We start from the raw sequence: 288,358 nt of genomic DNA on the forward strand, positions 1-288,358 counted from the left end.
TAAATGTCATATAGCTGATGCAAACTTTCTAATTGTGGTCTATAAGTATATATTTCGGTGAGGGTACATTCAGGTTTTAATTTCCATCAATACATTGCTCATGAAATAGTAATCGTTGTGTCTTTGTTCTTTGAATGGTAGATGAGACAACTGGGCTGCAGTATTGTAAAAGCATTTTTGTTTCTTTATTTGCATATTTATACTACTAGACCATACCTAAACTACACAGCTATAAATAAGATAATTTTATATACAGTGGGAAAAATGTTTAAAAGTAACTGCTGTTCTGTTTTAATTTTGTAATCATTGTTAAATGATACAGTACAAATACTGTATATTCATGTTCTACAAGCAACAAGTATAGTTTCTGGTGCTTCATTCCTCTGTTAGCAGTCACTTCTGAGAAGTTCTTGAGGAGATAAAATTGGGTGGGGGGGAGAGCTCACAACTGAGCTTGTCTATTCAGAACACCGTTCTTCTGCTGTGAGGAGGGGGGGGCGTGCCCTTCCTCCAATCAGCTCTCACACACTGTTACTGTAGCCTCTCCGCCCCTCTGCTGTGCTCCTGACAGAAGAAAGAATTTTATCACTTTTCAGCCCTTTTAATGGGTTGTAGCCAAGAGAAGACTGCAGATAAACGAGTAACATTTATCTAGGAGGATTTGTTTAATCTCTGTGTATCATCTATGGCTGTTGACTTCACTGGGAATATGCAAGGGTTTATATCCACTTTATTAAGGTACACCACCGCTCTCCCTGAAATATTTTAGGTGCATTTATCAATTAGAGGTCGGGATAGACGAATTTAGATTACCAGAATCCTGTGGAAACAAGGAAAGTTTCCCTAATGTCCTGTGGAAAACAGCACTTTTACAGGTGTTTGATTTATAATTTTTTTTCTTGCCTCTAAATGCCACTCTAGGTTAGCCATGCACACTTTGGAGTTTAGAGGCAGTAGAAGACCTGCACCACCAATGCTTTCGGGAGAGGAGAATTTCAGCAAAGAAATTCTAAATACGAACTAATGCGCATTATTACTAGTGAGTTTAGGCACATTTGTGTGTTTGCATATTAACCACTTAACCCCTGGACCATATTGCTGGTCAAAGACCAGAGCACTTTTTGCGATTCGGCACTGTGTCTCTTTAACTGACAATTGCGCGGTCATGCGACGTGGCTCCCAAACAAAATTGGCGTCTTTTTTCCCCCCCCACAAATAGTTTTATTTTGGTGGTATTTGATCACCTCTGTGGTTTTTAGTTTTTGCACTATAAACAAGAATGGAGTGACAATTTTGAAAAAAAAATGAATATTTTTTACTTTTTGCTATAATAAATATCCCCCAAAAATATATAAAAAAAAAATTTCCTCAGTTTAGGCCGATACGTATTTTTCTACATATTTTTCGTAAAAAAAAAATCGCACTAAGCGTTTATTGATTGGTTTGCGCAAAAGTTATAGCGTTTACAAAATAGGGGGTATTTTTATTAATAATTTTTTTTTTTTACTAGTAATGGCAGTGATTTTTTTTTTTTTTCTTCGGTACTACGACATTATGGCGGACACATTTTTGGGACCATTGGCATTTTTATAGCGATCAGTGCTATAAAAATGCATTGGATTACTATAAAAATGCCACTGGCAGTGAAGGGGTTAAGTATGTTCCATGGGTGTTTTTCTAACTGTAGGGGGTGGACTGACATGCGGAAATGACTGATCGTTGTTCATACATTGTATGAACAGAAGATCGGCATTTCTCTCCCTGACAGGACCGGGAGCTGTGTGTTTACACACACAGCTCACGGTCCTCGCTCTGTAACGAGCGATCGCGTGTGCCCGGCGGCAATCGCGGCCGCTGGACACACGCACAGGAGTTGGGGGCTTGCGTGAGAGCTGACATATAGCTACAGGCTTTTGCGCAGGGGAGCCGACCTACCGCCGTAAAACGACGGGGGCTGGTCAGCAACCAGTTAATGCATTCTAATAGACAGAATAGAAGAAAGCAGTATTAACCCAGAATAACATTTATTATATTGCAGCTTACCAATATTTAGATGTGATGGCTGCTGCATTTGTTTTCTTTTACAGGCTTCCTTTCTTCTATTTTTATCTGGTGATCTAGTCAGTAAGTCTGTTGTTTTTCAAAAGAACAATCTCTCTTGCAGAACATCAGTTACAGGGATGAGAGGAACCAATCAATGGTGACAGGGGTTCTTACAATGATCAGTTTTATTCATGTAAATGCTTTATCCCAAAAGCAAAAAAAATATGTTTGCTGTAACTGCTTATAAAGTGCTAGCAAGTGTTCAGCTTCGGTGTGTTGGTGTATTTAAAGAGGAACTGCAGTCTGCTCACATAATCTGTAATAAAAACATCTTTACCATTCTGAAGCTTCCCTCCAACCACTTTGCATATTATTTTATATATACTGTGATTCTGTACTTTCCAAATCTGCCGCAGAAATCTTCCTTCACTAAGTCTGGCTGCATCCATTTTAACTGTGGGCAGCTGAAGCTGCTACCAGTTCACTTCCTGGACAACGTCTAAATTCCCAGGTCTTTAAAAAAATATCCAACCATGTGTAAGCTCCATCGGACAACCTTTTTCAGTTTTCATCGGACAAAAGTTCGCTCTGCAAACGGACAAACTTTCCGGCAACAAAAATTCTATGGTGCAAAGTCCTGCCGTGTGTACAGAAATCCATCGGACTTAAGTCCAAAGTACAAACACACTTAAAGAGATTAGATTACTGGACATCCGACCACCCTCTCATCCTGGTAAATTCACAGCGACCACACACAGGAACAAGTTAAGAAGTATTCTTTATTGACTCGTACGAGGAGACAAGTTACAACAAAAGGACAGATATTTGCCTACTGGTTCTGACCGCCTGCCACCCGTGCGATAGGGCTGCATGGACAAGCAGTCAGCCTGATAGACGCCTATCTGAACAGATAATTTCCCACCGGTTCTGACTTCTATGGCCCGTGCAATAGGGCAGCATACACAGAGTTCAGCCTTATGAACTCATATCTGACTTGTCTGACTAACAATTGTAAAACTGGCATTTATATACCCTCACAAGCCTTATCTCAGCCATCTTTCCTAGATGTGATTGGTTGCTAAGATCTACGTCAATTTAACACCTGCCCTACAACCAGACAATCTCAATTATTCCTAGAATTCCTATATGTTCATTAAAAATGATTTATAACTGGTTTTGTCCAATTAAATACATTTGTGTAGAGACAGTCTGGCACCCAGCTGTGTTAGCCACAACTTCAAGGATGACAGATTTATTACGTTCGGAGAATGAACTTTCAACAACCCCACCTTATCTGTTATGTCTCACTAATTCTATATGTATGTATGTATTTATATAAATTGGTTCCATAAAAGGTACTGTATTATTTATATTATATATATATATATATACACAAACACACACATACATACAAGCTAATAACTTTTTTCAGTATTGTCTAATTATTAATATATATTATTCAATGTATCTTACATAACTTTCCCAAAACACCCAATTAGTTCAAACCACCTATTATGAGAGGTTAAAGCGGGAGTTCGCCCATTTATAAAAAAAAAAAATTTCTCCCCTTAGATTCCTGCTCGTTCGGTCTAGGGGAATCGGCTATTTGTATTAAAATATGAGCAGTACTTACCCGTTTTCGAGATGCATCTTCTTCCGTCGCTTCCGGGTATGGGTCTTCGGGAGCGGGCATTCCTTCTTGATTGACAGTCTTCCGAGAGGCTTCCGACGGTCGCATCCATCGCGTCACTCGTAGCCGAAAGAAGCCGAACGTCGGTGCGGCTCTATACTGCGCCTGCGCACCGACGTTCGGCTTCTTTCGGAAAATCGTGACGCGATGGATGCGACCGTCGGAAGCCTCTCGGAAGACTGTCAATCAAGAAGGAACGCCCATTCCCGCAGCCCATACCCGGAAGCGACGGAGAGGATGCATATCGTAAACGGGTAAGTACTGCACATATTTTAAAACAAATAGCCGATTCCCCTAGAGAAAACGAGCAGGAATCTAAGGGGGAAAAGTGCCCTCTAAGGGTGAACCCCCGCTTTAACTCTTATCTTCTGTGATTTATATTTCAACCACTGTCAGAATGTTCCCCATCTAATTAGTGAACTTGCAATGAACTAGCTTAGTACATTTTCGAGAACACCTGTGTTCAGGTCATCTAAAGTTCAACACTTAAAATGAACACGTTCCAAACAAGAACTTTGAATTAGAAGACAAAATGGAGTTACAGTTGATCATATAACACACGCATACTCATGCAAAAGTTCAGACAACAATATAGAAGTTGACCAAAGGGTGGCAGTAAAGAGCTGAAAAAACACGTGATTTTGGGAAAGTTTGCTGAAAAAGTCCTGACGTGTGTATGCATACCAAGTTCGCGGCCAACACCTTTCGAACAAAAATCCACGGAAAAGTTTGTTTGAAGTCCAGCAGGGCTTTGTACAGGGATTTGCTAAGCCGACCAGCAGGGCTTTTTATGGGGATTCGCTAAGCCGACCAGCAGGGCTTTGTACGGGGATTCGTACTGGGATTCGCTAAGCCAACCGGCAGGGCTTTGTACGGGGATTCGCTAAGCCGACCAGCAGGGCTTTGTACGGGGATTCGCTAAGCCGATTAGCAGGTCCCAGCCATAAATCACTGGCCGGGACCGGTTGACCATTTTGGGCTGCTGCCCTGCCACAGTATGTTTACATGGGGCGGTCTGCAAGTGGTTTATAATCTACTCCACATAAAGTCATTGGTTCATTCCAGGGCCAGGTACACCGCTCCCTATATTGCCCCCCCCCCCCCCTTTTAATTGTACAGTGATCATTAGGGGTGGGCTGGGGAGGCTGCAGCCCCAAATGAGTCGCTGAAAAGCCCTGAGTCTCGGCCATGAAGTATTTAATGACTAGCCCCGAGTGCAGAGACCATTTTGTTGCCGAGCGCCGCCGAGTGACACAGCAGGTCCTGCCTTCTGGAGCCTGCAGCGCCTATGATGGATGTCCCACTGGTCCAGTCCGGGACGTGTGACGTCCATCATAGGTGCCGCAATCTTAGAAGGCGGGAATTACAATGCCGCCCGACACGCCATGCGATATCCCCGCTCGGTTCGACAGCTTCTGAGCCTCCTCTGGCTGCATATGTGTGACAGGCACACCACGGCTGCCCGCCAAGCCACATCCCCGCTTGGCGGCTCTCCTCTCCTCCTTGGCTCCTAAGCCTCCCTGGCTGCATCGCTATGATGGGCACATTGGGCGTGCCGGCGCCGCACACCACAGCTGAGGTAGGTGACGTCAGTGATTGTGTATGTATGTAGGTCAAGTCAGTGTAGTCAGGTCCAGGTCAGTGTATGCAGGTCAGGTCAGTGATTGTGTATGTAGATCAGGTCAGTGTATTCAGGTCAGTGATTGTGTAGGTCAGGTCAGTGTAGGAAGGTCAGGTCAGTGTAGTCAGGACAGATCAGTGTTAGTATATGCAGGTTATGTCAGTGTGTGTGTACTGACACACACACTCACGTAGGTCTGGGTATGTGTGTCAGGTAGGTCACCCTGCGCCACTCCACCGACCCTGACCATGCCCCCCCCCCCCCCCTGGTGCCAGCTTGGCTTGCGGGCTGAAGCCCCTGGTCTTTTTGGCACCTAGCAACGCCCCTGGTGATCACATTGATCCTGTATGTCGGTTTTTATTAATTAAAACCTACCTATTTGACCCGCACCATCGGAGCCCCTATTTTTTTCTTTCTTTTCATGTTTTGTGGATGAAAGCTTTTTGAGTCTCTCCAGTTGGTCCCTATCACCCTTGAAAGGGGTCTTACTTAACAGAACCGAGATGTCTTGTGGATTCCTATCAATGTCCTAGCCACTCATATGGCTGGGATATTAGCACTGGATCAACCTTCAGCTGAGGAATATTGGGCCCATTGTCCCCCCCCCCCCCCCCCTTGGTTGACACCATCCAGATACCATTGAGGCGTACTCTACACTCTTCAGGATTTCCGCTTACAGTTTGATCCACTAGCCGGTTGGGATACCGCATGCTCAATTGATCCGTTATCGGGTCCAACAGTTCTGGTAAGCGTATTCTAGCCATACCTTTGGCTTGAAGAACCGTCGCTGGAATGGTCCATTTAATCTTATGACATCTCTACTGTGTTATGTACATAAACTTATGATGGACACTTTCATTACATTGGATTTTTTTGTGTGACTTGATCATCATTTCACATGTGGACATCTGGAACATGTGGACTGCATATTTACCTGCATTCCAGATAGGGCATTTTTTGACTGGCCATTGGAGGGTGCCGGGGGGGTTAATTACTAAAGGCAAATCCACTTTGCACTACAAGAGCACTTGGAAGTGCAGTCGCTGTAGATCGGCGGGGAAGCTCTGCCGATTTTTATCATCCAATCATGTGCAAGCTAAAATGCTGTTTTTTATTTTCCTTGCATGTCCCCCTGAAATCTGTATAGCGAGTGCACTTGTATGGGATTTGCCTTTCGTAAATAAACCTACTAGTTTCTAATTTATTGGAGACAGTGTTTGTGAAGTGAAGGATTTTCACTTACCTCTGTAAGCAATTATGGTCTACTTTAAAAAATGCACGGTCTTGGAATGGGTGAGTGCTCATCCAATCAACAGGGTGAATGTGGGGTTTATTGATCACATTTTTAGTGTTTGTATATTTATCTTGATGTACGGACAGTTATCGGTCTGTTAGAAAAAATGTGGTAACAGGGCATGGAGCTATTATTGCTGGTTTTAGGCGTTAATGTTTTTTAAATGCCACATTTTAAGTGTTTGCACAGTAAGGGAATTGATTTAACAACGTATCCCCACTCATACAGTACTATAAGTGGAAGCGATGTGGTGAGATGCATTTAAATCGCAGACTACCTCTTAAAAGAAAATAACAGCCTAGAATTGGTAGAGGGAGTGGGTTACTTACTCTTTAAATGTGTCTCGTCTTTGCTTTATGCAGGTCATAACATGAGAACAACATGCCCAATAATCAGTGTAGTTATTGACAACTGGATTTATGATGCTGCAACGTAAAGCAATATCTCTACACAAATGACCTCTGCTGAGCTGTATCTTAACCATTTGCCGACCATCCTACGTCATTATACTGCGACAGGTTGACTCGTTCCTGCTAACCGCCGTAGCTGTACATCGGTCCCTTTAACAGCTATAGCGCGCACGTACTGTGGGAGCTGATGCACGTGGCCAGCGGCCATGATGTACGCTTGCCACCCGCGATCGCTCCACAGAGAGGCAGAACGGGGATCTGTCAATGTAAACAAACAGATACCCATTCAGGAGACACAGGTTATGGGGCAGTGAGGGAGGAACAAGCACCGATAGCCCAGGAGGGAGCAGACCTCCGAAGATTGTGGGCAAAGGATCCCCCAGTGCCTGCCAGAGCTTGGAACCCCTGGACACCTCTCCATTCCCAGGCCTGAAGGACAGGGTGACCGAGGGACCAGACAATAAGGAAAGGCGGGAGAACCATCAGAATCTGTTTAGCACAAAGGATGCAGCTGAGCAGGATGAAGGCTACTAAATGTTTAAATGAATCCAGTTTTCTGGATTATATAGATCACTGTGTAAATTTATTACCACAAGCAAATATACACCAAAAGGGCAAGGAACCAGGGGCGGACTGACCATTGGGCAACCAGGGACAATAAGTAAAAATCCCAAGATTTTAGCTGCCCCGCCTCTCCAGTACCCTTTCAGTGTGTGTACTGTGTGGCCCCATAATCTCCCATTGCCTGGGGGCCCCATGAGTTGTCAGTCCGCCCCTGCAAGGAACCTTAAAAAAAACTTTCACAACTAGATAAACTAAACTCAGCAGGAAAACATACAATCATTCCTCCCATCCTCTTCAGGCTCTGGCTGGCGAGTGCTTACCATTCCCCTACATATAGACACTGCCATGATGAGTTTACTGCACAACCACAGGCCAAGAGAAAATAGCTAGCTGGTATTCTTAAGAGTGCATGGTGTCCAGCAGCAATATCATCACCTTCTGCTTCACTTCCCCAGTGGCCGAGGTAACAAAGATTTAGCATTTCCCTTGTTTCACACATTTTGCAAATAGATTTGAAAATATTTTAATCTTGGATTAAAGTGCAAATCTTGGGTGAACATATTGATGACTCCTAAAATATTGGCAATAACATGTGCCAACCAAACTGATATAAGCACTAGCAGGCAGCACACAGATATGTGAAAATCATCAACGCTGGACTTATTAGGCCTATGCCTACAGCTGGAAATAGCAAAGAGGCCCCTTTTGTTGTAATGTATTTATCACGTTTTCCCTATCCCCAGTAGAAATATAGGGGCAGATCCACAAAGATCTGCCCCGGCGCACCGTATCTGAGATACGCTATGCCGCCGTACCTTACTGCAGTTTGGTTCGAATCCATAAAGATTTTGCGCCGTAAGTTACGGTGGCGTAGTCTATCTCTCGCAGCGTAATGGCGCGTAATTCAAATCGGCGAGTAGGGGGCGTGTTTCATTTAAATGAAGTGCGTCCCCGCACCGAACGAACTGCGCATGCTCCGTCCCTAAATTTCCCACCGTGCATTGCGCTAAATGACGTCGCAAGGACGTCATTGTTTTGATGTGGACGTAAATTACGTCCATCCCGATTCACGGACGACTTACGCAAACAAAATTTTTTTTTTTAAATTATACGCGGGAACGACGGCCATACTTAACATTGCGTACGCCACCAAATAGCAGGTTTAACTATACGCCGAAAAAAGCCGACTAGAGACGACGTAAAAGAATGCGACGGCCGCTCGTACGTTCGTGGATCGTCGGAAATAGCCAATTTGCATACTCGACGCGAAAAACGACGTGAACGCCACCAAGCGGACGCCGAAGAATTGCATCTTAGATCCGAAGGCGTACGAAGACGTACGCCTGTCGGATCTAACCCAGATGCCGCTGTATCTTGTTTTGAGGATTCAAAACAAAGATACGACGCGGGAGATTTGAAAGTACGCCGGCGTACTCGCTTTGTGGATCTGCCCCATAGTCATCTCATAGAAACATATTTACACGATTATTGTCACAATAATCTAAATATGACCAGTAAAACAAGAAACTTGTTAGTCGGTGTGCCTTGTGGGCCTACAAGCCCCAGTGATGCAAAATCCAACTCTGTTAAAGTATATGTACAACCAATCGCAATAATCGAAAACCATGTTAATGTATTTTCAAGAATGATAATAAATATTTTTAAATCTATATTTATTTATATGGATTCAAGACATTAGGTGATTTACTCACCACTGTTACCAGCAATCAAAATGTCAACTATGTAAACATGGAGTTTTTGAACAGTGTTTGTAAGCACTGTTTGGAAGCCCAATAGAGAAATACAATGTAACATTATTACTTAGTATTTACTTTGTTTTATTCATATGCAAAACAAAGGCATAATCTTTGATCTACATTTTGCATCAGTTAAAGCAATCCTTTAGGTAAATGTATGTTCCTGTTTATTTACTTTTATGTCCTGAAAAAAACAAACAAACATGTATTACTTTATCTTAAAGCAGTGTTCTGCCCCCCAAAAAAATATAAAAAAAAATGCAGCTACAAATACTGCAGCTGCTGGCTTTTAATAAATGGACACTTACCTGTCCTGGAGTCCAACGGTGTCGGCACCCGCAGCTGATGTTTCCATCAGCTGCCGCTGCCAGCTGCCATTGCGGGTAAGGGTACTCGGCAGTGTAGCCTTTCGGCTTCGCGCAAGGATCCTTACTGCGCATGCGCGAGGCCCGCTACGCTCTCCTACTGGCCCGTTGGCCAGGGGAGGGAGGAGGAAGCCCTGCGCTGCCTCACGGGCCACGGCCCGGACTCCCAGAATTGGGAAAGGTGCCAATTGTGGCACCAGAGTGGGGGGAACTGATAATTGGCAAGTGCGTATGTATTCACCCCTTTGTTATGAAGCCCATAAAAAGCTCTGGTAGAAAACCAATTACCTTCAGAAGTCACATAATTAGTGAAATGATGTCCACCTGTGTGCAATCTAAGTGTCACATGATCAGTCATTACATATACACACCACCTTCTTGAACTACTAGCCAAACACTGCCATGAAGACCAAGGAACTCTCCAAACAAGTAAGGGACAATGTTGTTGAGAAGTACAAGTCAGGATTAGGTTATAAAAAAAAAAATCCAAATCTTTGATGATCCCTAGGAGCACTATCAAATCTATCATAACCAAATGTACATGGCACAAACAGAAAACCTGCCAAGAGATGGCCGCACACCAAAACTCACGGACCGGGCAAGGAGGGCATTAATCAGAGAGGCAGCACAGAGACCTAAAGTAATCCTGGAGGAGCTGCAGAGTTCCACGGCACTGGAGTATCTGTACATAGGACGACAATAAGCCGTACACTCCATAGAGTTGGGCTTTCTGGCAGAGTAGCCAGAAGAAAGCCATTACTTTCAGCAAAAAACTAAATGTCACGTTTTGAGCTTGCGGAAAGGCATGTGGGCGACGCCCAAAATGTATGGAGGAAGGTGCTCTGGTCTGAAATAAACAAAAATTTTACTTTTTGACCATTAAAGAAAACACTATGTCTGGCGCAAACCCAACACATCCCATCACCCAAAGAAACTGGTCAGAGTTGAGGGAAAGATGGATGGTGCCAAATACAGGGATATTATTGAGCAAAACCTGTACCACGCTGTGTGTGATTTGAGGCTAGGACGGAGCTTCACCTTCCAGCAGGACAACAACCCCAAACACACTGCTAAATCAATACTTCAGTGGTTTAAGGAGAAACATGTAAATGTGTTGGAATGGCCTAGTGAAAGCCCAGACCTCAATCCAATAGAAAATCTGTGGTCAGACTTAAAGATTGCTGTTCACAAGTGCAAACCATCCAACTTGAAGGAGCTGGAGCAGTTTTGCAAGAAGAATGGGCAAAAATTCCATTGGTAAGATGTGGCAAGCTCATAGCGACTTGGAGCTGTGATAGCCGCAAAAGGTGGCTCTACAAAGTATTGACTTTAGGGGGGTGAATAGTTATGCACATTGACTTTTTTATGTTATTTTGTCCTATTTGTTGTTTGCTTCACAACAAAAAAAATCATCTTCAAAGTTATGGGCAGGTTCTGTAAATTAAATGATGCAAATTCCAGGTTGTCAGGCAACAAAACACAAAAAATGCCAAGGGGGGTGAATACTTTTGCAAGGCCCTGTAGCAATCAAAATGTATCCACATGAAAATAGTGCTCAGTGATAATACAAAAAGAAAATGCACACCTGTTGATGAAGAAAATTTAAAGTGTGTCTTCCAGTCTGCTGCACCCTTGGACCACACACTGCACTTGCTCAAAAAGTGCCGTTTATTAAATGTACCGTGTACGGAATCCCCATCACTATAGGCAGTACTCCAATGAGCCACTAGACTCTCTCAGCAACTAGAGTTGTACAAGGACTTTCACTATGGACAATGTTATACTGTCCCTTTAAGAACCTCTTGTGACAGCAGATGTGTAGTAGAACCATAAAAAGAAAATAAATCCCCAAAAAGTTATGCACTTACATGTAAAAACAAGTATCGAGATCTCTGTATATGAAAAGCACAAACCGCCGCTGTGCCCTCCAGCGTGCATTCCAATGTAGCAAAAGTGACGTCACCTTTTTGGAGGGGTATAATCTGGTATATTATGGACTAATCTGTAGTTGGGAGTCTATGAACTGTGGTCTACTTGGAAGGATGATGGTGGAACTGAATGCACACATATACAGAGATTGTGATACTTGTTTTATATGCAAGTGCATTACTTTTATTTGTGATTTATTCCCAATTAAACATTTTACACTACGAGAGGCTCTTCCCTTTATTTTTATTGGTTCAACTGCACATCTTTTTAAAAAGGGACAGTATAGCATTGTGCATAGTGGTCATTGTACCACTCCTGTCCTTAAAGACTCATTGCCGATAGCAGTGGGGGATCCAGTATGTGGTACATCTAATAAATGGGCACTTTTTGACTATCTTGTTAAAGTCAACACCATCCGGTGAGTGCAGTGTTTGGTCTAAGGGCAAAGCAGACTGGAAGCATGTGAATTGTATTTTTGTAAGATCACTGAGCACTCTTTTCATATGAACTTATTTTGATTGATATATAGGATTCATTGTGCATGGATGTATTATATTGAGGATTAGTATTTACTATATTGAAAGTAAGCGCCATCTTTCCTTAGAATTTAAGGCCTTATTCACATTCTTATTTGAAATATTACTTGGTGATCGTCCCATGAAGTCTTATTGAGGCACTCCCTGTAATAGGGAAATAACAATCTGTCCCTGTCTCCTAGTTGCTCTTCTGTGTTGTCACAATGTCAATTGTCAAACAGCCTTCCGTTGTAGAATAGAAGAGGCTATATGGATGTTCAATGTGCAGACATGTTTCACCAAATGGTTGATATCCATCGAGCAGGGGCGGCCACGCGCTGATCTAAATTTGGCCAATCGCTGCTAAACCAAATTTAAAATTAGTGTATGGCCAGCTTTAGCAAAATAGGGTATTATCAGGTACAGGAACCAAAGTAGCAGAACATGCATCTCTTTTCATGTGAAAGTTTACAAAATTGAGGAAAGGAGTCAACAGTACAATATTCAGAAAAATCTATTTTATTATATCTTTTTATACAAATAAAACAAAATTTAACAAACAAATTTTGAAAAAAGCAGGTAATAACTAGAAAATAAAAAGAAAACAAAGTCTGTGCACGCACAAATATATAAACATTTGCTTTTTGGTATGTTCACTATATAAACATTTTCTGTAATGAATGTTCTGTGTAATATTATATACACTGTGTAATTATTTCCAAAAAGTCACGTGCTAATGGTTTGTTCTTGTAAAGCTTACATCGTAAACAATGGCAGATTTGAAATTTCAAGTATTACATCCGAGCATGTATTTATTGGATTTTTGTTGAATTCTTTTTTTTCCGTTAAAGTTTAATGTAGAAACAAATTTTATTGTTATTCCATAGAGATGAATCTTACAAAATAAATAAATATGAAATAAAAATGATATACATATTTTTGTCATTATCTATAAAAACATTCAACGAAAATAAATGCCATCAATTATAAAGTACCATTTTTGTCATACCAATTTATCATTACTTGATATGTTAACCAGGCCAATGGAAATCTAAATTGGATTGCTTTGTCTATTTTGCCTCCAAGCCCAACGTAAAAAAAAATTATTTAAAAAATTCCGCGTTGTCATGGCGAAAAAGCCAGGCTGTGTCTTTCAAAAGTTTTGAACATTCTTTTTGTATTTTCAAACTTTTCATATAGTAACCCACAAAATCTATGAATTTTCTTAAAATGTTTTACAAAAATAAAAACACACGTACAATTAAAGAATACATTCTTTGCCGTAATAAACATTCACAATGCTTCTATTTTATAACTTTGCGATTTCAGTGGGTGCTAGAAAATCGGATATATATGTTTGTTACGTGACAGGTCCAGTTTAAAAGCACTTTATGTCTTGGTGAAATATATTTTCCAAATATTCTTCAACTGCTTCAATTGGTCTACAGGCTAAAGTAGTAAATACATTTCAATCATGCAGGTAACTGTTGCTTTGCAAAAAATAGGATGATATAGTATGTTATCCTTATAGGCAGTAACCTCCATGAAGGGTACAATCTACAAATCGCCCTACATCTTCTGATTTGGAAAGGGTTTACTGCTTTAAAGGACCTGCATTTTATCAGATGGCTAGCTTGATGCCTGGATTCCATGCAAGCAGGATGTTTTCTGACATGCATCACCTCCAGCAACATACCCAAAATGTATGGAACATAATGGTTTACTGCAAAGCAGTGCATACAAACACAAAATTATTAAATAAATAGCTTTTCATTCTGGCTAGTTCTGAGTTTTATCTTTTGTCTAGAAATTACACTAATATTTAAAGGATAAGTTCACCTTTGGGAACATGTTACATGTTCCACCTGTTTTTAGGGTGGAACATGTAACAAGTTTTCAATAAGGGGAAGTTCAACAAAACGATGTCCGATTTCTTAAAGTGGTATTTAAAGTGGTTCTATGCATTAGGATAAAAAAAACCTTCTGTGTACAGCAGCCCAACTCAGCCACCCTAATCCTTACCTGAGCCCAATCAGCGATATTGCATGAGAGCCTCGGCTGTCCGCGACTCTCCCTTCTCATTGGCTGAGACAGCAGCGGACGCCATTGGCACCAACTGCTGTCAAAGTAAGTGAGCATACGAGGAGTCAGAGGGGGCAGGTGCGAGAGACGGGACTCCATGTCTGAATGGACACAAAGAGCAGTGGCTCGGCTGCCCCCATAGCAAGCTGCTTGCTGTGGGGGCTTTTGGCAGGAGGGAGGGGCCAGAAGTGCTGGCGAGGGACCCAAGAAGAGGAGGATCTGGGCTGCTCTGTGCAAAACCACTGCACAGAGCAGGTAAGTAGGACATGTTTGTTATTTAAAAAAAAAAACAAGGACTTTAGTATCACTTTAACTTTCATTTTTTAATGCACCTAAATGCATACTAGCACATTATGAGATGTACCTTTTGAATGGCGCCCTCTGGCACTGAGCTGTCACCAACCTATGGTAGTAGTTCCTTTTTCGCCCAGTCTTCCTTCCGGGTTCACACTCTCCGGCCACTCAGTGTGGCCTTAATGCAGAGCGTACTGTGTTTGTGAAAGTCACATCAGCAGTAGCTGATATAAAAAGACTTACAAGTTTACCTATAGGTACAAGTTGAAAACAGTTTACAATCTCACTTTCTTGCCCAATCTCCCCTATGTTTCTGCTCAGTTCTCGTCCTCTCCTGGACTTGTATAGGCTGTATATTGCACCAGTGTGTGGATATTGGTGGTACCGAGGGACCCCATTGTTGTGTGGAACCTCTCCGTAGCCCTCTGGCCTTTATAGCTTATTGGCTATGCCGATTTACTGCCAATACATCAGTTCTTGGTTTTCTTATACTGCCTCTTTTTCCATTATGCAAGCCAACCTTTGTTACCAATGTCAAAGCTAGCCCCTACGCGAGCAGAACTGCTGCATGTTAACTCCTTGTTTAAACTGAATAAACATTACTGAAACAGAAAAAGAGTTTACTACTGCTTCAAAGTCTGAAAAAAAATGTGAAGATAACCTGTTGGTTTCCAATCTAAGCATGTGAACACTGATTGGTATTCACTACACTTTATCAGTTCTAGTTTCACTCCAGGAGCCATTCACAATAATGTTTTAGGAAAAGCATAGTAACCGCTCATTTTGATTGACAGTGCAATGCATTGTTACAGGGGAAAGCAATGCACCTGCACTGAAACACAACTCACTTGCTGTGCACTGCGCAGAGGGTCAGGTACAATTTTTGTTGCATTGTGGTGTGTTGGCAGCGCATTCATATCCAATTAGCTGCCTTACTGCAATGCACATTAACATACTTTAGAATCCATGTTAGCACACATTTAGTAACACCCAGCAACAAAATGCCAAGATGTGAAGGTGGCCTCGCACTCTAGCCAACTGTATACCATGCAATTTTTGGATAAATAAAATCATATATTGGACACAAATATATATCAGTGGAAAAAAAAAAGAAGAAATGTTCTGTTTGGTATGATACAGCAAGCCTTTTACCAAAAGGTCCAATCTCCCTGTTCTTACTGCAATCATAAGAATAGATTTCCAATTAACATTTTTGAAGCACAGAATGCAAATTAAGGGTTTTTATCAATAAATACCTAGCAGTTTTTAGACTTAGCAAGCTATCACTATACGATTACTTTGTTTTCTCTACTGGATTGTCAAAGGCAGGCTTGGCATTCACCTGGCCACTGACATTTTATTTCCCACCTATTTTTTTTTTTATGGGCCAAGCAGTCCACTAGGATTGACAATGATTGTAATTAACAATATTAATTATAATAAAAATACTGGTAACAAATAATGATAAATATTCTGTGCACCATGTAGCATTGCTAAGTTTGCTAGTGATTTTTCTTTCCTTTGCACATACAAGTAAAAAGTAATGGTTTTCTGGAGGCATTTTTGAAAGTTACATTCTATTGCCTGTGAGTGGAGTAGAGTTAGTAGGGGGCTGCGCTGTTGCGGACGTTTTTGATTTCCAATTCGAGCTGTCGAATCTGAATATCTCTTTGGCTCAGTTGTTCACGTAATCTACGGATTTCGTCCTGCTGTTTGTAGAACATTTGCAATAACTGCACAGTAAAAGAAAATGACACTGTTAAGAAGATAGGGCACAATATCGGTACTGAATAAAACATGAGCTACAACTAGGCTGCCATCTTAAACTTTTTATACACAGAGAGCACAAGGCTAGACTATTATTGGAAAATCTGTATCAAGGAACAATGGGCATGGGTCAGGGGCTCTGCAGCATGCAGGCTTTAGGATAAAGGAGAAAATTAAAAGAAAGTCTGGCCTGAGTGCAGCAAGGCCAGCCATAGATGGTGCAAAAATTGCTGGATTACCCCATAAACACAGACAATGTTGACAGGGCAATCCCTCCCATGGAGCCATTGGGTTCTCCTAGCAGGGGAAGCTGTCCGCGCCAGAAGGGAGAACATCCCTAGCAATAATCACATGTATAATCCAGCAGGTTGTACCCAAGTTGATCAATTAACTTGGGTACATTCGATCTGCCCCATACATGGTTTGGATCTCAGCCAGTTCCAGCTGATATTTGAACCGTCTATGGCCAGCTTAACTGGAGATTCCAGAGTATGAACTACTGATAAAATGTAACTGCAACAAATTAAAGCAATATTGTGGAAAGCAGATTTCCTCCTCAGAGTTACTATGAAAATGCCAGCGTTGGAAGGACAGGAGAGTCATATTTTCCAGCCAGTGATTGAACCCAAAATTGACCATGATGCTGAAAGAAAAATGCCCAGTGTGAGGCTTGGCAGTCATGCTGGTGGGGGTCTAATGGGGTAGGTGCAGTAAACACACCATTTATTATACTCATTTCAGGTAAAAAACATATTACCTTAAAACAATGCAGTCTGGATATTTGCTACAATCTTATATTTGTGTTAAGAGGTATCTCAGCATTTAAATAGAAAACAAACAAACCATACATCACATTCTCCAAGCACTTCCCATACAACCTACAGCCATACAAGTGAAAGAAGCCATACCTCACTTTCTGTCCTAGGTGGAGGACATTCAAACATGTCCAATCCATTGGAGATAAAGGAGTTCCTAGATTCTAGTTTTCGTTCTGCGCCCCTCTTTTTTGCTCTGTCTTCCCTGATAATCTCTGTCTTGTACTCGATTTCCCAGAGTGTCTTTGTGGGAACCTTTTCTTCGTATGTTTTCTTTGGCTCTTTAGCAGGCAATCTGGGCTCCTCGCTGGGTACAGCTGTCTGAGACATTTTCACGCCAGGCTTTAAGGACATCAGAATAGGACCTAAACGAAAAATGACAGCATTGAACTGAATTAAATTTACGAAAAAGGCTTCTCTGTTTTAGATGTAACTAGCAGTCAGCACAATAAGTCAAGTAAAAGATCTCTGCGCCTAATAAGTTATTGAGTGGCTTATAAAACATTGTGCTTGAAGTTGAACTTTACCCATAATAGTTTGATAACAATTAATGTTCTTTAACAAAAAACATAACATTTCACATTAAAGTGGAGGTTCACCCAAAAACTCAATTTTTAACATTAGATTGAGGCTCATTTTGTGAAGGGGAATCGGGTGTTTTTTTTTTTTTTAAATCGAAGTAGTACTTACCGTTTTAGAGATAGATCTTCTTCGCCGCTTCCGGGTATGGGCTGCGGGACTGGGCGTTCCTATTTGATTGACAGGCTTTCCGACGGTTGCATACAGCGCATCACGATTTTCCGAAAGTAGCCGAACGTCGGTGCGCAGGCTCCATATAGAGCCGCACCGACGTTCGGCTTATTTCGGCTACTCGTGACGCGATGTATGCGACCGTCGGAAGCCTGTTGGAAGCCTGTCAATCAAATAGGAACGCCCAGTCCGAAGACCATACCCGGAAGCGGCGGAGAAGATCTCTCTCTAAAACGGTAAGTACTGCTTCGATTTAAAAAAAAAACAACGATTCCCCTTCACAAAATGAGCCTCAATCTAATGTTAAAAATTGTTTTTCGGGTGAACTCCCGCTTTAATAATTATGCTACCACAATTAAGCCTTGTACACACGATCAGTCCATCCGATGAGAACGGTCTGATGGACCGTTGTCATCGGTTAACCGATGAAGCTGACTGATGGTCCGTTGCGCCTACACACCATCGGTTAAAAAAACCATAGTGTCAGAACGCGGTGACGTAAAACACAACGACGTGCTGAAAAAAACAAAGTTCAATGCTTCCAAGCATGCGTCGACTTGTTTCTGAGCATGCCTGGATTTTTAACCGATGGTTGTGCCTACTAACGATGGTTTTTTTCCCCATAGGTTAGGAATTCATCGGTTAAATTTAAAGCAAGTTGGTTTTTTTTTTTTAACCGATGGTTAAATAACCTATGGGGCCCACACACGATCGGTTTTGACCGATGAAAATGGTCCATCAGATTGTTGTCCTCTGGTTAACCTTCGTGTGTATGAGGCCTTAGAATGTGCGTAAATTGCCTCCAGAATTGCTCCTGTTTCTTCTTGCTGGAGGCCGCCATTATGTTAAAGCCCATAGCAATCACTTCCTTATTGGAAATTCTCCCCCTTGGTCTCAAACTATACATCACTTTCTGTAATTAAAATATACATACAAAAAAGTACAATTCCAGCCTTGATTGTATGTCATGGCTTAGCTAGAGAGGAAGGCTGACAAGAGCTTCACAGTGCTGAAAGCGGCATTAAACCCAACAATATAATACATTACAGCTTACAAATCATTAGATGTGGTGGTTGCATCAGTTTTGACCAGCTGATCTGGCCAATAACACACCTTCTGTATGAAGAGTGCCCCCACTCTAGATGAAGGAGAACACAGGCACCTTTGGAAAACAGAACTGTCAGTTTCGGGGGAGGGGAGTGTTTAAGTTGACTATACATTAGTCTTTTTTCCCTTCAACCAGCTGGTTGAAGATAAAAGAGAAAAAGAAAAGAAGATTTCCCCATCCACACACTTGAGATGGATGGGGAAATTTCCGCAGTGCTCTGACGACAGAGTCTTCCCCACCATCAGAATACACTTATCAGTGCAACCCGCTATAGCCAGGTGCATTGATCGTCCAGGGAAAATCCCAAAAGGCTGGTAGTACAGAAGTTGATCGGCAAGTCAACTTCTGAACTTCTGTACAACCACCTTGTTCATAAATGGAGTGAAATTTAGATGGTGCCTGTAGAACGGGCCAAATATCAATCCATGTATGGCCGCCCTTAGATGGCTTAGCAGATTTAGATACACTAACAAATGGAAGCCAAACTCCAGCTCACACTACACAAGCAGTTATACCCAACAGTTTTTTTTTTTTGATAAAGGTTTTACATGAATAAAAACTGATCATTGTAAGCACCACTGTCAGCTTGTCTCAACACTCCAAACTGCTAGATTTGCAGGAGAGCTTATTCTCTTAAAAACAACAGACTTACTGGCCAAATCACCAGGTGAAACTGTACGAATGAACACCTAAAAGAAGAAAGCTAATGTAACCATCACATCTAAGAATTGTTAAGCTGCAACATAATAAAGGTTTGTTTTGTTTTTGGGCTTAAGACACTATCTCTGTAAGGTTAATGCCTAGCCAAAAATATTAGCACCCTGTATTTGTCAGATAATGCACCACTTTTCCCCAAAAATTGTTCAATTACAAATGTTTAGGCGTTGTTGTCATGTTTATTTCCCTTGTATTGGCATGACAAAAAAAGTGGAGAATCAAAAAGCCAAATCTGACACAAAACGCCAAAAATGGACTGAACAAAATTATTGTCACCCTCAATTTAAAATTGGAAAAATACTCAAATCAAATCGCTTCCTGTAATCAATACGTTTCTTATACTACTGGAATTTTGTGTTCCCTCTGCAAAGTCTGGTCTTTCCTGTTGCTTTCATCCCCCTTCAGCAACAGTAAGAGCCGGTTCACACTAGGGGCGACACGACTTCCAGCGCGACTTTCAAGGCGACTCCGACACGACTTGAACATGAACCACAGGGCGATCTGGGGCGATTTACAACACAACTTGAAGTCGTCTCCAAGACAGGAGACTTTCCATGGCCAATAAAACAACAATCAGGCCTGGGGGAGGGAGGGGGGAGGGAGGGGGGCAGGAGAGATTTGCCTGAGAAATGTATGTTATCTTCCTGGAAAGTAGCTTTAGATAAGACTTCTGAGCGACTTCCATTGAAATCAATGGGTACAATCGCCTATAAGTCGTATTGAAGTAGTACAGGAACCTTTTCTGAGTCGGATCGCCTTGAGTCGTGTGTATTAACACAGCTCCCATTCACTTCCATTGTTTTTCTCTACAGCGCGACTTGGGACGACTTGAGGCGACATGAAGTCAGATCGGCAAGTCGCCCCAGTGTGAACCGGCTCTAAATCCTAAGAGCCGGTTCACACTGGGGCGACTTGCGATCCGACTTCATGTCGCCTCAAGTCGTCCCAAGTCGCTCTGTCGAGAAAAACAATGGAAGTGAATGGGAGCGGTGTTAATACACACGACTCAAGGCGATCCGACTTCAGAAAAGGTTCCTGTACTACTTCAATCCGACTTGTAGGCGATTTGTACCCATTGATTTCAATGGAAGTCGCCTCAGAAGTCGGATCACTGTCTTAACTGAAGCTACTTTCCAGGAAGATAACATACATTTCTCAGGCAAACCTCTCCCTCCCCCTCCCTCTCCCAGAGCTGATGGTTGTTTTATTGGCCACTGGAATGTCTCCTGTCCTGGAGACGACTTCAAGTCGTGTTGTAAATCTCCCCAGATCGCCCTGTGGTTCATGTTCAAGTTGTGTCGGAGTCGCCTCTGAAAGTCGCGCTGGAAGTCGTGTCGCCCTAGTGTGAACCGGCTCTAAAGCTTTCAGCAGATCAGCCTCTAATGGCCCTGATGTTAGGCACAGTGCCAGAATACAGAACAATTGAGCATGTGCAGAGCAGGGTGAGGCAGTGCACTACTGTATTTTAAACAGTATAGGCACCTTTTTTTAATGTTTTGCATAGCTATACTTGCAAAAGGGGCCAGCCTGAAGTGATCTATCAGAACTTAATTTTCTGACCTAAAATTCCACATTACAAGAACAAAAAAAAAAAAAAAACGTAACTCGTGGCAATTAATACCGTGTTTGGTAAGATTTCAGTGAACTGGTTGCTAATCCTAGCAAACTTATATTGCTCTTTTTTTTAATAAGCATGGATAACATGAAAAGAAAGTTCATTTTAGAAAATAAATAAAAAAACTGACAATGGTTCCAAAATAGTTGCTTAGAGGCCAGTGTTGAGAGAAAATAAAATGTCCTATGTCTAAAATAAAAATAGAAGTTTAATAGCTGGAGAAGAAAAACGTTACTGATGCTTTCCATCTTTTAAACTGTAAAACTACAAAGTGTTGTTACTAACTGTTGGGACATTACTCAGACATCCAAGCTTACAGGCTCTTTACGTTGTATTTTTTTTTTTTTGTCTCTTATACGGGTGCTGCCCAGACCAACCAGATTCATAGTTTGCTTTTTTTAAATTGAAAGAAGAAATAAAGCCCTGGCTGATTGCTATAGGCAAAACTACGATTATTCCTCTATTCCAGTTTTCCCTATCAGCCTGTTATTTAACCTTTAGAAACACTCACAATGGGGTCTTTATTCTCGCTCTAAAGCAATTTTGCTCCTTGTACTTTTGCTTGATATATGAGCAAAGCAAACAGATTATGTATATACAACTCAAGGAGAATTACAAAGGTGATGGATGTATAATGAGTCTGTGATTGAACTCTGTTATTGACCTTTGTGCTACAGTAGTTTCTCTACTCACAATACAAAGGGCTTGAACAGTTTTAGAATAGACTGTGCTTGTTAAACATACATCTATCTTGTAATAATATACGAAGCATAAAATCAGGAGGATCAGAAAATAGCAGGGCATTTTGTACTAATAATTTTAATGTAACATTGTATAGAAGCAATATATTTCCTTCCTGCTGACAGGGGAACAAATGCTGCAATATAAAATATATGCAAGTATTTGCATCCATTTAGCCAAGCTTAAAAAGGAAAACTCCACTTTTGTTAAAAAAAAAAAAAAAAAAATAACATAGCATATACCCCCTGCCAAACATCTGTAATTACTATTTTATCCTGCGGCTGACCATTTTAAAAATTTGGCAAAAATGAAATGCAATGCAATATGGCAACCTAGAGGAGTTCTGTACACCCCTACAGACACTGCTTTCCTCAAGAGATTTGCACAGATGTTTATGAAAAGCAGACTCTCCAATTCAGGGATCAATCTGGAATAGACATGGTACAACAAACAGCATTTTTTTTTTTTTTTAGAAGGTAAGAATCTGCAACAAATTATATTAAAATTCTTGCAATGTACACAGATTACTCAGAGGGCAGTGTCTTTTTTTCCCAACAAAAGTGGAGTTAAACTTTAAGGCCCCATGCACACGAGACGCAGATGCAAACTCATCTAAACACAAGTTTTCAAACGCAAAAACCGGCGTTTAAAACGCCGTTTTTTGCCGTGAATTTCGCAGCGTTTTACTGCATTTTACCACGTTTGCGTTTATAAGCGTTTGGTTAAGAAACATCATAAGACCCTCCCTAAGCTCAAAAAACTGTATTATTTAACAATTTCAGCCATTTTGTGAGACCAGAGCAGCTGAGAGAGCAGCAGTGTACGTGTATTTAGCGTGTCACTTGCCACGTCACCTGCCTCAAGTTGTGAATTGTCCACTTTCCACGTCACCTGGCCACGCCACCTGCCACAAGTTGTGGATTGTCCACGTCACCTGGCCACGTCACCTGCCACGTCACCTGGCCACATCACCTGGCACAAGTTGTTGATTGTCCACTGGCCACGTCACCTGTCACATCACCTGGCCACGTCACCTACCACAAGTTGTGGATTGTCCACTTGCCACGTCACCTGCCATGTCACCTGGCCACGCCACCTGCCACAAGTTGTGGATTGTCCACTGGCCACGTCACCTGGCCACTTCACCTGCCACAAGTTGTGGATTGTCCACTTGCCATGTCACCTGGCCACGTCACCTGCCACAAGTTGTGGATTGTCCACTTGCCATGTCACCTGGCCACATCACCTGCCACAAGTTGTGGATTGTCCACTGGCCACGTCACCTGCCACATCACCTGGCCACGTCACCAACCACAAGTTGTGGATTGTCCACTTGCCACGTCACCTGCCATGTCACCTGGCCACGTCACCTGCCACAAGTTGTGGATTGTCCACTTGCCATGTCACCTGGCCACATCACCTGCCACGTCACCTGGCCACGTCACCTGCCACAAGTTGTGGATTGTCCACTGGCCACGTCACCTGCCACATCACCTGGCCACGTCACCTACCAAAAGTTGTGGATTGTCCACTTGCCACGTCACCTGCCATGTCACCTGGCCACGCCACCTGCCACAAGTTGTGGATTGTCCACTGGCCACGTCACCTGCCACAAGTTGTGGATTGTCCACTTGCCACATCACCGGCCACAAGTTGTGGATTGTCCACTGGCCACGTCACCTGCCACAAGTTGTGAATTGTCCACTTGCCACGTCACCTGACCACGACACCTGCCACAAGTTGTGGATTGTCCACTTGCCACATCACCTGGCCACGTCACCTGCCACAAGTTGTGGATTGTTCACTTGCCACATCACCTGGCACGTCACTTGCCACAAGTTGTGGATTGTCCACTTGCCACATCACCAGGCCATGTCACCTGGCCACATCACCTGCCACAAGTTGTGTATTGTCCACTTGCCACGTCACCAGGCCATGTCACCTGGCCACATCACCTGCCACGTCACCTGCCACAAGTTGTGGATTGTCCACTTGCCACATGACCTGGCCACGTCACCTACCACAAGTTGTGGATTGTACACTTGCCACGTCACCTGGCCATGTTACCTGCCACAAGTTGTGGATTGTCCACTGGCCACGTGACCTGGCCACGTCACCTGCCACATCACCTGGCCACGTCACCTACCACAAGTTTTGGATTGTACACTTGCCACGTCACCTGGCCATGTTACCTGCCACAAGTTGTGGATTGTCCACTGGTCACGTGACCTGGCCACGTGACCTACCACAAGTTGTGGATTGTCCGCTTGCCACGTCACCTGGCCATGTCACCTGCCACAAGTTGTGGATTGTCCACTGGCCATGTCACCTGGCCACGTCACCTGCCACAAGTTGTGGATTGTCCACAATGCAATGCAAGCAATTACATTTTTTATGGTTTTTCATCATTTGCCATAATTTTTGAGATTTCTAATGTAAAAAAATAGGTCACCTTTAAAAAAGCCTATAAACGAAATTGTGGCAAAACGCCGGCACTGTGTTTTGCCACGATTAGCGGCGTTTTGCCGCGATTTGCGTCTGAAACGCGAAAACTTTTGCGTCTGAACCCAAAATTTTGCTTTTGAAAAAACGAGCCTAAACCCAACTGCTTTAAAACGCAAAAAAAACGTGAATGTTTGCATGGACACATAGGATAACATTAAATGTGTTCAGGGGCAGTTGAAAAAAATGCCCAAATGCCTCTGAACTCGAGTTTACCAGCGTCTCATGTGCATGGGGCCTAACAGTGTGAATTTCCTAAACATTAAAATAAAGCTGATCTCCAGGCACAAACCTTTTTCATGTAAAAATAGCCACAAAGAATGTAAATCAATTTTGTGTACACTAAAACCCAGATAGCAATGGCATTATTGTGCTGCACACAGCCTGTGCAGGCAGCAGAGGGGGACCAAGCAGACTCCATCCACTACAGGCTGCCTGCAGACAACTAGAGGAGGGGGCAGATACAAGACCAGTCACCCTATACAAACAGAGAGAGCAGAATGGATTGGTAGCTTAGTAGTTATACAAAAATCCAAGTAGGAGTCACGTGGCTCATGTATTTACATAATATTTGTTGCATGGAATTCAGCTTTAACATGCAACCCTTTATTTGCTGGTCCTATATCCAGCCAGTGCAGGAGAAAGGAGCCTACACATGTAATATTCCTCAAAATTAAAGCTGAAAATTTGATAAGCTTTTTTTTTTTTTATAGCATAGGTACATTGATTGAGGCCTTTGTAAGCTGCAAGTCACTGTGCTACACTAATAGCCGCAGTGTTCTTTGTCTAGTGCCAAGCATTTGCCCTTCTGAATTATCAGTCAGTCAGTCACTCAGCCCTGCCACCATTCAGAGGAAGCCTTGATTTTTTTCAATGAGGCATTCTCCGATTGGACAAGGAGAGTCTACACCTTGTCTTCACTGAAAAAATACAAGTTTTTCTCTATATGGTGGCAGTGCTTGAGTGAGCAACCCCCTGTGGTTAAAAAGCAGAAGGGCAGCCACTTGGCACTGTACCCAGGATATGCAGTAATGTTTGTCTGTCAGCTTACCTCCCCTATGTGTTCACCTTAGAGGCCAGCCACTCTCACCTGGTTGCTTAAGTAATCTCTCCTCTAGCAAGGCTCCACCCCAGGCCCTATCAGGGAACTCTATATTAACCTGTGCACTGCAAGCCAGCCGTGCTGATCAACAGTGTTCGTTAAGCTATTGTGTGTTTGGGTTCCTGCTTGCCGTGTGCTACGTCTGTCCCTGTTTACCGATCTTGGCTTGTTCTCGACTATCCTTGTCTGCTTGTGACCTTGACCTTTGGCGTGTCCTTTGTTTATCCTTGTCTGCTAGTCGCCCCGACCTTTAGCTTATCCCCTCACTATCTCTTGTATCCTGAGCTGCTGCTTCCCCTCTATCCTCCATAGCCTACTGTGAGCGTGAGCCTGGGGGACTCTGGGGGCCGCGACCTGGATCCAGTTGCAGCTCAGTTCATCCTCACCACGAGAGGCTCTGGTGAACACCTGCTGGATCTTAGACTCCGCACCCTGGGGAATCTTAGGCTCTAGCTCCCTGTGGGATCCCTGTTAGTGATCCAGTGGACCTGCCTTCCTTAGCCACCCAGTGTTCCGTTCTCAGCAGTCAGCCGTTGGGTCCACTGCCTTAGCGGCGCACTCCTGACCCCAACGATGTGCATCTGTCACCTGACCGCAGGTGACCTAAAACTACTACAGTGAATTTAACCACTTGCCGCCCACCAATGACAAATTGACGTCGGCAAAGTGGTTGTAGAATCCTGACTGGACGTCATATGACGTCCTCAGGATTCTTAGCCGCTGCGCGCCCCCGGGGGCGCGCATCGCGGCGATCGCTGTTGCGGGGTGTCAGTCTGACACCCCGCAACACCGATCTCGGTAAAGAGTCTCTCACGGAGACTCTTTACCACGTGATCAGCCGTGTCCAACCACGGCTGATCACGATGTAAACAGGAAGAGCCGTCGATGGCTCTTCCTCACTCGCGTCTGACAGACGCGAGTAGAGGAGAGCCGATCGGCGGCTCTCCTGACAGGGGGGGTTCGCGCTGTTTATCAGCGCAGCCCTTCCTCGGATCGCCACATGGACCACCAGGGATGCCCACTAGGGAAGGGCAAAACTAAAAAAAAAGTGGAAAAAAAGTCCAAAAAAAAAAAAAGTCTGAAAAGAAGAAAAAAAAAAGATGAAAAAAAAAAAAGATGCCAATCAGTGCCCACAAATGGGCACTGACTGGCAACAAGTAAATCAGTGCCGCCCCACAGTGTCCATCAGTGCCGCCCCACAGTGTCCATCAGTGCCGCCCCACAGTGTCCATCAGTGCCGCCCCACAGTGTCCATCAGTGCCGCCCCACAGTGTCCATCAGTGCCACCCCACAGTGTCCATCAGTGCCACCCCACAGTGCCCATCTGTGCCGCCCATGAGTGCCCATCTGTGCCGCCCATGAGTGCCCATCTGTGCCGCCTATGAGTGCCCAGTGCCGCCCATGAGTGCCCAGTGCCGCCCATGAGTGCCCAGTGCCGCCCATGAGTGCCCATCAGTGCCGCCCATGAGTGCCAATCAGTGCCGCCCATGAGTGCCCATCAGTGCCGCCCATGAGTGCCCATCAGTGCCGCCCATGAGTGCCCATGAGTGCCGCCTATGTGTGCCCATCAGTGCCGCATACCAGCGCCGCCAATCAGTGCCACCTCATCTGTGCCCGTCAGTACTACCTCGTCGATGTCCATCAGTGCCATCTCATCTGTGCCCATCAGTGCCACCATATCAGTGCCCGTAATTGAAAGAGAAAACGTACTTATTTACAAAAAAATTACAGAAAAAAATAAAAACGTAATTTTTTTCAAAATGTTCGGTCTTTTTTTAGTTGTTGCGCAAAAAAAAAAAAATCGCAGAGGTGATCAAATACCACCAAAAGAAAGCTCTATTTGTGGGTAAAAAAGCACGCCAATTTTGTTTGGGTACAGTGTAGCATGACGGAAGAAAAAAAATAGGGTTTTCTTCCGTCTGCAAAATCAGATCTTTGCGGAGGCGGACACGATCGGGTATCAGCGGATGTTCATCTGCTGACACCCGCAATCTCATAGGGACCAATGTATGTCCCTTTTTCATCCGCAAACGGATGGATGAAAAAGCGGACATACGGTCCGCACGTGTGAAATGGCCCTAAGTCTTACCTGTGCAAAAAATTATTGAAGTCAAATAAATACTGGAGCCCTCTAAATAATCATTTGTGCAGCAGAACACCATTTTAAACAGACAATAAAAACTTGAGCAATGAGGGTAACAGTTACAGTAAGACTGATGCCAACTTTCTATGACAGTGCAGACTGTCCAAAAATAAACGTTTTTGAAGGGATATTGCTCTTTATAATCATAAAATCCAGAACAGTAGACACTGAAGGGCAAAATAAATAAATAAGGAAGCGCTGCAGAGATAGCTCCAATATGCACTCCATTTGGCCTTAAACTGGAAATCTTTCAGACATGATTTATTTAAAGTAGATCCTGCCACCACGTTCCCTTCCATCTCCTGATACTTTGTATAATTGGACTAACATCTGGGTTTTAAAGCTCAGACCAGTTTCACACATTTACTTAGCATTTTATTCTCTCTGATAAATGCTCAGATGAGTAACCTTTCTCACAGACACTTATAAAGGCTACAGCAAGAACAACAAAAAAATGAAATCAAGTAAGTGCTGAGATAACAGCATGGGCAAGTCTTTTAAAGATATCCCAGTCTGACCTCTATTAATTCCACTCAGCCATTCATGTGCAGTGAGGGCTGGCTGTGTTCCAGCTGTCATTGGGTAAATGTCCTCCTGGTACGATTCTGACTACAAGACACAAAAGAAAAGAGCTCTAAAATGAAAGCAACATTGGTAGGTTTTTTATAAAGCAATTTATATGGTTATAGTAGACAATTGTGAACATATATGCACATAAAGTACATTACAGCAGGGAAAATAATTTGTATTGTACAAATAAATTCAATCTTATATTATTTTAAGAATAATCATAATAAATATTAAATTGTATATAAAAAAAAAAAATAGTCATACACATGTTCAGTATGATACAAGATTACAATCTTACTTACATCAGTAGCATTGTATGAACTGCAGAGAAGTTCCCACCACGCCTTTCATTACCCAGCCATCATAAGTCACGTCATCAACAGTTCCCAAACGGGTCCCTCTGTAGAACAGTTTGGTAACTGTGCAGGTTTTGTTTACCACTTCAATTTCTATAGATTTGTTTCCCCACTTAAGTGCCACAGTGTTTTCCCACCCCCCCATTTTAGAGATGAGCAATTTCCATATAACTTTTTTAACCTATTTTAATCTATTATACTTTTGTTTCCAGACAGATAAGGCTTTAATCTGGAAGCAGGTTTGGATGCATACATTTTTATTTCCTAAATTTTAACAAGGAAAAAGTGGGGGGAAAACAGAAAAAAAAACAATTTTCATTACATTTTCCCAGCACAAAATTTACTTAATTAGTGCAGTATTTACCCCAAAATAAAATCACGAAGTCTAACTAAAAGGATATTGCGCAAGTGTGTGTTTTTTTTTTAATGTAATGAGGTGAAATGGTGAGATGAAAGTGAAATGTTTGCCTTTTGATTTAGAAGAGTTTATTCCCCCCTCATAAATTTTTGATTCATAATTGGTTGGGAATCCAGCCTGTCACGTCACCCCCCCCTCCCCCGCTGTCTTCTGGGAAACACTGTTCCCAGGAGAGAGCGGGGACCAGTGACGGCGTGACGCGATCCTCGCGCATGCGCAGTAGGGAATTGGGAAGTTATTCCCTCACCGAGGATGACGGCCTCAGCCTCGGCTGCTGACATTGCGGGCGCGCTGGACAGGTAAGTGTCCATTTTTTAAAAGTCAGCAGCTGCCGTATTTGTAGCTGCTGGCTTTAAAAAAAAAAAAAAACGGCGGAACCTCCGCTTTAATGCAAAAAAATAAAATCACACCGGTGGTGCAAACGCCTAGTGCATTACCCAAGGTTTATTGAAGGTTGAGCTTTGAGGAAGGGGATGTGTCCCAGAAAAGCGTTAGCCTGCCGACATCGCCTATTGCTTAGTCATCCGTCGCCAAAATATTGTTTGAACGTCAGGGAACGTCATTCGCATTGCATCTATTTGTGAGTAATTATTTGGCTTTGTATTTATTTTGGTTTTTGTTTCCTTCAATAAACCTTGGGTAATGCGCTAGGCGTTTGTGCATTTTTGCAGTTGTAAGGTGGATTCCCCAATCTGAGAAGGGCGGCACCGCTTAAGCATTATCATTGAGATTGCATTGACCGTGCGTCTATCCCTGACTGGTGACTTTTCTTTGGAGCGAGGGAGACATTGTTTGTTCTATTGCATGCACTTACATTAGTGTTTGAAGCCCACACAGTTAAAGTATGTCATCCAGAGCATCTTATGTATTTGTTTAGGGGATTTTTACAATTTACCAATCCATTTAGGTTTTATTGGTTTATTAATATGCAAGGAGAGGCAGGGCTCTACTCTGTTTAAAGATGGCTGCTAGAGCTCGCCAGAAATACGGATTACATCACAGCATTCCCTTTTAAACTTAATGCAAAAGCATTGTCTTGCACTATTCTTCAGAGTTTACTGATTGAGGGTAGAAGATCACAAACCTAGTAGCTGATTTTAAATCGGGGGTCTCTAAACTATTGAAACAAAGGGTCGATTTACTGTCCTTCTGACTTTAGGGGGGCCAGTTGGGGTAGAAATTGTCCTTGCATCAGTGGGAATAAACAGGATCTTTAAATATTGGGGGAGGAATAGTGCCCCATTTTTGGTGTCAGTGGTAGGAATAGTGGAAGACCCTGATAAAGGCAAGCAAAGGGCTGCATCTGACCACCGAGCCGCAGTTTGGAGACCCCCGATTTAAATCAGGAGAGTAGGGCCTGGAGTGCAGCCGCAATTAAATAGATATGTAAAATGCAAGAAACATTTTAATACACACCTGGAACTTAAGCAGTTACATTTTTACACTGTTCCAATGCACTGTTTGTATTGTTCACATTATTTGTCATGGTTTGTCAGATGTGTGGAAAGCTGCGATTTTTCATACATGTGGCAACATGTTTCAAAAGATCGGGGGGGGGGGGGGCGTTGTTTAGAATGAAAACAGCATTTAAAGTGATGTTAAAGTCTTGTTTTAAAAAATAAGACATGTTCTAATTACCTGCTCTGTGCAGTGGCTTTGCACAGAGCCACCCCTCCCTCCTGGCCCCTCCCTCCTGTTGAGTGCCCCTACAGCAAGTAGCTTGCTATGGGGGGCAACCGAGCCGAGCTGAGCCGCTGCTCTGTGCGTCCATTCCTGTGTGTCGGACAGCCGAGACTCTCATGCAACGTTGTTGGATTGAGATCGCTGGACCCAGGTAAGTATTAGGGGGGCTGCTGCACACTGGTTTTTTTTTTATCTGAATGCAAAGAATACATCAAGATAAAAAAATCTTCTGACTTTACAACCTCTTCAGCCCCGGAAGGATTTACCCTCTTAATAAATAGGCCATTTTTTGCGATACAGCACTGCATTACTTTAACTGACAATTACGACGTTGTACACAAACAAAATTTATGTCTTTTTCCCCCCCCCACAAATAGAGCTTTCTTTTGGTGGTTTTTAAGCACCTCTGTGGTTTTAATTTTTTGCGCTATAAACAAAAAAAAGAGCGACAATTTTGAATACATAAATATATTTTTTACTTTCTGCTATAAAACATATCCATTAAAAATATGTAAAAAGTTAAATTTCTTCATCAATTTAGGCCAATTTGTATTCTGCTACATATTTTTCCCTGACCATATTTATCCCTGACCCGTCTGGTGTGTTTCTTGTCCTTCATGATGCGGTTTGTTCACGGAGGTTCTCCAACAAACCTCTGAGGTCTTCACAGAACAGCTGAATTTATACAGAGATTAAATTACACACAGGTGGACAATTTACTAATTGGGTGACTTCAGAAGGCAATTGTTTCCACTAAAGGGGGCTGAATACAAATGCATGCCACACTTTTCAAATATTTTATTTGGAAAATATTTTGATTTCCATTTATCATTTTCCTTCCACTTCACAATTATGTGCCCCTTTGTGTTGGTCTACCACATAAAATCCCAATAAAATACATTTAAGTTTTTGGTTGCAACATGACTAAATCTGGAAAAATGCAAGGGGTATGAATACCTTTTCAAGGCACTGTACAGGTCGCATCCGCAAAGGATGTCTGTACTTGCAATTCATTTACAGAACGTTTTTTTTTTTTTTTTTTTAAAGTGACAGCCGATAGGGGGGGGGAGTCCCTGTCACAGGGAGAGAGGGCAGCGGGGAGCTCCTGCAGAAGGGGGAACATGCAAGCTAATCCTTTAATTGAACAAGCTACCCGACTGTGTGGGCCAGTTTTAGTAAATCTCCCCTTCTGAGTGCAAATAACAAGGAAATGTAGATTTTAGAAATGTATCAAACTACAGGACTTTGCTATTTGAAACTGCTACACACACTCAGAAGCTCAGACACAGTGTGAGATAGCCAGTTGGGCCTCATGCACACAGATATACAAATCCATACACCCACACGAAGAGGCCGTCTTTACCTGCATGGGATGCACATGTTCCTGTGCATACCACACAAGTGAAGACCAGTCCTTAGCACAGGTGTACGAGTTGGTACATCTGTGTGAATGAGGCCTTAATTGGATGGCAACTGTTACACTTCAGCTTACCGCTGACTCCACACAGTTGCAAGGTTCTTGCATAAGCAATTGCTCCATTTAATAGAAAGTAGCTTTCAGGCTACTCCATCTGGCAGATTCTACTAGAAATTACTGACTGATACCAGTGAGTATGTAACTAGATGTAAATGAACATTTTTAGTATTTTCACAGTACATTACACCCTGCTGTTTTCGCCAACATTGTAAATCTTGCAAGCATTACCACTAATCAATGTCATTATACACCAATCAACCATAACATTATTGACCACCCATCATAATCTATTGGGGCATGGACTCCACTAGACCTCCAAAGGTAAGCTGTGGTATTTGGCACAAACCCATCAGTGACAGATTCTTTAAGTCCTGTAAGATGCAAGGTGGGGCCTCCATGGATCAGACTTGTTTTTCCAGCACATCCCACAGATGCTTGACTGGATTGAGATGTGGAGACTTTAGAAGCCAAGAAAATACCTCAAACTTGTTGTGTTCCTCAAACCTTTCTTGGATTCATCAGACCAGGCCACATTCTTTCATTGCTCCCTGGTCTATTTCTGATTCTCATGTGCTCATTGTAGGCACTTTTGGCTGTGGTCACGGGTCACATGGGTAGTTCTGTAGTTGCTCCAACCCAGGTCGTTACAATATGGCAAAATTGCTCAAATCGTTAGTCTTGCCAATTTTTTTCATGGTTTCATCACATCAACTTTAGGGATAACCTGTTCACTTGCTGTCCAATATGTCCCACCCACTTTCATATGCCATTGTAATAAGATAATCAATGTTATTTTAAAGTGTTTGTTAACCCACAGGAGTACAATTTACTTTATCCTCTTGGTTGATGAATCTAACGCCCCCTTGTGACTGTGCTTTATAAAAAAACATGGCTATATACCTTGTTTACAGAGCGCAGATCTGCGATCACGTGACCCGCTGTCTTTCTCCTCGCTCACTTGACAGCTGCAGCAAGCGGGGCCGAGGATCCCCGCTTACGTCATTCAGGAGAAGAGGACAAGAGAGGCGGCCCTGACCCCTGCAGACGCCATGCGAGAGAGGAGAAAGAGAGCGGGTCATGTGATCGCCAATCTGCACTCTGTAAACAAGGTATATAGCAGTGTTTTTTTATAAAGCACAGTCACATCCCCTATATATTTCGTTCTGCTGCAGCAAGATTTGGTGAATACAAATGATATCTTACCCGTCTAGGCACAATCATTGAAACCGGTTCGATTAGTCCTTTTACAGTGATCAGTCTGTAGAATCTAAACACTTCACAGGTGGATACGTCAAGACCCCTCTTTGGCAAAGTACCTGGAAAAAAAAAATGCAACATGTTCAAATTATTTTAATGTATTTAGCTTTTTTTTTTCATATCCATTCCATATCCTGTACATCCATACTTGCCATCCTGCTGTATAATCAATTATACTTTCTTCTTGTTTGGCAAGTCTTATTTCTTGAATTGTCTCAATAATTATCTTTAAAATTACCTTTACAGTTACTCTGAAATTAATTATGCAATTAAATCATCACAGATTATTAAACAAAGAAAGTCTATCTAAACCCCAAAATTTAAACTATATATATTGCAGCTTACCAATCCTTCTATGTGGTGGCTATGTTAGTTTTCGTTTTTTAAACTTTTTTTCCCCCACTTTAATAACACCTCCTGTCCCTGGATGGCTATACTTAACTCCTCCACTGTATCTATGGAGGGAGCTATATTTGCTACCCTAATAGATTTGATCAGGTTTCCTTACAGTATATTACATGAGGGAGGGTGATTGATAGTTTACAGAATAAAGACAGGGTTGTTTTTTGCTTTCAGTTCAGTTTAAGTGACAAGGACACTGCATTCCTGGCAAGATCAACATGCATTTTATGTACTGACTGAAAATGTTTTTTTGGCGTGAAAAGTTAAAGCACATGCAGTCACCACATTTATGGAGTGGTAAATTGCAATATATTGCATTTTAGTTCTTGAGTTTAGATTTACCATCTAATGAAATGTTCCTCTGATCAGTTAAAGCGGAGTTCCACCCTAAAGTGGAACTCCCGCCCATCTGATTCCTCTCCCCTCTGGTGCCACAATTTGCACCTTTCGGGGGGAGGGAAGACAGGATACCTGTCCGACAGGTATTCTTTCCCACTTCCAGGATCCTCAGCTGCGGGTGGTGATGTCACGGCTGGGGTACCCTCCTCCCTCCCCCAGCCGCCAGGCCATTAGAAGAGAGGAGTGGGCCTCACGCATGCGCAGTAGGGTTCCCGGCGTGAAGCTGAAAGGCTACACTGCTGGGTACCCTTACCCACAATGGCGGCAGCAGCCCCCGACAGCTGATGGAAACATCAGCTGTGGGTGCCGACATCGCTGTACTCCAGGATAGGCAAGTGTCCTATTATTAAAAGCCAGAACCTGCAGCATGTGTAGCTCCTGGCTTATAATTTTTCATTTTTTTGGGCGAAACACCGCTTTAAGTTTCAATGTTTACACTCAAAACTCACCAATTCCTTTTTGAGGTAAGTTGGAACGGTATTCATTCAAGTATTGAAAGTAAGGCTTCTGAGGAAGGATTTCATAATATCGAATATTCCCTTCTCCCTAGGGCATAAATAAGGTAGTTAGACACTGCCAGTACATTGCTGTCATATTGTAAACCGTTTCAAAACTTTGTATGAAATAGTAAAGAATACGCACCTTTCCTACCAAATACACCATATTCGTGTCATTGTCAAAAAAGGGGAAGAGCAGTCCCGAGGAACCATCCATATCTTCTTGATGTAAAGGCACTGAAAGGTCATCCTGAAATGTCAAAATGGAGAGTGGTAAATGTTTCTCTGGAAAAAATGACACATTATATATATATATATATATATATATATATATATATATTACACACACACACATAAAATAATCGCAACATTTTTTATATATATATATATATATATATATATATATATATATATATATATATATATATATAGTAAATGTTTCTCTGGAAAAAATATTATACATACTGCAACATAATTTTTTTTATATATTATGTTTATATATACACAGTTGTATTCAAAATTATTCAACCCCCACTGAAATTGATTGTTTTGCCCAGTGTGACATTGATTTTGATCATCCTGTCATCCTGCTTACAATTAAATCAAAGAGGCACGTGTAGGTCAGACAAATATAACATAACATTTATAATGAAATAACCACAAATGTCTTTTCTGTGCTCACATCATTATCAGTTTTATTCAACCCCCAGTTGACATTCAATCTTAGTACTTAGTACAACATCCTTTTACAGTTATAACAGCTTTTAAACTTGAAGCATAGCTTGACACAAGTGTCTTGCAGCGATCTACGGGTATCTTGGCCCATTCGTCATGGGCAAAAGCCTCCAGTTCAGTCACATTCTTAGGCTTGCGCACTGCAACTGCTTTCTTTAATTCCCACCAGAGGTTCTCAATCGGATTTAAGTCTGGTGACTGCGATGGCCACTCCAAAATGTTCCAGCCTTTAATCTGCAACCATGCTCTAGTGGAGTTGGAGGTATGCTTGGGATCATTGTCCTGTTGAAAGGTCCAACGTCTTCCAAGCCTCAGGTTTGTGACGGACTGCATCACATTGTCATCCAATATCTCCTGGTACTGAAGAGAATTCATGGTACCTTGCAGACGCTGAAGCTTCCCTGTACCTGCAGAAGCAAAACAGCCCCAAAGCATGATTGACCCCCCGCCATGCTTCACAGTAGGCAAGGTGTTCTTTTCATCATAGGCCTTGTTCTTCCTCCTCCAAACATAGCGTTGATCCATGGGCCCAAACACTTCTAATTTTGTTTCATCAGTCCACAGAACACAATCCCAAAACTTCTGTGGTTTGTCCACATGACTTTTGGCATACTGCAGTCGACTCTTCTTATTCTTTGGAGACAGCAAGGGGGTGCGCCTGGGAGTTCTGGCATGGAGGCCTTCATTACACAGTGTGCGCCGTATTGTCTGAGCAGAAACTTCAGTACCCACATCTGACAAATCTTTTCTCAGTTCCTCAGCAGTCACACAGGGACTTTTCTCCACTCTACGCTTCAGGTAGCGCTCAGCAGTCGAAGTCAGCATCTTCTTTCTGCCACGACCAGGTAGCGTTTCAACATTGCCCTTTGGCTTGAATTTGCGAATGATGCTTCCTATGGTGTCTCTTGGTATGTTTAACATCTTTGCAATCTTCTTATAGCCATTGCCCTTCCTGTGAAGAGTAATCACCTCTTCTCTTGTCTTCCCGGACCATTCTCTTGACTTCACCATGTTTGTAACCACACCAGTAAATGTCTAGAAGGAGCTGAGTATCACAGTCATTTTAAAGCTGCCTGATTGGTGCTTATTAGGCTTTATTGCTGCTCCCTGACATCCACAGGTGTTTTCAATACATGATTGAAAACACTTCAATGAACCTCTGTTCTTCAGAGTGGTAGTCTTTAAGGGGTTGAATAATTGTGTAAATGAAGAATTCACAAAATAAACATTTACTACTGTATTACAAAACCAATTGATGTAATTTTAGTTGCATATGGTTCTTTAAGAAGTCCTTGTAGGATTTCATTCTGAATACAATTACAAATGTACACTAAATTCCCTAAAACCCTTTACAGCATTGGGGGGTTGAATAATTTTGAACACAACTGTGTGTGTATATATATATATATATATATATATATATATATATATATATATATACACATATACACACACACACACACACACACACATATATATATATATATACATAGATAGATATATTATTTTTAAAAACTACCCTCTATGAAAAAGCACTATTTTTAAAGGTCCTAAAAGTATCTAAAAGTTATACAAATGTGGAAGCAAACGAATTTTGACTAACATGTGGCCAATCGCATCCTCAGCTCAGTATGGCTGTCAATAGTGGCAAAGACGCACAATGATTCCCACCAATCTTTAAAAAGAACTGGTTAGGGTAGAAATACAAGATTTGCCCACTAACAGCCCAACCTCAAACAAGGTCACGTTCTGTATGTACTGTGTGCAGTTAGGAAAATAAGGTTAAACTGATTGTAAAAGTTTTTTTTTTTTTTTTTTAAATAACAAACATGTCATGCTTACTAGAGCGGCGTGATAAATCATAATTTAAATCGCAATCTCGATTCGCTGCGCCCAACCCCACGCGCGATCTCTGGCCTGGAATGCCTAGATTTTTTTCGGGTCTCCCCCCTGATGTAGACTGGACCGAGGAAAAGCCGTCGGAACCAGCGTGGAATGCAAATGGCGGTGATATCGGAACCGACGTCAGTTAGCAGAGACTGATGTGCCGATGGATGCCTGGGCGGTACCATGTCCTCTTGGCCGGGAAACACCACAGTGAGTCCAGCATTGATCCGATGGCCGATGCCAGGCATTTCCCAACAGAAATGTGAGCACATATTTAATCATATATACTACGTAAATATATTACTGTACTTACTGCTTGCTTGCCATAGGAGGGGGTAATCTCAGTCCTCCCTATGTCACCATGCTGCACACCATCCACAGTCATCTACATTTAAAAATGGTTAATTCAAAAAAGAAAAATCTACCGTATATCAAAGTTAAACTAAAAAAAAAAAAATATATGGATGTATACAATATATACATCCATACATTTATTTTCTTGAGTTTAACTTTGATATAGATTTTTCTTTTTTTTTAATTAACCATTTTAAAATGTAGATTTGTGGGTGGTGCATGGTGATATAGGGAGGACAGAGATATTTGGAGAATCGTGAGAGAATCGTGATCTGTATTCTAAGCAAAAGTCGCAATTCTAATTTTTCCCAGAATCGTGCAGCTCTAATGCTTACTTGCTTCATTCAATGGTTTTGCACAGAGCAGCCCAGATCCTCTCCTTCTGGAGTCCCCCACCGATGCCTCAGACTCCTCTGCTCTGCTGAGTGCCCACCTACCAACTCGCTTCTATCGGGGCATAGGTTTAGGTGCTCTTCCGAGCTGTGCTTTAATAGACACAAAGCATTGTGACTTTGGGTTTGTGCAACTCGGCTTACCTTGGAGAGCTTTGGAGGCTCCTTGTCTAGCTTCCCCAGGCCCCTTATGTTTACGTCACCCAGTGTCTCTAATAGGGGCACAGGGTGAATGAGAACTCCAATCTGATCTGTGCTAGTCAGACTCAATGCTGTACATATGTATATATTGTGTGCTGTCTCATGCTGTTGTGTACTATTTGCTGTGATGGTTTGGGGTGTGACTGTATTCTATTGTGGCTGTCTGCCTCAACTATTATGGGATGTGTAAGCGTGTTTGCTGTGAGCAAAGAGGGAGGGGGACTCCTCCAGCAGCCCCCCTGCTGATAAGACTGTTTACTGATAAGAAGTTTGAACACACCTGACCTGTGTGTCTATTGCCATTGGACAGTTTAACCCGCCCTGTTTTCTAAAGGTGGGGGGGGGAAGTGTTTTGAAGTAATATATCTGACATGTGCTTGAATAAAGTAGTCTGCTGGTTTTTACCCCACTGGTGTTGTGTGGTGACTGGGGGGGGGGGCTAAAGAGTCTTGGATAGTGCTGGTTCTGGACAGAGGAAGCATTGACGGTGGACATAGTGCTCCCTCCTCACAAGTTTTGACTGTCAGCCTATGGCTCCCGCTGCTTTCTGGGTGTCCTGTGAGCCTAGGAAGAGGGAGCAGCAGCACTGCAGATGAGAAAGTGCTGGATCAATGAAGGAATCAGGTAAGTGTTTAAAGAAGGGAGGGGGGGGGGGGCACAAGTAAAGGGATGATTTTTACCTTAATGCAGAGAATAAGTAAAGGTAAAAAATGTTTAGCTTTTAATTAATGCTTCACAAAGTTTGATCCCCCAACATTGGAGATAAGAATCTCCGATTAGATAAAAAAAATGAACATAATGGCAAAAAGAGAGGTGGGTTCATCTTGGTAGAGACCAATGTGACAAATTTTATAACATCTGGGCTTTCTGTATACACCTCGACTCCTTCAATGCCCTGATGTTTACACATGGGACTTCTTTCGGTTGAACTAGATGGACTTGTGTCTTTTTAACCACACTATGTAAGATAATAGACGCTGTATGCTGCTGGTTTAATAATTTCATAAGCTTTGCAATACCATATTTAGAATAAACCACGTTTAGTTAATATTTCTTCTACTCTTCCTTACTTTATCTCTCCCACCTCTACCCTAGTTACTGGGTTTTAGAAATGATGCACAAACATATTTGCAGTGTACAAACTCTTCCATGATGCAGACTATGTATCAAGCTGCAATCATAACTGTGTCCTGTGAGCATAAAAAATTAAACACATGAATAAAAAAAAAAACACCACATCAAACCAAGACTGTCCTATCCACTGGGTGACAACTTCAAGGAAAATTTGTTAATTTATAAATGCTCCTTTTTAGAGTATAGTACATGACACAGGCTCATTTAAATCTCGACTATGGGTTTTATCCTGCCAATTTCAGGCGAGGATACTGGCAAACCAAGTTGTTAGGACAGGTCACATAACAGCTCCCACTCCCAGAAAGTCTCACTTTTTTTCAGCAAGCAATCAGAGGAAAATGGCATGACAAAGGGTGTATAAACTAAGGGAAGAGAAAAGGGGACTTTTGCGGTGCTCTACATATAATAATGAGAAGCAAATTTACACAAATGTATAAAATTTAGAAATGTTTTAATTAATTTCAGGGTTAAAAAAGTCAACCTTGTAGTAACAGTCACAGTATAGCTAAACAGCTGGATGGTCAAGAATATATAGGTACACAGCTGGATAGATTCAAGATACAGTTACGCGTATGAGTCCCGACATGTTTTGCATTTTTGCTTCATCAGGGGACATACGGGCAGAACAGAAGAATTTTGCGATACTGAACAAAAAAATAAGAAAATTACGCAAGTAAACATGCATTGACAAGTTATTAACATATACACTTGTTGTGTTCATAGCACAAACCGTGTGTAGATAATCACCGTGTCTGCCTCCACAAGGGTAGCAACACTTGCCCAGCCAGAGAAGACCTCCCAGTAGTGACCACTACCCAGCAAAGGGGCGAATAGGTGCCCAAAAGACGAGGGCTCAAAACGCAGCCACAGAGGGCCTAATAAGAACCCGGCTGAAAAGGATAACCCAAAAGAAAAGGGGTTATAAAACATGAAAGAGAAGAGAGTAGACTATAAATAGAAAAATAAAAAATAATGAAAAGCAAAATAAGCAAACATATGCTCACTTAAAAACAAATTAAAATCGGCATGGGGTGGAGGGCGCCCGAGTTAAGGCAAAACATTGTATCATTGAAGACAACAGTGAAAAAATAAATAAAAAGTATCTAATATATGATAAAGAATTAATCAAAAAATAGAAATGAAAAAAATAAAAAAAAAAGGTAAAAGATAAATATCTCTTTTACCATTATTTTTTCTTTTATTTTTATTTATTTTTTTCATTTTTTTTCTATACTGTGACTACAAGGTTGACTTTAACCCTGAAATTCATTCAGGTCAAACAGAGAATCCAAGGTTTAGATGGAAGCAGTACCTGAGAGCTAAACTCGCACTTCACGTACTACAAAAATGTAGAGGGATCTCTTTGGGGTGCTTTTGAGCAAGGACAAATAGAATGACATCTTGATTAAGGCAGAAGGAGAAAAACCACCTTGGTGAGAAAGGAGTCCTGAGGCTTCAAAACCCCCTTGTCTTCATAAATGCCAACAAAGGTTTCTTAACAGGACAAGGCTTCCAGTTCTGAGACTCACCGTGCTATCAAGTGATCCGTCTAGTCATGTGCAAAACTACCTTACGAGTAAGGTTGGGCAAGGGAAAGGCCCAAATTGAGATCCTAAGGTTAAAACAGGTGTACCGAATGGGGGAGCGATGCGAGTCACCCCCTGAACAAAGGCCTTTGGTCATGAGAGGCCATGGGTCTTTGAAAGAGAATGGCAAATGCTTAAACTTAACCAGAGTGTTTAAAACCTAATGTTGCTGCAGCCCACATTGGAGAAAAGACAGAATACATTTAATGGAATTTCTTCTAAGGTGTCTTGTAAAGAAAGTCTTCCAAGTGCAATGATAGACCCGGCAAGAGATCGATTTCCTGGCTTTAGACAGCATAGTAATAACTGAGTCAGAGATTCTGATCCCTCAGGAGTATCAACAGCCAACAGCCAACCCTTAAAAGACAGCAAACGTGAGGCAGGATAGTAGACCAGTCCTTGAGACAGCAGGTCTAGTCAGTGTGTAAGTGACTGCAAAGTATTTCCCAGGAGTCGCAGAATGTCCAAGCACTAGATCCTTCTGGGCCAATTTTGCGTACCAAGATAACCAAAATGCTGTCTATATCGATACTGCAATGTCCCCGGACCAAGTCTGTCCCCGGATTGGATTTGAACAGGGGCTGGGGCAATTTCAAAGACAGTCAGTGCAGAAAAAAAAAAAAATAATAATTCTGAATTATACACCCCCGCTCCTCTGCTCCTACTAGCTTAGGGGGGTGTATTTTTTTTCCATTATCTGTGCCCCTTTCTGATGATTATGTGTTGATCGGAGCAGAGGGAATATTTCTTCAGTTTTGGGCGCATGCCCATTCAGCTCCGCTCGCATGTTTTTCTGCCTTGGCTCAAGTCCCGGCCAGTCGCTTGCCTGTTTATCTCCTTGCCTTCCATGGCGGAGTGATCTTCCTCCGCTCCCCACCCAGTAGTAGCCAGGGCCCAGAGAGTAGGACTTGACAGGCTGTCAGGCGGACGGCGACGGGCAGAGAGTTGCTGATTGCCGCAATTACTAGTAAAACAAAAAAAAAATATGTTCCTGGATTTCATTTAAAAAATCTGGTCACCTTATTCTAAGAACCCACCAGATGGAAGCTCCCTGCTTCAGGAGGGCCATGCCTCTCTTCATGTAGAGGGACTTCAAGCTAATTTTAGAGCTCTTATTAATGATCACAACAGGTAAAAGCAGTATTCTCAAAAGTGAAATGATTTACTGCCACACTTTGCTTCTTTTTTTTTTTTGCCTTTACATAGGAAAATGTTGCATGTTGTGAGGCACTAGAGCAGCCTTTTTCAACCAGGGTGCCTTCAGGGGTGCCTTGACAAAATGCCTAAAAATTGTATACAAGCCAATGGTTAAATCAAGCCTGCTTTTTAGTTCCACAAAGCTACAGGTTTTCATTGTGCACCATTACAACCATCTAGTCACGGCCATCCTAACAACCAATGATGTCATCGGTGGATAAAGATGATGTCCGGTTCCTGCACAGCATCCTTGTTTGCCTCTCCTCTGCCCCTTTCTGTCAGCACTGGAACTACTATAGCTGAGTGAGGAAGAGAGATGTACTGGGATACTAGTCAGTAGCAGTTTGCAAAGGTATACTGCTTTGAAAGAATAAATCACCTCCAATGTTGGTTGTCCTACATGTGTGGATGTTCCTATGTTATGTAAAACTATTAAGTTTCTTACATTGTAGAATGGGATGCCTCGAGAATGCAGAATTTTAAAGGTTGTCTTGGCTAAAAAAAAAAAGGTTCAGAATCATTACACTAGACACTTCTGCTTAGCTCTGTCTCTGAAGTCACTTTGCTTATATCAGAACATAAAATGTTCAGTTTGCCATATATACATTTGCCCACTAGAGGGCCCCTTTGAGTAATAAAAGGCCATAAAAGCCTCCAAACGACTTGAACAGCAGAATGTCACAATATTACAAGTCAGTTACAGTTATTGCACCGATTACTATTTATGGTGGTAGTATGTATTTATAGCAAGGAAAAGCAGCAAAAAAAAAAAAAAAAAAAATATTAATCTCTCTGAATTCATAGTAACACACAGGTGCTGAAATAGTTTTATTTGCGCTTGTACGAAAGGGAATATTGTTGAACCTCTCACTTATTTCTTCCATCCAGGTGGAAAATTTACTAATAAGCAATTCCTTCAAGTCGAAAGCACTCATCTCCAAGGACAGCACTACATGGCTCCCATTTTAACAAGTAGTGCTTGAATTAGATGCACTGCTTGTAAGCACTGAGCCAAATATGGCCACTTTATGAAACATATAACATTTGTTTTAAACATCCACATCCATCACTGTGTAGAACTAGTTAATTAGGGCCACCCCAAACTGTATCTCTTCTTTTTGTGCTGTCCTAAAGACCACTGATCTTTTACACTTTATGTTCATACTTGTTTACCATTACGATTTACTGGCATTTGAGGGTTTTTGAACATTTTTAGAAGTGTATTACAAGCGTCAACGCTGTATCTTGGCCCAGGCCTAGGGCAGCACTTTGCAGGGGGGCAGCATGAAAAAAAGTCCCTGCCGGCTTGCGCTTTTAGTGTAGCTCCAGTCTTATGAGGTGGACTGGGCCGCAAGACAAATCGGTCTGGCGCCTCTATAAAGCGGCCGCACTAGTCCCGGTATGATAGGGATGGTACAGACACAAGGGACACTGACATGGTCACCTATACCTGGCAGGAAGGTAGTAGGACTCTTCTGAAATCCTTTGCTTGTGTCAGTTGTACATATTAAGGAATCTTAATTTTATTTCTGTTGATTGCTGATGAGAAAAATAAACCGATGGATTTATTTGTTCCTGCCATCAATCCTTCCTTTGCTCACTGCCTGGACCACATACCTCCATCACTGTGCTACATGTTTTCTGCTGCACCACTGGCATGGTTATAGCCTCTTCGTGCTCCATAAATTTAGCAAAATTTGTGCTTAAAGTAGAACTATAGGCAACACTTTATTTCCATTTTGGATTAAGTGATGGTTATAGCCCCTGTTAAAAAAATGTTTTGCCATCCGTTAATTTCCCTTCATTTCCTGCCCCATAGCCAAACAGGAAGTGAGAGAAATCTCTTCATTAAGGGAATCCCCCGCCCCCCAGAACTAGTGTCCCCACTGGAAAATTTCAGGGCAGGTCTTAAACAGGAAGGGGTGTGACCTTGACAGGAAGGGGTGGATCATATTTAAATTAGGGGTTGCACAAGTTTAGTCAGGCCTAGGGCAGCACAAAACCTTAATACACCACTGACAAGCGTTTTGGAAGTGTATTATATGCATTTTACAGCTTCAGGTATTTTTAGTTAGCCAATAGAAAGCACTAGGGGGAGGAGAGGTGGAGTAGATTAGGGACGGAGAGCTGCTGTTTGAGCAGACAACGAATGACAAAACGCTTGTAAAACGCCCATGTCGCACATTTTCAGGCATTCCCATTGAAGTCTATGGGCCCAATCTGCCAACAAGTACCTCATGTACTTTGAGTAACAGGCGTTTTTGCTTCAGGTGACAGAACGCTCAGGTGTGAACGGCCTTAATTATTTTACTGAAGGTCTACAAACGAAATATGAGCAGCCTGCCTAAACCTCATTGCCCTAGGGCGGCCAAAGGCAAAATTCACGTATCCAGTCCTGTATGCATTAGTCATTATGCAGTCAAATATTCTGTGTGTACTACACACTTTATGTCATTGGTCCCATAAAAGGTGCAGGTGCATCCCGAGGAAATGATCTTGGTCTAAGCATTAGTAAAGCACATTTTCATTACACAAGGTTGATTTATTTCTGTTTCTTGTGCATGACCAGTATGCAAATAATACAAAGAACCAAATAAGCCTGAATAATAAAGAAATATTTGCATGTCAGCATGAGAATTCATTTTTCTCTTTGTTCTCTTTTCATCACTGTCATAAGAAAGGACATTTTAAACAAGGGGGACCGTGGAAACTTTGTCTACGTTTAAAATTTGAAGGGTTATCGTCTGGCAGCGGCTTCATGTACACTGCAGCTGTTAAACTCGCATTTAGTGCCGGCTCACACTGTTGCGATGTGGGAACCCAGCGAATCCACTGCAGGTTCCCGCATCGCATGTCTCCCAGTGGCAGTTTATACTTCCCTATGCAACCTGCTGGGAGAGGCAATTAAAATTTACTGACACCCCCAAATCAGTTCGCATATCGCAGTACAATCTGCAAATTTGCACAGTATTAGGATCGCATGGGTGTGAACTGATTCTGCTGCAGACCAAAAAAAGGTCCCGTGCAAGTTTGGTCCGAACGCAATGCAAATTTAGCCATACTAGCTGTATGGCTGAAATCGCATCACACAGAGATCGCATGTTTTTTTCAGCAGCCCCTGAACTCTCAACGTGATGTTACATGTACACTTAGTCGTTTATAGTAGTTTAGAGGCAATTGAGTTTACTGACTTTTTTAAAAGCAAATAATCGCATTCAGGGCTGTAGTTTCCCGGCATTTTAACCACTTGTCCACTGAGGACGTCATACGACGTCCTCGACTTTGTGCGGTGATATCTGAATGATGCCTGCAGCTACAGGCATCATTCAGATATCACCGTCTTCTGCCGGCGATTCTGTGCACAATAAGAATGATCATAGCGGCAGTTCCGCCGCTTGATCGTTCTTATAGGCGGCGGGAGGGGACACCCCCCCTCCTGCCGCCATCCGGTGCTTATCCGGGCTCTCCCGTGCCATCAAGGGCCCAGAGAACGAAACGGCCGGCGCCGGCTCTTGACGATAGAGATTTCCAGTGACCAGATGGTCACCAGTCATCTCTATGACCGTCGGAGGCCCGGGCACGACGTAGTGACATCACGCCCGGGTACCCGGAAGTAAACAAAGCCGCAATCGCGGCTGTCGGCATGAGATCTGTGAATTTTTTTTCACAATCTCATGCTTTCAAGCCTGGAGAACAGATGTGGGGTCTTATTGACCCCACATCTCTCCATAAAGAGGACCTGTCACAGTGATTCTTATTACAAGGAATGTTTACATTCCTTGTAATAGGAATAAAAGTGATCAGAAATGTTTTTTTTTTTAAAAAGTGTAAAAAAAAACAAAGTAAGTAAAATAAAATACATTTTTTTTTAAACGCCCCTGTCCCCAGTAGCTTGCGCTCAGAAGCGAACACGCATTTAAGTCCTGCCCACATATGTAAACGCTGTTCAAACCCCACATGTGAGGTATCGCCGCGTGCATTAGAGCTCCTCCATAACTCGAAAATAGTAACCTGTAAAAAAAAAAATTAAAGCGTCGCCTATGGAGATTTTTAACTACCGAAGTTTGGCGCCATTCCATGAGTGTGCACAATTTTAAAGCGTGACATGTTAGGTATCTATTTACTCGGCATAACATTATCTTTCACATTATACAAAAAAATTGGGCTAACTTTTACGGTTTTGTTATTTTTTAATTCATGAAACCGTTTTTTGCCCCAAAAAAGGCGTTTGAAAAATTATTGTGCACATATCGTGCGAGAAAAAAATGACCGCCATTTTATTCCCTAGGGTGTCTGCTAAAAAATATATATTTATATATAATATAATGTTAGGGTTTCGGTTTAATTTTCTAGCAAAAAAATTATGATTTTTACATGAAGAAGGAGAGAAGTGCCAGAACAGGCCCGATGGAGAAGTGGTTAAACAGCAAATGCTTGCAACTGCGTGTAAACGTTAAGACAGTGTTAAGAGTTTTTTTTTGACATGTCAAAATCAATGGTTCCCTATGAGAGCCATCTTAACCGATCCAACTTTCAGCCCATTGTTTTGAATGGAAGACGCATCAAAGTCAGATCATCAGGATCTGACTTATGCTCTGAGGATCTTGAAGGGGCACACCATGCCAAAATATAAAACAAAAACAAAAAACAAAAACAAAAAACAAAAACAAAAAAAAACAACATGGGTCCCCCCTCCCAAGATCCATACCAGGCCCTTTAAATCTGGTATGCATCTTGAAAGAGAACCCCATGCCAAAATGGGAAAAGTGGCATGGGGCGCCCCCCCTTTGAGGGGAACCCCACACCAGATTCTTATCCAAGCACTTCCCCTCTCTCTCCTGGACCATACCAGGTCACACGCTCTCAACATGGGGGATGTGGGTGCTCTGTGACCCCTCATCCCAAAGCACCATGTCCCCATATTGATGGGGACAAGGGCCCCTTCTTGACAACCCTGGATAGGAATCTGGAGCCCCCATTTAACAAGGAGGCCCCCAGATGCTGGCCCCTCCCTTATGTTAAGGAGTATGAGGTACAGACAGTAAAACCTTGGATTGCAAGCATAATTTGTTCCAGAAACATGCTTGTAATCCAAAGCACTTGTATATCAAAGCATTTTTTTACAGGGTATAAAAGAGAAGAGAGGCACCTCGAAGTGTAGCAATAAGTTGCTAAATGTTGTACCTTCAATAAATGTAACCATATTGCTACACTTAGAGGCTCCTCTCCTCTTTTTTTATACTCAGTTGTGACATGACGCTACTCTTATATCAAGACATCGCTTGTATATCAAGGGATAATTTATTAAAACATTTTGCTTGTCTGGCAAAACGCTCTCAAACCAAGTTACTCTCAAACCAAGGTTTTACTGTAGTTCTTTATTAAAAAAAAAAAAAAAAAAAAAAACTTACTCTAGTCTTCTCCGCCGCTGCCATCTTCCCTGCTGCCGACCCGGTCCTCCTCCAACACTGTCTCACATCATTCTGATAGCTCTGCTCTTGTTTCTTATATAGCCATGGGGCGTGGCCACCTGGCCACATCATCATGAGACCCCACCCCTTGTGACATCACATGGCTTTGCAGCTCCGTTTTTCGAACACACTGTGTACATAAGGCCTAAATTATAATTTCTACCCTATAAAGGCAGTCCCGAGTTACAAACAAGGTTCTGTAGATTTGTTCTTAAAGTGTTACTAAACCCACAACAGTAAAGTCAGTCTGTATATGCAATAAAGCATGCTGGTTATACTCACTGTGGAACCTAAGGGGTTAATCCTCTGCATTGTGTAAAAAGGCTTTTTGATCCAGTCTTCTCTGATCCTCCCCTTCTTCCACTGTCCCCTAACCATTAGATAAGACAGAGTCTTTTGGAGTCACATGTTCAGTTTATTGTGTATTACTAGAATTTGTTATTTTTTTTATCTGGGAAGGTGCATGTGATCAGCACAGGGCCAATCAGCACTGTCCAGGCAGATGGTCAGAGGTCAGATTTATTTTTTGTGAATGAATGTAAGGGGGGGGGGGGTCTCTCCATATGGAGAGACAGTTCGGACACTATATGTTATCAGGTGATATTTTTTTTTTTATTGTGTGTTGCAGTAGCAAAAATTGTTCATTTTTAATTGGTCATAAGATATTAGAATTGTTTTTAAAGCTTTAATGTGAATGAGTGTGAACATTTGTGTGAAATTCAATAAAAAAAAAAAAAAAAAAAAAAAAAAAACACATCTAAACAACTAATACCTGAATGAAGAGAATACATTCAGGTAAAAAACCTACCTTTACAAGCACTTTAAAGCAGCTCAATGTGACTCAAAAACTGCTGACAAGCAGCTCAGTGCAAATCTTTCAGCATTTGCAAATCTTTCAGCATTTGCAAATCAAATCAAAAGCAACTAATCCAGGTAACTCATTAGTACTTGAAAGCATATAGCATTGGACTCTCTTCGAAGTCTAAAGATTGTCTGCACAAGCCCTATGTGTGACTAATGCGGTTTGTCTGCACCTGCCTTTACTACACAAGGCACAGCTGAAGATCAGTGCTTGTGTTACAAGAAAGACAGGAAAGGAGAAAAAGTTGCTCTCTTATTTCACAAATGGTCTGAGGCAGGACCTGTCAGAGTATAGGGAATGATATGGTATAGTACAGAAAGCACCTGGGGCTGGGGATCTTTAAAAAGTATGTAAAGGCAAAATGACAAAAACACATATGCAGTATATCTCTGCATTACCTGCACACTTCCTTATGTTTTATCCATTTAATAGGTCCTGCAAGAACCAAGGTACTTTCTGATCTGCCAAAAATGCATCTAGCTCTTAATTTTCTATTGTGGGCTGACAACGCACAGCTTTTTGTGATTGGTCTAAGTCAGCCATGTCCATGGTCTTTTCCTAAACTATCAAACCACTCCAACTGTGTGCTTATCCACAGCATAGAGACCAACTGACTTCTAGTACAAAATAAGAACAGGAGGGCTAAAAATTGCCTGGAGATAAAACAGCCAGAGAACACAGGACAGCACTAAATTTCTGAAAAGATCAACAGGTATTTCTTAAACTTATGAAACGGATACCAAAATGCTTTCAATAGTATATTTAACAGACGAAAAGAGGGCAAACAAGTGAAGGGTTTACATTCTTAGGGCGAACATATACCTTAAATCCCTGTGTTTTTTCACCTTAATGCACCAGTGCAGTCAGTTTCCACACTGGAAACTGACTGAAACAGACTGCATGGTGTGAACTAGAGCCATTGGAATACATGGAAAACACTGTGCATGCACTTTTAGTGCAGAAAAAAAGCGCACGGAACTGCATCTGGTGTGAACTGGTAAAAAGTATTTTTTTTATTTTTTGCACATACACAATGTTGTATATACCCATTTTTGCAGACAGTGAAAAATTAGGTTCCCATTTTGCTTGATTTCTAAGGAACAAATTAAAATGGTTTAAAGTAAAGCTGGCCACACAAAGAACAGTTTGTACAATCAAACCTTTAGGATTTACCAATAACTATGACGTTCAATGCACCGCATCCAATTTGCATGTCTGGAGAGTTTGCCTGGTTCTCAATGGAGCCGAGTCACACATCAGCAGTGTGAATTGCACATCAGCAGTGTGAATTGCACAGGAGTCTGGTGTGAATTGCACAGGAGTCTGGTGTGAATTGCACAGGAGTCTGGTGTGAATTGCACAGGAGTCTTTTGTGCGTTTTCTGGCCTGTTTCAGGTCCGAATCCAACCAAACATTTGGACCGAAATCGGACCTGAAACAGTGAACAGGGACGCATCAGACCCCTACTGTGAGCCACTCCACGGTGTAGTGTGAACTCAGCCTGATGCGGCGTAGACACGGTAGTTTTTCGGCATGAAAAAAAAAACGTTGTCTTGGCCAACACACGATAATTTTTTACAACCCGAAAAACAACATTTTTCAGAAGCCGAAAAACGATATGAAGCCCACACACGATGATTTTAAATGACGTTTTTAAAAACGTTGTTTTTTTTCATGCCGAAAAACGACCGTGTTTACGCGGCATAAAGATCAGTGAACAGGCTTACATTTGCTTCAGAACTGCTTCTCTTCCCATACAAGTCTATAGAAAGCAAAAGCAGCTGAAGCAGACCAAAATGCAGGATAACTGCACCTACAAATGAATTGCCCACCAAAGCCCATTTACAAAGGTCTTTAATCTTCCATCAGGGGGCACATTGCAGCTGAGGCTTTAAAGTGTGTGTTAACCCCCCCAAAAAATGGATCATGTTCACTTAAAGGAGAGGTCCAGCCTGAGCTTGTTTGGCTGGGCTTCTCCTATGGGTCACAGGAGTGCAATTATGCCACGTACACACGGTCGGAATTTACGACAACAAGCGTTTGAGAGCCGGTTCTCAATTTTTCCAACAACAAAAGTTCTTGTCGGAATTCCAATTGTCTGTATGCAATTCCGACGCATAAAAATCCTACGCATGCTTGGAATCAATTTGACGCATGCTCGGAAACATTGAACTTCATTTTTCTCGGTTCGTTATAGTGTTGTACGTGACCACGTGACGATCGGAATTTCCGACATTTGTGTGACCGTGTGTATGCAAGACAAGTTTCAGCCAACATTCCGTTGGAAAAAAATCCACGGTTTTGTTGTCCGAATGTTCAATCGTGTGTACGCGGCATTAGTTTTGCACTCCTGTAACCCATTTTCAGCAGTGAGCGGACTGAAGTCACCAATATCAGTCCAGGCACCGCGCCATCCTGACTCTGGGAGTCTGGATTCGCCAGGTGCCTGGACTGATAGCTCTCTCAGCAAATCGCTGAGACGGCCGCTCCACAGCTCAGCGTTCCAATGAGCAAGAAGTTACAGAGCAGGAGATCTGCTAATTGACAGGCAGCAGCCTTGGGAAGCCGAGAGAACCAAGCCATCGGCGGTGTTCGATCACTCGGTTCTCAGTGCAGAGATGCCGTGGGACAGATGCAGAATTGGACTGATGATGCAGCCACCTAGGTAAGTAAAAAACTGCAATAACCCCCAAACCCATACTTCTCTTTTAAAGCATGTTATACAGCACAGTGCTTGTAATTTGGCCACCTGTATCACCTGAAATACCTGGCAGATCCTGACAGTTTCTACCCTCCCCTCTGTACACTGACCACAATATATCACCTCTGTCATCCGCAGCTCTCCCTGTGTCTCCTCTGTCCTCTCCCCACCCCACCCCCCATCTGCCTGTCAGCTCTCACTAGAGCATTGCTAACAAAACAAACTGATAATTATATCATCCCTTCTGTCACAGAAAAAGCTGTCTGGAGCTGTGCTTGTGCTTTATAAAAAAAAAAAAAAGCAGATCTCTACCCGTTTTAAAAGCGTCTTCCAGCGATCACATGACTCCAGGCCCTTTGCTCCTCTCCTCCCTTCCTCCCTGGCTGACATTAGCAGGAGAAACTCAGCCCCACCCACTAGAGATATCACATGGGAGAGCTGAGAGCCTGGGGCCATGTGCTTGCTGGAAGACACCTTGTTAAAACAGGTAGAAATCTGCTTTTTTTTTTTAATAAAGCACAGGCACTAGGATGCAGCTTTTTATGTGACAGAAGGGATCATTTAAAAAAGGGACAGTTAGTGGCTTAAAGTAAAGTATTTTTTTTTCTTTTTTTTTATTATATAACAAAACATGTTATACTTACCTGTGCAGCTCGTTTTGCACAGAGTGGCCCCGAACCTGGCTTTCTGGGGTACCTTGGCGGCTGTCTCGGCTCCCCCCCACAAGGATTCAACACCTTCATGCGAGCGAGCGCGCATGGTGTCAAGTCTTTGCGGGCACGCTCCCGCCGACTGTTTCACTCGGCCCCCGCCCCCCGCGTCATTGGATGTGATTAACAGCAGCGCAAGCCAATGGCTGCGCTGCTTTCAATCAACCAATGACAGAGCCTGGGAAGACGGCCGAGAAGCCTGCGCGTGCAGGACCTTCGAGGGGTCAGGTAAGTAAGGTGGGGTTCGGGGGGGGGGGGGGGGCCTGTAATGGGCAGATGTTTTTTCACCTTAATGCATAGAATACATTACGGTGGATTTTTTTTTACCTTTACAACCCCTTTAACAAACACTTTAAGCTTGTGTCTATGGCATCAGTTTGGGTTGCTTCTGTGATCTTTTAAAAATCATTACCAGTTACATCTGACCTGCAGCTGGCCACCTTTATATCTGTATTTGACCTGCTTCAAGTGGCTTTTGCATTCCTATAGACTTTTAGGGGTATGAAAAACTTAAGCCCCGTACACACAAGTCTGAATGTCGGTTTTGACATCAGGCCGGTTAAAAAAAAAAAAAAAACGGCCGAAATTTGGCCCGTGTGTATGCCAGCCAAGTCGGCTTCTGTTGGACGTGCATGCTGGAAAAACCAGCAGCCCATTGACTCCTGCTGATGGTGGTGGGTGGTGTCCCCCTGTCAGAACACAACAGCTCAGCGGGGGCAAGAGCGCTGTGCTAAACTCAATGTGTACCAGGCTTAAGAGTGGACCAAGGTTGGCTTCTATAGCTTCTTTCACTATACATTTTATTGCGCTCAAGTGAAAACATAAATGAATAGTACTATAAACCTAATTAAGACCTTTTTACATTTAATACAGGCCTCAAAAGCCAAACTATGGGCACAACAAGTAATATGTATTCCTCAAGAGTCACTAATGATATAAACCTTCTTTATATGCTTCAAATGCCTTTACAAAATCAGTTATAACTTGTTAAATGCAGTGGGGACTCACTGCGTTGCATTTAGCTTGTGCAGAAAGCAGAGCTGTGGGAAGGACGCATCAAGCTCCACCTACTACAGAAAAACTACAGAGGGGAGGAGGTAAAAATACAAGACCAGTCACAATGTTTCAAACAGAGAGGAAGCTCCTGCACAAAAACAAAAAGTTTTTATATGCTGGACTACTGCACAGACCTGGAAGATTCTAAATTTCTTAAGATTGTATTTACATGAAGCCGCCCTGAGATTCAAGGTAAAAATACACAGGTCCCTCTCAAACAGACAACTATATTTGCTTTATTCTGGAGTTCATATTTAAAGAAAGAAGTATGAAAATAAGCTAAAATTCAACAAAGCATTATTTCCAACAGTAATGATCCAGAATAAGCCAAACAAAAAACACATGCTAAATTACTGTCAGAGGGGTTGATATAGAATTTCCAAGTAACAGAAAACAGTGGGGGGCCCCTTGATTTCACTAGAGCCATTGGCCCTGAGACAGTCTTTTAGGTCAACACTGCTTCTTATAAACAGATCAAAAGGATCATTTGAGGAAGCAATGTACGCTTGTACATGAATTTACCAGGCACACATATTATATACACCAATAAGAATATATGCTATGCATTGGTTAACCAAACTACTTCCTGTTGGCAGTATTATCTCTACGCAGTAGGTATATTTTACATACTTGATCCCAAAGGGCAACTTGTCTATTGTTCCATCGAGATGCTCCAGTAGATTTAACCTTTTTTCATGTTTTCCTAGAAACAAAACTTTACTGGCTCTATGAGTTTTGCCATCAGATTCCTGTAACAAAAAAAATTAAAAAAATGGACATTTTAAGAAAGATGAAAAAATACTAACGCAGTTTACGCACCTGAACACGGATACAAATACCATAATCATCTATTGGGTTTTAAAAATTATGGCATCACGATGGCTAAGTTTACCTTTTTTTTTTCTAAAATCCAGCTCCCCTATGTACCATTAATGTATCACGGTTTCAGAAAAATAAAAGCTTTCTTTAATTTTCATAACAAGGCCTTACCTTAGTACTTGCCAATTGTTCCATAGAAACCTTCAAGGCTTCCTAGTATGCAAATTTAGGACATACAAACCAGTTAAAACAAAAAAGGAAGCAGTTTACCAGCAGAACCTCATCAGCAATTGTTAAAGCGGTATGTAAACCCACCTAAAATGTCATTTATTTTTTTCTGCTGCAAGGCAAAAGTCATAATGAGCTAATATGCACCGCATATTATCTCATTATGAAATACTTACCTCGGAACGAGGTTTGTAGCACTTACCTGGTCCACGCCGAGCGAGATGTCCTCTTGCTTGGCGTGTCTTCCGGGTAATCGCCGCTCCAGCGCTGTTATTGGCTGGAAGCGGCGATTGGGCGATGACGTCACTCCCGCGCGTGCGCGCGGGAGATTTAAATTCGGCAAGGTCCGGCGGCTGCCGGTCCTTTTGCCGTAGATCTCCCTGCGCATGCGCCGCGGCGCATTGCGAGGGGAATATTCGCCTAAAACCGTGCAGGTTTAGGAGATATTCTCCTTACCTACAGGTAAGCCTTATTATAGGCTTACCTGTAGGTAAAAGTAAAAAAAAAAAAGGGTTTACAACCACTTAATGGCACCCCCCCAAACTCGAAAGCATAAACACGTTTTTGCCACGTGAAAAAAAAAAGAAAGAAAAAAAAATTAAATAAAAAATGCAGCATAAACAGAGTAAAAAACGTGCAATCCACACATGACAAAAAGGTCGCCATGAGGAGCTACTTTGCCACAAGTAGCGCAGTCCATTAATATCAACAGGCTGCCACGGTAAAAACACGCAAAAAAACATGCACTCCCACTACACTAGTGTGAATGGGGCCTGAAAGTGAAATTAGTGTCCATTCACAAAAACAATGAGGCCACATTCACATCTTTACACATTACACTGAATGAGATTAAACTCTATGGCAGGCATATGAGATAGCCCAGTACCACAGAGGCCATGATCCCCTGTAAGATGAAATAGCTGCACACACCACAGTCCCGCATTAAATGTAATGATGCCAAGGTGTCAGCCACAGGCCAGAGCTTTGTGGAGAAGAGGACAGCTCTGGAGCTGCTGGAACAGGGAATCATGGTAGGTAATAAAGCCTCTTCCTCTACTCTCTAGAATTAAACATTTAACCATTGCAGTTTGGGTGAACCACCCTGCGTAGTCATTTTTTTGTTCCAGCCCAGGGTTCAGCTTTAATGTTAACCTACAGTCAAGTCCATAAATATGGTCATCCGCTGACACCCGCAATCACATAGGGACCAATGTATGTCCCGTTTTCATCCGCAATGGATGGATGAAAATGCGGACATACGGTTCGTACGTGTGAAAGGCCCCTTAGTTGTAATGTGACGTAAAAAATTTGCACGATCACAGACCAAGTTACTTGCAATCCAAGGTTTTACTGTATTACTAATCACAACAAGATGTTTACAAGTTTTAGATTGTAACTGCTAGCTTATACAGTGGATATAAAAAGTACACACCCCTGTTAAAATGGCAGGTTTCTGCGATGTAAAAAAGTGAGACAAAAGATAAATAATTTCAAAAAATGTTCCACCTTTAATGTGACCTATAAACTGTACAACTCAGTTGAACAACAAACTGAAATCTTTTAGGTGGAGGGAAGTAAAAAGAATATGGTTGCATAAATGTGCACACCCTTACACTAATACTTTGATGAAGAGTGAAGAGTCTATTAGCATGGCACATCTTGACACTTCTTTGCAAAAACTCCAAATCTGTTAGATTGCAAGGCCATCTCCTATGCACAACTCTCTTCAGATCACCCCACAGATTTTTAAAAATCGGATACAGGTCTGGGCTCTGGCTGGGCCATTCCAAAACTTTAAAAAGGGGTTGCATGGGTTCGTGTTTTTTCACCTTAATGCCTCCTATGCATTAAATGGAAAAAACACCTTGCACTCTCCAGCCCCCCAACCCCGTTTTACTTTACTTGAGCCCCGAATCTCCATGGGCACGATCCCACGATGCTTTCCCTCAGCTTGAGGCGGCTCTTCATTGGATGATTGATAGCAGTGCAGCCATTGGCTCCTGCTGCGGTCAATCAAATCAATGACGCGGCACACCGGGGGGCGGGGCCGAGTGATACTTTGCGGCTATGGCTGCCGACTGTATCACACGGAAGCCCGCCCGCAAGCTAACCCCCTTGGGAGAGCGCTTCCCAGAGGGAAGTTGGCCCTTACGGGGAGGAACCGAAACAGCCGCCGTGGGACCCCAGAACAGGAGGATCGGGGCCACTCTGTGCAAAACGAACTGCACAGTGGAAGTATAACATGTTTGTTATTTTTAAAAATATTCCTATTCCTTTGTTGATTTGGATGTATGCTTTGGGTCGTTGCCATGCTGAAAGATGAAGTTCCTCTTCATGTTCAGCTTTCTAGCCGAAACCTGAAGGTTTTGTGCCAATATTGAGTGGTATTTGGATCTGTTCATAATACCCTCTACCTTGACTATGGCCCCTGTTCCAACTGAAGAAAAACAGCCCCAAAGCATGATGCTGCCACCACCATGCTTTACTGTTAATATGGCGTTTTTGGTGATATGCAGTGTTTTTGCGCCAAACATATTTTTTTTAAGTATGGCCAAAAAGTTCAACCCTTGGTTTAATCTTTAGACCAGAACACATTTTCCCACGTGATTTTGGGAGACTTCAGATGCGTTTTTGTAAAATTCAGCCAGGCTTGGATGTTTTTCTTTGTATGAAAAGGCTCCCATCTTGCCACTCTACCCCATAGCCTAGACATATGAAGAATATGGGAGATTGTTGTCACATGTACCACACAGCCAGTCTTGTCAGATATTCCTGCAGCTTCTTTAATGTTGCTGTAGGCCTCTTGGAAAGTTTTCTTCTCCTTTTTTTCCATCAATTTTGGAGGGACGGTCCGTTCTTTGATAATGTCACTGTTGTGCCATATTTTCCTCCACTTGATGGTGACTGTCTTCATTTTGTGCCATGGTATATCTAATGCCTTGGAAATGTTTTTGTACCCTTCTCCTGACTGATACCTTTTAACAATGATGCTTTCGAAGCTCTCTGCGGACCATGGCTTTTTGCAGTAGGATGCGCTTAAAAAAATGTCAGGAAGACCTACTAGAACCAGCTGAACTTTATTTGAGGTTAATCAGAGGCACTTTAAAATATGTCAGGTGTGTACAAACTCTTTATTTAACATAGTGTTTGAATGCTTAATTGCTTAATTTCTGAACACAGCTACATCCCCAGTTATAAGAGGATGTGCACACTTATGCAGCCACATTATTTAATTTTTTTATTTTTACTTCCCACCCTAAAAGATTTCAGTTTGTTTTTTCAATTGATTTGTACAGTTTATAGGTCACATTAAAAGGTGAAAAACATTATGAAATGATTCATCTCTGTCATTTTTTTTACAAGACAGAGCCCTGACATTTTAACTGGGGTGTGTAGACTTTTTATATCCACTGTATTTACCGCTATAATCTCTGGTAGCTCCACATCTTTGCGAGTTATTTTAGTGTTAATGATAGTTTAAATTGACTGCCAAGCAAATAATATTTGCATGACATGCTAATGGAGTATATTATAGCGCTGCTGGTGGAGGACATTAAAAGGTTAGTGGTCAAGATTTTATGCCCCTTAAAACACTTGCATCAGAGAACTTGCCATTTTTAAAAGGCAACACTGGTGTGTAATTATTTGATTACACATTACTTCTGATAGTTAAAGTCACATATAGCTGGGTTCCTTGCAGTACACAGAAAGGTTTCACTAGGGAGTTGTTTTATAAATGTTTTTACACGATTCGCACAGTTTTCCACCTAGGAGTTGCACGCTTTTCTGATGTGTCATTCAGTGGAGAAAGCTGTGTGAATCTTAAGTCAGTGGTTCTCAACCGGGGGGTCAAATGATGATTTGCCAGGGGGTCACCAAATCCTGGCCTGTTCCTGAAGCCCACACCGCTCTCCCAGCCTTTTGCAGCCCCCCAGTAGGGCTGTCCTTAGAGCCTGTGGCCGCCCAGCTGGGCTGTTCCTGTGGCTCCCACCAAAAAGTAAGTGAAGGAATAAAAATAGAAAATACATGGAAGGGAGAGGAAAAGGGGGAGGAACCAAGAAAAAGAGAGAGAAAGAATAAGAGATAACAAGAAAGACAGCTAGAGAGAGGGATGGGGTAAAGAAAAAAATTAGGATAGAGAGATACAAGGGAAAGAAAGGAGAACAAAGAGACAGAGTGGTACATCCTAAAATGTACCATAAGGGGTTTTAACACTGTACGAGTGGAAGGGACTCAGGGAGCGCTAAAGGTCTATGGGTTAGGGGCACAAATTACTTGTCTTACCACGCAAATAATTTTACTGTTAGGGGTCCCCACAACTTGGAAAATGTTATCAAGGGGTCACGGAGCTAGAGGGTTGAGAACCACTGTCTTAAGTGAAAACATTTAGACCCCTTTCACACCATCGGTCCACCTGTCTGTTTTTCAGACGGACCAGAGAAGACACTACATTTTTCCCCTCCATCTGGGCCGATCGGGTGTAAATGGACAGCCAGTTCGCTTACATCTGACCACTCATAGAGGAGAGCGGGCTGTGTCTGTGTCCGCTCTGCATAGGTGAAGCAGAAACAGACCAGTAATCCGCCTGCTCAGTGGGGATCAGTGGACAGATCCCATGCTGACCAAGTAGGCTTCGGCAGAGTCCGCCCCGTAGGAAAGGGGTTTTATAAAAATGCCCCTCATTCTTTGTGATGCATTGTAAAAAAGGTAACCAGTGCAATGAACCAAACACAGTTGCTGTCACCATTAAATCTAAAGCACATGACAGTGAATATACTAACCTGTAATACACGCCCATTATGGGGATCAATTATTCTAATTTTTCTGTCTTTGCAAGAAGTTGCCATAAGACCTCCATTTGTGTTAAATGACATGGAAAGAATTACATCTTTATGACACTCTATTGTCCTGACCGGACTATGAATTACTGGATCATCATTGTCAAGGTTCCATATCATGATCTGCAAGAAGAAATATATTTTATATGAACAAGGCAGACTGTACAATACAAATAACTTGCTTTATTTTTCAACACTTCATGGAAGTCTCAAATATTTTCTGTTCAGAATGGGCAAGAGGTCTCAAAATAGCAATAAGCTGCTGCAGGTATGTTCAGGGACTTAAAGGTACCTACACTGTACCTCCTGTCAGATTTAAAGCGGTTATTAAGCCCCAAAACAAAAATTGAATATACAGTATTGCAGCTTACCCAATCCTCAAATATTGTGGCTGCATTCATTATCCTTTTTAGGCTTTTTCACCTTTATTTTCACATGGTGATTGGTCAGTAACACACATCTTGTCTTAGGATGTCTCACTCTGAATGGAAGAGCAATGGAGCAACCCCTTGTACAACGCATTTTCCAATTTGGGGAGAGGGTAGTGTTAGGTATGCCATGCATTATGCAAGTTTCTTTCCTTAGACACAGGTTGAAGCAAAGAAAATTGCTAGATTCCCCCATTAACACTGAATCCCTCCCCACAGCACTATTGTGGCCTTGCTAACCGGCAGCAGAATACAATAATCACTGTTCATGGCTTATAGCCGCTGGCAGTGATCAGGCGAGAGAAAAACGAACAGGCTAGTACTACTGAAGGTCGAACAATGGGTCAACTTCAGTACAAACAGCCTGCCCACTGATGGATTGAAATTCTGACGGTTTCCTGCTGAACCCGCCGAATTTTGAACCGTCTATGGCCCGGCCATTACAGGTGGACTAGCAGATTTAGATGGACTTGACAACAAATTAAAGCTGGAACAGTTAACACTTTTTAAGCAGTTACAGCAACAGTTTGTTTTTCTTTTTGGATAAAGGTTTTACAATAAATGAATAAAAAGCCGATCATGGTCTTGTCTAAAAGAGGTTGAAAAAATACTAGATTTACTGGCTGGCTCACCAGGTGGAAAATCAACGGCAAAAAAAAACTAAAAAAATAAACAAAATCTAGCCACACATTTAAGAATTTGTAAGTAGCAATATAATTAAATGTATGTTTTTTAGGATTTAATACCGCGTTAAAGCAGCGGTAAGGGATTTTTTGATTTATTTTAAAATAAAAAAATATATTTTGTACCTACTGCTTTATGCAATTGTATTGCGCCCAGATAGAGCAGCCCCGAACCTCACCAATGCTCCTAGCTACCCCTCTTCTGGTGTGCCACCACAGGAAGCCTGCTTTCTTTCGTGGCACACTTGTGGGCCAACTCCCAAGCCAGGCTGTGTGCATCTATAAACACACACACAGAATGGCTCGACCACACCCTCCGAGGAGCGCAGACAAGCACCCGCTACAGATTGGTACAGTGCTGAATCAAGATAGGGACCTGGGTAAGTATAAATGGTGGCGAGGGGAAGATATGGCTAGCAAGACTTTTTTTTTCTTAATGCAGGCAAAGCCAATAAAAAGGTGAAAATGACTAGCTTTAGAACCAATTTATTTTTCATATTTTGTATATGCCAACATTGTTGTTATTTAGGTTAGAGCGTTTTGTAGCTTAAAAAATACAGTTAGAAAAGCAACATTTCTGCACATGCATAACAAGAAAAAAAATAATAAATGTGAATTTGGACAATTTATGGTGACATTTAGATCAACTGTCAGCAACATGACAGTGTGCAAAATACCAAAATAAGTACTACAGTGGAACCCCGGATTCGAGCATATCCGTTCCAGGAGAATGCTTGTAATCCAAAGTACTAGCTATTAAAGAGTTTCCCCATTGAAGTCAATGGAAACAAAAATAATTTGTTCCGCATTCATGACTTCAATGGCATGCAATTACCTCATGCGCAGAAGCTGGGGTGAGTGGGTGCCGGAGAGAGCCTTGGAAACGTCGAAAAGGCCCGAGGACAGTTCAGCTGACCCCGGCAAACCTCGGAAAGACTCCCTTTCTCCGAGGTCTGCCGAGGTCAGCCCGAGCTGTCCTCGGGTCTTTCGTGCATTTCTAATCGTCCCCCACCTCAGACCAAACGCGGTACTGCACACGCTTAGGCCTGAATCTGCTCATTTTGCGAGACAACACTCGCAAACCGAGTTAGGATAATTTTAAAATACAGTGCTCGTATTGCTAAACCCTCGTAAACCGAGAGTTACTCGCAATCTAGAGTTCCACTGTAGTTATGGTAGCTACTTGGAAAAAAACTACACAAAACTGATGCACGGGAAAGCCGTGACCAATCAGAACTGCTCTAATCCATCCCAACATCCCTAGAGAAAGAAGAGAAATAACAAACCTGCGGCAACATAAAGATCCTTACCTTATAATCATATGCAGTGCTGAAAATAATATTGCTTGCTGTGGGATGCCATTCAATAAGACCAACTCTCCTGGAATGACCCAGAAGCTCTTTCCTGGCATTAGTTATATTCTTGGTTGAGTAAGGCTTTGGAATGTCCCAAATTTTTACCTATTGAAAGAACAGGATAGAAAAATAAGGTTTTACACCATTTTTTTTTAAATAGTAAAATTAAACAGTTCCTCTGAGTAACAAAGTTAGGGGAAATATTCTCCAACCAGCATTTAAATGTTACTTTTGTCCAATAATTAGAAGAGTTAGGTCTCCATCTTGCAAATTTACAGCTTCTCCAGTCAATATACACAGTCAGAAAATATAATTTACTGAAATGATAAAACAACCTGCACCTTTATCCAACCACCCTGACTGGTAATCTGTAGTGCTCTACCAATGATGCTGCTCAGCTTCAAGAGCTCCTTCTCTAGGTTTACTTTGAAGATTAGATAGCTGGTATTCTGCCAAATCCTTTCTGGGAGTGTATAATAGAGTGGGCTGAGTTTCCCTATTCAAGGACTTTAGTGCTTCTGCTATGAACTTTGAGATGAACGACTCCACAGTGCCTGCAGCTATAGAGATTAGTGCAAGCTTGTTTGAAAACAAATTTTGTGCTCATCGATAATATGTAAATCATTGAATGCCTACAGCTTGGCTGCAAGTTCCCTTTACAGTCCACTTATTGCTGTTTTTGGTTGGACTGGCATGTTAAGGAGATGTTGCCATATCGATGCATTAATAACAATATTTTCACTGGATGGTGGAATAAATAGCTTAGTACATGGAAAGTTGAGAAAGTGATTTTAGCATAACAGCACCCATAAATTCTGCCTCCTCTTCCTAGTTTAGACTTACATTCTGTGATCATTTGAACTACTGAACAGTTACTGAAGATAAAAATCTTAATCTGTTTATGACCATATAATACATATATGCGGCACCCGGGAAGTGGGCTTTAATCCCGGGCACCACATATGCGTGTTCATCTGCATGCTCCATCACACACCAACAGCAGTGAGACTGGGGCAATTTAGGCTGATGCTTCAGATTCTTGCTACAGTTCTGAGCAGCTAGATGTGGTCACAAGCCTTGTTCACTCTAATGACAGATCGCAGGTGGCCGCAGCTATTCGTTGCTCTCTTCACAGCCAACCTGTGGTGAACGCTGCTAAATGCACTTTGTACAAATAACAAATAGCGCACACATATGTGGTAATGTCATGATTGCCATGAGTAGGGGAAATTAATTTAGCATTTTTTTGGGTGGTATATGGTAATGGGATAAAAATATAAAACTAAAGTTTAAAAAATTATTTTCTCGACCATTTTGGGACAGTTAACCTTTCACAAAAAAAAAAAAAAAAAAAAAAAAGCAGAAAATATCAATTACATTTACTACCCAAAGAAAGCCCAATCTTGATTGACAAAAACAAGGTTTAATCCCCCTGGATACACCAAGTAGTTGTGATGATACAGTATGTATGGTTTAATTAACACATTTAATTAGCAAAACTGGACTTCGGCGTTAAGGTTTGTTTTGATTGGTTGAGCAAAGGCTGCCTAAATTTCAAACAGTGTGAGGCCTCTCCTGATTAACTTACTCAACTTTTGTTGACAAGCTGCAGCCACTGATCTGTGTATTCTGGTCAGAATACAATTCCCTAGTGGAAAGGTGTTTTTGTGGACTGATGAACCTGTTGACTGGCTAGACAAAAAAAATAAAAAAACTGTGTATGGCTTTAGGAACTCTGGTCACAAAAACCTGTAATTGGTGATCATGAGGCCTTGGTCTGTTATTAGACTTTTCCGATTCAGCAGAACAGAGATAGTGAAGAGAAGGTCTGTGTGGCCATTTTGCTAAGCTTTTTTTGCAAATTTTCCCATAACAGAATACATCAACATTTAAACAGAACCATGACCATTATTTGAGAATGGTGAGAGACAGGTAACATGTGAATGTATTGCACTGCCTCAAAATGAAGGAAAAGTGTTAGTGTTGAATACAGCAAGTGATATGTACAACAAATTATTATAATTTTTAAACACCCAAGATAAGATAATTAAAATTACTCAAATCTAATATAAGTGTTTACATTTATTATTTGTTGCAGCTGACTTAATTGTTTTTTAGGCGGACCTCCGCTTTAATGTAATTTTTTAAGTTCCAATTAATATTTACAGTATATACCTGAAACTTTCGTTATAATACCTTGTGATCTGAAAGGTCCTTGTTCAGGTACTTTCCGTTCTAGTGCGACAACTGTAACTGTCTACCAATTGTGCTCCTGAGTTGTTACCCTGTCACAGAGGCTTTCAATGGAGACGAGTCGCCATTTTAACACACAAACAGAAATGCTCCAATGGTGTCAAATGGAGACCCGCCTTTAGAAAAGGCATGAAGCCATTGCTGAAATGTATTCATGTAGTCAAGAATTGGTTAAAAAGGTGATATAGTGCAATGTATAATTTTACTGGTTTCTATGGGTGTGCAGATATCTGTTGTCAGGTTTACAAATATGAATACATATTACTGTCCCAGAGATAATGTATCACCAGGACAGAAAAGGAAAAGAATTCTCCAAAAAGGGACACAGACAACTGTAAAACATTTCCATTAGAATTTGGGCAATTTGAACCTTCCATAGATTCCGTTTGTGTCATGGTCTTACCTCTCTCCTGTCTCCTTCGTTTGACATGTGCTGGCGGCCATCTTGGTTTCTGGGACTCTTGTAGCCTCCCACCCTGCGGCTCCTCCTTCCCACTGGGAGGAGCTGGATGCCTGGCTCATATATAGAGGAGGTCTGTGGCTTCAGTTCCTTGCTTGGTCCTCCTGTGTTCACATGCTTCTAAGACTGCTGCTGCTTCTGGTTCCGATCCTGGCTTCGTCTGACTTCCCTGCTGGTTCCTGATCCTGGCTTCGTCTGACTTCCCTGCTGGTTCCTGATCCTGGCTTCGTCTGACTTCCCTGCTGGTTCCTGATCCTGGCTTCGTCCGACTACCCTTCTGGTTCCTGACCTCTGGCTTCGCAAGACTCTGTTTGACCATCCGTTTGGACTTTTGCTTTACAGCTTGATTTTCAATAAAGCCTTCCTATTTTCACTTATCTCTTGTTGTACGTCTGGTTCATGGTTCCGTAACATTAGGACCAAGCCATGAATTTTGACGGTACAGAGCCATCCTCGCTACCCACGCTGGTTGCCAGACTTGATCAGCTGGAGTCCCTGTTGGGTCAGTTCGCCGTGGCGTTGCAAACCCTGCTTGAACGCACGGCTCATTTCGCTCCCGTTGCCGATGGGTCGGTTGTCGCTCCTGGGCCCGCTCCTACTGCCGCTCCGGTTGTTGCGCCAGAGCCTACCCCGACACCTGTTGTTGCGCCTGCGGTGTTTCGGGGTATGACCGGTTCTGCCCCCCTTCCACAGCGATTTGGGGGAGAGCCAACTCAGTGCCGAGGTTTCCTTAACCAGGTGGGCATTTATTTAGAGTTGCTGCCACATGCCTTTCCCACTGAGAGATCAAAGGTGGGGTTCTTGATCTCGCTGCTCTCGGACAAGGCCTTGGCCTGGGCCAGCCCTTTATGGGAGAACAACAATCCGGTGGTTGCCGAGTTTTCCGGTTTTGTTGCTTCTCTTCGGAAGGTATTCGATGTGCCGGCTCGCGCCGCCTCTGCTGCGAAGCTCCTTATGTCCGTCAGACAGGGTTCACGATCCGTAGCCGAATACGCCATTGAGTTTCGTACCCTGGCAGCAGAGGTAGGCTGGAATAATGAGGCTCTGGTCGCTGCTTTCTCTCATGGTCTCTCGGATGCCTTGAAGGATGAGGTTGCAGCTAAGGACCTACCAGTGGAGCTCGAGGCTCTTATTTCTTTCCTGATTTTGATTGACACCAGACTCCGGGAGAGACCTTCCTTTAAGGAGAGCCTGCGGAGGCCTCCTAACAGTTTGGCGCCTACGTTTGCTGTCCCACCCGTGCCTCCCTCTCCTCCCACGCCTCCTGGTGTTGACTTGTCTGGGGGTGAACCCATGCAGCTGGGGTTTGCTCGCCTGTCCGAGGGGGAGAGGGTACTCCGGAGACGCGAGGGCCGATGCATGTACTGTGGTCTCGGTGGGCATTTTCGGTTGGCATGTCCGAACCGTCCGGGAAACACTCGCACCTGAGATCCTGTCGGGGGCAGATCTTGGGTGGAGTCTCCTCGTCCCCGGTTTCCCGTGTTGATAAACCACTGATCACTGTTGTCCTCTCCTGGGTCGGGGGCTCAGTGACGACCCAGGCGTTGGTGGACTCTGGTGCTGGTGGTTTTTTCATTGATAGTGAGTTCGCTGCCGCCAATTCCATTCCTCTACAGGCTCGAGGTTCCCCGCTGGCTCTAGAGGCGATAGACGGCAGACCCCTCCAGCCGTCACACGTTGACTCATGAGACCCCTTCCAGTGGGGATAGCCATTGGTGCCGTTCACAGAGAGTCGGTCTGCTTCCAAGTTATTTCGTCTCCACACTACTCGGTGGTCTTGGGGTACCCCTGGCTCCAGAAGCATAATCCGACTTTCGACTGGAGATCGGCCGAGATCCTCTCATGGTCACCACAGTGTGGGGCAAGTGCATCCATGGGCCTGTCAAGTTGCTGTGTACTTCCTCGGACTCTCTGTTGCCTCCTGAATACGAGGAGTACCGGGATGTATTCGATAAGGTACGCGCAGTTGCCCTACCTCCGCACCGCCCATATGATTGTGCCATAGAGTTACAACCTGGTGCCGTTCCTCCTCGCGGCAGGGTCTATCCACTGTCGGTTGCGGAGAATGAGGCCATGGAGGAGTATGTGATGGAGGCGCTGTCCCGTGGTCACATTCGCAAATCCTCGTCCCCGGCAGGGGCTGGATTTTTCTTTGTGAAAAAGAAGGGCGGTGAGTTGAGGCCTTGCATCGATTACAGGGGCCTTAATCGCATCACGATCAAAAACGCTTACCCGATACCCTTGATTTCCGAGCTGTTCGATCGCCTTAAGGGGGCCACGGTCTTTACCAAACTCGACCTAAGGGCGGCATATAACCTGGTAAGGATCAAGGCGGGCGATGAGTGGAAGACCGCGTTTAACACCAGGACCGGTCATTATGAATCCTTGGTTATGCCCTTTGGATTGTGCAATGCGCCCGCAGTCTTTCAGGAATTCATCAACGATGTTTTCCGTGACCTGTTGCAGCAGTGTGTGGTGGTCTATTTGGATGACATCTTGGTATACTCCGAATCCATGGAGGCCCACATTCTTGATGTCAAGCGAGTGTTGCAACGGTTACGAGAGAACAAGCTGTTCGGTAAGCTCGAGAAATGCGAATTTCACCCATCCCAGGTAACCTTCTTAGGTTACATCATTTCCGCTGAGGGGTTCTCCATGGACCCTGAGAAGGTTTCGGCTGTCTTACAGTGGCCTCAGCCCAGTGGTCTTCGTTCCTTGCAGCGCTTTTTGGGCTTCGCCAATTATTATCGGAAGTTCATCAGGGACTTCTCCGTGCTAGCCAAGCCTCTCACGGATCTGACCAGGAAGGGCAGTAATTCCCAGGTCTGGCCGCTCGAGGCCATCCGGGCTTTTGAGGCCCTAAAGTCCGCCTTTGTGTCGGCTCCGATTCTGTCTCATCCCAACCCTGGGTTGCCCTTTGTCCTCGAGGTGGACGCGTCTGAGACGGGAGTAGGCGCCCTTCTGTCTCAGCGTAGAACACCAGAGGGTCCGCTGCTTCCTTGTGGGTTTTACTCCCGGAAACTGTCACCCGCGGAGTGCAACTATCAGATTGGTGACAGGGAGTTATTGGCCATAGTGCAGGCTCTCAAGGAGTGGAGGCACTTGCTCGAGGGCTCGGTGGTTCCGGTTCTCATCCTGACGGACCACAAGAATCTGACCTACCTTTCTGAGGCCAAGAGATTGACACCACGTCAGGCCAGATGGGCTCTGTTCTTGTCACGTTTTAATTATGTGGTCTCCTACCTACCCGGTTCCAAGAACATCAGGGCGGATGCCTTATCACGGCAGTACTCCGAGCTGTCCAGGGAGGAATCTATACCGACTTCGGTCATACCGCCGAATCAGATCCTGGCCGCCATTCGCACCAGCCTGACCTCTCCCCTTGGTGAGCAGATTTTGGCGGCTCAATCTGGTGCTCCCTCTGGGAGACCCTACGGCAGATGTTTTGTGCCTGAGGAGTTGCGCACTCGGTTGTTGCGAACCTACCATAACTCCAAGACCGCGGGGCATCCTGGTAAGAATCAGCTGTCCTGGGCTATTTCACGTCTGTTCTGGTGGCCTTCCCTACGTTCCGACATCGCCGCATATGTAGCGGCATGCTCCGTTTGTGCCCAAAGTAAGTCCCCTTGGCACCTTCCGTTGGGCCTGCTGCAACCCATAGCCACCGGGGAGCGCCCATGGTCACACCTGGGGATGGATTTCATTGTGGACCTCCCTGCATCCCGAGGCCTATACGGTCATTCTGATGATTGTGGATCGGTTTTCCAAAATGTGCCACTGTGTTCCTCTCAAGAAGTTACCCTCTGCACAAGAGTTGGCCACGATTTTTGCCTGGGAGGTCTTCCGATTGCACGGTTTGCCCAAGGAGATAGTGTCGGATCGGGGGAGTCAGTTTGTGTCCAGGTTCTGGTGCGCCTTTTGCTCCCAGTTGGGGATTCATCTCTCCTTCTCCTCGGCCTACCACCCTCAGTCCAATGGGGCCGCAGAACGATCCAATCAGGCATTGGAGCAATTCCTTCGTTGCTAGGTCTCCGATCACCAGGACAATTGGGTTGATCTCCTGCCTTGGGCTGAGTTTGCCAGGAACACGGCGGTGAACTCTTCCTCTGGGACGTCTCCCTTCTTGGCCAATTATGGGTTCCAACCTGCTGTGTTACCGGAGGCATTCTCTCCCAGGATATTCCGGCTGTGGAGGATCACCTTTCCGTCCTACGCGCCTCTTGGATACAGATCCAGAAGTCCCTTGAGGTCTCTGCGCAGCGCCAGAAACTCCAGGCTGATCGCAGACGAGCGCCTGCTCCTTCCTACCAGGTCGGAGACCGTGTATGGTTGTCCACTCGCAACCTCAACCTTCGAGTGCCCACTCCCAAGCTGGCTCCTCGCTGTTGTTGGTCCCTTCCGAGTGCTTCGCAGGGTAAACCCGGTAAGCCTATGCCCTTGCGCTTCCTCCTGGCATGCGGATCTCCAACGTGTTTCATGTCTCCCTGTTGAAGCCACTGGTATGCAATCGCTTCACTTCCTCGGCCTCGTCCGGTCCAAGTGGGCAATCATGAGGAGTATGAGGTGAGCAATATCCTGGACTCACGCCTGGTCCGCGGTCGGGTGCAGTTTTTGGTCCACTGGCGTGGTTACGGTCCAGAGGAGCGTTCCTGGGTTCCCTCCGCAGATGTCCATGCTCCTGCCTTGCTCCGAGCCTTCCACGCACGTTTCCCTCAGAAACCGTTTTTTGCACCGCGGAGGAGGGGCCCTTGAGGGGGAGGTACTGTCATGGTCTTACCTCTCTCCTGTCTCCTTCGTTTGACATGTGCTGGCGGCCATCTTGGTTTCTGGGACTCTTGTAGCCTCCCACCCTGTGGCTCCTCCTTCCCACTGGGAGGAGCTGGATGCCTGGCTCATATATAGAGGAGGTCTGTGGCTTCAGTTCCTTGCTTGGTCCTCCTGTGTTCACATGCTTCTAAGACTGCTGCTGCTTCTGGTTCCGATCCTGGCTTCGTCTGACTTCCCTGCTGGTTCCTGATCCTGGCTTCGTCCGACTACCCTTCTGGTTCCTGACCTCTGGCTTCGCAAGACTCTGTTTGACCATCCGTTTGGACTTTTGCTTTACAGCTTGATTTTCAATAAAGCCTTCTTATTTTCACTTATCTCTTGTTGTACGTCTGGTTCATGGTTCCGTAACATTTTGTGCCCCTGTTGTCTTCCACACTTCCTGCCAAGTTTGAAAGAATAAAGGCCTAATTTAATGTGCAGCAGTCGTATGGTGATACTACAGATGCACTGGTAATTAGTGTGCCACCGCCCCGATAATGTAGAATTTAAACTAAGGACTAGTAGGTTGGGCTTTAAAAGGCACACGGTACAAAATGGTATGAAAAACTAGAAAAGGTTTTTATTCTTGATATAGAAATATCATAAAAGCAGTTATAGATATAAAATCACAAATGAAATTAGATTAATAACTGGTTCCACACACAATGTTCACATTCATTGTATAGTTCTAACATAAAAAGCTTCAAACAATAAAACAAAATCACGAGTAAGGTTATATCACAAGTGACCAGGTGGTTTATCCAGAGGAACAGGAGGGCTTGCTCGACATGTTGCGCGCTTTTGGGGTTAGCGCTTCCTCAGGAGCATAGATATCTCATTTAAAAAATAACCCGTGTTGGTGATAATCAACGAACGGTCAAGTATTGGCCTAAAGTTGGTTATGATCCACAAAGGGAAAGTACTTCAACCAATTAGGAAAGTGAAATCATAGATTAAAAAATAAAGTTGCATAACATGGTATGGCAGTAGATTGCTGGTAAGCAATAGACAGAGTACCTAATCCAGGGATGTATTCACACAGAGAGATATATACACAAGGTAATCAGCCAGGCACGGCTAAGCAGATGGGTAGATCTGCCTTGATGATTGCCAAACTAGGTAACTGCAGTCCATAACATGGAGAGGTTAACAAATGTTGGCAATGAAAGTCCTTAATGATTCACTCCAGTGTATAGCTCTGTGTATCCCTGGTATTAGGTGGTACCAGTTTGGCAATCATCAAGGCAGATCTACCCATCTGCTTAGCCGTGCCTGGCTGCCTTAGCCTGTCGAGCAAGCCCTCCTGTTCCTCTGGATAAACCACCTGGTCACTTGTGATATAACCTAACTCATGATTTTGTCTTATTGTTTGAAGCTTTTTATGTTAGAACTATACAATGAATGTGAACCTTGTGTGTGGAACCAGTTATTAATCGAATTTCATTTGTGATTTTATATCTATAACTGCTTTTATGATATTTCTATATCAAGAATAAAAACCTTTTCTAGTTTTTCATACCATTTTGTACCGTGTGCCTTTAAAGCCCAACCTACTAGTCCTTAGTTTAAATTCTTCCTGCCAAGTTGACAACATTATTATTAGGACAGGGTGATTTACCCAATTTCTTCCTACTCACTTTTGTCATTGGGACAGAAAGGGATGGGAACTGGAGGTGGGGGGAAATCTTTTAATGTTGGCACCTGTTATAGTGACAACAATTTAGGGACCTTTGTCAACTGTCTTCGGCTGTCAAATGCAGGGTGCTTTTGATATCACTTTGAGATGTGTAGCATCCTCCTTTAGTTAGTCTATTAGGTTAAATTTCATTTTTGCCTTTACTGTAGTCAGTGGAGCAGTAATCTATTGTTTTATCCTGGTCAGATTTTCCCAGCTAGGTGTTCGATTTATCTAACCTGCTTCTGAGAGAAGCTTCCAGAATATGACAGGAAGTGTCAAATTCCCAGAAGAAATATTTATCTAGTCTCAGCCAATCCCTGGAAGGAGGTGGCTGGGGGAGGGTGTTAAATGTTTGGGAGGTCTTTCCAGAGAGTTTTATTTCCTCTCCAGGGTGGGTTCCAGTTCTCTTGGGGCTGCTGCCCCTGGGAGATAGTTAGTGAGACAAGAACACAGTCTGGACCTTAGCAGGTGCTGAGCGGCAGGTCTGGAGAAGATTAGTAATAGATTTTTTTTCTGGAGGGCACTGTCCTGAAGTCCTGGTCTGCAGAAGTATCTTTCGTCTCCCTCACCGAGGATCTACCTGAGGAAAATGGGTGGCAGACATCTTCTATGACATTGTGAATAAGATCTGTGTTTGGGACTATAGTGTATGCCTGCAGCTATAAGGATTTGTGCTGGAAAATTGCCCTTTTATTGATTATTTTGGAGAATCCTGTGAACACTTGCATTTCCTCTACATTTTCAAATTACTCAGCAATCATTTCTAAAACGACACCCCCACTGGGGGTGAGTACTACAGATGCTTTGGAGATCATTCAGAGTCAACTGACAGGTGCAGTTGACCTCCTTCTGACCTGCTACCATCCAATTCTTGCATTCTTCGAGTCTTGCATGAAAAGAAAAGCCATTCTGAAGCAAAACACAAGCCCATCACTAGTCCTAAGGGGATCTTCTCTCATTTTGGAAGGATTCCCTTTGACTTGAAGTTGTGTCTTCAAGACAGGAAGTGAAAGTAAAGCCTTCAAAAAAAAAATCTGAAAAGGGTTTTAATCATTCTCTACTCTATATACAAAAGAACTATAGATACACCAAGTACTGTTACATATTTAATATATTATAATAATATCTTTGCCTTTCCAAAGTAAGATGTACACTCACAGGTCACTTTTTTTTTTTTTTTTTTGGTACACCTGCTCAATTGCTAGGTAATACAAATTTCTAATCAGCCAGTCACATAGCAGCAATGCAATGCATTTAGGCATCTATGCAGACGTGGTGAAGACAACTTGATGAATTTAAAGCAGAACATCAGAATGTCATGGGGAAGAAAGGGGATTTTAGTGACTTTGAACATGGTGGCATGGTTGTTGGTGCAAGACAGGCTGGTCTGGGCATTTAAAAGACTGCTGATCTACTTGGATTTTCATGCACAACCTTCTCTCGGGTTTATAAAGAATGGTCCAAAAAAGGGAAAAGGGAAAATATTCAGTGTGCAGGAGTTGTTCAGGTCAGAGTATGGGCATACTGATTCGAGATGATAAAAAGGTAACGCTTACAACCAATGTATGCAGAATACCATCTCTGAATGCACAACACATCGAGCCAGCAGCTGGGCTACAGCAGCAGAAGACCACACCAGGTGCCACTCCAGTCAGCCAAGAACAGGAAACTGAGGCTACAATTTGCATAGGTTTACCAAAATTAAACAATAGAAGATTGGAAAAGCCTTGGTCTGATGAGTCTCGATTTCAGCTTTGGCATTCAGATGGTAGGGTTAGAATTGGTGTAAACAACATGAAAGCATGAATCCATCCTGCCTTGTATAAACAGTTCAGGTTGATGGTGAATTGGTGCGAGAGATAATTTCTTGGCACACTTTGGGCCCCTTAGTACCAACGGAGTATAATTTAAACGCCACGGCCTACCTGAGTATTGTTGCTGACCATGTCCATCCCTTTATAACTACATTGTACCCACCTTCTGATGGGTCCTTCTAGCAGGATAATGAACCATGTCACAAAGATCAAATCATCTCCCCACTGGTTTCTAGAACATGACAACGAGGTCACTGTACTCCAAAGGCCTCCAGAGTAACCAGATCTCAATCCAATAGAGCACCTTTGGGATGTGGAGGAAGATGTGCATTACAGATGTGCAGCCAACAAATCTGCAGCAACTGCGTGAGGTTATATCAATATGGACCAAAATCTCTGAAGAATGTTTTTAAAACACCTTGTTGAATCTATGCCATGAAGAATTAAGGCAGTTCTGAAGGCAAAAAGAGACCAACCCGGTACTAGCAAGGTGTACCTAATAAAGTGGCAAGTGAGTGTATGTCACCTTCAGAGCTTAAGTGGCTGTGAATACGGTCTGTAATGTCACTTTACTCTTTCATATACACTGAAGTGTTTTTCTTTAGCAATTAACTTTAATATGGAATCACAAAAAGAAAATTTCATGAAAAATCAAACTGCTTTTGAGGCTTTGCATATTCATGATTTACATGTGGTTTAAAATAAAAACTGTATGCATGAATTTTAGCCTACTATAATTATTTTAACAATAATTTTAAACAACCGGGCATATTGTCTTATTCACTTACAGATGAATCCTCGGAGCAGGAAGCAATTACGTAGTCATCAAAAGGGTTCCACTTGATGTCCAGCACATTCCCTCTGTGACCACAAACTTTGGGATAATGAGAATCAAGTTTTCCTGACTGCAATCAAAATATTATTCAGAGTTAGCTCATGTCACATTTTTATATTAGTTGTTTATAGACTATACAGTGCCCTTTATAAGTCTTGGTGTAAAGTGCAACTCCAGACAAAAAAAAATAAGTTTACAGCGTGGGGGAGAGGTTAGACCAGTCTTTCTCAACCTTTTTAATACACTGAAATCCTTAAAATAAATATAATAATAATATATATATAATAATATAAATATAATAATATTTCTTACAATTACTAAATCTACAGCCAACGGTACATGTGTGATGGTCACTGGGAAGAATCTCCTGAGAGGAGAGCATTGGGGCAGATCCACAGATCTGCACCCGCGCAGCGTATCAGAGATACGCTACGCCGCCGTAACTTTTCCGGGTTTGGTTCGAATCCTGAAAGATTGCGCACTGAAAGTTACGGCGGCGTAGTCTATCTCTGGCGGCGTAACGGTAATTCAAATCGGCGATTATGGGGCGTGTTTCATTTAAATGAAGCGCGTCCCCGAGCCGAATGAACTGCGCATGCCCCGTTTCTAAATTTCCCGCCGTGCATTGCGCTAAATGACGTCGCAACGACGTAATTTTTTTTAACTTAGACATGAATTACGTCCATCCCGATTCACGAACGACTTACGCAAAAAAAAAAAAATTCAAAATAAACACGGGAACGACGGCCATACTTAACATGGCAGGTCTAACTATACGCAACGAAATACCAGCTTTAACTATACGCCGGAAAAAGCCAACTAGAGACGCCGTAAAAAAATGCGCCGGCCACTCGTACGTTCGTGGATCGAAGGAAATAGCCAATTTGCATACCCGACGCGGAAAACGACGTGAACGCCACCCAGCGGACGCCAAAGTATTGCATCTTAGATCCGAAGGCGTACGAGGACGGATACCTGTCGGATCCAACCCAGATGCCGTCGTATCTTGGTTTGAGGATTCAAACCAAGATACGACGCGGGTAATTTGAAAGTACGCCGGCGTATCAGTAGATACGCCGGCGTACTCGCTCTGTGGATACGCCCCATTGTTCGTAATAAATTATCTGAGAGAGAAAAATTGTTCATTGCTCAAAGAACCCTCGAGTTCCACTGAAGGCTGCGTTAGGCCCTTAGTCTGTTTTACTGCTATGTTAACATTGGAGAAATTGAATCTTCTATTTTTATTGGTTACCACTGTCACAGAGAAAGGAAGGGAGACATCTAAAATGTTAGAGTTTTCCCCCCAGAACAAATGATCAAAGTAAATCTTCCAATGGGGACACCTGTTCTGGGGACAACTGTATAAGGTGGGAATTCCTTTCACATTGGAAAATTTACTTCAACTTTCTGCTGGGTCTCTGGGACAGACAGTGAAAAGTAATTTTCCCAATGGTACACATACAGCAAAAAACAAATCCAAAAGAAAAAAACAAAACAAACATACATACATACACTTTACCCGCTTGCCAACCACCTAACTTAGGTTTAGGGCGACAGTGCATACGTGATCCGCATGCCCGCCAGCCCTGCTGTGCTGCGATTCGTTACAGCACAAGCCGATGAGCAGGTCTAAGCCAATGATTGGCCATCGGGACCGGCTGATCGGCTCAGTGTTTCACGGAACAGAGCTTTGTGATTGTCAATACGCAGCACAGCTAAGCAGTAAAAAACAAAAACAAGATACTTTGTAAAAGCAGCACATATTACAAACTGCAAGGCACACAAATAACCTCTTGATTGCCCCTAGATGTTAACCCCTTCTCAGCCAGTGTCATTTGTATAGTGATCGTATTAGCACTGTTCACTGTATTAGTGTCACTATTGAGGTCAATTAGTGTACCCCTCAGCCAGCATCAGCTAGTGTCAGATTGGCTGCTATAAGTCACTGATTGCTGCCATTACTAGTATAAAAAAAAAATTCTAGTATATATACACACACACACACCATAGATCAGGGTCGGGAACCCGCAGCCCATGGGCCACACCCAGCTGACACTGCTAGATGTCTGGCTCGTCAGTGTCTGATTAATTCACAGGCTCCCGGCCCGCAGACATTTTTTCAATGAAGAGGACAGCGGAGAGCAGCGGTATCACAGGGCTGGGAAGGGGGGCGGGAACCGATGGAGTTAACTTTTTACATTACACAGCAGGTGATTGGTTGCCGGCAATCCAAGCAACCAATCACCAGCCTGTTAATGTGAAAAGTTAGCCAGCAGTTCCCACCCCCATTCAGCCCTGTGATATCGATCTCTGCTCTGCTCGCTGTACACCTGTGTAGGTAGGAGCGTTCTACCTATACAGTGTGCGCAGGGTGGAGGGGGGCAGAGGACACTATGGGGGGGGTGGGAGACAGAGGACACTATGGGGGGGGTGGGAGACAGAGGACACTATGGGGGGGGGGGAGACAGAGGACACTATGGGGGGGGGTGGGAGACAGAGGACACTATGGGGGGGGGGGGGAGACAGAGGACACTATGGGGGGGGTGGGAGACAGAGGCCACTATGGGGGGGGTGGGAGACAGAGGACACTATGGGGGGGGGGGGGAGACAGAAAACACTATGGGGGGGGTGGGAGACAGAAAACACTATGGGGGGTGGGAGACAGAAAACACTATGGGGGGGTGGGAGACAGAAAACACTATGGGGGGGTGGGAGACAGAAAACACTATGGGGGTGGGAGACAGAAAACACTATGGGGGGTGGGAGACAGAGGACACTATGGGGGGTGGGAGACAGAGGACACTATGGGGGGACAGGGACCCCATCTCCAGACCATGCTGGTTGGCATCAGCCACCCTTGGGTGCCAGGATGGGGGACGGGGCAGTAAGATCTAAATCCCCAGCCACATGCTTCCTCAGGGTGAACTGGCTTTGTATTAGTGACACACCTTAAAGTGAGGTAAACTTTTACTGTTGTCACCATGTTAGGATTATTATTATTTTCATTTTTTAGCAGGTGAATATGGGCCTCCATGCATTCACATACATTGAATCCAGCCCTTAAGTGGAAAAAGGTTGCTGAACCCTGCCATAGATTGTAGATGCTATAACTTTCTGCAAACCAAATATACTTATAGTGAATTTTTAGTACAAAAAATTGTAGCGCTGTTTCATAAAACAGTACTAGTAAGGGATCCCATTGAGAAAGTCTATACCGACGAAACATGTCTGGGCGGGGCCTACATGGCAAAATTTTGTGATCCCTATACGTATTATCACCGCCGAGGGAGGTAGCTGTTCCGGCTGGGGAAGTGAGCGAGCAAGTGGAGGGTGAGATCTGCTGGGTGTTCTGTGTCCGCCGTGACCGCAATAACTTAACCTCTTACTGCAAGTCTCCTTCATTAGAGAACTTTTTTGATTGAAGTGTTTGTGTGAATTTTATAATATGCGAGTACAATGAGTGAGGATTTGCGAGTACTTTTTAATAAATTGGTTTTACATACTTCATCATTGGAAGCATTTTATTTATTTTTTCATGTGGATTTGATTGATTTGTGATCACCGTTGGAATTGTCCATCAACCCAGGTGGGTTATCAAGCTATTGTGCCAAACATGTGAATGTGAGACATATTGATTTGGTGAGTTTTTTTCCTTTGCGAGTGGATTCAAAGCACATAAGGTGTGGTGGAAAGTTTGTATCAAGATTTCTTCAAGAAAGATACTATTCATTAATCAATCACTGCTTAATCACTTGAAGATTGGTGCGATTTATGGACACCTTTATATGAATTTATTTTCTTTTCAACTTTCTTTATATGTTTATGGATCATTCACATGCACTATAAATTCACTTTCACTTATTCATTTTTATGTGCTAATTTGTATGTGTATATGTTATTTTAATATAATCACTTTACTAGTACTGTTTTATGAAACAGAGCGCTACCATGTTTTTCACTAGTAATTCACTATATACACATTTCTATTTAAGTAGCAGCTGTAGGTAATCAAGTTTATCCTGTGCGCAGTGGTGGTTTAGAAAGTTACTAGGGGGCGTTAATTAGCTTTGTTTACCAGCGTTTAAACCAAATATACTGTATAGATTTTTATTTTATTTTTACCAAAGACATGTAGCAGAATCCATTTTTTTATTGGATTGCTTTATAGCAGAATGTAAAAAATAGTTTTTTTTCCCCAAAATGTTCTGTGTTTAATTTATACAATAATAATAAAAGAAAAAAAAACATTGGCAATCAAATACCACCAAAAGAAAGCTATTTGTGTGAAAAAAAATAATATATATATAAAATTTAATTTGAGTACAGTGTTGCATGAACACACAATTGCCAGTTAAAGAAGCGCAGTGCCGAATAGCAAAAAACGGCCTGGTCATGAAGGGGGTAAAGAGGAGGGCAAGTAGTAATGATTTTCACATTGAGAGATGCAGTAATTGAGTAATAAAGCCTTCCTGTTTACAAGGAAATATATGAAGCTTGCAGATTTGTAAAACAAAGGCATCAAGGGCGCAGCATGTCGACACCATCGTTATGCCTGCAATGATTTTGATGTGCATTCAAGGCCAATGAATCAGAGTTATGCTCTTTCATAACAGAGCATGCAGAAATCTAACATGCTTCGAAAGAAAAAGGAGGATACATCAGCTAGTTTTTCTAAAATGAAAACATTTTTAACCAAAATTGCCATCCAGCTGCCAATACCACACTTCTTTTTCTACTTATACTGCAGATTTAGACAATTATTATTATTAAGAGACACTAGTTTAAAAAAGGTATTACAGACTGTAATTGAGCCTGTCCTTGCTTGGCAAATGTAACTTGGTGTGCAAGGAGGGAAGTTGCAAAAGCAGAACATAAAGTCCTGATTTTATTTAATTCAGACTTTTGTAGCATAAAAACCCAACGTGTTTTAGGGATCCAAATGGTCCCCCATTACTGGGGTTTCATCAACACAGACAACAGAGATTATAGAACAGGATCCTATTCTATGATCTCAGCTGTTGCTTTTTCCCTTGTGCACAAATTACTTACACATTTTTTTGCCAACCTGCCATCACAACTCCTGAGAGATCTGCTTAGGGATAACCAAGCAAGCCCTCCTCACTCCCTAAAGCTTCATACATACCACTAGTTTTCTTTTCGTTCAACCCAGAGTTGATTAAAAAAACTGACAGCTCAGGTGAGGTCTGCTGTTCTAATAATCTAATGTTAGTACAGCGATCTCCCCTGCTGTGCTATTGTGTTCTGACATGGCAAAATTGTGTTTAAAAATGGCAGATTGGTAGGATAATGTCAGAGTCGGTCCCAAAAGCCTCGTACATACGACAAGTTTTGGCAGGAAAACTGCCATGAGAGCCTTTGGCCGGGAATCCCGGCCATGTGTATGCCTTATCGCAGTTTTCCCGACAGAAAAACGGGCAAAAAAAAAAGAGACCCAGTGAAGGAGCTATGATCACTGACAATATGTCAATATGAGAATATCTACTGTGTGTTTAAAAGAGAAGAATAGCTTAAAAATAGATATAAAAAAGCAGTCATACTCACCTTGATGGCTGCAGCACCGATCTCAGCTGCAGCTTTCCCTCACCGCCTCTAAGATCAGGAACTGAGCAATTAAATACAGCTGATCACTCAGTTCTCAGTCTTCAGCCTGTAGGGAGCTGGTGACTTTCAGTCACTGGCTCTTTGCTCTGCCCCTCCAGCGCTCACTGGAGCACTGAGCTGTGGAGAGAGTGGAGATGGAAGCGGCTGAGAGTCTGAGCAAGCTGCTGGTCTAGGCATTTGGGTGGATACTGACCTTAAAGCGGAGTTCCGGCCACAATTTCACTTTTTAAATATAAATACCCCTGTAATACACAAGCTTAATGTATTGTAGTAAAGTTAGTCTGTAAACTAAGGTCCGTTTTGTTAGGTTGTTACAGCATTTAGACACTTTATAAAATATAAATTGACTGGGGCCATCTTAAGTGTAGGCATCATGAAGCCAGACTGTATGACTTCCTGGATTTCAGCCTTGCAGATCTAGCACATGCTCAGTGCTGCACAAGCAGTGTCAGATTAGGTTTCAGGACCTGTGCTGTCCAAGTCACATGATTCTTTGAGACTGGGGAATGCACAGACTCCTGGAAAGTTACACCCACTACATTCCCAGGAGTCTGTGCTGTGTAGGTTAGGAAGCATTAAGCACCTAGGTGCAGGAAGTTGGAAGATTAACTATTCTACCTAGCAACAACACTTTGAAGGCATCTAAAAAAAAAAAAAAATTCGTAAAGGACTAATGACATTTTTTTTTTAAATTACTGATGTAATGTTATATTTATGGGTGGAACTCCACTTTAATGTAAGATATTTTCAGAGCCTGGACTGGTATATCGTATGAGAAGGGGGAGCCGAGTGCAGAAGCGCTGTGAGCTAGATATGAAGTGCCCACAGCGCTGATCTGTGCCCAGCCATGGCTCATCCATCCATGCTCCATCCATGGCTTATGCATCCTCCATCCATCCATGCTCCATGCGTGCTTAATTCATGGCTCATGCTTCCATCAATGCTTCATGCGTGCTCCATCCATGGCTTATCCATCCATCCTCCATGCATGCTCCATCTATGGCTCATCCATCATCCATGCTCCATCCATGGCTCATCCATCCACATTCATAACTCATCCACGGCTCATCCATCCCCATCCATGGCTCATTCATGCTCATGTGTGCCACATCAGTGATCATCTGTACCACATCAGTGATCATCCGTGCCTCCTCCACGGCACATCAGTGCTCATCTGTGCCACATCAATGCCATAGCAGTGCTCCTCCGTGTCGCATCAGTACACATCAGTGCTCATCCATGTCACATCAGTGCTCATTCGTGCCTCATCCACGCCACATTAGTGCTCATCCGTGCCACATCCATGCCACATTAGTTCTCACCTGTAACAGAATGGCCCGTGACATCCAGAGACCTTTGAAGGATGGGGGGTACTCCTGTGCCAGCGTCACTAATGACTCTTGGGTCTAGGGTCATCCTGTGCCCCTTTTGGGCATAGGGTGACTGAGAAATATTAATTATAAACTACATGAGATGGGACATTACTGATAATTCATGTTTTGCAGGATATCTTGGAATATTACAAGTTGTTAAAGTCTGACTCCAAATGGAGCGTTTTCATTCAATGGGGGGACACATGCTTTTGAGGTGTTAATTGCGTCTGCTCTTAGACATTCCATTGTGTGATGCTAATACTGTTTGTGTCCACTGTACTAATTAAGTCTGAAAGGTCAGATTTCTCCTTTCAGGGGTAGGGAATTAGCATGTCAATTATGTTTAGTAAAGGAATGTGTTTTGTGTAACAGGTGAGGGGAACTTGTCGGAGGATGTCTGGGGGATAATTAACTCACCTGAATGTCATTATCTAAAAGAATGCGATTGAAGCCCCATTGTGTGATGTGTGGGTGGAGTGTGTCTTTGTTCCTTTGATTACTGTAACATATTTGTACTGTATATAAGAAAGCTAAGGAACCATTAAAAGTGTTCATACATTTTGAAACCAGTAACAGAGCTTGTCGGTCTCATTATTCTGGGGAATGGAATGGATCAGGTTGTGTCTGATGTCTGTCGGATAAGCTGTCGTGGTTGGTGGAATGGGAATATCATAAACGGTGGTGACCGTTACATCACCCATGCCACATCAGTACTCATCTGTGCCACATCAGTACTCATCCGTGCCACTAGTGTGCCTATCAGTGCCTTACAAAAGTGTAATAGGTAGTCAAATTAGATTTGAAAAGTATGCCCTTAGAACTCTCTGCATGTTGGGCCACTGTATGTGGCCAGGCTGTGGAAAAGTCTCACACATGTGGTAACGCCATACTCAGGAGGAGCAGCAGAATATATTTTGGGGTGTAATTTTTGCTATGTACATGCTATGTGTTGGAAATATCTTATACAGTAAATGGACAACTTTGTGTAAAAAAAAATGCTTTCATTTTCTTTCCACATTTTCCAAAAACTTGAAATGTTCAAAAGACTCATAATGCCTCATATTATACGTTGGGGTGTTTAGTTTCCAAAATGGGGTAATTTTTTGGGGTGTTTCCATTGTCCTGGTGCAACAGGAGCTTCAAAAGTGTAAGTCAAGAATTTATGTGTGCAATTTATGCCCTAGAACGCCTGGCAGTGCTCCTTGCATGTTGGGCCTCTGTATGTGGCCAGGCTGTGTAAAAAATGTCTCACATGTGGTATTTCCATACTTGAGAGGACTAGCAGAATGTGTTTTGTGGTGTAGTTTGTGGTATGCTTATGCTATGCGAGAGAAATAACTAGAGGTCGACCGATATATCAGCCGGCCGATATATCGGGCCGATATTCAGTCATTTTGGAGAAATCGGCATCGGCCGATTATTATCCAAATGTGGCCGATATTTAGCAGATCTGCATCAGCAGAGTGTGGAGAAGGAAGGAGGAACATGGGGTTCCCCCTCCCTTCTCCACACTGTCTGCAGAGCAGTGCCGTGTGTGTAAAACACTAAGGAGATAGAGAATGGAGCTGTCGGACTGATGTCAGGGTGGGCGGGACTCAGCTGTCCAACACCAGCCAATGGGATGATATCATTGGCTGATAGCTGCCCACCCCGGGTCCCACTCACCTCCAACATCACGATGAATCTGAGCTCCTCTCTCTCTGCTCTCACAGTTTCACAGCACATAATGTAGCTGATAATGTGTGAAACTCTCTCTCCATACAGTTTCACATGGTGCTGCAAAGAGAGAGGAGCTCAGATTCATCGTGATATTGAAGGTGGGCGGGACCCGGGGGGGGGGCGGGACAGCTATCCAGCCAATGATCTCATCCCATTGGCTGGTATTGGACAGCCGGGTCCCGCCCACCTTCAACATCACAATGAATCTGAGCTCCTCTCTCTGCAGCACCATGTGAAACTGTATAGAGAGAGTTTCACACATTATCAGCTACATTATGTGCTGTGAAACCTGCCAGTGCCATCTGCTAATGCCAACCAGCCAGTGCCATCCAGTGCCACCTGCCAATGCCATCCAGTGCCACCTGCCAATGCCATGCCAACTAGTGCCACCTGCCAATGCCAACTAGTGCCACCTGCCAATGCCACCTGCCAGTGGCAACGCCATCCAGTGCCACCTGCCAATACCATCCAGTGCCACCTGCCAATGCCATCTAGTGCCACCTGGCAGTGCCAATGCCATCCAGTGCCACCTGCCAATGCCATCCAGTGCCACCTGCCAATGCCATCCAGTGCCATCTAGTGCCAGCTGCCAGTGCCAACTAGTGCCATCCAGTGCCAGCTGCCAGTGCCAACTAGTGCCATCCAGTGCCACCTGCCAGCGCCAACTAGTGCCATCCAGTGCCACCTGCCAAGGCCATCCAGTGCCACCTGCCAGTGCCAACTAGTGCCATCCAGTGCCACCTGCCAAGGCCATCCAGTGCCACCTGCCAGTGCTAACTATTGCCATCCAGTTTTACCTGCCAATTAGTGCCATCTGCCAGTGCCAACCAGTGCCATCTGCCAGTGCTAACTATTGCCAATTAGTGCCACCTGCCAGTACCAACCAGTTTCACCTGCCAATGCCATCCAGTGCCACATGCCAATTAGTGCCACCTGCCAGTGCCAATTAGTGCCACCTGCCAGTGCCAATTAGTTCCACCTGCCAGTGTCACCTTAGTGCCACGTGCCAACCAGTGCCACCTGCCAGTGCCATCTGCTATTGCCAATTGGTTCCATCCAGTGCAACCTGCCAGTGCCAATTAGCGCCACCTGCCAAAAAATAAAAATCGGCCTAAAATATCGGCCGCAAAAATCGGCCGCAAAAATCAGCATCATATATCGGCCATCGGCCGCCCCAAATTCTAAATATCGGCATCGGTATCGGCCAGAGAAAAACCCATATCGGTCGACCTCTAGAAATAACCCATTGATATGACAATTTTGTAAAAAAATAAAAATTCTTCATATTGCAAAATTACACCTTCAAAAAAAACTCGCCATGCCTCTTACTAAATACCTTGGACTGTACTTCTAAAAAGGCATCATTTGGGGGGTATTTGAACTTTCCTGGCTTGTTAGAGTCTCAAGAAATGAGATAGGCCATCAGTACATCAGGTGTGATCAATGTTCAGTGCTTGGCACCATAGCTTGTAGACTCAATAACTTTCACAAAAAAAAATAAAAATCATTTACACGGATTTGGGTTATGTTTACCAAAGATTTATGAAGGTAAAATTACTAAAATGTCCTACATTTTATAACAAACACGAACAAAAATGCATATTTTTAAAAAAAAAATCTGTATTTTTTTATTTATAGGAGCAGAAAAAAAAAAAAAAAAAACAGGAGGTGACAAAATACCAGCAAAAGAAAGCTCTATTTGTGTGGGGGGGGGAGACAAAAATGTTCATATGGCTACAGTGAGTAATTGTACATGAGTAATTGTCATTCTAAATGTGAGAGTGCTGAAAGCTGAAAATTGGTCTGGTTAGGAAGGGGGTTCAAGTGCCCAGTGGGCAAGTGGTTAAAGTGAACTTCAGGTTTCTTCAGAAAAGCAGTTAAGGTTATTCTGGTAAATATGTGGTAAAAGGCATAGAGCTGCTGGCTAGAAAAACTAAAGAGATTTTCATGTTTTTTTCCCCCATGTAAATATGGAATATTGCTGCTAAAGCACAGTGGCTGGGCAATGTACTAAGCAGTACTTGCATTTAGAGAAATGAATGCAGAATTCCTGTGCTCAGAACATATTCTCCTGAATAGGTTTAGCCCTCAATGTTAGTATTGCTTGGTACAGAGTCCAGCCATTGCATAGTTCAGCTTGTGCTATTTTAGCATACTGCAAAGAGGAATGATAATGACCAAAGAACCCACTGTAGAAAATAGGATTTCAGTTCCTTATTATTGGACTTTGATTTATTGTCACTGAGAGACAAAAATACATTGAACAGTACAGTATACATCCCAGATAATTGCAGTAGCAATGGTATAAAGTCATAGTTAACATTTATAACAGATGAGTTTTAGACTATGCAATCAAAATGCATCTGTCATAAAAAATGTTTTCTAAAAACATGCAGCTGTGTCGTTTTAAACACATTTATCAGATTGGTGGGCACCTTTCAAATGAAAGCCATACAACTACGGAAGTGTTATTTTTGGTTTTAGCTTCCTCTGTCTTTTACAGTTAATGAAATCAGTACATCAAAAGCTTAAAAGCACATATGTTAACTAGCATAGACTGCAGCTCCTGGATAAGTTCTATCACTGATCTAAGGCAAATAAAAGTGGGAATAGTTAAATTGGGTTGGAAAGAGAATCCATTGTTCGAGAACGGAGGGAAGATTTTTTTTTTTATTTTGCTGGGTTACAAATAGTTAAAGTGATAATAAACCCTTACATAAGCCGACTGAAGTGACTAGCCTCAAGTGATGCACAGTGATGAAACAAATAAGCTGTACCCATTTACCTGCAGCACTCTCTCCTCCAAGGCCTTTCAAAGTACACAGAGCAAATAATGTTTCTGAGCTTCCAGGAGGCAGGGTGTGGTAATCTGACATCACACACTGCACAGCACATAGCTGAGTGCAATCTGATGTCTGAGTGGAGGGAATGAACACACCCCCTTTACCCTGTCTCACTGGTAAACACGTGCAAGGCTGTCATCCACCTGCTGTATGCTATAGAGGAGGGCAGAGACATCACCATAGATTGCCTGGTGTTAGAAAATTGTCAGAAGTGATAGATGCAGATTGAAGGAAGGATAGATCAGCCAGAATACACATTAGGTGCTATGGGCCAGATTCACAAATGATATACGACGGCGTTTCTCCTGATACGCCGTCGTATCAATGTTTCCATCTATGCGACTGATTCATAGAATCAGTTACGCATAGATATCCCTAAGATCCGACAGGTGTAATTGTTTTACACTGTCGGATCTTAGGATGCAGTACCGCGGCCGCCGCTGGGGGGAGTTCGCGTCGTAAACCAGCGTCAGGTATGCAAATTAGGAGTTACGGCGGATCCACAACGGTTTTTCGCGTTCGCTACGTCGCTAGTCTAGTTTCCCGTCGCAAAGTTACACTTTTTTTTGGTGCCTTAACTTTAGTCAGCAAGTGTATTGCTGTCTAAAGTATGGCCGTCGTTCCCGCATCGAAATTTAAAAATCAACGTCGTTTGCGTAAGCCGTCCGGGAATACAGAAGTACGCTACGCACGTCGCCGTTCAAAAAAATGACGTCACGGCGCGCAAAGCACGGTGGGAGTTAGGAAACGGAGCATGCGCAGTAGGTCCGGCGCGGGAGCGCGCCTAATTTAAATGGCACACGCCCATTTGAATTGGCCCGCCTTGCGCCGGAGGCCGCGGGCATAGTTTTCATCGCAAGTGCTTGGTGAATCAGGCACTTGCGATGAAAAATTGCGGCGGTGTAACGTATCTAGGATACGTTACGCCACCGCGATTCTACTTGAATCTGGCCCAAGGTACCGTGGCAAGTACACTTTATATGGGAGTTTACATCCACTTAAAGCCCTTTGTCATGTCCACCTCTCCTCTTCACTGTCCATTCACAGAATACTTTGTATAGCTATAGGCTATAGCCGCTAGCAGTAGCAATTGTATTTTGCCAGCCGGGAATGCCCTCTGATGGCAGAATACAATAGGGCAGCAGGGGGCATTCCACCATCAACATTGAATATGTTGGAAGGAGAGAAAATCATATGATCTACGGCCAGACTTAACAGGAATGATGGCAGCTGAGAGTGGGATCCCAGCTACGTAAAATAACAATCAGGGAAACACTGCAGGCAAAAGAACCAGGCACTGATGGTGAATTTAGGAATTAACACTTCATTTTAACAAGGAGTACACAGCAGGGGGATAGCATTCATAAATAATATTCATAAAAAGACAAATCGAATGGGTAAAACATTTTTCTTTATCGTTACATCACGGGACACAGAGCGGCATTCATTACTATATGGGTTATATGGAGTACCTTCAGGTGTAGACACTGGCAATCTTCAAACAGGAAATGCCCCTCCCTATATAACCCCCTCCCATAGGAGGAGTACCTCAGTTTTTACGCCAGTGTCTTAGGTGTTAGTCATGGTTTAGCTTGCCTCCGCATCCTTGGGATTAGGTGAGCTACCGGTTCTGTCCAAAAAAGCCTGCGCGCTAAAGTGGTCAGTAACCGGACCCCAAACCCTTGGGGTATAGCCCATAATGCTTTCTTTTTAAGAGAGCTGGACCCTGGGCCCAGAACTTAGAAAACCTTTGGGGCGCCTAATGTTTTCTGTTTGCCAGGGTGCTGTATGGGCCCAGGACAGTGGATCCTTCATGGAAGAAGAAGGTTCCCAGGGCCTGAAGGTCTAGACATCCCCACGGAGATGGGGGAAGATTGGACCTCTTGCTTGGCAAAGTCCTGCGGCATGGAGCAGGTAAGTAAGGGGAAAAAACCTGCGGGGCTTGGCTCTTAGCAAGTTTTTTCTGGGAGGTCACAGGGGACATGCCTAAGGTTATGCATTGCATCTGGCAAACCAGTCACATATCATGAAGATAGGATGGCTCTATATGTTATATTTCCCCATAAAAAGTGACCTCCCTGGTAGTGTTGCAAAAGCTGTGAGTGGGGCCTTTTATGTACAAGTGTATGTGTGTGTCAGAGAGCTATGCTTACCTGCAAGCCTCCAGGCGATGCTCTATCCAGTCCTCTCCCTCATGCCTGCAAGGCAGGCAAAACGCTGACCTCCTCGTGTGTTCCAGGCCTGCGGCTGCAGGAACAGAGAGGCCCTTCCTCCCAACCCCCCCCCCCCCGTCGGCGGGCGCGCGCGCGGTGCGCGTGCACGTGTTATAGACGCATTTGGCGCCGTTTTAGCTGGGGGGGAAGGGCGGGTCAGTGGTTTAAAGGAAGGGGCGGCCCTTCCTTAGATGCCACAGCTCATTCATTTCTCTGGCTTAAGGGAGGAAGGACTGGAGTGAAGCACGGGGCGCTGAGGACACACAGTGGCCAGAAAGAATACTACAGTCTTCAGAAGATTGTGGTTTAGCCTAGGAATAGGCTGGTTTTCTTTTCCATCTCATAGTCTTTTCTTTGGCAATACTACTCAGGGGGATAGAATGTTTTTTCTTGCCTAGATTGAAAAAAAAAAAAAAAAAAAAAAGAAGAAAAGTTTTTCTTTGAAAAAAAAAAAAAAAAAAAAGTGTCATCTGGGGTAGAGGAAACATTTTTTATTCCCCAAACAGGTGTTTGGGCATTTAACTATTATAAGTCCCAGGTACCAATAAGTAGCAGGTGTACCTCGGTATTGTACCATGGCATCAAGAGCAGAGGGTACAAAAGGTGGGGATTCCCCCGCAGAATCTGAGGTCTCGGATAGAGCTATGCCGCTGCTTTCCCCACAGGGAGCCTTTGGGCCATCGGGGTCTGGGGCTAGAGCTGACGCGAGTCAACCCAACCCTAAGGTGGTCACGGAGGAGGTGTTACTCGCCTCTTTAAATGAGATGCGGAGAAGCATGGGAGAAATGATAGCCGCAGCCATGCGGGGTAGTAAGCGGAATAGATCTCCGTCACCCGTGCGCGGACCCTCGGAAGAGGAGGTCCTTTCCTCTGGGGAATTGGACCTCTTGGACAGAGACCAAGTAGGTTCAGGGATCGAAGATCCGGATACAGAGGAGTCTGGGGCAGTCTCCCTGAGGGAGAGCTGGTGGATTCAGGGCTTGACGGACTTGGTCCATAAGGCATTCAACCTGCCTGTACCAGATCTCCAGGTATCCACGGTTTCAGCTTTGGGCTCACTGAGGGCGCCTCAAAGCAGTGCTGTGTTTCCGATCCATCCTCTATTGGAGGAAGTCTTGTTCCAAGAGTGGAACAAACCAGACAAGGTTTTCTTTCCACCTAAGAAATTTTCTGTCTTATATCCTATGGAAGAAAAGTTTTCCAAGAGATGGGCTTCTCCTGCAGTAGACGCAGCCATCTCATGTGTTAACAAATCGTTAACATGTCCTGTAGAAAACGTACAGGTTTTCAAAGATCCAGTTGATAGACGCTTGGAAGCCCTACTTAAGAACTCCTTCACTTCTGCAGGGGCAGTAGTACAGCCAGCCGTGGCTGCGATTGGAGTCGCTCAAGCTTTATCGGATCAATTTAAGCAGATGCTTGAACTTATTCCTGCCGAGCAGGCAGAAGAATTTTCGGATGTCCCTAAGGCCATATGTTTTACGGTAGACGCAATCAAGGATTCTATCCAACAAGCGTCACGTTTATCATTATCCCTTATCCATATGAGAAGACTCTTATGGTTAAAAAGCTGGGAGGCTGAGCCCCCATGCAAGAAGCTCCTGGCAGGGTTTCCCTTCCATGGAGGACGGCTCTTCGGAGAGGACTTAGATAAATACATTCAGACCATTTCAAGCGGCAAGAGTACTCTCTTGCCAACTAAGAAGAGGGTTCAGGGACCTGCGTTTAAACGACAGTCCTCCCCTGGGCAGGGGCCCTCTAATGCCAAGCAGTATCGACGGCCTCCTGCAAGAACAAACTTCGGCTTCAACAGCAGATCACGAGGACAGGCTGTTAGGGGCAAGAGGCAGTGGTTTCGCAAGCCAGCAAAACCAGCCCCCAAGTCTACCTCATGAAGGGGCGCCCCCACCCACGAAGGTGGGGGGAAGGCTGCGACTCTTTTCGGAGATTTGGGAAGCCAGCATTCCCGACGAGTGGGTACGGTCTTCCGTGGCCACAGGCTACAAGCTAGAATTCCTAAGGTTTCCTCCTCCTCATTTCCAGGAGTCGAGGATTCCAAACGATCTGGAGAAAAGAGCCGCATTAAGGTCGGCTCTAGATCATCTACTTTCCCAGGAAGTAATAGTAGAGGTACCAGTCCTGGAACAGGGGCTGGGTTTCTACTCCAACCTATTCATCATCCTAAAGCCCAATGGAGATGTCAGGCCAATTTTGGACCTAAAGATGGTAAATGCATACTTAAAAGTCCGCTCATTTCGGATGGAATCCGTGCGGTCAGCAGCTGCCACACTCCAAAAAGACGACTTCATGGCGTCCATAGACATAAAGGATGCCTACCTTCATGTTCCAATTTATCAGCCACATCAAAGATATCTACGCTTTATGGTGGCTTCGCGTCATTTCCAATTCGTGGCGCTTCCCTTCGGGTTGGCTACGGCCCCCCGGGTGTTCACGAAGGTTCTAGCTCCAATCCTAGCCAAGCTAAGGATCCAAGGGGTCACGATCCTAGCATACCTGGACGACCTCCTAGTCATAGACCACTCATCTCCCGGCTTGGAACGAGCAGTGGCCCTCACGGTCCAATACCTCGAGAGGTTCGGCTGGGTCCTAAATCAAGAAAAGTCAACATTCCAGCCCACAAGGCAGTTGGAATATCTCGGCATGAGATTAGACACGGAACAACAAGGGGTGTTCCTACCTCTGAGGAAGGTCAAAGCCATCAAGGAATTAATCCTACTGGTTCTAAGCAAGAAAGAACCGACTATTCGCCTATGTATGAGATTACTAGGCAAGATGGTGGCTACTTTCGAGGCGGTGCCATACGCCCAGAGCCACACTCGCATCCTGCAGGCAGCCATCCTGTCAGCATGGAGCAGAAGGCCACAGGCCTTGGATATCCCGTTGCCTCTCTCATCAAGAGTCCGGCAAAGTCTGTGTTGGTGGTTAGACCCTCAGAATCTACTGAAGGGAAAATCTTTCAGCCCAGTGGCTTGGAAGATAGTGACCACAGACGCCAGCCTGACGGGCTGGGGAGCGATTGTGGATGGTTCCACTCGCCAAGGTATTTGGGCAAAGCCAGAGAAGCTTTTACCCATCAACATCTTGGAGCTCAGAGCTGTTCGACTAGCCCTCAGGGCTTGGACGTCGAAATTGCAGGGGCTCCCGGTGAGAATTCAGACAATATGTATGCCACGGCAGTGGCATACATAAATCACCAAGGGGGGACCAGGAGTCAGGCCGCTCAGAGAGAAGTGAGCTTGATTCTCTTATGGGCAGAGGCTCATGTGCCCTGCATATCGGCAGTATTCATTCCCGGAGTGGACAACTTTCAGGCGGACTTCTTAAGCCGCCAGACTCTATGGCCGGGGGAATGGTCTCTGCATCCACAAGTCTTTCAAGCACTCTGCCAAAGATGGGGAGTGCCGGACGTGGATATCATGGCATCGAGACTCAACAAGAAGCTAGACAGGTTCATGTCCCGCTCAAGGGATCCGATGGCCTGCGGAACCGATGCTCTGGTTTGCCCTTGGCATCAGTTCAAGCTTCTTTATGCGTTTCCCCCGCTCCAGTTACTACCCCGCCTGCTGCGCAGGATCCGGGTGGAGCACATACCAGTTATCCTGGTAGCTCCAGCATGGCCCAGAAGGGCTTGGTACTCACTAATCCTAAGGATGGTAGTGGGAAACCCTTGGACTCTGCCTCTAAGGCCAGACCTGCTATCGCAAGGTCCGATCCTCCACCCTGCCTTACGGCATCTAAATTTGACGGCCTGGAAGCTGAATCCTTGATTCTCAGGGGTAGAGGTCTGTCTCAGAAAGTAATCTCTACCCTAATCAGAGCCAGGAAACCGGTCTCTAGGGTGATTTATCACAGGGTCTGGAAGGCCTATATAGGCTGGTGCGAGTCCAAGCTATGGCTTCCTCGCAAGTTCACCATAGATAGAGTTTTAAGTTTTCTCCAGCTAGGAGTGGATAAAGGATTGGCATTAAGCACAATCAAAGGACAGATTTCTGCCCTGTCAGTGTGGTTTCAGCGGCCACTGGCCACCCACTCGCTGGTTAAGACCTTCCTTCAAGGGGTCTTACGTATTAAACCTCCAGTTAAATCCCCGCTTTGTCCGTGGGATTTAAATCTTGTTCTGTCGAGTTACAGAAACAACCGTTTGAGCCGTTGGCTGAAGTTCCTTTGGTTCTACTGACAAGGAAGTTGGTGTTTTTGGTTGCCATAGTTTCCGCAAGAAGAGTTTCGGAACTGGCAGCCTTATCCTGTAAGGAACCATATCTTATATTTCATAAGGACAAGGTCGTTCTCCGCCCTCATCCTTCCTTCTTACCGAAGGTCATATCCAGTTTTCATTTGAACCAGGATTTGGTATTACCATCCTTCTTCCCTAAACCTACTTCCAGAAAGGAAGGGTTGCTGCATACCTTGGATATTGTCAGGGCCATGAAGGCCTATCTTAAAGCTACAGAGAAGATCCGGAAAACAGATGTGCTGTTTATTCTACCGGATGGGCCCAAGAAGGGGCAGGCAGCTGCAAAGTCCACCATTTCTAGGTGGATTAAGCAATTGATCACTCAGGCCTACGGCTTGAAAGGGTTGCCTCCTCCAGTATCATTAAGGGCTCATTCTACTAGAGCCATGGGCGCCTCCTGGGCAGCGCACCACCAGATCTCTATGGCTCAAGTTTGCAAGGCGGCAACCTGGTCTTCTGTCCACACATTTACAAAATTCTACAAGTTGGACGTAAGAAGGAATACTGATACTGCCTTCGGGCAGGCAGTGCTGCAGGCTGCAGTTTGAGACCCTCGGATTCCGGGGGCTCCTCTTTTTTTGAGTTAAATTTAAAATTTAAGATTATTTTTCTCAAATAAGTTGGATTTATTATGATTTGAGTATATCTCTAAATTAAATCCTTTTGTCTTGGAGATGTTCTCCCTCCCCTCATTGTAAGCATTGCTTTGGGACATCCCATATAGTAATGAATGCCGCTCTGTGTCCCGTGATGTAACGATAAAGAAAAAGAGATTTTTAATACAGCTTACCTGTAAAATCTTTTTCTTGGAGTACATCACGGGACACAGAGCTCCCACCCCTCTTTTGAGGACCATTTTGGGAGGCATACTGCTTGCTACAAAACTGAGGTACTCCTCCTATGGGAGGGGGTTATATAGGGAGGGGCATTTCCTGTTTGAAGATTGCCAGTGTCTACACCTGAAGGTACTCCATATAACCCATATAGTAATGAATGCCGCTCTGTGTCCCGTGATGTACTCCAAGAAAAAGATTTTACAGGTAAGCTGTATTAAAAATCTCTTTTTTAAAAAAGAATGCTTTTGGCCAGGGTAAAAGAGGGAAAGCCAAAAGATGGCCTCAGCGGAGAGTGCAAATTGTCCCCCTTTTCAGGAATCTTGTGTAAAGGGGTCCCAACCCCAGAGTAGAAACATTGTCAGTAGTTCCATCACTTATAAAAGTTTTTTTTTCTTACCTGGTGTATAGGAATTACAATAAAGGCTCCTCCACCCGCACATTCCGTCACTACAGCAATGAAAATGGGATTTGCAGCACAAAAATGGTTGTCATGTACACTTCTTGTGATAGGCACATTGTCATAACAGTTCTCTTTGTTTGCAGGCTTTCCAAATACATGGCGATACTTTGAGCTTCGATACTGAGGCTGCCATGACATCTGTGTAAAGAAAACAACAATGATTGGAGCCGTCTTAATAGCACTGACTGAACAAAGGAAAGAAAAATTTGAGTATAAATCTTCAAAACATTTTGATCTATCCCCTTTCAGGTTTTGAGATATGGGCTTTACTTGACAACTTTAATCTCATGTGTCAAACACCACTAGTTTAAGGCCTCATGCATACTGGACGTTTTTACAGCTGCTCCTAGGGGCGTCAGACTAACATGAAAAGCTGTAAAAAACGTGTCCATGCACACATAGGTTTTTTTTTTTTTAGGAGCTGCAAGTGGCATAGGTGTTTTCAAGCTGCAATACAAACACAGGGCCAGTGAGTTCTGGAGCAACAGTTGTAAAAATGTCTGACGTGGCTAAAACACGCGTTGATGCTGTATACGGCATTAAGCCACATCAAGCGTTTTTAAGCTGTAACGCAGCTAAACACACAATAACGCCAATGCAAAACGCATTTGCAGCTTGCTTTTTTTTTTTTTTAAACGCCCTGGGTGCATAAGGGCCTACACACGATCGGTTTTCCCAGCAGGAAAACTGCCAGGAGAGCTCTTGGCTGGGAAAACCGGACGTGTGTATGCTTCCTCGCAGTTTTCTCGTCAGGAAAACAGCCGGGAACCCCGGCGGAAAAATAGAGAACCTGTTCTCTATTTTCCCGTCGGGATTCCCGGCTTTTTTTTTCGCCAGATCTACTACTTACCTATGGGAAACATTGCAAGGCAGTGCTGATGGAGCATACACACGGCCGGGATTCCCGGCCAAAGCTCCATGGCAGTTTTCCTGCCGGGTTCTCGGCTGACTTTTTACCACCAAGAAAACCGAGTGTGTGTACAGGGTTTTACAGTTGTTTTTCCCCAGCAGGTCCTGGCAGGATTTAGTGATGGAACAACTAGCTATCAGACCTAACTGGATGCCTTTCAACAGAATGTTAATTTTGATGTCAAATTTTTATTTAGTTTTAGCCATAGTCTTGACTAAAATGCCATTTTAGATTTAGTCGTATTTTAGTCATCTGAATTGTTTTAGTCATATTTTAGTGGACTAAAATATTCAGTAAATTCTAGTCTACTAAAGTCTCCAGTACAGTATAGTTTACTAAAATCGTTTAGGTAAATTAGGGTTTAGGTAAATTGTAATGCATGATTTAAGCATTTCTCTAGAATTGCCAAACTCATTATATACTCCTGAAGTAAAAAAAAAAAAAAAAAAAAAAAAAAAAGGGAGTCGTTTATGGTATTAAAGTTTGAACAGCCTAAAGGCAGGAAAAGCCTAAGGCAGCCTATAGTGTGCATTTTTTTTTCCAACCAGCGGGTTGAATAAAAGAAATGGCCTTGATTCCCTCATTCACACACTGGATGTGTATGGGGAAATTACTCCCAATGATCATTGCTGCCGGCTTTAGTCGGTAGCACTGATCATTTGGAATAAACCCAACGGGCTAGCTGTACACAAGTCAACCGGCCTGCCCATACAAGGATCGGAAATTGGCAGGTTCAGCAGGGACCGGATACATGTCTATCTATGTTTGGCCCTGTCTTTTAAGACTGGACACAAATTCATCAAGATCCACCATCTAGGTGGATAGAGGAATCCTCCCCACTGAGCGATCATTAGATTGACCTCTGTTGAACAAAAGCAGCCACATATGGACGGAAAATTCAATCCATCTATGGCCAACTTAGACACATTAGAAGACATTTTGCGATTTCTTAGTAAACAGTAGTTGAAATACATTTATAAATATACAGTATAAACTCATTCTCTTAAAGGAAAGCATGCATGTATGTATGTATGATCACCTATTAATAGCAAATATTATAGATTATGTAAGGCAGAAGTTCGCACACACGCTACACATATTATTCAATTAACCTCTGTCGATCTCCCTGAGGGCAAGCAGCATAGCTTAATAATTCTTCCCGTCCTTCCTCATTACTACAGTGGGACTAGAAGATGTATTCCTATGGTAACTGCCATATAAATGTTATGGTGCAATCAAACCTTTACTCCCAAAAGAATTCATGCTATTTTTACTACTAATTATGTGCTTACTGGATCAAGAGTAGGAATTACCATCATTGTACTCATTAACCATACAAGTCTGATTAGCTGCTACAATCACATACTGGTCTCATAAAAAAGTGATTATATACATTCTGTTATTAATCATCCAGAAGGCGGCTAGGAGCTTTGGTTTCTTAGAAGAAAGCGACTCTGTATTTTAAGGTGCTGTGTGACCATAAATCAATCATATACAGTAGATTCAGGACATAGATCGCAATAACCCTTTCCTAGTCTGTCCAAAGCTACAAAAAGGTTTTGGCTAAAAACACACTTTATACCTACCATACAGCAGCTGGGACTGGGATTTACTGGATTCTACACTGTTCTTTCAGACTTTGCCAGTCTACTCTTAATGCTCCTCTTGGCCTATGCAAGCAATACTTTTGGTGGCTTTTCATGGTCATGTGTTGTATGCTTTACAGCTGCCTGTGCAAAACACGTTGTCTTTAGATATTGGTTGCTCTGCCCAACAGCGGCTTTTACAATTTGTCCTTGCAGCCATTGTACGGCTTCCCGTCTTACATCAAGAGACACCTCCTACATAGACTTTCTAAAACGGTGTCTTGAAATTTTGCACCTGCTCATTAAGATTAGTGGCTGTAGATTAGGACATGTGCTGGAGAACCACATTACATTCTATGACAAGACTTTTTTCAGGATTTCCACTTTTTACTGAAATATACTTAAAAAAGTATGAAAAAAATGTCTGGTATAATCTGCTTGTAAAAGCAAAAGGACTTAACAACAGGTGACGAAAAAGTAGAAAATAAAGGCAAACTTTTAAAGGTGTTTCCGATTTTTGCTGCAGGAAATATTCAGCATTTTGCCAAAATGTTGGTAAAAGTATACCATACTTTTGGAATGGAATAAAGTAACAAAAATAAAAGAATCTCTTCCAAACGAGTATGAAGGACTAGGTTTACATCCAGGAATCCATAACCCTGTGGAAAAGTATGTGAATGTCTGTGGCAATAAAACAATATTCCATTTGGGTTCTTTTGATTCCCTTATTCCAGATCCTCCATTGCTACATCTTATGGATCTCCATGGTCGCCAAAAACAAAGATTTTTTTTTTATTCAACTAGAGTCCAAAAAGGAGTCTGATGAAATACATCAATTACCTTATAGTCCTATCTGTGGATGAACATACTTTAAAAAAAGAAGGTTTACATTGCCAATTGTATTACCAGTACAGTATTTGGCTTAAAAGGGTTTTATTTGGTTAAATAGCATGGCGTTTGAGAAAACAGGGACTTTTTTTTTATTCCATTACTTCTCACACATGTCAATGGATCTCTTGAAACTATGAGGTGTGGCAGAGTAATAATGCCATCAGGCTGCATTCCTGAATCAATTTCAGATAAAAATAATCTAAAAGGCAGGGATTGTTGATCTGTTCAATTAAGCAGGTTTTCTCTAGCTGTATACACAGAGCACAATCAGTGTTTGAAGTAACTTGCACATACTTTATTTTCAAAAATGTTTTTTCTTGTATCATAAATGAGCATGTAGATGGTGGTCAGAGAGTGGAAGATATCCATTTGCATCTGGTTCCATGTTTTTCATATGGGGGAGCTATGCTAATGTACCTTGTAAGGATGCATGCACACAGTCAGAAATAAAAAAAAATAAAAAGAAAAAAAGAAAATCAGCTTTTAGAAGCATTTTTTCTTTTTTATGCCCATCAACACAGCTCAGTATTAGTCAACATGTTCATGCATATAGTAGTATTTATATTTGTATTTTAGGAGTAGCGTTTAGGGGCATAAAAAAATTCAACACAATTGTATTCAGAGAAAAGCATACTGGCATAATTTACGCATATACACACAAAAGCGAGCATAATTTCAGCCTAATGGCTAGAATAATTTTCTAACTAATACAATTAATTTATGTGCATATGCCTTACACACATCAACATGCATAAATACGCACCAGATTAAGTATTTTTTTATGGTGCATTTTTATGCCAGCTCCTGGGAGAAATGGGTATATACAATATGCCCATGTGCATGAGGCCTAAGGTTTACTTTCTTTCAAAGTGCATGTCTACCTACTGTATACGAGTGTTAAGTGCCACTGCTTCTTAGCCAGGTTGATGCAGGCCAATAGAAGTCTACTAGCTAAATAAAGACTAGCTCTATCCAAAACAAATACTTTACCTTTACATGCGACTGAACATTGAATCTACAACAGGCATGCGCAACCTGTGAGCCAAACATGAACCGCGGAGCCATTTGTTGTGGCCAGCGACCTCTAACCTATGGCAACCCACACAGCCTCCTTTGGGTATACGCTGCTCTACTGAATAACTGCTGGTCCTCTATAATCCTGGCGGCTGCAATACGCCATTACAGCTGACGCTGCGCTCTTCCCTTTCTTTTCTAACAAGCAGTCACAGGAAGAGGAGTCTTTAGCCAAGAGGATTACATCTCGTGGTATCCATACAAGGGTTCTGAAGGTGGATTCTCACAGGTGTGTGATGAGCTTGGTACCATTGCTGGAGCACGTGAGTGTATTATGTGTCATTTTATCTTTGCTTACTAAAGAAGTTTATTGCAATACTAGGGAATGCACTTCCCTGGTCTGTTTTTTGTTTAGATTGTCCACCGTCCCTGCTTAGGCAGTTCAATGAATGGCTTCAAAGACCCCGATATAGTGAAGGCTGCAACACTGGTTCAGAGATTTTTGGCTTGCCACACCTGAGAGCAAAAGTGGGATTAATGGTTATCTAGTTAATAAAAAATTTGACTTTTGTAACCGTGATTAAAGCGGTAGTTAAACCTGCAGGGCAATGTCATAATATGCTAGTATGCAACTTACCTTACTTAGATCTGTCACTGCTGAAGGCGCTTCTATCTTCATCTGGTCTTCTTTCCTGATTTGTGGACTCTGGCGATGACGTCACTCCTCCGCATGCACACAGGAGCTGCTGTTAATGGCACAGGACGCTGAAGGAAGGGCACGGGTATACACCGGTGCCATCACTGGCTGCATCTACAGTAAATATCTCCTAAGTGGTGGAGGTTTAGGAGATATTTACTGTACCTATAGGTAAGCCTTATTATAGGCCTACCTACAAGTAAAATTTGTGCATGGGAGTTTACTCCCACTTTAAACAGTGGGTAAATATCCAACAGGGATTGGTCCCACAGAAAATGGCGATTTCTGATTGTTACAAATTTTCTTTATGCTATTCAAAATAAAAAAAATTCAAAGTTATGAACCATTTAATTTAAAGGTGGCCTGCGACTGATTACCAAACCATTTAAATGGCCTGCTCTTTTCAAAAGGTTCAGTACCCCTGATTTGATGTTGACTCATCCGTGGTTGAATCTAGTGGTCAATTATTCAGATTATGTAGCGCATGAAATAAATGATCTCCGAGACGAAGAAATGAAGAAAGTAGCAGAGTCTGTATTTAGATACGATTACCCCTTTAGGATTATCTCACCAAAAAATTTTTTTTTTGTTGAAGAGGATGCAAAAAAAAAAAATACAGCTAGTATAACAGTGTAAATTGTCTGTCCCCTCAAAATAACACAACACACAGCGATTAGTGGCAAAAAAAGGGAGTACACCCCTAGGTGAAAATATTTCCACATTGGGCCCAAATATCCATTTTCCCTCCCCGGTGTCATGTGACTCGTTAGTGTTACAAGGTCCCGGGTATGAATGGGAAGCAGGTGTGTTAAATTTGGTGTCATCCAGGCAGATCCTCCAACGCATGTGGTATCTCAGCTCTACTCCCTGTTACTCAATATCTTCTCCCCTGACCCCCCGCCGTTTACAGCGGCCTGGGAATTGGACCTTTGTCACTCTATCTCCCTTATTGACTGGAAGAAGTGCTTTGTCCTGACACACAAACTATCCTTGGCCACTAAGACCCAAGAGAAGGGGTTCAAGTTGCTAACGAGATGGTACAGGTGCCCGACAACTATAAATCATTTCAATTCGGCAGTGCCGGATACCTGCTGGCGGTGTCTTAAATCCCAGGGAACCATGCTCCACATTTGGTGGGAATGCCCTCCTGTGCAGAGATTCTGGCAGCGGATTTTCAAACTGTACTGCAAACTGATGTCGACCTCTATCCACCCTTCTCCTGAGATGGCCCTCTTATCTATACTTCCTGGCACGTTCAAATCCATCAAAAATGACGTACTACGTCACTTCCTGGCGGCGGCCAGAGTGGTGATCCCCCGTTATTGGAGATCGGCAACCATGCCTTCCCTGGGGGACTGGGCTGTGGAAGTGGACCGCATAAGGGACCTTGAGCGTCTGTTGGCAGAGGAAGGTGGTAAAAGTGAGCAGTTTTCTCTCACCTGGACTTCATGGTCCATGTTCCGATACTCTGAGTTTATATCTTGGGTCGAGCGTGGCATGGAGGATGTGACCCCGACGCCATGATGGAGTGACCCTTGTCTCTTGATTCTTGTCCCCCGTTTCTTTGCCCCCTCTTGTTATCTGCCCCTGCTTCTTGTCCTTTTATTGATCTCTAATTACTTCCTTAAGACTTCATAGAGCTAACGTATCGTGGCCCCGACCCGCCTATGGCTATTTACCCATTGTGAGACCCCATGGGTCTTATTTTACTTCCAGATTCGTGTATATTCTCTCCCAATCTACCACGTGTGATGCAACACTGAACCCCTCACTAATGTGAGGTTGGTAGATACAGCTACTGCTTATTCCATTTTCCGGGAGATTGCTCAATCGTACGGCCATGTAGTGGTCCACACACACATGCTCCTACTTCCTCCCTTTTTTTTTTTTCTTGTTCTTTTCCCTTTTTTCACGTAACGTAGACATGTTTTCACTATGCCAAACACAATGTTTACGATTGTTATACTTGCTTTTACTGAATGTAATGTTTGAGACGCTATTTGTCTTTGTTTCTCCTTTTTTCTGAATAAAATAAGATTGAATTAAATTTGGTGTCATCGCTCTCAATCGCTCATACTGGTCAATGGAAGTTGAACATGGCACCTCATGGCAAAGAACTCTCGGAGGATCTGAAAAAAATAATTGTTGCTCTACATAAAGATGGCATAGGCTAGAAGAAGATTGCCAAGACCCTAAAACTGTTGCAGCATGGTGGCCAAAACCATACAGCGGTTTAACAGGACAGGTTCCATTTAGAACAGGCCTCGCCATGGTCGACCAAAGAAGTTGAGTGCATGTGCTTAGCGTCATAGCCAAAGGTTGTCTTTAGGAAATAGACTTATGAGTGCTGCCAGCATTGCTGCAGAAGTTGAAGGGGTGGGGGTCAGCCCGTCAGTGCTCAGACCATACGCTACACACTGAATCAAATTGGTCTGCATGGCTATCGTCCCAGAAGAAAGCCTCTTCTAAAGATGACAGACAAGAAAGCCCGCAAACCGTTTGCTGAAGACAAGCAGACCAAGGACATGGATTACTGGAACCATGTCCTGTGGTCTGATAAAACCAAGATAAACTTATTTGGTTCAGATGGTGTCAAGCGTGTGTGGTGACAACCAGGTGAAGAGTACAAAGACAAGTGTCTTGCCTCCAGTCAAGCATGGTGGTGGGAGTGTCATGGTCTGGGGCTGCATAAGTGATGCCAGTACTGGGGAGCTACAGTTCATTGAGGGAACCAAGAATGCCAACATGTACTGTGACATACTAAAGCAGAGCATGATCCTTCCCTTCGGAGACTGGGCCACAGGACAGTATTCTAACATGATAATGACCCCAAACACACCTCCAAGTTGACCACTGCCTTGCTAAAGAAGCTGAGGGTAAAGGTGATGGACTGGCCAAGCATGTCTACAGACCTAAACCCTATTGAGCATCTGTGCGGCATCCTCAAATTGGAAGGTGGATGAGAGCAAGGTCTCCAACATCCACCAGCTCCGCGACGTCGCCATGGAGGAGTGCAAGAGGACTCCAGTGACAACCTGTGAAGTTCTGGTGAACTCCATGCTCAAGAGGGTTAAGGCAGTGCTAAAAAAAATAATGGCGACCACACAAAATATTGACTTGTACATTCACTACTTTATATTATAGCAAAGTGTAATTTCTTCAGTGTTGTCACATGAAAAGATATAATAAAATATTTACAAAAATGTGAGTAATCACTTTTGTGAGATACTGTAAGTAAACAATTTATTTGCCTTTAGTAAATCAACTCCTCCACAGAATACAAGGTCAGTATGCGCTTAAAATTTATTGTAGTGCTTACAGATATGACTCACTAGATCTTCCTAATGCTATGGAATACAAGGTCGGTATGCTTCCACAATGTACAGCTCTGCAGTGGATCAACCATGACAGCCCACTCCCTCAGCAAAGGGAGGTTTCCAGCTTTACAGGCTGACAGGTTGGCCAATACACATGGGATTGTGATGCTACCACACTCCATACAAGCAAAATACTGCAGAGATAGATAATCCATTATCTTCACGCTGATACAAGATATAAAAACAAAAGAAAGTACAGCTTTATCTTTCTTTTCAAACTCAGCTATAGCAGCCACATACATGAAAGAGTGAAAAATACTGTTCTCAACTAAACTCATAACAAATAAGGGTATACATAATACATCAACTCCTTATGCATGTATAACTAAATTCCCACACAGTATATTCATCTGTAATCTATAAAAACAATATCCTAGTCTACATTAAGACCATATGGGATACACATTTTAATTTGTATATCAATTATGTTTTCTGTTTATAAATTTGCCTTTTCCTGTTACATCTTCCCCAACTCCCCAATAGCTATAAACTTTATTCCAGTAATAGATTTTCTGTAGTGGGTAACAATACGCAAAAACGTTTGTATAATACAGAGACATGTTTCCCTTCATCTCACCTACTGTATTCATATGGTTCACCAACAAATTGAGGACCACACAGACACTGCAAGAGGTACACCACAAACTCCAATGTGCATGTATAAAATGTTTTAATTTAGGGTTTTTTACTTTTATCATCATGTGAAATTAAATAAACTAAATTTTTTTGCCAAAATCTATCCCTCCAAGTCCCCTTTCACATGTGCTTTCCGATCAGGTCCGCCTGTACAATTTTCTGGCAGACCTGATCGGACACCCTCTATTCACCCCCATGGGATAGCAGATGTCAGCAGGGACATGTCCGCTGGCACCCGCTGCTATCCGATCCGCCAAATCCAGATGAATGGCGACACTATTTTGTATCCGTCTGGCGGATTGGATGGGGTCAGAAAAATGAACAGGGGGTAAGTTTTCATCCGATCTCCCCATAGAGGAGAGTGGGACTCTGACAGGTCGGTCTCCACACAGTGAGCAGAGACAGACCTGTCATTTGCCTGCTCAGCAGGGATCAGTGGAGTGATCCCCGCTAAGCAAGCGGAGGCCGTCAAAAGCCTGTATAAAAGGACCCTATCTGTACAAGAATAACAACCCTTTAATATAATAAAAAGTTTGTTCTCTGTGGTTACCTTGGAAGGGCAATCTCCTAAAACTTTTGAAAAGTACTTGGATTCTTTTTTAGACTCATATAGTGTTCTAAAAAAAATATGTTTGGCATCATAACACTGAGTGGAAAGCTTGTAATAAATGCACATTAATACATTTTCAGGTTTATTCTGTAAATCCTAATTTAAAATTGAATTCCTTTAAAATAATTAATGACATGTTGTGTGTCCTTTAAGTAGGACAGTAAGTCCTGAACTGAAAAAAGAAAAGAAAAGAAAAAAGAAATCAATATATTGGCCAAGTCTAGAAGTTATTGGTCAGCCGGACAGTGTTTGAGTCTTGATGGACCTTTGGCTATAAAAAAAAAAACAGGCACATTTGGTCCTAAAAGAGATTAGAAGCAGTTTTTCTTTTGTTAAATTAAGGACATCCTCCCTGTTTTGCTAAAGATTTAAAAGTCCTTTTTAAATAATGTGTCTTACAAGATATGATACATTTCCTCCAAATAGCAACACTATTCCATCTCAATTGCAAACTGATCAAATTATTAAAAGATCTTTCTAGCTGCAAAATCCTTAACATATATCATCACACCGGGATCCTTTCTATTATTCTTCATTTTTCTTCCCAAATCTATTAATTATATTTTCTTGAAGGTTGTAATATTCCTATTAAACACCATTAAAGAGGCATTTCTAAAGAAACTATATTCCATGTCATCTAAAAGTATGGTCTTATCCTTATTACTCTAAAAATGGGATTTGAAAGGAAATAGTTTTTTCAAATTAATTTTTCTGATGTACCTATGCACATCTATAAAAAGGTGTCAAATGTATTTAGATTTCTTTGCGGGTCACATTTCAAACCTAGGTTAAGAGTCTTATTTTTTCCTTATTACTTAGCAGTGCTTAAATTGAAAATGCCCGATTCCATTGCATCCTTATTTTAAAAAATTCTAATCCCCCCAGCGGTTTTAAAGGTCTTTTTCCTTGTGTGTTCCTTCCCTGTCCTTAAAAATTACCTTGCCAAAAAAAGGATACTCTCTAATCCATTTCAAGGTTGCCTTTAATTACTTGGGTGCTGACTAATAAACCATTACAACAATCATCTCTGGAAAGACAATCATATAGTTGTTTTAACAACGTAAATCTATTCTTCACAGAAATAGAATACATTTTGCTCCAAATATATGGCCTTTAGATAGGTTAGGTAGGTTTAAATGTATTTTCTTTTAATTGTAATATAAAGTTTTTATTTGAACCAGTGTGAATATTTGCATCTCCCTGGTGTTTCTTACTTTTACAATTGTAGCATCCTTATTATATACAGAGGAGAGTTTTTTGCCATTTAAAGAAGTTCTATGGTCACAGATACACTTTCATATTAGAACATAAGAATTCTAATAATACAAATAATAATATCAGATAATCCAATATAAGCTTACTCGAAAAAAATCTTTCATTTTCTGCCTGTCTGCTGGCCATCTTGCCACAAACTTTGTGGATTCTCTGCATGCTTTGCAGCTTTTCCTCTACGGTTTACCTTTCAATTCCTAAGGACTACATATCCCATGGTACCTTGCTGCCTGCATGCAGCGGTTCCTGTACTGATTTTGCCTCCTGAAACTCCTCCCCTCTGCAGTTCAGACGGCAGGCTCTGTAAAATGTGTGACACAGCAGTGCATACTCACAGGGTGTAGTGAATATGTGCCCTAGAATTGAAAATAAAATTGAAAGAGGGGCTTCTCAAAGTTTACAAGATCATTCCGATAAATTGGAACAGGCGAGAAATATGTAAAAAACACAATGTAAAATAGGATTATACATTTTGACCATAGATACTTTAAAACCTCCTTTTATAATTAAAGGAGAAAACTGGTAATACCCTTTTTCTCCAATTAGTGGCAGTTAAGGACCGTTAAATTCAATTCAGGATTCTACACCGGGTGTATTTAACGCCGCAACGGCTGAACAAAATTTATCCTGGGGCCTATCCTAGCTGTTGGAAATATGGTAATCTAGAGGCTGGTTTCTATCATATGTTGTGGTCCTGTCCCAAATTGCACTCTTTCTGGGTAGAGGTGACGCAATTTATGGCCTTGATGTTAACAATCCCAATCCCACAGACTGTACCAGTCTGCTTGCTGGGCCTGGTGGGCTCTCTAGCGCACCGCACAGCAACTAAGACCCTCATAGGACTTTTGCTCTTTTATGCCTGTAACGCAGGGCTCGACAAATCCCGGGCACCAGGTCGCCATGGCGACTAGAAATAGGGTCCTGGCGACTTGGCTTTTTTTGTGAGCTGGCGCCATCTGGTGGTGAGCCGTTGGTATTACAAGTTATTACCACCAGATGTGTAAGCTGGCGCCATCCGGTGGTGGCCGTTGGTATTACAAGTTAAGCATTACAAGTTGAACAGCAATTCTAATGTAATTTTTCACTATTTTCACTGCCATCTTCTTCCCTCTAATTAGAACCCCCAAACATTATATATATTTTTTATCCTAACACCCTAGAGAATAAAATTGCGATCGTTGCAATACTTTCTGTCACGCCGTATTTGCGCAGCGGTCTTACAAGCGCACTTTTTTGGGAAAAAATTACACTTTTTTTAATTAAAAAATAAGACAACAGTAAAGTTATCCCCATTTTTTTTTATATTATGAAAGATAATGTTACGCCGAGTAAATTGAGATCCAACACGTCACGCTTCAAAATTACGTCCGCTCGTGGAATGGCGACAAACTTTTACCCTTTAAAATCTCCATAGGCGACGTTTAAAAAATTCTACAGGTTGCATGTTTTGAGTTACAGAGGAGGTCCAGGGCTAGAATTATTGCTCTCGCTCTACCAATCGCGGCGATACCTCACATGTGTGGTTTGAACAACGTTTACATATGCGGGCGCTGCTCACGTATGTGTTCGCTTCTGTACGCAAGCTCGTCGGGACGGGGCGCGTTTTCTGGCTCCTAACTTTTTTAGCTGGCTCCTAGATTCCAAGCAAATTTGTCAACCCCTGCTGTAACGCAATATTGATTCAATGAAAACAATCAGACACACCCCCTCTGAACGCTTGGAAAGCCCTGGTCAATTCTACAATACCATCATGTAAAGCCACATATCACTCCCGTGGGTGTATTGCTAAATTTGACAAAGTGTGGAAACTATGGCTCGACTTTGCCACCACTAATGCTGCTCAAGAATAGACGGTTTATCAGGGGACCGATGCTGCATCCACCTAGGGGAGTATAACTTTTTTTTTAAACCTATACACCTTTTTTTAGGATTATATATATATATATATATATATATATATATATATATATATATATATATATATATATATATATATTTTTTTTTTTTTTTTTTTTTTCCTTTTTCATAATGATCTAATTCAACCTTCTTTAGAGTTACATTTAGAGTTACATGTCTGCAGCGTTACAGCAAAGAATATAAATCCTTCAATAAGGAATCAATTTTGAACTACAAATCTTCTCATCTAAAAAAGTTGTAATTTCCTTTTCTTTCTCTGCACTAAAAATTGTAGCAAATTAAAGTACGACTGATTAAAAGATTGAAACCATAACTCCTCAAAGGCTTTATTTGCCTCTAAAGCAACCCTTAACAAAAGGGCTTTCGAATACAATACCAGCAATATATATTTTACTAAAAAGGCAATATCACACTACAAATATTTAATTCTGAGGTCATTACATTTTTAAATGAATAGAATACCATCAGTATTATTATGTACATTGGAAGAAATACTTTAAATCTTAGTAACATTTCTGTGCTCGAAAATCTAAAAATTCCACTGTTTAACAGCTGCATCCAAACATTATATGAAAAAAAATATAACAGTCAGTAAAGCCATTTAGCCATACGCCATCAGGGATGATATACAGTCCTATGTGATACATTTTCAGATTATGTAGCGCTTAAAGGAAAAATCCAGCCTGAGCTTGTTAGGATGGGCTTCTCCTAAGGGTCACAGGAGTGCAATTTGTTTTGCACTCCTGTGACCCGTTTTCAGCAGAGAGCCGTGTGAAGTCCGCTCTCTTCTCACAACACACAGATCTATCCAGGCACAGTGTCATCCCGACTCTGGGAGTCTGAATCTGCCAGGTGCCTGGACTGATGGCCATCTCAGCCTCTCAGCGAGCCGCTAAGATGGGCGTTACCCACCCCTCTCCAGTGAGCGTGGAAGAGCAGAGCAGGAGAGCTGCTGATTGACAGTCAGCAGCTCTCCACTCAGAGCTGAGAGAACCAAGCCATTGGTGGTGTTCAGTGACTCAGTTATTAATGCAGAGACGACAGGGGATAGAGGAGGCGGGGGTCCGATGCTGCATCCACCTAGGTAAGTATGGTTTTGGGTAAAAAAAAAATCCCATACCTCGCTTTTAAAGTGAATGGGTTTATAACAACCTTTACCACAAAAACATTGGATAATTAGAAAAAAAAAAAAGGTCAAATGCTTTCAAAACTTTTGGAAGTCTATCCTCCCTGGTATACTCTTATATAAAAAATAAAAAAAAGCCCCTAGTGTGAGGATTTTTGAAAAACTGCTGATCAACTGGCATTTTTCACACACAACCATCTCTAGGGTTTACAGAGAATTGTCAGAAAAAGAGAAAATATTCAATGGGTGGCAGTTTTGTGGACAAAAATGCCTTCTTGATGTCAGAGAAGAATGGGCAGACTGGTTTGAGATGGTAGAAAGGCAACATTAACTCAAAACAACCACTCGTTACAACCAAGGTATGCAGAATACCATCTCTGAACCTCAAAGAAGATTGGTTAGAGCAGCACCAAATGCCACGCCTGTCAGATAAGAACAGGAAACCGAGGCTACAATTCACACAGGCTCACCAAAATTGGACAATAGAAGACTGGAAAAATGTTGCTTGGTCTGATGAGTCTCAATTTCAGCTGCGACATTCAGATGGAGGAGTCAGGATTTGGCATAAAACATGAAAGCATGGATGCATCATGCTTGTATCAACAGTTCAGGCTGGTAGTGGTGGTGTAATGGTGTGGGGGATATTTTCTTGGCACACTTTGGGCCCCTTAGTACCAATTGAGCATTGTTTAAAACGCCATGGCCTACCTCAGTTTTGTTGCTGACAATGTCCATCCCAGTGGGCGGATCAGACCAGGAGCCCGGTCACTGGTCTTATGAACAGGATATGAAGGGAACAAAGGGCTCCTCACAGAATAAAGAAGGATGAATGGGATTTGTAGACTTAGTATGTGGTGACAAATACTAACAGGAAGTAATGTCGCCACTTCAGAGATCCCTCCTCCTGGAGTCCAGGGCTAGAGAAAATTCTGTTTAAAGAGATGACGTCACTGGAATTCTATAACCGTGTTTTGTACACAGAGTGCAATTTTAGTCTAAATCACATTAGCAGTGTCGCTTAACCACTTGCCGCCCGTATAACTAACTTATACAGCGGTAAGGTGCCACTGCTGTGCTGGATCACATACCTAGTACGCGATCCAACTCTTCCGGGTCTGGGGCTTGCATGCACGCCTCCGGCGGCTTGCTCCCACTGTGATTATACACAGCGGGAGCCAATATGCAAGTACCGCAGACTCAATGTCCGCCAGCCTCCTGCCAATCATCCAGCACAGAGGCAAAACGGCAATCTGCCTATGTAAACAAAGCAGATCGCTGTTCTCTCAGTAGGGAAGGCTTGGCTTCTGTGTTTTTAGCACTGATCACTGTATTAGTGTCACTGGTCCCCAAAAAGTGTCAGTTACTGTCTGCTGCAATATTGCAATACATAATAAAAATATCCTATAGTTTATAGACACTTTGTGCAAACCAATTAATATACGCTTATTGGAATTTTTTTTACCAAAAATATGTAGCAGAGTACATATTGGCTTAAATCTGGGGTCGGCAACCCATCGATTGTGGCCAGGTGACAGGTAGATCGTGTCACATTGCCGACCCTGGGCTCAACTGCTCCCCCCAAGTGGCATACTGGGCAGACCAGGGTGAGAAATCTGGGGTAGAGGAGGAGAGAGCCAGGCGGGTGGAGCAGCAAAGGCGAGAGCCGAGCAGGCTGAGCACTAGAGGAGACTTTCTAAGGCATTGAGCTACTGAAGCAGCAGGTGTGGGCTCACTGGGCCTGCTGCAGATTTTAGATTAAGGAAGAAGAAAGCTGGGCAAGCAGATCAGGATGGAGAGAACCCAGAAGGTGGAGCCGGCCTGGCGGAGAAGGGTAAACTTCCCCTGGCACCAAGCTACCTCTCTCACTGAAGCAGCACAGCAGGTGTGGGATCACGGGTGCTGTTGCGTCTGCCAAAGTTTCTTTAGCAGTGTGTAACACATAATAACTTGAGGTGGCTGCAGCAGCCCCACACCTGCTGTGCTGCTTCAGTGAAAGAGATAGCTCAGTGCCAGAGCAAGTCCTCCAGACTTCTCACTCTGAGCTGGGTGTCTTTTGTTCTTGCAGCTTTGTTTGGGGGGGGGGGGGTATATGACAGGTTTTTCTGTATTGAGGCACTTGGACTGGGAAGGGGTGTCTGGACTGAGTGGGTGGGGGGTTCTGTGTTGGAAAGCAGGTTGGATAAGGGAAGTTATGGGAGGTGTCTATTGTGAGGAATATGGGCAAGGAGTGAATTGCATTGAGCCGAGGGGGTCATTTTGGTGGTACTTTGTAAAGTGGTCTGTGCGTTACGGCTTGTTAACACTAGTATTTGGGAGGCAGTAAAACCCTTAGCTGAACCGCATTTTTATAACCTCCCAACCACTCCCCCTTAAGCTGCAGAGGCAGCGCCCGGGGGTGTATTAACATACTGTGGTCACGATGCTTTGGTTTGTGGCCCTGAAAGGAATTCTAGGTATTTGCATATTATTGGGGACTTGCTAGTAAGTTTCTTTCTATAAACTAAATAAAAAGTCACACCCTGGAGATCTTTGATGATCTCCATGTTGATAAGGTAGATCTCCACCTCTTAAAAGGTTGCCTACCTCTTAAATAGATGAAAAACATTTAAATACATTTTATTTGGGTACAGAGTTGCGCGTCAGTTAAAGTAATGCAGTGTCATAGTGCAAAAAATGGCCTGGTCAGGAAGCAGGGATAAATCTTATAGAGGGCAAGTGGTTAAAGTGTTTTGCAAGACATCCATCCATTGTACAGTGAGAGGGACAGATTGTAGCAAAAAATTAAATAAACTGTTTGTTTCACGTGATACAGGTAAAGAATATAGAATGGAAAAATTTGTATGCGGTGTACAAGATTAAGATTAAGTGTTGTGGTTGATCTGCTTCAGATTCGTACAGTGTTCGTGCATACCGACTTCATCTTCTGTTAGGGTCAAAAGATCTGCTGGGTTTTATCTGTTAACACTGTTGTAGAGATTACGTCTAGTTTGCATCTTCACTGGGATCATTATTTTAAGTACTACATAATGGAGGACTGTATACTGTCCTCTTTTCTAGCAGCTATTGACAGTGTAGACCAGGGGTCTCCAAACTTTGAACAAAGGCCTTTTTACTGTCCTTCGGACTATAGGGGGAAGGAGTGGCCAGTGGAAGTAGAATTTGCCCCAGTGCCAGTGGGAAAAAAAAAATGACAGTGCCTGACGTCAGTAGAACAAGGAATAGTTCTCCATCATTAGTATTAGATGGAAGAAATGGTGTCCCATCATTGGTGTGGAAGGAAAAATGCTCTATTGTCCTTGTCAGTGATAGGAATGGTTCCCTACTGTTGGTGTCAGTGGGAGGATTAGTAGCCGGAAAAAGAACCACAGGCCACAGTTTGGAGACCACTGGTGTAGACCAAGCATAGACTACAATTATAAAAGTTTATTAAAATCTTGTAGTCTGTCTGTTTCTCCATTAGGAAAGTTTCCTCTTACTTCCTGTTTTGGTGAGAGGCAGTCAGATGGATTAGAAGGATACCACATTTCTTATTGTGCCATGCCATTGTAAAACTTCCTCCACGAACGTGTCCATACTGACTTTGGCTAAAAAAAAGGTGGCAACCCTACCTGTAAAACAGTGTGTGAATTTCTTTTTATCAGCTCACTGTTTCAGTGAAACCAAGTCCTTATCTGTCATCATCTGACAAAAAGGCTTCTTACGGTACAGGTGTATTGAATAGCTGGAGTTGGCTTTGCACTCAGTGGTTTAATGGCACTGACCTTTCATAGCCAAGTACCGCAATGTTTTATTTGTTTCCCCTTTCGATTGTGTTACTGTAACCAAGGCGTACAAGCATTGCTCTGTAAACAATCCAAAACAAAACATTTTGGACTTCAGATTTTAATTTCGAATGACTGCTAGAAAACTATGCAAATTTTATATTTTTTTGGAGATCTCTTAAATCGAACCTATACTGTACCTACGACAAAGCAAAAAGGTGACTTAAAAGTCCAAATTGGAGCTCATATACATCACAAGCATTAAAACAGACATGTAATGTGGTAGAAGAAAATGTTTCATGTAAAAGTGAGTTTGGGGTGGGGAAATCTTTTAAAAGCAAACTATATCCCTATAGGCCCCATCTCCTTTGGGGTAATAACAACAGGTCATAAGCCAGGACATTGATTACATTACATTAGTTGCTTATTAACTTGGCTCAAACAAGTGAACATGTTACTTTGAATAGGCAAAACGTGTTGACTGTAAATATACAGTTTGTGGTGAATAAACAGAAACCCTGCTTCCCAGAATAAATAGGCCCACCTCTGACATTTACCCATTTAGAAATGAAAGTAATACTGTGGCAAAAAGCAAAAAATGATGGTCATTAACCACTTGCTTACTGGGCACATATACCCCCCTCCTGCCCAGGTGAAATTTCAGCTTTCGGCACTGCATCGCTTTAACTAACAATTGCGCGGTCGTGCGACGTGGCTCCTTAACAAAATTGACGTCCTTTTTTCCCCACAAGTAGAGCTTTCTTTTGGTGGTATTTGATCGCCTGTGCGGTTTTTATTTTTTGCGCTATAAACAAAAAAGTGCGACAATTTTGAAAAAAATACAATATTTTTTACTTCTTGCAATAATAAATATCCCAATAAAAAAAAAAAAAAAAAAAAAAAAAATTCTCAGTTTAGGCCGATACGTATTCTTCTACATATTAGGCCGATACGTATTCTATAACAAAAGTTATAGCGCTTACAAAATAGGGGACAGAATTATTATTTTTTTATTTATTTTTTACTAGAAATGGCAGAGATCTGCGATTTTTATTGGGACTGCGACGTTATGGTGGACACAGACACATTTTTGGCGCTACATTCACATTTATACTGCGATCAGTGCTATAAATATGCACTAATTACAGTATAAATGTGACTGGCATTGAAGGGGTTAACACTAGGGGGTGAGGAAGGGGTTAAATATGTTTCCTATAAAGTGTTCTAACTGTAGGTGGAGGGGGGGTGACCGATCTGTGTCTCTATGTACAAGAGACACAGATCGGTCTCCTCTCCAGAGACAGCACCGCTGTCTCTGTGTGAGCCGGCAATGACAGATGATCTCATATGTTTACATATGAGATCATCTCTCATTGGCTGCACAGATCGCATCGCAAACGGCCACTCTGATTGGCCGTTCGTGGCGATCTGTAATTGGCTGTGTCCAAGGGACACGGCCAACACAGATTTTCCCCGCTGCGCGCTCTGGAGCGCGCGCGGGGACCGCCCAAAGGGGCGGACGTCAATCGACGTCCTGTTGGCTTTTGGGATCCGCGCTGTAGCCGTCAATTGACGGCAGGCGGATCCCAAGTGGTTAAAGAAGGGAATCAGATTTTTCTTGTACAAAAACAGTACACATTAAATGAAAAGCGTTAGTTCTGTTGACATGCGAGAATTTTTTTGGAGTTTGTCCCTTTGGAAATTTTAATTTGGAATGTCTGAATCGGACGTCGAAAGTGGTGTACACATTATACGAAAATCGTGCCTCTAGTGGAATTTCTTCTGGATTTTCTTATAGTGTGTACCCTACTTTAGAAGCATCAGTACCGGACAGGTGGAGACTAGAAGAATCTTGTCTCCACCTATCTTGTCCTGTTTCCAACTGCAACATTTTAATGCTAGACATGGGCTATGCCAAAATGCCAGTGGGATAAACTTAAATGCAGTGTCCACATGAGGTAATATCCACTCATCAAGCCTTAAGCTGTCATAAAACACAAAACCCTGTGGAGTCACTACCATGATGTTGGTAAAGGTCATAATGTTCCAACGTGGCTCACTACCAACATTGCACATGGATTACTATTCTTCCGAAAACTAAAAATACCTCGGTCCTCGCTCGTTACAGAGCGAGGGCCGAGGACCCGGTCCTGTCAGGGGAGAAATGTATGAACAGCGATCAGTCATTTCCCCCTAGTGAGTCCACCCCCCCTACAGTTAGAACACACCCAGGGAACATACTTAACCCCTTCCCCGCCCCCTAGTGTTGACCCCCTTCCCTGCCAGTGGCATTTTTATAGTAATCCAATGCATTTTTATAGCACTGATCGCTATAAAAATGCCAATGGTCCCAAAAATGTGTCCGCCATAATGTCGTAGTATGAAAAAAAAAAAAAAAAACGCTGATCGCCGCAATTACTAGTAAAAAAGAAAATATTAATAAAAATGCCTTAAAACTACCCCCTATTTTGGAAACGCTATAACTTCTGCGCAAACCAATCAATAGACGCTTATTGCAATTTTTTTTTACGAAAAATATGTAAAAGAATACGTATCGGCCTAAACTGAGGGAAAAAAATGTTTTTTTTTATATATTTTTGGGGGATATTCATTATAGCAAAAAGTAAGGTGATCAAATACCACCAAAAGAAAGCTCTATTTGTGGGGAAAAAAGGACGCCAATTTTTTGTTTGGGAGCCACGTCGCACGACCGCGCAATTGTCAGTTAAAGCGACACAGTGCCGAATCGCAAAAAGTGCTCTAGTGTTTGACCAGCAATATGGTCCAGGGCTGAAGTGGTTAAAGCAAAACTAAACCCTCCTCTACTTTACTGCCAAGGAAGCTGCCATCTTGGCCACTGTTGATCTGCAGTTGCCATGGTGCTGCACATGTGATCAGTTTTGACACCAGCTATTTGAGGGTATGATAGTTTTCAATTGAGACATTTATTATTCATGACATGCCTTGAATGTAACGGTTTTGGAAAACCATTAAATTGAAGGAGTATTGTTCCATTTACAGTGGGTATAGAAAATAATCACCCCCTTTAAAATAATCAAATTTTGTTGCTTTGCAGCCTGAAATGAAGACACGCAGTTTTTGTTTTATCCAGCTGAATTTACTCAGTGCAACTTATAAAATCAATGTGAAAGATAGAACACCGTGTCTGGAAAAAATAAAAATGAAATTCAAAAACACAATCAGAGAGTTGAAAAAAGGATCACCCCCTTGTGTCAGTATTTTGTTTAGTAACCTTTTGTGCGAGAAGAGAGATTTGTGTTAGGATACAGCCTGTATCCAGTATTTTTTATGCTGCACAATGTAACGAATATGTTTGCAATCTTTTATGGTTCTTTTTTCTCAATAAAAACCTTTTCTGATTTTAAAAAAAAATTGATTTGTATCGGGCGGTATTGCCGCGGTTTCCCATTGTTTTAAATGGGAAGGAGCGGTATACATACCGCTCCTCTCAACGCTTTAAAGATGCTGCTAGCAGGAGATTTTTTTCTCTCCTGCCAGCGCATCGCCTCAGTGTGAAAGCCCTCTGGCTTTCACATTGAGGTTGCTGAGCAGGAGTTTTTCAGGCGGTATAGCAGCGCTATTTTTAGCGCTGTACTGCCTGAAAAACTCCTCAGCAAGTACGTTACCATCCAGGTCACCAATTAAAAATAAAAGGGAAAAAAAATTAATGCAGCCACCACATTTAATGTTTGGTAAGCTGCAATATATACAATTTTTGTTATTATCGCTTTCACTCCTTTGTACCCCAAGGTGTGTCAAAACAGGAATTTTTTTACCCTACAAGTTTAGGCAAACTGTGGTACATAGAGTTCGCTTATACCCTTGCTATGAGCTGAAAAAATTGCTAGACAACTACAATTCAAACCTGCTCTGGTTAAACCTGCAGTTTTGCATCCGCAATGATAGAAGTCTAAACACTTAATGTTTCTCACAGATAATATGCAGAAGATTGGTCTCATTGCCTAGATAGCTAACCTTGGCACAGATCATTCAACAGTGCATACCATAGTTGCCAACTGTCCCTGACTTTCAGAAGAGCCACACGGTCTCCAAAATATTTCTCCTTGCAAATCCCCCCTTCTGTACAGATTCCTTTTATACAGTAGTTGAATAAAGTAGAAGTCTGGTCAAAACCCAGCTGAACTTACAGTGGTTCTAAAGACTACAATGCGATTGTAAAGGTTTTTTCCTTTTCCTAAACAATAAACCTCCTCTTCTCTTGTCCCCTTGCCAGCACTCCTGGCTCTTCCTTTTCTCAGTGAGCCCCCATAGAAAACAGCTTCCTATGGGGGCCCAATGGGCTAAGTATTAGGGGGCTGTTGCACACGGAAGGTTTATCTCAATGCATAAAATGCATCAAGATAAAAACCTTCTGCCTTTAGAACCACTTTCATGCATTCAATGCATTAAGGTAAAAAACCTTCCAGTATCAAGGTTTGATGCATCCTATGCATTAAGGTAAAAAAACACCTTGCAGTGCACCCTATACCCCGGGTGCACCCTATACCCCGATAAATACGGTATATTGAACAAAAAAAATAAAAAAATGGCACCGTTTTGCATTAAAAAGTCCTTGCCCTTTCCAAATACGCAGCAGCTGAAAAAAAATCATGGATGTAAACGTGTCCCATAGGAAAACATGTAAATGAACTGTAGTGTGTTTCTGCAAAAAAGCACCAAAAAACAGAGGTGTGAACCCAGGCCTGAGATGTTTAGTAACATAATGGGGTTAAAAAAACAAACATAAGTACAAAAAGAGCAAATATTCGCTACTGTAAGGGGTTCATTTTTTTACTGTGGGATAGTGAAAGTAATATTTACAGTAGCTTTTTTGTACTATAAAGGGCTAATTTTAGTTTTTTTTTAACCCCATTATGTTACTGGCCGATTAATCGATTATGAAAATTGTAAATCGATTAATTTCATAATCGATTAGTTGTTTCGGCCCTACCTGTGTAAAGGTAAAACACTTGTCTACTCAGCTTCTGTTCTCGCTCTCCTTTGTTAAAGGGGAGTTCCAGCCATTTGTATGTTTATTAAAAGTCAGCAGCAACAAAAAGTGTAGCTGCTGGCTTTTAATAAACAGACACTTACCTGCTCCAGCGCTCCAGCGACGCGCCGGCCGGGGCCCTGCTCCTCTCCCCCCCTCCCCGGCCGGCGTCTTCATTCTCAGTGTGGGCACCCGGCCGTGACAGCTTTCGGCTTCACGGCCGGGCACCCACTGCGCATACGTGAGCGGCACTGCGCATGCGCCGCGCCGTGTAATTGGCCAGGAGATCGCCTAGGACCTGTGACGTGTCCTAGGCGATCGCCTACAGCAGCCCCTTCCTGAAGGCGATTAAGCTTAGTCGCCTACAGGAAGGAGGAAGTGGGACAGGAAGTCCCACTCTTCCTGAAGCCCCCACTCCCCCCCCCAAAAAAATTACATGCCAAATGTGGCATGTAAGGGGGAGAGGAGTGGGTTAAGAGGAAGTTCCAAATTTGGGTGGAACTCCTCTTTAATGTAGTCTAGTAAAGGTAGTCTGTAAACTAAGGTCCGTTTTGTTAGGTTGTTAGAGCATTTAGTTAATTTATAATCTAGAAATAGACCGTGGGCATCATGAAGCCAGACTGTATGACTTCCTGGATTTCAGCCTTGCAGATCTCGCACATGCTCAGTGCTGCACAAGCGATGTAATAGGTTTCAGTTAGGTTTCCATAGCAACGGGAGTGTCAGAGGAAGTTGCCGCCCCTTCTCTATGCAAATAGGCTATTTGCAAGGACTACTGGGATACATGATGCCTATCCCAGAAACCCTTGCGAATAGCCTTGTGACTTAATAGCCTAGGCTAATAAGGAGGAGGAAGAAATGAAGGACTACAAAATAAGGTATTTACAAGCAACAAAATAAATAAAAAATGTCCATTCTGAACACTATGAGATTAGGGCATGCAGCACAGACAAACATAAAAAAATGGGTGAAACTCCACTTTAAGAGACCTCACTTCACTGAAACACATCAATCTGTTTTAAACAGGTCTGCGCAAAATTGTGGCATCATTCCTAAGATATGTTCACTGTTTTAACAAGTAAAGCACAGCTGGAGCACAAGTCTTGGTAACTGTACAGTCTAGCACAAGATAAAGGTATGAAGGATTACATCACTACAGTACTGAACATGTACGTCAACTGAACTTTGACAAAATAAATGTCATTAATGTGGTTTCACTTCAGGTTGCTATGCCAAGTTTTGGAACAAAGGTATTTTACACTAATGAAGTGGTTTTCTTAAAAAAGCATGTACATATAAGAATAGGAATGACAATAAATCCCTATTTCAGTGGTGTTAAACTCAATTTCATTGTAGGCCGCATCAGCATTATGATTGCCCTCAAAACGGCCTGTTGTATATGCAAGATAAGATGTCCAGCACATCCCCTCCCCTTTACTTTAGATTTCAAGAGCCACCCCACCATCAGAAGTTGAGTCCCCCACTCTCCCTTACATCACAGGGCACCCCCCTTTCCTTATGCTGCTGCTAGGAAGAAGATGGATGCATTGCTTGAAAGCAGGAAGTAAGGGTCTGGAGTAGGACTAGAGGAGGGCTGGAGCTCTCCTGTCTCTGCAGGAGAGGTGCGAGGGCCACATGAAATGGCCTGGAGGGCCGGAGTCGGCCCGCGGGTCTCGTGTTTGACACCTGTGCCCTTTTTTTTTTTTTTTACATTCCTTCCATTTGACTTAAATTATTCATTTACATTCCTTCAAAGCCTTGAACTTTTGCTTTTAAACACATTTTTTAGTGCCAAGGTATGAAATAATATAATCTGCAAGATTTACTAGGTAAACAGGTTCACTTTCTCCTAAATTTAGGGACACGCTAAAAATAAACTCAGAACATCATTTGTTTCTGCAAGGTGTGCACTAGCATAGATAAGAAGAGGCATGTGACAATATCTACAGCAGTGTTTGAAACAGGCAAGGAGGTGGGGTTGGTGTATTGGCATTACATTTTGTGAACTGCAGTCAAGGGAACAGGGCCTGTGCCAATGAGCTTTTGTTTACTCCAAACGGTTATTGCATTCCCATACAACTATAGCTGTGCAAGCCTGCTTAAAAAGTAGAATTAGACCCAACTAAGAACCTGCAAACACGCAGCTCTTTATTTTAGAAGACACATGCTGTCTCTTCTGTAATAACATAGGCTTTCCTGCCTGCTCGCAGTCTTCTATGAATGTATACTGAGCTGCCCGCAAGCATCTCAGTGGGCATTCCAACTACACTCCGGCTGTGCTGGATAGTCTTATTTACATGTGTCAGATGATGTCATTCCTCATGAGCCAATCAAGAAGCCCAGCACCCAGAAGTAGTCCAGGGATGCAACTGTGGCCTTGCTGGAAGGTGGAGGTGAGTATTTTCAGGAGTTTAATTCCACTTTACAGTCGATAACTTTCCGTAAGAAGGAGGTTAACTGCAGGTCTAATGCACCTGCCAATGATTTCTTAAAGTGCAACTAAAGGCACTTTTTATTACTTTTGGACACAGCACCTGTCCATTTTTATTGCCGTCTGTAACCCCTTTAAAGAGATTCATCCTCTCGATTTGTCCCGTTTGCCATTATCATTGAAAGTAAAAGAAAATCCCACATTTTGGGTTGTCCACAGAAAGGTATAACAGATAGAACCTTCCAATGGTTCTGGTGGCCCAAGGAATTCCCCTAATTTCCAGGGTTTTCCTATCACTTACAGTTTGTCTTACAGTGTTGAGAAATCTCCACAATGGGACACAGATTGCAAAAAAAGAATCTGATAGGGGTTATAACCCTCTCGCTCTATCCAAAATGAAAAAAAAAAAGATTTTGCCTATAGTACTACTTTAACTTCTTCCCACCCACTGCATATGAAATGGCCGGGTGGGCGTTTCCTTTTGAGTGGACAATCCTGAACATCCTTTCCAAAAAAGCAAAATCAACATGGTGCATCTCCGATTGGCAGGAGGGCTCCGTGATTGACCCTCCTGATCACATAATGGCGGTGTCCAATCACAGCCATCATTTAAATGTAAATAGAGTCCAGAGCCCGTCAGTAAGGATAAGAAGAGCGGATCTGTGCTGTGAGACGGTGAAACTTTTTTTTTTTACACAATCACCCAGCTAGTGTCCCCACACAGTATAAAACACCACACTTCTGTCCCAGTAAAATTATCTGTCCCAGTGAACAGCTGCGTACATCTGTCCCAGTAATCTGTCAACATGGCTATAAAAAAAATCAGCAGTGAGGAGGCTTTCCATATACTCCATTCCATCGTCCTGGTGCTCCAGGGACTTCAAAAATGTCATAGGTCATCAGTAAATTAATTGTGCAATTTATGCCTTTAGAACGCAGACTTAGATGTTGGGACTCTGTATGTGGCCAGGCTGTGGTAAAGTCACACATGTGATATTGCCATACTCAGTAGGAGTAGCAGAATTTGGGGCAAAATTATTGTCATGTGTTAGAAATATCTTATAAAATTTACAACTTTTTTTTTTTTTTTTTTATAAAACAAAGTTTATTTTCTTTCCACAACAATTTTTAGGAGGGAAAAAAATGCTTTATTTTTCAAACAATTGTGGGCCAAAAATTGCAAATGAAAAAAAACTCAGTATGCCTCTTACTAATTCATTTTTACAAAAAGGGGTCATTTGGGGGATATTTGTACTGTCCTGACATTTTAGGGCCACAATAAATGATAGGCAGTCAGTACATCAGGATTCATCAATTTTACAGAGATACGTAGCATAGCTTGTAGACACTATAACTTTCACACAAACCAATTATCATACACTCATCAGGATTTTTTTTACCAAAAGACATGTAGCAAAATATATTCTAGCCTAAATTTATGACAAAATGGGATTTTATTGGATTTCTTTTAAAACTGAAAGTAGAAAATATGGTTTGTATTTTCCCACTTATAAATCACAACATATAAAAAAGGATTTGTGTGCACAAAATAACAATTTCATTTGGGTAAAGTGTAACATGACTGAGTAATTGTCATTCAAAATGCGAGAGCACTGAAAACTGGTCTGGGAAGGAAGGGGTTCAAAGTGCCCAGTATTGAGGTGGTTCATGATCCCAAAAGTATCTTAAACCAATGTCAAACACACTGACATTAACACAGGTTCAAAGCCTATCAACACAGCCCCTAGGAAACACATCTTGAAGATGAACCCCAGGATGACAAAAAAAAAAAAAAAAAAAAAAGGCACAAATAATGCAAGTCTGTGTATTGTAATTTTATAGTTTAACCAGTAGTCCACCGCCCACCGCCATATGACGGCGGTACGATAATTCTCTTGTTCTGGGTGTATTCACAATACAGACACAAACTGGTAAAGGAGGAAGTAGGCCTGGAAGTGCTACCGAGAGAGAAAAATTAGGTCTCCTGTCCTGCCAGAGGTATGTTGTGTGGCAGAGCTGTGCAAGTCTCAGAACTGTAGGGACAAAAATACAAATCCTTTGCAAGGTAAAATAGTCCCCATATATGCATTTCATTTATGTATTTATCAGATGTCCTCTCATCGCCTACTAGCACAGACAAGTAAAATTATGGAAATTAAAGCTCTGCTTTAGAGGGACAGGATAGTCAGGATAGAGAAATGGATTCATTTCCTGAGAAAAGTATACAGACTGCCATTGCGAACTTGTTACCCTAAGACCCCTTTCACAATGGGGCGCTTTTAGAGAATTTTAGCCCTAAAAATAGTGCCTGAAAAACGATAATTCAAAACTTGAAAAACCAAGATAAGAAGCGGTCACCAACTGAAAAGAGGCTTACCGGAGAGATTGAACCCAATGCTGCAGCTCACAAACGACCTCAAAATCTCCAAATCATGGGTCTTCAAACTACGGCCCTCCAGTTGTTCAGGAACTACAATTCCAATCATGCCTAGTCATGTCTGTGAATGTCAGAGTTTTACAATTCCTCATGGGATATGTAGTTCCGCAACAGCTGGAGGGCCGTAGTTTGAGAATCCCTGCTCCAAATGGTGTATCCAAAAGGTGGATGGTTTGATGAATGTGTTAAAGTGACCCAATAGTGGTCAACACATTCATCAAACCATCCACCTTTGGGTACATCATTTGGAGATCGTTTGTGAGCTGCAGCATTGATCGGTCCATGCTAGATTGACCCTCTCGAACATACGTTCCTCAGGGTTCAATCTCTCCGGTAAGCCTCTTTTCAGTTGGTGACGGCTTCTTCTTATCTTGGTTTTTCACATTTTGAATTATCGGAGCACCATCATTTGATTATTCATTTTGGACTATCACCTATTTTATATAGACTGTGTTTGCACGTTTAATTAACACATGTATCCACAGATTTATAATATATACTATTCATGTAGTATATTCATCCATTGTTTGTGATTTAGCGCTACATTTTTTGTTTTGTATTGTTTTTCATCCACTTGTCCTTGGTTTTGTAGCTGCTTACCTTTCATAGACAGCGTGGAATTATTTTGCTTTTTGTTTCCAGCGCAACACAGGTTAAAATTGCCCCGCTAGCGGCTGAAAATCACCGCCATAACAGCAGTAATGCGCAGCTAGAACCAACGGCACTTTACCGCCAATGCCGGCACCGCCCCAATGTGAAAGTAGCCTAAAAGCGTTAGTTGTCTGGCTTTCGTACTAACCTTCTTGCCTCAATACTTGTCACTGACCTAGAAGACATATACTTACAAAGACTTCTAACTTTACTCAGACTTCCCCGATTCATATACTTATTCTAAGCCAGTGAAGAATGTACTGAATCCAGAAAAGCTCTAAATAACTTGGGAATCATTAATCTAAATGATGCATTCAATAATGGCAGTTTCCATATTGGTTTATGGTGTTACATATCAAAATACACCTCATTCTATCTAGCAATAAAAAAAAAAAAAAAAAACAACAGCTGTTCCAAAGTTCAGTCTAGACCGATTATATCATATGGTCTCTAGCTACCAACGATGAAGTTCCATTTTTTTCAAATGGTTAAGATTGAAGTAGATTAAAGTAAATCAAAAGGGCTTCCACCGATTTACACAAAAAAATCACAAAACTAATCATATACACCAGGGATCCTCAAACTACGGCCCTCCAGCTGTTGTAGAACTACACCTCCCATGAGGCATTGTAACACACTGACATTCACAGACATGACTAGGCATGATGGAAATTGTAGTTCCTGAACAACTGGAGGGTCATAGTTTGAAGACCCCTGATATACACAAAAGGGTCTAGCTACACAACAACAACAACATTAAAATAACCATCGCTTCCCTTTAACCACCGGTAGGTTTATAGCCCTCTGTGTTAGTTACATTCAAATTGCGTGTTTTACCTGCCACAGAACTTGTTTATTTCAAATTCATCAGTAGTTATGGTATGGTATCAGTAAGTATGGGTTGTATCTCTGTTAGGCAAAACTCAAACAAAGTAGAACTAGCGAAGGTATACAATGCTTGGAACAAAGTCTCTTCAATAAGACCCCTTTCACATGAAGCAGATCCATCCAGGCAGAATCCACCTGCTCAACCGGGTGATCTCTCCGCTGATCCCCACTAAGCAAGGGGATGACAGGTCCGTGTCTGCTCTATGCAGTGTAGACACGGACACAGCCCACTCTCCTCAATGGGGTGGTCAGAAGGAAACAGACTGCATTTCCGTTTCCATCGAATTGTCATCCAATCCGATCTGCTGGACGGATGGCGAATCGCCATACGTCTCTTTATAGTGGATTTTGTCGGATCTGACACCTGGTGGGTGTTCGTGGACCCATGTCTGCTGACATCCGCCACCCCATAGAGGACAATTGGTGGTCCGAAAGGGTCTGCCTGAAAAACTAACAGGTGTGAAAGGGGCCTAATATTCGATAATGCAGAAAGCACATGACTGTTCTATTCCAGGCATTTGTTATCATACCTGTCTATTCTGAAAAGACTGCTTCGCAATTTTTTGTATTCGATTTTCTAAATGTTTCAATGAAAAAAAATTGTACAATGTGAATTTGTATAACCAGCATAACCCTGGAAAATGTTTATCTTGCTTTATACAAACAACTACGTAGCCATACTAATACTTATTAGTGACCTGTATTGTGATGGAAAAAGCCTGGCACACCCTATAGGTATAAAATAAACTCTGCGCTGGAGAGTATAATGAAGGATTGGCGTGGTATGGTTCAGATGTAGGTTAAGAGCTCCGGGCTGTGAGAAAACAGCTCGAATCCTAACGATGAATCAGCTTTCTCCTACTCACATACCAGCAAGCATAGCACATATGTTCCAAAGAGACACAGACTTTACTGATGTTCGACTGATACAAAGTACAAAACATAGCTTTTTTTTTTTAATCACTCATACACCTACACCTGGATGTTGTCGAAACCCTAAATGGGTCATTTAAAGTGGTTGTAAACCTATACAACACACTTTCACCTACAGGTAAGCCTAGATTAAAGGGGTTGTAGTTTTTTTTTTAAAATAACAAACATGTAAGGGCCCTTTCAGACGTGCAGATCCCGTGAAGTTCTGATTTTAACCATCAGCTTGCTCAGTGGGGAATCGCTCCGTTGATCCCCGCTGAGCCGGTGTTCTGCCGAATAAGTTCCGCCCAGCGGATAAGGACCCCCCTGTACTGCACAGGCACGACGTGCAGTACGAACCTCAACTGAGCCTCCGAAAATAGCTGAACATGTAGAGCTGAGAGTCAGTTCTACCGAGCGCCTGCTCAATGAGCAGGACGCATGCCGATGCTAGTGTGCTACTCTGCTAGGGGCGGGGGTGATTTTACCAATAAATAACACATCTTAGCGGGGGGGTGTTAAAACAGATGAAGGGCTGGTTTCGCAATGTCGATGGGCGGATTTTACAATGTTCCCCGCTAAAACGTGTACTTCATTGGTAAAATCACCCCCGCCCCTTGCAGAGTAGCACTAGCATCGGGAGCGTGCGGCATGTGTCATAGTCACTGCGCATGCGCTGTGAGGTTGAGGTTCGTATTGTGCAAGCGCCGCACCGTGCCTGCGCAGTACAGGGGGGTCCTAATTCTTATTCGACAGGACACCGGTAGATGACAGGGCTGTCCCTGCACAGTGTGCAGGGACCACTCTGTCAGATCTCCGCTCTCCTCTATGGGGGAGATCGGATGAACACGGACCATCTATCCGTTTTACATCCAATCCGCAGACGGATGGAAAAATAGGATTTTTCTCCGTCTTCAGAAACGGACCATAGCGGGGACTGATGAGATCGGATGTCAGTGGATGTTTATCCGCTGACACACGCTATCCCATAGGGATACACGTATTCCGTTTTTCATCCGAAAACGTATGTGTGAAAAGGTCCTTATACTTACCTCCACTGTGCAGTTTGTTTTGCACAGAGTGGCCCTGATCCTCCTGTTCTGGGGTTCCATGGCGGCTGTCTCAGCTCCTCCCCGCAAGAGCTAACCCCCTCTGGAAAGCGCTCTCCCAAGGGGGTAAGCTTGTGGGCGCGTTCCCGTGTGATACAATCAGCGGCCATAGCTGCCGAGTGTATCACTCGGCCCCGGCCCCCGACATGCCACGTCATCGACAGCAGCGGGAGCCAATGGCTGCGCTGCTATCAATCATCCAATGAAGAGCCGCCTCAAGCTGTGGAAAAGCATTGCGGGATCGCGCACACAGAGATTTGGGGCTCAGGTAAGTAAAACGGGGGGGCCGGAGAGTGCAAGGGGTTTTTTCACCTTAATGCATAGGATGCATCAAGGTGAAAAAACAAACCCATACAACCCCTTTAAGGCTTACCTGTAGGTGCTGGAAATATTTACAATTCCCCGTACAAGGATTTCTTCTGCGCATGCGCCAATGTAGTCTTTAGCACTTTAGAAGGGTCACGGCGTGCCGTTTCCACTAAAGGCCATGCTGTGACTGGCGGCTCCCATGCACGGGAGTGACGGCACGCGACTTCGGACAGAGCCGGAGTCCGTGACCCCGTAAGGAAGACGGACGCTTCCAGCCGGCGAGGAAATCAGGGACATCGCAGGCTTCGGTTTCAGGTAAGCGACACATAATGGGCATAGAAGCCCATTATGCTTTAAAAAAAAAAAAAAAAAAAAAATCATCAGGGCTTACTTCCTCTTTAAAGCAGAGTTTAACTCAAAAATGGAACTTCCGCTTATCCATCTCCTCACCCCACCGTTGCCACATTTGGCACCTTTCAGGGGGGAGGGTACCTGTTTTTGACAGGTCCCGATCAGATTTTTGTGGATTTAGAGCAGTGGTGGCCAGATGCAGCCCTTTGCTTGCCTTTATCTGACCCTTGGGGCACCATTCCTCCCATATGATATAAGACACTATTCTGCCAACTGAAACCAACAATGGGGGTACTATTCCTCCCACTGACACCAGCAATGGGGGCACTATTCCTCCCACTGACACCAGCAATAGGGCACTATTCCTCCCACCGACACTAGCTATGGGGCACTATGCCTCCCCCTAATACCAAACAAGGTAGATTACTCTCACTGATGCCAGGAAAATTTCCACTCTTGATGGTGACAGTTAGTCCCCTCTGAAGTCTGAAGAACAATAAATTGACCCTTTAAAGACCCCTGATTTAGAGTCTTCTTGGAATTAGGATCATGAAGATAAAAACTTTGTTCTTTAGGTTTAGAGGTTTTTGAGCAAGATATAGGCTATATTAAAACATTCAAACTTTACTATTGGCAAAGACTGAGAGCGCTGATTGGAGTGTTCTTGGGGGGGCGTCCCCCTGTCAGAACACAACAGCTCAGCCGGAAATCTTTAGTACAGCAACTCCAACCAGAGCCGACAGGGTTTTTTTTTCCGTTCGACCCACAGAAAAAATAAAGCCTAGTAAACATTGAGTGTTTTTTTTTATGTGTTCATATGGGATACCATATAGGATAACATGAGAAAGGGTTAAAACATTTGTCAGAGTTTTATCCCCCTCTGGGTTCACACTGGTCTGCTAGACAGGTATGGGAGTAGAAACTTCTCTCAACATTCCCTCTAGCAGAATTGCAACATATAGTGACAGTAAGTTAAATGATTAGACAACTAGATATAAGCCATTATAGGAATATAAAAAAAGGATAGATGCAGGATGCAGTTATGAATATTAAAGGCAATGTAATAGAACAATTCATACCGACATATTTTATTAGGAGGTTATTAAAAGTGAACCTATTTTAACTGTAAAGATTTGGTAGTACCTTAATAGTCCACTTTGGTTTGGCATTCCATTAAAAGTTATTATATTTGGGATGTGGGGCCCATAATAGATCAGACCACCTCTTTCAACACATATATTACTCCCTCCCCATATTAACAAATGTGCGGACATGACTGCCAGTACAATACTCAATAAAACATTAATTAGCCAGAGGCTTGATCATGCTTGACCTGGCAGCTAGATTGTTAAAGGAAACTCATACTGATTATTAAAGGAAGTATACTAGGGTGACCAAGTGTCCCGGATTGCCGGGGAAAGCGCTCACCCGCCGCCCCGGCTGTGCCGTGATTCATTACAGCACAAGCTGATTTTAAGGAAGGGAAGGGAGGGTGTCCCTGAATGGCAGTTTGGAAATGTGGTCACCCTAAAGTATACAAGTAGTCATTGCTGACCCTGTCTAAAAAATACTAGTCTAAATGGTATGCCAATTCAATGGTGTCAATGACTTGGACAAGTATTCAACTCATGCCTAGTACAGAACCTGCTGTCGACTTTTCCCCATACAGACGTTCAGTTTTCCCGTCGGGAAAACTCCAATGAGAGCTTTTCCTCTGGAATGCCGACCATGTGCATGCTCCATCTGAGTTTTTCCCCACAGGAAAATGGCCAAAAATGGCCGTTTTCCGCCGGGAATCCCGGCGGGAAAAAAGAGAGCAGGTTCTCATTTTTTTGTCCAGACGCTTTTGGACAGTTTTCCCATCGGAAAAACTGTGAGGAGCAGACACACGGCCGGGATTCCCAGCCAAAAGCTCTCCTTGCAGTTTTCCCGTCAGGAAACCCAGTCATGTGTACGGGGCATCAGGCTTTCCAACTTGACTCATACTTTTCCTGATCTGTAAGCTTGTTCCAATTCAATATAGTTGATTTACAGAAGGGAAATGGGCTGTTCACTTTGCACTTACCGTAGCGAGTGTGGTGAAAACTCACTTTGCAAAGTATACCCAAACACGGCAATGAAAAAATTAAGAAAAAATAAGAGTATTTATGCTTACACGTATAAATTGGATGTAAGGCAGCAGTTTCACCTTATTCTTTAAGCCCAGGGCAAGTTCCCTTTTAAAGTAAAAAGTCCATTTATCTTTAGTAAATCAACCTTTATATATTATTATATAGTATTGATACCAGAAATAGCCAGGTAACTAGCATTCTCAAAATGAGATAAGCAAAGACAGCCCTACATTTATCTCACTATATGTTCCCTTAATTTCCACATTGACATTTACGTTACATACCACTTGCCGACTGGCTCACGCCGATCTACGTCGGCAAAGTGGCACATTCCCGCAAGACGACGTATGGGTACGTCGTCACCTTTAAGAGCTGCTGCACGGCCGCACCCGCAATTGTGGGCACGAGAGCCAGGGACTTTTATTGCACCGATCGCTGTATAAATGTAAACGGTCCCAAAAATGTCCGATCTGTCCGCTGCAATACAGAGAAAAAAAAAAAACTGATAATCACCGCCATTACTAGTATAACTTTTCTGCAAACCAATCAATATATGCTTATTGCGATTTTTTTTTTTTTTACCAAAAATATGTAGAATGACATTTTTTTTTTTAAAAAAACTAACATTTTAGAGATATTTATTATAGCAAAAAGTAAAATTTTTATATTTATAGCGCAAACCCCCCCCCAAAAAAAAAAAACACGCAGAGGTGATCAAATACCACCAAAAGAAAGCTCTATTTGTGGGGGGGGGGGGGGGGGGGGGTAAAAAAAAAAAAAAGACTTAATTATTTTTGGGTACATCGTCGCAATTGTCAGTTAAAGCGACATTAACCACTTCAATACCAGCCCATTGTAAAATGACGTCTACAAAGGACCTCTACCGTTCAGAGTGGACGTCATATGACGTCCTGGGCTTTGTGGGGGGATATCTGAATGATGCCTGCAGCTAGAGCCATCATTCAGATATCCTCTTCTGCCGGCGATTCTGCACAACGTAAGAACGATCATAGCGGCGGTTCCACCGCTAGATCGTTCTTACAGGCGGACATCCCCCTCCCGCCGCCATCCGGTGCTTCTCCGGGCTCTCCCGTGCCATCGGGGGCCTGGAGAACGAATCGTCCGGCGCTGGCAGGAAGCATAGAGATGACTGGTGACCAGATGGTCACCAGTCATCTCTATGACCGGAGGACCCGGGCGCGATGTGATGACATCACGCCCGGGTCACCCGTAAGTAAACAAAGCCGCGATTGCGGCTAAGCAACTGTAATCATGAGATCGGTGAATTTTTTTTCACCGATTTCATGCTTTCAGGCCTAGAGGAGAGATGCAGGGTCTTATTGACCCAGCATCTCTCCATAAAGAGTACCTGTCACACACATTCCTTGTAATAGGAATAAAAGTGATAATAAAAAAATACAAATAAAAAAAAAAAAAAAAAAGTGTAAAAAAATAAATAAATATGTAAAAAAACAAAAAAAAAAAGAAGAAATAAAAAATTTTTTTTACCGCCCCTGTCCCCAGTAGCTTGCGCGCAGAAGAGAACGCACACGCAAGTCCTGCCGACATATGTAAACGCCGTTTAAACCACATATGTGAGGTATCGCCGCGTGCGTTAGAGTGCCAGCAATAATTCTAGCACTAGATCCCCTCTGTAAATCTAAACTGGTAACCTGTAAAAAAATTCAAAGCGTTGCCTATGGAGATTTTTAAGTACCGAAGCTTGGCGCCATTCCATGAGTGTGTGCAATTTTAAAGCGTGACATGTTAGGTATCCATTTACTCCGTGTAACATCTTTCATATTTTACAAAAAAATTGGGCTAACTTTACTGTTTTGTTATTTTTTTAATTCATGAAACAATTTTTTTCCAAAAAAAAGGCGTTTGAAAAATTATTGCGCAAATACCGTGCAAGATAAAACGTTTCAATGACCGTCGTTTTATTCCCTAGGGTGTCTGCTAAAAAAACATATATAATGTTTGGGGGTTCTGCGTAATTTTCTAGCAAAAAAAATATGATTTGTACATGTAGGAGAGAAGTGCCAGAATAGGCCCGGTATGGAGGTGTGTATAAAAGCCCTGTATGGAAGTGGTTAAGCAGGAAAATATTCCGGTCTATAAGTGGTTAAAATGCTTCTTCCCTCAGTGCTGGTGAAAAGTCACTGGCACTTCCAATGTGATTGGTTTTTACATTCTTTTGCATCCTTACGCTGTCCACCCAAACATTATACAATCTGGGCACAGCTTGTCAGAGCTTCATTTCATGCTATCACATCTCTGCCAGCGGCAAAATTCTTACTTTGCCTCATGGTCATAGGAATGGACCTTCAAAACAGAGCGAGAGATTTCCACATTAAAACTGCCTTGCAGTTGGTCAGACCTCTCCCGTGCTAGTAAACAAATGCCTAAGACAAGTTTTCATCTGCATAGCCCTCTGAGCATCCCACATAGAACTAGTGAAAATTGCTTAGTTAACCAATTCCTATTAGATGTTTAGAATTAATGCTATGTTAACCTTAAAGAACATATGCCATAAAAAAAAAATTTAAAAAAATTAACAAGAGGTAACCTGTCTTAATATTTTAGCTTGGGGCATAAATAAAAAGGAGTTCCACTAAAGCTGAATTCTCTGGCAAAAACTGCGCTTTTTGTAAATAGTCTTTTTCTAAACATCTATACATTAATCTGTACCAAAGAAAAAAAATATGTTATTGCTGACTGTAGGGCCGAAACAACGAATCGATTAATCGACAACCAATCTACTATAAAAAAAAAAAAAAAAAAAAACACGATTACAATTTTCATAATCGATTAATCGGCCAGTAGCATAATAGGGTTAAAAAAACTAAAATGAGCCCTTTATAGTCCAAAAAAGCAAATCGCTACTGTATATATTTTTTTCACTGTCCCACATAAAAAAAATGAACCTCTTACAGTAGCGATTATTTGCTCTTTTTGTACTACTTTTCTTTTTTTTTTACCCCATTATGTTACTAAACATCTCAGGCCTGGGTTCACACCTCTGTTTTTGGTGCTTTTTGCAGAAACACACTATAGTTTATTTACATGTTTTCCTATGGGACACTTCACATCCATGATTTTTTTTCAGCTGCTGCGTATTTGAAAAGGGCAAGGACTTTTTAACGCAAAACGGTGCCATTTTGTTTTTTTTTGGTTCAATATACTTCAATGTAGAAGCTTCAGAAAAGCATATAATGCGTTTTTGCTGCAATTTGTGTTTTGTAATCTGCCCAACAACAAATTGCACCAAAAAAAATGCAATTTTTTTTTTTTTTTAAGGCTATTATCCGATTAATCGAAACAATAAATCGGCCAACTAATCGATTATGAAAATAATCGTAAGTTGCAGCCCTAGCTGACTGTGCATCCACTGGGGAGATTTTTCATTATTTCCAATTCCAATGACTGGGTATTACAGGGAGAGGGAGTGTAAGAAAATCTCTCTTCAATGTAGAGGTAGTAAAGCAAAAAAAAAAAAAAAAATGCTTTAACTACTTTAGCCTTGGAAGGATTTACCCCCTTAATGACCAGGCCATTTTTTGCGATAAGGCACTGCGTAAGTTATCAGTATACCTGATCACCACCACACCAGTCATATATTGACACTGTACTGTACGGATGACAATGTGTAAAAAGATAAAAAATATATTAATAGAAAAAATACTTTTTTTCTTTAAAAAAAAATAATTTCATTTTAAAGCGGAAGTTCAGCCTAAAACTCTGATGCCGCGTAGACACGATAATTTTTTTGACCTGTAAAAAACGACGTTTTTTAAAAATGTCATTTCAAATGATCGTGTGTGGGCTTCACAGCATTTTTCGGGTTCTGAAAAACGTAAATTTTTTTTCGAACATGCTCTATTTTTTAACGACGTTTTAAACAATGTTGTTTTTCTTGTTGTAAAAAAATGATCGTGTGTGGGCTTGAACAACGTTAAAAACCCACGCATGCTCAGAAGCAAGTTATGAGACGGGAGCGCTCATTCTGGTAAAACTACCGTTTGTAATGGAGTAAGCACATTCATCACGCTGTAACAGACAGAAAAGCACGAATTGTCTTTTACAAACACGAAATCAGCAAAAGCAGCCCCAAGGGTGGCGTCATCCGCATTGAACTTCCCCTTTATAGTGCCCTCATACGTGTTGTACGTCACTGCGCTTAGCTAGAACATTTTTTTTTTTCACCATCGTGTGTAGGCAACATCGTTTTAATGATGAAGTTGAAAAAAACGTTGTTTTTTCTAGAGGCTGAAAAACATAGTTTTGTACAAGCCGAAAAATTATCGTGTGTATGCGGCATAAAGCTACTCGCAGACACATTCTAAGTGCCGGTTCACACTACAGTGACATGAAAGTCGGCACAACTTTGCAAGGCAACTTCAAGTCGCCTCCAGGACAGGCAACTTTGCCAGTGGCCAATCAAAGAATAATCAGCTCTGTGGGAGGGAGGGGTTTGCCTGAGAAAACGATTTCTCTTCCTATAAAAGTTGCTTCAGTTAAGACAGTGATCCGACTTTGGAGGCAACTTCCATTGAAATCAATGGGTACAAGTTGCCTAGAAGTCGCCTTGAAGTAGTACAGTGCATTAAGACGGCTCTCATTCACGTTAATGTAAATTTCTCACGTCGCACGACTTGGGGCGACACAAGTCGGATCCCAGGTCGCGGTAGTGTGAATGGGCACTAAAAGATGCACAAAAATTTCCATGGCAGTACGTAATTTAGTTTGTGCCCCCGGTTGGCCTGCAGGTTTAGGAGTATTCCTTACCTCCTACATTTAAAATCCTGTAGATGTGGGTTAGATTTAAATACCCTCTGCTTCTTGCTTGTTCTCCTTTGGTCTCACCAGGGCAAATCCCATGGTTCAACCCAAATGAGGATGTCTAATTTCCTAAGGAGCTGGGGAGGTGTAACGTGGTGGATTTTCAGTAAATGGGAAATTTAAACCTCTGGCCCAGTTCAGGGCAAAATGGGGTCTGTTCCAAGAGGATTCCTGGAGATATATCCAGCTATAATACTTTACGAGTTTGAGTGATACCTGTAGATCATCTCAGAGGCCGACAAAATGTTATCAATTTTCCTTTTTGCGAGGCTCAGACACTAAACCGCTTACATCTTCTTAAAAACTTCTCAATCTAGAATTCTGTAAAGAACCGTATTTCCTTAGGAAGTGGGGGAGTAACTTGTGGGGGATCACCTTGATAATGTACAGGAGACTTGATATAAACTATCCTAGATGGTACAGAGTGTTGGACCAGAGTGACAATCATGTATTCTCATGCCTTGATGTGAGATGGTGGCCTGTGTTGTGGAAAACTGTCAAAGGTTAATGAGAGAATAGAAAATGAGCAGTGGAAATATACGGTAAAGGAGCAGTGTGATACTTTCTATAGTACATTGGTTACCTGACTCCATTTCACATGTACCGATGACTAAAAAGGAACGCAACATGTAGGAAGGGCTTGTATTAAAAGGGATTGTAAAAGGCCTTTTTTTTTTTAAAGTAACAAACATGTCATACTTGCCTCCACTGTGCCGATTGTTTTGCACAGAGTGGCCCCAAACCTGGTCTTCTGGGGTCCCTCAGCGGCTGTCTCGGCTCCTCCCCGCAAGAACTAACCACCTTCATGCAAGCAAACTTGCATGGTGGTTAGTTCTTGCGGGCGTGCTCCCGTGATACAGCCGGGGGCTATAGCCGCTCACTTTATCACTCAGTCCCGCCCCCACGGCGCGCCGCATCTTTGGATGTGATTGACAGGAGCGTGAGCCAATGGCTGCGCTGCTTTCAATCAACCAATGAATGAGCTGAGAAGCCAGCGAGTTCACGACGTGGGACTTTCGAGGGGTCAGGTAAACAGGGGGGCGCTAATCCTCAGATGTTTTTTCAACTTAATGCATAGAATGCAGGAAGATGAAAAAACATGTACCTTTACAACCCCTTTAAGCTTACATAGTAGGCGAGGTTGAAAAAAGTCCATCAAGTCCAACCTATGTATGCAATTATATGTCAGTATTACCTTGTATATCCCTGTATGTTGTGGTCGTTCAGCTTCATATACATATTATAGGTTCAACCATTATGCATGCAGACTTGGAAAATGTATTCGGTTTATTTGTTGGTTGGCGTTTTAGAGGTGGTGTGGATGCAGTAAGGGGTTACAATTTATGAATGGAATGGTTACCTACACATATGATCCAAGCTCAGACACTTTGCTGTCTGTGCACCCAATAGCCTATTATTCTGTAATGCAATTCTACGAGAAAAATCTTATTTGTAATAGAGTAATGCCCATTTGTAAACCAAACCTATATGTAGCACACAATTCATGGTACGTAGAATTTTTATATACGTAAATTATAATATATATATATATATATATATATATATATATATATATATATATATATATATATATATATATATATATATATGTGTATGTATATGTATATGTATATGTATGTGTTACTTTTTGCAAAATGTATGTGTAAATTTGCCATTAAAATAAATGACAGGGTTATTGAAGATATCAATGGGCACAAATAGTAAAAATAACTCTGGCCCATAGGAGCTTGTATATAAGAGCTCAGGCTGTTAAAGTGACCCAAGGGCATTGCTGGCCTCCTTTAAAAAATACTGGTTTGCAAATATAACTTCTTTTCCTTTCAGCTTAATTTCCAGACTTCCACACAAAAATCAATGTGATAAAAAGGTATAAAAGTAAAAGCATTTTAATATTGATTTGCTGTGGATACAGTCATAACATTTTCCACAATTCTTATGGAAAGTCATTATTTTTTACACTATTTCCCTGCAGTTGTTCTTCATGTGAGCCGGTAATTGATCATTCCAAACATTTACTTGTAGCTAGCTGAAAAATGTTTGAGGTTAATTACAGCAAAGCTTAATGGAAGAGACTGTAAGCAGTATGCATTACGTCAGTGGACAGCAGTGCTCAAGACGGTGGTAATTTATCTGATGTCCGCATAATTCTACAATGGAGTCACATTATGAAGTCAGCTCTAGCAGTCCAGCTGTATTACTGCTGACAAGAATTTCCTTCCCCTGAGGGATAGCCTGGTCCTCTGCAGGTTTGGATTATTTGTTGACCTCATCATCTAACACTTAGTTAGCTTGAGGTTGGATTCTACCTGCGTTACGTCAAAGACATACGTGGGGGAGCACATTTTAACTTTGCTACAAATAGCCATCTGCTCATTCTTTTACCAAGCACCATCATAGGCTACAACTTAAAAAAAAAAAAAAACACGAAATACAAAATGTGCGATACATTCGGTTGTTCACACTGTATTGGCAGGGTTTAACAGTCGTGTGTGCATTAACGCAATGCACAAAAAACACACATTCCTTTTGCGGACATGAGGTAGTTCTATTATTTAGTAGAACACAGTGCTTTCAGGTGGCAAATGCCATGGTAACAAGCTACCATGCGTTTTGGTGTTGCAGGAATAATAAAAAAAAAAAAGGAGACACAAAAATGCCAACATGCTGTCGCACCTGCATGGGTGTGAATGTAACCTTACTGACCTCTCCAAATTTCACTGCAAGCAAAAGAACAAAGCAATGTTCAAAATATTACTATAAGCTATAAATGTAACTATGCAACTATGTGCAGTTTGGTAGGTCCAGGCATGGACTGCAATAATTTTGGATTAAGCTAGCTTTAATTACAACATTATTAGATAATCCTCCTGAATAAACATCCTGAAGTATTGTATTATTTGTATACCTTTACCTAATCACGGCATTCAGTTCGTAGAACCCTTTTGCAGCAAAATGAAATAAATTAAACCTATTACAAGTCCATTTGCCCTTGGCCAGAGAAGTTAAAATAAGAAATAATAGGACAAATATGTGTAAATGCAGTTTGACAAAAAAATGGTTTACGTAGAGAACAATGGTAATGCACACAATGAAGGCATTAATACAAAAGTCATACTTATCTTGTGGGTCACAGGATTGTACTCACATGTCCTCTCCTGTGACCCACACGCAGCAGACAGTGGGCTATAGTAGTGGAAAGGCATAGCAGAGAGTGGTGACTGACAGTCAACGCTCTTTGCTCACAGCTGACGAGGACTGAGCAATCAGCAGCCTGAAGCCTCGTACACACGGCCGGGAGTCTCGTTGGGGAAAAAAAACCAAAAAAAAAACATTGTTTCTCCCCCCCCCCCCCCCCCCGACGAGATTCCTGGCAAGCTTTTCTTGTAAAGCCGACTGTACACACAGCACATTCAAAAGAACCGCCGTTCTTTTGAATGGCAAGAACGCAGTGACGTCATCGACACGACGAGCATGCGCTTGTCACATTCAATGCCGTCGCCGCCATCTTGCTTCACCCTACACTACCCTTGTAAGCTACCGCGCATGCGTCGAAGTCTCATCAAGCATGTGCGGGCTTACAGGAGGACAGGTAAGCTTGTAGCCGCATATATACACACACACACACACACACACACACACACAGTTTTCTCATTGGGAAACAGGCCGAAGAGAATCCTGGTGAGAAAATAGAGAGCAGGTTCTCTATTTTTCTCGTCGAGATTCCCGGCAGTTTTTTTTCGACGAGAAAACATACACACGACTGGTTTTCTCTGCCAGCAGTTTTCTTGCCGAGAAAACCGGCCGTGTGTACGAGGCTTTAGTCTTGGAACTGGCAGGAGACAGCTGTTGCACAACACTGATGTGACATCATGTAGCTGTATGTTTTTTTTTTAACAATCCCAAACATCTCCTTTAAAGGGGGTTGGAAAGGGAAAAAAAATGTTTTCCCTAAATAGCTTCCTTTACCTTAGTGCAGTCCTCCTTCACTTACCTCATCCTTAGATTTTGCTTTAAAAAAAAAATCTCTCTCTCTCTCTCATTACAGACCAAAAGTTTGGACACACCTTCTCATTTCTTTATTTTCATGGCTATGAAAATTGTAGATTCACACTGAAGGCATCAAAACTATGAATTAACACATGTGGAATTATACATAACAAAAAAGTGTGAAACAACTGAAAATATATTTCATATTCTAGGTTCTTCAAAGTAGCCACCTTTTGCAGGAGACACATCTCTAGAACTGTTAAGAGGAGACTGTGTGAATCAGGCCTTCATGGTAGAATATCTGCTAGGAAACCACTGCTAAAGAAAGGCAACAAGCAGAAGAGACTTGTTTGGGCTAAAGAACACAAGGAATGGACATTAGACCAGTGGAAATCTGTGCTTGAGATCTTTGGTTTCAACCCCCGTGTTTTTGTGCGACGCAGAAAAGGTGAACGGATGGACTCTACATGCCTGGTTTCCACCGTGAAGCATGGAGGAGGTGGTGTGATGGTGCTTTGCTGGTGACACTGTTGGGGATTTATTCAAAATTGAAGGCATACTGAACCAGCATGGCTACCACAGCATCTTGCAGCGGCATGCTATTCCATCCGGTTTGCGTTTAGTTGGACCATCATTTATTTTTCAACAGGACAATGACCCCAAACACACCTCCAGGCTGTGTAAGGGCTATTTGACCAAGAAGGAGAGTGATGGGGTGCTGCGCCAGGTGACTACCTCTTGAAGCTCATCAAGAGAATGCCAAGAGTGTGCCAAGCAGTAATCAAAGCAAAAGGTGGCTACTTTGAAGAACCTAGAATATTAAATATATTTTCAGTTGTTTCACACTTTGTTATGTATAATTCCACATGTGTTAATTCAAAGTTTTGATGCCTTCAGTGTGAATCTACAATTTTCATAGTCATGAAAATCAAGAAAACTCTTTGAATGAGAAGAAAATTATATATATATATATTATAAAAATTCTAGCTTAGTCACAGATGGCCCCATGGCATGTCATACTTGCTGTTCTTTTGCTCTCTCACATTTTGTTTGCTACCGAAGAAAAGAGAGATACCTGGTATTTTTTGAATATGTAATCATATGGCTTACACACACACTTTTTCTCATGTGACAGTCACTGGTGTTTGGCAATCGTCCCAGTGCAGTCACGTGGGTGCAGCAGAGCAGCTCTGTAAAAGATCGGCCTAGGATCGACTTAAACCTTACAGGGAGTTTCTTCTTGATAGCTTTGAGGCTAACTATTTATCCTAGAAATCTTTTTAATGCGAAAATGCATCATTTACCTTTAGTTTTAGCCTGATTAAGGTGGTCTGGTTGTCGAGATGTGGAGGATCCATTTCACTATTCAGTCATTTATGTGGTCTGTTATGATCTCCTTCTCAATGGAGGATATATTAATCTTTGCATTGTGAATGCATATGTCAAATGCTACAAACAGTATTTGTATTTACATCCTGCCTCTGTTCAATAAATTGATTTAAATAAAGTTCAAGTTTAGTAAACCCTTAAAGGGTCACTGAAGGAATTTTTTTTAGCTAAATAGCTTCCTTTACCTTACTGCAGTCCTGGTTTCATGTCCTCATTGTTCGTTTTAGCTCTGATGTTGCTGTAATCCTTCTCTGTTCTGGACACTTCCTGGTTGTCTGTTTCCTGATGACCACAGTACTGGGAGTTTCTAGTTTCATGTTCCAAACCATCACTGCTCTATGGCTCTGTATAGCACAGAGGCAGGATAACATGCAAAAACGAAACTAAAAAAACTACAGGTACATTATACGATTTTATCTATTTTTAATCGTTTTTAAAAGGAATCAGTTAAAGTGGAGGTTCACCCTAAAAACGATTTTTTAACATTAGAGGCAGCATAGTAAGGGCATATACTTTTGGCAGGTTTTTTGTTTTTTTTCTCCGTACTTACCTTTATATTCTGATTTGGTCCAGGGCTTCCGCGTTCTGATGACCCTGGGACTGGGCGTTCCTATCCCTGCCTCAGGGTTCCGATGACTGCGGTACTGGGCGTTCCTATCCTTCGGTTCGATGATTGACGGCTTGTGAAACAGGTAACCTGTCGCACAACACGCATCACCAGATTTACGGAAATAGCCGAGCTGCGAGTCGCCACTATACGGCGCCTGCGCCCGCCGTGTAGAGCTGACTGCGCAGGCGCCGTATAGTCCCGACTTGCAGCTCGGCTATTTCCCGACATCTGGTAACGCACGTTGTGCGACAGGTCACCTGTTTCACAAGCCGTCAATCATTCAACGGAAAGATAGGAACGCCCAGTCCTGCAGTCAAAGGAAACCGGAAGCCCTGGAGAAACACAGAATATAAAAAAGTTATGTACAGAGAAAAAAAAACGCCGAATGTAAATGCCCTTACTATGCTGGCTCTAATGTGTGTAAAATTAAAAAAAAAAATTTGGGTGAACCCCCGCTTTAAACTATTATGTCTCCATACCCTGTAAATAGTAATTTCAGCAAAAAAAAAAAATGTTTCCTTCACAACTCCTTTAATAGAAGAATGGATGGCCGTTTACTCTTCAACTGACAATGTACTGTATTATATATGTATATCAATGCAACTTATTCTGCCAGCTGCTATTAGCATGAGCACAGTGACAGGGCTGTTCCCTAGCCATTAAAGCTGAATTCCAACCTAATTTTCACTAGAACTGAATAGAAGGATCAATCCCAGCATAGATCATACATCTGTACCATGTTGCACTGTTGTCTGCAGATCCCCTGAGATCTGGGTTTAGTTGTGGCTTTGTATCATGTGACACTCTGTATATCCTGCTGATAGACTGTCACTTCCACAGCCCCTTCCTGCAGCAGCTAGTCTGTAACACACCCCTCTGTAGTCTTTAGACTGTGCAAATGATGCAATTTCCCCTTACAGTTCTGATGGTAGGTGGAATGGAGTACATCCCAATTAGCATTTATTCCCGCCCAGCCACACCTACAGGAAGAGTCCAAACCTCCCAAGTCCTGCCTCAGCATTATTTAAAGGAGAAATACCTTCAAAACACAGCCTCATCTGAAAGCTAGCTGTGCTGCTGCTGGGCAGGATAGAATGGATCACAATCAGAATTTAATCCTGCCCAGTTAAAATATGCTGACAAGTGTGAACAGGCAGAGTCTCACCCCTCAGATCCCATTCTCCCAGAGTCCTGCTCTCTGTGAAGCGATTCATTTACATATGAAGGAAACGCAGTCATCATACCCTCCCATAGCCCTTCCTCTATAGTTTTGTAGCAAGCCATTTTTGAGGAATTGACACAATTACACCTTTCACCACTCACATTAAGTGCCACGGAAACTCCCACGGTGACCCTAGGACCCAGCCACATCAACTCCCAGAATGGCTATAAGCGACTCCCATAGCTTGCCCTGAAGCTACAGAGGCTCAAAAGGATCATGGGAGATGTAGCATCTAAAGTAAAAAAAATGTAGCACATTACATGGGCCACAGTCAAAAAAAAAAAAAACTAGGTACAGTATCTTGCCCTTTGCTACCCTCTTATTCTTTGGTATACACACGTTGCATCCTATAGGCCTTGCGACCTGCAGACACACATTATCCCCTTCCCTAACAAGCAGGGAACTGGAGCATGCAGTGTAAATTATTACTCCCATCCAAGTACGGGGTCTACTTTTTTTTGTTCCAATAGGTTTTATTAAATTTTCATAATTGCATACAGAACATTATGCTCAGATATTTATCAGAAGATTGTTAAAACAAGGATGCAATATACAATATATAAGTGGCCCTTATCAAATACATATTAAAAAAGCATAGTAAGACAGGTTATATTTTGGCTAGAGAGACTTTGTTGTCCTTGGATAGCATCCTGTAAAACCATATATTCCCCTCTCCCCTGACCCTCCCTCCACCGTTATGGTATAACCGAACCAACATCTAAAAAAGTGAGAGAACGGAGAAAGAAAAGAAAAAAAAGGGGGGGGGGGAGAAAAATTTAGGAACTAGAGTAGAACAGAGTGGAAAGTGTCCCCCTGAACCCAGCCTCCCATCACAAATAGCCCAGCATTCAGGGAGCTTGGAGATAAGAAATCCAGGGATTCCACACCTTCTCAAACTTAGCTTGCTTATCTTGTCTTATACTAGCCAGTTTTTCATTGATCATAATCAAGGACACCTTGCGTTTCACCAAGGTAACATCGATTACATGCGATTTCCATGCACGTGCTACAGTTAGTTATTTTAGCCGCTAGGAGAATAAAAATATGAGAGATCGTAGATGTCTGGGGATCTCCTCTGACAGGTCAGTAAACAAACCAGTTTTGGCTTCTCTAGGTATATTTTGTTTCATCACCGAGTAGATCAGGTTGAATATTCTGATCCAAAAACATCGGACCTTCGGGCAAGACCACCAGACATGATACATATCTCCTTCGTGTCTGCACCCCTGAAAGCAAAAAGGTGAAGTACCAGGGTATTGTTTTTCTAGTCTTGTAGGGACAAGGTACCAACACGCTAGCACCTTATAGTTTTTTCCTCTACCATGGCAGATCATTTTGTCCACACCTCCTCTTTCACTATTTCTCCTAGGTCCAATTGCCAAGCCAATTGGTAGGAAGGTTTGTTACCCCCATTATTGAGTAGGGTATACAACTCTGTTATTCCTCCCCATGATTCAGGTCCTCGTATACAACGGTTTTCAAAAAGGGTCCTAGTGGTTATAGCCACCTGGTTTTTCAACAAGGTTCTCATGAAATTGATTAATTGGTACTGGCAGTAAGTCTCTGTAGGGGGCATTTGTAAGGTTTCCTTAAAATAGTTAACTTGTCTTATCCCCTTATTATCTATAAAGTGAGGAATTCTGTAAAGCCCCTTGTTGATCCACCATGTGAATTGGGTGATCTTTTGGCCCCTTAGAGAGTGAGGGTTATTGAAAAGTTGGGCTACTGGCAGGTGGGGGATTTTAATGGGTTTAACTTGCATGCTGTGTCCCACAGATGAAAAGAGTGGGATAAAGAAGGGCTCAACACCGCCCGACGCTCCTTCGCATAGAGCCACACAAGAAGATCCAATGGAATGGTCGGACTTGCTTGTGCCTCCAATTGGACCCAGGCACCGGGTCTACTTTTTATTCTTTTACAAGCCCTGTACTTGGATTTGTATCCGATTCCCTGCATTATCTGAAAATCACACATCCTCTTGAGATGAGCTGGTAAATCATTTTTGTACCAATTTCTCATTAACAAAAAGAAAAACCAAAAAAGGGATTGATTTTGTGATTTAGAACAAAACAGGGGTGTCCAAACTTTCCAAAAAAAAGGGTCCAGTTTACTGTCCATTTTAGGGGGGCCAGACTGTGGTCAGTGGCAATAAAAATTGTCCTGGTGTCGGTGGGAGTAAACAGTGCTGTTTTTGGTGTTATGGGGAAGAGTGGTGCTCCATCGCTGGTGGCAGTAGAAGGAACAGTGCCCCATCATTGGTGTCAGTGAGAGGAATAGTGTCCCATCGCTGATGTCAGTAGCAGGAACCATGGTTGGTGTCATTGGGAGGAATAGTGTCTACTATCAGTGGAAGGAAAAAAGTGCCCAAAAGCTGCTTAAACACAAGCAAAGGGCCACCCCCCTGGACCACAGTTTGGAGACCACTGGTTTAAAAAATAGAAATATTCTCATCAGTCTGAGCAGTACCAATAGGCATAAACAGCTGTATGTATTACATTGCTTGAATTGGTTGCATTAATGTCTTATTAAAATTATTATGTACAAAACATCTACATTTATGGACAGTTAAAATACCCAAGAATAAATGTTATCCTAAGAAAATGCACTATGCAGTATTAGATGTTGTTGTCTTTCATCTTAAAATGTCTACTGCACATACAGTGCATTCTGCAGAAAAGCTTTTAAAGCATCTCTCTTCTGTTCCCCCGAGAAAGGAAAAATAGGGCAGACGGAAGATCATGCAATTTCTACTTGCTGACTCCATCATCTATTATATATACACACCATGATGTCATCAACAAACACTTAACTCTTTAGGACTTGCAAAATATATTATATAATATATATATATATATATATATATATATATATATATATATATATATATAAAAATATATAAATAAAAAAAAAAAAAAAAAAACACAAAAAAAGGTACAACCATTACAATTTAAATATAGTCTGAAAGAAAAAAAAAATTTATCTCTCCCTGTTACGATGTTATACTACATATAACTGCAGTAAAATACCAGGTATCTACAGGTTTTACTTGCCTACAAATCCCTTCAAGCACCCAAGGAGTCATGAAACCAGGGAATTAATTTGTGCATAATCCTACTTAAAGTGGTATCAAGTTAAATTTTCATAATTAATCAGAAAATAATAATAATAATAATAATAATAATAATAATAATAATAATAAGCAAAAGCCACACCACTCCTCCACAGCAGACTTAAAAGTGATTCTAAACATTTGTGTTTTTTTTTTTTTGCCTCAACTTGAGCCCCCCGCCGGTGCTCCTGGCCCCTTCGCAGAGTGTCCCCCCCATAGCAAGCCGCTTGCTACCGATTCACTCATGCAGGTTCGCTTAAGACCCACTCTGTGTCCATAAAACACACAGAGCGCGGCTCCGCCCTGACTCCCCATTTTCTCCTCATTGGCCAATGGCTCCCACAGCTGTCTCGAAGCCAACGAGAAGTAAGAGCCTCTGCTCTTATTTACATCGCTGGATCAAGATCAAGTTTAGGTGAAATGCATGAAGGTAAAAAAAATAAATAAAACCTTCTGTTTTACAGTCACTTTAAGTAGGACTCCATAGGTCCCAACTAAAGCACAGATGGCCCCTCACACAACTCTATTGGTCCATCAATTTGATAGGAATCTTTGTGATCCAATAGAGGGGTATAGGAAGAATAAGCAAGTATTATTCTGTCAAATGTGCATGTGATAGATTTTCAATTATGCTGGAGAATGCTTTAGAAGTATTACCTACATTTGCTCAAGCAATCCAGTAGACTTGAAGTGGAACTTCACTCTCCAAATCAACACTGACAATTTGTATTCCCAATGCTGCTAGCATTAGTAAAAAGATGGGAAAGTATATAAATATTTAATTGTTTTTTTGTTTTTTTTTTACATTTCTTCAGTTACTTCAGTAACATAAGACCAAATAAAGTTATCCACATACCTACATATAATATTATCAAAAGTATTGGGACGCCTGCCTCTTAAAGCGGATGTGCCACTAAAAATATATATTAAAAGCCAGCAGTTACAAATACTGCAGCTGCTGACTTTTAATATAAGGACACTTACCTGTCCTGGAGTCCAGCGCCGATCGCAGCAGATGACGAGCCGATCGCTCGTCACCCTGCTGCTCCCCCCTCCATCCACGGTGAGGGAACCAGGAAGTGAAGCGCTGCGGCTTCACTGCCCGGTTCCCTACGACGCATGCGCGAGTCGCGCTGCGCCCGCCGATTGGCTCCCGCTGTGTGCTGGGAGCCGAGTGTTCCCAGCATACAACGGGGGACGGACGGGAAGCAAGGGAAAAACCCGTCTTTTTCCTGCATCGTAGGGCCGGAAGTGGGTGCAGATACCTGTCTGTAGACAGGTATCTGCACCCCCCTCCCCCCTGAAAGGTGTCAAATGTGACACCGGAGGGGGGAGGGTGCCGATCAGCGGGACTCCACTTTAGAGTGGAGATCCGCTTTAACGCACATGCATCCCAGTCTTAGTCCGTAGGGTTCAATATTGCGATGGCCCACCCTTTGCAGCTAAAACATCTTCAACTCTTCTGGGAAGGCTGTTCACAAGCTTTAGGAGTGTGTCTATAGGAATGTTTGACCATTCTTCTAGAAGTGCATTTGTAAGGTCACTGATGTTGGACAAAAAGGCCTGGCTCACAGTCTCTGCTCCAATTCATCCCAAATCTTTATCTAAAGCAGGGGTGCCCAACCTTTTCAAGAGTGAGGGCCACTTAAGCGACTTGGTAACCGCTCATGGGTCACAATGAGCGGAGCAGGTGGATGGCATGTTCGTGTCTGCTCTGCATATGCAGAGCGGACACGGATGCAGCCCACGATACTTTTGAGCGGATCGTATTGGAAGTAGAACACAAGCCGGTTTATGTCTGCCACTACTTAGAGGTTAATGGAGGGTCCAATTGGTCGGACTGACCGTGTGAAAAAGGGCCCAAGGCTGCTTTCACACTGATGCGCTGCCGTTTACCCGCACCACTGGTGCAACGCAGTGTACCTTTGGCTTTCCTGCACTTTTTACTTATATTATATTCTGCAGGTTTGGTGCACTTTCAGAAAGCTCACCCAACTCGCAGGTAATAACAGAAGTGTATGGCTTAGTGCAAGTAAACTGCTCTACACTTGCGGATCAGTTTGAAATCAGCCCAGTAACCACTGCAGAACAGATATGCCCATATATACACTGATTTTATTAATAAACTGACCATTAATAAACAGTATTCTATTCCATCCCAGAGCAGGAGGTCACGGGCCACATCAGAAGGCTCCACGGGCCACCTGTGGCCTCCGGGCCACTGGTTGGGCACCCCTGATCTAAAACCAACATGACAGCTTCCTACAAAAACTATTTTAATGACCATGGTCTACTTTTCAAACACAGTATTTTTCTTTTCACGGCCACATTTTCAGATTTTTTAAACTGAGGAATGTTACGATTAGGAAAAGAGTCAAGTAGTTACAATAGAGGGAGAAAATGCACATGCTGAACATGAAATTGTCTGTCTGCTTTTTTGTGTAATACTGCAAAGCTCCTGAATAAAATAAGATACTTGAAATGGGTCTGTTCTCTAATGCTAACATAATGCACGGTTAACAATCGTCTTGGGATGGATAAAAAAAAATATTCTAATACACAAGCTCACATCCTTGACATCATTGGTGAAATTGCTACTTCAAGTTTCTTGCTCACAAGAACTTTGTTGAAGAGAAGGGGCATATAGTCAAATCTATGATTAGCACATAATCTAGGAAAGATCCTTGGGTTCATATTTGACAAGCATTGAAGGAAGCCTGGGGAAGTTGTACATGTCCCAATAGGGAGATTACCTCCAATTTTCTGTCAAATAAACATAAGCAGAAGTGACAAGACACTTCTGCAATGGAAGTGTAAATCCCTTTTACACAGAGATCCCTTCAACAGGTGTCCCCATAGGAAGATTTACAATCACTTACTGTCCTGAAAACAGTAAAATGTTTGGCATCACATCATCGTCTGTCTAGATTTGAATTCATGTTACGTTATATATGTTTGTTTATTTATCCAAGTAGATCAACTAAATCATAGGTCAACAATAAACCTAACTGGTTAGCAACAGAACAGACAGTCAATATTCAAGTTAAAGAAGCCATGGCCTGGTCAATGGAAGTCATTGTTTGACCCATTCACACTATTTTGGTGCTTTAATGTGTTTCTTTGTACACTGATGAACAGTACATGGGACAGAACAAAGAAACAATGTAATAAACATTAATTAAGAGATGGACTCAAATACATTTAATAGGCTATAATTGGCCACAACATTTATTTAAGGGGTAAACCAAATAAACTCACAACAGAATATATCTTGCATTAAAGGCATAGACCAATCAAACATTTTTCAGATAATAATATGACCATGTCCATCCAGAACTAGACTGGATGACGAACCCCCACCGGGATAGAGAAATAAATGACTGACTGACGCCCCCTGCTGCTGGAAGTTCTCCAAAGGCAGCTACAGGAGGATAGGAAAGCAGCGCTATCTATACCCTCCAGCAGCTGCTGATGTAGCCCAGCATAATTAGCTGCCACAAGTCCCCAATAGGAGTGCTGTTGCCAATAGAAACCTGCCAATAGAGAAAAGGGGGAAGGGAGGACAAAGGTAGCAGAGCCCCCTTTGTACTGTCCCATGGTGCCCCAGCTAAATTGCTAGGGGTCCTATCATTAGTGCAGCAGGGAAGGTACATTTTGAATGGGCCGTCAATGAACCTGCACCATTTTTGTCAATGGAGTGCAACATATAGGGAGACCCCGAGTTACGAACATCCAACTTGAGAACGACTCCTACTTACAGATGGGAGGCTGCGTGGCCACTTTGACGGCCGGCACATTCGACGGAACATTGGAAAACTACGTATCTGCCATTCTGCACATGCTGGTCCGACTTACGAACATATTTAACTTAAAGGGTCACTAAAGGAAAAAAATTTTTTTGCTGAAATGACTGTTTACAGGGTATAGAGACATAAAAGTTAACTGATTCCTTTTAAAAATGATAAAAAATTGATTAAATTCTATCATATAATGTGCCTCTAGTTTCACTTTCGGTTTTAAACTGGTTTCTTGTTTATGTGAAGTAAAGAGACCCACAGAACAAAAACAAACAAATCCAGGGCAGTGTTTTGTTTTTAAAATTAATCTGATTGGTTCTGAGGAGTTTTAGACACACAGCTTGGACCACAGTGAAAAGCTGCCATGAGTTTTTTCATAAGGAACCAGACAAGCAGGAAGTGTGGAGATCACAGCAGAATTACAGCAACTTCAAAGCAAAAACGAACAATGAGGACATGAAACCAGGACTGCAGTAAGGTAAAGTAAGCTATTTAGCTAAAAAAAAAAAAAATTCCTTTAGTGATCCTTTAAAGGGGTTGTAAAGGAAAAAATAAAATTTCCCTAAATGGTCCTCCTTCACTTACCTCATCCTTCGGTTTTGCTTTTAAATGTCCTTATTTCTTCTGAGAAATGCTCACTTCCTGTTCTTCTGTCTTTTACTCAACACCGTAATGCGAGGCTTTCTCCCTGGTGTGGAGAAAGCCTCTCGAGGGGGGAGGGGGCGAGCAGGCAAGTCAGGACACTCCTCTCTACTTTGCAGATAAAGGAGCTGTGTGTTAGTGGGCGTCCTGACACTCCTGCTCGCCCCCTCCCCCCCTCAAGAGGCTTTCTTCACACCAGGGAGAAAGCCTTGCATTACGGTGTTGAGTAACAGACCGAAGAACAGGAAGTGAGCATTTCTCAGAAGAAATAAGGACATTTAAAAGCAAAATCGAAGGATGAGGTAAGTGAAGGAGGACAGCACTAAGGTAAAGGAAGCTATTTAGGGAAAAAAATGTTTTCCTTTACAACCCCTTTAAGAACAAACCTACAACCTCCCCAACTCGTTCGTAACTCAGGGACTGCCTGTATAACCACATGTTGCAAGAAAACAGACCTCAGATTAGTGTGCAATCAACATTAGTCATGGCCTACACCAGATGAACACTGTTGCCAAGATTGCCTATGCAACTGACAGTCATGGCGTACTCAAGGTGAGCACCATTGCTGGGACTGTCCATGAAAACTGTACTGTAACACCATGTAAAAAGGCATCCCTAAGCATGCTATTTAAAGGATTTGTGCATTTTCGATGTTGCATAAAAAGACCTTCATCCGACTGTACAGTATATTTTAAAAGTAGTTTTTGCATTGGTACATCCCCAATGGCAGCATTTTACCTTACCCTTTACCTAGTTTTGCCTTTTCTTACAGTAATGTGCCTATTCATCCTAAAATGGCCAAAATTTAACAAGAATTCGCCCCCACAGACTTCAATAGAATTCACCTCGAAGTTCAGGCTCCCCAAATTTCAAGCAAGATTCACTTCATTTAAAATTGAACCTCAGCCGATTCACCCATAACTTTCTCCCCACCAAGGCAACAGGCCCTGTGGGATTGCGCCGGCACTAGCATAATGAAGAATGCGTCTTCTTGCAAGCTGCATCCGGTGGGGCTCCAGAAGAGGAGGATAAGGGCTGCTCTGTGCAAAACCATTGCACAGAGCAGGGAAGTATGACAGGTTTGTTATTTTAATAAAGAAATATTCAAGGCTTTACACCTTACTTTAAATCAAATCAGACAGTTGAAGGTCGTTTGACTGAGTTTTGCGTAGGAAATTAGACCGTTGAGGAAATTTTTTACAAAAAAGCCAGATTGATAGATTGGTGAAAGATAACAAATATACTGTTTTGACATATTTTATGACTAAATTGGAAAAAGACAGGTAAAAATTTATGTATATTCCTGTATAAAAATACAAAAATTATGAATAAAATGTTACAATGAAAAACGCAGGAGGGCCCTCACTTCCATTCATTCACTTCGATGTCATGACCACTTATTTAAATCTTTCCTATTTCCTATTACATGTGTTATTTTGAAAATCACTAGGTAGATATTGGTTTGTGGAATTAAATTAAATGGCATTCATCTAGTCAAACAATGCGTCTTTTATTGTAGACTAACAACAGTCATTTTGTCGGTACCTTCATGCAATAATGGAGAAGCATAGACATCAGCTAGATAAATAAAAATGAAGGGTACAAAAAAAAAAAAAAAAAAAAAGAAGAAGAATAAAAGTGCTGTACATTGTCAATGCCACAATAGAAATACAAGTTAATCAAAGATGAAAGGAAATCAACGTGCACAAAGGCTAGAATTTGTACTAGTTAAATTATGTCCAGGAAATCTGATCAGTTACTGTGCAGAGAAGCATTGCATCATGCAGAGCAGCATCTGTTTAATTCTATTGTTGCTGTAATTACTTCAGTACATCACTGAGTACTAACCCTTTGCTTTCACTCCACATGCATTCTCATCAGGGGAATTTTCTGAATGCAGTGGGCCTGTGTGCAAGATCATAAGGTAGGACCCTTTAAAACAGTGGTCCCCAACCTTTTTGGCAGCGGGGACCGGCTGCGTGGAAGAAAATTTTGCCAAGGCCCGGTTGGCAGGAGGTTGGGGATGGCACGTGGTAAGCGATTTTTCGCGGGCAATTTGTCAGCGCATTATTTCTATTATTACATTGTAGTAATAAATGAAATAGTTAAACCCACCATAATGCAGAATCAGTGGGAGCTTTGAGCGTGTCACTTGCCACACTGCCTGCCACCAGATGCGGAATGTCACTTGCCACGCTGCCTGCCACCAGATGCGGAATGTCACTTGCCACGCTGCCTGCCACCAGATGCGGAATGTCACTTGCCACGCTGCCTGCCACCAGATGCGGAATGTCACTTGCCACGCTGCCTGCCACCAGATGCGGAATGTCACTTGCCACGCTGCCTGCCACCAGATGCGGAATGTCACTTGCCACGCTGCCTGCCACCAGATGCGGAATGTCACTTGCCGCGCTGCCTGCCACCAGATGCGGAATGTCACTTGCCATGCTGCCTTCCACCAGATGTGGTAAGGCCCCAACAGATGAAGGTTGTGCCCCCCTCCACAGATGAAGGTAGTGCCCCCCTCCACAGATGAAGGTAGTGCCCCCACTAGGCCCTGTACACTCCATGCACACATGTGTCCCAGTCAGTCCCCGCTCACACTCACCCTGTCACTGGTAGTGTTGTTATACTCTGGGCTCCCCCGGAGCTCAGTCATGTTGTGAGGGCTGAGGATTAGCAGCAGGTAAGTAGATGGAGGGATCAGAGGGGAGGGGGCGGCTCCCTGCATCCCTGGAAGAAGTGTGGACTCGTCTCCTCTCAGCTCTATCCAGCCCCGTTACCAAGGGACACCAGTGGCTTCCCTGTTACTGTGGGCTGTCCTGGAGGTGACGGTGTGCTGCGCCTTCCCCTATGACAGAAGGGCGGGGCGAGCTCAGTGAGGAGGCGGCACGTCCATTCACACTGCATGGGGATTGTGCGTGTGAGAGATGGAGGGAGGGGCCACGGTGCATAACAAACAACACTGTGTGCTTCGCTCTCACCTACATTGTTCATCTACTTCGAGGAACTTTCCTACAGCCGGCCGCCGGGCTCTCTCATGCCGCCCGCTCGCACCCGCGGCCCGGCTGCAGAAGGGCCACGGCCCGGTAGTGGGCCACGGACCGGGGTTTGACGACCCCTGCTTTAAAAGACTTGGAGGCACCCCTGGACAACAATAGGAAAGGAATGAACATGTAGCAAGGCAACAGAAAATTATGAGGCAACGTTACACCAATAACAGGTAGGGCTTAAAGTGATAACAAACATACACAGTCCCTTTTATTTCTGTTTATAGATGGTGGCACTGTAATTATTTTAATAAAAAAAAAAAAAAAAATCACTCACACATGTACCTTTCCAAACCACTTTAAGACCAGGCTTTTTATGGCCCTTTGTTTACAAGTTAAAATCAGTATTTTTTCCTCGAAAATTAAATCGTTGCAATTTTTTATGTCACACTGTATTTGCGCAGCGGTTTTGCAAACGCAATTTATTGGCGCTTTAAAATTGCCCACGCTTGTGGAATGGCGACAAACTACGGTACATAAAAATCTCCATAGGTAACCCTTTAACCGCCTTTACAGGTTCTGTTTAGAGTTACAGAGTAGGTCTACTGCTAGAAATACTGCTCTCACTCTAATGTTTGTGGTGATACCCCACATGTGCATGCGCGGCTCAAGTATGCATTTCACTTCTGCACGCAAGCACAGAGGGATGGAGCCGCTTTAAATAAAATAAATAAATAAATTACATATTTATTCAACTTTTTTATTTTTACACTTTTTTTATAACTTTTATTTCTATTACAATTAATGTAAACATCCCTTGTAACAGAAAGGATGACAGGTCTTCTTTGTAGAGAGATCTGGTGTAAAAAAAAATAAAAAAAAATATATAAATAAATCTTCTTTACCTTTAAAAGCAAAAATAGTTTACTTTCCGCCTGGACCAGACTTCGCTCTGGTCCTCCAAGGCCATAGAGGCAATCAAAGCCGATGAACTCATTGATCATCTGTGTGACCAGCTGGCGGCACCGTTGGGCCCGATGCACCGAACCGGCAGAAATCGGTAAGCCCGAGAAACACCAGTGAGAAGGCCAGTCGCCGGCTGTAAAAAAAAATGATGCCGGGGTTATGACTGATATGTTCAGCCATAATCCTGGTAAACTACTTAAAAGCCGCAAGTTTTGCGGTCAGCAAGTGGTTAATCAATATACAGCTGTCACATCACCCAGCTCTTTGCCAACATGTCTGCAGAGAAAGAGAAGCAGGAAAGGGGGGGGGGGAGGAGGAGCTTCTAGTCATCTGCTGTTGGTCATATGTTAAAATAAAATAAAAACACAAACACACACACACACACACACACACACACACACACACCAGTCTTTAGAATACAGAGTAAAAATAATTACCATTATCACAAGTCAGTTTACATCTGCCGCTCTATAGAGGTGAATGGAGGGTCCAATTGGGTACGCCTGAAAAACAGACATGCAGACCTGATCGGACCGATCGTGTAAAAGGAGCCCAAGGCTGCTTTCACACTGATGCAAAGCGGTTTACCTGCACCTCAATCTTCACTTCTTCCTCAGGATTCCTGCAGCTGGTTGCTGCTGTCCCCCAGGCTGTCATGGCTGGTGGCTGCTGCTGGCTGTCCTCCAGGGCTGGTACTGCTGACAGGTGTTGGTACTGCTGGCTGCTGTCCCAGATCGCAGGTTCCTGTGCATTAGTGCGACAGAAGCATGCGGCTGCAGTAGAGAGCAGAGCCAATGCTTCCTTTCACAGGTGGAGTACATTTGGTATCGGCTCCGCCTGTGGCTCAGTTCTTCGCGCTGATGCTCGGAGATGGTGGGTCTGGAACCCACGATCTGGGCTTGCCAACCCGCCATCTCAGAGCAAGACATGGCGGGCCACATCAGAGGGCACCCCTGTTCTAAGCTCTGCCTAACTCACTATTTTATGCAAGATGAGAAATTATTTTGAGATGGAAGTCAATAGAACCACTGTTCCCCGCCGATGCCGCTTACGGAGAAACGCTGTGTCGGGTGGAGCATTAGGATCTGATGTCTGAGGGATCTGAGCATTAGGATCCGACGACCAGCCGACAGGCTTGAGCCGCGACTAACAAATATTAGTTTAATTGTTTGCTACTTTTTGCTTCCAAAAGATGTCAGTAGCCCAGCAAATGGAATAAAAATTGTGTATGAGCTAGTCCAGTCCCGAGAGGAAAAAAAAAACTCCACAGAGATTACTACAGCACCTGGAACTGAAAAATGGAGGAGAAGATTGGGTTGGACGAGTGAGCTGATCAGCTTGTGATCAGATTGACCCCTCCTATATGTGCCCCTATGATCTCCGTAATAGAGATCCTACAGTTCTGGTAAGCGGCCTGTATGGCTACTTTATTGCCTGGCTGTCGTGTGGAAGAACAGTATCATCTGTCTCTTTTATCCAAGGACTCACTCATTATCCATATACACTGAATGTTATTTGATATGTAGGTTTAATTCATTCAGTTTATTTCAGTGGTTGTTTCATATCCATTCTTTAGGAAGGATTTATATGATACATTCCCAGTGCTTTCAGTTTCACTATGTGAATGACAGTTTGATATATTTAATCGTTTTTATAAATAAAATTGTGCATATGTTTGCTTGAGTTTGCAATATGTGAAGGATACACTTTAGATACATTTATCTTTCTGCACATGTTTGTGTTGCGCAATTGATACCAATTTTTGTACAATAGAACCACCTACTCTAAATTTTTGAATACATGCTGTTAACTCAGTTCTACCCCTTTATGGAATCACATACGAGAGCAGGCAATGCCCCAAAAAAAAAAAAAATGTACAAAGTTTGGTCGCAGTGGATAGATGTCTGGTTAGTCCATGAGGTTAGAGTATGTGCTTCTAAGAGACGCAAACCCAATATGAATGCATTTCTTTTCTTCTTGCCTCCTCCTAGTGTTCTGGAGTATACTGGTAGAAACAATACACCTGTTCTTTAAGGTCTTTAATGTTTAACATTATTTGTATGCTGCATATTTAAAAAAAAAAAAAAAAAACGGGGATTAACCCCTTTATGAGAAATTAATTCTAGTGATAATTATTTTGTCATGCAATTGGATGGCGTTCTTTTGACATGTGTTTTGTTTGACCGATTTGTTCAATAAACTTTCTGTAAAAAAAAAAAACACCTCTTTTGGTAACAACTACAGCTCACAATAGCCTCATATATAATACAACATGACACCAAGCTGTACTTCTGTAAAAACAGTTTATTTTTATTAGCCATTTACTCAATATGCTGCGGCAAAACCTTTGGAAGTATGTACCACTAGGGATGAGCTTCGTATTCGAGTAGAACTCGCCGTTCGCGCCAAATTCGAGTGGGGTGTCACGGCCCATAATTCACTGCGTCATCGCAGTGCATTGCTGGCTGATGATTGGCCAAGCATGCACTATGACCCGCACAGCTTACAAAAAACGAAGAGCCATAATTGGCCAAAGCCAGGGTGGCTTTGGCCAATTATGGCTCAGGGGGTTTAGTACACGCCCCACACTATAAAAGGCCGCCTGCAGGTTGGCCTTGTGTAGAGCGAGTCATTTTTTTATAGGTAGATAGAGCAGGCAGGCTAGTCAGTTAAAGTTACAATGTGTAGAGGATATATATGCATCCCAGGTGTTGTACATATATTTATACACTGTATAGTTTAGTTAGATCCGCTCTTCCTAATTTACTGACAGGCAGGCAGGTGATTGTGCTAGCTGCAGTATTCTCACATGGTGTACTGCCTGTGTCCTCTGCAGTGTGCACCTAAAGCTACGTGGTGTGTGTACTGCCTGTGTCCTCTGCAGTGTGCACCTAAAAGCTACGTGGTGTGTGTACCGCCTGTGTCCTCTGCAGTGTGCACCTAAAGCTACGTGGTGTGTGTGTACTGCCATTGTCATCTGCAGTGTGCACCTAAAGCTACGTTGTGTGTATACCGTCTGTGTCTGTGCTATTTTTCTCAATGATTTTCATCCATATTGCAGGGACCAGACATTACATTAAAGCCGCAAGCAGTGTTAAATTACTTTTTTCTTATAGTAATCTAATTTTGCGCAGGGACAGTTCTAAACACGTGCCACTTCACAGGCATACTATAGACACCCAGCAGGTCCGATATTTAGAGGAATTGTTCTGTTTTTTTCACTTTAAGCATCATTAAAATCACTGCTCCAGAAAAAACGACCGTTTTTAAAACTTTTTTTTCCATTGATGCATGTTCCCTGGGGCAAGACCCAGGTTCTCAAACCCGTTTTACGACAATAACTTGCATATTAGGCTTTAAAATGAGCACTTTTGAATTAGAAAATTCAAGTCCCATAGACGTCAATGGGGTTCTAAATGTTTGCGCGGTCGGTCCGTTCGAAGGTTCTGGTGCGAACCGAACGGGGGGGGGTGTTTGGCTCATCCCTATGTACCACCTATGTGGTTAGTGTAAATTCCACATGACTAGTACAGAATATACAGTATGTCAAAATGACAAAGAGGCAACGCCTCCTCTCCTATATTAGCATTGGCTAGAAAGAAACAACAATATAGGACAAGTAAACAGCCTTCCTCTATGTTTGTAAGTATTCCAGGTATTCCATTTTTATTGCATAGTTGCATTGGTCTAGTAAGCATATCCCATACCCGTGAGACCAACGTGGAAGTGGAGAATCACTGTAGTAGTTGGCACTACTACAGGGATCACCTCAATCTTCTCAGTCCAGTGCCAAACAGCTTCCCTTCTGTAGCAGTTTTCTTGCTCGGTATGGCTGCCTTTTGTGGTGTATTTTAAACACATCAAACTTGTGAAATTCCATACTTATTGGACATCGATTTAATAAAATGCTTCTTTAGATATAGTGAAGGCCAAATGTTGGTGTTCCCTTATGCTAAAATTTCCAAGAATTGAGATCAACAGTTTCCTTTCTAACAAAAATGTATTACATTTTAGAGATTATACTGTAATTTATGTAAAATTGTTATACCTTTTATAGAACGTACTTTTTATAAATGCTAAATTACCAGTTTTATAAACTTGTTAACAAAGAAAAATCTTTAGAACATTCTAATTTTACTTACACAAGTTAAAGGCTTTGGATTATGCATAAGAAAGAATCTTCTGGAGAAAAAAAACAAAAAAAACTGTGGCCCACACTGCTAGGACACTCTAATTCGATGCACTGTGGAGCAATTTATCCTTAAAGGAAAACATTTTTTTTTTGCTGAAATGACTGTTTACAGGGTATAGAGACATAATAGTTAACGGATTCCTTTTAAAATTGATTAAAAATAGATAAAAATCAATCATATAATGTACCTGTAGTTTAATTTTTGCATTTAGTTTCGTTTTTGCATGTTATCCTGCCTGTGTGCATGTACAGAGCCATAGAGCAGTGATGGTTTGGAAAATGAAACTAGAATCTCGCAGTACTGTGGTCATCAGGAAACAGACAACCAGGAAGTGTCCAGAACAGAGAAGAATTACAGCAACATCAGAGCAAAAACGAACAATGAGGACATGAAACCAAAACTGCAGTAAGGTAAAGGAAGCGATTTAGCTAAAAAAAAAAAAAATTCCTTTAGTGACCCTTTAAACTGTACACAATAAAGGCAGTGAACGCATTCAAGTTGGGAATTGGCACCGTTGGAATGAGGAAGCTAAGCTACTGAAAGTAAAACTAAGAATATTTGGCTACAAATTTTAAGGTTAGATTACTCCACAGTACCTGCAGCCAGAGGTAATGTCTTAAAAGAAATGTTTGGGAATACACAAAAATAAAGTATCGTACTCACCCTAAATAGCTACAGTACAGCACTGATCCCAGCTGCAGCTGTCCTATGTCGGCTCTATACTGAAAACTGAGCAATTAAAGACCGCTGATCGCTCAGTTCTTGGTATTCAGTCTGCAGAGAGTCGGTGACAGTCACCGGCTCTCTGCTATGCCCCTCCAGCACTAACTGGAGCATCAGGCTGTGCAGGGGGTGGGAGCTGCTGGCCCAGTCTCCCAGCAGCTCACCGACACAGCTGTCAGTCCAGGCATCTGGGTGGATCGCACTGGACTGGCTGAATGACGTCAGCTGACAACAGGATTTAGCCCACGAATACAAGCCACCCCTGACCTCTCTAGCTGCCTTTACGCTATTAAAGTGATACTATGGGTTCAGTTTAAAATAAAAATAAAATTATTGTGGTTACAGGAAAGAAAATCGCTCCAACTATGACCAGCTTTAAGCCTTGTATACACTAGTAGTCTTTTTGTTTAACCCAAAAGGCTGAATGAAAAAATAACTGAAGAGCTCAAGAGGAGCCACTGGACTAAGAATCCAATGATAGTACAGAGATCTCTCTTGCTGTGCTATTGTGTTGACAGGAGCCGCCGCCCCACACACACAGGTCAGCACTGATTGAGTGCCGATTAGCAGACCTTTTTCAGTCATGCTCCTTTGACAGAAGACAGCTGGCTTCTGTCACACCACCAGCTCCCATACACAAGGGCAGAATGTCCAATATTCGGCCTCTGTGTACACACCTTAAAAAAGGGACACTAAAGGTTCAGGTTTTTTTTTTTTTTAAAACATATCATACTTGCCTCCACTGTGCAGTTCGTTTTGCACAGAGTGGCCACCGATCTTCCTGTTCTGGGGTCCCACGGTGGCTCTCGTGGCTCCTCCCCGCAATAGCTAACCCCCTCTGGGAAGCTCTCGCCCGAGGGGGGGGATATCTTGCGGGCGTGCTCCCGTGTCAAATTCAGCTTTCATAACCACCAATTGTATGACTCGGCCTCACCCCCTGGTGGGCACGCCAATGGATTTGATTGACGGTAGCGGGAGCCTATGGCTGTGCTGCTATCAATCTATTCAATGAAGAGCCGAGAAGCCGTGGTGAGAGACACACACGGGATCGTGCCCACGGAAATTTGGGGCTCAGGCAAGTAAAACGGGGGGGGGGGGGTTGGGCCAGGCACAGGAACGTGTTTTACCTTAATGAATAAGATGCATTAAGGTGAAAAGCCACGAACCTTTACAACCCCTTTAATTCTCAGAGTTCATAAAAGATCACAACAGAGACTCAATACTTCAGTGTACATGATCTGGCAACATGTTAACTTTAAAAGGCCATAGCCTGGCCACAGTTGCACTAAAAATCCCACACAAGCTTGCGATTATCTGTACAGAAAGGCTTTTAAAGACCAGTTGATAACTGGTATGTAAAAGGGTTGCCATTGACCATAATAGGTCTGTTAGATAGAGATTCCACAATGATTCTCTATAATTACGTATAAGTTGAGTGGACTTACTTTGATTGTATTAATTCAGCTTTATTTATTTAAGCAAGATATGAATACATTTACATTCCTTTGCAAAGAACATGTATTTCACCCTCTGTGTGAGCCAGTGACAGCTATCAGGTAGGCTAAATTGAGCAATGTAAATTATATATGGTATGAAAGGAATGTGAAGGTGACAAAAGTTAACTATTGAATTATATGGATGTGTTTTCGAACAAAGAATTGAGATTTGTCACTGAATAAAGTAATGCAAACATACATTTGATACTACCTTTAAAGTGTATGTACAGTCCAACTTTTTTTTTTTTTTGTAATGGATACAATAGTAAAGGTTTAGATTATTAGTATCTTTTTATTTATTTGCGGTCTCTTTAACGGACAGGTGCACACCGCTAAGGTTGTGGACCCTTCAGGTGACTGCTGTGGATGGCGCTCTGGGTGGTTCAGGAAAGAAGCTCCATCTGAGAACCAACACGGATCGAACAGGGAGCTAGAGCATAAGATTCCCCAGGGCGCGGAGTCCAAGAGCCAGCAGATTTTCACCAGAGTCTCTGATGGTGAGGATCGACTTCGCTGCAGATGACTCCAGGTCTCAGGCCCCCAGTTCTCGCTCACGACTGGCTCTGGTGGATGGAGAGGAGGAAGCAATCCAGGGCAACAAGAAATAGTCTGAAGGACAAGCCAACGGTCAGGGCAACAAGCAGACAGATGGTCAGGAGAACATGCCAAAGGTCAGGGCTACAGACAGAGATAGTCAGTATAACAAGCCAAAGTCGTTACACAGATTCAAATGTAAAAGCACACAACAAAAAACACACAGGGAAGCCTTAATACACTATTGCTCGGACAAGGCTGGCTTACAGTGCACAGAGTTAATTAGTGCTTACTGTTAGAGGCTTGGGTGGAGCAATTCTGAGAGAAGATTACTTTAACATGGAGGTGTGAGAGCGTGGTCCTTCAGCTGATACACAGACCAGAGAGGCAAGCAGACAGACAGGGCATGAAACATTACTGCAGAATCATGACAGTAACCTTGGGGAAGCTTCTCTTTATCTGTCCTGAAGACAGAACAGGAAGTTAAAATCTCCAAAGATGAGCTAGTTGGGCTAGGGCGGCACAGACATTACAAGAAATCAGATCAAATACCCTGTAGGATAGTTTCCATTAAGTATATTTGGTAATGCACTTAATGGGTACCACTGGCATTGGCATTCAGGGGCAACAGGAAACCACAGCAGGCTCAAAGAAATGGTATGGTTTCCCATTCCAGCCATTTAATGCTTATATGTTGTCTTGGGCATTCATTTTTTTTCCTTCCACCACAAGTGAAAGGAAAGAAAATGACTTAATTTCCCCATCAACACAGGCAATATCTCCCGCTGTGCTATTGTGTTCTGCCAGCTGGGAAGGCGCCACTGGCAGCAATCACATTCCAAAAATCTGACAGGTTGATTGTACCAAAGTCAATCGGTGGATCAACTTGGGTACAATCAGCCTGCCCCCATACATGATTGAAATTCAGCTGGTCCCTGATGAATTTTGATCCATGTATGGCCTGCTTAACTCAGGTTGCAGAATAAAAGGTGCACATATTGTATATAAGCTTCCATCCAATATCATCTATTCATCCCAGGCACTGTAGATTATGAAAACCTAAGCACAGCATTATATGCAAAAGGACTCTGACCCAAGAATTCAGCTATAAACTGAAGGTGGCATTGTACAAGATTTGTACAAAGGTTATATATAAAAAAAAAAAAAAGTAATCTTCATGCTGCCAAAAGGCAAAAGGTTATTATTTTACCACAGTGAGTTCACTGCTTTAGGGGAAAAAAAAAAAAAACACTTCTGTATGCAGCTAACCCCAAGTCCCCCCTTTTACTTACCAGAGCTCAATCTCACTCTAGTGCTGTGCATGAGGGTAGTGGCTTTCTCAGTTCTTGCCCTCCATGTTGGCTCAGAGACAGCAGTGGTAGCTATTGGCTCCTGCCAATCACAGCCAGTAAAGGGGGGGGGGGGGCAGAGCCCCGTTCTGTGGGCCTACAGAGGTGGCTTGGGTGTGAGCACGTACATGTACCCCCAGAGCAAGTGGCTTGCTATGTGGGCACTCAGCGGAGAAAGAAGGGAGGTGAGCCAGAAGCACTGGCAGGGTACCTGAGAAGAGGCGGATTGGAACTGCTCTGTGCAAAACCACTACAAAAAGGGAAAGCAAGTATGACATTTGTTATTTTAATTAGAAAAAATAAGCATTTACAGTTCACACACACACAACCATTAAAGTGGATGTAAACCCGAATTATTATTTTTTTTTGATGTCACAATGTAGAGTATAAGATTTCCTATCATTTGTGCCCAGTCTTGCCACACAGAGTTAATCCAGCTCAGAGCAATCCTCTTATTGTTCAGTGAAATAAAACGGACTTACAGAGAAAAACCTTGGTTCGTTCCGCCCCCTTGCTGTGATTCACAGGTTATTTACATATCTCATGCACTAGCTTCAGACAGGCATTTTTTTTAATTCCCACCCCCACTCCTTTTCTGAAGTCATGTGGTTACTTTTCTGGAGTTCGACTGGATGTTAGTGATCATAGCAGCATTCAGTGTAAGAAAAACATAGAAAAAAATGCATGTTGACAAGGGGAGTGTAGAGGTGGGCGGGGAGTCTGACATCACAACTCCACCCACCGAGCTCCAGACAACAGATCCTCCCACAGAATCTGCAGTTTTTCAGGTCTCATAACAGACAGAGGGGAGACATTTGACAGGGAAGGATACTTGCAGGAAGCATCTATATCCTTATAGATCAGCACTATGGCAGTAGTTTAGAAAGGATGAGAGTGGGTTTACATCCACTTTAAGAAAAAAAAAAATTAATCACCATTGCAAAAGACTAAACTCCAACACCTCTAAACTTTTAACCTCAAAAATGTACTATTTCTTGCAAATAACACCTCTGAAATGTAATCATATCAAGTATCTTAAAACGCTGGAATTCCAGTTATTCAAGCCATAAATATTAAATTATCTCAAACACAAATTCCAAATGGACTTTAAAACATGTCATAGCAGCCTCGCGTTATAACATTCAAAAAGAAAGAAAAATGGGGGAAAAAAAAAACTACCCGTGGAGTTATCTTAAACCCTCTTCATGATTAACAAGTCTACATCCAACATGAAGGGGGGATCCAGCCTTGACAGAGCCATGTAGACTGGCTAGGAGCAGAATTCCAGTACACCATTACATGAAGTCCAGTTTGAAAACCGCAGGATCAAATAGAGGAATCATATGCTTACATGATCAACAAAATGTACAGTAAAAGCAAGGAGGGAATTTTATTTTTAGGCTTTTGAATTTTGTCCAGACTAGTTATAAACACAATTTAGAATGCAACTACACACAGATACCATAAATCTTAAAACGTACACCATACAGACTCCTGCATCAACAACCTAACATATCACTAATACGACATACAACAACAAATCAAGCTTGCAGAACTCTGGAACTACGTGGATCAACCGTGATGCGTTATGAGAAAGTAATCAGTTGTCGGAACAAAACGTGCATTTAGACAGTTTCACAAAAGTGACTTACCTGCAGGGCATTCATTTGTGGTGGATGTCCAAAGGCCATTTGAGAGTTTTTAAGTTAAATTGGCATAATCTTTTTGCCCTTTTTTCCAGTCAGCTAGGGGGGCCACTTCCAGGTCATATAAAGGAGAGACTGCTCCTCTCTTCTTCAAATACTGTACCAGCCCCTGAATGTCAGTCTATTCACCACCCCAGCAAACATTCCACTGTTCACAAAACGAGGAAGTGCAAGCAGTACTATCCACAATCAATGTAAAACCTATGTCTTTATTGCATGGAACATATCTATTCACATCAATAAAAAACATTTCCTGAAAACAGACAGGTTATTTTTTTTAAACTATAGTCTGAAATAGTGTAAAGACATTGCTTACATATGATCTTAAAGGGTAACTCTGCTTTCACGAAACAAAATAGCAACTAAGAAAAATATAGCATATACGATTGCTATACAAGCCACAAAAAAGTTGCAATGGACATCTAGGTTTGGCAACCACTTTTTTCATGAATTCAATAATGAAAAAAACGAGAGAGAAATGTCCAATATCCAAATAGGATGCATCTCTTTGCAGATAACTGATAATGAAGCTTCCAACCAGGTTGGAAGCTTCATTATCAGACACAGCCACTATTTAAGTATATTTGTTTTTATCGTATACTGCAAAGAGATACATCCTATTTGGATATTGGACATTTCTCTCTCATTTTTTTCATTATTGAATTCATGAAAAAAATGGTTGCCAAACCTAGATGTCCATTGCAACTTTTTTCAAATAAAGAGGTTCATATGAACATTTTTAAATTGGTTGCGCTATGAAGTCCTCTTTTCTCCTCTAATTCCATTTCCTGATCACCATACCTCCGGGAGAGCTGCAAACAAGCCAAGCGGAACAGAGTGTGAGTGTCCCTGGGAAGACGGATCTCCTGTTTCCTGCACCCCTCCGGTACAAAGAAATCCTTACCTTATGCCTATATGATCTCTTGTCATAGAGATCCATCTTTTCTGGTAAGGGGCCACACAGCCCGGATTTTTACATCCCTTTTTCTGCATATTGAGGCTGTATTATGTGTGGAGGATTTAAATCGCTTCTCTGAGTGGTGACTTAGCGCTCTCATTTATTACAAGTGGACTACATGTTTTTTACACATCTCGATAGCTTGTTACAGCAGACTTATTGATTTATTCACTATTTATTTATTTATTTATTTCTCATGTTGCCATTTTGCACAGTGAAGTAATATTACTGTTGGAGATACTGTCCATCCTTTTGAACAGTTTGAGTGTTCTTCTTTTACATTCAGTGGACTTCATATATTTGTTTTCCTCTTACCCAATCTGGTGTAATAGATACACTGATTCACTTTTTATCTATTTGTTACATTCTTTTTTGAGTGTTGTATTTTCTCCATTTATTCACATTGGGGGTTGCGCTATATATTTGTCTTTATTATTACAGTTTTCAGATCAGCAGATGACCTTGATCAAGAGCACCTACGTTGGCTGATCAGAACTCCCCGCAGCACTGCCACTCATCCCAACCCCTGCTTCATGCCATAATCCCCCCCACCACGGAGTAAGAGAAGGAATAAAAAGAGAGAATACATGGAAGGGAGAGGATAGAGGGGGAGAAACAAAGAAAAAAGGAGAGAACGAACAAGAAAGATGGCTAGAGAGAGTGATGGGGGAAAAAAAAAAAAAAAAGAAAAACAAAATTAGGATAGAGAGAGATAAAAGGGAAAGAAAGGAGAAGAGAGAGTGGTACATCCGAAAATGTACCTTAAGGGGTTTAATACTGTACTAGTGGAAGGGACTCGGGGAGCGCTAAATGTCTGTGGGTCAGGGGTGCAAATTACTTGCCTTGGGTGCCGACAACCCACGCTGCGAATATATTACTGTTAGGGGTCCCCACAACTTGGGAAATATTATCAAGGGGTCACGACACTAGAGAGGTTGAGAACAACTGGCCTAGAGTCATTCTGTACACTGTGGGTTGAAAACAACGCCCAAAAAAAAAAAAAAAGAAGTCATTCCTTCTTGTGCAATAGGCTCAATTTTTCCCATCAGTCTACACTAAGATACAGGACGAATTTTAGGCATTCCTACAAAAGTAATTTAAGTTTTGCCAAGCTTTTCTTCTAAAAAAGGTAAGCAGACACTCCATTTTTTTTAAACATTGTGCATGCACCAGGTGATTATAATGAATCCAGACCCTCCCATTTTAGAATCAGCACCCAAAGAACATATTGGAACAAACAGCTTTTTACCCAAAGTAGAAAAAGTAGGAAACTGCAACAAAGTTTGTTAAAATCCCTGCAATGTACACCAATTAAAAAGCATTATACTTCACAAAACAAGCTCAAAATGGACAAATTTTTACTGTTGGGACAAAGATTAAAGAAAATCTATGTGTCTTCTTCAAACGGTCTGCTTTGTCAGAGCCCAAGGCCCAGTTCACACTGGTGCGATGCGGGAACACTGCAGGTTCCCGCATCGCACCCGACACGCACAGCAGTTCACACTGCCATATACGAACTGCTGGGGAGTGCAATATGTTAAACGACACCCCCATTTCAGCTCACGCATCACACTGCGAACTGACAGTTCGGACGTGAATCGGATCGCATAAGTGTGAACACACATGCGATCCGATTCTGGTCCGAACAGAAAAAAGGGTCCTGTGCCTGTTTGGACCAAGTGCGCTGCAAATACATGCAATGTCTGCCATCGCACAAGGGTGAACAGGGCCTCGCAGTCATTCACTGAATTATTGTGAATTACAGAGTCTGAATATCACCCATCACTGAGATCTCCACTTAACCATTTCAGACCTGGAAGGATTTGCCCCCTTCCCGACCAGGCCATTTTTTGCGAAAAGGCACTGCGTCGCTTTAACTGACAATTGCGCGGTCGTGCAATGCTGTACTCAAACAAAATGTATGTCCTCTTTTCCCCACAAATAGAGCTTTCTTTTGGTGGTATTTGATCATGCCCACGGTTTTTATTTTTTGCGCTATAAAAACAACCCAAGCGACAAATTTGGAAAAAAAAAAAAAACACAATATTTTGTACTTTTTGCTATAATAAATATCCCCCCCAAAAAAAAAAAAAAAACAGACGTTATCAGTTTAGACCGATATGTATTCTTCTACATATTATTGGTAAAAAATAAAATAAAAATCGCAATAAGCATATATTGATTGGTTTACACAAAAGTTGTAGCGTCTACAAAATAGGGAATAGATCTAGTCATTTTATATATCATTTTTTTTAAACTAGTAATGACAGCGATCTTTATCAGAACTGCGACATTGCGTTAAACAGATCGAACACTTGACACTATTTTGGTACAAAAAAAAGAAAAAAAAAAATAATGCCCCCCCCTGCAGGTCCAAGTCATAATGTACTAGTATGCACGCATACTAGCGCATTATGGCAGACTAACCTGTACACAGAGCCCTCCAGCGCAGCACTGTCATGGCTCCCCGACGCTGCCATCTTCATCCGGTCTTTATTAGGGTTCCTGGGCTCCGGCTCACTGCTATAAGCAAATATTTGAATGACAGTATGTAGACACTGCGATTGGTCACAGCTAATCACAGGGCTGCGATTGGCCCTGTCTGTACCATGTGATCACTGTCACCAATCACAGCTAGCAACACAATTGTATACAACAAATGGCATGTAAGGAAGCCATTAATTGTTTACAACTGTCATGTGATCTCTGTGACCAATCACAGCAGATCACATGACACTGGCAGTGGGTCGGTACAGTGATCAGTCATCCGCTGTGCAAGGTGGAAGCAGCGGGGGACAGATTGCGCTGGAGCAGCCATGCAAGTTGCATTCTTGGCAGGATGTCTTAAGAAAAAAAAAATATGAATAAAATATGGGTTAATGAGATTTGCAAATAATTGCATTCTGTTTCTTGTAGAATTTGGGTTGTAAATACCAGGGCTGTGGAGTCGGTAGATAAATGTTCCGACTCCCACTCCTCAGTTTTATGTACTTCCGACTCCGACTCCCCGACTCCGACTCCTCTGTATTAATATGCGAATGTATTTTATACATTCCTTGAGGGAAAGAAACGCAACCTACCACAGGACTACTGGCTGGGAAGCCAACAGACTACTGTATTGCACAGTTTAAGCAAAAGACAAACACAATGAAAACAATCAAGTGGCTGGATAGTAGCAGCAGGCATAAACATCAGGAACAGGATCTTTACCAGTTCAAAAATACAAACCACATTATTTGGTTGTTTTAGAACAAAAACAAAGCTTATCTATAATGAACCAAAAACAAAATCTGTAAAACCTAGAAATGGTTTATATTAATCTTGAAATGTAGTTCTAGGCTTAGCAAATGCAAATCAATTCAACGTAGAGTTCTAAGGAAGAGAATTGCCTCTGCCAGATCCTCTTTCATAGAGGCTCTTAAGTCAGACTTTATTATTTTTAGGGCTGAAAATAATCTTTCGACACTGACTTGGGTGGGTGGCATTGCAGTAACTATTCTGGCCACATCACTAACGATCTCTGGATAAACAAGGATGGCTTCTTCAACAGTAAGTTTTGATGAGCGATCATACTTTTCAACTTCTTTTAGTGCTTTATAAAACTCCTGTTGGAATTTTTTTATTTGGACACTTACTGGTTCTCTAACGCTTATGCGACGTCTTTCCTTTAGCAACTTCCATTTTGTCTAAGAAGGAATCAAAGTCAAACACAACACTATGGAAAGTATAAGTATTGCAGCTCCTAATTGTGCGTTGCGTGCCATATAGTGAAGCACATGAAAAGCATGCTTCTTCACGGTCACTTAACGTGTTCGTTTTGCGGTTACGTGAGGCACTGCATGCATTGGTCTTTATTCTTACAGTAGAGAAGTCATTAATTATAACTTTTTGTGAAATGGGACATTTAAACTTGCTTCTTTTTTTTTTTATTCCAATCTAAATTTAGTAGGAGTCGGAGTCGGTGCATTGTTTGCCGACTCTGACTCCAGGTACCCAAAATTTCCCCCGACTCCTCGACTCCGACTCCACAGCCCTGGTAAATACAGTATATATATATTACATACCTGTGGGACCACTGTAGACAGTTCTGCATTTATAAGGGGGCCATTTCCCCCGGACCCCTCCGACAGAGGAAACCCCCCCTTGCCAGAAGGAGCCCCAAACTTCTTTTATAAAAAAAAAAAAAATATGAAACTTCTTTTCCCTCAAGACTTCAGTAGTGTGTTTGTTGAGGAAATTGACCAGTTTGTAGGATTTGGTCATGTCTTACTCCATCTCAGGCAGTTTTGTTTCATCGAAGAGCTTGCTGATACCTTTCCAGGTGTTATGTAGCTCTTAAAATATATTTAAGCATGATGATCACTAGTTTTTTAAACAAAAGGTTGTTCCGCAAATTGGTACAGCTAAAAAAAAAAAAATATCAATGGTGACCCCTTTCACACTGAGGGTGTATTGCAGGCGATATAACGTTAAAAATAGCGCCTGCAATCCGCCCTCAAACAGCTGCACCATTGTCTCCAGTGTGAAAGCCCTGAGGGCTTTCACGGTGGAGCGTTGCGCTAGCAGGACTGTAAAAAAAGTCCTGCTAGCCGCATCTTTGGAGCGGTGCGTTTACTGCTCCTTCACCGCTGCTGCCCATTGAAATCAATGGGACAGCGTGGCTATACCGCTCGCAATGCGCTGCTGCAGCAGCACATTGCGGGCGGTTTTAACCCTTTCTCGGCAGCTAGCAGGGGGTAAAACCGCACAGCAAATCCACCCATAGCGTCGGTGGTAAAAATAGTGGAGTTTTACTGCCGACGCTATGAGTGATTCAGTGTGAAAGGGGTCCAAGTGCTCTGTGCCTACTGGCCGTCAACGGCAGTTTCCTCAAGATGATACCATTCAAGGAGTTTAAGATTTTGTAGGAAGAAAATATTGTAGTGTGATGGATAACTGATATATGACCTGCCAATAAAACTAAAGGAAAAAAATAATTAGCGACAAGAGTCTTCTTTGGAATCTAACTTTTTTTTTTTTTTTTTAGAACAAATGAGGTTCATTATTAATTTCAGTTTCCTTTTTTATCTGCCATAAATTAAGATTCCATGTTGAGGGCCCCCCGAACATGAAGTGCTCCAGGTCTAAATCTGGCACTGACCGTAGAAGCAAAGAATCACTGTAACAGTCACCACTACATTGATCGCCATGGTCTTTCAGGTCTGCAACGAAAGGCTTCCTTTCTGTACAGTGAACACAGGAGGTCAATTTCCACTTGTACCTTTTTTTAAAGCATGCAAGATGTTCTGATTGGATGGAGGCAGAGATTGTGATGTCACCCACCTTTCTCTTCACCAAAAAAAAAAAAAAAACGTTCTGGGAATGATGGCAATGCCGAGCGAGGGGGAAACAAAAATTAAAATTAGGTAATAAAAACTTTGATGCCATTAATATATAAACGTCAGATAGGTTGTTATCCTTTGCTTACAATGCCTTTGGGTTTCATATCAGTAATTTTAAGTCATAAGGTACATAAACTGCCTTAACCTGTCACCCAATACCTTACCAGCACAGAATATAAATGTTTACCTATACAGGATATATTTGTTCTACACACAAACACACACAAGAACTGCTTGAGGCAAGGCAAACTGATGTGCCGTTTGTTCTGTGCAGGTGCATTCATAACAATGCAAACCAAAAGAATGAATATGGCTTACTGGAAACAAACCAATCTGTGGTTTAGTAAGCAAAGACTGCAAAACTTTAAGCTCATCATCAAATCACACCTATCATTATGAAGCTAACATACACATAACTGGAAGGCATTTCCAAAAGGCTGACTGCACATCTGTCAAAGTAACTCTTGCAGAAGGAACAGAGTTATCGAGTATATTACACAATACTCTTCATTTTACAATGCTTCATCCAGAGCAAGTATCTCTAGCACTGTGTAATACATTTAGCAGTTCCCCTTGCAGACTAGATATAGGTAGAAATTCTGATTTTGTCGAAGACTTCGACCGTGCAAAACAAAATACAAAATTTCCTATACAATCACAGCCTTATGCCGCGTACACACGAACGGTTCGTCTGATGAAAACGGTCTGATGGACAGTTTTCATCAGACGAACAGATCGTGTGTGGGCCCCATCGGCCCCAAACTAGGAACTTGTTTTAAAATTAACTGATGGTTAAAAAAACGATAGAAAAAAAACGATCGTCTGTGGGCACGTCCATCGGTTAAAAATCCACACATGCTCAGAATCAAGTCGACGCATGCTTGGAAGCATTGAACTTCATGTGTGTAGGCAAGACTGATTGAAGGTCAGCTTCATCGGATTTCTGATGGAAAAATCCATCAGACCGCTTTCATCGGATGAACCGATCGTGTGTACAGGGCATTAGTCATACATTCTCTATGCTCAAAAAATAAATAAAAAAATACCAATGCACAAAAAATAAAACAAGATCCTGACCACTTCTGCACACCAGAAAAGTTGCAATTGTCAACTTGGATAAATAAACAGGCGTAATCCAAGGGAACAGAGAAAAGTGTTAAAGCAGTTAAACTCCATATTGATGAGTGACAGCCTTAGCAACTTGTGACTTTTTTGATGTTGGGAACATTCTTTTGATCAACTTACCTTAACATAAATCCTTTCAATGCTGTTAAAAAGGTTTCCTTGCAGTACAAAATATGCTCCCATGATGGTTTGACCCCTCAAAGGGGTAATCAACCATCACCACACGCCAGAAAACTGTCAAACATACTTTATGCCTTAGGCCCCGTACACACGACCGAACATGTCTGCTGAAACTGGTCCGCGGACCAGTTTCAGCAGACATGTTCGGTCATGTGTACGGCCGACCGGACAAATGTCCGGCGGATCGGACAGGTTTCCAGCGGACAAATGTTTCTTAGCATGCTAAGAAACATGTCCGCTGGAAGCCTGTCCGTCAGACATGTTCGGTCATGTGTACGGCCGACCGGACAAATGTCCGGCGGATCGGACAGGTTTCCAGCGGACAAATGTTTCTTAGCATGCTAAGAAACATGTCCGCTGGAAGCCTGTCCGTCAGACATGTTCGGTCATGTGTACGGCCGACCGGACAAATGTCCGGCGGATCGGACAGGTTTCCAGCGGACAAATGTTTCTTAGCATGCAAAGAAACATGTCCGCTGGAAGCCTGTCCGTCAGACATGTTCGGTCGTCTGTACAGACTCACCGTACATGTCCGCTCGGCCGAAAGCCCTCGCATGTGTCAAAGTGATTCGACGCATGCGTGGAAGCATTGACCTTCCAGGGTCGCGCACGTTGCCGCATCATCGTCGCGGCCACGTCGCGACACGTCACCGTGTTTGTTTTCCGCGGGGATTTTGGTCTGATGGTGTGTACAGCCATCAGACCAAAATCCGGCAGCGGACATGTCCGATGAAAACGGTCCGCGGACCGTTTTCATCGGACAGATCCGCTGGTGTGTACGAGGCCTTAGGGGTTGTTCACACATTTGTTGATTATAAAGAACGAAGCAACTCTCATTATCACACCTATAGAATTAATGAAGCACTGGAAAATCATCAAAAAGCTTGTTAAACTTCCATAAAAAGTATTGCTTTTCATGAGGAAGCAATGTAGAGAAAGGTATCTGCTTTAAGGCGTATTTAGGTTGTGGCGCAATCTCTGCAGGTTGGATTCGTATGCGTTTATCTCTGGCACTTGGCTTGGTCTAGTTCAAGATGGTCATGGAAAGAATGGCCCAGCAGAAAAAAAGAAAGGGGAAGGATGTTGGGCCGGTATTGGATGCATCCCATAGTCTTTGATTGAATTTTTGAGTCACATCTCCATATTCTTTAGCATGAATTGCAGGCATACAGATAAGTGGAAGTTGTACTTTTGAGTAAAACTCTGCTTTAAGGTGTGGTTACAGCCTGCTACCATTGAAATGAATGAAGGCAAGCTGATCCTGAAAGCAGCATGTTGCTTCATTTTTAATAGAACGCTACCACACTGTGTGGTGCCCATTGTTATATTCATGGCCGGCACTGAATGACGGATGAGGCTTTAACCACTTCCTTACCGCGTCATTGTGAAATGACGGCGGCAGGAACCCCTCCTCGATCCAGGAGGACGTCATATGACGTCCTGGGCTTTCCGGGTGGATATCTGAATGATGCCTGCAGCTAGAGGCATCATTCAGATATCCTTCTCTCCTGCCGGCGATTCTGCACAACGTAAGAACGATCATAGCGGCGATTCCGTCGCTAGATCGTTCTTACTGGCGGCGGGAGGGGACATCCCCCCCCTCCCGCCGCCATCCGGTGCTTCTCCGGGCTCTCCCGTGCCATCGGGGGCCCGGAGAACGAATTGTCTGGCGCTGGCAGGAAGCATAGAGATGACTGGTGACCAGATGGTCACCAGTCATCTCTATGACCGTCGGAGGACCCGGGCGCGATGTGATGACGTCATGCCCGGGTCCCCGTAAGTAAACAAAGCCGCAATTGCGGCTGCTAAGTGAATTTTTTTTCACCGATTTCATGCTTTCCAGCCTGGAGGAGAGATGTGCGGTCTTATTGACCCCGCATCTCTCCATAAAGAGGACCTGTCACACACATTCCTATTACAAGGGATGTTTACATTCTTTGTAATAGGAATAAAAGTGATAATAAAAAAAAAAAAAAAAAGTGTAAAAAAATAAATAAATATGTAAAAAAAAAAAAAAAAAGAAATAAAAAAATATATTTTTTAACACCCCTGTCCCCAGTAGCTCGCGCGCAGAAGCGAACGCACACGCAAGTCCCGCCGACATATGTAAACGCCGTTAAAACCACATATGTGAGGTATCGCCGCGTGCGTTAGAGTGCCAGCAACAATTCTAGCACTAGATCTCCTCTGTAAATCTAAACTGGTAACCTGTAAAAAATTTCAAAGCGTTGCCTATGGAGATTTTTAAGTACCGAAGTTTGGTGCCATTCCATGAGTGTGCGCAATTTTAAAGCGTGACATGTTAGGTATCTATTTACTCGGTGTAACATCATCTTTCATATTTTACAAAAAAATTGGGCTAACTTTACTGTTTTGTTATTTTTTTATTTCATGAAACAATTTTTTTCCAAAAAAAGGCGTTTGAAAAATTATTGCGCAAATGGCGTGCAAGATAAAACGTTTCAATGACCCTCGTTTTATTCCCTAGGGTGTCTGCTAAAAAAATATATATAATGTTTGGGGGTTCTGTGTAATTTTCTAGCAAAAAAAATATGATTTGTACATGTAGGAAAGAAGTGCCAGAATAGGCCTGGTATGGATGTGTGTATAACTGCCCTGTATGGAAGTGGTTAAATACATTGCTTAAATACACGTGTGAACGAGCCCTTTGAAGGAATAAATTCCACTTATTTGTAAAGGGTATACCAGCATGCTTACATTATTTTGACTCTAGGATATACTGACATCAATAGGTCATCCACGGTTATTATACAGGATTTATATATTGCCAACAGTTTGCGCAGCGCTTTACAACAAAAGGGCAGTCAGTACAGTTACAATACAATTCAATACAGGGGTAGGCGTACGGAATAGAGTCCATTGGTTTTGGTTGTTGGTAGATCATTTGTTAGTTTTAGGAGGGAGTTTTCTGTGGATTGTTGAGGGAGAAATCCGGACTGAAAGGGGTCAAGAAGGTTATTCATGGCGAGGTGGTCGCTCAGTTGGTTGTAAACCAGACATACAGGAAGTTTGGATAAAAAAAGGGGAGCAAGGAGATTGGGCATAGGTTGCTAGGATTGGTGGGGTCCAGCGAGGGCTTTTTGAGTATGGGCAGGACTAGTGCATGTTTTAGAGAGTTAAGGAAGATGCGAGAAGAGAGGGAGAGATTGAAGATGCAAGTTAGAGAGTGTAGAATAGAGCCAGAGGGTGAATGTAGCATTTGCAAAAGGAACAGGGTCCAGAGGGCAGGTGGTTAGCTGGATATTAGAAAGAAGTTTAGCAACCTAATCAAAATAGGGGTGCGGTTGAATGAGGGAAGTAATGATTATACCTGTGTTAAAGGAGTTGTAAAGGTTCATTTTTTATTTTCTAAATAGGTTCCTTTAAGCTAGTGCATTGTTGGTTCACTTACCTTTTCCTTCGATTTCCCTTCTAAATGTTTTTTTCTTTGTTTTCTTTGTCTGAATTTCTCACTTCTTGTTCCTCCTCAGTAAGGTGTTCAGTAAGCTGTTCTAAATGACTTTCCACCACTCGGATGATGGTGGAAAGCTTATTGACAAGAAACAGGAAGTAAGAAATTCAAACAAAGAAAAAAAACATTTAGAAGGGAAATCAAAGGAAAAGGTAAGTGAACCAACAATGCACTAGCTTAAAGGAACCTATTTAGAAAATAAAAGACGAACCTTTACAACCCCTTTAAGCAGAGAGGGTATCTGTACAGCAAAGATCTCTTCATGAATTGTATCAATCTTATGTTTGAATTGACTGGCGCAGTGAGTGGGTTAGTAGGTGTAGGATGAAGTAGAGAGTTGAAATGTATGGGGTGATAAGTTGTTAATGAGAGCGATAAAATAGGTCTGCTTGGCAGGGAGGAGAGCAGATTTATATTATTTGAACACTTTGAGAGACTTAGTCTTGCGCTATAGGCGCAGCTATATTTTTTCCTGACTTCTGGTGTCATCCGTTTACCAAGGTTGTAGGGGTTGGGGCCTGATTCTGTGTGCAGCGAGGGGGCTAGTGTGCCCAGAGAGGATGACAGCACAGAGTTGTAGACAGAAGTGGCTTGGTCGCATACCACTGGAGACATTTTTTTCTGGATTGGCTTCACACAGTCAAATCCCTGTGAAATTTTTTTTTAATCAATATTTTGGTCAGAGCTTTATGACTCAACACTTAGCAACCTTTATTATTGCTGGATGTCCTTCAGAGCACAAACTGTTTTAGAGATGTCCAAAGTCTCATTTATCTGTCTGAACATAAAATAACTACCTTGCAGAACTAAACAGGAATGCATAGCGATTTTGAATATATTTTCTTTTGATCAGGAGTGATGTCAGTGTGTGAATACCGGTGCACTCCCGAGCAGAATCATGAGGGTTATATTGACCAGTGACAGTCTACTCCTGCCATAGGGAAAGCATGCCAACATCAAAGCTGGGCAACCAGGAGCTCTCACAGCAGCAGACACTACAATATGGGTTGCGAATGGGTGGAGGCATAGGAGCAAGCACAATATTTTTGTTATGGTATTAGCAAGGAATTATACAAAAAGTATTTATACGAGTCAGACTTTATAGGGGCCAGACTTTGGCCAGTGGGAGTAATAAAATTACACGGTGCCCCATTCTTGGAGTCAGAGGGAGGCACAGTGTCCCATCCTTGGCTCATTGTTTGTGAAAGCTGAAAGAACAGTGCCCCATTATTGGTGTCAGTGAGAGGAATAGTGCCTCCTAGTTGGTGTCAGTGGGAGGAATAGTGCCAAGGGCCAGGTAAAGGCAAGCAAGTGGATGGATCTGGCCTGCAGGCCGCACTGCTATAAAAAATAAACACTTGCAGGTAAAGCATTATGAAACCCTAATTTGTTCTCACGACCATTACCATTTTAACAGAAGAACCTAAATTTTACAGGCCTCATAAGAACAGTCAAGAAAAAACAAAAAATATTATTTTTTAGTGTCAGCTTCCTGAAAGGAGGGTGTTCTGCTCACTAACTTCCTGTTTTATGTCCAAGACAGGAAGTGCAACCCTTCCCTACACAATCCAAAGATACATTTTTAAATAAACTCTTCACTTAATAATATGGCCATGGGGGTCCATTGGATCCTTTTGCTATACCCGGATTCTAGGGGGAAGAGGGAGAGAATGCAACCAATAGACTCTATTCAAATGATTGCTAGGCCAGAGCAACATCATTTTGGGTTTGTATGCTGACATTTTTACAAACTTGGTATTTGTCTGGGATATTCTGGTGTCCAATACAGCCTGGCTAGATGTGATCAATAAAACTGACCTATAGAAAAGCATAAAATCAAATTATGTCAGAATAGTAATCTGAAAGCTGAATTGTGCAGTTAGGTAAAACACACCCTGGCCTGGCACTGTGGAATGTAATGACTAATGCAGTATCTCAGAGACAACATGATTACAACATGAGCGGCTGTGGTTCATAGCAAAGGCCAGAGAAAGCAAATATGATTAAGGACTTCAAAAAGGCTTACAAAAATCTACAAGGATTTAGAACATATGCTGAACAGGGACATACTAAAAAGAAAAAAAATGGTCTTAGTGGACTGATAAAATCTTGTTGTTACATTCTGTTTTATTTTTGAAACAAACTGCAACAGCTTTTGTACTGATTTGCAAACCGGCGACTGAATAGGTTAAACAAATTGTCATGACTTCTAAAATACATTTGTTCACAGACTTGGGAGTCCACTGCTATGTGTATTCAGAGTGAGGATTCCAGTGGAAAAAAATCTGCAGCTCTACTGCACCCACTGTCTCTGAATACATCCAGAAAGTGGGGGTCAGCAACAGGTTCACCTCCTGACCTTGCCTGCAGTTGATTAGATCAGAGAAGCAATATGCATTGCAGAGCCGCATGGGGGGGAGAAGGAGAAGGAGAAGGAGAAGAAGGAGAAGAAGGAGAAGAAGGAGAAGAAGGAGAAGAAGGAGAAGAAGGAGAAGAAGGAGAAGAAGGAGAAGAAGGAGAAGGGAGAAGGAGAGGGAGAAGGAGAGGGAGAGGGGGGTTAAAAGGGTTTGCATTGGAAGGTGGGTATTTTTGTGAGAAAAGGGAGGGTGTTGTACATTAATTTCTTCCAGACCTCACCACTGTGAGGCATACTACTGACCCCTGCACTACGCGTCACATACTACTGTTGTGGAAATTTTATCATATAAAAGATTTATGTGGACATTTTATTCTAGGATGTGTGTTTTATAGATTGTTATCTGTCTCCCTGTGTATGATGTTCAAATCGAGGAGCGCTCTAGCAGAGGGCACTTGGGTTGAATCAAGACCAGCGGTAAAAACGATCAGTATGAAAACTTTCTTATGCGATTTGAGACGTGTTCTCTGTGTGTGTGGGCGATTGTTGGTTTGCAAAATATCAAGCGAAATGCGCTGGACTGCTAGATTTCCAATGACTATACACATTAGAGAAGCAAAGTCCGCACAGCGAGAGAAACCCATTATGTCTCTCTTGCGGACTTCGTTATCCCCTTATGGATACACATCTGTTTTTTTAAGAGGGCGTGGATATCTGCTTTGTACTTGTACCGTATATTGACAACAGCAGTAGCAATGTCCCCACAGATTGTCTCAAACCTGTAACAAGTAGAATGATCTTACTAGATACTGTTTACTTTGAACAGTATTGAGTGGGCTCCATGCTGATTAAGATGGTGCATGTGCATGCACATGGTTAGGCGGGGGAGGCAGTGTACATGCCTCAAGTGGATGCGGCGTGTTCACTTCCTCCCCCTTCCACTCCTGTGATTGCCCTCCCCTTTACTGTTTGTAATTTCCTGTGATGTCATTTCTGTATTGAGGAAGCGATTGGCTATTGTGGCCATCACTTCCTGTTTGTCATTCTTTTGTTTCCAATTAATAAAAAGCCCAAGTGTCTGTGCTCCAGAGGACAGAAGCTTGAGACTCCAGTTTGAAGCAGCATAGTTTCCGATTCTACCTGGTGATATTGAAGGACTTCATATTCCTTGTACCAAAGAGCTTGATACAAATCATACTTTTAAAGCACAAAGAAATTGTTTTGTGCATTCAGACGCTGGAAGTGCACATCTTGGCGTGGTGTGGATTTGAGTACAAAGTCCAAGGAAAATTTTCCACGACACTACTGACCCCTGCACCACATTGCTACTGACCCCTGCACCGTGCGTCACATTACTACTAACCTGTAAACTTTGAGATACTTACTCCTTAGCAATAGTCTAAAGCTAGGTATATGCTAATTAAAAAACGCCTGGCTCAGCAGGGACTGGTCGGTTTCAAACTGTGTGAAGCCACTCCTTGTTAATACATAATCCAAACATTAGATTTGCTTCTGTTAAACTACATAGGCTTTTCTGCACAAAGCCTACCATGAAGAACAACTTCATTAATATGGTAAGTGACTACTTTGCAACCAGCAATTTAGATTGCAGCAGAGTAGGTCTTAAACAGCCCAATGCATAGAGTGTAGTGGTCAGGAGTATGAACTGTACATTATATAGAGTATATAGTGCAGTGCTCAAGAGTGTGTAATGCAGGGGTAAGGGGGGACGCAACATTCAGGTCAGTAGACAGCACAACCAAAAATTACCCCTTACCCCAAGTACAAATCCCCCAATATGCCCACACCCATCAGCTGCCCTAGTACAGATATGTCAGCGAGGGACAGATTGAGTCCTGAGGCCATTTCTTTTATTTTTATTTTTTTTGTATGCTGTGTGAATGGAAACACAAAGATAGTGGGGCTTTCTCAAATGACTGCAAAAAGTGAAAGTTTACTTTAAAAACTGGCTTATTTTAATGTGCCGCAAATAACATATCTACAATAATAATAATAATTAATATTTATACCTCCCATATCCCAACGAATATCTAATGCTTTATCTTAGTATAGTACCAGGGTAGTAATATATCACTGTATGGAATAATAACTTACTTTTATAACTTATATAGAAATAAATAGTTTATGGATTACTTCTGTTAAATCATTCCAAGTTAAAACCTTCCTTCACGTTCAATTGTTTTTTTCAGAGGAACCACCAGGGACATTCTGGCATGTAGTGCCAGAGCAGACAGACAATCTCAGGTCTATGGATAACCAACAAGCCAATGTTGTTGAGGAGCAAATTAGATAAAAAAAAAAAAAAATCTCTTCTGATATGCCAACAGTAACCCAAATCCTGATCCTCCCACCTACCCCCTCTGTGGACCAGATTTTTTTTTTACTGAAACCCAAAATATATTTATATAACACTTTCTAACACTCTGATTTGAATTGTATCCATTAAGGGCATTCCAACTGTCCTAATGGTAATTATCCAGCCACATGTATTTTTTTTTAAGCATCTATAAAAAAAAAAAAAAAAAAAAAAAAAAAAACTTGGCTGTGCTTACCTGATCAAAACAGAGTCATTAGGTGTTTATGGGCGGATTAGGTTTCAGCGGACTTTGCATGTAGATAACATGAGCAAAGATCACAGCGATTGTTTGTATTTGAACGATGATGACACAGAAAGCATATTAATACCTCAAGCTGTTCTTTTACAGAAACTCAGAAAAATAACATACTGTGTCCGTCTGCTGCTTTTTCGTGGTTCCACTTTTTCGAACTTTCCATATGAATAAAAATCTTTATGTGGCACTATAAAGTACATAGACGTGAATACACCCACCAGCCACTTTATTAGTTGCTTGGTAACACAAATTGCTAATCACATGGCAGCAACTCGATGCATTTAGGCATCTAGATGTGGTGAAGACGACTTGCTGAAGTTCAAAACGAGCATCAAAATGGGGAAGAAAGGGGATTTAAGCGGCTTTGAATGTGGCATGGTTGTAGGTGCCAGACGGGCTGGTTTAAGCATTTCAAAAACTGCTAATCTACTGGGATTTTCATGCACAACCATCTCTAGGGTTTACAGAGAATACGCCGAAAAAGAAAATATTCAATAAAACGGCAGCTGTGTGGATGAAAATGCCTTGTTGATGTCAGAGAAGGGGCAGACTGGTTTGAGATGATAGAAAGGCAATAGTAACTCAAAAAAGGACTCGTCACAACCAAGATATACAGAATACCATCTCTAAATGCAAAACGCATAAAACCTCAAAGCAAATGGGCTACAACAGCAGAAGACCACATCGGACGCCACACCCATCAGCTAAGAACAGGAAACTGAGGCTACAATTCGTACAGGCACACAAAAATAGGACAATAGAAAATTGGAAAAACTTTTCCTGGTATCAAGTCTCGATCTCAGCTTTGACATTCAGATGGTAGGGTCAGAATTTGGCATAAACATGAAAGCATGGATCCATCCTGCCTTGTATCAACGGTTCAGGGTGGTGGTGTAATGGTGCGAGACATTTTGTTGGCACACTTTGGGCCCCTTAGTACCAATTGAGCATCGTTTAACTGCCCAGGCCTACCTAAATATTGTTGCTGACCATATCCATCCCTTTAGGTCTACACTGTACCCATCTTCTGATGGCTTCTTCTAGCAGGATAATGCATCATGTCACAAAGCTCAAATCATCTCACCACTGGTTTCTTGAACATTAGATTGATTTCACTGTACTCCAAAAGCCTCCACAGTCACCAGATCTCACTCCTATAAAGCACCTTTGGGATGTGGTGGAACAGGAAATTTGCATCATGGATGTGCAGCAACTGCGTGATGCCATCATGTCAATGTTAACCAAAATCGGAGGAATGTTTCCAAAACCTTGTTGAATCTATGCCACAAAGAGTTTAAGTGATTGTAAATGATCACCTTATAAAACAACTCATTCAGTTGAAAATAGAAAAGAAAGGCATAACATTTTTGAATAGATATAACAAAAAAAAACAAAAAAAAAAAACACGCGACTTTATAAATACCTTTTTTTGGTGATCACATTCCCTCAGTTCTCAGCTGCATAAGAGCTGGGGGAGGAAAAGCAGCAGTACACTGAGCTTCCCAGTGACAGGCTGTGCAAAAGGAGTTTATCACGAAAGGTCTGATCATTGGAGAGCAGGTTGAATTCCCAGCATAGCTAGAGAACAGACTACAGTGTGTTCTCCTGCTCAGTGTGGTCAGATTTTACCAGGAAAGCAGAGGATACTTTCTCATACATGGTACAGCAGGCACATACAGTTTCAGGAATATGAAATGTTGGGGTAACAAGCGCTTTAAGGTAGTTCTGAAGGCAAAAGGGGGTCCAACCCAGTACTAGTAAGGTGTACCTAAAAACGTGTCCGGTGAGTGTATATGGTAATGAAAAATACAAATCAATATAGTCAAAAAACTTTGATACCCACTATATAAAAAAAAAAAAAAAAGTAGTTTGACTGTAGGCTAATATCCTCACCATAACCAGTGCTGGGTACTGGATTCTGTTGCAGCTTGTCCTGACCATAAACTTACTATGCATTTGAAAAAAAAAAAAAAAATAATATGGAGGCCACACTCAAAAGCTCTTCTCACTGCAATCGAGTCACATTGTTTTATCTCTGATGCATTTATTTGCAATGAGCTAAAAGCCAGGTACACACTAACCATTTTTTTCCGTGCAACCCAGTGGATTGCCCGAAATCTAAACCGACAGCTCTAGTCAGACACTGTACTAGATCTCCCCCCACTGAGCTGTTGTGTTCTGACAGGGGGATGCCCCCCCCTGCCAGAACACTCTGATCAGCGTTCTCTGCCATTGGCTGAGAGCGCGATCGGGAGTCAGTCGGCTGCTGGTTCTCCAGCTTGCACATCCGACAGAAGCCAGCCAGACCACCATATACATGGGCAGAATGTTGGCTGTTTTTTTTTCTTCTTAAAAGGAGTGTTCCAGCCTGTTTTTAAGTTTATTAAAAGTCAGCAGCTACAAAAAGTGTAGCTGCTGGCTTTTAATAAAAAGATACTTACCTGCTCCACGGTTCCAGCGACGCGCCGGCCGGGCACCCACTGCGCATGCGCGAGCGGCACTGCGCATGCGTGAGCGGCGCCGTCCGATTGGACAGGTGCTCGCCTACAAGGAATGGGCTGCAATAAGGCGATTAAGCTATTCGCCTTACCAGCCCCTCGGCAGAAGGAGGAAGTGGGACAGGAAGTCCCACTGTTCCTGAAGCCCCCACTCCCCCCACCCCCAAAAAAATGACATGCCAAATGTGGCATGTAAGGGGGCAAGGAGTGGATTAAGCGGAAGTTCCATTTTTAGGTGGAACTCCGCTTTAAAGGTCTCCCGACATTCTGCCTGTGTGTACAGGGCTTAATGCACCAGAGGGAATAGACAAGTGGGTTATCTATGATCTTGTGGCTTAAAGCGGAAGTAAACCAATCCATAAAACAGTTTCATTTACAGCACATGCCGGAAATGTAACACTCCCATTGGTTGTGCTCTCAACCAAACTGTGCAGCACCTGGCAGTTGTAGATAAAACAGAGGCAAAGATGGCAGCTTCCTTGGCTGAAAACGAGGAGGGTTTACTTCCACTTTAATAAAGTTTAACGTGGTGGGAAGAGCTTTGGAGTGCAGCTCCCATTTTGTTATGTATATTTAACCACTACAGGTATGCAGCATCTCAAAATATTGATATATTCTCTGAAAATACAATGTAAATTATCGGATGAACCTAAAAGAGCGCCAATTTCTTTTTTACCCTGAGATTTATATAAAGCTGTCTGGACATCGTACACATTTACGGGAGATGATGAACTTAGTTCAGTCTCACACAGCTTGAACTTTCACCACTTGACCTCTGGAAGGTTTTACCCCCTTTCAGGACTAGGGCATTTTCGCTATTCAGCAATGTGCTAATTTAACTGACAATTGTGCAACACTGTACCCAAATAAAAATGTAATTTTTTTTTTTTTTTGTCACACAAATAGAGCTTGCTTTCGGTGATATTCGATTACCATTTAATTTTTTATTATGCAACTGAAAAAAAAATGTTGAAGAAAAAAAAAAAAAAAAAAACCTGATATTTTATACTTTCTGTTATAAAACATATCAAATACATACGTCTTCATTTTAGGCCAAAATATATTCTGCTACATGTCTTTGGTAAAAGCCAAACTGTATTTTGGGGACATTAGTATACTGGTAATGGTGGTGATTAGCAGCTTATTGTCTGACTGTGATAGTGTGGTAGGCAATCTTGTACTAAATGACACTGGCTTGGAGGGACGCCAACGGACATTGCTAGTGACACTAATACAATGGATTAGTGAGAATACTATACACCATCACTGTACTAATGGCACTAGCTGGGAAGGGGTTAACATCAAGGGGCAATGTGTTAACTGAGTGCCTAACAAGTAGGTTTGTCTGCATTTCCTCTCTGAAATCAGAGTTGATTTTTAGGGAGAAGAAACAGAAAGATCACTCTGTGCCCACAACACTGTGGCCATAGCAGATCAGCAGGTTTCAGCCAAAATCATTGTTTGAAATCTGCTGACAAACTTGTGCTGTGTTCAATCACAGCATGAGTCACGAACATGTTCACCATCAAACCAGGGTACATGGCTGTGCCGAGCCACTCACAGTACAAACGTCACCATTTGTAGCACAATTCATCAAAATTAAACTTATTTTAATACTTGTTACGCCAATCCGGCTACATGCTGCAAGTGTGAATAGTGACTGACACCCATGTGTCACTCGTGTGAATGAGCCCTCAAACAGCTACATGCCTCTAGTGTGAATGTGGACTAAAACACACCTACACCTGGCTAGTGTGAATTTGGTCCAACATGACTATGTGTGGTGATTGTAAAAAAAAGACCCAAATAGAGCTACATGCCACTAGTGTTACAAACAAGATATGTGCAGTTCAATAGGTAGAAAGGATCCATTACTTGTAGTTTAAAAAATGGAGAAAGAGCGCACCTCATCCCAGTTAGATAATATGTAGAGAAAGAGAACGGTGGAATTATAGCAGTGCTCAATTATTAGAATATCAACATCACAATAGATTTTAAATTATTTATTAGAATATCATGAAATGGTTATACAAATCACATGATAAACAAATTATTTAAAAACATGTATATTGTTACAAAAATATTGAGTTATCCGATTCCCAACTTGGAATATACTGGTGGTCAGGTATGATGTCGTTTCCCTATAATTTTCGCCAAATTGGCTTCATCAGGGGTTTTGAAGTGTGAAGTCCTTATCCAAAATTCCAGAACTGTGTAAAGGCAATGCTTAGCCGTAGGGGGAGAAAAGAGACCCAGTATGTGTAGTAATTAGAAAGACTTGCGGCGACAGCCAATTAATTTGTGGGTTTAATTCAAACCGCAAGTTATCAACAAGAGTCTATCATATCAAGTCAGCAGACCTGTATGAGAGACACATAGAATGAGGTTGCCCCCGTGTTCCACTTTATGTGTGAGGTCACATGTTGATTCCCTCCAGTTTTGGCTAAATGAAGAGCTGGCTGTCCTGTACTAATTTATGGTCACAGTGTAACCCCCTGATGAAGCCAATTTGGCGAAATATATAGGGAAACAACATACCTGACCACCAGTATATTCCAAGTTGGGAATTCCAGCGACCCAGATAACTCAATATTTTTGTAAAAATATACATGTTTTTAAATAATTTGTTTATCATGTGCTTTGTATAACAATTTCATGATATTTTAATAAATAATTAAAATCTATTGTGATGTTGATATCCTAATAATTGAGCACCGCTATAATCCCACCGTTCTCTCTCTCTAGATATGTGCAGTTAGTGAGAATGATACCCAACAGAGCTACAAGATGCAGAGGTCTAAAGTGAAGAGACAGTGGTCATATGAAAAATCAAACGGTGACAAATGTGGTGGGCATCATACAACTAGAAGTTTCATTTTGTATCCGCGTTAAGTGCAACCATCTGCATAATCCAGCATTACACCAAGTAAGTAAAAATAAGTAATAGCCATGTTTAGTGAAGAAAATTGTTTTTTTTTAAACTCTAATCTAAGGATGGTTAGTAAATAAGTAACCAAATTGTAAATACACCTACAATCATTACTGTTGCTTGTGTCATAAAATACTAAACCAAACCTTAGGCCCTATCTTGCTCTCCTTCTTGGACAATAGTGGTAAAGTGAAGAGTAAACCGAATGAGTCCTAGTATGTCCGATGCCAACATAAGATCGGATGATTAAAATCTCTTCAACAAGACAACTGAGATAATAAATCAGTTCTGGACAGCAATGAATTTTGCCTGAGAAGAGAGGGAGGATAAGGACATTCGAGCAGCACGAATCTGGCTAAAATGAGAATCGCAAATTTTTTGCTTAGAATAAAGATCACGATTCTCACAGCGTAACATCATATTTTATTAAACAAAAAAAATTAGGCTAACTTTACTGATCATTTTTTTTATTCATTGAAGTGCATTTTTTCCCCAAACAATGGCGTTTGAAAGACCGCAGCGCAAATACCGTGTGACATAAATTATTGAAATTTTATTCACTAGGGTCTCTGCTAAAAAAATAAATATATATATATATATATATATATATATATATATATATATATATATATATATATATAAATATATAAATGTTTGGGGTTCCAAGTAATTTTCCATCAAAAAATAGACGCAACAAATGTCAGAAAAATGTTTACGGCCAGATCCACGTACCTGCGCACATTTTTCCGTCCGGCATAACGTATCTCAGATACACTACACCGCCGTAACTTTCAGCGTATTTTCCGTATCCTGAAAAAATTTGCGCCGTAAGTTACGGCGGCGTAGTGTAACTGTGTCGGCGTACAGGCACGCAATTCAAATGGCCAAGTTGTGGGCGTGTTTTAATGTTAATACGTCTTGACCCGACGTAAATGACGTTTTTTCTGAACGGCGCATGCACCGTCCGTGGGGGTATCCCAGTGCGCATGCTCCAAATTAACCTGCAACAAGCCAATGCTTTCGATGTGAACGTCATTCTACGCAAAGCCCTATTCGTGAACGTTTTACGCAAACGACGGAAAATTTGACGCTGGCCCGACGTCCATACTTAACATTGGCTACGCCTCATATAGCAGGGGTAACGTTACGCCGAAAAAAGCCTTACGGAAACAACGTAAAAAAATGCGCCGGCCGGACGTACGTTTGTGGATCGCCGTATCTAGCTCATTTGCATATTCTCTACGCGGAAATCAACAGAAGCGCCACCTAGCGGCCAGCGTAAATATGCACCTAAGATCCGACGGCGTACCAAGACGTACGCCAGTCGGATCGAGCCCTCATTCAGTCGCATCTTGTTTTGTAGATACAAAACAAAGATACGACGGGGGATCTTAGAAATTACGCGGCGTATCAATAGATACGCCAGCGTAATTTCTTTGAGGATCTGGCCCATTGTTTTTAGAGTGGAACTCCGCTTTAAAAACTAACTGTTTATTAACAGCTTGCCTTTAATATATATAAAAAAAAAAATTTACTCACTTGTATATGGCTGTTACTAGGCAGATATCATAATCTACCCAGGTCCTTCATAATCTGCCTAGTTCAACTTCCTGTCCTAAGACCCCATTGCCTCCTGAGAAATGATGACACTCATTTCCCAGGTGTCTCTGGGCATTACTGTGCCTAAAAATCCCAGCATGCACCTCTCTAGGGAAATCCAGGAAGACACAGGAACTGGGCTTCTCATGCCCATAGCCAACATGGAAACGGCCACAAGATCGCTGAGCAGATATCAGGTAAGCGTTTACACCGTTTTATGTACCGATCGTGTTTTTTTTGATAATGTATTGTGGATTGCAAAAAAAAAAATGCCCGGAATCCCGCTTTAAGTGGTTATACTTCCCTCATTTACACACAGAAGTTCATCCCTTTCACCCAAGAACGAAAAGTCACAATGTTTCTAGTTATCTACCAGTGCAGACAAGGTTGTGAAAAACTTGACAGCCGCGTGAGCAGATAACTGTACACTTGTTACATGAATTACTATTTGAAAACTGCTAAACCAGCCAAAAAAAAAAAAAAAAAAAGAACCAGCCTTCTTTTTTCCTGCCAGGATTCCCGACTGACTTTTTCCCCGTCAGAAAACCCAGCTGTGTGTAGCAGAAACCGGCCATTTTTGGCAGTTTTCCCTTTTATACTCAAGCTGATAGAATTGAGAATTATTGGTGACCACACGCCCTCTGTCGAAGTCCTATGACGAAACGTGCCAGGGCGTGGCTTCTCACGACGCTCAGGAAGTGACCTCTGCGCTCCACCAGAGCCTCGGCTGGAATCAGGACATCTGATCACACCAGGCCAGTACGACGCTACTCCGACTACCGGAGACGACTCATGACAGATGACTCCGATTACCCTTTATGAAGATTAGTATCAGTCTGGAGTTACCTATACATCGCCTTGCATTTATTGCTTTTCGGTGAGTGCGTACCCCAGAGGGGGCTGTTTTTGTCCCACGCGGTGTCTTTAAAGAATTCAGGTGGAAGGTGCTTGCTATCTGCTTACCTTTTTGGACCCTACTTTCAATGGACTTTTCCCCTGTCATACTGCTACACTCTATTTTGCACTAAGTGTAGAAGTGGTGCCTTTTTGGGATCTACGCTAGAACTTTCCACTAACAGCGCTGTTTGTGATTTTACTATTTGGACATTTTAATGTTTTTATAGTGTTTGATCTCTTTTTACTCAGCAATACCCATTGATGCACCCTTATCGTACTGAAAACTCATATGGATGAGACAACTCCCAAAATAAATTACATACAGTAAGGAATGACAGAAATTGTGCATTTCCTTTCTTGCCCATTGGGGGGGGGGGGGGGGACACATGCTGAAAGGCTTTCCAGTCATCCAACAAGTAAAGGTTTTCCCAGCATATACTGGTGTTCTCTCAGCCCTGAATTTAAAGCGGTGGTTCCCCCTTAAAAACAACTTTTTTTTTATTCCACTGGCCCCCCACATTACAATCGAATTAAGGCTATTATTTTTTTTTGGCTGCTGTACATACCTTGATACAGCATCTTCACCCATGCATCCGGGTTGCGAGTCCCGCGGGAGTGGGCGTTCCTCACATGTGTTTGATTGACATTTTTCCCAAAAACGAGCTCTCCCACCGTCGCGTAAGCCGCGTCACGATTGGCGAAAGGAGCCGAACGGCGATGCGCAGTATAGCGCCGACTCGCCGTTCGGCTCCTTTCGCCAACCGTGACGCGGCTTACGCGACAGGGGGGAGCTCGTTTTTGGGAAAAATGTCAATCAAACACATGTGAGGAACGCCCACTCCCGCGGGACTCGCAACCCGGATGCACGGGTGAAGATGCTGTATCAAGGTATGTACAGCAGCCAAAAAAAAATAATAGCCTTAATTCGATTGTAATGTGGGGGGCCAGTGGAATAAAAAAAAGTTGTTTTTAAGGGGGAACCACCGCTTTAAGGACGTTTCTCCAATCATCTACAGCTACTGATAGATTTAGGTTGGATAGGAAAATCCAGAACAGCTCTTCAATAAGTCAAGACATTTCTGTAGTCGGCAGGGAATACCCATCGGTACCCCTGTACCCACAGGAATGCAGTTCAAATCAGACCAGTATGCTGGGATATTCTCTATGGATTTATCTTTTCAGAGCTGGGGAAACTTTCCAGCCACCTTCATTGCCACTCACTGTGACAAATACTTGGCCACCTTATGCTAGGTTATAGTTTCTTCTATTCAGAGCTTTTTTTCTCAGAAAATAGGTGCAGGAATTCAACCACGACCCCGTTCAGATTTCACAAACAGTAGAAGGGTCTTAAAGGGGCATTAAATACCAGGATTGCATTACATACAGAGTGTAGAGTTCAGGGGGTTACACACAGAGTGCAGAGCTGTCACTTGTAAACAGAGAAACTGGACTTCTGTGTTTACAAGTGATTGTGGTGAGCAGGCACCAAAGGGTCTGAGCCAGAGGTGGTGGAATTGAGTTCCCCCTGAAAAAAAGCCCTGCTTCTATTAGGTACTGAAGATATTAACTACTGAAAAAACTAACTGAATGGCCATTTTTTAAAAGAAGGAGTTAAAACTCTTTTTGTTGCAGTGCTTGCTTATACGTCATGTACTTTATTTTCCTTCCTCCTACTTCTCCCTGGCTATTGATAACACGGCTCTAAAACACTTAGCCATGTAGAAAAGTGCTTTTTCGAGAACAACCTCTCTGATCTGGTTCTCTGTGCCTCAGAAACGGTTGTTTAGGCAGATTTTTTATCTTAACCACTTCCATACCGGGCACTTACGCACCTTTCTGCCCAATCCAATTTTCAGCTTTCAGCGCTGTCGCACTTTGAATGACAATTGCGCGGTCATGCTACACTGTACCTAAACAATTTTTTTTTTATAATTTTGTTCCAACAAATAAAGCTTTCGTTTGGTGGTATTTGATCACCTCTGCGGTTTTTATTTTTTGCGCAACAACTAAAAAAAGACCGAAAATTTTGAAAAAAATTAAGTTTATTTTTTTCTGTAATTTTTTTGTAAATAAGTAAGTTTTCTTCTTCAATTACGGGCACCGATATGGTGTGACTGATGGGCACCGATGAGGCGGCACTCATGGGCACCGGGCATAGATGGGCACTGATGGCATTGCTGGGCATCATTTACCAATTTTTGACAGTGCCCATGTTGCCAATCAGTGCCCATTTGTGGGCACTGATTAGCATCCATGGTGCTTTTTTTTTTTTTACATGTGGATGGCCATGGGGGATGTACCTGGCCTTCCACATGTTGCCCCCTTCCCTGGTGGTCCTGGCGGCTTCCCTGGTGGTCCAGTGTGGACATCCAAGGGGGGGGGGGGGGGGGGCTGCGCTGATAAACAATCAGCGCCAACCCCCCCTGTCAGGAGAGCCGCCGATCGGCACTCCTCTACTCGTGTCTGTCAGACGCGAGTGAGGAAGAGCCAATCAACGGCTCTTCCTGTTTACATTGTGATCAGCTGTGATTGGACACTGCTGATCACGTGGTAAAGAGCCTCCGCCGGAGGTTGGAGATGCAGGGTGTCAGACTAACACCCCGCATCACCGATCGCCCCCACGGGCACGCGCCGGCATTTTATCCTGCTGGACGCCAATAGACCTCCAGTCAGGATTACACAACCACTTCCCGGGCGTCAATTTACCATTGACCGGGCGGGAAGTGGTTAATGCATTAAGATAAAATGGCTTCTTATGCAGCAGCCCCCCTAACACTTACCTGAGCCCCATCTCTGTCCAGCGAAGTTCACAAGTGTCTCAGCCATCCGAGATTCTCCCCCCTGATTGGCTAGCTGACTTTGACAGCAGCGACAGCCAATCAGGGGAAAGAGGGGGCAGGGCCGGGGCTCTGTGTCTAAATGGACACAGGGAGCTGTGGCTCAGCTCAGATGCCCCCATAGCAATCTGCTTGCTGTGGGGGCACTGAACAGGAGGGAGGGGCCAGGAGCACAGAAGAGGGACATGAAAAGAGCAAAATCCTGGCTGCCCTGTGCAAATCCACTGCACAGGGCAGGTAAGTATAACATGTTTTTTTTTTCCCCCATAAAAATAACAAACACAAGACTTTACAATCACTTTAACTTATGAAAGAAGTTCTTCAGTCTGTCCAAACGAGGTTCTGTTTTTAAAGAAAATTCCTCTTGCTAGTCTCATTTAAAAAAAAAAAAAAAAGGAAGAAGAAGGTGTTATTCCTTGTAGCCATTACCCCTGCTAGGCCAGTGTCTAGACTGTAGGCTTTATATGCCCAGATACAGTTTCTGGTTTTGCATGGACAGGGTGGTATTGATGCCTAGGACTTCCTTCTTGTCCAAGGTAGTGTCTGCCTTTCACCAGATAGGCAGAGGTCTGTACTAGTCCATAATTTTGCACACTATACAAATGCACCAACAGTGATAATGCTGACAAATCCCGTGTCTCCTCTCACTTTTTTGTTTCACCCTGCAAGCATTGTCATTTTCTAAACTTTTCTAAAATCCAAATGTAGTTTCTGTTCAATATGACGACAACTTGTAATTCTATTTGTGCACAGAATGCCGCCAGATATCTTTTTTGCTTGTGCGACTGTCTCACTGCTAGTCTGAACTGAGATATAAATCAAATGTCTAGCAGAACCTGCAAATAGGGTTTACATTTTTGGTGAGATACGCAGACCATGCAGCTATTCTCATACAAACGTTGAGACTGCCACAGGTGCTTGTTGTGGATGAGCGTGGGCGTTGAATACCCTGGTTGCAAATAATTGGCCCAGCACAGATGACAGCTTCCTGGGGGGCTTGCTCACCTGGGCTCAGACTAAGATCAGAGTGTTGCCATGCTCATCCCCAGTGTCTATAAGGGCGGAATCTTCCATTCAGAAAGCAGTTTAAGAATAGACACGGCAAGCTGCAACAAACAAATTTGCACTAAGGTTTATAAAATCCTTTCAATGTATACTCTGTAGATATGATAGCTGGTCTTAGATGTCCACCCATATAACATGTAACAATGTAGATGTTTAGGCAGGGTTGCTATTCAATTTATCTGCCAAGTGATAGTTGCCTTGGCCAATTGTCAGGAGGTCAATTGATTTCACCCTAACTCTGAAATGACTACACTTCTCTCTTCTGTCACTAGGTGGCCGGGAAACTGGTGACATTAGACAAGACAAGGGCATTGCAAGGACAGGCTAAGAATGAATGTGGCGTCTCAGGCAATGGGCAGGGATTGTCTTGGATTTCTTGACCTGCTGGGAGAACCTATTTATTTGAGTGGAGTCAGGTGACTGGGGTTCTGTGTCACCTGGACAGCTGTCTGGGCGGGCATGTGTTATAATGCCCCATGTTGCCAAGCCATAAGCCTTGGGCCTATCCCGGGGGCATCTGGCTGCTAGGCTGTCCGAGGGCCTATCCAGAAGCAAGAGAGCAACATAGGGTTGGAAGAAAAAATTAATTGCGCCGACCCCCTAACCATTTGGGGCAAAATAAATCACCAACAAAGTATATACCCAAATCAGTATAGTGATGGATACAATAAATAATGATTATAATGTGAGAGTCAATTAACTTATATAACCCAAACAAATGCTGTGAGGGATCAAAAAATTAACATCAAATTAATGGTGAACCAATATATGAAATTATAGCTCAAAATCCAAAACCCCAAAAGAAATGGCGTCCATAAATGATTGATACATATGAGCCCCAAATAATATAAATGAACACCAGTGCTCTGTGCAAAAAGTCCATATATTTGTAAGGTATCATGTCCAAAAACGGGTTGAATCCACCACCAACAGCAGAAATTACTTCTTCCCAGCTTGCCATGATCCCCCGTGACAGAGGATCAATATATGCCTGTAATCAAGAGGCTCTCTCCAGAAACTAGCAAACACAAATCCGATTCATAGGCAGTAACTCCCATCCAATAGCAGGCATGAACCATCAGCAGATGCACACAATATATTAAAAATAAATGCTCTACAGTGCATTAAACGTATAAAAGATTTAAAAAGATTTGGTGTTGCACTTACAATGTTGCTTATCAAAATAGGCCTTTCAGTCTGGTGTGCCGGCGGACAGACACCCGTCCTACTGGGGAATCGTATGGAGCGCTAGGTGACGTCAGTGCGCCGCTCCGCCCTACGTCCATTTCGTAACAACTTCCAGGGGCACCTCTGAGCAGAACAAGTACCTAAACAGTATTCTCACTAGCCGGGGATGGTGAAAAATTAGGAAAACTTCAGCAGGTACCAAGCCAGGGACCCAACCAGTGGAGGTGATTCTTGCGGAGCATTAGTGTGGGCCAAGCCAGGGACCAAGCAGGGTGACGCTTGAAGTAGTATCTGCATGCCAAGCTAGGGACCCAGCAATGATGTGGGGGTGACGCTTGAGGAAGATACTGAGTGAGAAGATTGGAGCAGCTCAGGAGATCCAGTGGTGAGTGGATCTGTTAGTCTAGTGAAAGGCTGGGAGCTCAGCATAGTGAAGTTCTACTGTTAGGGCTCTTTCACACGTGTGTGTCCGTCAGCTCAGCGGGGATCATCCGTAAATCCCCGCTGATCTGTCGGCGGACGGGGCGGTCCCCGCACACTGTGCAGAGACCGCCCTGCCTTTCCTCCGCTCTCCCCTATGGGGAATCGGATGAATACGGACCGTGTGTCCGTATTCATCCGATCCGTTCCGCCAGACGGAAGAAAAATAGGGTTTTCTTCCGTCTGAAAAAGCGGATCTTTGCGGAGGCGGATCGTTACGGACATTAGCGGATGCATCATCCGCTAACGTCCACAATCCCATAGGGATGCATTACAAGTCCGTAAACGGACTTGTAAAAAACGGTCCGTCCGCCCATGTGAAAGGGCTCATAGAAACGGTTACAAGATTGTTGCCATATGAGACAGTGGTTCTACTCATGTAGACGTGGCATCTCCCTGCATGGCTGTCTCTCTATAGAAGTCTTAGAGTCTGACAATTAACATTGCATCTACTAAAGGGTGTCCTGGCCCTAACCCTCTCCCCCGCAGTTCTGTTTAAGAGACAATAAATCTTTGCAGTGTCTGGTGCCCATCAATCTACCTTGCATTACACCCACTATGCCTCATAACACACTACACAGAAGGAGGACAGACGTCACTCTGGAGGTCACCATTAGGCCTAAGGGGGCTAGGACTTGGCTACAATGACATTATTGAATGTAAAAAAACAAAACAAAAAAAAAAAAAACAATATAAAACTGACTGAGAGGTGGCAGTATTTCTGCTAACAATTATAAAAAAAATATCATTATAAAAACAAACATCATAAGAGTTGTGAGCACAAACACCAACTTTCATGTACAGTAACCATTAACGACTAAGTGGTCTGTTTGATCTGCCTCAGTTTCCACCGATTATGTATTCTGACATGCATTAGTATTGATCGTACATTTTACTTAAATCTCTTAGGATATTTTTTTTCATCTGTGTTTTAATGTCTAAATATTTCATCAAGGTCAGAATAACCAAGGCCAAAAAGTATACTATCCAGCTTGCAAGCTATTCGGAGAAAAATTATACGTCTTAAACTGGGTAAAATATTATATTAAAGACCTTTTATTAAAGCGGCATTAACCCCCAAAACAAAGATTTTGGATATTGCGCCTTACCAATCCTTAAATGTGGTAGCTTCATTAGTTTTCTTTTGTTAAAGTGGTTGTAAAGGCTGAAGGTTTTTTCCGTACTACATTCTATGCAGCTCCCCCAAATACATACCGGAGCCCGATCTCAATTCAGCAATGCGCATGAGAGCCAAGGCTCTCTGGCTCCCCATTGGCTCCGATACAGCAGCGGATCGCTGTGGTCAATCAGAGCCAGTAAGGAGGGAGTGAGGGGGGGGGGCGGAGCTGCACTCTTCTTACTGCGTTATGGACACACAAAGCAGGGCTAGTCTTTTAATTTTAAAAAAAATTAAGCTTTACAGTCATGTTAAGCATTTTTTTTTACTTGGTGATCTGGCCAGTAACACTTCCTGTCTTAGGGTGTCTCCACTCTTTGGACAGCAGTCAGTCTGGGGAGAGGATAGTGTTGAATGCACTAGCAGATTTTAGGCTTGACCAATGAATTAAAGGGGTTGCAAGCGTTTTAAAAAAAAAAAAATTATATATATATATTTTTTTTTTTTATAACATGCCATACTTGCCTCCACTGTGCAGTTCGTTTTGCACAGAGTGGCCCTGATCCTCATCTTCTGGGGCCCCTCAGCGGCTGTCTTGGCTCCTCTACGGAAGAGCTAATCCCCTTCTGGGAAGTGCTCTCCCAAGGGGGTTAGCTAAGTAGCCACGTCATTGATTCAATTGACAACAGTGGGAGCCAATGGCTGCGCTGCTATCAATCTCCAATTAAGAGCCACCTCAAGTTGGAGGAAAGCATCACTTGATTAGGTCCACGGAGTTTCGTGGCTCAGGTAAGTAAAACGTGGGGGCCCCGAGAGTGCAAGGTGTTTTTTCACCTTAATGCATAGAACGCATTAAAGCGGGATTCCACACGCAATTTTTTTTTTTTTTTTTTTATGTCAGCAGCTCCCTCAATCCTGGCAGATCCTCACTAAGGGAAACGGGCAGTGAAGACTTGCGGCTTCACTGACCGTTTCCTACTTCACATGCGCGAGTCTTGCAGTGTAGGATGAGAAAGAAGACCTGCCGAGGACTAGGAAGAGGCAGATTAGGAACATCTGCATAGCAATCAATTTTTCTGGCGAGTACAAAAACATTTTTTTTTACTATTTTTCTTTCTATTTTGTTTGCAGGAATTTCATGCATTTTTTATTTTTAGGGTGGAACTCCACTTTAAGGTGAAAAAACACAAAGCTTTACAACCCCTATAAAGCTGAACTCCAGCTAACAGCAAGTTTTTTTTCCCCTTTTGGGATAGATTTTACATAAATGAATGAGAGCTGAACATTGTACGCACCCCTGTCAGTTTTATGCCATGCGCGTTTGGTGCAGTGCAATTTTAAGGGTCATGCACTTATTTTGTGCAATTTATGAAAATAGGGCAGCCCACTGAAATGAGGCTACCCTATACGCGACTCATGAAATTATGCAAAAAAAAAAAAAAACAACACACATGCACCATTTCGCCTGCATAGGAATGAAGCCTTATATAACTGCATCATTTCTGAGCCAGAATCTCAGTCTAGGAAGTAGACACTGACCCTGAATAATGAGCGAACAAAGATGGCTATGCAGGTAAAGGCAGAATTTCTATGAAATGACAGGTATTAAATTAAACTACTTTAAAGCAGCGCTAAATTCATCTAAAAGGTGAAAACAACCTCAAAAATCATAAATGCTTATAATATATGGATATTAAAGCGGGGTTCTAACCACAATTAGCATTTTTTAAATGTATGTCCTTTCATCATGCGTTTTTATAATATAAATCCGGTCACTTACTATTTTACAATCCGCCGCCGCTCCGCATAGTTATTCAAAAAAGATAGTTTATAAAAAACTATGTCCACACTGTTGTCATTTTGCTTGTGGGCATTGTAAAGCCCACAAGCACTTACTTCCTGGAAGTCTTGGATGGGGAGTGATAATTGGATAGCGCACTGCATCCTGGGAAATTATGACACACATTTACCAGGAGCATTAGAGGGAGATGTCAGGATCCTAGGTGATTCCAAAGGCAGATTTCGTAGCAACAGGCATTTCCAGATGAGTAAAAAAAATATATTTTTTTTTCTTTTTTAGGTCTAATGAACACAATAATGGAAAAAAATTTGGGATGGAAACTCCACTTTAAGTGCAAAAAGCGTAGAATTAAAGTGCAACCATAACTTCATAATAATCCAAAGTGAATTAAATATGTAACAGCAATATTCCAAAATAAACGAAATATGGATCAGCAACAAATGTGTTGACTCAATGTGCGTTCACACTCTTATTCACAAAGTGCTTCCACCACCGTGCACCACCATTAAAATAGTCCTCTTACCAGGCAATATGGACCAATAGTTTATAAATGGGTCAAAAGCACTTAAAGGGGTTGAAAAGGGTTAAACAAATCCCTAAATAGCTTCCTTTACCTTAGTGCAGTCCTCCTTCACTTACCTCATCCTTCCATTTTGCTTTTAAATGTCCTTATTTCTTCTAAGAAATCCTCACTTCCTGTTCTTCTGTCTGTAACTCCACACCGTAATGCAAGGCTTTCTCCATGGTGTGGAGTGTCGTGCTCGCCCCCTAACTTGGACTACGGGAGAGTCAGGACGCCCACTAACACACAGCTCCTTTCTCTATCTGTAATGTAGAGAGCGTCCTGACACTCCTGTAGTCCAAGGGAGAGGGCGAGCACAACACTGTCCAGGCCAATTTTCAACGCTATTGCACTTTGAATGACAAATTGCCCTGTCATGCAACACTGTACCCAAATTACATTTTTTTACCCCACAAATAGAGATTTATTTTGGTGGTATTTGATCACCTCTGCGGTTTTTCATTTTTTTGCTAAACAAATAAGAGAATTTAGAAAAAAGGTCAGGAGAGCCGCTGATCGGCTCTACTCATATCTTTTCAGCACGAATAGAAGAAAAGCCAATAAATGCCACTTCCTGGTTACGATGTGACCAGCTGTGAGTGGACACAGCTGATCACATGGTGAAGAGCCTACCTCATAGGCTCTTTACCGAGATTGTAGATGTGTGTATCAGAGCGACACACTGCACCACCGATCGCTGCAGGCAAGCACCTTATCCAGCTGGAGGTCATATGATGCCCAGTCAGGATAATAGAGCCACTCTGCCACGGTCATTTTGCATACAGAAGTGATTAAAGAGATTCTTCACTTTATATAATAATTTTTTATATATATATATATATTTAATTAATTTATTTATATTTAATTAAAAAAAGTCAGTAACTATAAATCATGTAGCTTTCTTTTTAGGACACATACATGTCCAGGAATCCAGCTCTGTCCTCACCTGGACCAATTCTTCAGGTCCCCAGGGATGGCATCTTAACTGTGGGCAGCTTGCTGTGCTGCTTTTGGCTTCACAACCGGCTGCCCGCTGTGCATGCACTAGCCGCGCTGCATTTTGTGAATGGTCCTACAGTCTTCTGGGACCTGTGACATGTCCCAGAAGACTGCAGGTAGGAAGGGGTAGAAAACTTTCCTATGCGATATGAGCGAAAGTGGGAGCAGGTACCCGATAAAGCAAAAAATTACCGCACCTCACTAAAATATTAATTAGAATTAACTGGCAATATTTATAGCGTCTACAAAATAGGGGATAGATTTATGCCTCTTTTTTTTTTATTGTTTTTACTAGTAATGACGATGATCTGCGATTTTTATTGTGACTGACATAGCGACGGACATATCAGACACTTTTGACACATTTTTGGGACCATTCACAGCGATCAGTGCTATAAAAATGCACTGGATTACTGTGTAAATGTGACTGGCAGGGAAGGGGTTAACACTAGGGGGCGATCAAGGGGTTAAATGTGTATCCTAGGGAATGATTCCAACTGTAGGGGGTGGGGACTCACAAGGGGAGGAGACCGATGTGTGTTCCTCTGTACTGGGAACACACCATCGGTCTCCTCTCCTCTGACAGGACGTAGACCTGTGTCTTTACACACACAGATCTATGTCCTGCTGTGTTCATGAGCAATCGCAGCTGCCAGGCACGTGCACTGGGCCCGGAGCGATGGGCATGTGCACCCCCTAGACGGCCGGGAATCCCAGGACGTCATGACAATAGGCAGGTTAAAGCAGAACTTTCCCTTTTGGGTGAAGTTCCGCTTTAACTATAACATTAATAACACTTTGTAAAATCTGTTTAGTAATTGCAAAAAAAAAAAAAAACACTTGTTGATCATGCCAAAAATCTTGTGAGCCGATAACTTCTTGTACTGGCTGTCTTTGCCCGACTGTTACCAGTACAAAATGTTCCAAGTATCTCAAAACTCCTGTGGTCCCACCATAAGGCAACAAAAGTTTCATTTTGACGAGCACCTGGTATTTATTTACAGAAAAGGAACATGCCAAATAAATAAAAAAATATAATATAAAATTATATATTATTATTATAAAATTATTACACAGAAGTGATGTCATGTGTTGTAGTGCATTTTTATTATATTTTCAGACAAAATTGTACGATCTGGCATCGTACAAAAATACGTTTTGTGCTTTTCCGATTGGATTTGTATCATGATCAGCTATCGAAAGCTCTGTACCAACGATTAGATTATCTGTACCATTTTCGGATTGTGCGTATGGGTCATTAGCCTGATTGTCTGATAAAAAGACAGGACAAAAGTTTACATTGACACTGGAAGCAGAAGACCATCCAGTGCACATGCAACCTGTGTGCGTCCCAGAAGAGGATGGGCCATTCGGAAAGTAGGAAACCGGCGGTGAAGCCTGCAGGCTCCACTGACTGTTTCCCTTAGTTACAATGGCGGAGCCTGCACCCGAACCGATGGACAGGTAAGTGTCCTTATTAAAAAGTTACCATATTTATCTTGCTATAACGCGCCCCGGTGTATAGCGCGCACCCCCAACCTAGAGGGAAAATTCCTGGAAAAAAATAAATAAAAAATACTTACAGTTTGGATGCCCCTCGTCGGTGTCTTGCCCGCCTTTCGCGGCCATCGTGGTGTCCTCCCCGCTCGATCCCCGCTTCCCATGCTGTGTTTAAACCACTCCACCAACATATACCGAGCGCAGTACACTCGGGTATAGTCGGGCAGGCTCGGCTCCTCTCGCGTAAAGGACGTACAGGACGTGACCGCGAGTGGAGCCGAGCCTGCCCGACTATACCCGAGTGTACTGCGCTCGGTATATGTCGGCGCAGTGGTTCAAACACAGCGCGGGAAGCGGGTATCGGCGTATATCGCGCACCCACGATTTTGCCCTGATTTTCAGGGCAAAAAAGTGTGCGGTATACGCTGATAAATACAGTATATAAAAAATGTTTGTGGCTGGAACACGGCTTTAATTAAAAGGCAAAAGAATCCTATTACATTGCAAATTGGATTAAAAATGATTCTTTCTATATCTGAAGTCAAATCAAAGTTAATAAAGCTTTTGAATTCGGATCTGATATACAGTATACTACTGGACTTTGCCAGAAAATATAAACATTGAGATTAAGGCTCCATGCACACTGGGCTTAAAAAAACGTCTATTCTTTTTGGAGTAAAAAACGTCCATATAGAGCATTTTTTTGTACAAAGTTTAGACGAGTTTTACATTTTTTCTGCCAGTGAGCTCCAATCAGAAACGCGAATGAGAAGGTTTTTTTCTCCTGCCTCTAAACATTGTTCTCAAAAATATGCCTGTAAACGTCCTAATGTGTATATGGACACAAAGGATCTCAAAGTATGAGCCTAGGGCGAGTAGATGCAGCAGCTACTGTAAGTGGAAAAGAGGGTCAACAATGGCCATTTGTAGCCTCACTGTGCCCATCTCCCTGCCTCAAGTATCTGATTTGTGCCACATGTACCGGCGCTGTGCCCATCTGCAGCCTTATGATCTCCAGCGCTGTGATATGCATCTTATGATCTGCGGCGCTATGATTTTTGTTTCATGTTGCTGCGATATGCAGTTTAGTCAGCGGCCGTGTAGTGTAACAAAGCCCCGCCTCCTCCCCATCCGTGACGGAACACGGACTACGTTTCCTAGCAGCAAATCAGTGTTCAGCCTATCACGGACGAGGACAAGGAGAAGGCAGGGCTTTGTTACACTGCATGGCTGCTGACTAGACTGCATATCACAGCGCCGGAGATCATAAGGCTGCAGATGGACACAGTGAGGTAGCGAAAACTCGAGTATAGTCGTTTTTTTTTTTTTGTGCTTAAAAAGTGCTGAAAGACTCGGCTTATACAGTATTTATTTTTCTCTTGGCTGCCAATAATTACATTTGAGGCTTTCCTTTCTTTTTCTTCTGTATTACAATTGACATATGGGGCGTTTATATTTTTATTATATAGATTAAGTAATGTACCCTTTATTTATATTCTATACTATTCTTTTAGACTAGGGGGGGGGGGGGTGTTAACCTGTTGATCACGATCTACCGGTTGCAGGCAGTAGATCGTGGCCTGGTCATGCCAACCCGCCGTGCCAGAGCATCAAACAGAGTGCAGTGCAGAGGGACTACTTGTAAAGTTGTATCTACGCCGACAGCAGAGGGAGCAGGAGCTGCATAATGCCTCCTCTTTAGCGATACCAACTGCAGTCCGCCTCTTATACTTGCAAGCAGTCTCCATAGCAGTGCCAGCAGCAGGAAAGAAAAAGTCTTCAGGTCAGTGTCAAGCAATACACTGGGAATAATAGCATAGGGCTGCATATGGCATGAGGAGCCGACATTGTGCCCGTTGACCTTCTCCCATGTTGTTCAGGTTGATCTCTACCTCTTTAAGGTTGACTACTCCTGCTTGCAGGCTTCCCTTGCTTATTGTGTTTTTGTTTCTATATTACATTTTTTTCTATAATTTTGTTTCTATAACCTAACTTTTTTCAGCAAAAATAAAAATATTTTTGCAAACCATTGCAAAAATCTAATTTGTTCATAAATAAATCTTCAAAAAAAAATGCCCTAAAACTCATATCTCAGTTTTGTAAGATCAATAAATCGTATAACTGAACTTTACAAGCAATTTAAAACTTTATTTCTAAAAACCCACTGAAATATGGAAACTGCCGTAATTAACTTGTTTTCTAGACAAGTATGCTCTGGGATGTCATCCTAATCCTGTCATCAATACTCAGTTTGTTAGAACAAGCATGCATCTAATAGGTGTACTGACACGTCGCTGACCGCATGGATCATTACAGGTCATTGGCTCACTAAGGTTGAAAGTGACATGTCTATCGCAAGTGCCTCCTAAATTAAGTTAGTAATGGCAACCCCCATATTTGTGATCATTAGGCCACTACTGTTCTGGAAAATAATCAACTCAAAAAGGCACTTATTATTCATCATGCTGGAAATACTGAAAAACCTCTATGCCAGAGGGGTTCATCCTTCACTGTTCTATGCAGAAGAGTGGTTAGAATGCCATGTGTGCACAGCCATCAGTGTCCATAGGTGTAGTGGTCAGTCTTGACCCAGGAATAAGTTGCAGATATTTTGCTCACTATCATTTTTAAAGAGATATCTGCCCATGTACAAATGTAAAGCAGCACACCTCTATTCTGAGCAGCTTTATTGATTCAGCAGAAATGAGCAAACAATACTCAATACTTCCACTAATGCGTTTCGCCCCGTACTGGAGCTTAATCGTAGAGCAAGTAGACATGGGTGTCGGGAAACATGAGTTTATATACATGCACAGAAAACACACCCACTTAATCCTTAAAGTAAACTATAGGCATTTTTTTTTTTATCTTGGATAGAGAAAGGGAGGTTTATAACAACTGTCAAATTACTGTCCAAAAAGGGATAGAAAAATTCTACCCTAGAAGTAGAATGCCCCAATATGTAAGAGTTAAATGCCTGGTATGCCTAAAGCAGACCATACATGGATCGAAATTCAGCCAGTCCAGGAGAGACCAGCCGAGATTCGATCCATGTGGGTAGGCTGACTAGATCAATGGATCGACTTGGGTACAACCAGCCTGTCTGATACGAGCATTTCCCCAGTCTTCCTAGTGACAGGACAGTGACCACAGCTTCCTGTAATCGGAAGCGGTGATCACTGTCGTGTCACACACAGCCCATCCCCCCTACAGTTAGAAGCACCCCCTAGGGCACACTTAACCTCTTCACTGCCAGTGTAATTTTCCACAGTAATCAGTGCATTTTTATACCACCATAAAGTTGGTCATGATAAAAAAATAAATAAAAAAAAATTATAATAATGCCAAAATTCTATCCCCTATTTTGTAGACACTATAACTGTTGCACAAACCAATCAATATACACTTATTACAAAAAATGTTACCAAAAATATCTAGAAGAATACGTATCGGGCCTAAAGTGAGGAAAGAAATCGTTTTGTTTTTTTTAATATATTTGTTTATAGAGCAAAAAATAAAAACTGCAGAGGTTATCAAAAACCACCAAAAGAAAGCTCCATTTGTGAGGGAAAAAAAAAAAAAGGACGTCAATTTTGTTTGGAAGCAACGTTGCACGACCACGCAATTGTCAGTTAAAATGACGTAGTGCCGAATCGCAAAACGTGCTTTGGTCTTTGGCCAGCGAAATGGTCTGGGGCTTAAGTGGTTAAAAGGTTTTTTTTTTCTCCAGCCTAGAATGAGACTGAGGCTAGGTTCACACTGCTGCGAATTCAAAATCGCGGTAAAAATCGCGATTTTACCACGATTTCGCGGCTGCGGTTTTGCCACGATTTTGACCGCGATTTAAGAGACTTCTGCACAGATGTCAATGTAAATCGCGGCCCGAAATCGCAAAAACTAGTACAGGAACTACTTTTTGAAATCGGTGCAGCGCCATTGCACCGATTAGGACAGTGCCATTGCCGACAATTGCCGCCGAATTGAGATGCGATTTGACATGTGAAATCGCATCTCAAAATCGTACCCAGTGTGAACCTGGGTTAAAACTGAAAGAATGCTGCTGAGATGGATACAAAAAGAGGAAATACCTGCCTTTAATTTAAGGGTTGTTCTAGTGCTCCATGCATTACCAGAAACCTAGGATCTCAGTTAAGAAACAGCGTTCAGATTGGTTGATCTTACCCTTCAGCAGTAATTGGGAGACCAAATATCTAAACTTCCAATTATATGACCAACTCCAAAAAGCCAGGGAGCAAAAATAAGTATTTCAGTCCTTACCCATTTCAATAATATTTCTAAACCAACAACTCTGTTTATATTAGGGACGAAACAACTAATTGATTAATCGACAACTAATTAATTATGAAAATAGTAATCAATTAAATATCATTATCAATTAATTTAATAATCAATCGGCCAGCAACATGATGGGTAAACAAAAAAAAAAAAAAAAAAAAAGCCCTTTATAGTACAAAAAGAGCAAATAATCACTACTTATAATATTATATTAATACGAAAAATCTTTGAACATTCGTTGAATGAAAGAATGTTGTTTGAAGTTTTCACTTGCTTTTAACATTACGTTTTTAAATGAATGTAATTTCTGAACGAAAAACCACATACACGTTCTGAAAATTCCTTTGACCATCAAATTTTCCCGTCACTGTGATTGAAAACGAATGTCGATTTAACCCCACTGACAATTAGAAAAAAAAAAAAAAAAACGAATATTCTTAAATATATATATATATATATATATATATATATATGGAATATGTTGTATGGCCACACCTTTAAGGTTATTAACCGATTAATCGAAACAATAACACACACACATATATATATATATATATATATATATATATATATATATATATATATATATATATATATATATATATATATATATATATATATATATATATATATATATATATATATATATATAGTTTCGATTAATCGGTTAATAACCTTAAAGGTGTGGCCATACAACATATTCATATATATATATATATATATATATATATGGGAATATGTTGTATGGCCACACCTTTAAGGTTATTAACCGATTAATCGGAAAAAAAAAAAAATCGGCCAACTAATCAATTATGAAAATAATCATTAGTTGCAGACCTAGTTTATATAAAGCAAACCTGTAACTTGCCCAAACCTGTGTGTAAAAGGAATTTGAAGAACATATATTCCTTCTAATGTGCGACTCCACTACCCTGCAAAACTACTGTACATGTTTCAATGACGTGTTGAAGCTTACACATAGGTAAAGACCATCCTCCTGCCCCTATGTGGTAGCATGAAGGCCTGGCCATCGGCCACTTAGGCATCAAGAAAAGGCAGTTTTCTGTTCCTGGTGGGTAAACAGAGCAGTAGATGGCAAGTATGGGTTCCTTAGGGTGCATTCACACCTGAGCATTTTGTAGCCTGAAGCATGAAGCTCCAAAACGCTAGAGGGGAAAAAATCCATTATTCTCTATAGAGATGGTTCACATCTCTACTCCAAAACGTCTGAAGCCGAACGCCTGAACCGCAAACAAGTTCTGGACCCTTTTTTGTCACTCGAATTGGGCTGATTTGGGGCGTTTTTGAATGTTTGAATTCCCATAGAAACGAATGGAAACGCTCGATTCAAGCGTCTATCGCGACAACGAGCGTTTCCACGGGCGTTTTGTCGCTTTAATCTGTTTTGTGAAATAGAATATTCACCCAGGAAGATAAAAAAAAAAAAAAAGAAAAAAAAAAAACACACTACAGGAACTTTTTTCCAAATCGTTGCAACAACGCAAAGTGGGAGTCACACCGCTTTGAACAATTCTAGGGTACGACTTGTCATGTGATTTCGGCAAAGGTTTCTACTACTACAAAGTCAGGTGTCTGTTTGCCGACATCCCAAATACAAAACAAAATATCTCACCCCACTAGAGACTGGGATTCTGCAGGCAAGCAGTACACCGTAAACATACGATAAAATAAAATAAAATATATTGATTTATTTCAACATGTTAAAATATTTTTTTAAGATATGAAAAAAAAAAAAACATATTCATAATAAAAAAAAGCAAATTTTACAGATATCTTGGCGTTTAACAAACGTTCGAGGTAAGATTTCTCCATTCTAATTGACGCGTTTCAGGTATACAACCTTTCCTCAGGGGTTTCAAGAAGGAGATGCATATATTCAACAGTTCCACCCCAGACAATCAAAATAAGGTATGGTATTACGCAGAGGGTAAGGTGTTTTATCTGCCTGTGCATGGTGGAACAGCCGGGAAGCGCCTCCGTCAAGGAGCTCAAGGATTATCCCCACGGAGGTCACCCCATTTAATGGGGCCACTGGTATTTGGACACCAAAGAGTGACTGGGTGCTGTTATGCACAGTGCAGAGCCTGGTAAGACTAGCTGCAAGTACAGACACCACGACAGAAGGAACGTGTCTGTATTGTGGTGCAAGCCAAGTGATAGGACACCTTCATTCTCCAACTACCAGCAAACAACTCCTCTTCTATGGTCCCTCTTTGCCGTTTTTGGCACCACCCTTCTGTTGCAAGTAGCTATGGGGGCACCCGAGCCGAGTCACTGCTCCCGGTGTCCATTCAGACACAGAGCGGTTGCCTGGACCTGCCCCATCTTACTCCCGATTGGCTGACTGATTTTGCTTGATAGCAGCAGAAGCCAATGGCCAAGGAACTCGTGGACATCGCTGGTCAGAGAGGAGACTCTGATAAGTATTAGGGGGTGCTTGGGCGGCTGCTAGACACAGAAGGCTTTTAATCATAATGCATGAAGATAAAAATCCTTCTGACTCTACAACTCCTTGAGCCCAGGTTCACACTGGTACGATTTGAGATGCGATTTCACGTCAAATCGCATCTCAAATCGGCGGCATTTGCCGGCAATGGCACCGTCCTAATCGGTGCGACGCCGCATCTGCGGCGCTGCACCGATTTCAAAAAGTAGTTCCTGTACTACTTTTTGCGATTTACATTGAACCCTGCACAGATGTCTCTTAAATCGCGGCCGAAATTGCGGCAAAACCGCAGCCGCGAAATCGCGGTAAATTCACGATTTTACCACAATTTTGAATTCACAGCAGTGTGAACCTAGCCTAAGGCCACTTTGACACCGATCCGCTGTATAAAAGCGATTAGACTGTTTACAGTGCAGTTTTTAAAAGACGTGCGACTCAAAAACTGCACCACACACACATTGTGGGTGTGTTTGTGCGGCTTTTTTTAATGCATTTTTGCCACGTTTTCCATTGCCTTCAATAGGAAGGTGCCTTTTTGGTCCTGGTTTTGCTTTTTAACTCCCCAAACAGGACTTATTTCACCGCAACGGAAGGGCACCACCCCAGCGTGAATACTTTTATTGAGTTTAAAAAGGGAAGCATTTTTCTTGAGCTTTTATTTATTTTTAAGTAAAAGCACTGAGTGTGAAAGCTGCCTTTTGAGCTTTTATTTATTTTTAAGTGAAAGCTGCCTTATTTCACTTTAAGTTAACATTTAAGTAGTCCAGTTTCACCCACATCCAAAGTAGTTTTTACATATTATTTGTGCAATTATTTAGCTGTAGAGCATATTTGTTGTAGGTTTAGCCATATTCAAAGTAGTTTTTACACATTATTTGTGCAATTATTTAGCTGTAGAGCATATTTGTTGTAGGTTTAGCATTATTCAAAGTCGTTTTTACATATTTGTGCAATTATTTAGCTGTAGAGCATGCAATACCAACTAGGCAGGCTCTTGTGCAGCAATCAATTAGTTAAACTACAAAAGAAAGGGAAGCATTAAACAAGCTGAAGGCTGTGTCCTATCCGATTACATTGCAGCCTTCCAGCTGTAGCACATCATTTAGGAAAAACAAACAAAAGGCCGAGTTTTAACTTTCACCTGTCTGGTAACATCACATACTTGGTTACACCTTAGGACCCATGCGGGCACATGCACCTCCTATACGTCACAAACTAGTCTTCACTATAAAAGTGCTAGGATCACAAAACAATTCTACTTCCAGGAATAAGAATATCTGACCGCATTGTTAGGCCTGTTCAGAGAAAGTAGGGCTGAATCCTAAAAAAGCAAGCCATCCCTGAGCTCTGTAGCTATAGGCGCTGCAGATAAATTCACAGGGATACTGAGGCGTCACATGATTGCTGTGCATTACTATGTACATTGCATTAGGGTGGCTCATTCATTTAAATAGAATCCCTAGGGCACTCAAAACAGACCAGAAATGTGATTTTACTCATTTTATTTATTTTTTAAGGCAGCACACCACAACATATTGTTGTGTATTGCTGTGCGTTTATACAGATGACATGTTGGGATACCATTAAGAATGAACGGATCTACAGCACACATGTACGTTCCTCCAGAGCAATGGCAGGAACTTGGCCTATTGCACAAAGGCTGCTACGTCCTTGCAATGTAAATACCAGCGTCCCCCCCCAGTACTATAATAAACATGCGTACAGTGTATAGGTGTATGCACATTCCTTTACACACAAGATCTATCCCTACGCCTTGGTTCACACTGGTGCAATTTGACATGTCCAATTGCCAGCAATGGCACCATCTTGATCGGTGCGACGCCGCATCTGCACCGATTTCAAAACGTTTTTTCTATTTCAGCCCGCGATTTACATTGACATCTGTGCAGAAACCTACACAGATGTCTCTGTAATCACGGCCAAAATCATGCGAGTTCAGCTGAACTTGCACGGCTTCACTCCCGCATCCCAGTGTGAACCTGCGCTGAGGTAACCTACATATACAATTAAAAATGCCACTGATACAATTCTCAAAGCCACTGATAAAGTTTGAATGCACATAACTTTACACTAATTGCATTTCATAAATGATTTAAAAGTCATAGGCCCACATATGAAAAAAAAAAAATGTAACAAAGGCCTACACACATTAATAAAATAGAAAAAATAAAAAAAGTGCATTTATGCATTCAGAGTATTGGAATCAGTACACAGGCTCCTCCATTGTTTACATCCCAGCCATGGGTCTGTACAGAAGAAGTAAACAATGGACTTCACCACACTTGTGCGGACTCACAGAGTCCCTCTTGCTGCGATGGAAGATCGGACTTGTAGTCTTCCTATTTAGAGAGTCCCATGAATGGATCTGTGGGTCCACTCGCACAGACGTGCTAAAGCCAAAAATCAACAGAATCTTCCAGGGAAAAGAAAACAGTGAGGTTCAGAGTGGGAGATTGGGGAAAGCAACCATGTTCCATGTTACACCCTAAATATGAATATTACATGGAAGATGGTCACAGGAGGGAATGATTAAGCACAAGAAGTTTGTGTGAAACGCGTCTATGCGACCTTGTGTTGGTGTCTTTGGTGTTATCACTTTGAACAATAAAAGGCAATCGAAATTCCTTGATGTGCAGCCATTTCTTTTCTTACAAGATTCCCACGGAGGCGGGCTGGGGCTGGCACTCTACGAGACATTCCACCTCAGGTTATCATCATACACCTGGAGCAGCGCCCCTTTTTCTTTGTATATTGGGGGCTAGGCCTTGAATGGCAGCAGATTGTTCTATAGCAGGGGCTCCAAACTTTCCAAAGACAGGGCCAGTTTACTGTGTCAGACTTTGAGGGGCCGGACTGTGGCCAGTGAGTAGCAAATGCCCTGGGCGTCAACAATGACTCATCATTGGTATCAGTGGGAGGAATAGTGCTCCATAATTGGCATCCTTGTGGGGGGTGGGGGGGGGGGGAGCGGTGCCCCATCGCTAAAGCCAGCAGGAGGAGCGGTGCCCCATCGCTAAAGCCAGCAGGAGGAGCGGTGCCTTGCATCAGTGGTAGGAACAGTACCTCATGGGTCAGATAAAGGCAAGCAAAGGGGCCACATCTGGCGACCAATATTCTATAGAATTAGCCATTTTAGACTATGGCATTGCTATACAGTAGTAGAATTTTGATCACAATTTTTCATTTCATTACTAAATTGTTAATGGGGTTAAAATTACTATTCATTTATGACCAAAGCGTTAGGAAGAATTTAGCACATTGGAAAAAAAATTCACTTCTAGCTGTATGCGATTTTCATTCGGGACAGTCCATTTGTTCCAAAATGAATGATTGTTTAAAAATCTACTAGTGTATGGCCAGCTTTAAAAGGGGCTTACCCCTAGACCCATTAAGCTACTACTGAAGGTACTGTCAGTATGTATGTTTTTGCTGCCAGAACACATACATACATACATACATACATACATACATACATACATACATACCAAGTTTTGCTTTCAAATCAAGCCAGGGGAGGGTTAGGTTCACTGGCCCTTTATCATTACTTCATTATTTTTATGGCCTACATGAGGAACAATGCGAGCAGCACTGCAATAAACGTAAGCAGACTGTACTGATCAATACAGACATCCATGGTCAAACATTGTACACGCATTAAGCACTGAGATCAGGGTGTTGCCAAACCAGGGTTTGTTTGATGAGTGCAGACCTTGATAGGCTTGTCTTGGGAAATACAATGTAATCTGTGTTAAGCCATGTCAAGAATAAACTTGAAGTGAACCATTATAGTTTATTGAAAAAGAACAACCACCCTCAACTAAAAATATACGGTACATACTAAGAATCTTATTTTACATGATAACTATAGCAGATGTAAACCCATTCGATGAAAATCTCATATGACAATTAAATGTAATCTACAATATATGAAAAACTGCATCATTCTTAAATGAATGCCTGGTGATCCTGCCATAAAGGTCACTTCATGCACTTCCTGTTATAGACTAGAGACAGTGTCCCTAAATTGTATACCTGCACTGACACCTTGTATGACTTCTTAGGCTTCATACACACTACTGGCTTCTACATGGGTTGTGTTCTGCCTGTAGAAGCAGATCAATGTTATCCTATGTGTCCATGCACATTAAGACAATTACAGGCACCTTCCGGTTTGTGTTTCTGATTGGAGCTTTCTGGCAAAAAAAAATAAAACTAAACTTTGTACAAGATCGCTCTATATGAGCGTCTTTTTTGTGCCAAGGGAACTGGCGTTTTTTTTTAAGCCCAGTGTGCATGCAACCTAGGGCTCGATTCACACCTATTCATGTTGCTTTTGAGCGTTTTTTCAGTGCTTTTTGCTGCGTTTCTCGACATGTGTTTTTACCGCGATGTGCGTTTTTTTACATTTAATTTTTTTTACATTTCCTTTAAAAAAACAGCTATAAACAACAGGTACAAAAAAAAAAAAAAAAACGCAAACCCCAAATCGCGGTACTTGCGTTTTGGATGCGGGTCCATTGAATTCTATTAGATGCAAAACGCTGCTTTTTGCAGGAAAAAAGTCCAACCCTTTCCAAAAATGCAGAGGCACAAAAAAGCATTGATGTGAACATGTTCCATAAGAAAAAAAAAATTCCCTGCATTTCTGCAAAATGCATTAGTGTGAATGGAGCCTAAGAGGGACTCAGCACAATGTAGGTATGATCCACTTCTGTCACCATCTGAATATCCGCCTTGAGAAATGCCATGCAGCCATTGGTGGAGGGCATGAATGTATACAGGAAGTGGTTACAAACATGCTGCAGGAAATGATGCTGGGATTCAACATTGGATAGAAATAGGTAAAAACCAATATTTTACAAAAAAATTAAAAATAAACCACAACTGATATACACAGTGGGGGGTTATTTACAAAAGGCAAATCCACTTTACACTACAAGTGCACTTGAAATTGCACTTGGAAGTGCAGTCACTGTTAGAGTTGCCACCTCATCCCTTTAAAAAGGAACACATATGAATTACACAGGTTCTGAGGTTAATTTAATGCAGGTAAGGCACCAAATGAGTCTAATTACGTCCTTAATTAGCTACAGAACCTGTGTAATTAATATGTGTTCCTTTTTAAAGGGATGAGGGGGCAACCCTAGTCACTGTAGATCCGAGGGGGACATGCAAGGAAAATAAAAAACAGCATTTTAGCTTGCACATGATTGGATAATAAAATCAGCAGAGTTTCCCCTCATTTCAGATCTACCCCCAGAGTTTGCAGTGCGGCTTAGTTCTTTTGAAAAAAAAGGCAGGCGACCAGTGCTTTTTCAGCAATTTTGCTGCATTTTACATACATTTCAATGGGTAGGTGCGTTTTTTACTGCACCAAAAATGCAGCATGCAGGACTTTTAAAAGCAAAGCTGACTGGTGTGGCGCGTCCTATAGGAATGGTCATGCATTTTTTTTTTGCTTTTGTTAAGGCAAAAACAGAAGAAAAGCTGATGCAGCTGTCAAAGATTCTTTTCAAAAGTTATATGTAACATTATAGCATGTTAACATGTCATAACTACTTCGCTATACCATCTAGAAAAACAAAGTACACAAATCAAGATTGACTATATCAGGCTCTGATCTGGCAGCGTGTTCCTAGAGCTCAACACACGTTACAATCAGATAGTACAATCTCCTTTAAATCTACCGACAACTTTGCAGTGCAAGGACCTGTCTGACTGGATACACATGGATTGAATAGATTAGGCAGGCCCTCATAGTTTTGGCCATACACGTTTCAGCCCTGGTTCACACCAGTGTGGCTTTGTAATCGCACTACATCAGCGTGATTTTAAAGCGTCAGATCAGTGCAATTTGGATCTCCAATTTCGCTGAGGTCAATGCAAGTCTCAATGAAGTCTCTGAAAAAGAAGGTAGGGACCTTTTTCAGAGTTTGACAGATTTGAACAGTCCATTGCAGAAAATAGAGTGTGATTTTGAAACTGACAAATCACATGACAAATCACACTGCACTGAATAAGGGCTCAATTTATTATCTGACCGAGTCGGCAAAAAAAAAAAAAAAAAAAAATCACATAGGCAAACCTTCCCTTCCAACGTTTTAGACCAGATTTAGAGCGAATACAATCAAAATGAGTTGATTGGCCAGGGCAGCACTGAGATACGTTGTTGATAAATGCAATTGTATTTCGATTTAGAGCCGGTTCACACAGGGGCAACTCGTCAGACCACTTAGTCGCGCTCCACTACTTTGGGACGACTTCAGGGCGACTTGCCTTGACTTCGATACAGAAGTCATTTTGCAAGTGGCCTCTGAAGTAGTGGGCAAATCGCCTTGCCGAGTCGCGCTGCCCCAGTGTGAACCGACTCCAATTTGTTTGAGATTGCATAAGGAAAACAAAGATGCTAACTTATGATCATATCTTCCAACACCTGAAGCGTAACTAAACCCAGGACCCTGCATTTACTAGATCTGGTCTCCCACAAAACATGGAAATGCAATTATTTTAGTATAATATATATCTATATATATATATCTATATATATATTCAGTCTTTAGTCAGTGTCCGGCCGGGCGCTGGTTAAAGCTTCATTCTCCTCTAACTGTCCTATGAGGCTGCAGGACCCCTGACTGATTGGCCCTGTGCTGATCACATGCACTCTCCCAAGAAAAAATAAATAACACTTTCTAGCAATACACAACTGAGCATGTGCAGCCTGACTCCACTAACTGTCTTATCAGATGTTCTGGGGACAATGGAAGGAGAGGATCTGTGCATACAGAATCAGTCTTTTTACACAATGGGGGGTTAAGGCCCCTTTCACACGGGCGGATAAAATTTATCTACCGCACCGAAACTCACACAATGACAAATAAATTTGACTGCGTCCTGGACCGATTTAGTGCAGCTATAGCAGCGGCAACAAGAACAGAAAAACAACAGGAAGCACATTAGAAATGGCAAGAATTTTGCTAAATGCAGCCACGTGTAAACGCAGCTAATCGCAATGTACAACTAGAAGTGAACGCTGTGCCTGGAGTCTTGGAATTTCAAAATAACAAAACATGCTTTTAACAGCGGCAGGAGAGCTGCCCGTGTGAAAGGGGCCTAACCCCTTAGGTTCCACAGCGAGTATACCACATGCTTTACTGCATATTAGGGCTGCACGATTCTGGCCAAAATGAGAATCACGATTCTTTTGCTTAAAATGAAGATCACGATTCTCTCACGATTCTCAAAAAACGTATTTATTTCAGAAATGTACAATCTCTGAACAATGAACATTAGGTTATCAAACCTTATTTATTTTTTGCCAGTGTCCAATCACTTGAAGGTAGCTGCATGTAACCTAATAATAATCATTGTAAAAAGCTTGTGTGCTGTACTCCGAGAACTGATTTTACTGGTAAGTCAATATGCTATTTTCTTTTATTTAAAGTGGTTCCTCCTTCAGTACACACAGTATAGGTTTTGCAGATATATTTTAGTTTTTTTTTATTCACATTTTTTCTTTTTCTTTCCTTGATTTGATTTGCCTATAAAAATGCTCATTGTCAGTTGTGGTTCTTTGGTTTCTGAGCTACTAATTTGACAGCCCCCGCCACCTCCCCTTACTTTGTCAAGTATTGCATGGCTTGCCACTAAGACCCTGTTCACATCAGTGTGCAGTTTCCTACCTTGCTGAGCAGCGCAGTCACTGTGGCGGTGTGCTGTGGCGTGCCAGGCCAGACCTGGCCTCCGAGCTGCGTGTGCTCTCTCTTCCACATTCCCGGGCGAAAAAAGACTGAGACACGTCACACGACGTGTCTTTGTACCGCCCATGCCCAGCGCGCCGCATGACGCATTGAACTGACGTCGCGGCTGACGTCAGTTCCGCCGTTTGCGTTCCACAGTGGTTACGAGGACGGCGGTGACAGGTAGGAGAGAATCGTCAGTCATTCTGCGGGGAGATCGCGGACGGAGAGAATCGAAATCGCGATTCTCTCCGCGATTAATCGTGCAGGTCTACTGCATATACACACCGATTTTATGGTTGTGGGTTTAATAACATTTTAATTAAAGGGGTTGTAAAAGTTTTCTCACCTTAATGCATTAAGGTGAGAAAACTTCGACTATACCGGCCTCCCCAGCCCCCTCGTTTACTTACCTGACCCCTCGAAAGTCCCGCACCGTGAACGTGCTGGCATCTTGGCCGGATTCCCAGCTCATTCATTGGTCGATTGAAGCAGCGCAGTCATTGGCTCACACTGCTGTCAATCACAACCAATGACGTGGCCGTCGGCTGTATCACAGGAGCGTGCCTGCAAGAACTCCACACCATGCGAGCTAGTGTGGAGCTCTTGCGGGGGAAGACCAGGAGACAGCCGCCGGGGAATCCAGAAGATGTGGATCCGGTTCAGTCTGTGCAAAACGAGCTGCACAGTGGAGGCAAGTATGACATGTTTGTTATTTTTTAAAAATATTTCCCCCCCCCCCCCCCCCTTTACAACCCCTTTAAATCCACTTCCCTATGTGTGTCGTATCAAATGAGCTGTCAACTATAGGTGATCATTTCTATTGGGACTGGGAGAGAACAATTATTTATTGAACCACACATGGCCACAAGACTGACCATACACTAGAGAATCAAAGGCCCAGATTCTCAAAGGAGATACGACGGCGTATCTCCAGATACGCCATTGTATCTCTGAGTCTGAGCGGTCGTATCTATGCGCCTGATTCTTAGAAGCAGTTACGCATAGATTTCTATTAGATCCGACTGGCGTAAGTCTCTTACGCCGTCGGAACTTAACTGCATATTTACGCTGGCCGCTAGGGGCGTGTACGCTTATTTACGCCTAAAAATATGTAAATCAGCTAGATACGCAAATTCATGAACGTACGCCCGGCCGACGCAGTACAGATACGCCGTTTACGTTAGGCTTTTCCCGGCGTAAACTTACCCCTGCTATATGAGGCGTACATGCGGCGTACCAATGTTAAGTATGGACGTGGTTCCCGTGTCGAATTTTGAAAACTTTACGTCGTTTGCGTAAGTCGTCCGTGAACGGGGCTGGACGTCATTTACGTTCACGTCGAAACCAATACGTCCTTGCGGCGTACTTTGGAGCAATGCACACTGGGATATTCCACGGACGGCGCATGCCGGAGCAAGTGCTTTGAGAATACAGCACTTGCCCGTCTAAGTTGCGGAGGCGTAGCGTAAATAGGATATGCTACGCCGGAACAAAGATACGCCGATCTACGAGAATCTGGCCCTAAATGTACAAACTTCATTAGATCTACTAATCAATGGGCCTGCTTTGATACCGATTTAAGCTGGGTTCACACTGGTGCGATGCCAGACATCGCATGTGATCTGCACCGCATTGCGCATCACATGCGATGTCTGTGCGATGCAAATTCAGCCATATAGTTTGCATGGCTGAAATCGCATCAAGATGGTGCAGGATCCCTTTTTTTGGTCCGCACTGGAATCAGATTGCATAGGTGTTAACACCCATGCGATTCCACAGTTCACATTGTGCGCTTCAAATGGTTTGGGGGTGTCATTCCCTTTCTATTGACACCCGCAGCGGTTCCCAGAGAGCAGATGTGATGCGGCAATCCGCAGAGGAATCCCGCTGGTTCCCGTATCGCATATGTGCGAACCAATCCTAAACTGCGTCTTTCTGGTTCTGAGAAATGTAATGGATGACCAAACACTCTATTAATAGTATACAAATTGCAATATCGTTACTGTTATTCTCCAATCAGAAACCAGACTAAAAGATCATTCGATACATCATACACTTAGCCCTGGTTCACACCGGTGTGACTTGTCATGCAACTTGAAAGTTCAAAGTCGCACCCAATTTGCATCAATGGAACTGTTCAAAGTCGCACCCAATTTGCGTCAATGGAACTGTTCAAAGTCGCAGCCAGTTTGAAAAAGTGTCCTGCACCATTACTGTGTGACTTGCATTGATATCTGTTAGATGAAAGTCTCACAGAATGTCAGCAAGCCGCATTGAAATCGCACTGAATGGTCAGCTTTCAAGTTGCGCTCAATGTTGAACTGGTGTGAACCAGGGCTTAACGATATACTTTTAGCATGCAGGCGACTGGATTTCAAATCGATTGGATCATGAGATCGTATACAAAAACAAATCAAGAACTTACAATTGTATCTTCCAACCATCGATCGCAATCCACTTCCCCAAGTGTGTGATTTCGATCAAATGGGTTGCGAGCTACAGATCAAGTCTTCCAATAGCGAGAGATCGATCATTCAGCATTGAACACTGCTTTCCTCATGATCGGGTCTTTCATTCAGACTGATCAGCAGCATTTTTAGTAAATCCATTGATGACACAGTGGGGAGGGGGTTGATTTACGAAAGACAAATAGACTGCGCACTTTGCAAAGTGCAGTTACACTCCGCAAGGGCAGTTGCTCCAGAGCTTAGTAAATGTGCAGACACTGACTTCTATCACCCAATCACGTGCAAGCAAAAAACACAGTATTTTTATTTTTCCTTGCATGCGATTGGGTGTTCTTTGGAAAGTGAAGCCTTACCTTATTTACTAATCTCTGGAGCAATTGCACAGTCTAGTTGCCTTTAAGAAATCAACCTTGTTTAAAAAAAATAAAAATCCAAAAACTTGATTGCTCTTCAGAGGGCTGACGCTAGTGTTACCTAGCCCTAGTGATTGCACAGTGTATGGGCTTCTTTAGATTACTATAAAGAGTGGGTGTGTAAGAAGCATGTGTAGACCAAGTCCTCTACTTCACATACTGCAGTATATTGCTGATCACAGTGCTGTCAGATCACTGCCTGTGTGTAGAGCAGCTCCTTGCATGGATCAGAGCTCCACATCTCCCTATACACAGCACTCGCCAACCAGAGGCATTCCACTCCCTGGCCTGCACCCCATCCCATCCATCCCCCCATCTGCTTACCTTTGCTATAGTCATGCAGCTGTCCTCAGGTGCTGCCCTCCCTGTACACAGCCTGCTGCAGCACTGCTCTGGGATCACACACAAGCCCCGCCCACTAGCCCAATGCTGCTCCTCTCCGTCCTCTGTGCTATCCCCTTGCAGACTCTGCCCAGTCAGTCCTACGTTTATTCATAAATCATCACATGGGGATAGTCAAGTGTATCTTTTTATAATGCGGGCTCTGCTGAGGAAGAGGGGAGGCTCCAAGCACACAGCCCGCACTTCAGACTGTGGAAAAGGACAAGGCAGCTGAGGCAGGGACAGTGAGGGGATAAGATGAAGGGCTAGGGTCCCTTCCTTTGTTTGTATGCCGTAATAGGAACCTCCCCAGGGCAAGCAAATTCGTATTTATTAGGAGGGTGTGGCCGGGGAAGACAACAGGTTGCCATCCCTGTGTGCCTGAGGTGACTAGAGACACCGGCTCCATGACTCCTCCTCCCACCCCTGTGTGGAAACTTCAGTCAACATGTTTATTGTCACAAGAGAGGTCCCACAGTGCACACTCAATGATACCTTATTAGAGTTTATGGCTTAAAACACGGGTGCCCAACCTTTTCAAGGCAGAGGGCCACTTAAAGTGGAGGTTCACCCGGAAATGACAATTTTTAAGATTAGATTCATGCTCATTTTGTCAAGGGGAATCGGGTGTTTTTTTTAACCACTTAAGCCCCGGACCAATATGCAGCCTAAAGACCCAAGGTGTTTTTACAGTTCAGGACTGCGTCGCTTTAACAGACAATTGCGCGGTCGTGCGACGTGGCTCCCAAACAAAATTGGCGTCCTTTTTCCCCCCACAAATAGAGCTTTCTTTTGGTGGTATTTGATCACATCTGCGGTTTTTAGTTTTTGCGCTATAAACAAAAATAGAGCGACAATTTTGAAAAAAATGCAATATTTTTTACTTTTTGCTGTAATAAATATCCCCCAAAAACATATATAAAAACATTTTTTTTCCTCAGTTTAGGCCGATACGTATTCTTCTACCTATTTTTAGTAAAAAAAATCGCAATAAGCGTTTATCGATTGGTTTGCGCAAAATTTATAGCGTTTACAAAATAGGGGATAGTTTTATTGCATTTTTATTAATTTTTTTTTTTTTACTACTAATGGCGGCGATCAGCGATTTTTTTTCGTGACTGCGACATTATGGCGGACACTTCGGACAATTTTGACACATTTTTGGGACCATTGTCATTTTCACAGCAAAAAATGCATTTAAATTGCATTCTTTATTGTGAAAATGACAGTTGCAGTTTGGGAGTTAACCACAGGTGGCGCTGTAGGAGTTAGGGTGCACCTAGTATGTGTTTACAACTGTAGGGGGGTGTGGCTGTAGGAATGACGTCATCGATCGTGTCTTCCCTATAAAGGGAATGACGCGATCGATGCGCCGCCATAGTGAAGCACGGGGAAGCCGTGTTTACATACGGCTCTCCCCGTTCTTCAGCTCCGGGGAGCGATCGCGACGGAGCGGCTATAAACAAATAGCCGCGCCGTGGTCCCGGATCGCTCCCCGAGCGGACCCGACCTCCGCATGTAGCGGGGGGGGGTCCCGATCGGACCCCCCACCCGCTAATAGGCAAGGACGTACATGTACGCCCACGTGCCTGTACGTGCCATATTGTGGACGTATATGTACATGCGGGGGTCGGGAACTGGTTAAAGTGGTTGTAAACCCACTTTTTGTACTTTTACCTACAGGTAAGCCTATAACAAGGCTTACCTGTAGGTAAGGAGAATATCTCCTAAACCTGCACGGTTTAGGAGATATTCCCCTCACAATGCGCAGGGGGTATCTACGGTGAAAGGACCGGCAGCCGCCGGACCTTGCTGAGTTTTAAATCTCCCGCGCGCACGCGCAGGAGTGACGTCATCGCCGCTCCAGCCAATCACAGCGCTGGAGCGGCGATACCGGAAGACACGCCGAGGCAAGATGAAATCTCGCTCGGCGTGAACCAGGTAAGTGCTACGCACCTCGTTCCGAGGTAAGTATTTCATAATGAGCTAATATGCGGTGCATATTCGCTCATTATGACTTTTCCCTTTACAGGAGGAAAAAAAATTTCATGCGGGTTTACAACCGCTTTAAATCGAAGCCGTACTTACCATTTTAGAGATACATCTTCTCCGCCGCTTCTGGGTATGGGCTGCGGGACTGGGCGTTCTTTCTTGATTGACAGTCTTCCGACAGGCTTCCGACGGTCACATCTATCGCGTCATGATTTTCCGAAAGTAGCCGAACGTCGGTGCGCAGGCGCCGTATAGAGCCGCACCGACGTTTGGCTTCTTTCGGCTACTCGTGACGCGATAGATGCGACCGTTGGAAGCCTGTCAGAAGACTGTAAATCAAGAAGGAACGCCCAGTCCCGAAGACCATACCCGGAAGCGGCGGAGAAGATCGCTCTCTAAAACGGTAAGTACTGCTTCGTTTTTTAAAAAAAACTACTCGATTCCCCTAGACAAAATGAGCATCAATCTAATCTTAAACATTTTTTTTTTAGGGTGAACTCCCGCTTTAACCATTTAAGCCCCGGCCCATTATGCAGGTAAAGGACCTGGCCCCTTTTTGCGATTCGGCACTGCGTCACTTTAACTGACAATTGCGTGGTCGTGCGACATGGCTCAAACAAAACAAAATTGGCGTCTTTTTTTTCCCACAAATAGAGTTTTGGTGGTATTTGATCACCTCTGTGGTTTTTATTTTTTGCGCTATCAACAAAAATAGAGCGTCAATTTTGAAAAAAATTCAATATTTTTTACTTTTTGCTATAATAAATATCCCCAAAAAAGATATATAAAAAAAAAATTCCCTCAGTTTAGGCCGATACGTATTCTACATATTTTTGGTAAAAAAAAATCGCATTAATGGTTTATTGATTGGTTTTTGGATATTTTATTATTGCTTTTTTCAAAATTGTCGCTCTTCTTTTGTTTATATCGCAAAAAATAAAAACCGCAGAGGTGATCAAATACCACCAAAAGAAAGCTCTATTTGTTGGGAAAAAAAGATAAAAATTTCATTTGGGTTGCATGACCACATTCAAAGTGTGACAGCGCTGAAAGCTGAAAAATGGCCTGGGCAGGAAGGGGGTGAAAGTGCCCAGTATTGAGGTGGTGAAGCAGCGCCTTTTGGCCGTTAGCGGGGCGCCTTTAGCCCCAAAGAAGGGGTTAAAAACGTCATGTTGCGGCACTTCCGAAGCCCTGCCCGTTCATTCCAATGCTCCACTAAATACAGCACTCCCAACTAGGGTTGCCAACTCATCCCTTGTCATGGTCTTACCTCTCTCCTGTCTCCTTCGTTTGACATGTGCTGGCGGCCATCTTGGTTTCTAGGTCTCTTGTAGCCTCCCACCCTGCGGCTCCTCCTTCCCCCTGGGAGGAGCTGGATACCTGGCTCACATATATAGGAGGTCTGTGACTTCAGTTCCTTGCTTGGTCCTCCTGTGTGCACATGCTTCTAAGACTGCTGCTGCTGGTTCTGATCCTGGCCTCGTCTGACTTCTCTGCTGGTTCCTGATCCTGGCCTCGTCTGACTTCCCTGCTGGTTCCTGATCCTGGCTTCGTCTGACTACCCTTCTGGTTCCTGACCTCTGGTTTCACCATCCGTTGGACTTTTGCTTTACAGCTTGATTTTCAATAAAGCCTTCTTATTTTCACTTATCTCTTGTTGTACGTCTGGTTCATGGTTCCGTAACATTAGGACCAAGCCATGAATTTTGACGGTACAGAGCCATCCTCGCTACCCACGCTGGTTGCCAGACTTGTTCAGCTGGAGTCCCTGATGAGTCAGTTCGCCGTGGCGTTGCAGACCCTGCTTGAACGCACGGCTCATTTCGCTCCCGTTGCCGATGGGTCGGTCGTCGCTCCTGGGCCCGCTCCTACGGCCGATCCGACTGTTGCGCCAGAGTCTACCTCGACACCTGTTGTTGCGCCTGCGGTGTTTCGGGGTATGTCCGGTTCTGCCCCCCTTCCACAGCGATTTGGGGGAGAGCCAACTCAGTGCCGAGGTTTCCTTAACCAAGTGGGCATTTATTTCGAGTTGCTGCCACATGCCTTTCCCACTGAGAGATCAAAGGTGGGGTTCTTGATCTCGCTGCTCTCGGACAAGGCCTTGGCCTGGGCCAGTCCTTTATGGGAGAACAACAATCCGGTGGTTGCCGAGTTTTCCGGTTTTGTTGCTTCTCTTCGGAAGGTATTCGATGTGCCGGCTCGCGCCGCCTCTGCTGCGAAGCTCCTTATGTCCGTCAGACAGGGTTCACGATCCGTAGCCGAATACGCCATTGAGTTTCGTACCCTGGCAGCAGAGGTAGGTTGGAATAATGAGGCCCTGGTCGCTGCTTTCTCTCATGGTCTCTCGGATGCCTTGAAGGATGAGGTTGCAGCTAAGGATCTACCAGTGGAGCTCGAGGCTCTTATTTCTTTCCTGATTTTGATTGACACCAGACTCAGGGAGAGACCTTCCTTTAAGGTGAGCCTGCGGAGGCCTCCTAACAGTTTGGCGCCTACGTTTGCTGTCCCACCCGTGCCTCCCACGCCTCCTGGTGTTGACTTGTCTGGGGGTGAACCCTCGCAGCTGGGGTTTGCTCGCTTGTCCGAGGGGGAGAGGGTACTCCGGAGACGCGAGGGCCGATGCATGTACTGTGGTCTCGATGGGCATTTTCGGTTGGCATGTCCGAACCGTCCGGGAAACGCTCGCACCTGAGATCCTGTCGGGGGCAGATCTTGGGTGGAGTCTCCTCGTCCCCGGTTTCCCGTGTTGATAAACCACTGATCACTGTTGTCCTCTCCTGGGTCGGGGGCTCGGTGACGACCCAGGCGTTGGTGGACTCTGGTGCTGGTGGTTTTTTCATTGATAGTGAGTTCGCTGCCGCCAATTCCATTCCTCTACAGGCTCGAGGTTCCCCGCTGGCTCTAGAGGCGATAGACGGCAGACCCCTCCAACCGTCACACGTGACTCATGAAACCCTTCCAGTGGGGGTAGCCATTGGTGCCGCTCACAGAGAGTCGGTCTGCTTCCAAGTTATTTCGTCTCCACACTACTCGGTGGTCTTGGGGTACCCCTGGCTCCAGAAGCATAATCCGACTTTTGACTGGAGATCGGCCGAGATCCTCTCATGGTCACCACAGTGTGGGGCTAAGTGCATTCATGGGTCTGTCAAGTTGCTGTGTACTTCCTCGGACTCTCTGTTGCCTCCTGAATACGAGGAGTACCGGGATGTATTCGATAAGGTACGCGCAGTTGCCCTACCTCCGCACCGCCCATATGATTGTGCCATTGAGTTACAACCTGGTGCCGTTCCTCCTCGCGGCAGGGTCTATCCACTGTCGGTTGCGGAGAATGAGGCCATGGAGGAGTACGTGATGGAGGCGCTGTCCCGTGGTCACATTCGCAAATCCTCGTCCCCGGCAGGGGCTGGATTTTTCTTTGTGAAAAAGAAGGGCGGTGAGTTGAGGCCTTGTATCGATTACAGGGGTCTCAATCGCATCACGATCAAGAACGCTTACCCGATACCCTTGATTTCCGAGCTGTTCAATCGCCTTAAAGGGGCCACGGTCTTTACCAAACTCGACCTGAGGGCGGCATATAACCTGGTAAGGATCAAGGCGGGCGATGAGTGGAAGACCGCCTTTAACACCAGGACCGGTCATTATGAATCCTTGGTTATGCCCTTTGGGTTGTGCAATGCGCCCGCAGTCTTTCAGGAATTCATCAACGATGTTTTCCGTGACCTGTTGCAGCAGTGTGTGGTGGTCTATTTGGATGACATCTTGGTATATTCTGAATCCAGGGAGGCCCACATTCTGGATGTCAAACGAGTGTTGCAACGGTTACGAGAGAACAAGCTGTTCGGTAAGCTTGAGAAATGCGAATTTCACCGATCCCAGGTAACCTTCCTAGGTTACATCATTTCCGCTGAGGGGTTCTCCATGGATCCTGAGAAGGTTTCGGCTGTCTTACAGTGGCCTCAGCCCAGTGGTCTTCGTTCCTTGCAGCGTTTTTTGGGCTTCGCCAATTATTATCGGAAGTTCATCAGGGACTTCTCCATGCTGGCCAAGCCTCTCACGGATCTGACCAGGAAGGGCAGTAATTCCCAGGTCTGGCCGCTCGAGGCCATCCGGGCTTTTGAGGCCCTAAAATCCGCCTTTGTGTCGGCTCCGATTCTGTCTCATCCCAACCCTGGGTTGCCCTTTGTCCTCGAGGTGGACGCGTCCGAGACGGGAGTAGGCGCCCTTCTGTCTCAGCGTAGGACACCAGAGGGTCCGCTGCTTCCTTGTGGGTTTTACTCCCGGAAACTGTCACCCGCGGAGTGCAACTATCAGATTGGTGACAGGGAGTTATTGGCCATAGTGCAGGCTCTCAAAGAGTGGAGGCACTTGCTCGAGGGCTCGGTGGTTCCGGTTCTCATCCTGACGGACCACAAGAATCTGACCTACCTTTCTGAGGCCAAGAGATTGACACCACGTCAGGCCAGATGGGCTCTGTTCTTGTCACGTTTTAATTACGTGGTCTCCTACCTACCTGGTTCCAAGAACATCAGGGCGGATGCCTTATCACGGCAGTACTCCGAGCTGTCCAGGGAGGAATCTATACCGACTTCGGTCATACCTCCGAATCAGATCCTGGCCGCCATTCGCACCAGCCTGACCTCTCCCCTTGGTGTGCAGATTTTGGCGGCTCAGTCTGGTGCTCCCTCTGGGACACCCAACGGCAGATGTTTTGTGCCTGAGGAGTTGCGCACTCGGTTGTTGCGAACCTACCATAACTCCAAGACCGCGGGGCATCCTGGTAAGAATCAGCTGTCCTGGGCTGTTTCACGTCTGTTCTGGTGGCCTTCCCTACGTTCCGACATCGCCGCATATGTAGCGGCATGCTCCGTTTGTGCCCAAAGTAAGTCCCCTCGGCACCTTCCGTTGGGTCTGCTGCAACCCATAGCCACCGGGGAGCGCCCATGGTCACACCTGGGGATGGATTTCATTGTGGACCTCCCTGCATCCCGAGGCCATACGGTCATTCTCATGATTGTGGATCGGTTTTCCAAAATGTGCCACTGTGTTCCTCTCAAGAAGTTACCCTCTGCACAGGAGTTGGCCACGATTTTTGCCCGGGAGGTCTTCCGGTTGCACGGTTTGCCCAAGGAGATAGTGTCGGATCGGGGGAGTCAGTTTGTGTCCAGGTTCTGGCGCGCCTTTTGCTCCCAGTTGGGGATTCATCTCTCCTTCTCCTCGGCCTACCACCCTCAGTCCAATGGGGCCGCAGAACGATCCAATCAGGCCTTGGAGCAATTCCTTCGTTGCTATGTCTCCGATCACCAGGACAATTGGGTTGACCTCCTGCCTTGGGCTGAGTTTGCCAGGAACACGGCTGTGAACTCTTCCTCTGGGACGTCTCCCTTCATGGCCAATTATGGGTTCCAACCTGCCGTGTTACCGGAGGCATTCTCTCCCCAGGATATTCCGGCTGTGGAGGATCACCTTTCTGCTCTACGTGCTTCTTGGGTACAGATCCAGAGGTCCCTTGAGGTCTCTGCGCAGCGCCAGAAACTCCAGGCTGATCGCAGACGAGCGCCTGCTCCTTCCTACCAGGTCGGAGACCGTGTATGGTTGTCCACCCGCAACCTCAACCTTCGAGTGCCCACTCCCAAGCTGGCTCCTCGCTTTGTTGGTCCCTTCCGAGTGCTTCGCAGGGTAAACCCGGTAGCCTATGCCCTTGCGCTTCCACCTGGCATGCGGATCTCCAACGTGTTTCATGTCTCCCTGTTGAAGCCACTGGTGTGCAATCGCTTCACTTCCTCGGTTCCTCGGCCTCGTCCGGTCCAAGTGGGCAATCACGAGGAGTATGAGGTGAGCAATATCCTGGACTCACGCTTGGTCCGCGGTCGGGTGCAGTTTTTGGTCCACTGGCGTGGTTATGGTCCTGAGGAGCGTTCCTGGGTTCCCTCCGCAGATGTCCATGCTCCTGCCTTGCTCCGAGCCTTCCACGCACGCTTCCCTCAGAAACCGTTTTTTGCACCGCGGAGGAGGGGCCCTTGAGGGGGAGGTACTGTCATGGTCTTACCTCTCTCCTGTCTCCTTCGTTTGACATGTGCTGGCGGCCATCTTGGTTTCTAGGTCTCGTGTAGCCTCCCACCCTGCGGCTCCTCCTTCCCCCTGGGAGGAGCTGGATACCTGGCTCACATATATAGGAGGTCTGTGACTTCAGTTCCTTGCTTGGTCCTCCTGTGTGCACATGCTTCTAAGACTGCTGCTGCTTCTGGTTCTGATCCTGGCTTCGTCTGACTTCTCTGCTGGTTCCTGATCCTGGCCTCGTCTGACTTCCCTGCTGGTTCCTGATCCTGGCTTCGTCTGACTTCCCTGCTGGTTCCTGATCCTGGCTTCGTCTGACTACCCTTCTGGTTCCTGACCTCTGGTTTCACCATCCGTTGGACTTTTGCTTTACAGCTTGATTTTCAATAAAGCCTTCTTATTTTCACTTATCTCTTGTTGTACGTCTGGTTCATGGTTCCGTAACATCCCTTTAAAACAGAACACATATTAATTACACAGGTTCTAAAGGGTTAATTTAATGCAAATAAGGCACCAAGTGAGTTTAATTACCTCCTTAATCAGCCACAGAACCTGAGTAATTAATATGTGTTCTGTTTTAAAGGGATGAGTTGGCAACCCTACTCCCAACCCACCCAAATATGCTGCTTGCAGGACTTTTCAGAACGTCCCGCAAGCGCACCGCCACAGTGTGAAAAGTCACACTTGAATGAATGGGAGGCGGTTATCAGAAACTTAGTAGAGGCTATTTCCAGTGCCTTAAATTCCTGAAAACCGCCCAGTGTGAAAGGGGAATAAAGCCTCAGGCCCCATACACACGATAGAATCCATCCGCTGAAAAATCCCAGCGAATGGGTTTCAGCGGATAGATCCTATGGTGTGTACACTCCAGCGGATCTGTTTCCGCGGATATTTATCCCCTGGGATGGATTTCCAGCGGATAAATATTTGCTGACATGCTAAACAAATCTATCCGCTGGAATCCATCCCAACGGATGGATCCGCTGGTCTGTACAGACTCACCGGATCAATCCATCCGAAGGGATCCCCCGCATGCGTCGTAATGATTCGACGCATGCGTGGAATTCCTTATATGACAGCGTCGCGCACGTCGCCGCGTCATAATCGCGGCGACGGCGCGACACGTCATCGCCAGAGGATTTCGGCGCGGATTTCGATTCGATGGTGAGTACACTCCATCGCATCAAAATCCACGCAAATCCTCGAGAGGATTTATCCGCGGATACGGTCCGCTGGACCGTATCCGCGGATAAATCCTCTCGTGTGTATGGGGCCTTAAAGTGAATGTAAACCCCCCCCCCCAAAAAAATGAAAGGCGTTGTAAACCCTCAAGTTTTTTCACCTTTATGCATTAAGGTGAAAAAACTTCTCACACTGACCGGCCCCCCAGCCCCCCATTTTACTCACATGAGCCTGTTTGTTCCCTCGACGGAAACACGCTCTACCTGTCTGCCCGGGTTTCTTGGCTCTTGATTGGATAGATTTATAGCAGCAAAGCCATTGGCTCCCGCTGCTGTCAATCAAATCCAATGATGCGGGCGCCCCCGATGGGCGGGGCTGAGTCCGGTATTCTGTGTCTATAGACGCAAATGCAGGACTCTGGAGCACGCCCGCAAGGTAACCCTGTGGGAGAGGACTTCTCCCAGGGGATTTACCGATGGGGGACCCCAGAAGACAATGACCAGGGCCACACTGTGCAAAACGACCGGAACAGTGGAGGTAAGTATGATATGTTTGTTATTTAAAAATAAAAGGTTTACAATCACTTTAAGACTCATATCTGTTACAGCAGAGGATGTAATTTCATTTGTGCCAAGTCTTGCCATGAAGAGTTAATCCAGCTTTGAGCAAACCTCTTATCTTTCTTCAGTAAGGCCCCTTTCAGACTGAGGCAGGAGCTGCGGTGGCGGTATAACGCCGCTAAAAATAGCGGCGCTATACCGCCGGGATTGCCGTGGGATTCGGCCGCTAGCGGTGCGGTATTAACCCCCGCTAGCGGCCGATAAAGAGTTAATACCGCCCGCAATGCGCCTCTATAGAGGCGCATTGCGGGCGGTATTGCCGCGGTTCCCATTGTTTTCAATGGGAAGGAGCGGTGAAGGAGCGGTATACATGCCGCTCCTCTCACCGCTCCAAAGATGCTGCTGACAGGAGATTTTTTTGTCTCCCGCCAGCGCATCGCCTCAGTGTGAAAGCCCTCGGGCTTTCACATTGAGTCTGCAGTGCAGGAGTTTTTCAGGCGGGATAGCAGCGCTATTTTTAGCGCTTTACCGCCTGAAAAACTCCTCAATGTGAAAGGGGCCTAAGATAAAAACTGACACACAGAGAAATAGGTGTTGGTTTCTTCCCCCCTTGCTGGCTGTGAGTGACAGGTGATTTCCTTATCTCAGGGGTAGACAACCTGGGGCCCTCCAGCTCTTGCAGAACTACAAGTCCCATCATGCCTCTGGGAGTAATTGTATCTGCTAGCCTTGCAATACCTCATGGGAACTGTAGTTTCACAACAGCTGGAGGGCCCCAGGTTGCCTATCCCTGCCTTATCTCATGCACCAGTGGGAGAGAGGCATTCTGTGGACTTCACATCCCCCCCCCTTCTTTCTTCTCCAGCTCTCCCAGGATTGGTTGCTCCATATCTCAGCATAATTGGGCATGCTGAAGTCATGCGGTGACTTTCCTGGGTTTTGACAGGATGTTGGTGATCATGGGGCATAATCCACGAGACCAGCAGAAGTTCAGTGTAAGAAATATTGATGCCTGGCCAAGGGGAGTGTAGAGGTGGGTGGAGAGTCTACTGACATCACAAATCTGCAGTTTTGCAGGGATCCAAACAGCTAAAGGGGAGATATTTGACAGGTAAGGATACATGCAGGAGGCATGTATATCCTTATAGATCAGTACTATGGAAGTAATTTAGAAATGATGAGAGTGGGTTTCCATCCACTTTAAGGTTTTTCACTTTAATGCATTCTATGCATTAACAACTTGCCTGACTGTAAAACTTAAATATACGGTGGCAAAGTGGCAGGGCTGCGCCGGATCACGCAACCAGGCCCGTCGCAACAGGACAGGCAAGCCAAGCAATTGCTTGGGGCCCCGAGCTAGTAAGGGGCCCCCAAGCTGGCTCGTCTGTCTGGCTGCTGCTATGTTCACAGGCTGCCCGCGAGCCCCCCTCCTCCCGCACGGAGAGCCGCACAGCTGAATCCTGGAGTTCAGTGCCGAAGCGTGCAGTTGCACTGAACTCCAGGATTCAGCTGTGCGGCTCTCCGTGCGGGAGTAGGGGGGTTCGCGGGGGGGCCGTTTCGCCGCCCCCCGCAAAGTGGCGCGGTCACCCGGGACATCTGCCGCCCGGGGTCCCGCAGCGTCATTTGGCTACAGTGCAGCCGTCCCTCTCTCTCCACTGACTGCAATACACAGTCACACTTCGGCTCCTCCCCCCCTCATGGCTCAATGTGTACACAGCCAGGAGGAGGAGCCGAGAAGAGACACGAGTGACTGAGAGAGCCGTTGCTGCACACAGTAACCAGGAGGTAAGGGGGGGGGGGCAGATTCGAGGTGAACGAATGAAGTGATGGGAGAGGAGAGGGTGGTATGGGGATATGTGCTGGGGAGTGATTTGAGAGGGAAGATGATATGTGCTAGTGGGGGGTCCGATTCCCCCCCCCCCACTAGCACATATCATCTTCCCTCTCAAATCACTCCCCAGCACAAATCCCCATACCACCCTCTCCCCCCCCCAAAATTAAGATGCTCTGTCCCCCTGTACTCATCCCACCCTGTCCCCATCCCACCCTGTCCTCATCCCACCCTGTCCCCATCCCACCCTGTCCCCATCCCACCCTGTGCTCACCCCACCCTGTCCCCCTGTGCTCACCCCACCCTGTCCCCCTGTGCTCATCCCACCTTGTCCCCCTCCCACCCTGTCCCCATCCCACCCTGTCCCCATCCCACCCTGTGCTCATCCCACCCTGTGCTCATCCCACCCTGTGCTCACCCCACCCTGTCCCCCTGTGCTCACCCCACCCTGTCCCCCTGTGCTCATCCCACCTTGTCCCCCTCCCCCCTGTGCTCATCCCACCCTGTCCCCATCCCACCCTGTCCCCATCCCACCCTGTGCTCATCCCACCCTGTGCTCATCCCACCCTGTCCTCATCCCACCCTGTGCTCACCCCACCCTGTCCCCCTGTGCTCACCCCACCCTGTCCCCCTGTGCTCACCCCACCTTGTCCCCCTCCCACCCTGTCCCTCTGTCCTCATACCACCCTTTCCCCCCCCAAATTAAGATGCTCTGTCCCCCTGTACTCATCCCACCCTGTCCCATCCCACCCTGTGCTCATCCCACCCTGTCCCCATCCCACCCTGTGCTCATCCCACTCTGTGCTCACCCCACCCTGTCCCCCTGTGCTCACCCCACCCTGTCCCCCTGTCCCCATCCCACCCTGTCCTCATCCCACCCTGTCCCCATCCCACCCTGTCCTCATCCCACCCTGTCCCCATCCCACCCTGTGCTCATCCCACCCTGTCCCATCCCACCCTGTCCCCATCCCACCCTGTGCTCATCCCACCCTGTGCTCATCCCACCCTGTGCTCATCCCACCCTGTCCCCATCCCACCCTGTGCTCATCCCACCCTGTGCTCACCCCACCCTGTCCCCCTGTGCTCACCCCACCCTGTCCCCCTGTGCTCATCCCACCTTGTCCCCCTCCCCCCTGTGCTCATCCCACCCTGTCCCCATCCCACCCTGTCCCCATCCCACCCTGTGCTCATCCCACCCTGTGCTCATCCCACCCTGTCCTCATCCCACCCTGTGCTCACCCCACCCTGTCCCCCTGTGCTCACCCCACCCTGTCCCCCTGTGCTCACCCCACCTTGTCCCCCTCCCACCCTGTCCCTCTGTCCTCATACCACCCTTTCCCCCCCCAAATTAAGATGCTCTGTCCCCCTGTACTCATCCCACCCTGTCCCATCCCACCCTGTGCTCATCCCACCCTGTCCCCATCCCACCCTGTGCTCATCCCACTCTGTGCTCACCCCACCCTGTCCCCCTGTGCTCACCCCACCCTGTCCCCCTGTCCCCATCCCACCCTGTCCTCATCCCACCCTGTCCCCATCCCACCCTGTCCTCATCCCACCCTGTCCCCATCCCACCCTGTGCTCATCCCACCCTGTCCCATCCCACCCTGTCCCCATCCCACCCTGTGCTCATCCCACCCTGTGCTCATCCCACCCTGTGCTCATCCCACCCTGTCCCCATCCCACCCTGTGCTCATCCCACCCTGTGCTCATCCCACCCTGTGCTCACCCCACCCTGTCCCCCTGTGCTCATCCCACCTTGTCCCCCTCCCACCCTGTCCCCATCCCACCCTGTGCTCATCCCACCCTGTATTCATCCCACCCTGTCCTCATCCCACCCTGTGCTCACCCCACCTTGTCCCCCTCCCACCCTGTCCCTCTGTCCTCATACCACCCTCTCCCCCCCCAAATTAAGATGCTCTGTCCCCCTGTGCTCATCCCACCCTGTCCCCATCCCACCCTGTCCCATCCCACCCTGTGCTCATCCCACCCTGTCCCCATCCCACCCTGTCCCCATCCCACCCTGTGCTCATCCCACCCTGTGCTCACCCCACCCGGTCCCCCTGTGCTCACCCCACCCTGTCCCCCTGTGCTCACCCCACCCTGTCCCCCTGTGCTCATCCCACCCTGTGCTCATCCCACCCTGTGCTCATCCCACCCTGTGCTCATCCCACCCTGTGCTCATCCCACCCTGTGCTCATCCCACCCTGTATTCATCCCACCCTGTCCTCATCCCACCCTGTGCTCACCCCACCCTGTCCCCCTGTGCTCACCCCACCCTGTCCCCCTGTGCTCACCCCACCTTGTCCCCCTCCCACCCTGTCCCTCTGTCCTCATCCCATGAAAATGACAGGACGAGTCTTAAAAAGGAAGGGGTGCCTGAGTTTCACCAGGCCTAGGGCAGCACAAAACCTAAATACACCCCTGGGCGCACCGCACACGAGTCTGTCCCGGCCTTCGGTAAGATCACTGCTACCGTCGGTCTGTATCCATGCGCCGCTCGTGTCCTGCCTGGCTCCCTCTCCCCTCCCTCTCCCCTCCTTCTCCCTCCCTCACAGTCCGGAGCCGCCAGGAGGAGGCCGCCCAACGGTTCCTGTAGGCTTTGTGTGCGTGCAGGGGGGGGTTGGGGGGCCTCTATGTCCATTTTGCTTGGGGCCCCCAAATTCCTTCAAACGGCCCTGCACGCAACCAGTACTAGATCTGACACTTCCCGACGACGGGTACTGCGGACTTGATGTCTGCTGACAGCCACCGATTATTCAGTACACAGGCAGAACAGTGATCTGCCTAGGTAAACTCTGCAGATGATTGTTCTGTCAGTAGGGAAGGCATTGATCCTGTGTTCCTTCCAAGCCAGTGTCATTAGTACAGTGATAGTGCATATTTTTAAGCACTGATTAGTATCACTGGTTCCCACAAAGTGTCAATGTCTGATTTATTCACCACAATATCGCAGTCCCACTATAAGGGCACATTCACACGAGGCGGAGTCCGTCTCCTCCCGCCAGCTCAGCAGGAGATCAGTCCGCAGATCTCCGCTGAGCCGACGGATGACAAGCTCCTCTCTGCTCAATGAGCGGGGAGGGGCTTGTCGGGCACCGCTGTCTCCTATGGAGCGATCTGATGAAAACGGACAGCATGTTCGTTTTCATCAGATCTTACCCGATCCGCATGGACGGATGGGGACGTGCCCCCCATACGTCTGTTTTTAGCGGATCGGATAGGGTCAGATGTCAGTGGACATGTCTCCGCTGATATCCCACGCTCCATAGGGATGCATTGAGCGGCCGTTCAGGTCCGCCGTCAAAACTGACAGGCGGACCCGAATGGTCCTCCGTGTGAATGAGGTCTTAGTCATTGATCACCACCATTACTAGTAAAAATATATGAATAAATAAAAATTCCATAAATATATCTCATAGACACTATGGGGTTCATTTACTAATGATGGAGAGTGCAAAATCCGGTGCACTTCAGCATTGAAACCAATTAACTTCCAGGTTTTGTTGCCAAAGCCTAATTGAACAAGCTGAGGTCAGAAGCTAATTGGCTATCATTCAAAGCTGCACCAGATTCTGAATGCACCAGTTTTAGAAAAGCAACCACTATAACTTTTGCGTAAACCAGTGAATATACGCTTATTGGGATTTTTTTACCAAAAATATGTAGTTTGGGAGTTAACCACAGGGGGCGCTGATGGGGTTATGTGTGACCTGAAGTGTGTTTACAACTGTAGGGGGGTGTGGCTGTAGGTGTGACGTCATTGATTGTGTCCCCCTATAAAAGGGATGACACGATCGATGCTGCCGCCACAGTGAAGAACGTGGAAGCCGTGTTTACACACGGCTCTCCCCGTTCTTCAACTCCGGGGACCGATCGCGGGACTCCAGCTGCGATCGGGTCCCCGAGTCCCACGGTCCCGGTCACGGAGCTTCGGACCGGGTCGCGGGTGCGCGCCTGCGACCCACGGCTGGGTACTAGTACAGGACGTACCTGTACGTGGATGTGCCCTGCCGTGCCATTCTGTCGACATATATGTGCAGGAGGCGGTCCTTAAGTGGTTAAAGCATTTTTTGCATTAAGGTAAAAAACCTTGTGTGCTGCAAAACTCCCCCCCCCTTAGGCTACTTTCACACTAGGGGCGGTGGTGCATTAACGGTAAAGCGCTGCTAGTTTTAGCATCGCTTTTTTGACCGCTAGCGGGGCGCTTTTAACCCCCGCTAGTGGCCGAAGAAAGGGTTAAAAGCGCCATGTTGCAGCGCTACCGATGCGCTTTGTAGGCACTTCTGCAGCTCTGCCCATTCATTTCAATGGGCAGCGGATTTTGGAAGCGGTGTATACACCGCTCCCAAACCACCCCAAAGATGCTGCTTGCAGGACTTTTTTTCCCGTCCCATAAGCGCACCGCCCCAGTGTAAAGGCACTCAAACTTTCACACTGGGGAGGCATGAGAGGTGCTTTTCAGGCCTGAAATGCGCTTCAGCTTGGAAGGGGTCTTATACTCACTGGAGTCCAGTGAGCTACTGCTCAACGCTATCTCCTCCTTCCCTGGGCCGATTTTTTTTTTTTAACTGCTGCAGTTAATACCGTTTAAAGGTTTTCACTTAAATGCATTCTATACATTAAGGTGAAAAACCTTCTGTCCTGCAAAACTTCTTTGCTCTCCTCTATGGGTGGTCGGACCGCCTGTCCATTTACACCAAACTGCAATCAGATTTACCAGATTCCCATCCGACTGTTTTTAGTGGATCGGATGTCGGCTGTGTCAACGAACTCCTGTCCATTGACACCCGCTGCTCTATAGAGGAGACTGGAGGATCCAACTGTGGCCTTTAAAAGGAAGTAAACACCCCCGAAGGGAAAAGGGGACCGCGCCAAGGGGCTTGCAAGGAGCCACACAGAAAACGTCCACTGAAAAGAGGAGGAGTCGGCACCTGTGAAGACCACCTAGATATTAGCCATGTGTCAATAAAGAGATTAAAAGAGTAAACTCATAGCATATTAAGCCAGAGTATAAGTTTAGCTATAAACATTTCTGAATGTTTGTGGGCCACTATAAGTATATGTAAGGACTAACGGCAAATGGAAATTGCCGATATGCTAAATCTTCTAGGTATCATTGGCGTCCCATTAGGGATAACTATCCAATGTTAAAAATAATAGGTTAATATAGTGGTATAATAGTCCAAATGTGGTATAGGTAGGTGATCATGTGAATAAATGTAGTGGTGAACAAAAAGTGCAATGGTGTATCAAGGAGACTGTATACAGTCAGACAAAGCAATATGTGCTCAGTGATGTAGAGGATTGAGGAAATACCTTAGGGTAGGTGAAACATTTATTCTAACGCCAGGGTGTGCACCAGCTGTTGGCTGGTGAGTGACCAAAAATAGTGTTATCAAAAACTGAAACAAAAGTAAGGGTGTGGTGAAGGATAATGGAATTTACCTGTGCAATAGTATAGTAGTATTATAAGTTTGTTTGGTCTTGTAGGGTTCCTTTGTATTTGGAGACCTCCTTGCAATTATGCAAGAAAAGATTCGGATGCCACTAGGGAATAAATGCAGTAAAGTCCACGCTGGCCTGCTTGGAATCATCTTGGAGTCTCAAGCATCCAGTCTTATATGGGCTAGTAGGTCTAATGATAAAGATGATCACACACAGGTGCCAGTAAGCTCCCCCTCCCCCACAGGAAAGATGCGCAGGCTGCTGAGAAAAAAAAAACAAAAAAACAAACAGCCCAAGTGTGGCTCCCTCGGTATCCCGGAAGGCTATGGAGCCCCGAATGCTGTCGTCAAATCCACCGCAATAAGCAAAGCAAGTAGGAACAATGATCTGTCTCCTCCTCTAGTCACTCCCATCCCGCCACAGTTGGAACACACAGTGAGGGAACACAGTTAACCCCTTGATTGCCCCCTAGTGTTAACCCCTTCCCTGCCAGTGACATTTATACATTAATCAGTGGCTATTTTTTAGCTCTGATCGCTGTATAAATGTCAATGGTCCCAAAAAGGAGTCAAAAGTGTCTGATCTGTCTGCCGCAATGTCACAGTCCTGATAAAGATCCCGAAGGAGCCGCTGGTTGATTTTGGGATCGGCCTGCTAGGTCACCTTGGCAATGTCTAGGGGTGTAATTTGTGAGAACAGCAGGAGTGAATGGAGGTCCAGACATTCAATAAACAATTTTCTATGCTTTATTGCTTAAGCAAAACACGGCCAACATCAAGACAATGCAGGGAGGTCAAAGTTGATGAAGGAAAAAAAGAACCATGCGGTATCAGGCCTGGATGTAGAACTGAGCAATTCTTTACTCTGCGTTAAATCAATTAGAGAACACACTGCCACTCTACTCGGAGTGGTTAAAGTGTCCCCCCGGACAGATCCCTATGATAGGCCCGGCAGCCGGAGCTTCACCCTGAATAACACTGGGATAAACAGGTCTAAAACACAGACCTCTCTCTAGGCCCCATCATAGGCCATCTTCAATATATAGACTTTAGTAAGTGAAAACATTCCCAGTAGGCTGATTTAAAGGAAGTCCCTGGTTGACAGTAAGCATACCTGTCAGCTACCGGACTCCCGATCCCAAACAAGGATCCTGTCAATAAGTCCTGGAACCCAGCGGAGCGTGGAGACTTTCTCCCTTTCTAGGATGCGATCCACTGCAAGGTTCGGTCCTGGCCAGGAGGGCCACGCCGGCGGGGTCCATGGATGCCCGTACCCTGAAGGTGGGTACCGCACCTGGAACGGGGACTCCGTGGGAAAAAGAACACACAGACACCTGACTTCCCTCACGGATATTCCCTCTCCCAGCATGCCCCGCGAGACTAAACGTCTTCTGATTGGCCGCTAGGAGAAGATCTGCTTCGTCAGAACCCCTCGGGTGTCAACTGCTGACCAAAGGTGATATTGCTCTCCCTGACCACAGTCTGACCCAGTGGACTTCTGAAACGACAGAGGTCCCAAATTTAGACAAACACATAGAAGGGAGCAAAGTAACTCTCCCTTCTTCACTAAATTTAGGCGTAGCGCCCATGCTAAAAGCAAGGGGGCGCTACACTAGTAAAAAAAAAAATATTAATAAAAATTACATAAATCTATCCCCTATTTTGTAGATGCTTTTGAGAAAATCAATCAATATACGCTTATTGCTCTTTTTTTTTTACCAAAAACATGTAGAATACATATCTGCCTAAACTGATGAAGACATTTTTTTGGGGGGAAATTTATTATAGAAAAAAGTACAAAATATTGTGTTTTATTTTGTTTATAGCGCAAAAAAAAATAAAAACACAGAGGTGATAAAATACCACCAAAAGAGAGCTCTATTTGTGGAAAAAAGGGACATAAATGTTGTTTGGGTACAATGTCACACGATTGCCCAATTGTCAGTTAAAGAGGAGCAGTGCCATATCGCAAAAAATTGCCTGGTCAGTAAGGGGGTAAATCCTTCTGGGGCTGAAGTGGTTAAAGGACAGTAAAGCTACAACATGCATTAAAATGCTTGGGGATGCTTGCATTGTGCTTTTTTTTAGTTTTTTTTTTTATTATCTAGTGTAGCCAGGTGCTTGGCTATAGTTAGAAAGTGATTTAGGACACTGTGCTGTCTGTGTCTCCACTGGGCTTTAGGCTGAATGGGTTAACACTACCTCACCTCCACCCACCAGGGGTAGCTGACAAGCAGAAGGAGTTCAAGAGACTTTTAATGTTAGCAGAAGTGAACCATGGGAGTTGTAGTTTTGAGAAGGGCACGTCTCCGCTTTAACTGACAATTGGGCGGTCTTCCAACATCGTGCTATGTCAATTAATTGGCTGGGGAACTACAATTCCAAGAGAGAGGCTGTTGTGAGCAGAAGAAAGGGCTGTATTTTCCTGGGTGGAAGACAGAAGATTATCTCTCTTTGCCATGAGACTGAAATGTGTGCCATGTGCACATCACCCTGTCACAAGCCTGAGACTGTGCTCATGTGTACCACTGTAAAGACAGGGCCCCAACACTAGCTGGCTGAAGAACTAGGGCTACGGACTGTCTCCACAGATAGCTGCTCTACAAGAACTTTTCTTGCTGTCCATAGTAAGACGTAGCTCTGTAGGGAGTCTTGAATCAATCGCATGCAGAGTGCAATCATAGAGTGCAATTATAGTCTACTGGTTGCAGAAAAGTTATTGCAGCATTGCTCACCATTGCCGTTACTGTTTATCTATACCAGTTCTTAAGGCTGATTTGTAGATTACCAGGTGCAGATCAATCCAAATATATAGATCTCTATTATAAACTGCTATAATATAGTGACTTAATTGTGTAGAAAATTGTGTTAGACCCACTCTCTACTTGTTCATTCATGTATATACTGCCTACATCTACTACTCTCGTAAAAATATATTGCATCCCTTCATCAATAATGAGTTGGGTGTTTGCCTCCTGGTTCTGAACCATAGTGCATGCAGGATATTTATATTTGTTCTCTTAAAAGTACTGCAATATACTCTTTGTGTAACCTGGTGTGTCAAAGGGGCTGAGGTCATTCACTGAGTCGAGGTAGAACAGAGGTCCCAATCTACCAAGTGGCTCCTGCAAGAGTAGCATTACACCAGGAAAGATGTTCATGTTACCATATTGCAATGAATTTCATAGACAGTTATAGAAGGTACAAATCCAAATGAGCACATTCCAAAGAATGGTGCCCTATGTGATTCCATAGGTCGCTCATAGCCACATGCAGTATACCATAAAGTCGCAACACTGGGTGTCTTGCAATTGTTTCTGAGTTCACAGGGCTAGAAAGTCCAGCAGGCACAAAAGCTTAGCATAAAATCTCATTACAGCAATTTACTATGCTACTATGTGAGACCATATTTCTACTCTATTCTGCTCTGGTCAAGCCTTAACTAATTTTTCTACAAGATTACCCTATGACTGATTGCCACATTCTAAAATGCCACTATGAGCTCCAACAGACCAGACCCATCTATTCACAAGTATTCTAACATATCCAAAAACTTGAACACGGTTTGAAAGCACTGGCCAAATAAACAGGAAAAAACATTCACGCCACAAATGGGGGAAAAAAATCCTCTGTAAATGTTGAAAACGTGTAATTACATAAAAATCTTATGGACAGTATTGTACACCCCCCCCCCCCATTTTTTTGTGGATGCAGTTGGCTAACAGCTTTTTTTTAAAAGTTTAAACAAGCATCCCTTTAGGGCCAGTTCACACCACATGCAGTCCAGTGTGACCCCTGATGATGCCTTATTAGGAGAAACGCGTTGGGAAGAGCTCTGCTTATGCCACTGTGTTACTTTGATTTTATTTGCTTTATATGTCTTCTGTGTGAGTGACCATTTTATATTTTTAATAAATGTTCTCATTTTGAAACAGAATCACACTATGTGGCCCAATCTTTTTCATTCTACTATATGTTACATTGGGAGGATCTATATGTGAAGTAATGCTGCTCCATCCATGGTCTATATCAGGGGTCTCCAAACTATCTAAACAAAGGGCCAGTTTACTGTCATTCTGACTTCATGGGGGCTGGACTGTGGCTAGTGGGAGTAAACAATGCCCCATCATTGGTTTTCGTGGAAGGAATAGTGCCCTATTAATATCGGTGGGAGGAATTAGAACCCCATCCTTTGTGTCAGTGGGAGGAATAGTCCCCTATGCTTGGTGTCAGTTGTGGTTGCAATAGTGCCCCAAGGGCCGGATAGAGGCAAGCAAAGGGCCACATCCGGCCCCAGGGCCGCAGTTTGGAGACCACTAGTCTATATTCTTTGATGTCAACTCTGTGATATATCTCTGTCTGGTTCCATTGGAATTCGTACTTGTTTAACCACTTAAGCCCCGGACCAATATGCAGCCTAAAGACCCAAGGTGTTTTTACAGTTCGGGACTGCGTCGCTTTAACAGACAATTGCGCGGTCGTGCGACGTGGCTCCCAAACAAAATTGGCGTCCTTTTTTCCCCACAAATAGAGCTTTCTTTTGGTGGTATTTGATCACATCTGCGGTTTTTAGTTTTTGCGCTATAAACAAAAATAGAGCGACAATTTTGAAAAAAAAGCAATATTTTTTACTTTTTGCTGTAATAAATATCCCCCAAAAACATATATAAAAACATTTTTTTTCCTCAGTTTAGGCCGATACGTATTCTTCTACCTATTTTTAGTAAAAAAAATCGCAATAAGCGTTTATCGATTGGTTTGCGCAAAATTTATAGTGTTTACAAAATAGGGGATAGTTTTATTGCATTTTTTTTTTTTTTTTTTTCTTTACTACTAATGGCGGCGATCAGCAATTTTTTTCGTGACTGCGACATTATGGCGGACACTTCGGACAATTTTGACACATTTTTGGGACCATTGTCATTTTCACAGCAAAAAATGCATTTAAATTGCATTCTTTATTGTGAAAATGACAGTTGCAGTTTGGGAGTTAACCACAGGTGGCGCTGTAGGAGTTAGGGTGCACCTAGTATGTGTTTACAACTGTTTGGGGGTGTGGCTGTAGGAATGACGTCATCGATCGTGTCTTCCCTATAAAGGGAATGACGCGATCGATGCGCCGCCATAGTGAAGGACGGGGAAGCCGTGTTTACACACGGCTCTCCTCGTTCTTCAGCTCCGGGGAGCGATCGCGACGGAGCGGCTATAAACAAATAGCCGCGCCGTGGTCCCGGATCGCTCCCCGAGCGGACCCGACCTCCGCATGTAGCGGGGGGGGTCCCGATCGGACCCCCCACCCGCTAATAGGCGAGGACGTACCTATACGCCCATGTGCCTGTACGTGCCATATTGTGGACGTATATGTACATGCGGGGGTCGGGAAGTGGTTAATTCCTGAGTGAGATACATCAACAAGCCCGTTTGACTCATCAGGCGTAAGCCTCGCTGGGTCCAACTCGTTTGGTAAGCCTTCAATGTCACGGTGGTGGATTACCTACAGACAACTGATTATATAGTCATTTTTCATTTCAGTGGAATTTTTTGGACTTTATACTCACTTGTTTACCAACACACTTGGTTTTATTGTCACTTTGGTGTTTACTAATACAATCACCTTGATGTTCAATATACTGTAGATATTTATCTATCTCTTTGTACATCTATACACTTTGTTCATCAGGATTTAAGTTTTTTATATTTTATGCACTATTAATTTTGGTTGTTTTATTAATACTCATTTATTACCTTCTGTGTGTATATTGAATTTAGCACATTAGTGCAGTCTAATGGTTCAATTCACATAGATAGCACCCCCTTTTCATCTATTTATATACCTTTTGATCACATCAACATCATAATTTTCAGAGCTGCACTTTACCATTTCCACATTCTAAAATGCCACTATGAGCTCCAAGAGACCAGACCCATCTATTCACAAATATTCCAACATATCCAAAAACTTGAACACGGTTTGAAAGAACTGGCCAAATAAGCAGGAAAAAACATTCATGCCATAAATGGGGGAAAGAAAATTCCTCTCTAAATGTTGAAAACGTATAATTACATAAAAATCTTATGTATTGTACACCCCCCCCCCCCCATTTTTTTGTGGATGCAGTTGGCTAACAGCTTTTTAAAAAAAGTTTGAACAGGCATGCCTTTAGGGCCAGTTCACACCACATCCATTGCGTTTTTTTTCTGCATCAAAAATTGAAAGTTGGTTATTTGGTTTTTCAATGGCATGGTTCACACCTGTGCTTACAGTTCCAGCTCCATAAAAAAAAGTAGAACAGGCTGTATTTTTCCTGCACTGGAATGCTTTAAAACGCATTAAAAACAAATTGAAATGCACCAAGACACACACAAACACTCACAAAATGCACTGGAACACACATGTCCTTAAGGTTAAGAAAAAAGAGGGGGGATGCACTGGACTGCATCAAAAATGCCTCAAAAACTTACTGCAACACATTAAAAATGCAGCAAAAACGCACATGCAGAAAAGCATCTGGACTGCGTTTCTCTGGTGTGAACTGGCCTTTATTCTTTTAAGATTTTTTTATTTCAGTTCCAAGACCGAAAAGCTGGTAATTATGTTTGCAAACTCTACCACTTAGCACTTAGTTAAAAAACAATGCTAGCAAAGCTTACAGAAATGTACGGTATTTAAAAGAGTATACCAGGTAATTGCTACAGTTTTTCAGATTAGTAAACAAATGGTAATCAGAAACTTTGCCTTCCCTCCTAATCTACCAACTCATTTAAATGTTTGTATTAAAAATTTCCATTTAAGGATAACTAAACCCAAAAACAAAAATGTAATATATTGCATTTTACCAGTCTTTAGACATGGGGCCAAATCCTCAAAAATCCTGCCTAACTTATCTTTTCCCATTTAAGTTACACTGACTTAAAATTTCTACCTAAGTGCCTGATCCACAAAGCACTTACCTAGAAATTTCAGGCCGTGTAACTTAAATGTCTACGGCGCAAGGCGGTCCTCTTCTGCAGGGGGCGATGACAATTTAAATGAGGCGCGCTCCCGCGCCGGCCGTACTGCACATGCTTGTGACATCATTTTCCCGACAGGCAGCACGCAAAATTACGTTACGCCGGGCTTTGTGGATTGCGACGGGACAATAAAGTTGCGTCGGGTAAAAAAAAAAGTTACGCGGCGAAAAAAAAAATTCAAAATTCAAAAAAAATCGCGGCGATCGAAAAAAAGGACTGTTTTTACAAGGTGTTACTAGTTTACACTTTGTAAAAGCAGAACTAATTTTACGTATGCAAACGTAAACTTACGCAGAAAACACAAAGCTGAAAAGCTTTGTGGATCTCCGTAAGTCCTCATTTGCATACGCTAGGCGGCATTTCGACTCGAAATGCCCCCAGCGGCGGATGCGGTACTGCATCCTAAGATCCGACAGTGTAAGTCTCTTACAGATGTCGGATCTTCTGCCTATCTTTGGAAAACTGCTTCTGAGGATCAGTTCCAAAGATAGGCACAGGGATACGCAGGCTGAACAGCAGTTCCGCCTGCGTATCCCTTTTAAAGGGTTTGGCCCATGGTGTCTGCATTCAGTTTCTGTTTCAGGTTAAGAACATTTTCAGCAAGTACAGAAAACACCCGTTGATCTTGCCAGTAATGCAAAAAAAAGTCCCCCTGTTACTTCATGTAAACCATCACGAAAGCAAAACAATCTTAGTTTGCTAATGTAAACTAGTAACCCTGTCATAGAATGCATTAAGGCAAAAGACCTTCTGCCTTTAGAACTACTTTAAGTATCAGTTGTAAACTAAGTTGAACAATGTCTGTTCAAGCAAAAGGTTAAAGAATAAGTTAATTTTACAAAGAAAAATAAATAAATGCGCAATAATTTTTTGCAGGCAAAAAATATTTGCTTTTGCGATCAGCAGGTCACATGGGTGTGATGCCACAGTCCTGCAGACTGTCTTCCCGTACCTCTGTATGTAATCTGAAATATATTTAATTGTTGTTTTTGTGTTTAGCTATACTCAAACTATAAAACGACTCTTGGATACTGTATGTGACACAACTAATAAAGACAAATTGGTCACCCCAATTCTATCTGTATTTTTACCAACAGACTACTCTTTTTTTTCTAATGAGGTTTTAGGTTTTAAGACACTGATTCAGATATCTTTTTACCCACAATAGATGGCTCAAACTTCTGCAGCAACTGTGTTATAGAAATGTTGAATTTCATATTTGTACCAGGGGAACCATTGGGAAAAATATTAATGTATAAGTTGTATTGGAATAATTATGACAGGGCCACTACTGTACAGGCATTTGCTGTCTTGAGAACCAGTTACCGGTGTCAGGTTTTAATTCAATTAGTCACATTGTCCTATTGTTCTGAAGGGAAGCTAGAAACAGCAGGGGCCCTTAGCATACTGGTATGACTACTCTGTCCAAGAATAGCTGCATACCATTTTTATTTACAGCACAATATATTGTCTGATAAGAAGTATCCCCTCATTGAATTACAAGAATTTCCGGTCATCTCCTGTTTTAGGACCAAATTTAGGACTGTGTTAATCAGATAATAATACCAGGTGTGGGTGTGTATATTAAAAGAGATTCCTTTCATCCTTTGTCTAATTACAAGCCACAATAGGACAGGACCTACAGGGCGATACTGGGTGGGTCGGGGGTCTTTAATTGCCATCCTGAAAAGGACACATATTTGACCAATCATAGCAGAGGTTTTTTTTTCTTAATTCCTAGAGGGTATAAAAAAACAGTGCTAGCTTGACTGAGAGACAGACTGGATCATGAGCTGATTGGGAAAACTTGGTGAAGTACTCTGTAAATATATTTTCTCTCTCTCTCTCTCTCTCTGTCTCTCTGTCTCTCTGTCTCTCTGTCTCTCTCTCTCTCTCTCTCTCTGTCTCTCTGTCTCTCTGTCTCTCTGTCTCTCTGTCTCTCTGTCTCTCTCTCTCTCTCTCCCCCTTAGCTTAATCTCTGTAACTTTTCCTTTCCTATGAATTGTCTTGAGATACTGATTTAGCCATCTTATTGTTTGTATAATTGTGTGATGTTATAGTTGTAAATATTAGAGTAATACAAGTTTCTTCTCTGTATCAATAAATGTAATACTTTTCCCTTTTCCGCAGCGCTATTCTTTGCTTTAATTTTTATATAGACAAAAAGGTTTTCATAGCTTACTTTAATTAGTTACGTGCGATATTAATATTTTTATGAATCGCTGATTATTAATTATGTACGTGCGTTATTAATTTAACTATGACAACTGGCACCTATAAGGAATTCATCCCTTTCCTAGATGAAGCTTTATACCTTTTTCTCATGTTTCCTCCTTACTGTCTGTTGTTAAAAGCCTTATCATTTACAGAGCCCAATAGCTAAAGCTGGTAATTTACACACACACACATGCATGTGTGACTTTGCCCTTATTAAGTGCCAGGATTTAATCAGACAAAGCCAACCTCAAGGCAGGTAGCTTGTGCTGTGCTGACACTTTAGATAATTCACAGAACACTGGGATTTCTTGTCATGTATTTAAGCTCAACTCTGGGGTAAAGCAGCTTCTAATGCCTGCTTTTATCACTGCTGTTAGGTGACAATCCATGGATCCATGACTGGAATGAAAATACAATAATCTCCTCTGTTGCATATTTTACTTTCAAACAGCAATGAAATCCACTAAAATCCACTAAAGAATATCTTTGTAACTTCATTTATTTCCCTTACGTGAGCCTAGGTTCACACTGCTGCGAATTCAAAATCACGGCCCGAAATCGCAAAAAGTAGTACAGGAACTACTTTTTGAAATCGCACATGCGGCGTCGCACTGATTAGGACAGTGCCATTGCCGACAATTGCCGCCGATTTGAGATGCGATTTGACATGTCAAATCGCATCTCAAATCGTTCCAAATCGTACCCAGTGTGAACCAGGGCTCAATCTCATTTTTTCCTTACCCTAATTTTACCAATTTTACTATTAGTTTCGCTCTTGTTACACAGTAAATTTGGAACAATTGACCACTTTCTAAACTTTTTATCACTAAAAATTATGTGTCACATGTTATAAATTCTTATCTCTGTAATTACTGTAATTAATTGATTAATAAAAAAAAGACTATATTAAAAATGAAATAATGTGTTGTGGTATAGTGGATGGATATGGTTATATGCTTACAAAACACTGTGGCCCGGATTCACGTAGATGCGCGTAACTTTGTGCGGGCGTAACGTATCCTATTTACGTTATGCCTCCGCAACTTTTACAGACAAGTGCCGTATTCTCAAAAGAAAGTTGCGGCGGCGTAGCGTAAATAGGTCGGCGTAAGCCCTCCTAATTCAAATTGTGAAGAGGTGGGCGTGTGTTATGTAAATTAACCATGACCCAACGTGATTGACGTTTTTCACGAACGGCACATGCGCCGTCCGTGGAATATCCCAGTGTGCATTGCTCCAAAGTACGCCGCAAGGACGTATTGGTTTCGACGTGAACGTAAATGACGTTCAGCCCCATTCATGGACGACTTATGCAAACAACGTAAATTTTTCAAAATTTGACGCGGGAACGATGTCCATACTTAACATTGGTACGCCGCATGTACGCCACCATATAGCAGGGGTAACTTTACGCCGGGAAAAGCCTAACGTAAACGGCGTATCTGTACTGCGTCGGCCGGACGTACGTTCGTGAATTCGCGTATCTAGCTGATTTACATATTTCTAGGCGTAAATCAGCGTACACGACCCTAGCGGCCAGCGTAAATATGCAGTTAAGATCCGACGGCGTAAGAGACTTACGCCGGTCGGATCTAATAGAAATCTATGCGTAACCGATTCTAAGAATCAGGCGCATAGATACGACCGCTCAGACTCAGAGATACGACGGCGTACCTGGAGATACGCCGTCGTATCTCCTTTGAGAATCTGGGCCTGTGAATATACAAGAAGAGGATCATAAGAAGATCTCCCTGAAAGTGCTGAAATACTGCTATTTGTAAGACTCTGTAATATTTAATTTCCCTACAAATTTGAATTGCAAGGTATTTGGCTCAATTTTAACCTAGATTTTTTTTTTTTAATGACTACATTTTTTTTTATTTTAATGGGTTAAAATAGAGATACATTTCAGCCGCCATTTTATGTTTGTTAACTGCTTTCCCCTATGTTATCTGACAAACTAAAATAGGCCTGATATCTGTTTAGACTGCCTTAGGTGATAATCTGAGGTAATGGTAGTAATTCTGTAAACACAAAATGTAAGTATGTATAGTAGATACAAAAGTTTCTATATAGATAAAGTGAAGGATGGTTAAGCCCCATACGCACAGGTTAAATATAATCCGAAATCACTGTAAAAACCAGTCTACATTCGGCCTGTGTGTACAGGTCCTTGTTTGACGGAAGCCAATCTCACGACTGTCTTCTGTTGAACGAGCATGCTGGAAAATCAACAGCCAATCGGCATCATATCAGCGCTCACAACCAAAGGCTGCGAGCACTGACCGGTGTGTTCTGGTGAGGGGGGGCAGTCCCCCTGTCAGAACGAAATAGCTCAGTAGGCAGATCACTCTACTAATATCGCATAGTTAGTGCAACAAACTCCCCACAAGCTCTTCAGTTGTTTTTTTTGTTCAGCCAGTTGGGTTGAACAAAAAACTAATAGTGTGTCTCAGGCTTTAGACTCTGTGTCGAGTTTTTATTGCTGTGTCTGTCCCTACTGCTAAAATGTACTCCTCATTTTGTCTTGAGACAGGATGTAAGGGAAAATCCAAAATGTTGGCGCTATCATGGGAGCAAGAGGTGAAACCTACCAATGAGGACATGTGTTCCGGTGAAAATTCTTTTAGATGGAAATTCACCTCAATTGGAGGAAATTGCCTCTCACTTCCAGTTGCATCTTCAAGACAGGAAGCAAAGGAAAATAAAAACATTTTTTGTGCTAGATCCCCTTAAAGCAGACCCTCAACTAAAATAGGAAGACTTGCTTTTCCTAAAACCCCATCGCCCAAAGTCAGATTGTCTACAATGGCATTTTGAAATATATCTATTGTGATTTATTTTTTATTTTTTTTATAATTGCCCCAACCACAGCTTGACAGGGAGGTGTGGGTGTTGTCACTGTTCCTCACCACTGCTCTCAAAAAAGCTGGGCATTTGAAATACTGAGAGAATAGACCTCAGGCTGTTGTAAGGGTGCTTTTCCTTGGGATGTTGAGTGCCCAACCTTCCCAGTATGAAGCAGCGAGGCACAGTGACGTCACCTGCACCTCCATAAAGTCTCAGAAGCTGGGGTTGAGATAATTGTTTTTGTTTTTCATTTTTTTCAAAATATATATATTTCAAAATGCCTTTGTAGACAATGAAAGTTTAGGGGGCATTTAAAAAAAGCAGATCTTCCATTTTAATTGAAGGTTGACGGGGATGACGTGCTTCCCAGATGCATTGAAAGCTAAGCCAAGGTAAGGTATTTTTTTCCATGCAATAACTTTATTTTTAAAATACCTTTGTAGGTGATCTGACTTTGGAGGATGGGGGCTTTCAGTAAAGTGGACCTTCTATTTAAATGAAAGGTCTGCTTTTAACAATGTGTAATAGGTCCACAGTTATGGAAAGCAGAGGGTGTGATGTATGAGAGTTATTCTGCAGAACGGGTTTTTTTCTGTTTTTTACTTAAAAAAGATTAGCTGTTTGAGGGGAAAAATTGACAGCTATAGGTTGGCCAATATAGCTACAGTAAACAGTAAGGAAATACCTGAAGAACAATTTGTGTGTGAGAAATGGCATTTGGGTTATGTCGCCAATTTTGACCCTTGTCACTTTAGCAATTCTTGGTATTTGGTTATTTGCAATCCTGCTATGTTAAAACCAATGACATTTACTAAACATGTGATATATATATATATATATATATATATATTTACAAAAAACATGTGTGGTTCCATTACACACCCTCCCCCCACACCTTTTGGCTTATGAGTTATGATTAAGCACTAAGTATTAGTGTGTTCAGTTTTTGCTGTGGCTTGTAGTTTTTGATCCTTTTTTTACCAATAAAGGCAATATTTTTTGGAGTGTGGCTGTCCAGAAACATCCTTTTCTTTTTTATTTGCTATACGCATTGCCAGCACCTGTGGCTTCTGAGAAGAGGATAATCACAAACTAGACCAACCTGGAGCGGTGACTCCCTTTCCCTACCTTTTTGCTTATACAAAAGCCTGGTACACACTATCAGTTTTTTTTTTCATTCAACCCAGTGGGCCATTGGCTGGTGTCGATTGACTAACCTATTTCGATCATGCACCTTCCACAGAAGCCTGCCAAACTTTTGTCAGATAGGCTGCGTGTACGGACTTTTACTTTCCATCGGATCCTCTGAGTACTCAGTAGAGTAATTTATAAAACCCCTTGTCAGCCAAAAGTCATAACACTTGCATAGGGCTAAGACCATAATCCTCTGCTTCATATGACAACATTTGAGACTGGCTATTGGCCATCAATGCACCTGAGATTGCATCATTTGAAGAAGAGGAGAGGGTTGCATACTGCCCCATACTTGTATGTACCAGGTATCACTTTGTGCTGGTGTAGAATGGGATAAAGGTAAGTGTGAACAGCAGGGAATAGGTAAGCAAGCTATAAAGCGCAATGTAAAGGGTAATTTGAATAATCAAATTTTAACTGCATTCCCCCCAAAAACAGACATGTGAGAAAATTGATACTTGCTTCCTTAAAAAACGTGTCAATTCAAAAGTAGAAATTAGGGCCACTTCAAATACCTGGTCCACAAATGTAGCTATAATTATATTTCAATATAAACATCATAACAATGTAAAAAAATAAATTTGGTTGTACATGACTTACTTCAGTCCAATAACAAAATATCATATCTCTCCATTCCTATTTGATTTAAAGCTGAATTCCAGGAAAGAGGTAAATACACAACTGAAATACCTGTTGCTACATCTGTTTAACTTGTCAAATGATGTTTTTTTTTTTCCATCCACTTTTGTCACACATTATAGCCCTGTCTTGCAAGGCATGAGTCCTGATTTTTCTTTGCTGCAGTTTTATAACACTTACAGGTCTGAACAAACCAACAATGCACCTCTCATACAAGAGGGTTGTCAGAACTTTTAAGCATGTGGGGTTGTCACTATGGTGAACACATACACAATTGAAGTAATTTTTTTTTTATTATTGTACAAAACATTTGCTAAAAACATAATTGAAATATAAAACATCCAAAAAAGTATACAAACGTATGTTGGTCACATCGGCTAAATGTTACAACTTGACATTTAAATCATATAGCTAATTTCCACTTCATATGGTGCATATAATCCTATGCGCTTCGCAGAGTATTTCTGCTTCTTCAGGGAATTTATTATGCATCCATTTTAACCTTAAAGTGTATATACATGTAGCGCTACCCCCGAAGGAGCCGCTGATTTGTTGTTGGGATCGGCGTATTAAGTTACCTTAGTGCTGTCAAGGGGTGTAGTTGGAGAACAGAGTATTGAGCGAATGTCCAGACACGGAATAGAGGTTTTCCAATGCTTTATTTCCAGGCCAACATCAACATCAAATAGGAAGAAAAGGTTGATGAAGAAAGAGGGAGAACTTTGCGGTATCAGGCCTGGATAAGAACCGAGCAGACCTGCTCTCAGTAGTACCAAATTACAGTTCGTCGCCACTCTAGCCAGAGTGGGTAAAGTGCCCCCGGACAGACTCCTGCCACAAGCCTGGCAGCCGAAGTGTCACTTTAGATTGCTGGGAGGAACAGATCTTTCTCACAGACCTGGCTCTAGGGCCTCTGCCACAGGCCAATTACTTGAATGAGCTAAATGGACGAATTGAGCGAATCCCCCCAGTAGGTTTTAGCATAAGTTACCGGATGACAGCAAAGCATACCTGTCAGCATTCCAGTCACCAGATCCCCGATTGGTTCGTTCAAGCCCTGTTGGACAACCTGCCTCCGGGTTCTCCTGAAGCCGACCCCCCAATCGAACGGCATCCAGCCTGGGATCCTCTCAATAGAACTGGGGACCCAGTAAGTCACTGGGGCCCCTCTTGGCAACATAGAGCTCCGCGTAGCATTTATCGCCGGGGTCTGTTGGATGCGCGCACCCTAAAGGTGGATGCCGCACCTGGAACCCGCGGGAAGAACCAATAGAGATGGCGTCTGCCACAGAGATACTCTCCCCCAGCATGCCCCGCGAGGGAAAACTCCTCTAACTGGCTGCTGGGGAAAATTGCTCTGCCAGAACCCCTCTAGCGCCACCTGTCGCCCAGGGGTGGAAACAACACCCCTGGAGCGCAGGCTGACCTACAGGACATTTCTGGAATGACAGCAGCCCAAATTTGACAAATTGTGAATGGGAGCAAGAATAACTCTCCCATTCCCCACTCACTTTAGCGTAGTGCCCATACTGGAAGTAAGAGGGCGCTACATACAATTCCCCACTAGTAGAGACGAGGAGGGCCATGAGGTAACCACTTGATCCCTGGTGGGGACCAGGGCAAGGTCGGATGGACACTGGACTGCACATCTGGCAAGGTAGACTGTAAAATTTCGTAGTGCCCAAGCCACTTTGCACATATGGGAAACCAATATAGTGGAGTTGCTGCTGGGGATAACCTCAGTTATGGAGATTTTTAAGTGCCATCATTTTTCGCCATTCCACAAGTGTGCACAATTTTAAAGAATGACATGTTAGGTGTCTAAAATTGGGCTAACTTTTTTTTTTTATTCAAGAAAGTGAACTTGTTCCAAAAAAATTGCATTTGAAAGACCGCTCTGCAAATACAGTGTGACATAAAATATTGCAACAATAACCATTTTATTCTCTAGGATCTCTGCTAAAAAATATATCTATAATGTTTGGGGGTTCTAAGTAAATTTCTAGCAAAAAATACAGATTTTAACTGGTAAGTGTCAGAAAAAGGCTTAGGCATTAAGCTGACTAATGGGCGGGCTTGGCGTGGACGGTGACAGCCCTCCTGAGACTTCAGGTATGATCCTGATTCTTCTCGTCTTCTTTTTTCTTTCATATCAATTTCATTCTTCTTTTGGAATTTTTTTTGCATTGAGATTTGGTTTATATGTTTCTTATGTATGTTTTAACCTGACAAGTGGTGACAATGTCTTGCCATCGTAGAGATGGCCATCCAATATGTGGATGGTACTGTTTCTCTTCCCTTTGGTGTTCCAAGAGTGCTTAGATGTGGTTACGGCCTGGGCGGTGTGTTGGAGGAGGTTAGTTCGAGGCTATCGTTGCCCCCCTCCCCTGATATAGGGCCCGGGAGGAGCCATCTCGCAGTCAATCTGGACCCTTTTACCAACCTGGGCTAGTCTAGGTCTGGTGGAGGGTTTTCTTGCCGAGAAGATTACTCACAATAGTTGGTAATTACTTAGCAGCAGTCATCCCTGAACTTATTTTAAAGGGTGAACGGCAGAACCATATACGGCATATAACTACTTAAAATTCAATATTCTTTCTATTCCTCTTATTTACTGTTTTTTTATTTTTTATGCTGAATATACAAAATGTACATGTCACCTATGTACTGATGTTTTGGAAACCTGGAAAATGTTTGTTAAGACATGTAACTGTATTAAAATAAAGATTATATATAAAAATAAAACCTCTGACTAATGAGAATTGTACAAACAAGGCTGCTAGAGCTTTGAGTAAGGATCAGCTAAACAGTGCCTTATCACAAAATCCTCATAATCCTAGAGATTTGGCCAGTAGCAAAGGCTTAGATTATATCACATAAGTATGACGGTAAAAAGTTCTAGTGCATTGTTTAAATGGTTACCTGAAATAACGACCATTGAAAGACCTAGTATTTCAGCCCCAAAACATTGTTCACTACTCCAGGTTTCTTGATCAAAAAAGAGCTTACATCCTAAACATTTAGAAAAATGTGCTTAGGCTATTGTGTGGCTGTCCCCAGCATTGAATCAATAACTCATCTGTAAATAGTTGTCATAAGTAAACCTGTACTTAAAGTGATTGTAAATTATCACCTTGTAAAACAACCCATTCAGTTTAAAAAATAAATGAAAGGCAAAACATTTGTGTATAGATATAAACATTTTTTTTTTATAAGTGATCACATTCCCTCTGTTCTCAGCTGCATAAGAGCTGAGGGAAGGAGAAGCAGCAGCAGGTGTGCAGGGAAAGGGGGGGGGGTGTCTGGACATGTCTGATCATTAAAGGAGAGCAGCCTGAGTTCTCAGCATAGCTAGAGAACTAACCACAACGTGCTCTCCTGCTTAGTGTGGTCAGTTTTTAATCCGAAAGCAGAGGGACTAGCAGGAATGACAGGGATTTTTCATAAAAGAAGCAATACAAAGAGAACGGGATATTTTCTCATATAAGTACATGCTACAGCAGGCACATATCAGGAATATGAAATGTTGGGGTAACAAACACTTTAAAGCGGGGGTTTACCCAAAAAAAAAAAAATTTAACATGACATTCAGCCGAGTTGTCAGAATGACAATCGGCTGTTTTTTTCTTTTTTCAGTGCCGTACATACTGTATTTTCACCGCCGCTTCCGGGTATGTAATGTGCGGGACTGGGCGTTCCTAATTGATTGACATCCTTCTGACCGGCGCATACAGCGCGTCACGAGTTGCCGAAAGAAGCCGAACGTCGGTGTGCAGGTGCCGTATAGAGCCGACTCGCAGTCCGGCTTCTTTCGGGCAACTTGTGACGCGCTGTATGCGCCGGTCAGAAGGATGTCAATCAATTAGGAACGCCCAGTTCCGCACATTACATACCCGGGAGCGGCGGTGAAAATACGGTATGTACAGCACTGAAATAAAAAAAACAGCCGATTGTCATTCTGACAACTTGGCTGAATGTCATGTTAGAATTTTTTTTTTTGGATGAACCCCCGCTTTAAGGTAAAGATACTAACCATTTACGTGGATGCGACAATTGGCACCTCCAGATAACTGCATATTAGTTAAGCAGTCTCTTAGGCCTCATACAGACGACCCAACATGTCCGATGAAAACGGTCCGAGGACCGTTTTCATCGGACATGTCCGCTGGGATCATTTGGTCTGATGGCTGTACACACCATCAGACCAAATTTCCCGCGGACAGACGACGCGGTGACGACGCGGTGACGTGGGGGCGACGATGACGCGGCGACGTGCGCGAACCCGGAAGTTCAATGCTTTCACGCATGCGTCGAATCACTTCGACGTCATGTGCGGGTTCTCGGGCCAGCGGACATGTCCGATGAGTCATACTGACCATCGGACATGTCCGGCGGACATGGTTCCAGCGGACATGTTTCTTAGCATGCTAAGAAACAGTTGTCCGCTGGAAACCTGTCCGGTTGGCCGGAAAATTGTCCGGTCGGCCTTACACACGACCGAGCATGTCTGCTGAAACTGGTCCGACGGATCAGTTTCAGCGGACATGTTCGGTCGTGTGTACGAGGCCTTGGGGGTGACTGAAACTTTAACCAAATATTTAATTCATATATATATATTAACCCATCTGCTTCTCTAACCTTCTGTATGTAACCCTTTTAAGGCATGTGCCGCTCCCTAATAACTGTAGATTTTAGAAAGGGCTGGCAGCAGAGTGGTCTAGAGATTTGGTAGTCTTCTTGTCTTTTATTGATAGACAATAAACTGTGCATTTTAAAATATATTGCTCCACATTATACAAACTTCATTATAACTATCTTTATTTCTGATAGTTTTCTAAATCTTTTACCTATTCATTCCTATTTCTTACTTTCTCTGTCACACTGCAGTTCTTCAAGAAATCTGTCCTATAAAATTTCAGCTCATGCCATTGCTCATAACCGCCTTCTTTTGTTTTCAGTCTGGCTTTGTCTACATGCTGTTTCCTAAGAAATATTCGTTACTTTGGATCATTCATCAGGTATATGCAAACCTCTGTCTAGGACACCAATGTCTTATTTTATTTTTGGGCATGCATGCTCCCCAAGATGAGTTACTGGGCAGTTGTATAAGCTCCTTCAGTTTTAAATCTCATCCAATATCTCGCTGTGCCTCTAAAAGCTCTGTCACCTTGGTGTCCCTGAATAGCAGTTTGGAAATGTGGCCATCCTACTCACACCCTCTGATTCAGTGCTCTATTGTGAACTAAACAGATTCATCAAGATCTTTGGTGGATACATGTTCCTGATATTGTCTCCTATTCCAAAATATAATATCAGTACTAATGCCGCGTACACACGATCATTTTTCGGCATGAAAAAAACATGGGGCCAAATCCTCAAAAGGGATACGCAGGCGGGACTGCTGATCAGCCTGCGTATCCCTGTGCCTATCTTTGGAACTGATCCTCAGAAGCAGTTTTCCAAAGATAGGCAGAAGATCCGACATGTGTAAGAGACTTACACTGTCGGATCTTATGATGCAGTACCGCATCCGCCGCTGGGGGCATTTTGAGTCGAAATGCCGCTTTGCGTATGCAAATGAGGACTTACGGAGATCCACAAAGCTTTTCAGCTTTGTGTTTTCTGCGTAAGTTTACGTTTGCATACGTAAAATTAGTTCTGCTTTTACAAAGTGTAAACTAGTAACACCTTGTAAAAACAGATCTTTTTTTCGATCGCCGCGTTCTTTTTTAAATTTTTCATTTTTTTTCCCGACGCGTAACTTTTTTTTTACCCGACGCAACTTTATTGTCCCGTCGCAATCCACAAAGCCCGACGTAACGTAATTTCGCGCGCTGCCCGTCGGGAAAATGACGTCACGAGCATGCGCAGTACGGCCGGTGCGGGAGCGCGCCTCATTTAAATTGTCATCGCCCCCTGCAGAAGAGGACCGCCTTGCGCCGGAGACATTTAAGTTACACGGCCTTAAATTTAAGTGCTTTGTGGATCGGGCACTTAGGTAGAAATTTTAAGTCAGTGTAACTTAAATGGGAAAAAATAAGTTAGGCTACGTTTTTGTGGATTTGCCCCATAGTTTTTAACCACTTGCTGACGGCCGTACGACTTTGTACGGCCTCAGCGCGGCTCCCAATCCCTAACAGGCCGTCTTTTTACGGCCTCCCTTTTCGCGTTCCCCGCGCGCGCTCCCGAGCGCGCAGCGGGGAACTGTTGTGCTGGCCGTGTCCCTCGGACACAGCCAGTCACAGATCGCCGTGAACGGCCAATCGGAGCGGCCGTTTCCTAGGCGATCTGTGCGGCCAATGAGAGATGATCTCATATGTTTACATATGAGATCATCTCTCATTCCCGGCTCTCGCAGACAGCGGTGCTGTCAGGGGAGAGAGGAGACGGATCTGTGTCTCTTGTACATAGAGACACAGATCGGTCACCCCCCCAGTCACCCCCCCTCCCCCACAGTTAGAACACTAATTAGGGTACACATTTAACCCCTTCCTCACCCCCTAGTGTTAACCCCTTCCCTGCCAGTCACATTTATACAGTAATTAGTGCATATTTATAGCACTGATTGCAGTATAAATGTGAATGGCGCCAAAAATGTGTCAAAAGTGTCCGATGTGTCCGCCATAACGTCGCAGTCCCAATAAAAATCGCAGATCGCCGCCTTTTCTAGTAAAAAAAAAAAAATTATACAGTAATTAGTGCATATTTATAGCACTGATTGCAGTATAAATGTGAATGGCGCCAAAAATGTGTCAAAAGTGTCCGATGTGTCCGCCATAACGTCGCAGTCCCAATAAAAATCGCAGATCGCCGCCATTTCTAGTAAAAAAAATAAAAAATAAAAAAATAATAATTCTGTCCCTTATTTTGTAGGCGCTATAACTTTTGCGCAAACCAGTCGCTTATTGCGATTTTTTTTTTTTTTTTTTACTAAAAATATGTAGAATACGTATCGGCCTAGACTGAGGATAAAAAAAAAACGTAAAAAAAAAAATTGAGCTATTTATTATAGCAACAAAGTAAAAATATTTTATTTTTTTTCAAAATTGTCGCTCTATTTTTGTTTATAGCGCAAAAAATAAAAACCGCAGAGGTGATCAAATACCACCAAAAGAAAGCTCTATTTGTGGGGAAAAAAGGACGTTAATTTTGTTTGGGAGCCACGTCGCACGACCGCGCAATTGTCAGTTAAAGCGACGCAGTGCCGAATCGCAAAAAGTCCTCTGGTCAGGAAGGGGTTTAAGTGCCCAGTAAGGAAGTGGTTAAAAAATGTAATTTAAAATGATCGTGTGTGGGCTTTACATCATTTTCCGGGTTCTGAAAAACGTCAATTTTTTTTTCCGAACATGCTGCATTTTTTAACAACGTAAAAAATGATCGTGCGTGGGCTAAAACGACGTTAAAACCCGCGCATGCTCAGAAGCAAGTTATGACATGGGAGTGCTCGTTCTGGTAAAACTACCATTCGTAATGGAGTAACAGACAGAAAAGCACAAATCGTCTTTTACTAACACAGAATCAGCTAAAGTAGCCCCAAGGGTGACATCATCCGTATGGAATTTTCCTTTTATAGTGCCGTCGTACATGTTGTACGTCACCGCGCTTTGCTAGAGCATTTTTTTTAAAACGATGGTGTGTGGGCAACGTCGTTTTAATGATGAAGTTGGAAAAACTTTTTTTTTTCATGCCGAAAAATGATCGTGTGTACGCGGCATTAGTGTTTATATTCAGGTCTCTTCATACTTAAAGTTTTCAACTATGAGTGGTTTTATGTGAACTGTATACCAACTCCCACTCTGATGCTTTCTAGCCTGAGTGTGTGAGGCCCTGTACACACGATCAGTCCAAACTGATGAAAACGGACTGAAGTTCAGTTTCTTCTGTCCAAACCGACCGTGTGTGGGCCCCATCGGTCTGTTGTCCTTTGGTTCAAAAACAGAGAACTTTCTTTAAAATTGGACCGATGGACGCCTGACCGATAGGTCAAAACCGATGGTTAGTACGCAAAAGCATCGGTTCCAAACCCGGGCATGCTCAGAATCAAGTCAACGCATTCTTAGAAGCATTGAACTTCATTTTTCTCTCCACGTCGTTGTGTTTTACGTCACCGCGTTGGACTAGATCGGTTTTTGAACTGATGGTGTGTAGGCACATCAGACCATCAGTCAGCTTCATCGGTTAACCGATGAAACTGAACTTCAGACCGTTTTCATCAGTTTGGACTGATCGTGTGTACAGGGCCTGAGAGGCATGGAATGGGAGAGGAGAATCGGGACGAACCATTTTCTCAATGCCTTGCTCCCCACAGTGCAGTGGGACAGCCTGTGGCAGATAGGAAATGGATCCCTGGTGGAGTACAGCCAAGCAAAGAAATGCCTGATGATAACCTTTCTACCAGCTGTTCCACTGAATGGGATTGGATTCAATATACAGTATTAATTCCTCCCATTGTCTATATTGTCTTGTAGCATACATCAACAACCTTTACTTGCTCAGCTAAATGTCACAGATATGCTGATGAGCATGTGAGCTTACAATCACTTATACCTTGAATTGGTTGCAGGTGGGCAACAACAGGACAATAAATATGTACTTTTCTAAGGATAAAGCTACTGAATATTTTCAGTTTTATTGTTGTCATGATTTTTTAAGTTTTAACCTAAAATTGCCTTGTTTAGTACTCACAGGACCTTCACAATTTAAAACCTTAGTTGCTGCTGTACAGTTTAGATATACAGACCATAAAGGTTCCTTCCCCGAATATATATTCTTATATGATTTCATCTTTATTTAATTCAGGGAAATTGGTGATCATGTAACCCCAAAAGGCAGTGCTCATTGGACGTAAACCCTGCATTCAGTGACCGCTTTTTTGAGGAAACGTATCTCTCCTCCAGCTGACCACTGCACTGTCACCCTCACCATTTTCCTCTTATTTATGTTATTTCTTTGATGCCATTTAGGGATGAGCCGAACTCCCCCCAGTTCGGTTCACACCAGAACATGAGAACAGACAAATGAGAACATGCAAATGCAGTTAAAGTCTATGGGACACGAACAAGAAAAATCAAAAGTGCTAATTTTAAAGGCTTATATGCAAGTTATTGCAATAAAAAGTGTATAGGTGTCACCTGAGGCCTGGCAGGCCGTCTGGAGACAAGCAGCCAAAAGCGCCATGTGCACCTTGTACAAAGAAAACACATACAAGATCCTTTTCTTCTGGTATCAGACCCCAGATATTCTGCACAAAATGTACCCTTCTGTCTCTGATTGCTGCTGGCGATGCCATCAGGACAGGGGCTCCCTCTTCCACATCTACTGGGCATTCCCTCTTATTACCCCGTTCTGGCACTCTACACAACAATTGCTCACCCGTCTCTTTGAGACGCCAATCCCCTTGACCCCCAAATTATTTCTGCTGGCTATCTCTCAGCCTAAACTCGCCAAACCATGTAAAAAATTACTTAGGCACATCCTGACTGCAGCCCGGTGCCTGATAGCCCTCAATTGGAAGAAAACCACACCCCCATCTCAGGAAGCTCTCTACGCCAGGGTAAAGGATGTGGAACTGATGGAGAGGATGACGGCCAGGATGCGTGATGGTCTGGATGACCATGATGAGCTCTGGAGAGAGTGGCATAGACGGGAGGGTGCGCCAGATGCGGGGGCGGACACGGTAACTTAGAACCTACTTTTACTCTGTGGGCCAGATCCACAAAAACCTGGCGCAACTTAAAAAATCCCATTTAAGTTACACTGCCTTAAAATTTCTACCTAAGTGCCCGATCCACAAAGCACTTACCTAGAAATTTCAGGCTGTGTAACTTAAATCCGGCCGGCGCAAGGCGTTCCTATTCAAATGGGGCGAGTCCCATTTAAATGAGGCGCGCTCCCGCGCCGGCCGTACTGCGCATGCGCGAAGTTACGTTACGCCGAGTTTTGTGGATCGCACCGGGTTAAAAAAGTTGCGTCGGGGAAAAAAAAATGAAAAAAATTTGACAGCGTCGCTCGGCATGCATTCCTGAGAGGGAGAACTCCATGCCAATTTTCAAATAAAAAACCGGCATGGGTTCCCCCCCCAGGAGCATACCAGGCCCTTAGGTCTGGTATGGGTTGTAAGGAGACCCCCCTACGCCAAAAAATCGACGTAGGGGGTCCCCCTACAATCCATACCAGACCCGTATCCAAAGCACGCTACCCGGCCGGTCAGGAAAGGAGTGGGGACGAGCGAGCGCCCCCCCCCTCCTGAGCCGTACCAGGCCGCATGCCCTCAACATGGGGGGGTTGGGTGCTCTGGGGCAGGGGGGCGCACTGCGGGCCCCCCCACCCCAGAGCACCCTGTCCCCATGTTGATGAGGACAGGACCTCTTCCCGACAACCCTGGCCGTTGGTTGTCGGGGTCTGCGGGCGGGGGCTTATCGGAATCTGGGAGTCCCCTCAAATAAGGGGGCCCCCAGATACCGGCCCACCACCCTAAGTGAATGGATATGGGGTACATCGTACCCCTACCCATTCACCTGGAGGCAAAGTGATAGTTATTAAACACACAACACAAGGGTTTTTAAAATCATTTATTAGTCTGCTCCGGAGGCCCCCCCTGTCTTCTTTAGCTCTAATACCAGGGGGGGCTTCTTCTTCCGCTCTCCGGGGGTCTTCTCCGCTCTCCGGGGGTCTTCTCCGCTCTCCGGGGGGGTCTTCTCCGCTCTCCGGGGGTCTTCTTCTATCTTCGCCGCTCTCCGCTGTTGACTCGGCGCACCCCGGTTCTTCTCCAGCTGTCCGGTGCCTTCTTCTTCAGCGCTGGCTGCCTGCTATCTTCGTGTTTTAGCTCAATTACTAGCAGGCAGGCAGCCAGCGCGGTCTTCTGTGACGTCATCTTCTTCTCTTCTCTTCTTCTCCCTTCTTCCGATGTTGACACGACGCCTCTTCTCACTGCAATGATGGAAGCGCGCCTTGCATCCCATTTATATAGGCCTCACTGTCCCATCATGCTCCGGTAGGTACCCACGTGGTGGGTGCCTACCCACGTGGGTACCTACCGGAGCATGATGGGACGGTGAGGCCTATATAAATGGGATGCAAGGCGCGCTTCCATCATTGCAGTGAGAAGTAGGGGGCGTAGGGGGGGTCTCCTTACAACCCATACCAGACCTAAGGGCCTGGTATGCTCCTGGGGGGGGAACCCATGCCGGTTTTGATTTTACAAATTGCCGTGGAGTTCTCCCTCTCAGGAATGCATACCAAATGCCGTCGCTTGAATGTGCTTTTACATGGTTACTAACTTTACACTTTGTAAAAGCAGCCCTAATTTTACACTTGCAAACTAAAACTTACAGCGAAAAAACGAAGCTGAAAAGCTTTGTGGATCGCCCTAAGTGCTAATTTGCATACCAGAAGCGGCATTTCGACTCGAAATGCCCCCAGCGGCGGATGCGGTACTGCATCCTAAGATCCGGCAGTGTAATTCAATTACACATGCCGGATATTCTGCCTAACTTTGGAAAACTGATTCTGTGGATCAGTTCCAAAGTTAGAACCAGGGATACGACGGAGTAACAGCAGTTACTCCGTCGTATCTCTTTTGAGGATCTGGCCCTTTATCTCTTTATTCTTTTCTTTCCCTTTTCCCTCCTCCCTTTCTCTCTCTACTTCTAATTGACTACTGTTGCAGTAAAGGCTGCATTATTATCTGTGTGCCACGACTCACTGTGCCAGGGTGATAGACATGACTATTTGAGGGACCAGTTCTGTATTGCATTACCCTCCTTTTTGTATTTATACATAGATTTTTTTTTCTGTCCCCCTCGAGGTCACACTACATTGACCTTTGGCCCAACCCCCCCAATCCCACATATGGTGGGAACAGTTTGGGCACTCCCTGGCACCTGATTGCGTTTGTACTGAACTTTTAATGCATATGTGGTACTTATACCTGTAAAATGTTTTATACAAATAAAAATTGTTATTTGAAAAAAAAAAAAATGTATGGGCACCGGGTACTGCCCCAGGGAACATGTATCAATGAAAAAAAAAGTTTTAAGAACAATCGTTTTTCAGGAGCAGTGATTTTATTAATGCTTACACATTTTTTATATTCCTTTAAAAATCGTGCCTGGGGGTCCCCTTTGTCTGCCTGTAAAGTAGCGCATCTTTACAATGTTTGTTATGATACCGCAGCAAAAAAAAATTTCTAAAGGGAAAAATGTTTCTAAAGGGAAAAATTGCTTTTGGCTGTAATTTATTGTCGGCTCCCGGCAATATAGATAAAAATCAAGGAAAAAAGTCAGCGTGCGCCCCCCCCAAGTCTATACCTGGCCCTTCATGTCTGGTATGGATATTATGGGGAACCCCAGGCCAATTTTCTTTTTTAAAATGGCGTGGGGGTCCCCCCCAAAATCCATACCAGACCCTTATGCGAGCAAGCAGCCATGGCAGGCCAGGAAAGGGGGTGGGGAGAGCAAGCACACCCCCTCCTGAACCATACCAGGCTGCTTGCATTACATGGGGAGTGTGCTTTGGTGTCCCCTTATTGGGATAAGGGCCTCATCCCCACAACCCTTGCAAGGTGGTTGTGAGAGTCAGCGGGCAGGGGGCCTATTGGAATCTGGAAGCCCCCTTTAACAAGGGGGCCCCCAGATCCCGCCCCCATGTGAAAAGTGTCAAAAAAGTTAAAACAACATGAGACAGTTTTGGACAATACCTTTATTTTAAAAAAAAAGTGTCACACAATGTCCATCCATATTCAATCATGACGCCCGATAAATCCGAAAAATATAAAAAAAAAGCTCTGCATCGATGGGAGGCATCCCGCCGACTGCTGTCTCTTGGCTGTGACAGCTGCTATATAGGCAAGGGTGGGGCCACCCGGTGACATAACCAGATGACCCCACTCCTATCTGACGTCATGTGATCTCGCCCCCTTCTGACACTTTTTTTCTGAGTCTGTCAGCGCAGTGATTGAAGATGGATGGACATCTCAGAACACTTTTTAAAAAAAAAAAAAGGAATTGTCAAAAACTGTCTCCTGTCGTTTTCTACACTTTTTTGGTGAATGAGTAGGGATCTGGGGTAATGTACCACTACCCATTCACATAGGGGGGCGGGATCTGGGGGCCCCTTGTTAAAGGTGGCTTCTAGATTCCGATAAGCCCCCCGCCCGCAAACCCCCACAACCACCAGGCAATGGTTGTGGGGATGAGGAACTTGTCTCCATCAACATGGGGACAAGGTGCTTTGGGGGGGACCCCAAAGCACCCTCCCCATGTTGAGGGCAAGTGGTCTGGTATGGTTAAGGAGGAGGAGCGCTCTCTTTTCCCCTCTTTTCTGGCCTGCCATGGCTGTGTGCTTGGATTAGGGTATGGATTCTGGGGGGGACTCCTGCACCATTTAAAAAAAATTGGTGCAGGGTTCCCCTTAAAATCCATACCAGAACTGAAGGGTCTGGTTTGGATTTTAGGGGGGACCCCCACACCATTTTTTTTATTTTGGCGTGGGGTTCCTCCTAACCACTTCAATACACTGTGTTATATATACTACATTGCCCCTGCACTGACTGAATATAGAGTCTACACTAAATGCAGAGTGTATGTGTATGTATGTATGTATGTGTATATATATATATATATATATATATATATATATATATATATATATATATATAGCAGAATCTCTGACCTTTTCCAGTCCAATGTGAACCTTCAAGGCCAAAGATAGCTGACATCCTTCAATAGGTGGTGGGTTGTAAAGCATAGTGGGTGCAAAGGTGGTAAAAGTCATTGGGCACCAGACACCTCTTGGATGAAAAAGAGGGAAAGAGAGTTAGGGCCAGGACACCCTTAAAGCGGGGGTTCACCCTTAGAGGGCACTTTTCCCCCTTAGATTCCTGCTCGTTATTACTAGGGGAATCGGCTATTTATTTTAAAATATGTGCAGTACTTACCCGTTTACGAGACGCATCCTCTCCGTCGCTTCCGGGTATGGGCTTCGGGAATGGGCGTTCCTTCTTGATTGACAGGCTTCCGACGGTCGCATCCATCGCGTCACGATTTTCCGAAAGAAGCCGAACGTCGGTGCGCAGTATAGAGCCGCACCGACGTTCGGCTTCTTTCGGCTACGAGTGACGCGATGGATGCGACCGTCGGAAGCCTCTCGGAAGACTGTCAATCAAGAAGGAACGCCCGCTCCTGAAGACCCATACCCGGAAGCGACGGAAGAAGATGCAGCTCGAAAACGGGTAAGTACTGCACATATTTTAATATAAATAGCCGATTCCCCTAGACCGAACGAGCAGGAAGCTAAGGGGAGATTTTTTTTTTTTTTAAAAATGGGTGAACTCCCGCTTTAAGTAGTTGCAATTTCAAATGGCAGACTTTGAGACTTCAACAGGAGGACAGCCATACAGGGAAAGGCCCCAGCAAGGTGCCACTTCTGCACGTGCAAGATTGCTGTCTTCCGTGACAACAGCACTTAAACAGTTCCTAACTCAAAGTAACAGTCCTCTTAGCTGTACTATAACTTCTCCTTGTAATTCTTCAGCCCCTTGAGCTCCTGGGCCCACAAAGTGACCCCATTTTGGAAAGCTAACACCCCAACGTATAATCTATGAGGCATAATGAGTCTTTTGAACAGTTCATTTTTTTCCAGATGTTTTTGGAAAATGTGGAAAAAAATAAAAACGCATTTTTTTTTACAGAAAGTTGTCCATTTATAGGATATTTCCAACACATAGCATGTACATAGAAAAAATTACACCCCAAAATATATTCTGCTGCTCCTCCTGAGTATGGCGATACCACATGTGTGAGACTTTTACACAGCGTGGCCACATACAGAGGCCCAACATCCAAGAAGCACCATCAGGTGTTCTAGGGACATAAATTACACATCCAATTTCCTTACAATCTATCACATTTTTGAAGGGCCTTCATATTTCTAACACAGCATGTACATACCAAGAATTTCACCCTAAAATACATTCTGCTGAGTAATGGGTAAAAAAAAAAGATTATTACCTGTGGTTTTAGTAGTGCAATTGTCCACAGAAGGAGAGCCCCGATCCAGGCAGCAGGCAGGGACGTGGTCACTGGTCAGCGACAGTGAATGGAATTGTCCAGGCAGCAGGCAGCAGGCAGGAATATTGTCCATAGTCAGTACAGTGCCAGCAGTGGCAAAATATTTGTCCTGGTAGGAACATGGTCCAAGTAGCGGGCCATGGGTAGGGTAATGGGGACAGGGGTAGAGGCTTCTCCCACCCAAATCTCTTTGAAGCCTCCGGGCAATCAGACCCTAATCCGGGAATGAGAAAACTAAAAAATTAGTTTTTTCATCCAGAAAAACAATTCTGGAGCCCCTCACATATGTGAGACCCCTGTGTTCCCACTAGTATAGCAGGGTAAAAGATCAATCCAAGGGGCAGGCAAAAAACGTGGTCAAACAGTCCAGGGTCAGTTCCAGAGCAGGCAGAGGTAGGTACAGTTTAGGGTTAGGCAAAAGAGTGGTCGTATAACAAGCCAGGGTCAGTTCCAGAGAAGGCAGAGGTATGTTTAGGGTTAGGCAAAAGAGTGGTCGTATAACAGGCCATGGTCGGTTCCGGAGAAGGCAGAAGTATGTTTAGGGTTAGGCAAAAGAGTGGTCGTATAACAGGCCATGGTCGGTTCCGGAGAAGGCAGAGGTATGAGTGCAGTGGCATAAGGGGTGTGGGGGGGAAATTACAGGAAATTAGAATTGCGTTTACCATACGTCCCTAATAATGAAGAAACGTATGGTAACGGCGGAAACATGTTCCAATACAGAGGCCTGGTTGGGAAGGACAATCGGGACAGTAATACGTGGTGTCTTTTCGAATTCCTCTTCTGGAGCACACCCTGCACCTCTTCTGATTTCTGTTGCCTGTTTCACGGGAGGGGGTTTGCTCAGAAAAGTGACGCTCGTGCAGTCTGCTCACAGAATCAGAGCGAATATTTTCCGGTGGGTTTTCAGGGTACAAAAGGGCGGTGATGACTTGTTCTTGATAGTCCAGATATGATACGGGGTTCTCGGATGATTTTTTGTAAATTACATAGGAATTGTAGAAGGCCAAACTAAAAAAATAAATGGACACTTTCTTATACCAGTGGCGGGATTTTCTTGTGGGCAGGTAGGGTTCTAACATCTGGTCATTGAAGTCCACTCCCCCTATTAGGGTTGTCCAGATACCGATACCAGTATCGGTATCGGGACCGATACCGAGTATTTGCACTAGTACTCGTACTCGCGCAAATACTCCCGATACCAAAATAGAATACTTTTTTTTTTTTTTTTTGTGACATCGAACACAAATTGGATGGCACTGATAGGTGGCACTGGCATTGATTGAATGGCACTCATAAATGGATGGCACTGATAGGTGGCACTGGCATTGATTGGGTGGCACTGATGAGATGCACTAATAAGCTGCCTCCCTGCACTGATGCACTAATGGGCACTGATCTGCACTGATAGGTGGCACTGGCTAGCTGCACTTTTGGGCACTGGCACCGATGAGCTGCACTGACAGTGATCACTCCTTCAATGATATGTAGTTTTCCAGTACCGTATGCTAAAAAACAGCCCCACACCATGATGTACCAGTTCTTCATAATTCTAAAGAAAATATCTTTGGTCTGTATTGTGGTTTGAAAACGGTCACATGACATTAAAAAAAAGTATCGGTATTCGGTATCGGCGACTACTTGAAAAAAAGTATTGGTACTTGTACTCGGTCCTAAAAAAGTGGTATCGGGACAACCCTACCCCCTATGAACAAATTATAGTCATAGATGCATTTTGTTTTTTGGATTGGGCCGGTTCTTTTGGGGACTTCCACGTGGGTGTCATTGTGGATTGATGAGAGCATGTGGACGTTCCGTTTGTCCCTCCACCTGACAGCCAATATCTCCTGGTTCCTCAATGCTGCAGACTCCCCTCGTCTGAGCTTTTGATCCACCAGTTTTTGCGGGAAGCCTTTCCTGTTGGGTCTTATTGTGCCACATGCTGGGGTATTCTGAAGGTAAAGACAGCGAAACAGGGGCAAGCTGGTTTAGAAATTATCCACATAAAGGTGGTATCCCTTTCCAAAGAGTGGATACATCAGATCCCAGACCACTTTTCCGCTGACTCCCATATACTCTGGACATTCAGGGGGATGCAGTTGGGAGTCCTTCCCTTCATACACCATGAATGAGTAGAGGTACCCTGTGGCTCTGTCGCAAAGCTTGTACATTTTGACCCCATATCGGGCCCTTTTGCTGGGGATGAACTGCTTGATGCCCAGCCTGCCTGAGAATTTGACAAGGGACTCGTCCACAGATATGTTCTGGTCAGGGGTATATAATTGGGGAAATTGTTGAGCGAAAAAATTTAGAAGTGGCCGAATTTTATATAGCTTGTCAAAAGCAGGGTCATTTCGGGGAGGGCACTGGGCGTTGTCGTTAAAGTGGAGGAACCGCATAATTATATAATATCGGGATCTTGGCATAAGGGAGGAGAAGATTGGCATGTGGTGAATGGGTTTGGTGGACCAGTAGGAGTACAATTGTTTTTTTTTTGAAAGTGCCATAGTAAAGGTTAGGCCTAAGAACATTTTAAATTCGTCCACGGTTAGTTCTCTCCACTCAAAGGGGCGGGCATATCTGGAACCAGGGTTACTTCTTACGTACTGTTGTGCGTAGAGATTGCACTGGGCCACAATGAAGGATAGGAAATCTTCGGTGAAAAGTAAATTAAAAAAATTAATCATAGAAAAGTTTTCTGTGTTCACCTGGACACCTGGCTGGGCAGTGAAGGGGGGGATATTTGCTGCTCCGGAATTAGGGGGAAGCCACAGGGGGTTTTGAAGGCCATAGGGAAGGCTGGCATGGCCCTTATCCCTTTGGGGCTGAGATGACACCCTACTGGTGCCTGGGCTTTGTTGCAGTGGCACATCGCTTGAGGTGGACGGCACAGCTCTTGAGGTGGACGGCACAGCTCTTGAGGTGGATGGCACATCGCTTGAGGTGGTAGGCACAGCGCTTGAGGTGGACGGCCCTGCGCGTCTGGGAGTAGGCCGCTTCTCCACGCCAGCACCCCTTTTTTTCCTGGGCACATGTTCTTCAGATTCTGAATCGGACCCACTGTCTATAACGGGTTCATAGGCCGAATCAGAATCGGACAGAGACTCCTCGCTGCTCTCATCGCTCATGGCAAGTAGAAGATGTACGGCCTGCTCGCCGGTAAAGATTTTTTTTGCCATACTGGTGGCTGGTGAGGCTGTACTGCAGAGTACTGTGGTGGCACTGGTGGACACAGGTGGGCACAGGCGGCACTTATGTGCACTGTAGTGGCACGGGTGTGGCTCTGGTGGGCACAGGCGGCACTGGTGGGCACAGGCGGCACAGGTGGCTCTGGTGGGCACAGGTGGCTCTGGTGTGCACCGATTAGCAGCACTGGTGGACACAGGCAGCACTGGTGGGCACAGGCAGCACTGGAGGGCACAGGCGGCACTGGTGGCACAGGCAGCACTGGTGGGCGCAGACGGCACTGGTGGGCGCAGACGGCACTGGCGAGCGCAGGCGGCACTGGCGGGCGCAGGCGGCACTGGTGGGCACAGGCGGCACTGGTGGGCACAGGCGGCACTGGTACGGCACTGTTGTGGCAATATTATAGGACTGGTGCGGCTCTGGTGACTGGTGCGGCTCTGGTGACACTGGTGCGGCTCTGGTGACACTGATGCGGCACAGATGTGGCACTACTGGGCACAGATGTGGCACTGTTGGGCACAGATGTGGCACTGTTGGGCACAGATTGGGCACTTTAGGCACAGATTGGGCACTTTAGGGCACAGATTGGGCACTTTAGGGCACAGATTGGGCACTGATGTGGCACTATGGGCACTGATGTGACACTATGGGCACTATAAACTCACAGTTTATCTCCTCTTCTCTCCCGCTGATACTGTTTGAGGAGAGGAGAGGAGAGGAGGTAAACTTTCCCTGACCTCCTTTGTTTACATTGTGATCGCGCCGTCATTGGACGGCGCGATCACATGGTAAATGACCGTTGTTGCTGGTCATTTACCTAGATCTGTGTAGCGCCGGGTCTCATAGACCCGGCGCGCACAGAATTTTCTGTGTGCGCGCCCGAGGCGGCGCGCATTGCTGCTTCTGCGGGGCGCCGTTTCAGAACGGCGACCCCCAGTTAAGCAACCACCTTGCCGCCGTTTCCAGACGGCGGCTGGTGGGGAAGTGGTTAAGACATGGTACACAATAAACACAGCCAAAAGATAAAAGGGGTTGTAAGGCTTCCTTTTCCCCCTTCCAATTACTATGACTTAAACTGAATGGGGAAGAGAGAAGCTACATTTTGATTTGATCATTATGTAGCAAACCCTTAATCCTATCAAATTTGTATAGAAATAGAGAACTCCGGCGCTGTCTGATGGACTGGGGGGGGGGGGGGGAACTGCAGCAGCACCTGTGAATCTGATCCTAACAGAGAAAGTGATAATAATGTGAAGTATGGTAACAGCGCTGTGGGGGAGGGAATGGGAAGGGGAAGTGAAAAGGGAATGCAAAGTAAAGGGATCGTGGGTGAACTAAATGATGAAGTCACGTGATGTGACGATACGTAGGGATTGGAGCACCAGGTACAGACAGAGTCTGAAGTTTTAATACGGGTTCAGCACTCGTGGATGTTTTATTCTACTTCACTACCTAAATGGGAGGTTTTTATCTGTTTTTTATAAAATTTATCCATTATATGGAGTCACGCTATGGTCTCTTTTTTGCTCTTCTTAATGCTCCTATGATACATTGAGCCTTGCCATTTGGACGTATGAGGATCAGATCACACTCTCACCTGTATAGCTGACACTCTGAGGGGGATACGAGTTCGGCACTCGTGGATTTATGCCTGCTGTCCTTTCATTCATGTGAGTGCATTTTCTCAAATCTCTACTTGTTCGAGGTACCCTCAAAGTGTCACGCTATATGCATTGCATATATCTTCTCTTTTCCATGACACACATTGGCCGCTGAGAGCTGTCGAAGGAGTCAGGAGGAGGTGTTTTATCAGCCCACTCATCCAGCTGCGATCAGTATCTCTGTTAGCTGTTTGGACAAACAGCCATGAGGTGTTTCATCTAGACACTGTTCTGTGGAGGAATTACTGGACTGCTAGATCTGATCCTTATTTATGGACAGGACTTTATCACATGTGTGATTTTTGATAGTTTTGTACTTTGTTCCACTTATTTTATGATAGTTTTGGTGTTTGTATATGTAGTAGCCATTTTACTATGTATTTTCACTGTTAAATCTTTACAGGATTATAGGTGTTTGTTCACTTTCATCTGTATTGTTCATTGTAGTATCATCAGATACCCTATTTTTTTTTCACTGTTTAGTTCACCCCCGATCCCTACTTTGCATTCCCTTTTCACTTCCCCTTCCCATTCCATCCCCCACAGTGCAGCTACCTTACTTCCTATCAAATTTGTACTTTCCCAACTCAGGCCAGAAACAAGCCTGTAGAACAAACCAGCTGTAACAATTTCATAGAAGGATGTGCCATAGTTGGGGGAGATTTTTTTATTTTTTAAATCTTTTTATTGCTGGGGGAGATTTTAACCCTTTGCTTGTCCCAACCTAGCCAACTATTCAGGGCATTACTACTCCCCAATATTAATGCAGTTAAAAACACTTACATAAACTCCAACTATTAGATCTGGCATACTATGGAACATTTTGGTGCTGCAGTCTGCTAAAATGCATCTATTCACATACATAATTCATATACTGTACATAATGGCATCAATCAGGGCTTCCCATTTTCTCTTTATATCTTTGCTAAGAACAATTGACTATTGTAGCTATCTATAAACCATCTATAAAAAGCCTTATTACAGAGAAACAGGAGTATAAACTGAGCTTATATGTAAATGATTTACTATGTATTTTAGATATCAAACTCCAAGACTGCATTTCCAGCCCTCTTGCAAGAATTTGACATTTCTGTCTGGCATAGCAATTTCAAAACAGAAGCATAAAATGGAAGCATTAGATGAGGTAAAGGCTCAATAAATAAAAACAGAATTTTCCCACCTCTAGGAATATACAGCTATGAAATATTTAAATACATGAATCTGATCACACCTCACCTAGGCTGTCTGAATTCAACTATAAACCACTTTTGTCTTACATGCCTTTATAACTGAACTCCCGGAAAAACAAAATGCTCCCTTCTGGTGGGATTGCTCCCACAATGCAAGAGTTAAATGCTCTGGACCAGAAAAAGCAGTTTTATCGCCCAATCCTCCACTGCTGTAGGCTTACTCAGCAGAACACATGGCAATTGTAAACAATAGATGGCTTCCATTAATGCCATTCATTGTGGACTATCAAGTGGATCTCTGTGATTGGTCACATTGATCACATTTTACAGACCAAGGCAATCATAGCCCATCATTACCATGTGATTATCTGTGGCCAATCACAGCAAATCACAATAGTAAACACTAAATAGAGTTAGTTCATAAAAAATGGTTGTTTATAACAGTGAAATTTACTGTTATAAGCAATCATAGTGTTTAGAAAACAAAAACCTGATCACCTCCCCAGAGTGTTACAGTGTTACTATGGTAACACTGTATTGCTCTGGTCAATGTATGTAAAAATTTTTTTGGAAAAAATAAAAAAAATCTGTGTTTCTGATCACTGCCACACCAGTTATACTAATGACGCTGTACTGCACTGGTGACAGTATGCAAAGAAAAAAAAATTGCGGGGAAAAAAACATTTTTTTTAAATTTCTTAATTTTCCACAAAATTGTGACAAAAAAATACAACTTAAAAAAAAACTTGCCATGCCTCTTACTAAATACATTTGACTGTCTATTTTCCAAAAAGGGGTAAGTTAAGGGATATTTGGACTGTTCTGGCATTAGTGGGCCTCAAGAAATTAAATAGACTGTCAGTACATCAGGATTGATTTTCAGATATACTTACCATAGTTTGTAGACTCTTTAACTTACCTACTTAAACATGATTTAGGTTTGTGACAGGGGTCACTTTGGGTGGGGGTTTGTGCAACTCAGCTTGCCTTGGAGAGCTCTGGAGGCTCCTTGTCTAGCTTCCCCAGGCCCCTTATGTGTACGTCACCCTGTGTCTCTAATAGGGGCACAGGGTGAATGAGAACCCCACTATGATCTGTGCTAGTCAGACTCAATGTTGTATATATGTATATATTGTGTGATGTCTCATGCTGTTGTGTACTATTTGCTCTGATGGTTTGGGGTGTGACTGTATTCTGTTGTCTATTGTGGCTGTCTGCCTCAACTATTATGGGATGTGTAAGTGTCTTGCTGTGATGAAAGAGGGAGGGGGGATTCCTACAGCAGCCCTCCTGCTGATAAGACTGTTTTCTGATGAGAAGTTTAAACACAGCTGACCTGTGTGTCCATGGTCATTGGACAGAACAACAGGAAGTGAGAATTTCTCAGAAGAAATAAGGACATTTAAAAAAAAAAATTGAAGGATGAGGTAAGTGAAAGAGGACTGCACTAAGGTAAAGGAAGCTATTTAGAAAAAAAAATTGTACCTTTACAACCCCTTAAACTGGGAAGATTAGTGTGCGGTTGCTTCTCCTCCCTCCAGCTCTAATGCAGCTGAGAACAGAGGGAATGTGATCACTTATAAAAAAGGTATTTATAATGTGTTTTTTTAGATCTATACACAAATGTTTTGCCTTCCTTTCTATTTTATAGTGAATAGGTTGCTTTGCAAGGTGATCGTTTACAATCTCTTTAGGCTAAATTGCTAATTTCATACAGTTCCTCGAATAAGTCAGTGAGTGGCTTTGTCGACCCTCCTCCTTTGGACAAAAGATGTTCCAGCAGTCGTCTGCTGGAAAAGTTTTGGCCCATTGGTGGATATTTTGACAGCTGGCAGGGCCAGCATTGTATAGTAGATGGAGGAATCTGGTAGATTTTTTTTTTCATATAAACAACAGGCTGAACAAAAACACTATTATGGTATGGCCAGCTTTATAAATCATCAGATGAAGTCAACACGGAAACCAACCACTTTTGGGAGTGTCGATCTCCTGGATTGCCTGTTTCCCTGCTGACCTCCACGTCATTACTTTATCCGGTAATGGATGGAAATCAGAGTGGAACCAGTGAGAGCTGAAAGAGACCTGGGAGACTTGCAGAAGACCTAATAATGAAGCTTAGCTTTCTTTCATGTCAATATTGCTTGCAGCTTTTCTACTTTTACTTTACTTTACACCTTTTGAAATATGATCTTACTGCAGTATACTATTTTTAAAAAGCAGCATAGTGACCACAGGTTGGCACTTCAAACTAATACGTAGGCTGAATTTTGTTACGTACGAAATAAATACTTCAACTGCTTTAAAGAACTATTCGAAGTAAAGGTCACAAATCACATAAAAAATGTTAGAGACCGATGACAGGATGACAGAGTATTTGATGAGAATGTTGATCATTTCTCTTGAAAATCCTGTCCTACAACTTCAGTGAATATAGGGTACTTCTGTTCTAACTAATTATTTTGACAGGTAGACAGAACTAAGAAACATACAGGTCATCTGATGGTCATTAAGAACAGTGATTACTCTATATTACTTAGTGTCCATTGTTACACGATTATTGATTATATGGTAAAATAAAGGCACCCAGGCTTGTTACTTTAGTGTGTTACTTTCCAAAGATAACTGTAGAAATTAGAGTGTATTTTTATATCCAAGAATCATGATTTGTATTTAAAATTTGTAAAAAGCAATATCACATGCATTCTAACATTTGTTAATACATTTCCACTGCCAGCCCTAACAGTAATCAATAGTAATTGACAACATTTTCAAAATTGCTAATCCATGTTTACCCAACAGTGGGAAAAAACGACTTTAGAAATATGCACTAAGGACACTTTAAACCAAACTCCAGCCAAAGATCAGTGTACTACATCTGTATAATGTCATTACTTTATTACTACTGATTTATTGTGTGTGTGTACATGCTTAACTAAAAACCTATAAAAACTGTAAGTAAAAAAAGAAATAAAAACGTTTTATATAGATATATATATGAGAGAGAGAGAGAGAGAGAGAGAGAGAGAGAGAGAGAGACACATCTGGCTAAGAATAAGCAGCTCCATCCTCACCTCCCAGTCCGACATCTACCTGTGTGCAGCATACATTGCCCCAGCAGAGTCTCCATATTTCAGACCAGACACCTATGAGATCCTACAAAATGAGGTCATCCACTTCCAATCCCTGGGACAAGTGCTCATCTGCGGAGACCTCAATGCCAGGACAGGAAGGGAAAAGGACTATACAAGTTCTGATGGCAACACATACATACTGGGCCATGCAAATTACGACCAGGAGTCCATACAGAATCAAAGAAACAGCTATGACAGTACAACCAACAAAAACGGAAGAAAATTGCTGAATGTGTGTCGCAGTCTGGGCCTCTACATCCTCAACGGCCGTACCAAGGGAGACTCTCTAGGAAGGTACACATTTAGCTCCCATGTAGGCAGCAGTGTGGTAGACTATGCCATCACAGATATGAACCCCACACTCATCAATGGTTTACAGTCACCCCACAAACACACCTATCAGACCACAACCAACTACTGCTATACATCAAATCTTCTAGCAAACCATCACCAAAACTCCACCGGGCGTCTCTCCGCAACCTGCCACCATCATTTAAATGGTCCAAACAGTCTACCACAAAATACAGAGAGGTAACAGACAGACCCGACATTAAAAAACAGCTTGAAAACTTCCAAAACACCACCTATGAGATAAGCCCACCAGGTGTGAACCAGGCAGCAAAGGACTTCCATAAAATACTACACACCATTGCAGAAACAGCCCAGTTGAGAAAAACCAACTACAGGAAACCATCCAACAAACAATCCAATAAATGGTTCGACAAAGAATGCAAAGCATTAAGGAACACCTTACGGACCGTCTCCAATAACAAACACAGAGACCCTGACAACGCTGACCTAAGGATAGCCTATAGCACCCTACAGAAAAAGTACAAACAAACCCTCAAAAAGAAAAAGCAAGACCTCATCTCCAAAAACCTGCAACAGCTGGAAGAGGCACTTCAGGAAAATTCTTTCTGGGAAACATGGAAGAATATTGGCTCAGCACCCAGGAAAAACAACCTCCACATCCAAAATGGCGACATCTGGCTCAACTACTTTAAGGACCTCTACAAAAATATTCCAGAGGAGGCTCTAACTGTAGAACAAAAAGACATCATCAAAAGACTAAATGACATGGAGGAAAAAATTAAGGACTTCCAGAACCCCCTAGATGTACCGATTACACCACAAGAAATTGGGGAGAAAATCCAAAACCTGCAAACCAAAAAATCCAGTGGGATGGATGGAATCCTGCCAGAGATGATTAAACACGGCTCCCCAGAGGTACATGCTGCAATGTGTAAACTGTTCAATCTGGTCCTGAGTGCTGGTTACTACCCTACAGCATGGAACCAAGGCCTCATAACACCCATCCATAAAAGTGGAGACCAGTATGATCCATCCAACTACAGGGGGATATGTGTCAGCAGCACACTAGGGAAACTATTCAACAGTATCCTCAACAAACGGATCCTCAACTTCCTGACACAACACAATGTCCTCAGCAGAAGTCAGGCAGGGTTCATGCCAAACCATCGCACTACAGACCACATCTACACCCTGCACAGCCTCATCAAGAACCATGTCCACCATACAAAACATGGGAAGATATTCGCCTGCTTTGTGGACTTTAAGAAGGCATTTGATTCAGTGTGGCACCCAGGCCTGTTCCTCAAACTATTGGAGAGCGGAATAGGAGGGAAAACATACAACGTCATCAAGAGTTCATACACTGAGAACAGCTGCAGCGTAAAGGTGAATGGGAAAAGAACTGAACACTTCCGACAGGCCCGAGGGGTCAGACAGGGCTGCAGCCTAAGTCCAACCCTCTTTAACATCTACATCAATGAACTGGCGGCCGCTCTAGAATCCTCCCCAGCACCAGGACTGACTCTACATGACACCGAGGTGAAGTTCCTATTGTATGCAGATGACCTCCTACTTCTGTCACCAACAGAGAAAGGCCTTCAAGACAGCCTGGAAGTTCTGAAGAAATACAGCGCCACATGGGCACTACCAATCAACTCGGGCAAAACAAAAACCATGGTGTTCCAAATGAAAAATACAAAACAAACAAAGAGCCCTTCCTTCACAATAAACAACCGCACTGTGGATGAAACTAACAGCTACACATACCTCGGCCTAGACATTACCCAATCAGGAAGCTTCAAGCCAGCCATAGAGGCACTAAAAGACAAGGCATGCAGAGCCTACTATGCCATCAGGAGACGGCTGTACCACCTAAAACCACCCGTGAGAGTCTGGCTCAGAATATTTGATAGCGTCATCGCCCCAATTCTTCTTTATGGCAGTGAAGTTTGGGGTCCTGTCACCTACCCAGACCAATCCAAATGGGACCCCAGCCCAACAGAAATATTCCATCTGGAATTTTGCAAGCACATCCTCCAAGTCCATCGGAGCACCTCCAACAGTGCTTGCCGGTCCGAGCTGGGCAGATTTCCCTTACTCCTCGCAGTACAGAAGAGGGCGCTATCATACTGGGACCACCTACAAAACAGCAGTCCCAACTCCTACCACCATCAAGCCTTACTGGACAGCAAGAACCAGTCCAAGCCGTGTGGCCTGCAACAACTCATCAACACATTGTCTCCCCAAAACTCTCAACAATTCGGCCTGTCAAAATCTCAAATAAAAATCATAATGGATAACTCCAAAGAAAAACATGTTGGAGAATGGAGACACGAAATAAAAAACTCCAAAAAACTAACAATTTACCAGTCACTGCAGAGAGAATACAAACTGGCCCCGTACCTGGAGGTGCTACAAGACCCCAAAGAGAGACAGACAATGAGCTTGTACAGACTGAGCGCCCACAGCCTGGAAATGGAATTAGGGCGGCACAGACAGACCTACAAGCCCAGGGAGAGGAGACTGTGCCAGCAATGTAACCAGGGGGTCCCGGAGGATGAGGAACACTCCCTCTTACATTGCACCAAGTACTCATCAGTGAGGGACACTCACTTCCAGAGACTCTCCGCTCTCATCCCGGACTTCAACTCTGCAGAAGAGAAGAGGAAACTCCAAATTCTACTGGGAGAAGAGGAGCCAATGGCGAAGATAGCCGCCCAATATGTGACAGCGTGTCACAGACTGAGAGGGACATGAGAGACTGAGGACTTTCACAGACTTATGTCCATTCCCCTTTATATTACCTCCCCCCTCCCCTTTATATTACCCCCTTCCCCTTTTCCTTGCTTTGGCAATGCTAACATGTATTTGGTCCTGCCAATAAAGCTTATTTGAATTTGAAAAATTAGAATTTAAATTTGAGAGAGAGAGAGAGAGAGAGAGAGAGATGCTGTTCTTGCTTGCGGTGCCAAGGCAGGCTGCTCTTTAAGACCGCGCCGGTTCTCCGACCTTTCCGCGGCCGCCCTGCTGCCAGTTCAGCCTCAGGCTCAGTCTTCAGCATCAGCAGCAGGAGGACGTAAACAAGAAGGGGGAGGGACTAGAGGAGACACTGCTCCACAGCCGCTAGTGAAGTTCTGCCGTTGGTGCTGGAGGGCGTGACCAGGAAGGGAGAGGAGCCTGCTACAGCATGTTCTGCCGATGGGATCTCTCAGAGAAAACGTAAGTGCGGCCCCTGTAACCTGAATAGCAGGAGCGGTGGGGTGGCTGCATATAGAAGAATCATTCTCTCCATCGTCCTCCCGCAGTCTCTGAATGCCTTCTTCTGCTCCTCTCCCTCTCGCAGGCATTCAGGAAGATGGAGAGTATGATTCTTCTGTATGCAGCCACCCCACAGCTCCACCTTTCCTGCTCTGCTGCCCCCACAGTGCTCTCTACCTCCCCCATGCTCTCTGCTGCCCCCTGTGCCCTCCACTTCCCCCCCAGTGCTATGCAGCCCACCCCCGTGCTCTCCTCCTCCCTCCTGTGCTCTCCACCTCCCCCCATGCTCTAGGCTGCCCCTTCCACCTCTTCCCTTGTGCTTTTTACCTCCCCCTGTGCTCTCCACCTCCCTACATACTCTACGGTCTCCCCCTGTGCCCTCTGCCTCTTCCACTGTGCTCTTCACCCCCCCCCCAATGCTCCAGCCCCCCCAGTGATCTCTAGCCCCCCCAGTGCTCTCCACCTCCCCCCATGCTCTCCACCTCCCTCCTGTGCTCTCCACCTCCCCATGCTCTAGGCTGCCCCCCTGTGCCCTCCATCTCTCCCCCTGTGCTCTCCACCTCCCCATGCTCTACGCTGCCCCCCTGTGCCCTCCGCCTCTCCCCCTGTGCTCTCCACCTCCCCCTGTGCTCTTTTCAATTCCCCCTAATTCTCTCCAGCCCCCCCCAGTGCTCTCTATCACCCCCAGTGCTCACTATCCCCCCAGTGCTCTCCAGCCCCCCTCTTCTCTCCACCTCCCTCCTGTGCTCTTCACCTCTCCCCATGCTCTACGCTGCCCCCTATGCCCTCCATCTCTCCCTCTGTGCTCTCCACCTCTCCCATGCTCTATGCTGCCCCCCTGTGCCCTCTGCCTCTTCCCCAGTGCCTCTAGCCCCCCAGTGCTCTCTAGCCTCCCCAGTGCTCTCCACCTCCCCCTGTGTGCTCCGTCTCTCCCCAGTGCTCTCCACCTCCCCCCATGCTCTACGCTGCCCCCCTGTGCCCTCCGTCTCTCCCCCTGTGCTCTCCACCTTCCCAATGCTCTATGCTGCCCTCCCTGTGCTCTCCGCCTCTCCCCCTGTGCTTTTCATCTCCCCCTGTGCTCTCCACCTCCCCCCATGCTCTACGCTGCCCCCTGTGCCCTCTGCCTCTCCCCCTGTGCTCTCCACCTCCCCCTGTGCTCTTTTCAATTCCCCCTAAATCTCTCCCCCCCCCCCCCCAGTGCTCTCTATCTCCCCCAGTGCCCTCCAGCCCCCTCTTCTCTCCACCTCCTCCCATGCTCTCTGCTGCCCCCCCTGTGCCCTTCGCCTCCCCCCAGTGATCTCCGCCTCCCCCGGGCTCTCCTGCCCTCCCTGTGCTCTCTGCCCCACCCTGTGTTTTTGCTTCCCCCTGTGCTCTCCAATCCCCCACTCCCTGTGCTCTCTAGAACCCCATGCTCTCCGGCCCCCGTTGTGCTCTCCTCTTCCTCCCTGTGTTCTCTGCCTCTCCCCCGTGCTCTCACCCCACCCCATGTTCTCAAGGTTCTTCCCTGTGCTCTCTGCCCCCCCTGCTCTTTCCCTGACCCCTCACTGTCTGCACCTTTGCAGGGTTTCCCCCTCCCCTCTCCCGGGGGATCCGTCAGGATGGAGAGTGGAGATGGGCCGGTTAAGGTGTCATGGGCTTCTCATTCCAAAATGCCCGGGCCTATTTTTTGTCCCAGTCCGGTCCTGAGTACACCCCTCACATTTTTGTAAATATTTTATTATATATTTTCGAGTTACAACACTGAAGAAATTACACTTTGCTGCAATGTAAAGTAGTGAGTGTACAGCTTTTATAACAGTGTAAATTTGCTGTCCCCTCAAAATAACTCAACACAGCCATTAATGTCTAAATCGCTGGCAACAAAAGTGAGTACACCCCTAAGTGAAAATGTCCAAATTGGAACCAATTATCAATTTTTCCCTCCCTTGTGTCATGTGACTCGTTAGTGTTACAAGGTCGCAGGTGTGAATGGGGAGTATGTTTGTTTTATTTTAATTTGGTGTTATCACTCTCATTCGCTCATACTGGTCACTGCAAGTTCAACATGGCACCTCATGGCCAAGAACTCTCACGGCACCTCATGGCTCTACATAAAAATTGCCTAGGCTATAAGAAGATTTCCAAGACCCTGAAACTGAGTTGCAGCACGGTGGCCAAGACCATACAGTGGTTTAACAGGACAGGTTTCACTCAGAACAGGCCTCGCCATGGTCGACCAAAGAAGTTAAGTACACACGCCCAGAGTCATATGCAGACGTTGTCTTTGGGAAATAGACATATTAGTGCTGCCAGCATTGCTGCAGAGGTTGAAGGGGTGGGGGATCAGCCTGTCAGTGCTCAGACCATACGCTGCACACTGCATCAAATTGGTCTGAACGGCTGTCGTCCCAGAAGGAAGCCTCTTCTAAAGATTATGCACAAGAAAGCCCGTAAACAGTTTGCTGAAGACTAGAAGACTAAGGACATGGATTACTGGAACCATGTCCTATGGTCTGATGAGACCAAGATAAACTTATTTGGTTCAGATGGTGTCAAGTGTGTGTGGCAGCAACCAGGTGAGGAGTACATAGACAAGTGTATCTTGCCTACAGTCAAGCATGGTGGTGGGAGTGTCATGGTCTGGGGCTGCATGAGAGCTGCAGATGACAGCACCGCCCGCCTGCCCCTGCTGGTACCACCCCCCGCCACCGCTGGCACCGCCCCTGCCACCGCACGCAGCGCCTCCTGCCGCCACTACCGGAAGAGAGGCAGGAGAGCGGGGGACAGATTTCCAAACCCCCTGTGGGCCCTGGGCGATCTTTTGGCTGGGTTATGAGGCAGAAAACAGAGCATTCGCCCGCTCGGGCTGCGCACTGATAAACACTATGGCAATGGTCACTCTGCATTTCCTATGGCAATGGTCACTCTGCATTCCCTATGGCAATGATCGCTCTGCATTTTCTATGGCAATGGTCAGGCTGCATTTCAAGGGCACTGGAAAATATTTGAGTACACCATTTGGTTCAGAATATTTTTTTTCCTTGTTTTTCCTCCTCTAAAACCTAGGTGCGTGTTATGGTGTGAAAAATACGGTAATATACATGTATAGGTCTAGGCAGGGTTTCAAAACCATTTCTAAGGCTTTGGAACTCCTGTGAACCACAGGGAGAGCCATTATCCACAAATGGAGATGGAACAGTGGTAAACCTTCCCAGGAGTGGCTGGCCTACACAAATTACTCCAAGAGCACGACGACTCATCCAGGAGGTCATAAAAGAACCCAGAACAACATCTAAAGAACTGCAGGCCCCACTTCAGTGTTCAGTGTTCATGATCAAACAATAAGAAAAAGACTGGGCAAAAATGGCATCCATAGGAGCGTTCCAAGGCCAAAGCCACTGCTGACCAAAAAGAACACAAAGGTTCATCTCACATTTACCAAAAAACATCTTGATTATCCCCAAGACTTTTAGGCAAATATTCTGTGGACTGATGAGACAAAAATGTAACTTTTTGGAAGGTGTGCGCCCCTTTACATCTGTCATAAAACTAATACAGCATTTCATAACAAGAACATCATACCAACAGTCAGACATGGTGGTTGTAGCGTGATTGGTCTGGGGCTACTTTGAGCTTCAGGACCTGGACGACTTACCATAATTGATGGAACCATGAATTCTGAGCTCTACCAGAAAATCCTAAAGGAGAATGTCCGGCCATCAGTTTAGTGACCTCAAGCTCAAGTGCACTTGGGTTATGCAGCAGGACAATGATCCGAGACACAACAGCAAGTCCACCTCCAAATGGTTTAAACAAAGCAAAATTTATAGTCAAATATTATAGTGCTCAGTGCACAGTTGTTCTCTGTCCCAGATAAATACTTTTACCACTTGCTTACTGGGCACATATACCCCCTTCCTGCCCAGGCGAAATTTCAGCTTCCGGCACTGCGTTGCTTTAACTGACAATTGCGCGGTCGTGCGACGTGGCTCCCAAACAAAATTGATGTCCTTTGTTCCCCACAAATAGAGCTTTCTTTTGGTGGTATTTGATTACCTCTGCGGTTTTTATTTTTTGTGCTATAAACAAGAAAAGAGCGTCAATTTTGAAAAAAAAACAATATTTTTTTACTTTTTGCTAAAATAAATATCCCAATTTAAAAAAAAAAATAATATTTTTTTTCTCAGTTTAGGCCGATACGTATTCTTCGACATATTTTTGGTAAAAATAAATAAAAAATCACAATAAGCGTATAGTGACTGGTTTGCGCAAAAGTTATAATTATGAATTTTTTAATTTTTTTTTTACTAGTAATGGCGGCGATCTGCAATTTTTATTGGGACTGCAACATTATGGCGGACATAACCGACACTTGTGACACATTTTTGGGACCATTCACATTTATACAGCGATCAGTGCTATAAATATGCACTGATTACTGTATAAATGTGACTGGCAGGGGAAGGGATTAACACTAGGGGGCGAGGAAGGGCTTAAATGTGTTCCCTACTAGTGATTTTAACTGTGGGGGAAGGGGACTGACTGGGGGAGGTGACCAATCTGTGTCCCTATGCTGTGCTAAAGTATGCGGCTTAAAAGATGGTTATAACTCAACTGAACTGGGTTTAACTAAAATGATTCCATACCTCCCAACTTTCTGAAATGAGACTTCGTAACCCAAAGTATGCAGGTCAAGGACACACCCCAGTTACGCGGATTATGAAGAATTAAAATGTAAAAACATGATTGGTTTACAAGTAATTTCACTGCTACATTTTCTTTGTATTGTTTTTTTTTTTATGCAATAATTTAGAATTAGAATGACACGTTTAGTGTAGTGTATATAGTTGGTATTTAATTATCACATTATTTTAATAGAGGTCTATATATCAGGCCAAAAATATGGACAACTGTCGAGCAAAGAAGCACTCAGTGATTTGATCCCAAATGATCCCAAATGAGGGACAGTTGGGAGCTTCTGTATATAATTCTATTATTGCAACATTTCATATATGCTGAATGTTAGGAAGTTGTAGACTACAGTATATGAGCTTTGCTGTGAAACATGCTCAGACAGAGCCATCTACTGGTAAAAAGTACATATTGCTTAAGCATTGGCGCTGTTATGTTGACAAGCAAGGAAGTTATAGGCCCGGATTCACAGAGCCATCTACTGGTAAAAATTACATATTGCTTAAAGGGTCACTAAAGGAAACATTTTTTTTTAGCTGAAATGACTGTTTACAGGGTATGGAGACATAATAGTTAACTGATTCCTTTTAAAAATGATTAAAAATAGATAAAAAAACAATCATATAATGTGCCTGCAGTTTAGTTTTGTTTTTGCTGTTGTTTCCTGGTTCTCTGATGTACAGAGCCAGAGAGCCAATAGAGGGCAGTGATGGATTGTAAAACGAAACTGGATTGGTGCTGAGGGGTTTTAGACACACAGTAATCACACCTCCTTGATTAGTCACCACAGTGAGAAATCTCCCAGTACTGTGGTTATCAGGAAACAGACAACCAGGAAGTGTCCAGAACAGAGAGGAATTACAGCAACATCAAAGCAAAAACGAACAATGAGGACATGAAACCAGGACTGCAGTAAGGTAAAGGAAGCTAATTGGCTAAAAAATTTTTTTCCTTTAGTGACCCTTTAAGCATTGGCACTGTTATGTTGACAAGCGAAGAAGTTATAGGCCCGGATTCACATACATCGGCGCATATTTATGCGGGCGTAGCGTATCTAATATACGCTACGCCGACGCAGCGCACAGATGCAAGCACTGGATTCACAAAGCACTCGCCCCCAAATCTACTCTGGGTTTCCTCGGCGTAAGCCAGCGTAGGTGGAAGTGGGCGTGAGCCATGCTAATGAGGCGTGACCCCATGTAAATGATGGACTGAGCGTCATAAAGATACGAATAACGTACGGCGCATGCGCCGTCCCGTGGACGCAACCCAGTGCGCATGTGCAGAATCACGTCGGAACTACTCCCTACGTAAGATACGACGTCTGTGTTCCCTGGTCCATACCCTTGCATGAGTTGCGCCTCCTATATGTGGAATAACTTTACGCCAGACGTACGTCTTACGCAAACCGCGTATATTATGCTTTAAGTTTGTGAATCGGCGTATCTCCCTCATCTGCATGAAAATCAATGGGAGCGCCCCTTGCGGCCAGCGTAAATATGCGCCCACCATACGCCGGCTTGGAAAGTTACGTTGGTCGTATTTTCAGGCGTATCTCAGATTGTGGGCACGGCGCATAGATACGGCGGCGCATAGATAGACTTACGCGGCGTATCTCGAGATACGTCGGCGTAAGTGCTTTGTGAATCCGGGCCATAGTGTATGTAGTATGGAAAAAGTTTGGGACTTTCAATGAGGAGCACATAGACATGTGCCTCCATCCCTCTAGAATTGCAAAAAGCAAAAGGATTATGACTTTGAATGAGGTGTGTGCCCAAAGATCGGTGCAGCTAACATAACCTATGTATGAATACATTGACCCATAAAACAAAGGTAGATGCACATTAACCACTTGCTGACGGCCGTACGACTTTGTACGGCCTCAGCGCGGCTCCCAATCCCTAACAGGCCGTCTTTTTACGGCCTCCCCTTTTCGCGTTCCCCGCGCGCGCTCCCGAGCGCGCAGCGGGGAACTGCTGTGCTGGCCGTGTCCCTCGGACACAGCCAGTCACAGATCGCCGTGAACAGCCAATCGGAGCGGCCGTTTCCTAGGCGATCTGTGCGGCCAATGAGAGATGATCTCATATGTTTACATATGAGATCATCTCTCATTCCCGGCTCTCGCAGACAGCGGTGCTGTCAGGGGAGAGAGGAGACGGATCTGTGTCTCTTGTACATAGGGACACAGATCGGTCACCCCCCCAGTCACCCCCCTTCCCCCACAGTTAGAACACTAATATTAGGGTACACATTAACCCCTTCCTCACCCCCTAGTGTTAACCCCTTCCCTGCCAGTCACATTTATACAGTAATTAGTGCATATTTATAGCACTGATTGCAGTATAAATGTGAATGGCGCCAAAAATGTGTCAAAAGTGTCCGATGTGTCCGCCATAACGTCGCAGTCCCAATAAAAATCGCAGATCGCCGCCTTTTCTAGTAAAAAAAAAAATTTATACAGTAATTAGTGCATATTTATAGCACTGATTGCAGTATAAATGTGAATGGCGCCAAAAATGTGTCAAAAGTGTCCGATGTGTCCGCCATAACGTCGCAGTCCCAATAAAAATCGCAGATCGCCGCCATTTCTAGTAAAAAAAAATAAAAAAAAAAAATAATTCTGTCCCTTATTTTGTAGGCGCTATAACTTTTGCGCAAACCAGTCGCTTATTGCGATTTTTTTTTTTTTTTTTACTAAAAATATGTAGAATACGTATCGGCCTAGACTGAGGATAAAAAAAAAACGTAAAAAAAAAAATTGAGCTATTTATTATAGCAACAAAGTAAAAATATTTTATTTTTTTTCAAAATTGTCGCTCTATTTTTGTTTATAGCGCAAAAAATAAAAACCGCAGAGGTGATCAAATACCACCAAAAGAAAGCTCTATTTGTGGGGAAAAAAGGACGTTAATTTTGTTTGGGAGCCACGTCGCACGACCGCGCAATTGTCAGTTAAAGCGACGCAGTGCCGAATCGCAAAAAGTCCTCTGGTCAGGAAGGGGTTTAAGTGCCCAGTAAGGAAGTGGTTAAAGGCAATCTTTATTAAAATGTCTGTCAACAATTGTGACCATGCTGAAACATGATTGAAGCATTACATTTAATCAGTTTCTACTGCAATGATACAGCAAGAATGCATGAGAGAATCAGAGCAAAAACACTTATGAACATGATGTTAAATATTAAAGCGGTAGTAAACCCGCAGATTTGATTTTTAAACCTGTAAAGCAAAAGGCATAATGAGCTAGAATGAGGCGTCGGCAGGTGATCTTGGTCCACATCGAGGGAGCTGACATGTCTGGCGTGTCTTCCGGTATTGCGGCTCCGGCGCTGTGAGTGGACGGAGCTGCAATGTAGTCACTCCCACGCATGCGCTCAGGAGACTTCTTCCCGGCAATGTCTGCCAGACCTTCTGCTGGGAACTGCGATTGCGCCTCTGAAGTCAGTGGCTGCTTTCAAAGGGAATATCTCCTAAACTATACAGGTTTAGGAGATATTCTCTTTGCCTACAGGTAAGCCTTATTATAGTTTATACTTTACTACCGCTTTAAAAGCCAAAAGGATTGCAGCACGGTATGCTCTACGCATTTCGTGAACCATCACTTCCTCAGGAGCAGCCACAATACATAGATGATTTAGCCCAAATGAGAGCAATGGTCAAAGGTTAATTTAAGTTACTCACAAAAACGGCTTCCATTGTTAGTACCAAGCACCGACAGCCAAAGATCACCCCATAAATGTCCACCATGAGAACTGAAAACTGAGGGGGCCATACCAATGCACGATGGGTTGCAATTGAGGACCACAAAAAGGGGGGGGGATGTCCATATGGAAATTACCGGTGGTCAATTGACCATCCGGGGACAATTCTGTAGGAAAGATATAATAATTTATATGTGGGCAATGTATATAATTATATCACAAAATTAATATATTTATATATGTGTAGCGCCGGGTTACTTCCAAGTACCGGTGCTGACAAAATTTAAGGGGTAATCAGAGTGTAAGAACTCTGATTTCAATTGTAATGTATTAGGTAGGGTCTCTGTCTCGGCTTGGCTGTGCTGTGGGTCCATTCTGTCGCTTCTGGGGTGCTGATGCTACCCCAGGACGACAGGTGGCAGCAGTGGAGTTGAGGTCTGGGTGCTCTCTCTCGGCGGCCAATCAGGAGGGTTGAGCCTCGCTGGGCATGCTGGAAGGGGGTATTTAAGTGACAGACACCTTTGGTTCTGGGTTCTGGAAGTGCATCATCCACCTTTAGGGTGTCTGCACCACGCGCCCCGGCGTTATGGCCTACCAGGCTGGGGTTGCGCGTGCCACGCGGTGCGCTCGGTTCCGGGACCACGTTGGTTCGGAGCATCCCAAGCGTTCCTTTGAGAGGAAGCTGTTCGGTGGGGAGTCCGCCTGAGGAGAGCCAAGAGAGGCTGGCGATCCAATAGGGTCCCGACAATCCACCAGGGATCGAGATAACCGGACACTGAGGGGCTGGACGTTGGTCGCCTGTCAGTCAGTAACCTAACTGGAAACTACCTGAAGTTGATCCAGGCACAAAGTCTACTAAGGAAGATTGTCTCCGTGATCTAAATTCTAGGGAGGGTCTGTGGCAGAGACTTTTTTCCTCAAAGTTCCGAGTGATACTCTGGCTGCCAGGTCAGTGAGAGAGGCCTGTCCAGGTACACTATACCCACTCTGGCTGGAGTGGCGAAGAAAACAAAGTGTTGTTGGAAGCAGGACTGTTTATTATTTGTTACGCCTGGATCTGCTGTTTCTTCTCCTACTGCATCCTTACTCTTCACTGCAAGTTTTATTGTTTTACCTTGTTGAGTGAATAAAAGCGCAAGAAAAAGACACCTACTGTGTGGACATTCCATTACTACGGCTCTCATCAATTACCCTAGACAGTGGAGTCACAGAGGTAACATGCCACCCAAAACAAACCAGCAGCTCCTTCGGGGGTGAGTGCTACATATATATATATATATATATATATATCAATGTATTATATAAATAAATAAATAAATCTATATGTAAATAAGCTGATAATGGGCTATCAATCCAGGAGAGTAATGAGTGAGTGTATAAAATGAAATAAAGTGCCAATATACTGGGTGTTGAGGTGACCCTGGTAAATGTAATAAAGTGCCAATTGTCCAAGGTGTTGGGGCGACCATAATAAATAAAATAAAGTGCCAAAGTGCAAGGTGTTGAAGTAGCCTAGGTTGTATGACAACATGCAAACCTAAACCACTGTGTGTATACTAGATTAGCATGGTGAACAATAAAGAAAAATGATGTGATGCAATAAATGTGGAAAACATGTAGGAATAATCCTACAGGGATTGAGGTGGTAATTAGACCCATCTGGTGCCTTGTCTGCACTTTGATTAGCCTCGGGGGCTGGGTGGTTTGGATTTGTTTTCGATTTTGGAGGAGGGGGTGGCACCCTAACACTATGATGGCCTGACTCGAATCCCGGTCGCGTCAGCGACATACTGTTTCGTATCCTCGGCACGACACAAGCCGATTCTAGTTGTCACACACACCACAAGCTTCCTGCAGCTCAGTCTCCTTTGTGAGGCTCCTGCCACAAGCAAACAGTCCTTACACAAACCATTCATACGGTCGCACTTATTCACATACGATACTCCAGCTTCATAACTCCGACCCGAGTCTGCATCATTTGTCCTTGTTTTCGCCTCCCTGATGAGGCTACTTTCTTGCAGTCGTTGCAAGCATGTCCCCAGTGGCACACGATTCAACCACTTGTTGTCTCCAGTGGCACACAATTTGGCCACTCACGTTTTCTTGTCTGCCGTTTCTCCCTTAGGTCAGTCATGTTCAGGTTGTTCCATCCTGCACTAGGTTGGAAATGCTTTCTACAAAAAAAAAGAAAAGGAGTCGAATAAAAAAAACGAAAAAACAAAAACAAACGAAAATAAATAAATAATAATAATAAAAAACAGCCTCCCCCACAAGGTCCCCGCCACAAGCTCTCAGTCGTTGCTCATACCACTCATTACTTATTACCACTCATTACAAAAGCTCACGTTTTCTTGTCTTTCTCCATAGGTCAGTGAGGTCAGGTTGTTCCATCATGCACAAGGTTGGACGTTTTTTTTGCAGGTAAAGGCTTGCGCAGCCTATTGCATTAGGGCAGAGGTGGCAAACACAAGGCCAGCGGGCCGAATCCGGCCTGCCAGACCTTGCCATGTAGCCCGCGCAACAGGCCGTCCGTTGCCACCTTGTCTGGTTTTTGAGTCATGCAGGGGTGTGGGGAGTGTGTGGCTAGGGGGGCTGGAGCTCCGAATGGGTCACTGAAAAGCCCCAAGAGTCAGGAAGGCTGCATCCAATTGACAGCCCCGAGCGCCAGCGAAGTCCCACCTTCTGGAGCCTGCAGCTCCTATGATGGACATTCCACAGATCCAATTTCGGGACCGCGGGACGTGTGAGTTCCATCATAGGCGCCGCAGACTCCAGAAGGCGGCAATTACAAGCCTCCTTCACACCATGATAAAGGCACAGAACAATCCGCGCTTCTCCCAAAAAACCAATGTGATATTAATGAATTGAAAGTGCTGCACTCAAGTAAACAGGAGCCTAATATTGGGCTCCACAGGACATATGTAAGCAAAAAAGAAAGTGCGCTACTATCATAGCATCAAAGCTAGTTTCTACAGGTGTAATTAAATTTAATACATAAAAAATATGAATAAATGAATAAATTGAAAAAGTCTCTGTGTGACAGATAACCACAAGTGTTGCAAGCCAATAAGTGCAATAAGTCCTATCGCAAAGCAGCTGATTTTCAGCGATCTTATACTCTTCACAAACACTTGTTCCTATGGCGATATCAGCAGGCAGATAACTTAAATCCAAAAAGATAAAAGGATAGCCGCTTACCAGAATGAAGTACCCTCAAGGGGTTATTGGGCACTCAGAAGGCTGTAACTCCGTGAATCCCGAGAGGTGTTTCCAATGCTGTATCTCAGCTCCCTTCTTGGACCTTCAGGTTTGGAGGCTATGCCGTTCCGTGTGCTCCAACTGGTTCTTTGTGCTCAATCAATGAGTGGGATTAGAAGGAGAGGATAAAGGACCTCATGGTGCAGTAAGTTTAGTAAAAAGTTTTATTTTCTTCAGCATGACACTGACAGACAGCAAACATATTCACCCTGCACACATGGATCCTCACAGATCAAAAGATAGGATGTCAGTGTGTGTAACAGCTGACGGCTGCGATGCAGTCCGCACAGCTGATGAGCGTGGTGACGTCAAATGCTAGGCTCCGCCCAACGCAGCGTTTCGTCCAAACGGGCTTCAGCGGGGAAAGGAGACGTAGTATCGGACGTCACTACCTCACTCATTTTATACACTGGCAGGCAGAGTATCACTGGGAAACCACCAATCAGAGGTTCACCCAATGATCTCATCTTGTAACCAACAGATCCATTTTCACTGCACCTGGCTCTACCTGGAAGGGAAAACAGGACATGATGCTATTGCCAAAATGCAGTGAAAAAAGGGGATCCATAATAAAACACATTGATACATATTCAAAACACCTGATGTTACACACATGTTGGAAAACGATCATATTCATAAGGGGGGATTTGTGCAGTACAGAAAACTATACTGCATACAAACCTCCATCTCACGCTAAACGAGGTATGTGTCACATATGAAATATAAAAACCTTCACACCATGCACTGTAAAGATCCCGGCTCAGGCGGGCGGCTCTCCTCTCCTCCTCCTCTCCTCCCCTGCTTTCTGGCTGGCTGGCTGCCGTGACACATGGGTGTATGTCAGGTAGGTGAAGTCATTGATTGTCAGGTAGGTCCATGTTACATGTATGTCAGGTAGGTGAAGTCATTGTGTATGTCAGGTAGGTCCATGTTACATGTATGTCAGGTAGGTGAAGTCATTGGGGTAGATTCAAAGAGCAATTGCGTCTGCGTAACCATAGTTACGCAGCGCAATTGCTTACCTGCGCCGGCGTTACGAATGCTCCTTATTCAGGAACCCTGCTACGCCAACTGCAGCCTAAGAAATGACTGGCATAAGGCTCCTTATGCCGTCATATCTTAGGCTGCATTCTTACACAGGCCGCTAGGTGGCGTTCCCGTTGTGGTCAGCGTATAGTATGCAAATTGCATACTAACGCCGATTCACAACCCTACGCGAGCCCTGCGTACGCAGTTTACGTCGTTTGCGTACGTCGGTTTTTGCGTAAGGCTGCCCCTGCTATTAGCAGGGGCAGCCAATGCTACGTATACCCGTCGTTCCCGCGTCACGAAATTTGAAATTTACGTTGTTTGCGTAAGTGAATCGTGAATGGCGCTGGACGCCATTCATGTTCACTTTGAAGCAAATGACGTCCTTGCGACGTCATTTACCGCAATGCACGTCGGGAAAGTTTCCCGACGGAGCATGCGCACTACGCTCGGCGCGGGAACGCGCCTAATTTAAATGATCCACGCCCCCTACGGGGTAATTTAAATTGCGCGCGCTTACGCCGGGAATTTTGCCGGAGCGCCCACGCAATTTACGGAGCTACTGCTCCGTGAATCGAGGGTAGCGCAGATAATTTGCGGGGGCGCAGGGCAAAAACGGTGCCCTGCGCCTACGTAAAAACTGCGCAAATCTAACTGAATCTACCCCAGTGTATATGTCAGGTAGGTCCATGTATGTCAGGTAGGTGAGGTCAGTGTATGTTAGGTAGGTCTATGTATGTCAGGTAGGTCCCTGTATGTCAGGTAGGTCTATGTATGTCAGGTAGGTGAGATCATTGTATGTCAGGTAGGTTAGGTCAGTGTATGTCAGGTAGGTGAAGTCATTGTGTATGTCAGGTAGGTCCATGTATGTCAGGTAGCCCATCCCATCCTATCCCACCCCACCATACCCCATTCCATCTCATCCCATCCCATCCCACCCCACCATACCCCATACCGTCCTACCCCACCCCATCCCACTCCACCCCACCCCATCTCATCCTATCCCACCCCATCCACCCCCATCCCATCCTACCCCACCCCATCCACCTCCATACCATCCCCATGCCACCCCATCCTTCCCCACTCCATACCATCCCACCCCACCACATCTCATCTCAACCTACCCCACCCCATCCCGTCCCCATCCCACCCCACTCCACCCCACCCCATCTCATCCCATCCTACCCCACCCCCATCCTATACCACCCCATCCTGTCCCCATCCCATCCTACGGCACCCCCCACCCCGTCCCATCCACCCCCATTTTTTTTAATTGATTGGTGCGGCGGGAGGGACAGCTGTGATCACTGACCTCCCTGTATAGCTTTTTAGCTGACAGCCGCAGGAGGGAGAGAAGGAGAAGCAGCTGTCAGCTAGAAATCTATACAAAGGAGATTGGTGTTCACAGCTGTTCCCTGTTGCACCGATCATTCCCTGGAGATCGCGAGGCGCTTGCAGGTGTGTGGGAGCCGCCACAGATTTGCGGGAGACTTGAAATGTCTGCTTAAGCACATTGATGATCACACTAGCACCATGTTTATAGCTTAAATATTGATATTTGCACAACATTTTTTAATTTGGGCTAATTTTTTTAACCGTCGTGCCAGTAAAAAACTTGTTGTGTCAGTAAAAGATTTGCATCGGTCAGTACATTTTTTGTGTCGTATCAGTAAATTTCATGTCAGGAGGTTGACAACCTTGTCCTTCGTCCACACAAAGAAGGTGCGATAGAGGAATCCTCTCCCATGCTTGTCCATCCAACAAAAGCCGATCTAATGATCAACTTCTCTTAAACATGAGTAGCCACACACCGAAATTCTTCTTTAGCTGAGAAATAGAAGTATAAAGTTGCATCTAATAGACACATAATAATACATTAAGGACACTACTGCTTGATGTGTATATCTACTCTTGCAGGAAAATTGGGATAACACCTACTTTAAAATTGCCTGCTACTTACCTTTTCACATGCCTAAAATTCCTACCTAGTATTTACCATCTATTTATTGTTACTATAATGGTTACCATAATTAAAGTGGGAGTATGACAAGTGTTTAACTCTCTAATTTGAGTAAACAATGCAAGTACATATATGCATAATCAAAATAAAAGGTCATTGACATATAGTCAAAACAGATTCTATATAAAGTGCACAGTGCATAAAAACTTACTTACATTCCAATATAAGTACAGAAATTCCATTCCGTCCATTCAGTAAATCACAATAGTGTTCATCCAAATTACTATGAAAATCAGACACAAACGTTAATACTATGTTCCCCAAAAGTAAGACCTACACCGAAAATAAGACCTTCTGTGATTTTCGGGAAGGGCTGCAGCCCTACCCCGAAAATAAGCCCTAGTTTAAAGTGGTTTCAACTGCTAGAATCCTCTCTATTACAGTATTATATCACGTAAAAAAAGTGTGTTTCTGTAATCTAATTGAGTCAAATACCTTCATTATAACGGCGCTCAGCTGATCTCCTGCTGCTCTCCTCCTCCTGGAGGATCTCTGCAGTGCTCGGAACGGGGAAGAGAGCTCCGGCGGGTCATGGAAGCTCATAACCTTCTGCCAGCTGTCAGTGTGGGATCTCCAAACACTGCAGAGGGAAGGAAGACACCGCTCCAGCGGGCCATGAAAGTGCCAAACAGCGCTCAGGTCTTCCCCCACTGCTCTCCACTTCTGCCGGATGTCAACGTGGGATCTCTACCCCCTTCCCTCTCTAGTGTTTGGAGTGGGAGACACCGCTCCAGCGGGCCATAAAAGTGCCAAACAGAGCTCAGGTGATCCCCCACTGCTCTCCACTTCTGCCAGCTGTCAGCGGGCGGTTCTCGGGCCCCCCTCCCTCTGCAGTGTTTGGAGTGGAAGAGACTGCTCCGGCGGGCCATGGAAGCGCCAAGCGGCGCTCAGCATGATCCCCTGCTGCTCTCCTCTTCTGCCAGCGGGGGATCTCTGGTCCCCCTCCCTCTGCAGTGTTTGGCATGGGAGAGCATTGTAGCTCTGGCTGTATGTTTAGGGTCGTTGTCCAGCTGGAAGGTGAAGCTCCGCCCAAGTCTCAAGTCTTTTGCAGATCTAACAGGTTTTCTTCTAAGATTGCCCTGTATTTTGCTACATCCAACTATTTATCAACTCTGAGCAGATTCCTTGTCCCTGCTGAAGAAAAGCATCCCCACAACATGATGCTGCCACCACCATGTTTCACGTGGGGATGGTCTGTTCAGGGTGATGTGCAGTGATAGTTTTGCGCCACACATAGCGTTTTGCTTTTAGGCCAAAAAGTAAAATTTTGTA

At 43.5% G+C, this 288,358-nt stretch overlaps 1 protein-coding gene across 1 annotated transcript; it reads right to left on the reverse strand.

Annotated features, from left to right (window-relative positions):
• Positions 1–15,057: 15,057 nt before the first annotated feature.
• On the reverse strand, positions 15,058–160,416 carry CORO2A (coronin 2A). Its single transcript, XM_040361132.1, is given in 13 exon segments — positions 15,058–16,297; positions 17,240–17,511; positions 28,343–28,433; positions 33,532–33,644; positions 34,836–34,932; positions 35,029–35,133; positions 53,800–53,862; positions 53,865–53,918; positions 58,998–59,177; positions 61,476–61,625; positions 73,320–73,436; positions 92,625–92,825; positions 160,217–160,416. Coding segments are annotated over 13 exon segments (1,614 nt in total). The 5' UTR covers positions 160,256–160,416; the 3' UTR covers positions 15,058–16,165.
• Positions 160,417–288,358: the final 127,942 nt, after the last annotated feature.

This window comes from Rana temporaria, chromosome 1, assembly GCF_905171775.1.
Source record: "Rana temporaria chromosome 1, aRanTem1.1, whole genome shotgun sequence".
NCBI classification, from domain to species: Eukaryota; Metazoa; Chordata; class Amphibia; order Anura; family Ranidae; genus Rana; species Rana temporaria.